Source organism: Cuculus canorus, chromosome 11 (assembly GCF_017976375.1).
Source record: "Cuculus canorus isolate bCucCan1 chromosome 11, bCucCan1.pri, whole genome shotgun sequence".
NCBI classification, from domain to species: Eukaryota; Metazoa; Chordata; class Aves; order Cuculiformes; family Cuculidae; genus Cuculus; species Cuculus canorus.
In genome coordinates this window covers 22,596,338-22,881,427 of record NC_071411.1, presented here as the reverse complement: position 1 = coordinate 22,881,427, position 285,090 = coordinate 22,596,338, and the positions used below count along the sequence as shown (strand labels likewise).

The following is a 285,090-nucleotide window of genomic DNA, read 5'->3' as shown; positions in this document are numbered from 1 at the left end:
ACAGGCATAATAAGTTTGCATCACTAAGGACAAAGAATCAGGTCTTCATCTGGCATAGCTCCAGGAAACACCAAGCGGACAAGACTGATGAATAAATCACTTTTAATGTACAAAACCTCTCCTGGCAGCCCTAGGGTAAACCCACTGTGTTCCATTGACACCCATGGTGCCAAGAACAGGCTGCTTTACAAGGAAAGGTTAGCTGGGAACTGAGGGTCACAGCAAAGGAGGAAGGTTGCTACGCCTACAAGGAGCCAGGAAGTCAAATCAGCAAACTCAAGGTGAGAATCAAATCTGGAGTCCAGCAACCACCCAGCAAATCTGCACTGACAATTGATCCAGTGAAGTCACAGAATCACAGAATCACAGAATCACAAGGTTGGAAAGGACCCATTGGATCATCGAGTCCAACCATTCCTAACACTCCCTAAACCATGTCCCTCAGCACTTCATCCACCCGTTCCTTAAACACCTCCAGGGAAGGTGACTCGACCACCTCCCTGGGCAGCAGAACAGGGCTGGTGTCAGGAATAAGGAGGTACAAGACTTGCAGAAACACAGGTGCAACAGAGCTGCTGTATAGCACAGAGGTGAGTCAAGGGCAGGATTCTCACTTAAAAGCAGTTTCCAAGTGGAGGTGGGGTTATGACCAGTTTTCTTATCCATTTCTTAATGGCAGCTGTTATCAATAAGCATCCTGAAGCTAAATTAGAAAGGCAGAAATGCACTGCAGTCCCTCATAAATGTTACTTTTGTCCTACTGTGGTGGATATGCCTGTTCTGGTTTAAGATGAAGTAGAAACAGTTTTCTAACTTCAGCTCAGTCTCATATAAGTAATTTAATGTTCTGAAAGCAAAGTGCATTGTTTCAGACTGAGTGTCTTTCTAGCAGTCATCCCACTGGGCACTGGGATGCAGAAAGGCCAGAGCTTACGCTTATTCCTGTGGAAACCAAGGCCATCCTGGAGCTGGTGGAGCCGTAAAGGAAAGGGGAGGGAAAGGCCAGCACCTGCAGGGAGGGGAAGAGAGAAGAGGTGATCCCATCTGACCAACAGAGGATTCCATCCCACATTCATCACACTCAGGATAAAACTGAGGGATCACAAAGGTCAAGCCCTCTTCTTTGGTGGCCAGTGTCCAGTGAGGATCTTGTCTGTCTGTTTGCCCTGGTCCCAAATCCGTGCATTCCTGAATCCACTTCCTGAGTCCAGCTCCCTCTTAGCCCAGGCCTTTCCCTGTCCCTGTTCTGCAGCATAGTGGTGATAGAATCATCAGATGGGGGAGAATGGGGCAATTTCATACATCTGTATATATTTTAATATTTTCTTATTAATAGCATTTTTCTTATTATTTCATTAGAGCTATTTTAGTTTCAGTGTGCAAGTCTTTTCCTCTCATTTCCCTTTCCTCTTTTCCTGGGTGTGTGGGAAAAGGGAACTGGAAGTCCAACTGCTTACATTTTAGCTGCTGATCATGCTGGGCTGGGAATCAACCGTGACAATGCATCAACTCCAATAAAATCTCAGTTGTCCAGTTCAAGCCATTGTTGTTGCACTGCAATAAGGAATCATATTGGAAATAACTGGAAAGATTTTGGTTGAGGGTGTAAGAAGCTACCAGGGAGACCTCTGAGAAAGGAGGTTCTGAAAGTGTCCTTTGCAGATGCTCTCTGGTTCCATTCAGGTCTCCTCCTTTGAACAAGAAGAGTTTGTGGCACTTGTGTGACAACGTATTTAGGAAAGAGAAGTAAAAACCCAGCAAAAGGGTCAGAGCAGCAGGAAGTGATGCATGGAAAAGCAGGAACACCCCAAAGGGACTGTGCCTAAACCAGAGGTGATGCTTCCTCAAAGGGACTGTGGACCACAGAGGACCTATTGTGAAGCAAAGAGAACAAGCGAAAAGGGAGAAGCAGCAGAAGGAAGGTTTAAGGGATAAGGCCAAAAGAAACAGCTGTGTTCTGAGCATGGCCTCCCATGGCACTGCTACTGCATCCAAGGAAATAATTGCACCCCATGATGGTAATCGGGGCAGTGGAGACTGGAGAGCGGGAGGGGAGTGACCCTATGTGGACCTGCACAAGCAGGGCCCACTAAGGACCTGCCAGCTGCTCAGTGAGAAGTGAGACACACAGTCACCTCACAGGACTGCATGGACAAAGGTTCCCCTAACACGGCCCTCACCAGGCACCCCGTGGCTGTACTTTGCCATCCCATCAGACAAACACTCTCTTCTGATCCTGGCATTGGTGGTCCTGCCAGGACACATGTGGACATTAAGGTGGGATGGCTGGACATCCCTTGAGTAATGCCAAAGGGAGCATTGAGAGGGGCAGTGGGACCATCGGTGCCACTTCTGGACCCATGAGGCCACTGCAGCACTTCTGCTTTCCCGTGACACAGTTCCACGGAAGGGAAGGGGCTTGGTGTTTGGAGGTCACTGGGATGCACCCCCTCAAACTTCCCCCTGGTTGTGGTTTTGGTTCTGCTGTCACCCCCAGCACAGGGACCCCAGGAAAGAGGAAGAGAAACTGCAGGGTGAGGGGAGGCACCAAAGTTCAGCCAAGGAGGAGCAGTGGGCAGGGGACATGGTGGGGGTGAGGTTGTCTCTGGTTAACACGTTGTCCCTCCCGCACTGTGACAATGGGGACAAAGCAGGGCCCTCCACTCTTGTTCCTGCACCTGTGGGCAGGGGTGGTGGTGGTAGGGATTTGGGAAGGAAGATGGAGTTCCCCACCAGAGATGGTGGGAAGGTCAGGGAGTGCCAGACTCAGCTCCTGGGGGAGTTTATGGGAGAGTTGAAACTCCCCAGCATTGTGGGGTGCAGGGAGGCTTCATCCACTGCAGCCCCCAGGATGGGCCTCAGCATGGCCTGACCATCACTCTGTCTGTCACAGACTGGAGATCCTCCCTGGCGAAGTACTGCTGCTCCAAGTATCTGATGACTGTCAGTGGGACACAGTTCCTTCCTCACCTCACAGTCTTCACCTGCACACCTGTCCCAGCTCTGCTCCAGCTGGTTTGCTGCATCACTGGCTTCTGCTCATGGCCCATCAGCATCACCCAGACACAGGATGACCAGCTTACAGTGGCGCAGGGTCAGTGTCCAACCCCAGGGCCACAAGGAGCCCAGGCATGCAGCCAAGCTGTAGGAACATGTTTTGCCTCCTTGGCAAACCCGCGCAGTGAAGGAGGCAGCACAGAGTGAAGGGAGGTGTCTGTGCCGCGCAGGGCCAGACACGCCAGCCAGAAGTGTCAGTGAGGAGCATTCCTGCCAGGGACAGTGTATGCATCCCATGGCCAGGTGGCCCCTCAACCTGTAGCAGGGGTAGAAAAGAGGTATTGGGTCACCTGCACGGCCCTGATTGTCCAGATACTGCCGTGGCCAGGAGGGACCCCTCCTGCAGCCACTGCAATGCCCTTACTCACCCCAAATTCCACCAGCACTCACAGCCAGACTAAGGATGCCCCAGCCCAAGGGGAAACCTCAGGGCCCTCCCTAAACCTCAGTGCTAGCCCCATTGGCTGCCAAGACCACTGGCACCAGCAGAGTGGCCTAGGCAGAGCCACCCTGAGGAGAAGGGTGCAGCCCTGTCTCTCAGAGCCTCCTGCTGCTACACCCAGTGCCCCATTCTCAGATGCTACTGCCGGCACCATGCAGCCCCCTCTCTGTCATCTCCTCCTCCTTCTTCTTTACCTCCTGCTCTCCGGGACATGGGCAGACCTGGAGGGTAAGTGGGAGCCCTGCCTCACACCCATCTCCTTCCATGCCTCCATGGCGCCCCACAGGCTACCTGCTCCCCACCTGCCCTGGGCCCTTGCCTTCTCACCCTTCCTCATCCCCTGGCTCCATGCCTCCTCCCTGGCAGGTGCAGGGGTGACAGCTGGAGCTGCCAAGGATGCAGGGACCCTAGGGGGTCCTCAGGTCCCTGCAACCCTGAGGATCCTCAGCCCCTCTGCTTTCCTCAGCCCTCTCCTCCCACTCCCATGTCTCCCTGTCAACTCCTGTCTCGTGTAGAGGCCTTCACTATCCGACTGCTCCAGACCTCCACTTTCCAAAACACCTCCTTTGTGGACACAGAGGGGCTGGGCATGCTGGAAGACATTGAGCTCGGTTCTCTCGACAAGCACAGCTGGGCCATCGGCTTCTACGAGCCCTGGGTGCGCCCAGCCCTGCCCCACAGTGACTGGGACACCATTGATAACATGATCAAGATCTATTTGCGGAAGTTCCACTACTTGATCAGTGAAGGTGCCATGCAGAAAGATGTGCCCTGTGAGTACCTGTCCTTCTCTGTATCTCCTCTCTGAACAGCATCTGAGAAGACGGGAAGGACCTGGCAGTGCTGGCACTGAAGAGGAGATGCTGACTGCTTCCACAGGAAGGCAGCACCAGCCCGTCACACACCTTCTCTCTCCTCTTTGTCTCCCCAGACCCCTTTGTGGCCCAATGCGTGGCAGGCTGCGAGCTCTACCCCAACAAGACCTCTCGTGCTTTTGCTTATGTGGGCTACAATGGCCAGGACTTCCTCAGCTTCAACGTGGACAATGCCACTTGGTTCCTCTGCCAAGATACCGACCTGTCACCGTATGTCCAGGCTGTTCTCCAGAAATATACTGCCTTCACCGAGCTGGTGGAATTCCTTTTCAACAACACTTGTGTTGATGACATTGAGTTGTTACTGCATTATGGGAAGGCAGCTCTGGAGAGACAAGGTGAGACTACCCTGACCCTGGCACAGCCACCCCAAAACTCCCCCCACGCTGGGGCCAAACGGTGCCCCAATGGTGCCCCACCAGGGCTTGCCTCGCCCCTTGGCTCTCATCCACCAGTGCCGCCCGTGACCACGGTCTTTGCCTGCACACGCAGCCCAGCCCAGCTCCTGCTGGTTTGCCGTGTCACCGGCTTCTACCCACGGCCCATCAGCGTGGCCTGGCTGCGGGATGGCCAGGAGGTGCCACCAGGCCCAGAGCTCAACACCAGCGCCATCCTGCCTAATGCCGACCTTACCTACCAGCTCCGCAGCATCCTGGCCGTGGCACCGCAGGATGGGCACAGCTATGCCTGCCGTGTGCGCCACCGCAGCCTGGGCAGCCGCAGCCTCCTCATCCCATGGGGTAGGTGCCAACCACGGTAATGGGGCTTCTGAGACACCCTGCCTCACAGAATGGAGCAAAGCTGGGAAAATTCACGGCACCCTCTGCTTGTGTTTGTCAGGGGACTCAGATATGGTGCTGATTGCAGGGCTTGGGGCCGGGCTGCTGGCACTGTGGGTATGGAGACGCAGGTGAGGCCCTTTCTGCCCCACAGACCAGTCGTGGTAGAGGAGGAGATGCTCCAGTGGATTGCTGCACTTTGGCAGCAAAGCTCCTGTTCCATTCTGCCTGCTGCTGGCTGCATCCCCTGGAGTCTTCCATGGAGCATCCATGAGCATCCTTTCATTTCAGAAAGCACGAGCATTTGGAATCAGAATCCAGGAACTCCATCCTAAGCAATGAAGATTAGCTCAGAAGTGAGCCAGAAGCATCTGACTCCTTCCACCACCTGCACAGGGAAAAACTCCCCCTTTTCTTGCTTTAACAAAATGCTGGGTACTGCAGAATGTGACATCAAGCCAACTCAGAATCTGTGTGGGGCCCGACCTGCTTCCATTTGCTAACCAGACAAGGATGTAGTCTGAGCCTTCTTCAGTCGCTACTCACAATCACCTCTCACCTTATGACATTGCCCCATGCACCCATCAAGGCTCTCATCAGTAGTACCCAGAGGTGATGTGTGTGTCCCGTCCCCTCCCCGCCCTTTTCTCGTACAGTAATGAGTCAGTCGCTGGTGAGCTGGGCCCTTCTTCCACCACTTTCCACTGCTCTTTCCTAAAGATTGCTTTTATTAACCCTATTCTGAAAATATTTGTGCTGAAACAGAACTGTTCCATGGAGATGACAGCACCTGGCCACAAACCATTCTGCAAAGTGACGAGTAACACTGGAACTCTAATGTAACCTGGGGGAGATGCAGCTGTGTGCAAAGTGAAATAAAAAAAAAATCATGTTTTCGCTAAGAACACGTGCCTTTCCTCAGGATCCCCCAAGAAACAAGTGCTGGGATGAGGGGAAATGGTCTCAAGTTGTGCCAGGAGAGGTTTAGATTGGATATTATGAAAAATTCCTTTACTGAAAGAGCAGCAAAGCCCTGGCAGAGGCTGCCCAGGGCAGTGGTGCAATCTCCATCCCTGGAGGGGTTCAAAAAATGTATATCTGTGGCACTTCAGGACGGGGTTTAGTGGGCACATTGGGTTTAGGCTGGTGGTTGGTCTAGATAAGCTTTTCCAACCTTCACAATTCTATGATTCCACGAAACCACCTCTTAGGGCTCCTGCCAGCTGGAATAGGGACCCCCTCTACACATCAGGGAGCTGCCACCTAATTTACTTGGGCTGAAGGATGCACAAAGCACAGACCAGGGAAAGACAAAACTGGGGGCAAGTAATTTGGGGGACACTATTCTATTTGTAAATAGAGGCGTAAAAAAATGTGTAGCTGTGGCAATTTGTGACATAATTTAGGGGGCACAGTAGTGTTGGGGTAATGGTTGGATTGGATGAGCTTGGAGGTCTTTTCCAACCTTAATGATTCCATGAATGTATGATTTGGATGGGCTCGGGGAGGTTTTGCCCAGATGCTAATGGAAGTTGGGACACTACAGAATTGTTGGTGCTGATTGTAAGAAACACCAAAGTGGAAAAAAACCCAAACCAAGTACAAGTGTGTTTGTGCATCTACAAACATGTTCTTTCAAACCTCATTTAAATAAGCAACTGTGCACATGGGGGTAAAGTGCTCCCAAGGCTCCCAGGTAAGGAGCAAAAAGAAGCCAATCTCCCATTGGAGATGGCAGCATTCAGACAGGCACAGGAGGGAATTTACTCTGTGCTCTCCATCAGCCATGCAGAGGAAAATGCGTCATTAAAAGGGCAGATTGCACAGGGCAGCTTCCCAGCAGTCTCACAGAACACGGTGTGGCAGCACCAGCTGAATCAGAAGAGAACCTGCTGGCCTGGGACCATATCTGAGGAGATTAATGACACGGACTCCTATATCTTGGATCGAAGACCTTTATTGCTCTTAGTGAGCTCCTTATATACACAATGTTATGTTGCATCTAAAACTTGGCATCATCTGAATGGTTACAAACAACTGTTCACTCATATAAGTTTATACTACTATCGTTTAGTTGCTACTGTCCATGCGCCAGGATCAAATGCTTACTTGGTTAATTAGCTTTGCATATTTTACATGCTTTTCCCCTAGGTTACCATGATTTCTACTTTTCAAGCTTATACCTCCCCCTCAGCTTCTGGGCATACAGCCATAGCTTACTGTTGCTATCCGTTGTTTCCTCTTACTGCACTGTTCATGGTCCTTCAAGGGCATCATGGCCTTCGTTAATATAAAATGTTTCTACGCATATCCACCCCAACTCTGCCACAGGTTCTGCCTCAGCTAAACACTCGACCCACAGTGCTGTGGGCAGGAATGAATTTCCATGACAACCAGACTCAACTATCAGCACCACAGGACTCCAGGGTCTCGCTGCAGGAGGAGCAGTGCTGTATCTCAGCCTTTGCTGACTAGGACAAATGGATGAAAGTTTCATAGAATCATAGAATCACAAACTCAGTTAGGTTGGAAAAGACCTCCAAACTAATCCTCCCCTGGTGCAAGGTGAGGCCATTTTCTCTCATCCTGTCACTTCCTACTTGGGAGAAGAGCCCAGCACCCACCCCATCACAACTTCCTTTCCGGGAGCGGCAGAGAGCAATGAGGTCTCTCCTCAACCTCCTCTTCTCCAGGCTAAACAGTCCCAGGGCCCTCAGCCATTTTCCGAACCCCTGTGCTCAAGACCATTCTCTAGTTTCATTCTCTTTCTCGAGACGCGCTCCAGCCCTCAAAGCCTTTCTCGGAGGGAGGGACTCCTGACTAAAGCCAGGATTCGAGGTACGGCCTCACCAGCACCAAGTACAGGAGATGATCCCTCCTCTACTCCTCCTGGCCACACCATGGCTGATCCAAGCCAGGATGCTGTTGGCGTTGGTCACTGCTGGCTTATGTTCAGCTGCTGTCAACCAGCATCCCCAAGTCCTTTTCTGCTGGGCAACTTCCCAGCCACCCTTCCCGAAGTCTGGAGTGTTGCATAGGGTTGTTGTGGCCCAGAAGCAGGACACAGCACTTGGCCTTCATCACCACATCCTGGTGGTCTTGGCCCAGCCTGTCCAGCTCCCTCTGCAGACTCTTTCTGCCTTCCAGCAGATTGACACTCCCACCAAATTTCTGATTGAGAGAGCACTCGATTCCCTCATCCAGCTGATGGATAAAAATATTGAACAGAACTGGCTCCAACACACAGCGCCAGGCAACACAACTTGTGATTGGCTACCAATGGGATTTCTTTCCATTCACCACAACTTCCTGGGCTTGACCATCCAGCCAGTTTTTACCCAGCAAAGAGTACGTCTATCCAGACCATGAGCAGCCAGTTTCTAAAGGAGAATGCTGTGGGAAATGGTGTCAAAGGCCATACTAATGTCCAGGTAGACAACATCCATAGCCTATTCCTCATCCATCAGGCAGGTCACCTGGTCATAGAAGGAGATCAAGGTTCTCAGGCAGGACTTGCCTTGCTGACTGGGCCTGATCACGTTGTTATCCTGTACATGGTGAGTGATGTTCCACTCCAAAACAAGATGTTCAAGATGCTTCAAGATGTTCTACTCCAAAATCTTGCCCAGCACTGAGGTCAGGCTGACAGGCCCGGAGTTTCCTGGATCCTCCTCCTGGCCCTTCTTATAGATAGGCATCACATCGCTGATCTTGGGACAGCAAGATGGTCACTGGGGGGTGTAAACCCCCTCCCACAGTAGAGGAGGATCAGGTTCGTGACGACTTGTTGAACTTGAACATATATAAGTCTATGGGACATGATGAGATGCATCCTGGGGTCCTGAGGGAACTGGCAGTTGCCAAGCCACTCTCCATCATATTTGAAAAGTCATGACAGTCGGGAGAAGTCCCTGGTGACTGCAAGAAGGGTAACGTTGTGCCCATTTTTAAAAAGGGTAGAAAACACGACCCTGAGAACTACCGACCTGTCAGCCTCACCTCTGTGCCTGGGAAGATGAAGAACATCTTCAGAACTTCCCAGATGAAGATCTTCCTAGAAGCTATGCTAAAGCACATGGAGGACAGGGAGGTGATTAATGGCAGCCAGCATGGCTTCACCAGGGGCAAATCCTGTCTGACCAACTTGGTGGCTTTCTGTGATGGAGTAACCACAGCAGTGGACACGGGTAAACCAACAGATGTGATCTATGTGGACTTCTATAAAGCCTTTGACACAATCCCCCACAACATCCTTCTCTCTAAATTGGAGAGAGATGGATTTGATGGGTAGACTGTTCGGTGGATAAGAAATTGGTTGGATGGTCGTATTCAGAGAGTAGTGGTCAATGGCTCAAAGTCCAGATGGAGATCCGTGATGAGTAGTGTCCCTCAGGGGTCTGTATTGGGATCAGACCCAATACCTTTATCAATGATATTGACAGCAGATTGAGTGCACCTGCAGCAAGTTTGCAGATGACATCAAACTGAGTGGTACATTTGCCACACCAGAAGGATGGGATGTCATCCAGAGGGACCTGGACACACTGGAGAAGTGGGGCCTCTGAGAACCTCATGAGGTTCAACAAGGCCAAGTGTAAGGTCCGGCACCTGGGTCGGGGCAATCCACGTTTTCAGTACACAATGGGGGATGATGTGATTGAGAGCAGATCTGCAGGGAAGGACTTGGGGGTGCTGGTGGCTGAGAAGCTCGACATGAGCCGGCAACATGCGCTCACAGCCCAGAAGGCCAACCGTGTCCTGGGTTGCATCAAAAGAAGTGTGGCCAGCAGGGTGAGGGAAGGTCCCTCTATTCCTCTCTTGTGAAACCTCATCCAGAGTACTGTGTCCAGTTCTGGAATCCTCGACGTAAGAAGGATATGGAGCTGTTGGAATGGGTCCAGAGGAGGGCTACAAAGATGATCGGAGGGCTGAGGCACCTTCCCTATGAGGACAGGCAGAGAGAGTTGGGCCTGTTCAGCCTGGAGAACAGAAGGGTCCAAGGAGATCTTATAGCAATCTTCCAGTACCTGAAAGAGGCTACAAGAAAGCTGGAGAGGGACTATTCATAAAGGCTTGCAGTGATAGGATGAGAGGGAACAGGTACAATCTAGAGAGGGACAGATTTTGACTGGACATTAGGAAGAATTTCTTCACCATGAGAGTGGTGAGGCACTGGAACAGGTTTCTCAGGGAAGTTCTGCCTACCCCATCCCTGGAGGTGTGCAAGGCCAGGTTGGATGGGCCTTGGGCAGCCTGATCTAATGGGATGTCCCTCCCACAGCGGGGGGTTTGGAACTAGATGATCTTTAAGGTCCCTTCCAACCCAAACTATTCTATGATTCTATCATCCTATCATTCTATGAGTCTATGATTCTATGAACTCCAGTCAGCCAGGACCTCCCCAGTCAGTCAGGACTGTGGATGGAGACTAGCTTGCTGAGCTCTTCCACCAGCTCATTCTGTACTCTTGGGTGGATCCCATCCTGTAGACTTGTGCAAGTCCGGGTGGAACAGCAGGTCATTAACCACTCTCTCATGGTTTATGGGGGCCCCATTCTGCTCCCCATCCCTGTCTCCCAGCTCAGGGTGTTGGGTACCCCAAGAAAAACTGCTCTGACTTGGAAAGACAAAGGCAAAGAAGGCATTCAGTGCCTCATTCTTTTCCTCGGCCACTGTCACTACGTTTCCCCCTGCATCCACTCAGAGCTGGAGATTCTCGACTTGACTGACTCGACCACTGGATGAGGGAAAGGCTGTGGATGTAGTCTTCTTGGACTTCAGTAAAGCCTTTGACACAGTTTCTCACAGCATTCTCCTTCAGAAACTGTCAGCCTCTGGCCTGGACAGGCGCACACTCTCCTGGGTTGAAAACTGGTTGGATGGCCCAGAGAGTGGTGGTCAATGGAGTTAACTCCAGCTGGAGGCCAGTTACAAGTGGGGTTCCTCAGGGCTCAGTACTTGGTCCAACCCTGTTCAATGTCTTTATCAATGACCTGGATGAAGGCATTGAGTGCACCCTCAGCAAGTTTGCAGATGACACTAAGCTGGGAGGAAGTGTGGATCTGCTGGAGGGTAGGGAGGCTCTGCAAAGGGAGCTGAACAGGCTGGACTGCTGGGCTGAGGCCAATGGGATGAGGTTTAACAAGGCCAAATGCCGGGTCCTGCACTTGGGGCACAACAACCCTATGCAGCGCTACAGACTGGGGGAAGAATGGCTGGAGAGCTGTACAGAAGAGAAGGACCTGGGGGCAATGGTTGACAGCTGACTGAACATGAGCCAGCAGTGTGCCCAGGTGGCCAAGAAGGCCAATGGCATCTTGGCTTGGATCAGAAATGGCGTGACCAGCAGGTCCAGGGTGGTTATTCTCCCTCTGTACTCGGCACTGGTGAGACCGCACCTCGAATACTGTGTTCAGTTCTGGACCCCTCACCACAAGAAGGATGTTGAGGCTCTGGAGCGTGTCCAGAGAAGAGCAACAAAGCTGGTGAGGGGGTTGGAGAACAAGTCTTACAAGGAGCGGCTGAGAGAGCTGGGGTTGTTTAGCCTGGAGAAGAGGAGGCTGAGGGGAGACCTTATTACTCTCTACAACTACCTGAAAGGAGGTTGTGGAGAGGAGGGAGGTGGGCTCTTTTCCCAAGTGACAGGGGACAGGACAAGGGGAAATGGCCTCAAGCTCCACCAGGGGAGGTTCAGGCTGGACATCAGGAAAAAATTTTTCACAGAAAGGGTCACTGGGCACTGGCAGAGGCTGCCCAGGGAGGGGGTGGAGTCACCTTCCCTGGAGATGTTTAAGGGACGGGTGGAGGAGGTGCTGAGGGGCATGGTTTAGGGTGTGTTAGGAATGGTTGGGCTCAATGACCCAATGGGTCCCTTCCAACCTTGTGATTCTATGATTCTATGATTCTCCTCAGCCTCCATTTGCTGCTATCAATTTATACTGCTTTTTGTCCTTTACCATAGGAGCCAGATTCAGCCCTGGTTAGGCTTTTGCCTCCTAACTTTCTCCCTGCAGAACCTCCCAACACCTGTGTATTCCTCCTGAGGTGCTGGCCCCTCAAAGCGGGGCAAAAGGCCATGAACTCTCCTTTCTTCTAGAGTTCCTCTCTGTTCAGCCAGGCTGGGCTCTTTCCCAACGGTTCATCTCCCAGCACACGTGGACAGCTTGACCTGTGCTTTCATGCTTCCTCCTTGAAGACTGTCTTGCCTTCCTGGACTCCATTTACTTCGACAATCAAAATTCTGTCATTCCATGATCACTGTACTCAAAGTGGCCTTCAACCATCCCATGGGACCATTGGTGCCACTTCTGGGCCCACGAGGCTACCGCAGCACCTCTGCTTCCCTGTGACACAGTTCCACGGAAGGGAAGTGGTTTGGCATTTGGAGGTCACTGGGATGCACCCCCTCAAACTTCCCCGTGTTTGTGGTTTTGGTTCTGCTGTCACCCCCAGCACAGGGACCCCAGGAAAGAGGAAGAGAAACTGCAGGGTGAGGGGAGGCACCAAAGTTCAGCCAAGGAGGAGCAGTGGGCAGGGGACATGGTGGGGGTGAGGTTGTCTCTGGTCACCGTATTGTCCTTTCAGCACTGGTCACCAGTGACAATGGGGACAAAGCAGGGCCCTCCATTCCTGTTCCTGCACCTGGGGGGGAGGGGGCATTTGGGAAGGAGGATGGAGTTCCCCACCAAAAAAAGACAGCGGAGTACTGGGCTCAGCCCAGTACCAGGTCTTCTCCTGTGAGCGTTTATGGGAGAGGTGGAGCTCCCCAGCACTGTTCCTGCAGCCATGAGTCAGGCAGAAACTGCTTATCACCTTCCCCCTGGAGACCCTTATGCAATCAAGGCAGGTGAAGCCTGGCTGGAGGTGCCAAGGGGTGGGAAAGCTGCCCTCCTCCCCATGCAGCTGTCTTTCTCCAGTCAGGACTGGAACCCAAAAGCTATCAGCACTTCCATTGGACCTAATGTGTTCCGTAAGAATGAGGACAGGGACAGGGTACCATCAGTGGGGAGAGCGAGGCGGGGGGGACAGGTCGGGTCCTCAAGCACGTTTTCTCCTAGTGCCATTTCCTGGGCTTCCCTTTCCCTGCCTTCCCTTCCCGGCTGGGCTCTCCTCAGCCCCAGCCTGTCAGAGCATTTCATTCTCAAGACCTAATTTCAGCTTTTCTCCCTCCTACACATCCCCAGCCCCCAGCTAGTGACCTCTAGGGCCCTCCCCAACATATCTGCACTAGCCCCATTGGTGGAGCATGCTGTGACTAGGGGGCGGGGTGGAAGTGTGGGACCCCACAGATTCTTCCTCCTCTTGCAGTCACTGCTGCTCCTGCTCCAGCCTTGCTGCACCGCCATGCAGCCACAGCACTTCCTCCTCTTCCTCTCTCTCCCCTTCCTCCTCCCGGGATCTGGGCAGACCCAAAGGGTAAGTGGGAGCCCTAGCTCACCCCAACTGCTCTCACCTCCCTCTCAGAAGACTCCACAGGTTTCTCAGGGGAAGCACAGCCAGGCCATTGTCCCCTGCATGGGGAGATGATTCCCAGCATCAAAGGGCCACCCCCAAACTGCGCATCACCCAAAGGTGCCCTGTCCCTGCCCACCCTCTGCTCCTGCCTCCAGCTCAGGGCTTTGTGCCTCATTGGCTCCAGCATTGGGGCTTGTGCAGCCAAGCAGAAGTAGGGCCAGGGGTCCACAGTCAGGCCTGGGGGGTTGGAGTTCCCCCAAAGGTGCCTTCCTCTTTCATGGAGCCCATGGGCACCAAGAGGATCTGAGCTCCATGTGGTGTTGTGTGCCCCTTCCAGTAGCCCCTAGTTTGCTGGGGAGCTGTGCCTGCAAGCACACCCTTCGAGGCCTCACATTTCCGGGGGAGAGCAGCAGACATCAGGACCTGGCATTGATCTCTGGGCGGGGCTGCTCTCCTGCCCCTGTCAGCGTTGGGGCTCCTTGGGCTCCCAATGCCTGAGAGCACCAAAACGTGGATGAAAAAAAATAAAAAAGCTGTGTGGGAGCATTGCATTCTTAAGTTTAAAAAAACATAAACTTTTTGACAGCTCAAAACTCTCTGAGTTTTACTCTGGGTGACAGTGGCTGAACATGAGCCAGCAGTGGCCAAGGAGGCCAACAGAATCCTGGCTTGGATCAGCCATGGTGTGGCCAACAGGAGCAGGGAAGGGATTGTTCCCCTGTACTCAGTGCTGGTGAAGCCACACCTTGAATCCTAGGTTCAGTTTTGGGCCCCGCACCCCCAGAAAGACATCAAGGGGCTGGAGCGCATCCAGAGAAGGGAACGGAGCTGGGGAAGGATCTGGGGCCCAGGGGTTCTGGGAGCAGCTGAGGGCCGTGGGGCTGTTTAGCCTGGAGAAGAGGAGGCTGAGGGGGGGATCTCATCACTCTCTGCAGCTTCCGGAAAGGGGGTTGTGTGAGGTGGATGCTGAGCTCTTCTCCCAAGTAACAAGCAAAAAAATTCTCCCACCTCTCTGGGCAACCTGTGCAAGTGTTTCACCACCCTCAGGATAAACAATATCTTCCTTCTATCTAGTCTGCAGCCCCTGTTACCCCTCCAGCGCCCTCACTCACTTCCTCTTTCCTGCAGACCTTCCCATCCCCATCCTCTCTTCCTGCAGAGCTGCAGGTTTACCGACTGCTCCAGACCAGCCTCTTCAACGACAGCTCTGCCGAGGTGTTCGCAGTGGCACTCCTGGGGGACGTGGCCATCTACGTGATGGATCCTGCTGACTGGAGCATCCACTACCGCTGGCCCTGGGCCCGTCAGGCTGCATCTGAGGGCGATGTGGTGAAGATCAAGTCCCACTGGAAACTCTTTATGCGCAATATGATCCAATATGTGCGTGAATTGGCCCATAAAATGCAAGTGGACTGTAAGTACAGGGACCCCTGCTAAAGCCCCAGGGTTCCAGCTGTGTCCTTCTCTCCATTGGACTGGCACTTCTGGGGTCACAGAGGGTACAACATCTTCTGAAAGGGTAATGGGAGATGCTGCGGCTGACGGGGAACATGGCTAGCTAGCAGAAGGGAGGGCAGCACTCCGAAAGGTGGACTGACACGCATCCTCTTCGCTGAGTGAAAAACTGGGTGGATGGCCAAGTCAAAAGAGTTGTGGTTAACAGAGCTAAATCCCGCTGGTAGACAGTCACAAGCAGTGTTCATCAGGGTTCTGTGTTGGGGCCAGTTCAGTCTAATATCTTTATCCATGATCCACACAAGGGGATCGAGCGCTCCCTTGGTCCACTTGCAGATGACAAGAAATTCGGTGGGAGTGTCGATCTGCTGGAGGGCAGGAAGGCTCTGCAGAGGGGCCTGGACAGGCTGGATAAATGGGTCAAGGCCAACAGGATGGGGCAATGAAGGCCAAGTGCCAGGTCCCACATATGGACAACAAGAACCCCATGCAACATTCCAGGCTTGGGGAAAGGTGGCTGGAAAGCTGCCCAGTGGAAAAGGACCTGGGGGTACTGGTTGACAGCACCTGGACATGAGTCAGCAGCAGCCCAGGTGGGCAAGAAGGCCAAAAGCATCCTGGCTTGGATCAGCCATTCAGAGGGAGCATTGTCCTCCTGTACTTGGTGATAGAGAGGCCACACCTCAAAGCCTGGGTTCAGTTTGGGGTCCCTCAGTACAAGGAACACATTGAAGGGCTGGAGCATGTCCAGAAAATCAAAACAGAGCTGGGGAAGGGTCTGGAGCCCAGGAGTTCTGGGAGCAGCTGAGGGACCTGGGGCTGTTTAGCCTGGAGGAGGCTGAGGGGAGACCTCATCACTCTACACCTCCCAGAAAGGAGGTTGTGATGAGGTGGGTGCTGGTCGCTTTTCCCAAGTAAAAAGTGGTGGGATGAGAGTAAGTGGTCCCAAGTTTTGTCAGGGGAGATCTTCATTCAATATTATGAAAAAATTCTTTACCAAAAAAGTGGTGAACCCCTGGCAAAGGCTGGGGTTGGCTGATGGTTGGTCTAGATGAGCTTACAGGTCTTTTCTGACCTTCACAATTCTATGATTCTATGAAAGCACCCTTTAGGGCTCCTGCCAGCTGGAATGGGGACTCCCTCTGCACACCAGGGAGCTGCCACCTAATTTATCAGGGCTGCAGGATTCACAGAGCGCAGACCAGGGAAAGACAAAGCTGGAGGCAAATAATTTGGAGGGAGACAATATTCGAGCAACCACCCTGTGCTAACTGCCCCATTTCCACTCTGGCCTTCCAAGGGGACTGAGAGCTTGCAGGCTCTCTCAAGGCTTCTTGAAGCATTGTCCCATGCCCTGCGGCTCATTGCACCCTGCTGCCCAGTGCACTCCTGGATGTTCCTCCAGCCACATCCCACCTCATGCCACTCATGTCATAGATCATAGAATCATGGAATCATTAAGGTTATAAAAGACCTTTAAGCACATCCAGTCCAACTGTCAGCCCAACCCCACCGTGCCTGCCAAACCATGTCCCAAAGTGCCACAGCTACATTTGTGTTGAACCCCTCCAGGGATGGGGACTCCACCACTGCCCTGGGCAGTCTCTGCCAGCGCTTCACCAGTCTTTCCATAAAAAATTTTTCCTAATATCCAATCTGCCCTTGGCAGACCCATTGGTGATCCAGATCCATGCAGGCTGTGTGCTGCACCCCAACGGGACGAGCTGGGGATTCATTGATGTTGGGGAGGGCGGCGAAGACCTCATAGCTTTCAAGATGGAGAAGAAGCAGTGGGAGCCCCAGCAGCAGTCCCTGTTCGCAGACCTGGTCAATGAGTCCCTCAACAGCAAAAAGGCCATCACGGGGCTACTGGAGCACATCCTTTCTATCTCCTGCCCGAGCCATGTCCTCAGCCTGTGCAGCTACGGGAAGGCAACTCTAGAGAGACAAGGTGAGACTACCCTGACCCTGGCACAGCCACCCCAAAACTCCCCCCACACTGGGGCCAAACGATGCCCCAGTGGTGCCCCACCAGGGCTCCACTCACCCCTTGTCTTTCATCCACCAGTGCCGCCCGTGGCCACGGTCTTTGCCCGCACACCCAGCCCAGCCCAGCTCCTGCTTGTTTGCCGCGTCACTGGCTTCTACCCACAGCCCATCAGCGTGACCTGGCTGCGGGATGGCCAGGAGGTGCCACCAGGCCCAGAGCTCAACACCAGCGCCATCCTGCCTAATGCTGACCTCACCTACCAGCTCCGCAGCATCCTGGTCGTGGCACCACAGGATGGGCACAGCTATGCCTGCCGTGTGCGCCACCGCAGCCTGGGCAGCCGCAGCCTCCTCATCCCATGGGGTACGTGCCAACCATGATGGTGGGGCACAGGGTGCAGGAAGCGGCCACTGTCCTTGTGAGGGGCAGCTTGTGCCTGGTGCTGCCGTGCTCGCACAACTGGCCTCTTCTCTCCCCATTGCAGAAAACCACAGTTCTAGTCCAACCATTAGCATCGTCATCGCAGTGCTGCTCCTTGTGGTGGCAGCCTATGCCATGGCCATTTGGTGGTGGAAGCGCAGGTGAGGTCTCCTTCCCACCATCTGCACATGGTTTTCTGGGCAGATGGGTTGTTCTGGGCAGATGGGTTGGGTCAGCAGTTGCAGAAGCAGCAGCAGCTCTGCAGGGTTGAACTCTGCAGCCACAATCATGGCTCACAGTGCCCTGTCCTTGCAGGAAAGGTGAGGAGGCCACATAGGAGACCCAACAATTCATCATTTGAAGCCTGGCTGACTGCCCAGCAATGAGGCCCCCACCACTGGCTCTCTGTATTCATCTCAACTTGCAACCGTGACCCATCAGCACCAAAAGAGGTTTGCTCTGGAAAACCACTGCATTAAACAGCTGTGAGCTTCCCCAGCTGCACATAGCACTTGTGGCTCTCATCTTCCTTCCCCATTATGAGGTGTCCCAGCAATTCCCCCTGCACACTGCAGACGCCACGTTGTGACCAGGAAGACTCTCACTTTTCTGGGACAGACTGCTCTCCCCTGGTGTGTCAGGAGAAGCAATGCCTCCACCAGCCTCTCCCAAATCCGAGCATCTCCATGGCCAGTGTCTTGTCCCTGGCAGAAGGGACCTGGGGCAAAAGCAGCTAGGGCCACTGAGTGGGACAGAGGATGGAGCCAGCCACAAACCAGGGACAGAAAGGAATCAGAGTTGTTCCACTGGGGAGAGAAGGGGAAGAGAGGACTGGAGTGACATCTCTAATCTCCTGACACAGGGAGGGGTTTTGAGCAGGCGTGAAGCTGCTCCAGCTCCAGTGGTGATCTCACCCTTTGTCCAGGATGGTTTTAGGTTGGCATCTTCTCCACTCCTGACTCCTGTCCCTGCAAAAAATGGAAGATAGGGGACAGTTACTCTCCCAATGTATACCTGAAAGTGAAAAAGAGCCATGCTGAGGCTTTGGTGGACTCTGGCTTTAAGTGACGTGCCCCTAGGAACGGTGGTGTGGTGAGTTGACCTTGGCTGTACTCTATCCAGTGCCCTTCTCTGCTGGACAAGGGGAAGAAAATGCGACAAAACCTTGTGGGTGGAGATAAGGACAGGTTGGTTGCTCAGCAATTACCATCAGGGGCAACAGACTCAGCTTAGGGAAAAGAATTTAATTGATGGCCAGTCAGAATCAGAGTAGGATAGTGAGAAATGAGAACAACATAAACCATCTTCCCCCCAACCCCTCCCTTCTTCCTGGGCTCAACTTTGCTCTTGACTTCTGTACCTCATCCTCTCAAGTGGCACAGCAGGATGGGGAATGGTGATTGCCATCAGTTTAGGATGCACTGTTTCCAATGCTCATTTCTTGTCACCCTGCTCCAGCATGGGCTCCCAAGAACAGGAGACAGTACTTCCCATACTCCTCCAGCATGGGTCCTTCCCAAGCTCTTCCACATGTATCTTTCTATGGGCTGCAATTCTTCACAAACAGCTCCGGCACAGGTACTTTCCACAGTGTAGCCCTTCAGGACCAGCCCACTCCAGCACGTATTCCCTGCAGGATCACAGGTCCTGCCAGAAGACCTACTCCAGCATGGGCTCTTCTCCATGCAGTCACAGGTCCTGCCAGGAGCCTGCTCCAGTGCAAGCTCTCCAAGGGGTCACAGCTGCCTCCAGGCACATCCACGTGCTCTGACGTGAGGTACTCCATGGGCTGTAGATGGATAGTTGCTTCACCATGAGCCTTCACCATGGGGCAGATAGGCACCACCTCTACTCCAGTGCCTGGAGCATCTCCTCCTTCTTAACTGACTTTGGTATCTCCACAGTTGTTTCTCTCGCATGTTCTCATTTGTCCCTCCTAGCTGCAGTTTTTACCCTTTCTGAAATACGTTATCACAGAGGCAATACTGTCATCGCTGATGGGCTCAGCTTTGGCCAGAAGTGAGTCTATTCTCGAGCCATCTGGAATTGGCTCTGTTGAACATAAGGGCATCTTCTGGCATCTCCTCACAGAAGCCACCCCTGCAGGCCTCCTGCTACCAAAACCGTGCCGTGTAAACTCATCCCTCTCTACAGAATAAACCCCTGTGGGCTACTATGGCATTGTCCAAAAGTGGATCAATTGCCAAATGAGCAATGAACCAGTAACCACATCACCAAGAGAGATGTTGTTCATTCAGGGTTGTGCAAATCCCAGGTGCCTGGAGGTTTTCCTCAAACCAAAGCATGCACCAAGGGCTTTGTCACCTTCATTCATAGAATCATAGAATCATAGAATCATAGAATCACCAGGTTGGAAAGGACCCACTGGATCATCGAGTCCAACCATTCCTAACACTCCCTTAAACCATGTCCCTAAGCACTTCATCAACCCGTTCTTTAAACACCTCCAGGGAAGGCAACTCGACCACCTCCCTGGGCAGCCTCTGACAGTGCCCAATGACTCTTTCTGTGAAGAATTTTTTTTCTGATATCCAGCCTGAACCTCCCCTGGTGGAGCTTCAGGCCATTCCCCCTTGTCCTGTCCTCAGTCACTTGGGAGAAGAGGCCAGCCCAGTCCTGCATCAGCCACACCACAGCCCTGTGAGTGCACCCAGCCAGGCCCTCCCCAAAACCTCAGCACCAGCCTCCCCAGCTGCTGGAGCTGCTCCGCACCACCAGCACTGCTCAGCGGGGTGAAGGGTGCGGTCACGGCTCATGTGTCCCCTTCCTCCTCCTGCACCACTTGCTCCTGCACACTTACCACCAGCGCCATGCAGCACCCTCGCTTCCTTCTCTGCCTTCTCCTCGTTGTCCCTGGGACGTGGGCAGATCCAGAGGGTAAGTCGGAGCCCTGGCTCACCCCCTCCGCTCCCATCCCTACACTGCAGGACTCCCCAGAGATGGCAGTGTGTGGGCACTGTCCCTATCACCAAAGGGCCACCCCCACCCTACAGCACCCAAAGGTGCCCTGTCCCTGCCCACCTGCTCAGGATTCCCTGCTCCCACACCATCCTGTCCAGCCCAGCACCACTGGCGCTGAGTTTCAGGTGTCTGAGTGGTCAGGGGGCCCTTGGGGTTTCCCCAAAGATGACTTAATCCCACAGGGACCCTGCGGGCAGCAAGGGTGCTCAGCCCCTCAGGGCACAACAGCCCTGCCCTGAGCTCCAGCCCCTTGAGCAGGTCCTGGTGGGGGGCGGGGAGGCTGGGAGGTTCGTTTCTCTTGGTCCCTGGATCCTCTGCATTCCCGCTCTGTGCAGCAATGCTGGAAGGCTCCCCCTACAGCTACAGCCGCCTTCCCTGCGTCCCCAGCTGAGGTCTCCTGTTCTGGGGCTCACCATGTCCCAGCCAGAGGAGCACCCGCTGCTCCAAACTGGGTTGCACTCTGCCCTGATTTCCTGCTGGAGCGTCAGCACCACAGGATTCAGCTCAGCCTCCTGCCTCTGGTCAGAGTCTAGCGTTGAGCCTGGAAGCCCCCAACCTGTGGTGGAATGCCAGCCCGCAAACCCTGCACTGTGAAGCTTGTTAGAATTAATTGAGAAGTTTTGCTGCAGCTGGTTTGTATGTTTGATTATCTCTTCATATAAATCTGTCTTGTAAGATGCAGCTGGTTTGGATCAAGAGATAACCTGTCTTAGGGCTGTGAGAATTTATTGATGTGCTTAGTTGTCTTGTAACATGTAGCTGTTTTAGGTCAGGAGATAAACTGTCGGGAGTCTCCAGACGCGGTTGGATAATCTAAAAAAGAATGAACATTCTTTGAGGATTTACACGGTTCTCTGTCTAAGACTAGTATGTATACCCACTGCCTTTGTAAGGTGCTATGCCTTCTTTTACAAGGGCATCCGATTCAGTGCTGAATTGTAAAATAACGATATTATTGTGTTTGCTTCGAAGATTTTGTCCTTTTCAATATTTTACCAGTAAATGTGTGTTTCTCACAAGCTGGATCCTGATGCTCCTTGCCCGGAGGCAGCATCACCCCAAACCTGGGGGCCCCCTGCCATTCCTCCCACATGGTCAAGTAACAGCTCCCAGAAGATCCCACTGCGGACATGGATGAAAAAAAAAAAAAAAAAGTAATTAGAGAAAAGGGAGAGGCTCAGAGACATGCAGAAGGAACTGCAAACTGAGTGAAAGCAGATTTCCCCCATCCTGCCAGTCTGCCCCATCTCACCCTGTCTGTTCCCACGGACACTGCAGTCCTTTCACCTCCTCCTTCATACTTGTGCACTCCAGTGCTGTTTTCTCTGTCCCCACAGGCTCTTGTAAGCTCCACATTTTCCATACCTTTGACTTCCGCAACACCACCTTTGTGGACATTTCAATCTGGGCCACCCTGGAGGACATCATCTTTGTCACCCAGGAGAAAGGCACCTCGAACATCCGGTACCTCTATCCATGGGTCTACCCGGCCCTGCCTGCAGCAGAGTGGGAGAACCTGCGAAATCTGTTCAATATCTACCTGCACAACCTCGCCCTGTCCCTGTCTGGTGATGCCAGGCAGCTCCAAACACCTTGTGAGTACCAGGTGCTCAGCACCTCCTCACCCCAGGGAGCTGTGAGAAGGAGCTCAGAGCCACCGCTGACAGCTTTCCCAAACCAAGGCTGGCAGGAGGGCAGGGAATGAGCCTCATCCTGTATCAGTAAGATCTCCAAATCACCCTGTCCTGTGTAGAGGTCACAAGAAGACATGGGCAGGGGCAGCTCAAGGACAAGGAGCTACAAGGCTACAGACAGGCTTCTTACCTGCAGAATTTCCACCTGGTGTAGACTTTCTACCTGGTGTAGAGCTGATCAATGACATGGAGGAATAGGATAGAATATGAATATGGAATATAGAATTGACCAGTCCCCAGCCAGAGGTGGCCCCATTCACTGCAACCTTTTGAGGCTAGCCAGCCAGACAGCCAGCTCTTCACCCACCACCCTGTGAATCAACTCACCCCACAGCTGGACAATACCTCCAGATGGACGCTGGGAGGACAGTATCAAAAACCTTACTAAATTCCAGAAAAACCAAATCCACTGTCTTCCCTTCACCCATGAGGCAAGTGACCACATGTTAACAAGGACTTTCCCTTTGTGAACATGTTGACTGTGCCTGATAATTGCATTGTCCTTTAAATGCTGTTCAGTAGCACCTAGCATGATCTCCTCCATCCTTTTTCCAGGTACTGAGGTTAAACTCACAGGTCTGTAGTTCCCTGGGTCTTCCCTCATGACCTTCTTGTCAATGGGAATAACGCTGGGCAGTTATACCTCTCCAGACTCCTTGGACCTTTGGTAGATGATAGAGAGGAGTCCTTTCATGACACTCACTCAGGAGAAGCAAAGGCTCTGGGGAGACCTTAGAGCAGCTTCCAGGACAGAAACAAGCTCCAGGAAAGCTGGGGAGAGGCTCTTGATCAGGGAGTGCAGGAACAGGATGAGGAGGAATGGTTTTCAGCTGAAAGAGGTGAGATTGAGATGAGATCTTACGAAGAAATGGTTTTCTGTGAAGGTGGGAGGCCAGATTCAAGGGGCCAGGTTTAAGGCAAGATTGGATAGGGCTTTGAGCAACCTGATCCAGTGGGAGATGTCCCTGCCCATGGCAGGGGGTGGAACTGGATGGGCTTTGAGGTCCCTTCCAACTCAAACCATTCTATGATCCAGCAGCTCCTTCAGCTCTGGGATTAATCCCATCAGTTCCATGGACCTGTAAACACTCAGGTGATACAGCTGCTCCCTTAGAATGTCAGTGTCCACAAATGGGAAGTCACTCTTCCTGCACTCTTGGTCCACTGACTCAGGGCACTTGGCAGTCCACGGTCTATCAGTTTTATTAAAGACTGAGGCAAAACAAACAAACACACAAACAAAAAGTTGAAGGCCTCTGCTTTTTCTCCATCCCTATAGGTCTGGTGACCATTGCCAACAAGGATTGCTCCAATGTCTTCTTGAGGCCTCCTCTTGATATGATCATACTTGAAAAGGCTTTTCTTGTCATGTGACAGAGCACTGTCCAGTTTAACTCTTCATTCAGTTTTGCCTTTTCATTTCTTCTTCATAGGGAGAATGACTTGGGGCACAGAGGGAAGGGGAAACGGCTGTGCCTAAAGATGCAGGTGCAATTTTGGGCTTCAAATGGAGTTGCACTCATGATGCCCATTGCTACCCCCCAGACCCCTTTGTTTTCCAGTGTGTAACTGGCTGCAACTTGTACCCCAATGGCTCCTACTCCTCATTCTACCATCTTGCCTACAAAGCCCACAATTTCCTTAGCTTCAATGTGGACAAGGCTTGCTGGGAGAGGCAGCAAGAAAGTGAGCTGGCCGCACAAGTTGAGAGGCAGTTCAGCACCTTCGTTGGGTTCTCTGAGACCCTACAGCACCTTCTCAATGTCACCTGCATCGACCACATGAAGAAATTCATTGAGCATGGGAAGGAAACACTGGAGAGACAAGGTGAGACCCCTGTGACCTTGGCACATCCACCTCAAAACTCCCCACACATTGGGGCCAAATGGCTCCCCTCACCCTTGTCTCTCGTCCCCCAGTGCTGCCTGTGGCCACGGTCTTTGCTCGCACACCCAGCCCAGCCCAGCTCCTGCTGGTTTGCCGTGTCACCGGCTTCTACCCACGGCCCATCAGCGTGGCCTGGCTGCGGGATGGCCAGGAGGTGCCACCAGGCCCAGAGCTCAACACCAGTGCCATCCTGCCTAATGCCGACCTCACCTACCAGCTCCGCAGCATCCTGGCCGTGGCACCGCAGGATGGGCACAGCTACACCTGCCGCGTGCACCACCGCAGCCTGGGCAGCCGCAGCCTCCTCATCCCATGGGGTACGTGCCAACCATGGTGACTGGGCAAAGGGTGCAGGCAGAAGCCTCTGGCCCCATGCAGCTCTCTGGAGGTCAAGCTCTGACCTCCATGGCAGCTTCGGCCATGACCTCCTTTGCACCTGCAACTGCCCTCTCTCCTCTCTCCTCCAGACAGGTCCAAGGCAGCTCTCAGTGTGAGCATCACCTTCACAGTACTACTGGCCATGGCTGCATTCCTCGCTGGGGCTGTCTGGCTCTACAGGCGCAGGTGACATCACCTCTTTGCCCAGCTGCCCAAGCCCTGTCGTCTCCAGTCCACGGTGGGTGGCAGCTGCCTGGCCGGGGCTGCCCTTGTGCAGCCCCACTTACCTGCTCCTCTCCTGCAGGAGCCAAAAGCACGGGACATACCACATCAGGGATACCCCACTGCCACATCAGCCCCCACATCTCCCAGATGATAAATTGCTCTCACACATGTGAGAGCTCCTGGTGTGCCGTGCCCTGTGCCCACAAGCACAAAGGCATCATGCAGCTCCTGCCCACTCCAGGACAGATGGACAGAGCCCGGGTGCAGGGTGTGCCCACACTCCTCATCCCAGGGTGAGAGGTTGGACAGGTGAGGGGGAGTGGTGCTTTCTCCTGCCCTCCCCTGCCATTGAACCTGGCGCCACAGATGAGGCCCTTAGCCTATATCCTAAGTTTAAGACAGACAAAACATTAAAGTTTGTCTCTGCACCAGGCTCCCCACAAAACAGCAGGACTCAGCCAGTGTCAATGCAGGCAAGGGCAGGGATGTGGCAGGGCAGGACCATTTTCTCCCTACCAGCATCTGAGGGCACATCAGCACCTCTGCACCAGATCTCAGTCCCTGGGACCAGGGGACGGTGACAGACAGATGTGAGGCCGCCACACAGATTAGGGGCACGGGGAGCCCCAGCAGGCAGACAGCTGTGGGAACAGGATGTGTCTCCCCTGTGGGAAATACAGCCACAATGGGGCAAACCCACCTGGTTCAGTGCTGGGGCAGCAGCACAGAGGGGACAGAGATGTCTGTGCCACGCAGGGCTGGGCACTCTGGGCACGAGTTCTATTGAGGGACGTTACTGTCAGGGACAGTGGTTGCAGCCCAGGGCCAGGCAGGACCCCCACCTTCACCAGGGGGAGAAAATGGCTTGGGGCATCCACTCCATCCCAGGTGTCAGGGTGCTGTCCTGGCCATGGGGGCTGCAGCCGGGGAGATGATCTTGCTCTCCCAGGCAGGGCACCACATCCAGCCTTCCCATCCTCCTGTGGGAGGACCTTAACTACCAACCTAGGCACTCACCCTTGTACCCCTCCTGATTCCTCTTCCCTCATCCCTGTCCCTTTCCCCCAGCTGCAGTGTCCTTTCACATGCTTTTCTTCCTGCCTTACCTGAATCACAATCCTGGCAAAACCAAAATCCCCTTACACAAGCTAAAGAGGCAAAACCTCCTGCAGAAGACAGCTGCTTTCCAGGACTGCATCCAAACATTGTGACCAGCAGGGCGAGGGAGGGAATTCTGCCCATCTGCTCCGCTCTGGGGAGACTTCACCTGGAGCCCTAAGTTCAGTTCTGGAGTCCTGAACACAGGAAGGAAATGGAGCTGTTGGAGCGAGTTCAGAGGAGACCATGGAGGTGATCCAAGGGCTGGAGCACTCCCCATCTGGCTGAGAGAGAGAGAGCTTAGAGGAGCTCCTATAGGACCCCATAGGCAAGGGGCTTCTCCTCACCTGCCAGCCCTGGTGCTCCCACCCCTCCTGATTCCTCTTAGAATCATAGAATGGTTTGGGTTGGAAGGAAACTTTACAGGTCATCCAGTCCAATGCCCCTGCAGTGAGCACTGACACCTCCCACTGGATCAGGGTGCTCAGAGCATTGTTCAATCCAACCTTGAAAATCTCCAAGGATGAGGCAGCCATGACTTCTCTGGGCAACCTGTGCCAGTGTCTCACCACCCTCACAGGAAAACATTTCCTTCCAAGATCTAGTCTAAACCTCTCCTGTTTTAGTTTAAAATCATCACTCCTTGTCTTACTTGCTTATTGCAAAAGTTTTTCCCCCACCTTTCTTATAAGCCCACTTTACGTACTGAAAGGCTGTTTAAGGTCTCCCTGAAGCCTTCTCTTCTCTAGAATGAATAACCCCATCTCTCTCAGCCTGTCCTCGGATGGAAGGTTCTCCAGCCCTCGGATCATCTCCGTGGCCTCCTCTGGACTCGCATCAACTCGCATCAACAGGTTCTCCAGCCCTCGGATCATCTCCGTGGCCTCCTCTGGACTCGCATCAAAATATCCTTCCTGTGTTCAGGACTCCAGAATTGAACAGGGCTCCAGGTGGGGTCTCACCTGCTGGTCCCACTGCTCTGGATGCAGCGCAGGACACAGCTGTTTTCTGGGCTGCAAGCACCCATTGCCAGTTCATGTTGAGTTTCTCATCCGACAGCAACACAACTCCTTCTCAGCACTGGTCCTAATCCATTCTCTGCCCAGCCTTTAATTGTGCTTGGGATTGCCCCGATCCAGGTGCAGGACCTTCTTACTCATGGTCTTGTTGAACTGCACGATGTTCTCACAACCCCACCTCCCCAGTCTGTCCAGGTCCCTTTGCATTCATCCCTTCCCTCAGCGATGTCAACCACACCACACAGCTTGGCGTCATCTGCAAATGTGCTCAGGGTGCTCTCAATCCCACCATCTGTCATTGATGATGACCTTAAACAGCACTGGTGCCACAACCAATTCCTGAAGGCCTACGCTCCGCACTTACGTCCATCCTCTAGGACGAGAAGGGTTGCAGAGAGGATCCGGGGAACTACAGGCCTGTCAGTCTCACCTCAGTGCCAGGGAAAGTCATGGAACAGGTAATCTTGAGTGCTATCATGAAGCACATGCAAGAGAACCGGGTGATCAGGCCCAGTCAACATGGGTTTACAAAAGGCAGATCTTGCCAAACTAACCTGATCACCTTCTATGACAAAATGACTCGACTACTGGATGGGGGAAAGGCTGTGGATGGAGTCTTCTTGGACTTCAGTAAAGCCTTTGACACAGTTTCTCACAGCATTCTGCTTCAGAAACTGTCAGCCTCTGGCCTGGACAGGCGCACACTCTCCTGGGTTGAAAACTGGTTGGATGGCCCAGAGAGTGGTGGTCAATGGAGTTAACTCCAGCTGGAGGCCAGTCACAAGTGGAGTTCCTCAGGGCTCAGTACTGGGTCCAGCTCTGTTCAATGTCTTTATCAATGACCTGGATGAAGGCATTGAGTGCACCCTCAGCAAGTTTGCAGATGACACTAAGCTGGGAGGAAGTGTGGATCTGCTGGAGGGTAGGGAGGCTCTGCAAAGGGATCTGAACAGGCTGGATTGCTGGGCCGAGGCCAATGGCATGAGGTTTAACAAGGCCAAATGCCGGGTCCTGCGCTTGGGGCACAACAACCCTATGCAGCGCTACAGACTGGGGGAAGAATGGCTGGAGAGCTGCACGGAAGAGAAGGACCTGGGGGTGCTGGTTGACAGCCGACTGAACATGAGCCAGCAGTGTGCCCAGGTGGCCAAGAAGGCCAACGGCATCTTGGCTTGTATCAGAAATGGGGTCACCAGCAGGTCCAGGGAGGTTATTCTCCCTCTGTACTCGGCACTGGTGAGACCGCACCTTGAATACTGTGTTCAGTTCTGGACCCCTCACCACAAGAAGGATGTTGAGGCTCTGGAGCGTGTCCAGAGAAGAGCAACAAAGCTGGTGAGGGGGCTGGAGAACAAGGGTTACGAGGAGCGGCTGAGAGAACTGGGGTTGTTTAGCCTGGAGAAGAGGAGGCTGAGGGGAGACCTTATTACTCTCTACAACTACCTGAAAGGAGGTTGTGGAGAGGAGGGAGCTGGGCTCTTCTCCCAAGTGACAGAGGACAGGACAAGAGGGAATGGCCTGAAGCTCCGTCAGGGGAGGTTCAGGTTGGATATCAGAAAAAAATTCTTCACAGAAAGAGTCATCGGGCGCTGGAACAGCTGCTCAGGGAGGGGGTCGAGTCGCCTTCCCTGGAGGTGTTTAAGGAACGGGTGGATGAACTGCTTAGGGACATGGTTTAGGGAGTGTTAGGAATGGTTGGACTCGATGATCCAATGGGTCCTTTCCAACCTTGTGATTCTGTGAGAGGCAATGGCCTCAAGTCACTCTAAGGCAGGTTCAGATCGGATATCAGGAAAAAATTCTTCACTGAAAGGGTTCTCGGGCCCTGGCAGAGGCTGCCCAGGGAGACGGGGTAGTCCCCATCCCTGGAGGGGTTTAAAAGACGGGCAGACGGGGCTCTGTCTTCTCCAACCCAGCGTTTCTACGATTCCCCCACCCTCACACCCTCCAACCCCGCCGCAGCCCTGCCCGCCCCGCCGGCCGCAGGACGCTCGGGTGGGGCCCACGCCCAGCGCTCCGCGCCCCAGGCCCGCCCCAAGCCCGCCCTGGCCAATGACGCCCGCGCTGCCCCTGACGGCACGGGGCGCAGCCACTGCCCCACGGCCCGCTGCGCGCGCGTCAGGCCCACCTCCCCGCGCTGCCATTGGTCAAGCCGCTCTCAGTGACCAATGGGGCCTGCGCTGCTTCTGACGTCACCGGGAACACCCCTCCCATTCGGGCTCCGCGCGGGGCCGAGCGTCAGTAGCGCTGCTCCAGGCCCGGAGGAGGTTGAGGCGTCTCCCAAGCTAAGAGCGCAGGCGGTGCTTTGTTATCAGCTCCTGTGGGACATGAAGGAAGCTTAGGGAAAGGGAAAGACTCGGACCTGTTGGAGGGTCACAAAACCGATCCAAGGGCTGGAGCACCTCCCGTACAAGGGCAGGCTGAGAGTTGGGATTGTTCAGCCTGGAGAAGGGAAGTCTCCAAGGAGACCTCAGAGCAGCTTCCAGTGCTGAAAGGGGCTCCAGGAAAGCTGGAGGGGCTTTGGATCAGGGTGTGCAGGAACAGGACGACAGGGAACGTTTTTCAGCTGAAAGAGGGGAGATTGAGATGAGATCTGAGGAAGAAATGTTTTGCAGTGAGCGTGGGGAGGCCCTGGCCCAGGTTGCCCAGAGCAGTGGTGGCTGCCCCATCCCTGGAGGGGTTCGAGGCCAGGTTGGATGGGGTGTGGAGCAACCGGATACAGTGAGAGGCATCCCTGCCCGTGGCGGGGGATGGAACTCGATAGGCTTTGATGTCCCCTCAATTCCAAACCACCCTGTGATGCTGTGTGTCTCTGCAGGCAGCAGGGTACCCAGGCCGGGTAGCGAATCACCAATGTCATTAGTGCTTGTGGAGACTTGAGGAAAGAGCCTGAGGCTGCTGGCCTTCTAGAACACTGTGCACAGCTGTGAATCATTATGCAAATATCTAAATGCAAATTTATTAAAAATGATATGATAATAGGGTCTGTAGAATCTATTTTTGCTTCAGCTCAGACTTCTGTTTTTTTTTTTTCTGTTTCTGCTACTGTAATGCAAATCAGCGTGAGTGAAACAGGAACCCAAATAACCTGTCCGTTGCTGGGTTTTCCTAAGCCTCTGTGATTTCTAGTTAGGGTTTTTTAGTTTTTTTTGCACCACTGCACCATAGATCTGGAAAAGGGCAAAGGAATCAAATTTCAACTGAGTTTGGAGAAATATGAGCTTTAAGAGGGCATCAGAGTCATACTCATGGGACTGGAGTTCGGTTCTGATCTCCTTCCTCAGCAATGATTTCATACCGTGAAGAGTGTAGATGTAATTCATGTCAGAAAACACAATGTAATGCCTGTTGGTGCACGACCTGCGAATTAGCATTACAGATGATAGGGAAGAAGGCTTGCTGGGATGATTCGGAGCCTGAGTAAGGACCCCCTAGGGAGGCATGGAACAATAGCAGGAGACTGCGGATTAACTTGATAATGACCTGAAAGATACCTCGTGCAAGAAACCGAGTTCAAAGTACGGACGTGAAGATAAGGAAAATGAAAAGGAGATCGCCACATGGACAATATCGACCTGCAGGATAATATAAAAGGAACAGAGCTCGGACTTAGGTGTGCGTTGTTGGTGGAGCGGAGACTCCCCAGCGCACCCAGCGCTCTTTGCTTCTAATGCTTTCCCATATAAATATAATAAAGCAATCTTTTGCAGAAATTACGATTGATTGAGTATTTATAACAATACCAAGGACAGAAATGTAAATCATCATACTCAAGGGTTCACTTCTCGTGTTATTTAGAAGTATACAGGCAAACAAATGCAGCACAAACCCTGCAGCAGAGATCTGCAGTGGTAAAGGAGCTTGTTCTTCACCTCCTTGTGCTTCTAGGGTAAGGCCCAGGAACACAAGGAGGGAGTAATGCACATGCATTACGTGGAAACTGAGGAAAGGCCATGATTAAAGTGTGCTCTTGGTCTGGCACTTTTTGCCAGAATTATGTTTTTGTCAGATAGGTGATAGTAAGTTATCTGTGAGATGTTTCATTGCTTACCTGCCCTGGATAAGATGCTCTTTCTTAAAGTATCAAATCCTTAGCATGACCCAGCAAATTTAATCAATAGGCATTTTTATGATTCATAAAAGCGGTGACTATTTTGCTATCCATGTTTATGCATGTATGTCTTTGAACCAAACCTGTGGCCAGGTGATGCTGTGTCATAAGTAAAGAATCTTCTGCCCTGTATAGTTCAGTCACTGATGCTTTCCTTTGACCACAGGTCCTGAATTACTAACCTCAACAAAATTTAGCTAGAAAACAATAGCTAGATAAGAAGCTTGTCCGAGGGTACGTGGGCATTATAAAGAGCTGCTCCCTTCTGTGAGTCACAGTCTCTACAAAATTTGCAAATAACCTTGCAAAGGAACAGCACTGCTTAAGTTCAGCTTTGCCTATCATAAAAGAAGCAGTGGTTTATATTATTTATATGCAAGCTCTTACGGATAATGATGTTAATTCAAGTAATGGTTAAAGGTCATCAAGTTAACAATGACAGGTCATTTGCAATTACTGTCTTCAATATTCCTGCTTAGAAAGACCTCAGTTATGTCTGCTGAGCTTCAGAATAACTAACTGAATACAGCTAAAATCAGGGCTTGAACAGCTTTGTTCTGTGCCCTTCCATAGCAGCACATATGTTCTGTAACCAGTGCTGTGCTGTCTAGCATTAGTCCAGTCCTTCACCCAGTTACTCCAGACAACCTTACAGCAAAGGCCAGTTGCTCTGTGTGCTTCAATGGCTGTGCCTACAGAAGAATGCTCTGGCCACAAATGTAGAGGAAGGATTGAATGGGAAGTAAAAAAGAGGTTGTTTACTATTCTTATTTGTGTTACAATAACACAAAGACTTCTACAGTTGTTTGTATATGCTCCATGTAAAGAAATAAAATAAATAAGCTCCAGAATATTAAGGTTTTTTCACTTGGAGCAATTGCATTTGTCACAAATTAATTTGATTGCCTTCACCAGTGTCAGTGCAATTAGGATGTTACAGGCAACCAGGGCTCACCAGGAAGCAGGCTTCCAGGGGTGACCAAGACCTTGGCATAGGAGAGAAGGTATAAAAAGACAAGTTATAAAATCTTTTTCCTGCCAGAATCTGGTAATACGCGTTAGCTGTGGTAGGTCGTGTTCTTAAAAAAGAGACAGAATGACATTTCATATCAGACATTCAAAAAGAGTTAGAACTTGCTGTAATTTTCTATGGCTAGTTGAATAGCTACAGTTTGATTCAGCCCATAAAGACTAAGGCTGGAAAAGTATACCCTTTGGATAGGAATTTGGGGCGTGTGTTTTTGTGCCTCCCTGGGGAGGAGGGATGGGGAGGTGATTTGGTTCTTCGTATTGCTGTTTGCCTTTTCTCCTCATTTCTGGATTGACTTCTGAAAACCTTGAACAAACAATCAAAATTAAAATGAGAAAAGCTTTAATTAACATAATATTGAAAATAATGGTTTATTTGGTTTAACAAATTCAGAATTGATAACGCAACAGCAATTTGTTTTCAGCAAATGGAGAAATGGAGCATGAGCATAAAGGGGTTTGGTTAAGCCTTTAAGGGTTTTAGGACATTCACCATGCATTAAAGGAGACAATGGCCTGATGGACATATGCCAAACATTCAGATTATCTGATGGCAAAAACTTGTTACCAGTGAAAGAAGATGGTCCTCCCACGCTGAGCCCAACCTGCCCACGCATGGCCTTGTCAGACACTGGAATTACTTTCCTCTTGTCCTATCCTTGCACTCCCTGATCAAGAGCCCCTCCCCAGCTTTCCTACAGGAAAATCTTTGCTTCTGGCAAGCTGCCACCTCAGAGTCTTTACTACAGAAAACACCATATGCTGCTATAACTGTGGTTGAAACAATAAAATTGTCATGAATGGAAAAAAAATAATAGGACCAAGAGCCGTACCAATGTACCATCGACACCATCACTGATCTGAGGTGGCCTTCTTGTTACAGCTCCTGTTTCCTTAGTTATTGGCAGAACAGATGCTACTGCCTTGAGAGAGGGGCATTAAGCAATAGGTCAAAAATGTCAACAAAACACTTTGTAGGCTCACAATGTACTGGTAAAATACGCTTGTCCGCATCACAGTTGGTGAGGGTTAGCTTCAGTGACTTCACTCTGAAGTACCTCACACTCACAAACTTTTGTTTGCTTGGTTTTTTTTTTAATAACTGAATACTTGGAGGAATCATTTAGCACCTGAACATATGGTTGAGCTCATTTATAGTAATACAAGAGCTACTGGCTTTCAACAACGTAGGTGTGGAGGCATCTCTGATCCGACACAGCTTTGTTGGCTGGTCAGGTCCTCCCACTTCCATGCTGCTCTGCTGAGTCCCATCTTTTCATCTGATTTGGAAGGGTCCCCTAAGGATTGAGGCCAACTCCTGCCCCTGCACAGGACAACCCCAGCATTCACACCATGTGGCTGAGGGCGTTGGCCAAAGGCTTCTGGAAAATTGTCAGGCTTGCTGCCGTGACTGCTTCCCTGGGAGCTGTTCCAGTGCTCCACCACCCTCTGGGGGAAGAACCTTTTCCTAATGTCCAACCTAACCCTCCCCTGGCATCTTCCTGCCATTCCCTTGGGTCCTAATTACTACCCAAATTCTTGGGCCACCCAATCTGCACAAAAGTTGTTGTCCTCTCTCTTTTTTTCTTTTTCGTCCTGCTGTAATGTCAGCACAATGAAAAGAGGGAAGAAGGAGCAGAGTGTGAAGTGGCCGCTATATCCCATGGAGACAATCCAGCTGCCAGAAGATTTGCAAACATGATTGTGTCTACACACACAACTCTGAAAGGTCTGACTGCATATAGCACAAGGCAGCAATTCCTCCTGCCTGCCCAAGCAAAGTGCTGAGGAAGCATTTCAAACTCTCACGGAGCTGCGGTAATCCCATAGGGAAGCAAGCTGGAACTGGTGAGCCCTGCTTGCCCAGCCTCTCCTGCCGAGTCAGTGACACGGAGACAGAAAACCTGAAAAACATCAGCGTGCCCTGAGGTATTTCTGTAGCCCAGGGACAGTAACAAAGCAGGGGTCATGCAGGGAAGTGTTTGAAGTGGGAATATATTCATGTAGGAGAAAGAATTTTGGCAGGTGTTGAACTATAACAAAGCTCTAGAAAAGGAAGTTGTGGTCAGCTGCAAGTGTTTAATCTAAAGGTGGGGTCAGGCCTGTTAAAAGTTTACTTGGCAGGCTTGCAGCCTAGTAAGGGAGGGAACAGCAGGAAAAAAAATAATAGAAGGGAAATTCAACCCTGATCAGTGTCACTAGAAACATCATCTGTCTGCTGGAGAAAGAGAAAAGGGCAACCTCAGCATGTTTCCCAAAACACTCTGGTTCCTCTCATTCTTATTTTACGTAAACTGTCAATAGTTTACTGGAATACTTGATACTAGAATAGAATACTATTTAGACTCTGGAAGCAGGGAAACAAGTTGACCACGGTGTAAAGTTGAGGTGTCTCCCAGGGTACCTCATAAATCTTTTCTAATTGACTTCCTTAGTTTTCTCATCTCAATTCTTCTCATTGGGAAACTGCACTGTAACCAGAGCTGAGTAGAAAAACTGGGGGAAACCGTCCCTTCCTTTTGCTGTTTCTTTTATCAGCATTTGGGGAAATGTGGAAGTTTCAGTTCTGTCCAAGTTGAATCACTGCCATAGAAAGACCCGTGGAAGTGATGTGCAGATGTAGCAGTCTATAGCCAGCACCTATGGTCCAGGGAGCTGGGAGCTGGCAGTGTATTTGCTTGTTTACAGAAACACTAAGAACAAACAGACTCTTCATTTCACCCCACAAATGTTCTATTTGCATGGAGAAATTTGTCACACAGTTAAGTGTTTGGACCATGTAATAGAATCATAGAATCGTTAAGGTTGGAAAAGACCTCTTATGTTCATCCAATCCAACCATCAGCCCAACGCCACTGTCTGCTAAACCATGTTCAAAATTACCACATCCACATGCTTTTGAACAAATCTTATGTTGCCATTGTTATATTTTATTTTAAACTTGCATATGAAAGCCATGGGGTTTATATGTTTTCAATCAATTTGTATCCTTCTACTTCATCCTTCAGTATTTCCTTCAGAGCAACACTGGTTCCCAGGCTGAAGATGTTCATGCTTCAGTCTTAGCTCTTTTCTAAAGGGAAAAAAATGCAAGCAGCTCTGTGCAAACTGTAACCTTCTGGTTCTTCTAAGTCAGCAGAAGAACTCAAGACACCTAATTAGAGTGTGTGAATCTTTGAAAACTAGGAATCCTTCTGGCTTTGCCGCATGTTCCAAGGCTTGGGTGGGGAATCCATTCTCCTTTCTTCTTCCTAAGCTGCCACTTGGATATTTCCTTTCTGTCTTCTTGTGCCACAGCATCAAGACAAGAGCCACAGCCATATGAGTGATTCAGTGAGGAGATATCCTGGCTTTAGTCTGCTGGGAAGAAGCTGTGGAGAGAAAGGTATATAAGTTATATATGTCAGGCTCAGGATAACACTGTCGTTTCTCTGTTTGCTCTTCCATGTTACTTCAACAGGCAGCAGAGTCAGCTGGCAAGAGATACTGAAGGAAGGCCAGTTGAGAGCCTCTAGCCTGGTGTGCCGCTTCCCTGATGGCTGGAGCTCACCTTTCATGAGTAGGGTCACGTTTGCTTCTCTCAGGAGCCAGTTTGGGGTGGGGTGCAGCAGGTTTCAGTGCGAGTTCAAGAAATGAGATGTGCTACCTGAGGATCCCTTTAGCAGCGATGCAGAAGATCTGTAATCACAGTTGGGTAATTGGCAGAGAGACCATGGAATGCTGGCAATTCTGCCTAAACAAGGAGGAAGCAGCCAAGTGGGAGATGCTACCAGAGAGGCTGGGAGTAGCTGAACCAAGCTATGAGAGACCTCACTTTTCAGTGGGGTGTTGGACTGCGTCCCTCTAGTTTGCATCCTTCCACCTTGCCCTTCTGTGACACAGGAAAAACTAGAGCCTGTACGCCACACACCCTGTGTCTGTCAAAATCCTCTACCCTTCAAGCAGTAGGTCCCCCACAGCCTGTTCAGTTACCCTTTGGAGTAGCCCTTTGGTGTGAGTCTTTCAGCCAGTGTTACTCAAGGAGCAATAATCCTTCTCCCAGGGCAGAGCATCTGCATGGATTCCATGCAAAGCAGTAAAACTGATGCGGTATCTGGGGAACTGAAGGAGCAGTTACCTTCTGTGGGTAGGGCCTGTGCTGGTCCTTTTCTTCATTCTTTTGCACTTATAGAAGAGAATAAAATATACTTAGTTCCTGCTTCAGCCACTGCAATCCGTTAATCTTCCATTTCACTGCTGGGTGCTGTTTTCCCTGAGGAAAGTGATGCAATAAATATATTTGGAAAGCTGTCTAGCCCATTCATGGCTTTTTGAGTTCTGCCTTTGGGGAGACACATTCAAAGGTACTGCACAAGGTCTGATTTCTCCATCTACTTTGGAAACCTTTCCCTCTTACTCTATAGGCCCATCAGCCATCCAGGTAGACAACAGCAACAACAGCGGGGGTTTGGCTTTGGTCAGCTTCTCTCAGATAACTGGGCTGTGATGCCCAAGTAGGTGAGTTGTTGGTGAGCACCACCTCAACTATTGCACCAGACCAAAAACACGGTAAGTAAAAAATCTTTGTCGCATAGAGGATGTCTTCTGCTGAAGAGAAGGGAAAGTCAGGCAGACTGTGATTTTTCTTGGACCTCCTCCTAGTTGCATGTACTGTGACTACCTGCCAAAAAGCAGTTTCAAAGCATGTTCTCCGTACCTGGCTTATGCTGCATGTCCTACATTTGCTGGATTTACTGTATACAGAATAATAGACTCATAGAATCATATGATGGTTTGGGTTGGAAGGGATCTCAAAGCCCGTCCATTTCCACCCCCTGACATGGGCAGGGACACCTCCCACTGGATCAGGTTGCTCCAAGTCCCATCCAACCTGTCTTTGAACACCTCCAGGGATGGGGCAGCCACCACTGCTCTGGGCAGCCTGGGCCAGGGCCTCCCCACCCTCACAGCAAAACATTTCTTCCTAAGATCTCATCTCAGTCTCCCCTCTTTGAGCTTAAAACTGTTCCCACCTCATCCTATCTCTACACTCCCTGATCAAGAGCGCCTCCCAGCTGTCCTGGAGTCCCTTTCAGTACTGGAAGCTGCTCTAAGATCTCCCCAGAGCCTTCTTTTCTCCAGGCTGAACAACCCTTTTTTTATTTTTTATATATAGAATTATGGAATCACTAGGTTGGAAAAGACCTTTTAGATCATCGAGTCCAACCATCCCTATCTGCCACTAAACAATGTCCCTGAGCACCTTGTCTATCTGTCTTTTAAATACCTCCAGGGATGGTGACTCCACCACCTCCCTGGGCAGCCTCTGCCAGTGCTGTGAAATTTTCTTTGAAAATTTTTTTCCTGATATCCAGTCTGAACCTCCCCTGGTGCAGCTTGAGGCCACTCTCAGCCTGTCCTCAGATGGGAGGTGCTCCAGCCTTTCGATCATTTCTGTCGCCCCGTCTGGACTCACTCCAACAGATCCATGTCGTTCATGTGCTGAGGATTCCAGAAGTGAACGCAAGGGCTCCAAATATCTGCAGCTCCCACTCGCTTTAGCGTTACTAAACATCCAGGGCTGGAGTGGAACTTCAAAACATAAAGAACCCAGAGCCCAGAACCATTCCCAGGAAAGAATATATCCTTCTATGTGAAAGGTGTTCTACTTCAGAGTCATTATCTGTCTATCCATAGAGATATCAAGCTCTATTAACAGTAATTATCTATATCAAACAAATAAACAGTTTGTAGCTTTATGACCCTTATCTGGAGGCTATTACACAATTGTAAAGCAGACCTTGCAGCAGATCACTTGTTCTCAGAGCTGTTTTACCTGCAGTTTGCATTGCATGGCTCTGGCTCACCTTTTCCACCAAAAAGAAAATGTATTTACCAGCCAAATTTCCTATGTGGAAAGAGGGACTCCCATGCTGTTGAAGATAAACCCCTTCCCTATGTTGGGACCTTATATGAAAACAGAGTGTACAGGACATGCTATGAAGAGCCCAAGAGTATCCATGGCAGGAAGATGCCAGGGAAGGATTGGGTTGGACATTAGGGAAAGGTTCTTCCCCCAGAGGGTGGTGGAGCACTGGAACAGCTCCCAGGGAAGCAGTCACAGCACCAAGCGTGACAATATCGCAGAAGCCTTTAGCCAACACCCTCAGCCACATGGTGGGAGTGTAGGGGTTGTCTTGTGCAGGGACAGGAGCTGGACTCAATGATCCTTGGGGGTCACTTCCAACTCAGGACAGTCTATGATTCTATGACATATGTCGAGTTACTGTGTTTATATCTAGTTATGTTAAATGAGGAAACGATGTCCCGTTCTTCATTGGACTGGCAGCAGTTAAGGAGAAACATAAAACACTTCTCCAGCCTTGCTGGCTCCTGCATGGTCATGCAGACACTTAGGTGAGGAATTTTACTCATGTCAATAAGATCTTTGAATTTTCAAATACAGAACTGTTTGCAGAAGTTGCCCTGTGTCACAGTTCGAGACAGATACTTTGGTTAAAATGCTGCTTGCTTTCATCCTAGCTTGGGCCTTATTTCTGATATCATCTTATTCCTAAATACGTGTTTGAAGCCCAGCTTGATGGTTCCAGTTGGTTTACTTAATGTTTCTTAATATTTCTTTCTTTGCACTGAATTTATTGTCAAGAATTGGAACCAGATGTTTAGGGCAGTGGTGGAGTCCACATCCCTAGAGGATTTAAAAGTTGTATGGATGTGGTGCTTAGGGACATGGTTTAACAGTGGAGTTGGCAGTGTAGGGTTTAGTTTGGACTCGATGATCTTTAAGGTCTTTTCCAATCTAAATGATTCTGTGATTCTATACTTAGAATAACTTGCCAGTTTGAAGATTTGCACAGCAGTGCGTAGTCAGCTGGCCAAGTACAACGCTGGGTTTACTCTTCTCTCCATAAAAATGTCATCAGGGAGCAGTTAGTTGCTCATATGAAGAAGGTCTACAGCAGTAGGAGTTCACAATTCAGTGGTAGCAGGTAAAGACAAGGCTGATGGATTTAGAAATGTTGTGAGTGATACTGCACTGCACCGGGGACCATGCACAGTTGGGACAAAGAGGAGCTTTCCGTGTGACCAAAATCTGGTCCCTTGCACTGAGCTGAGGAGGGGAAGATGGGAGACAGGAAGAGCTCGGGAAAGAAAGAGAGGCTGCAAGAACAAAACATGAAATATGACAGACAAATATTTCATATAATTCATATATTAAATATCTGTGAAATATTGATAAATGCTGTATTCTTAAAAACTAATAGGCGCAATGACATAAAAAATAACTAGTTTCAGTGCTGTGACAAATAGATGGAGCATCTTTTTCAGGTGTGACAGATCTGGGATATGTGTGGGATACCTGCATGGAAAGCATTCCTAGATGGAAACATGAGAATGCTGATTATGTTCTTGGCATTATATACAATGTGAGTTTGAATTTATGGGATGGCTTTGTCAGTGGATTCTCATTGTAAGGATGGGCTGTAATGACCATATAGTTTACCTTCATTACTATATATAAGAATTGCAGGTATTCCAGTCCAGAATAAGACCATTAACATTTCCTTTATTTGCTTGCATGTTGAATTATGTTACCTGTATAATACTGTGGATTTCTTCACTTTAGGGCAACAGTAGATTGCAGTTCTTTGGATGTGGTTTCACATCAGGCTGTCTCTGCCTTCAAGCTCTTCTCCACCAACTACAAACGCTTTAAGCTGAAAAGGCAGAGACTGATATGAAATCTTGGGAAGAAATGTTTGCTGTGAGGGTGGAGAGAGGCCCTGGCCCAGGTTGCCCAGAGCAGTGGTGGCTGCCCCATCCCTGGAGGGGTTCAAGGCCAGGTTGGCTGGGGCTTTGAGGAACCTGATCCAGTGGGAGGTGTTGATCCATGGCAGGGGGTTGGAACTGGATGGGTTTTAGAATCTTTTCCAACCCAAACCATTCTATGATTCTACAATTCTTTTATATCAATTAAATTAATGCCCCAGTTACATTTTGGGTTTGTTTTTATTTTAGTCTAATGTAGAAGATGGGCACTGAGGGATACTGTGTTTTGAACAGCAAAACGAGTAGAAAAGGAATAACAGCCATTTCTTGCCTTGTTGAGATACTTAACCTTGCAATAAGCACGTGAATGCATCAGCAAGAGATGTGCTTCATAGTTTGGCTTCCCTCAGGTGGGGAAAACACTCTATTTAAAATGCATTCAGGGACATTGAGTCATTCAAAATAGATACACTAGCCACAGTGTGAGGTGCCACAGAAGTGTGCTTGCTTGGAAAGAGAGAGAAATTTTTGGGAGTTACTTTTATGTGAGCCTTGTCTTCAATCAAAAGCAGATCTGATTCACTTCCCAGAGGCTTACTTTATATGAGGAAAAGTGGCATTGCCAGGAAGGTGTTCTAGCAGTGAGGTAGTCATCTGACTGCAGAAATGCTGCCTCGCTGTATCTCCCAGATCAGCTCTTCAGCAAAAAATTATAGAGGAGGAGGCCCCATTGGCACCCTGGGACACTGGCACATTGCAAGGTGTTGCAGAAATGCTCTTCAAAGTCCTCAAAGCTGCATCGTCCCATTGGTGTTGTAAGGGCATTCTCTATGGGGCCAAAACTCTGCCCCACACCCACAATTTGGAATAATTCAGCTGCCTCTAGAGAAATTCTTGCTGTGTCACTGTGCAGGCAAAGCAGGTTCTGGCTATGCCTATTTCACTTCTGAGCTTATAAGAAGGAAAACATAAAAACTTCCTTTCTCATACTGATGGAAGTAAGTAGAAACATTTCTACCTGTACAAAGAAAAGGTGGGCTTGTGCAAACCTCATGAGGTTCAACAAGGCCAAACGTAAGGTTCTGCATCTGGGTTGGAGCAATCCTAAGCACAGATACAGGCTGGGGGATTGAGGGATGGAGAGCAGCCCTAAAGAGAAGGATTTGGAGTGCTGGTGGATAAGAAGCTCAATGTGAGCCGGCAATGGGCACTTGCAGCCCAGAAACCAACCATGTCCTGTGCTGCATCCAACGCAGTGGGACCAGTGAGGCGAGGGAGGGGATTCTGCCCCTCTGCTCTGCTCTGCTCTGCTCTACTCTGCTCTGGTGAGACCCTGCGTGGAGCCCTGCATTCAGTTCTGGAATCCTCAGCACAGGAAGAACATGGAGCTTTTGGAATGGGGCCAGAAAAGGCCATAGAGACAGAAAAGGCTGGAGCATCTCCCATCCAAGGACAGGCTGAGAGAGGTGGGGTTGTTCAGCCTGGAGAAGAGAAGGCTGTGGGGAGACTTGAGAGCAGCTTCCAGTACTGAAAGGGGCTGCAGGGATAATGCAGGGATAGGATGAGGTGGGAACAATTTTAAGCTGAAAGAGGGGAGACTGAGATGAGATCTTAGGGAGAAATATTTTGCTGTGAGGGTGGGGAGGCCCTGGCCCAGGTTACCCAGAGCAGTGGTGGCTGCCCCATCCCTGGAGGTGTTCAAGGCCAGGTTGGATGGGGCTTGGAGCAACCTGATCCAGTGGGAGGTGTCTCTGCCCATGTCAGGGGGTGGAACTGGATGGGCTTTGAGGTCCCTTCCATGTCAATCCACTCTATGATTTGGTGAAAAGCCAAGTTTGTCCCTGCCAAAGTACATGCTGCATTTCTGTGTGTCTACATAACTATGTTACTGTCCTGTAGGTGACCTTTGGAACGTGGGACCCTCGAGTTATAATAGGAAAATGAAGATGGAAAAAACTAATATATAGAGAGAAATAGCATTGCAATAATCCCCTTGGTTATACTGGTACACCCTGCTGTGCAGGCTCTTGTTTTCCTTCAGTTTAAACGTGTGCCTAAATGATTTATCTGAAATGAAACACAACTGGATTAAATCCAAATCAGGGTGTGATTGCCTCATCAAAAGACAGTGAGTAATGGCAACTCTTTTACTGCTTGTCAGTCAGATTTGCAAAGTTAATTATAATTTACAAGGGAACATTTTCTGTGGCATGAAGTACAAACACGGTCCTTTAATGCAGCTCAGCTGAGAAGAGGCAAACAGTGGCCCAGGCTGCCCAGGGAAGTAGTGGAGGCCTCCTGCCTGGAAACATTCCAGGCTGGGTTGGATGGGGCTTTGAGCAACCTGATCTAGTGGGAGGTGTCCCTGTGCGTGGCAGGGGCTTGGAACTGGATGGACTTTAAAAGTTCCTCCCAACCCATTCTATGGTTCTATGAAGAGGTAGACCACTCGGGATGAGCCCCTGAGCAGAGCTACAGGAGAGGCTTCCCCAGATGAATGGGATCAAGGAAGAAAGACGCTGCAAACGAGGAGGGCACAGCATGGTATAGAGAAGCTGTAGATGATTCTTAGGGAGGTGCCAGGCTTGCAGTGCAGGGTGTAAGAGGGAGATGTTTGAGTGGTAGGAAAAAATCCTCCCTTCCTCTCTGGCTTGTTCCCTCCCAGCAGAGTCACGCACTATCCTGAGCAACTGCTCCCTGCTGCACCTAGCAGATGGAGTGCCAGACATGCCATGAATTGGACTCTCTGGCCATTCCTCTGTCACGGATCCTGGCAGTGGGCCAAGCACTTATCAGGCTGGATACCCAAACATTCGGGTCAAGGAGCAATCCCTCTCAAATCCAGCCAGGGCATTCCATCAAATATCCAAAGTCAAGTCACCTCTTTCTCCTGATGCTCTAGACATCTTAAGAATTCAGTTTTGCAACAAACATCTCTTAATTCCTCCATTCATTTCTTGCATGCAGATGTCACCTCCACCAGCTTTCTGTCAGGAACCCACTGAACTCTTGAAAAATATTTTCAAGCTGCTTGAACCTTTCAGGTTCTTATTTCGAAATATGGATTGTTTAAAAACAGTCACTGCCATACCTTACCCAAACAACTGTCCAGTCCCAGAGTGTTCTTACCTCTAAAGTATTTCTTTCTTAAACTGAAAACAGAAGTAGGGATTGGAGACTGATTGCCAGAGCACCTTATGGCTGTTTCAGGGCCAGTTTAAGAATGTGAGTGGGGCAGTTGGCACACCGGAAGGACAGGATGTCATCCAGAGGGACCTGGACAAGCTGGAGAAGTGGGTCTGTGTGAATCTCTAGAGGTTCAATGAGGCCAAGTGCAAGGTCCTACGCCTGGGTCAGGGCCATCTGCAGTTTCAATATAGGCTGGGGGATGATGTGATTGAGAACAACCTGTGGAGAAGGACCTGGAGTGCTGATTGATGAGAAGCTCGACATGAGCTGGCAATGGGTGCTCGCAGCCCAGAAGGCCAACCGTATCCTGTGCTGCATCAAAAGCAGCGTGGCCAGCAGGGTGAGGGAGGGGATTCTGCCCCTCTATTCCTCTCTTGTGAGACCTCATCTGGAGTATTGTGTCCACTTCTGGAATCCTTAACATAAGAAGGAGATGGAAGTGTTGGTACAGGTAAAGATGAAGGCTACAAAGATGATCCAAGGTCTGGAGCACCGCCCACATGAGGACAGGCTGAGAGAGTTGGGGTTGTTCGGCCTGGAGAAGGACCCAGGGAGACTTTACAGCAGCTTCTAGTACTGAAAGGGGCTCCAGAAAAGCTGGGGAGGGACTTTTACAAAGGCATGGAGTGACAGGATGAGGGGGAATGGCCTTAAATTGGAGAGGGGAAGATTTAGACTAGACATTTGTAGGAAATTCTTCACAATGAGGGTGGGGAGTCCCTGGCCCGGGTTGCCCAGGGAAGTGGTGGCTGCCCCATCCCTGGAGGTGTTCAAGGCCAGGTTCGCTGGGGCCTTGAGCAGCCTGAGCCAGTGGGAGGTGAGAGGTGTCCCTGCCCATGGTGGGGGGGAAGAGGGGGGGGGAGAGTGTGGGGTGGTGGAATTAGATGATTTTTAAGGTCCCTTCCAACTCAAACCAGTCTATGATTCTAGGTTTTGTACTGTTGTTTCTATAGCTGAGCTGTATACAAATGCAGCAGGTAAAAGAAGGATGAAACAATGATGTGCTGTCCCACCTTTTTTGGTATACTTGAACTAATCCAAAGTAAGATATAAAAAGAAATGTGGTTTTAAGGGTGTGCATGGTTGAAGTCATCCCAATTTTAGGCAAAGGTTAGGTTGGCTTTCTGCATTCATTCAACTGAATCATAGAATCATTAAGGTTGGAATAGACCTCTAAGCTCATCCAGTCAAACCACCAGCCCAACCCCACCATGTGCAGCAAACCATGTTCTATAGCACCACAGCTACACATTTTTGAACCTCTCCAGGAAAGGAGTCTCCATTGCTTCCCTGAGCAGCTTCCAATGCTTCACCATTATCAGAATAGTCAGCTTGTTTGAAGCTGAATGTGCCTGCAGATACCTGACCATTTTGCAGCATTGGCTTAGAGTGCCTTTGTGCTTTGAGGTTTGGATTCAGGCTGAATAAAACTGGCATTGCAGAGCTTTGCCTTTGGTGGGATATTTCCACTGGGGAAACAAGTAACTTGTGTCAGTTAACTCCCACGAGAAGAAACAGTCTCCAACTTTATTTTAGTATTCAGGCTGGTTAAAGGGGCTTCAGGAAAGCTGGGGAGGGGCTCTTGATCGGGGGGTGGGGGGGTGGGGTGTGTGGGGCAGGGAGAGGGTGAGGGGAACGTTTTTCAGCTGAAAGAGGGAAGATTGAGATGAGATCTTAGGGAGACATGTTTTGCTGTGAGGGTGGGGAGGCCCTGGCCCAGGTTGCCCAGAGCAGTGGTGGCTGCCCCATCCCTGGAGGGGTTCCAGGCCAGGTTGGATGGGGCTTGGAGCCCCTGATCCAGTGGGAGGTGTCCCTGCCCGCGGCCGAGGGAGTGGAATTAGATGATCTATAAGGTCCCTTCCAACCCAAACCATTCCGCGATTCTGTGCTGTCCCCGTGCGTGACTGCTGTCGGATTTCTCTCGCTCAGCACTCGCGTTGTTTTACTCATTTTTCTCTGCCGCCTCCTGGGTCCCAGCTGTCCGGGACGCCCTCGGCAGGGGGAGCCGCCCCGGGGATGCGGGCGGGGGCTGCGTTCTGCGGACTCGGGATGCCATCGCGCCCTTCCCACGGCAAGCGGGCACTGATGCTGCCGCTCGGTAGGGGGCGCGCAAGCACAGAGTCCACCGCCCCCGCCCCGCGCGGTGTACGCTGGGAGTTGTAGTCCTTAAGGCGGAGCGCACCGCGGGCCGGGAGTGGGCGCAGACTACAACTCCCAGCTTGCCGCGCGGCGCCGGGCAGGCCGTTCCTTTTGAATGATTTCACTGCGGTCGGCGCTCTGGGCGAGCTTCGCGGCGGCGGCGGCGGCGCGGCCAGAGGGACCCGCGGCGCGGCGGATGGCAGCCCCGGCGGGCTCCCCCGGGTAGCAGCGGCAGCCGGGGCCGCGCGATTGCCGTTTGGCCCGGTGGGTAGCCGGCGACCGCCCCCGTCGACATGTCGGTGGCCGTGGAAGAGGAGGAGTACGCGCGGCTGGTGATGGAGTCGGAGCCGGAGTGGCTGCGTAGCGAGGTCAGGCGGCTCTGCCAGGAGCTGGGAGAGACCACCCGGGAGAAGATCCAGGCGGCGGAGTACGGGCTGGCTGTGCTGGAGGAGAAGCAGCAGCTGAAGCAACAGTACGAGGAGCTGGAGATGGAGTACGAGACCGTCCGCGCCGAGATGGAGCAGCTCAAGGAGGTGAGGGCGGCGGGGGAAAAGGCGGGTGCAGGGGTGCCGGGGGGGCTGGGGGTGCAGCCCTCCCCGCTCCCGGCAGGAATAGGAAGGGGGAGAACTCCGCAGCCCGGGGTGTGTGTGGGGGGTGTCTTGGCCCGGGGCGGCAGCGCCCCCGGCAGCGCTGGAAGCGGGGCGGGCTGCGGCGTTGAACGCTTCCCCCTTCCCAGTGACAGCGTTCGGGGCCGATCGCCTCTGCCCTTCAGGCAAGGAAAGGGACAAAAAAAAAGGCTTTCCTGTCCTCCTTCTGTGCCAGGGAGGGGGAAGGGTAAGCGCTCGTCCGTCTCCCGGCCCCGCGATCGTCGCGGCTGTCACGGAGCCGCCTTTGTGTGCGGAGCGGCCCTATCGCGGCGGGCCCTGCGCCCCCAACGCGGGGCCGTGCGGTTCCCTCCAGTTGGCCTGGGTTTGGCTTTAAAGGAAGCCTCAACTCTGATGCGTGCGGTGCAGTAGGGTTTGTCAGAAGAGGCGATATTGTTTGAGGTCAAGGGACTTATCGTGCGAGCTCCTTTGCGGGGCTGCGCTGCCCGGGAGCGGCCCTGGGTGCACGGACAGCCGGCCGGGCTGACCCCCGCCCGCGGCCTGACGCGCCCGTGGGAGCTGGGCCGGGTGTCTGCACCCTGAGGTGCTTTGGTAACTGTGTCTGGGCAAGCCCAGTGCTGCTTTGTAACTGATTTAGGCCTTACCTGGATTGTGTAAGACCTGATACGGCCGTGATGTGAATATATGACCCGTGGATTTGATCATAGAGGTCTTTTCCAACATTAGTGATTATCTGATTCTATATGTGGTTTTATTTGAACAGTGCAAAATGTATCTGATGGGTTTTTGGTTTAGTTCATTCAGTTGGAAAGGGATTTGAAATAATATCAAAAGACAGTGTTTCAAGGGCAAGTAAATAACTTGTAAAGGGACTGGCACAAATTCAGCCTGTGAAGGCCCTTCCTGCCTGCATCTCCTGTGTCTTTTGGATTTGTAAATAAAGCTTTATTTTCCTTTTGTTATGTTAAACAGACATAAGTGAAAGAGGTTAATTACTTTGAGTTATGTGGCTATAAACTTGTTAACTACGTGTGCAAGCTGAACTGAGGAGCCGCTGTAAGGAAAGCCCAAGATGGTCACAGCATGCAGCAGCAGAGATGCTACATGGAACTCAAGGGTAGAGGCAGACTGGAAAAGAAGGTGCGAGTGGTAGAGATGTGCTAAGGGAAAGCAAAGCAAGTAAACCCGTATGGTCGGTGGAAGCGTGGCATCGAGGAGAAGGGACTGGCGCAACCTGGCTCAGGAAGGCAGCGTCTCAGCCGGGGTGTGGTGGGGGGGATGGCTACCAGGTTGCCTCAGTCACAGGTAGTGCATTATGCGCTGGGCTGGGCTGTGTGTGCTTGGGCATTATGTGTTTTGTATTTTGGATTGAAAAGGTGTAGAAACAAGTTCTTTTAGGGCTGTAACACTTCAGAAGATCGGAAAAGAGATGTGGAAAAAAAAAACCCACGCACAAAATGACAGCATCAGCAATGATTCACTCCTTTTTGCTTTTAACATTCCAAGGGATTTGCTTTGTGTGTGCATGTCCTGATGTAATTAGGTGAAGACCTGGGAGGCAGACAGTTCTGGGAACAGCTTGAGGGCTGCACTAGTTGGCCTGTGCAGTGTTGCTGTTCTGGCTTTCTTGATATGCTGCAGGGGAATCCAGTCTACATTAGGTGTTGTAAACCTTTATCAGATGCATGAAGGCTGCTCTCAGAGGAGGAGTTTATCTTCCTTGCTGTTGATGCAACCTCTTGCTTTTTCCAGGCACAGCTAGAGGAGCTGTGCATGCCATGGCATACTACTCGAGGGAGGGGATTATCTTGCTCTACTCTGCCTTGGTGCAACCCCACCTTGAGCTCTGGTTGCAGTTTGGGCACCACAGAATGAAAAGGATCTAAAGCTGCTGGAGTGTGTCCAGGGAAGGGCACAGAGTTGGTGAAGGATCTAGAAGGGAAGCCATGTGAGGAGCGGTTGAAGTCACTGGGTCTGTTCAGCCAGGAGAAGAGGAGACTGCGGGGAGATCTCATTGTGCTCTACAACTTTCTCACAAGGGGAGGAGAAGGAGCAGGTGCTGAGCTCTTCTGTCTTGCAACCAATGACAGGACTCAAGCGAATGGCAGAAAGATGTCAGGTTGGACATTAGGAAATGGTTCTTCATCCCGAGGGTGGTGGAGCACTGAATAGCTCCTCAGGGAAGAAGTCAAGGTGCCCTGAGACCCACAATGCGAATGTTGGGGTTGTCCTGGGTAGGGACAGGAGTTGGACTCAATAATCCTTGTGGCTCCCTTCCAACTCGAGGCATTCTATGATTCTATGACTCCACCTCAGGTTACCTGGGGTTACTTTTGGGAAAGGTGTGGAATTGATGGTGGCATGTTTTGCTAGGACAGGAGTGCTTTCCATCTCTTCCATCCTAACTGTGACTGCATGCAGCCATTTAAAATACAGAAATTCTTGTCTCTAAACCTGATTTTGTTGTTCTCTACTGCATCTGGAGAACTCAGCAGCACAAGGCCATGTTATGCTGAGTGCTGTGAAGGCACACAGCAGAGTTTCCTGTTCTGCTGGTTGTTGCAGATCTGGATATACTTTAATTTGTTTGATGTTATGAAGTACCCGGTATCAGGGCCCTGTTCTTATTGTGGGTAAATGGGCTCCAAGTGTGGGAACTTGGTAGTACGGTTGAAAGTGCAGGCTTTTCTGCCATAGTCATCAGATCTTCCATAGCTTTCTGGACAGGTTCTCCTTCCTGTCCCCCATCCCTGATTTTGACGGTATTTCGTAGCCTTAACCTCCGCAGTTTTATCCCTTCTGTAAGTGCAGGTGGCATCAGCGCTGTGTGTACATCCCAGATTTGCGACGCAGGTCCTGGTGCAGCTGGGGAGCTCTCCTGTCCTGTCATTGAGGCTCCACACTGACCTCTCTTTAGTCTGGGTCCTGGATAAATTGTCGACTCTTACTTGAGTTTGTCCTTTTACCTGCTTGTATGCTGATATATTTATGATCATTTTTTCTGCAATATTCATTTGAGAGAGCTAAACTTAAATACAGATTGTCTGCCCAGGTAAAACTGATAATTATCTTGAGCCTCACCTTTGCTTTTGTAAAAGGGAATTGATTTCAAACTTTTATTGAATGCTATAGATAACACAGTTTTCCCTAGTTCAGCGAAATAAGTGACTGGCTGTCTTATAGTGAAATACTACATTGTATTTTATGCATTTAATTTTTATTGTTTTTTTTTCCCCTCTAGGAGATGAAGTAATAATGGGTTGTTTCTGTAGGCCGTGCTCAGCTTTGATGTCGCCCTGTGAGCCTTTGTCTGCAATACTGCTAATTGTATATGTGTCAGGGCTGCCTACCTGCCTGGGCTGGGGTTTCTGTACGTATGGGGAAGATCCATAGGATCAGCTCTTTGTGCACTCCAGGTCACAAAAGTAATTGCTGGGGGTTCAGTTCTTGGCATTTTGGTGATTTCTAGGGGAATGTAGTGTAGGAGGTTAGCTTGGAAAAGGGGTTATCTACTATCGGCGCTTGGAGTTGCTTTTGAGAGGTCATATTGATAACTATTAACTCTGTTATGACTGCTCTCCAAAGTTCCTTTCTGCTCAGGTGGGTATGTGGTGGTGGCGGCAGACTTGTGTGTAAATCCCTTGGAAAACATGGGCATTCTAAAATGAATTATTTATTTCTGTAATAATATAAAAATATGCAAGGAGGCTATGGCTGTCCTTGAAGTCTGAAAGCACGTCAGTATATCACAGTTAAAGAGATGTGTATGGTTTTATTTGGTTTGTAGGGGAGACATGAGGAAAAAAAGCTTACAGGGAGAGTGACAATGATTTCTCTGTAGGGTGGCAGCTGCTCTTGTTTTCTGTTTCTTGCCTTTAAGGAGTGCATATTGACTTTATGCCATGACATGGATTCTTTGTAGAGGGCTCCTGGGTAGACCTGGTAGCTGTTTTTCTTGAAAGAAACCGTCCTACAACCCCTTGCAGCTTCATTTCGCGTAAAGCTAAAGCAGAGTGTGCAGTCAAAGTGCTGCATTCTGGGCTGTGAGATCTGTGTGGTTGATTGGATTTTCTGCGCAGTATCTGTGATCACTGACAGATTTGGATGTTCTGTGCAGGTGGAGGTACAGTAACTGTGATCACTGATAGAAGTTTTGTTTTGCTCAATTCACTTATGGATGTAACAGTTATTTGGATTCTTCATCCAGACTGATTTAATGTTTTAACTGTGCACCTTCAAAAGCAAGGGAGAGATCGTTCTCTTTCCTGTATACCTTGCACTTTACAGACGGACGCGTAAGCTGGTTACTGAAGGAGCATTGGTTTTCCTCACTTCCAAAGCATTTTACCAGTTGTGCTGCTGTGGTGCTGTGCCCATTCTGTGTTTAGAACTAATGGCAAAAAGGGAAGAAAACGCAGGGCTAAAGTCACATAAAAGCCAGGGACGAGTTAGGGTTAGTTCCTCTGTGCTTGTTATTCAGTGCTGGGTTGACCAGGCCTTTCCATTTGATTGTGGTCAATACCGATGAGGCCTCAGGTGCAGCTCTGCAGTCTCCTTCTAACACATATTTGGGTGTAATACCAATTCCTACTGAAAGGGAGGGGTCTTAATGATGTTGGAGGTTGCCTCTAACCTTCCAGCACTGTTAAAGAGTTTAGTGCACAAAATAAAGGAAATGGTTTTTTTTAACTAGACCAGCTTAGGCAAAATTTAATTCTGGTTATACATTTGTAAATCTATAATCAGGAAAGTAGATTACAAGTGGATGGATGTTGGGGAACTGATACCAGTTTTGCTCATATTACTGGAAAATAGCCATGCTTGTGTGACCTTTCTTGTGGATAGACTCCGTCTGCTACGCTTTGAATGGAAGAAGAGAATTGCTGCCTCTAGTGTAAAATCAGACTGAAAACTTTGGTTGGGGTAAGCAAAATATTCCCATGTAAACTAAGCTGTTTATATTCTGATAATTCACAGATGGTTTATGTTAAGAATAGAGCCACCTGTAATTTTAATCTGATGTCTGCAGTGGCACAGAGACTTAGTGCTGTGTTCTGGAAAAACTGCTTTTCTTACAGGTCCCTGTTTTGGAGAAATCAAAGAGTGAAGAGTTAAACATTCAATTTTTTTCTGCTGTACTGGGAATAGTAACCTGTAAGGCTTCATGTTGCGAACTACATTGCCTTTGCCAGTGTTGCTTGAACTGCCTTTCTTAAAAGTCAGAACAGAATAATGTTTGTAAACTGCTGATTTCAGATTGTTTTCTTCTGGAAGTGTTGAGTTTTCTTTTGGGACTTTCTCCTTCATGTCGAATGAGATTATTAACACCCACCCTCCCCTTGTTTAGTGGTTTTCCCATAGCTGCTGTGGTCTTAGCTGGGAACTGAGGCTCGGTGAAACATGAGGATTTATTTGTGTTTTGTGATGCTTGTCTGTGCTGTGGCCTGGAATGAGGACTGTTCCTGAGCCACCAGCAAACACTAGGTAATCTGTTTCTAATTTTCTACCTTAGATTAAACCCAAGGTGTCATGAAACAAAAGTTTGGCAGTAATAGTGCCATTGACAACCTATTTTTCTGCTGGCAGCGTAGCAGCACTGTAGGGGCTTGTGGTCCAGGTGGAGGGGATACAGTGAGCTGCCCTGTGGAACTAAGCCAGATTGTCCTTGTAATTTGCTAACAAAAAAAAAAAAAAAAAGAAAAATACCTTTTTATTTTTGTGTGAGATCAGTCCCCGATTTGGGTGACAGGAGCACTGTACGTAGCTGCGCAGGTCCCACAGCAGCAGTGGACAGGTGATGAGAAGAGCCCCTTAAGCCGGTCTTGCTGCTGAGCTTGCTGGTGAAACGGCTCCCCAAACAGCACAAATGGCACCCTGTGCAGCGTATGTGGGTACTGCTTGTCTGGCGGATGGGAATTAGCAGTCCTGCGGATGCTGGAGTGGCAACGGTGTAGTTGTCAGGCTGGCAGTTACGGCAGGGGTTTGTGTGGGGATGTAGTCTCTCTTGCAAAGATTTTTGTCTTTGCCTGAATAAACTGTTCCTGTGTTGTGGTTTGAGTTAAAGTAGGATCAGCTTCTGACCCATAACTCAGTCATTCTAAGTAACTTCATTTCTCTGAGAGCTAACTTCATGGTTTTCAGACAGTGCTCTCTCTAAAGTATTCACACAGGGCAGTGGTATGCAGAAAGGCCAATGCTTGTTCTTAACTGAGGCCATCCTCAAGCTGGTGGAAAAAGTGCTGCACCTGTGAGAAGGAGTGGATAAGGCAGGTGACCCCAAGCTGACTAGCAGAGGATTCCAACCCATGTACGTCACACTCATTCTAAATCTGAGAGATCATGAGGGTCTGGCTCTCTTCTGCGATGGTTGATGTCCAGTGAGGTCTGGTTGCTCCTGATCCTGGATCTGTGTGTTTCTGAATCCAGTTCCTGAGCCCAGCTCCCTCCTGGCCATGGACCCAACCCTCGTGTCTGCTCTGCAGCATTTGTGGTGACATAGATTCATTGAGGGGTGGGCTGAGAGTGTGATCTCATTTATTTGCAAATATTTTATTACTTTCTAATTATTTCCATTGTTGTCATTATCACTTCATTAAAGCTGTAGTTCTAGTTTCCAACCTGTAAGTCTTTTTCCTCTTATTTCCCTCTCTCCTTTCCCTGCAGGATGTTGGGGGGAGAATTTCGGAGGCTCACCTGCACGGCTTTAGCTGCCGCTAGGTGAGGCTCTGCATGTGAGATGGAGGGCTGGAGCACAGTTGGGTGGGTCAGCACATGGAGACAGGAGAAACACCGGATCAGCTACTGCCTGCTGGCAGCCTCCTCCCACAGGTGCTGCAGGGGAAAGATTCCTTCAAAGCAGTATTGCTGAGAGCTTAAATGTGAACCTGGAGGGCTTCCATTGGTACCGCTATGCGGGTGGCAGTTTGGTGTTCCTGCATCCCTGCATGGAAGTTTCTGTAGCCCCTGGTGTGGCAAACATCCTGCCTGGAAACGGGAACTCTCAGACCTACACTCATTAATATTTTTGCACACGGGGGGGGTTCATGTAGCTCTTCTGTGGTGTCACTTATGGTTGTCTCATTCCAAATCAAAATTCTTACTTTCCATCTCAGCATCCACTGGAACAAACTCTAGTTTCAGAGGTGTTAATACTGAATGTATCCCTTTGAATTTAGGACCATTTTTTTTCTTCTAATCTGAAAGAAAATCCTAACGATTTGGAAAATTGCCTGGCTTCCTTCAGAGCTCTGTGAGAAGGTTGGAATAGCAGTTCTGGGATCTGTGTGCTGCCCTGGAGTTAATGGATTCCCCATTTCCTCTTTCACTCTGCTGTGTGTGAGGTTGTGACTAATCTGTAGCAGTGTGGGGCCATAAGATGACTTCCAGAGGGTGATGCATCCTCCAGGCATTCATTTGCTTTCTTTCTCTGCTTTTGGCTGTCTGTACAGAATTGTTTGTTCAGTTCTGGTAACCCAGCAACAGCAGAATATAACATGGATTTGAAATATGATCCACAAATCCTTAGCAGAGGGAAGTGACATAAATAAACCTTGCCATCCAAATGAATGCGGCAGCCTCCATTTCAGAGCTCAGCTGAAGTTTTAAGTGATATAGGTGCAGAACTGGGAGTTTTTGCTTATTTTCCCCCTCCTCCAGCACTTGTCTTCCTTCTTCCCATCTCCTGCTTTCTTCCCTCTCCTTTCTCCCCAGCTCTTTTCCGTTACTCTGACTGGAATACCCAGCAGGCGGTGGAGTCTGCCTCCGCTGTCTGTGTGCCAGGCTTACCCTGCAGACAGGAGTCACTTCGGAGCGGGTAGATGGAACCTACCAGAAGAGGCTGCTAAAAGCTGGGTCAGTCTTGCCTGTAAAACCGATGGTTTTACCACCTGGGCTCTGGGAAAGCTGGTACCCACATAGTGTCCAGAGGGTCCTTTACACAGAAAACTGCTTTGCCTCTGGGGTCCGTGTTTCTGTTAACTGAGAGTGTTTGGCCCAACCATAGTTGAAGTGTGGTGTGCACGTGGATATGGTTACTCTGCAGCCCTGGAGCTGTGCCATATTAGCACCTATACAGCTGAAATGCTGTATTTGGTATCATGCTGCACTCACCCTTAGTGGCCCAGCCTTCATGGAATGCCATACTCCTTTGTCTCCTTATATCTTTTTCCTTCATCATCCCTTAATTGCTGCAAACACATAGTCTGGGTCATAGTGACCTTAGAGTGGTGCTGAGTGTTGTACTGTAGGCAGCGAGGTACCACTATGGGTCCACTCATGAGGAATCCTCTCTGCGTGTTCTGTTGGTCACCCCTGAACAGAGCTGGCACTGTGATTCAGCTCTGGCTCCAAGGCAGAGAAGGCTGATGGATGAATAAGCTTATTTCCTCAGTGTTGCTGCAAACTAAAAAGACATCTGACCTGTCATCTAACCTGCCAAAATCAGAGAAGTTTCATTGCTTCCCACTCACAGAGAGCTTGTTACATCTGATTGTGGTCTCTGTCCAAGGTCAAAATCCTTTGTGTTTTCATGGAATTACGGAGTCATGGAATGGTTTGGGTTGGAATGGATCTCAAAGCCCATCCAGTTCCAGCCCCTTGCCATGGGCAGGGATACCTCCCACTGGATCATGTAGTGTCTGCTCTCAGCTTTGGTACGTAATATCAAAATAAGAAAGATTATTTGGCTAAAATATACTTCCCTAAATAAACATTGGTCTCCAATTTAGCTGAAATCATTCTGCCGTGGTCTTGATTTAAACTTAAACTAGTTTCAATTTAGTACTGTTCTGAGACTTACAGCTATGTGAATCAAGGCTCCGTCTTAGTTCGCTCTGTCCGACAGCTGTACAAGCAATTCCACTTGGCTCCCTTTTGGTGATGCTTTCATAACCTGTTTGATTTTAACCAAGAAATGGTTAAAATAAAATACTCTTGGCTGTTAAAATCAGGTAATCATATTTCACATAAAGAACCTTACTTGAAGTGAGGAACAGGGAGTGATCTATTTATTCATTTCTAAGTCAGGTTTTCTGCTGCTCCCTTCAAATTTATATAAATGTAAATCATTTAACAGTTGTAATGTCAATGACAGTGAGGCTTATAAAAAGAGATGTCATTTTTCCCTATATCAAATACCTAATCTTCCACCTGATTCTTCTTTTCCTCCACCTTTAATTGCTGACACTTGGTGTTGTGAAAGTCCATTTTATGCATTTGGTAATGGTTTTTCATCCTGTCACTCACTGCTAGGATGTTCTCCCATGTCTTACAGCTGCAGCAGTAAGCAGAGGGGTTTAAAGAAGAATTTACATTGCAAATACAGCAACATATTATCATGATTAAATGTATAAGAAGTTGCAAGCCATGTGCACCCTCTGAAGCGTCAGTACCCGTAAGAAGGTTTTTGTCCTGGCCTCGTCCTCTGGAAAAATAAGCCATTTTCTTTTCTCCCAATTATAATGGAAGGATAAGCTTCGTGATGTTAAATAACTATGACTGCTCTAGCTTTTGTTGGCCTGCTTTCTGCCTTTCATAGCAATATGGATGATGATTTTAAAATGTGAATGGCTGGTTGATTTTCAAGATGAATGAGATACTGAGGTGTGAAAACCTGTCTTATGTATACATAACAAGTCAGCCTGGTGTGGAAGTGGGATCTTTAGTGTACTGAATAGTTGCGTGGAATCGACATTTAAATATTGTAAATGAGTTAATTTCAAATGCATGAAAACCAGAACATTTTGTTAAGCTGTGGCAGATTGTTGTGTTGTTGCTTGTGTGTTTATGTGGTACTGCGTGTTTATGTGGAGCCTTTCTTTCCCGATGGGAAGGAGAAGATGGGTACAGTAGATTGCAATTTCAGGTATTACATTGGGCTTATTTTCAGTCTTGCATTCCATTTTTTTCATAGAAAAAAAACTGTCCTGAGTTGCAAGGGACCCGCAAGGATCATCGAGTCAAACTCCTATCCCTGCACAGGACAACCCTGACATTCGCACTGTGGGGTGAGCGCATTGGGCAAAGGCTTCTGGAATATTGTCATGCTTGGTGCCATGACTGCTTCCCTGGGAGCTGTTCCAGTGTTCCACAACCCTCTGGGGAGGAACCTTTTCCTAATGTCCAATGTAACCCTCCCCTGACACATCTTCCTGCCATTCCCTTGGGTCCTGTCATTGGTCACCAGAGAGAAGAGCTCATTGCCTGCTCCTCCTCCTCCCCTTGTGAGGAAGCTGCAGAACACAATGAATGAGGTCGCCCCTCAGTCTCCTCTTCTCTAGGCTGAACAGACCCAGTGATTTCAGCTATTCCTCACACGGTTTCCCCTCTAAACCCTTCACCAACTCTGTGCCCTCCTCTGGAGGCTCTCCGGTAGCTTTGGGTTGTTTTTATCCTATGGTGCCTGGAACTGCACCCAGTGCTCAAGGTGGGGCCGTCCCAGAGCAGAGTGGGACAATCCCCTCTCTTGCCTGTCTGGCGATGCTGTGCTGAATGCACCCGAGGATGCTCTTGTCCGCTTGGCTGTCAGGGCACTGCTGGCTCATGTTCAGTTCGCCTTTGACCAGAAACCCCAGACCCTTTTCCCCAGGGCTGCTCTCCAGCTTCTCTCTCCCCAATTTGTGTGTATATCCACAGTTGCTGTGTCCCAGGTTTTCTTGTGTATCTTTGAGTTTTACTGCATTTTTCAGCCTGCTTGTGTTGGGATACAATGGTCTTTTCCTCCAGGAAAAGATCAGAACCATTTCAGGTGGATGGGAAGGCACTTTCCTGTCCGTTCACATCAACTGCAAAGGTTGCATAGAGCCAACCAGGACAGAATTATAATTTAAGTTCTCCTAATTAGCATGATCCCTCTAACATCTGATTATTCAGTTGTGAAAATATCCCATGGGACTTCAGTGGGAGCACAGACTGGCCCAGTATGACTTTATTTCCTGAGTGAGTTATGATTTTCTCTCCAGAAAAATTAATTGAAGTGATAAGGACTAAAGGAAACGTCCGGGCCTCTGTTCTGCTCTGTGCTGGGCTCACCTGGGACACGCCAGGATCTGTACAGCAAGAGGCAAGGGGTGGCATGCTGGAGTAAGCTGCCCTATGAGCTTCAAGTGCAGCTTCTCATAGACAACACCCTGGATTTGAATGCTGCCTGTTTATTGGCAGTGTTGCCATTCTGCTAAGATATGAGGAATTGTGCCTTTTAAAGAAATCCTGTTGATGGGTTTTTTTTTTAAGTGAGGATAAATTGTAGAACCATATAATGGTTTGGGTTGGAAGGGACATTAAAGCCCAATCAATTCCAGCCCCCTGCCATGGGCAGGGACACCTCCCACTGGATCCTGTTGCTCCAAGCCCCATCCAGCCTGGCCTTGAACCCCTCCAGGGATGGGGCAGCCACTGCTTCCCTGGGCAACCTGGGCCAGGGCCTCCCCACCCTCACAGCAAAACATTTCTCCCTAAGATCTCATCTCAATCTCCCCTCTTTCAGCTTAAAACTGTTCCCCCTCGTCCTATTCGTGCATTCTCTGATCAAGAGCCTCTCCCCAGCTTTCCTGGAGCCCCTTTCTGTACTGGGAGCTGCTCTAAGAAGTGCCTCCCCAGAGCCTTCTCTTCTCCAGGCTGAATAAGCACAACTCTTTCAGCCTGTCCTTGGATGGGAGGTCATCCAACCCTCAGATCGTCTTTGTGGCCCTCTCTGGACTTGCTCTAACAGATCCAGGTCCTTCCTGTGCTGAGGAAGGAGGAATTGAGAGTTATTTGGACTTATTTCTTCTGTGCAGCCGAGAGGCTAGAAAGTACCTGAGCTGCTGTTGCCCCTGCATTTTCCCCTTCTCTCCCAAAGAGGACAAATTCCATGACTCCAGTAGCTGCAGTTTAAATGCCAAATAGTTTAAGAGTTCTGAGGCAGTTTTGTATTTGCATGTCAGAAGTGTTAACGGAGCATCTGACCTTGTACAGATGTTTGTTCTCCAAAGCCCCTTACATGAGCACGAGTGCACAGAATGGAGCCTTTCCCTCTCCAGCTGCCTGGGTTTTCCATGGGAGTTCTGGGCTGTGCTTCCAAAGAGCCTTTGCCACAGCTTCTCTAAAAACAGCAAAATGTATGGTCTGTGTTCTGTTCTAATTACCTACAACATGGGAGATTGAATGGGAACGCACATGGATCCTGGCACTTAGTGACCATGCCTGCAATGACAGTTCCTCCCCACCAACAGGAAAATATGCTGGCATTTCCATGGAGCTATGCCTTATTTTTTTGGTGGGAGAGTGAAGTTCGTGAGATACCCTCGTCAATACTTGGATCTTGTTCTGCATTACAGCACCAGATTTTTGCCTTGTTTTTCTCCCTCCTTTATTTTAATGGGCTGGGAACGTTTTACAGGCAGGAAATAGGAATGGCTTTTTTGTGAGAGCAGCTGTTTTGAATAAACTCAAACTGGTGGAAGGGGTTGAACGCTCTCCTTTCGGAAAGGGCCAGAAGCCTTGTGGAATTGAAATAGCTCTTTTGCTTTTTGAAACAACATATGTAGTTTTTAAACTGGCTTCTTGCATCCTTAGTGTACAACATCACACGTTTCCTTATGGTGTCAATGATGCTTCCCTCATTAAATGTGTGACAAAGGAAATTGAAGAAAAGGGACTTCAGATATTGTGCTTTACTACTGGAGTTTAATCTTAAATTAACATTCATTCCTCCTTCCGGGGAGACGGTGTCTCTGTCCCTGGCAGGAGGGTGGGTGGTCTTTAAGGTCCCTTCCAACCCAAACTAGTCTACGATTCAATTTGGCTAATTTAACGTGACCATGGTGAACTACAACATAGTGAACTCCAACACCCTTGCCATGGGCAGGGACATCTCCCACTGGGTAAAGTTGCTCCAAGCCCCATCCAACCCGGCCTTGAACACCTCTAGGGAAGAGGCATCCACCACTTCTCTAGGCAACCAGGGCCAGGGCCTCCCCACCCTTACAGGAAAACTTTTCTATCCTAAGTTCTTATCTCAGTCTCCCCTCTTTCAGCTTAAAATGTGAAGTCTGTGCTCAGGCTGCTTTGTCTAAAGCATAGTTGGCAGGAAGAATGTTGTTCTGCCCCAGGATAGGTAGTGTCCAGGCGATTGAGCTGTCTCTGTCCTGACTATCTCTAAACACCAGTCAACCTGAGAGTTCAACTTTGCAACACACATGGGTTTGTCAGTGGTGGGGCATTAGTGACTATCCTATGGATCTAGATGACCCTTAAGGTCCCTTCCAACCCAAACCATTCTATGATTTGCATGTAATAACTTTGTTGCTGTGTCTGTCCTTGATCCAATGGTGAGCATGCTGGGCACTATGATGGTGAGCGGGGAGGATATTCCACTGGGAAGCTGCCACATAACCGTGTGTAGCTGATTTATAGACAGCAATGAGAGATTGTACGTTGTGTTGAGAATAATTGACGTTAATCTTACAATGGTTTCAGGCTGGGGTGGTTGGAAAGGGCTCAAGATGATCAGGCCCAGTCAACATGGGTTTACAAAAGGCAGATCTTGCCAAACTAACCTGATCACCTTCTATGACAAAATGACTCGACTACTGGATGGGGGAAAGGCTGTGGATGGAGTCTTCTTGGACTTCAGTAAGCCTTGACACAGTTTCTCACAGCATTCTGCTTCAGAAACTGTCAGCCTCTGGCCTGGACAGGCGCACACTCTCCTGGGTTGAAAACTAGTTGGATGGCCCAGAGAGTGGTGGTCAATGGAGTTAACTCCAGCTGGAGGCCAGTCACAAGTGGAGTTCCTCAGGGCTCAGTACTGGGTCCAGCTCTGTTCAATGTCTTTATCAATGACCTGGATGAAGGCATTGAGTGCACCCTCAGCAAGTTTGCAGATGACACTAAGCTGGGAGGAAGTGTGGATCTGCTGGAGGGTAGGGAGGCTCTGCAGAGAGATCTGAACAGGTCTGGACTGCTGGGCCGAGACCAATGGGATGAGGTTTAACAAGGCCAAAGGCCAGGGTCCTGCGCTTGGGGCACAACAACCCTATGCAGCGCTACAGACTGGGGGAAGAATGGCTGGAGAGCTGCACGGAAGAGAAGGACCTGGGGGTGCTGGTTGACAGCCGACTGAACATGAGCCAGCAGTGTGCCCAGGTGGCCAAGAAGGCCAATGGCATCTTGGCTTGTATCAGAAATGGGGTCACCAGCAGGTCCAGGGAGGTTATTCTCCCTCTGTACTCAGCACTGGTGAGACCGCACCTCGAATACTGTGTTCTGTTTCTGGACCCCTCACCACAAGAAGGATGTTGAGGCTCTGGAGCGTGTCCAGAGAAGAGCAACAAAGCTGGTGAGGGGGCTGGAGAACAAGTCTTATGAGGAGTGGCTGAGAGAGCTGGGGTTTTTTAGCCTGGAGAAGAGGTGGCTGAGGGGAGACCTTATTACTCTCTACAACTACCTGAAAGGAGGTTGTGGAGAGGAGGGAGCTGGGCTCTTCTCCCAAGTGACAGAGGACAGGACAAGAGGGAATGGCCTGAAGCTCCGCCGGGGGAGGTTCAGGTTGGATATCAGAAAAAAAATTCTTCACAGAAAGAGTCATTGGGCACTGGCAGAAGGCTGCCCAGGGAGGTGGTGGAGTCACCTTCCCTGGAGGTGTTTAAGGAACGGGTGGATGAAGTGCTGAGGGACATGGTTTAGGGAGTGTTAGGGAATGGTTGGACTCGATGATCCAATGGGTCCTTTCCAACCTTGTGATTCTGTGAAGATGTGCTGACCAGGAGCAGCCACTGACAGGAATGTGTGTGTGTGGGCACTGAACTCCCCTGGCTCTTGGGTGCAATTGGAAGATTTGACTGTAACATCTGCCAGTTCCCACCTGCAGCTTTGTCAGTGCCTCATTGCAGCGATGTTTGGCTCAGACACAACCAGCAACACGCAAGACCGCTATTTCTGTACACTTCTTTCAGGGGTAATCAGTACGTTTTTTGCATGAGTGCAGCTGAAGTTCTCAACTGGAATCACAGGAGAGGAAGCTGTTTAAAAGGTGTACTGAAGCCAAAATATACAAACTGATGTCTAGGAAATGAGACTGCTTGCACTTAAGTAGCTAAATTAGAGCTGTGTTTGGGGAGCAGGGGTGTTTCAAACCATTTCCCCCCACCCCCCACTGGTTACAATGAGGTCTTGTTCTGAGATCCTTCAGTAATCTTAGAAATATTTTAAGAGCGTGTTTGAGACACTTGAAACAAATCCAGCCATGGAATTGTTTTGCTCCAGGCTGTAGTGTGTTTGCGTTGCTGTAGAACAGTCTGTAAGGACTAAAGACTGAACCATGGCATATACAAAAGTAACCACAAACACAATGTGCCAGGTTTAACTTATTTTCCCATTTTCTTTTCTTTGCTCATAGGTTTTGAAGCCTCCATCTTCAGAGGCATGCAAAACCCAACCAGGCAATGTCCTGAGCCACCCGCTTTAGGTTGGGCGAGGTGTTCTCCAGAGGGCCCTTCCAATCCTAACTGTTCTGTAACTCTGTTACCCTGCTCTTTTTTTGTATGTATATATATATACATATATTTTTTGCCTGCTGTGCTTTATAACGTTCCCCATAGCTTGAGATACAGTTCTAAAGTTTGAACTAGTGTTTATGGTCCCCCTCCTCCAGCTATTTTTAGGCAGCAAATACTTGCTGAAGGATTGAGTAGCTGAATCTAGATTTTAGCAGGCAGGGCATGTGAGGTACGTGCATTGTTTGACTAGATTCTGAGAGGGCTGAAGGAATGCTGACTGCTGTGACACTTGCACCATTACCTCTAAATAAAGGAATGCAGAGATGGGCTCTCTTCTCAGTGTCTGGCCTTTCACAGGCTTTATATTAATAGTTTTTTTCCTGCATTTAGATGTTTGCAGTGATCGTACAAATCTCTGTCATGTTTAAGAGGTTTGAAGCCCTCCTCTCACTCTTGTATGTGTTCTGCATCATTCTACACTATATCCTTGCAAACTGCTAGAACATTCCTAGAATGGCATGCATTAATTATATTCACCCTTATCTTCACTGGGATTCTGGGATGGGAAAATCCTGTGTTTCAGGATTAATTTTGACCCAAGTGAGCCATGATTGATTATGCTTTCCTTTTGGGTCCCCAGTGATGGGTTGGAGGGATGTGGCCAGCTGAGTCAAGGCTTGGAGTGTGTATCTGAGCTTGTGACTCCTTTCTGAATTCCTGGGTTTTTTAGGAAGATGAGAGAGCCTCTGAGGGCTGGGATGTACCCCTTGCACTAGGCTTGCTGGGACAGTTTCTCAAACATCTGACCTGGAAGTTTTGAGGAAAACTTCCCCTCAGAGCATTCTGTATTTGAGTCTCTCATCGATCAGTGCTTGGGTAGGGAGAGTGTAGCTTTCTAGGCAGTCTTCTCTTGCTTGAGATGCCCCTCGCCTAAAGACCCCATTAATGAATCAGTTTGATCTTATTCTCTCTGTGGAAGGGCACAAGGAAGAGGAATGTCTCTGAAGATTCCTCATTGCCTACTCCTTTGACTTGGGAAAGAGATAGAAACTTATCCAGATGAGGACAATGAGGCTGTGAAAGGGTTTGGAGCAGAAGTCTTAGGAGGGTCGGATGAGGGCCCTGGGGCTGTTTAGTCTGGAGAAAAGGAGATTGAGGGGAGACCTCTTCGCTCTCTGCAGCTCCATGAAAGGAGGTTGTGGTGAGGTGGGTGCAGGTCTCTTCTCCCAAGTAACAAGTGATAGGATGAGAAGAAATGGCCTCAGGTTGTGCCAGGGGAGGTTTGGATGGGATATTGGGAAACATTCCCTTATTGACAGAGTGGTGAAGCACTGGGAGAGACTTGCCCAGGGCAGTGGTGGAGTCATCATCCCTGGAGGTGTTCAAAAAGCATGTGGCCATGGCACTTCAGGACATGGTTTAGTAAGCATAAGTGGTGTTCTGTTAATGATTAGACTTGATCTTAGAGGTTTGTTTCCAACCTTAAACGGTTCTGTGATCCTATGATTCTCAACCAAACAGGAATATGGTGAAGTACGTGTTGACAGAACTGCTAGTATCTGCAGGTACATCTGCATGGAATGAAAGCCATGTGGATTTACATGAGCTGCTACACTGGTTATTTTTAACTAGCATGTGTGGCTGAGTGTTCTAGAATATAAATGAATTATTGGGACTGAAGCAAGTAGACCCTTTTAACGTGACACAAAGCCTGTTAACTCAGAATTGGTCTGGTGTTCCCTCTGACCTCATCCCTTGTTGGGGTGTGTGGGAGCACAGTAAGGCATTCATTCCTTTTGTGCTCCTAAGCATGTCAGACTGCAGCTGGGGAACCTCTCTTGGAATGTGGCTCATCCTAGGGAGGCTTTTGGGGTTGACAAAACCCCTATGAGGCATCTATTTGCTCATAATGTTCTTGGTGAGAGACAGATTCAAAGAGCATTTACTGATCTTGTGGTCTCCTCCCGTGCCTCTTGGTCAGCGTGGTTGTGTAGACCCTTGTTTTCACAACAGACTGTCCTGTGCTTACTCACAATAGGCCTTAAATAGCACTAAGGCTGACACTGTATTTCTATGTGCACTTCACAAGGAATGTATTTTCTCATCTTATCACTGTTCTCTGTGCAAGGTCATCTCCACAGAAAGTGGTGAAAGTATTTCTCTTGCCCTGGGCTCCTCTCTTTGCTGCACAGTACCATACCGTGTTAGTCACGTGTTAGTTTTGTCTTACTGCACATAATATGAGGCTTTGTATGAAGAATGTGGCCTTAATCCTCAGTGGGCACTGCTGTACGAGGGAACAGAGCCTCCATGAGATGTGCAGTTCCTGCAGCTCTGACTTCAGTGCCTTCTGGCTCAGTGAGGCTCTAAAGCTCTATTTTCCTTGTAAAAGATCACCAGAGCTATCCAGAACAGCCCAGTACCTGGTGTCTGTGTACACGGGAATCATCAAATCGCCTGACTTGGAAAGGGCCTAAAAGGATCATTGACTCCAACTCCTGTCCCTGCACAGGACAGTTCTCCTGTGCTCACGATTGAATTCTTTAACTCCTTTTTTGTGTTTTAACATCAGTCTTCATTCCGCCTTTGGAACTGGTGTTGCAGCAGAGCCCAGTAGTAGTGTTTTCCCATTGGGTTTACCGATCCAGTGTCTTGAAATGTCAGGACTGCAAATAACGTGGATATTTCTTTTCTTCTTGTAGTGCAGAAACCTGCTGTAATAATGGAAAAGTTACATTTGAGGAGTTTGAAGAACATCAGCGAGGACAGCTAGAAATTCTTCTGACTCTGTTTATTTAGCGTTCTTGGGCCTGAAAGTAGTGCTTATTCAGAAGGCAACAAAACAACTTGTTTAAACTTAGCTCTAAATGTGAAATGAACTCTTGGAGAGACAGAGAATTCTTCCTTGTAGCCTTTACAAATATAATGGATCTGCCTCAGTATGTCACTGAGCGCAGGATGGGGCGCTCTGCTTTTCTAAGTTCTGATTGAGATTACGGTACATTTGGAATTAATCATGTGTTTAGTTGTTAGTCCTGTATCGACGTACCTGTTGTTTTGGTTGAGAATGAACAGCGTGGCAGTGAATGCAAAAGAAGCACAATTGTATCTAAGGAATTGTGGGGTGAGGACGCGTGCTATTAAGTGTGTCCTTAGAAAGAGTCATTTGTTTGACTCATAGCTTTAAAACTTACTTTGGTCCTGCTTTGGTCTTACCACAATCTCTTGATTAGTCCTCTACAAATCTAAGAAAAATGCACTGCCGATCAGTTACTTTGTTGTGACCAGAGTGGGGCCAAACATGAATGCAGACAGCAACGTGCACCTGAGCACAGAGGGTGTAGCTTAATGAACTGCACAGCACTGTGAGCACTTCTGTGTCCCTACTGTGGGGCTGCATTAAATGCGTATAGCAACGGAAACAAACCAAAGGGGCTGGAGCAGCTCCCATCTGAGGACAGGCTGAGAGGGAGTATGGGTGTTGTTCAGACCTGGAGACGAGAAGGCTCTAGGGAGATGTAAGAGCAGCTTCCAGTGCTGAAGGGCTCATCCAGGAAAACTGTGAGGGCTCTGACTGGGGAGTGCAGGAAAAGGATGAGGGGGAATGTTTTAGCTGAAAAGCAAGAAATGTTTTGCTGTGAGAGTGGTGAGGGCTCTGACCCAGCTTGCCCACAGAGGTGGTGGCTGCCCTAGTCCCTGGAGGGGTTCAAGGCCAGTTGGATGGGGCTTTGAGCAACCTGATCCAGGGGAGTTGGAATTAGATGGGTTTTGAGGTCCTTCCAACCAGCAAACCATTCCATTATTCTATGTCTGGGGGCTATTCTTCTAGGGCCACTCTGTGTCTACATGTAGTGTGCTAAGAGGCTCATTACATCTTAACTGTAGTTAGATACTTTCAGTCCTCTGTTGGCAGACTTAGGCATCAATGCAATTGCATTGGAACATGCAGAAATCACTTAACATATGGTGCTGGGGAGAGTGGCAGAGCAGTGATCTTAAAGGTCTTTTCCAACCTAAATGATTATGTGAATTTCTTTAATCATGAGCCAAGAAAGTGGTACTTGGGAGTTGCTTGTTCAGCCAGATAACATTTCACAAGCACTCTGAATTATATAACTGCAAAAACGTATCCCTCATCAAAAAAACAAAGCCAAGCAAGTGAAAAGTCGTGCTGCTTTTTGCTTCTCTGAAGTATCTCCCAAGGCATTTTGAGTGTGATGCCAGGCTGCTTGTCTTGAAGGAGGGAATGCCCTGGCAAACAATAGTTACTCAAGTCAGGTATTGTTTCTTAATAATCTGCAATATTTTGGACTGGTACGTGGCTTACTTTCTAAAAAGTGAAGTTGAGTCATCCACTTTCTCTTCTGTATCTCCTGCCTCAGCTGACAGCAGAGTGGAAAATGGCTGCTGGTGTGTGTGCAAACCAGAGGGAAAAAGTGTAGCTCTCACATACTGATGCGTTTAAACCAGCACTGTTTCTTGTCCTGGCTAGGGTGATTCCCATGTCATGTAAAGACTCAGACTGAGACAATGTCTTTATTTGCAACTTGTGCTCTTTTGCTAGATTTGGGTTAGTGTGTGATATTTTTAAGGACATTTACATTGTTCTGTTGGAGGACATGGTTGTTTTTTTATCTTTACCTTGGAGAGTAAGCATGGGAGACAAACTTCAGCCTTAGGCTGAGTAGCTGGAAAGCAGTCACTGCATAAAGGGGGGTGAAGACAGCTGGCAGCCCATTACATATCAGGGCTTGTGGTGGTCCAGCAGCTGTAAGGGTCACATGTCTTCTTCCTGCTTCTTCTTCCTCCTGCCCTTTGTTTTTACTTCTCTTCCTTGATTTCCTCCTGAACTCCCTTGGCAGTCTCTGCCAAGCTGGTTGCCTGGCCCCCTGCTGTCCTGTTACGGTGTGCCACTGTCCTTGACTGTCTTTTATCTTTTCCACGGACACAACACTCTTTGCTTCTTCTTATAAGGTTTGCTTTCTACCCTTTACACTGGTAGTTCTCGTGCATCTTCTATCATAACCAGTCCTTCCAATTTTACCCTCCAACTTGCACCCTCCGTGCTGCAGAGCTTCCTTCTCCCCTACCTGTTTCCCAGAATGTTTGCGTGGCTTGGCCAGCTGGGCAGCAGCAGCATCTTTCAGATGGGTAAGAAGTGGAGGGAGAGGAGGTTTTAGCCTTGGCTTAAGGCCTTCTCTATGCAAATTAAATTACTACTGGGTTGAGTTAAACTGTGCCAGCACAGGCTCCCGGATGTCCTATGCCAGCCTGAACTTGGATTATTCCGTTCGTTGTTGGAGCACAGATGTTAGACAGGCATCAATGCTGAAGCAAAATCTGTTTGAACAGAATCAAAGTTTCCTGGCCCCTCTTCTGGAGGAGAAGTAGGATTGCTCCAAATAAGACGACATTTGTAACAGGCCTATGAGTAGCTGTAAGATACTGGGTCTTGGCAGGGGATCTGGCAGCCTAACACCTGAAGCATTTTGTGCATCTGCTCTGGCAGAGCTCTCGCTGCCTGAAATATAGCCCCCATGCTTCTTCCCTATCCCTGGGGAGTGGCAGACCGGCACGGTGAGCCGAGGTCTGCAGGAGGTGCCGCTGCTGCCCTCCAGACTGACAACAAGATGGGGAAATGGGCATCTCCCCCATTACAGGTTCTTTGCTTAGTGCTAGGCTCAGCCTTGTGCCTTATTTTACAGCTGATGCCTTTGAAAGGTGGCTCCTCACTGCACTTTGTGGCAGCTTCTGTGCCCCTTGGCACCACAGACTTTTCCCAGTTTGCGCCTGAGTTTGTGTCTTCCTTTGGATGCCATTGCCACTCTGGAGGTGCCAACAGCTGCCACCATACTGGCTGACTGTGCCTCCCTCCCTCGCCCCCATGGGGTCCTGGGAGGCCACAGTGGCCACCCCTGGCCAACCTGGCGCTGGCTGCTAGGGGTGGCCTGGTGTGGCCGCCCTGTCCAGCTTGGGGCCAGTTTCTGGGGACAGCCCGGGGTGCCCGCCCTGTCCAGCCTGAGGACAGCTTCTGGGACAGCCTGGGGTGGGCCACCCTGTCCAGACCAGGGATGGCTGCTGGGGATGGCTGCTCTGGCCAGCGTGGGTTGGGGATAAGCTTGCTGGGGACTGCCCGGGGTTGCTCTTTGCTTCTATCCGTGTAGCTGTTGCTGGCTGTTGGAGGCTTTGCAGAATAAAGGCTTTTCATTGCTGCCTGTGTCTGCCAACTCCTATTTGCAATTAAAGGGTAATCTTTTCTAAATGGTGCTAAATTAAGGCTAAATCCCTCCATCATGCCGCATAAGAGGATGACTTAGGTTTTCTAAAAACAGCTTATTGTTTGGGCCACTGCCCAACTGCCCCTGTACACCAATGGGCTGGATTATTTGTCTGTTGAGAGGACTCAAACTTTTTGGTGTTGTCTGTCTGTGTGGATCCTGCTCAGAAATACCCTGTGGGGGATATGGAGAAGTAGATCAGTTTACTTTACTACTTCCTTGTCTTGCATTTGGTCTGAAAACTTGGGAGAGGTGTTTGGAGTTCCTACCTGGCTGCTGTGTGTGGGGAGGTCACTTACTTAGACAATGCGTGCTGTGTCCCTGCTGGCAGCCATTGGCTTATGGACCACTGGCAGGTGTGGAGTGAAACCCTGTCGAGGGAACACTTCTGGCAGCGTGGGTCGTTTGTTTTTGACAAGACAACTGTGTGCATAAACTGAATCTGAAATTATTGTAATTTGACGTACAGCTACTGCCAGAACAGAGACAATGAAGAGTGAAGAGACAGTGCGGTTTTGACATCTCTTTTGGGATCAGTGATCTGAATTAATAAACTCAATATGCAACTGATTTCACCTTCAGGGAAAGGAGGGAGCAACCTTGAATCACTTGTTATCACTGCAACTTGATGGCTCTTTTTAGGGAGACCTATAGAAAATCATGGAGTCATGGAATAGTTTGGGGTTGGAAGGGACCTCAAAGCCCATCCAGTTCCAACCCCTCTGCCATGGGCAGGGACCATCTCACTGGATCAGGTTGCTCCCAAGCCCCATCCAACTTGGCCTTGAACACCTCCAGAATGGGGCAGCCACCACTGCTCTGGGCGCCTGGGCCAGGGCCTCCCCACCCTCACAGCAAAACATTTCTCCCTGAGACATCATCTACGATCTCCCCTCTTTCAGCTTAAAAACTGTTCCCCTCATCCTGTTCCTGCACTCCCCAGTAAAGAGCCCCTCTCCAGCTTTCCAGGAGCCCATTTCAGGTACTAGAAGCTGCTCCAAGGTCTCCCTAGACACTTTTCTTCTGGCTGAACAACCCCAAATCACAGCCTGTCTACGTTAAGGGCCTCTGGCTGGAGATGCAGTAACAGTCTTTAACGGAAATCCCCTGTCACAAGAACTGAACATCTGCAAAGCTGAAGGGCTGGCCAGACAGCCATGCTGATAAAAAGACTCCAGGGAGACCTTAAGCAGCATCTAGTACTGAAGAAGGGGCTTCAGGAATGCTGAGGAGGGGCTCTTGATCAGGGAGTGCAGGGACAGGATGAAGGGGAATGTTTTGGAGGCTGAAAGCAGAGAGATTGAGTGAGATCTTAGGAAGAATGTTTGCTGTGAAGGTGGTGAGGCCCTGGCCCAGGTTGCCCAGAGCAGTGGTGGGTGTGCTGAAGGTGTTCAAGGCCAGGTCCGGATGGGGTTTGAGAGCAACCTGATCGAGTTGAGGTGTCCCTGCCTACGACAATGGGATGGGGCTGGATGGGCTTTGAAGTCCCTTACAAACCTGAACCGTTCTGCGATGATTCAGAGATGATGAAAAAGCAGCCTTTGAATTAGTCCTTCATAGCAGTTAAAATGAGGTTCCCTCACATTTCCAAAAAGGAGATGCTTATCTACTGATTTTATCTATTATTTTTACTGATAATTTATACTGGGTATTTATCTATTATTTTATACTGATGCTTATCTACTGATCTACATATTTTCAAATTTATTTAAAGGAGAGAGAAGATCAGTTCACTAGTTCTGCTGTGACTTCTTGGTGTTCTTAGCTGGACTTTAATTTTTTAATGAAATGCAAGATCTCTTTATGTTTGACTTAGCTATAGACAGATGGATTCCATCAGCTATTTTAGAGAGCTCTTTAACTATGATCTGCTTTCCAAGCCTCCAAAAAATTCAGAGTTTTAATTTACTGCCTTTTATTTCTGAGTGTCTGGAGCTTTGGAGTGAACTAATAACATAGCCCATTCAGGTTTCTGGTCTTTGATAATCTTGAACAGATCTCTACAGCTTGATTCACTCCCCTGGAATGGTTTCGCAGTTCTCACTGTGTGGAAATCCATCAGTTTTGAACATCTTTGTTTGCTCTAACGTTTGGATCCTCTGTAGCACTGGCTCATTTCGGGTTACAGACCCTGCCTCTGGACTCTCGAGACAGATTTTCAAGATGCTCTCCTGAACCTGCTGTAACGATCATAGACTCATGGAATCATAGAATGGTTTGGATTGGAAGGGACCTTAAAGCCATCGAGTTCCAACACCCTTGCCATGGGCAGGGACACTTCCCACTGGATCAGGTTGCTCCAAGTCCCATCCAACCAGGCCTTGAACCCCTCCAGGGATGAGGCAACCACAAACTTCTCTGGGCACCTGGGCCAGGGTCTCCCCACCCTCACAGGAAAACATTTCTTCCTAATAGCTTATCTAATTCTCCCCTCTTTCAGCTTAAGTTTCATTTAGATACTTCCTCTTCCTACCAAAAGATGTCAGTGGAAAAAGAAAATCCATTGGCTCAATGGCTTTCCAATTCCTTTGTTTATTTATCTTTTAAAAATGAAAAGACAGACCAGTCAGCACGGTCTACACATTGAAGGTTTGTGTCCTGGTTTTACTCCACACAGTTAGTTTATATGGATGTAACATCGATTGATCACAACACCAGCCACACTGACGATTTGCCCTCCCTCTGGTGAGTGCCAGACTGTACCTGTAAGAGCACAGGGGCTTGAAGATTCCTTCCAGGCTCAAAACCATTCTGTGACTCTATGATTCTGGTAAATATTCTGCTGTGTAACTAGTGCAGACAGACATTTGAACTCGTATTTGGCTGAGAAATTGGCATGTTTCATGGAAATAATATGGTTTTTGGTCATCAGTTTAATTACTGTGTTTATTGCAATTTAAGCAATTACCCGTCAGTTCCGACAGAGTGCCAGAAGTCGCTGCTCTTATTTGCTGTTTGTATTTATGGCACTGAACTCCTGGAGACATTTCCTGCTTTGTAAATATGGGGAAGAGCAGCAGCTGTGGAAAGTGGCTGCGAGGGATAATCACAGCTCTGGTGATTCTTTGTTCTGGCGTGCTCTCTTTGTTTGCTCCTGAGATCAAGACTCTGTGCCCATTGCCATGGAATTTCTATGAGTCTGTTGTTTTTAATTTACCTTCTCCTTGCTTCCATGCTTAACTTGTCTGTCATCTTCTTCTGCTCACTTATAGGGGCATAAACCTGCAGGACAGATGTTGCAGCGCTTTGTGGATTTGATGATTGCCCACATCATTGCCATTACATGTGATTGTGGCTGTATTTCATAGTATAAATCCAATATATACTAATAAAGTCTTCACTGTTTTTGGGCACTCTGCAACTGTCTACGTGGTTTTTGTGTGTTTTGCATTCTAGCTTGTATCCTGGGCTGCATGCAAAAGCAGTGGGACCAGCAGGCGAGGAAGGGGGATTCTGCCCCGCTGCTCCGCTCTGGTGAGACCTCATCTGGAGCCCTGTGTTCAGATTCTGAAGACCTCAGCACAGGAAGGACATGGAGATGATCCCAGGTCTGAGCACCTCCCATCCAGGACAGGCTGAGAGAGTTTGGAGCTGTTCATCCTGGAGAGAGAGAAGGCTGTGGGGAGACTTTACAGCAGCTTCTAGTGTTGAAAAGGGGCTCCAGGAAAGCTTGGGAGGGGCTTTTTGATCAGGGAGTGGCAGGGACAGGATGAGGGGGAATGGTTTTTCAGCTGCAAGAGGGGACATTGAGGTCAGATCTCAGGGAGAAATGTTTTGCTGTGAGGGTGGGGGGCCTGGCCCAGGTTGCCCAGAGCAGTGGTGGGTGCCCCTCCCTGGAGTTGTTCAAGGCCAGGTTGGATGGGGCTTTTGAGGCAACCTGATCGAGTGGGAGGTGTCCCTGCCCATTGGCAGGGGTAAGAACTGGAATGGGCTTTGATGTCCCTTCCAGCCGAAGCCATTCCGTTATTTCTGTGATTCCTTGGGTATCCAGTTGTCTTCTTACTCTAACCTGTTTTGTTCCCAGCAACCGTATTCCTGTGCGGCTCAGGCAGGATACATAAAATAGCATAGCTTTCAATGTGTTAATGCAATCTCTTTGGATCAGTGCAATCCTGCTGTACTGTCAGGGAGGACATCAGTTGGGGAGCTGCCTCTAGGGCTATATTTGGCTACTGATCTCACTCTGGTCCTGGCATCCTGTGTGCAGAGCACATGCTGGACATTGTCTGTTGCAAGTGACTTCACATGGCTTTAGTTTTGCTTTGCAGCAGCTCTATGCTAGCAGATTCCATTGTGTTAACAATGGCCAGGGCTTTTGTGTGAGCCTAAAGCCTTGTGAGGAGAGCTCTGTGCTTTAGGGATAATGGAGGAATTAGAATTCCTATGACTTTTTTGTGTTACATTTAGATGTAATTAAAGAAGAACTAATGTAATTTAGAGACTTGCTTGCCCAGCTGAACTCCCACAAGTATATGGGGGCAGGATGGGATCCACCCAAGAGTATTGAAGGAGCTGGCGGATGTCCTTTCCAAACCCCTATCCATCATTTTCCAGCGGTCCTGGCTGACTGGGGAAGTTCCATTAGACTGGAGGCTGGCTGATGTTGTGCCCATCTATGAGAAGGGTTTGCAGAGAGGATCTGGGGAACTACAGGCCTGTCAGTCTCACCTCAGTGCCAGGGAAAGTCATGGAACAGGTATCTTGAGTGCTATAATGAAGCATATGCAATAGAACGGGTGATCAGGCCCAGTCAACATGGGTTTACAAAGGGCAGATCTTGCCAAAACTAACCTGATCACCTTCTATGACAAAATCACTCGACTACTGGAGTGGGGGAAAGGCTGTGATGGAGTCTTCTTGGACTTCAGTAAAGCCTTTGACACAGTTTCTCACAGCATTCTGCTTCAGAAACTGTCAGCCTCTGGCCTGGAACAGGCGCACAACTCTCCTGGGTTGAAAACTGGTTGGATGGCCCAGAGAGTGGTGGTCAATGGAGTTAACTCCAGCTGGAGGCCAGTCACAAGTGGAGTTCCTCCGGCTCGGTACTGGGTCCAGCATCTGTTCAATGTCTTTATCAATGACCTGGATGAAGGCATTGAGTGCACCCTCAGCAAGTTGTGCAGATGACACTAAGCTGGGAGGGAAGTGTGGATCTGCTGGAGGGTAGGGAAGGCTCTGCAAAGGGATCTGAACAGGCTGGATTGCTGGGCCGAGGCCAATGGCATGAGGTTTAACAAGGCCAAATGCCGGGGTCTGCGCTTGGGGCACAAACAACACCTATGCAGCGCTACAGACTGGGGAAGAATGGCTGGGAGAGCTGCACGAAGAGAAGGGACCTGGGGGTGCTGGTTGACAGCCGACTGAAACTGAGCCAGCAGTGTGCCCAGGTGGCCAAGAAGGCCAATGGCATCTTGGCTTGTAATCAGAAATGGGGTCACCCAGCAGGTCCAGGGAGGGTTATTCCTCCCTCTGTACTCGGCACTGGTGAGGCCGCACCTCGAATACTGTGTTCAGTTCTGGGCCCCCCACCAAAAAGAAGGATGTTGAGGCTCTGGAGCGGGTCCAGAGAAGAGCAACGAAGCTGGTGAGGGGGTTGGAGAACAAGTCTTACAAGGAGCGGCTGAGAGAGCTGGGGTTGTTTAGCCTGGAGAAGAGGAGGCTGAGGGGAGACCTTATTACTCTCTACAACTACCTGAAAGGAGGTTGTGGAGGAGGAGGGAGCTGGGCTCTTCTCCCAAGTGACAGAGGACAGGGACAGAGGGAATGGCCTGAAGCTCCGTCAGGGGGAGGTTCAGGTTGGATATCAGAAAAAAATTCTTCACAGAAAGAGTCATTGGGCACTGGCAGAGGCTGCCCAGGGAGGGTGGTGGAGTCACCTTCCCTGGAGGTGTTTAAGGACGGGTGGATGAAGTGCTAAGGGACATGGTTTAGGGAGTGTTAGGAATGGTTGGACTCGATGATCCATGGGGTCCTTTCCAACATTGTGATTCTGTGATTCTGTAATTAAAGAATAAAAAGACTAAAGGGAGGCTGTAAAATATGATATAGTTTTTGGTTGCTTGGGAGAGTCCTGATTTAAGGAGTGCTCGATGTTTTAAACACAAGGGTGGCTGGAATCTGGCAATTGCTAAGGATGTGATGCTTTAATGGGGATCTGTAACTCCAGCAGCAGTGATGTTCTGTATTCACAGCCTATGTGTGGTAATTTTTGTAATTCCAAACAGGGCACGATGGTTATTAAAATCATGAGGGAGCTGAGAATGAGACTATGACTTGATGAATTTCATTGTAGCAATGACCTGGAAAAAATGACCATCTGTATTGAGGAAAGGCTTCCTGGTTGTTTTTATAAGATGTCTTACTAAAAGCAGCAATGGTATAAAGCAGTGGCAAGGTATCACTTTCCAGAATGGCATGTTTGCAAATCTGGGAAGATTTCAAATGTATTGACTGCTTGTTTCTTTCTGTCATACAAATTGTGTAGCATGTATGAAACTGCGCTAGTCGCTTCTCATATGGTTCTATTTTCTACACTTGTTTTTATCACTCTAAATCTTTACTGTCTTATATATTCCTGTAAATGAGAGCATAACTTAAGCCCTTGGTGTAGAATTTAGGGCAGGTAGTGGGACAGGAAGAACTTTCTTTCACGGTTTTTGAGCCTGAAATTATGGCTGGGAATGACAAGAATGGTATTTTGTCAGTAGTTGACTACAAAGGTCCTTACATTGCTCCTGTGACTCCTTAGAGTAACTCAGGAGGCAGAAAGTGATGGCCTTTCCCATCCCTTGGCACACCCAGTTAGTGTGCATCCCTTAGGAATTAACACAATTCTGGCATCCCTTAGAAATTAACACAGAAGGAAGGCAGACGATCCCAGTCTTTAAAGACCTTGGGTTTTTTGGGGGAATGTTCAGGATGTTAAATGTTACGGATTTGATTTTTTCTGGCTTCACGTGGAATTTGGTGGTTCCGTTTGATGCCATGACACGCTGAAGTGCTGAATCCTTGATGCCGAGGGAGTAGAGAATGGGCTTGTGTTAGTGTTGATCTCATCCATGTATGGAAAGGATCTTGGTGTTCTAAATAATGGCTTTACGATTCTATAGAATTGCAGTTATTTGTCATGAGTGAAGAACCAAAGGTTATCGCAGCTTTGCGCAAAGTTGGAGGTTTTGTGGTTGCCTGTTGATAGCAGCAAATTAGGCCACCTCTTGTTGTTTGGTGCCAAAGGTGGAATCTGTGTTCTTCAAGTGCAGTCTGTGGTAGAGTCTGAGGGTCTATACACAAGGGAGGTAGGTACCTCATCATTCCTCAGCTGCTGGAAAAGCAGGCATCTCGAAGCATGGTGATTGTATATCTACGAAACTGAGGAAAATGAATGAGGAACTGTATAATGAATCTTTTAAAAATGTACAGCATAGAATAAGTATTGACTTTCTGGCTGTTCCGAGAACGTCCCAGGAGCATAAAAAGCAGCAGGAATCTTTCTGACTACAGTAATTGTGCAGAGAGTCTCTAATTATTAAGCAAATGCAGCACTTGAAAAGAGTCCTACCCAAGATGTGACTAGTCAGATGATCACTGTGGTGCTGTCAGATTGGGCCGCAGAAGCTGTTTGCTCCTAGGTGGTATCAAAAACTGAACTTAAATCATGAGAAGTATGAGCAATGTTTAGAAAGAGAAAGAGGAGGCACTTGCTTTGCTGCTTATGTGGTTACCTAAGAATCTGGCAATTTAGGACCCCTCGATAGCTCCAGAACAGCAACCCATTCCTTAATGTGACCCTGGGGGCAATCCCTTTGGCTACTGTGGATGCTACTTAGAGCGGGTTTGAACAGTGGGGTGAGATTGATGATTGCTTCAGCACATGCATGACTGCGTGCAGTTCTGTATTTGCACTATCCCTTTCAAAAAAAAACTTATGCCCTGCCATCTGCCAGTGAGATGGGTGAGTGTTATTTCTTTAGTTTGACAGGGCATTCTGCTCTGCAATCACTACAGCTGCTGTAACCTGGAGGAGGCTAAAAAGTAGCTACCGGCTTGTTTGAGAAGTGATGGCGACTGCTTCCTCCTCGCCTGTGACCACTGGGGAGGGATGTGGCTGTAACGGAAGCTTTTGCTTCCTGTTTGCCACACCTAATGTGAGGCACTACTGCTTTGTTTTCTCCTTGTTCTGTAGTTGTCTTTTCCTAATCTAAAATCAAGAATCATAGGGACCACAAATTGGAGGGACCTCAAAAGCCTGTCCCGGTTCCAGCCACTGTTGCTCAAAAGCCCCATCCAACCTGGCCTTGAACACCTCCAGGGATGGGGCAGCCACCACTGCTCTGGGCAACGCTGGGCCAGGGCCTCCTCATCCTCACAGGAAAATATTTCTTCCTAAGTGCTCATCTCAGCCTCCCCTCTTTCAGCTCAGAACTGTTCCCCCTCATCCTATCCCTGCACTCCTGATTCAGAGCCCCTCCCAAGCTTTCCTGGAGTCCCTTTCAGTAGTGGAAGCTGCTCTAAGGTCTCCTTGGAGCCTTCTCTTCTCCAGGCTGAACAACCCAACTCTCTCAGCCTTGTCCTCAAGATGGGAGGTGCTCCAGCCTTCGGATCATCTCCATGGCCTGCTCTGGACTTGCTCCAGCTCCATGTCCTTCCTGTGCTGAGGTCTTCAGAACTGAACACAGGGCTCCAGGTGGGGTCTTACCAGTGCAGAGCAAGAGGGGCAGAAATCCCCTCCCTCAACTCCTGCTGGTCCCACTGCTTTGGATGCAGCCCAGGACATGGTTGGTTTCTGGGCAGTAAGCACACATTGCTGGCTCATGTTGAGTTTCTCATCCACGGCACCCAAAATCATTCTCTTCAGGATGCTCTCAATCCATTCTTTGCCCTGCCGGTATTGTGCTTGGGATTGGAAGGGGGCTCCTAATGCTGCATTCTGTGGCATGTAGGAGGTTCTGTGGTTACCAATATTAAAGAGGTGAGTAGAAGCTGAGTCTCCTCATCCCTAAAATGATTAGACTTGCTCCCGTATAAAACAACAGTCTCCTCAGCTCTGTAATGGCAAAGGCTGGGTTGGGGCAGCAGGGTTGAGAGAGAGATTAAGTTGAATTTCTTGGGGACTGGGTTGCTGAGCCAGGGGGAAGTTCCTGAGCACTGACTTAAATTCTTGTTTGACCTTGTAGAACTCAACAATTAAATATCGTTGCGTAAGCTGGTTATGTTCATATTTATAAGCAGTCTTTCTCATGTGAGAGTGAGGTGTTGCATCTTCTATTTTATTTTATGCTAAATGGTATAGAAATGATTTCATAATATTGCAGCAACCTCTCTCACGTACAAGGACATTCAGCAGATTTTTTTACAGGAGTAGGCAAAGAGCCTGATACCTCGAAGTTCTGCAATGTCATATTTGTTCCTTCAAGTTGTAGTCTATTAACAGACCCCTAATGATAGGTGACTCTGCTGCAGGGTTGTCTGCTGTGGTGCTCTGGAAGGTGAATCTTGCTCCGTGTTCTTGACTCTGGCTGGCTGAAAACCACGTCTTATAGAAAGCAATCTAGATTATATGCATTAACTGGGTTTTTCACCACAGAAAGCCTAAAACATGACTGTTAACACATTGAAGCCAGATCAAGGGCTGAACGCTTTCCTGTGTGTGCACAAAGCTTTGCTTCTTGCATCACTTCTTGGAAGATGAATTTGGTGACTGTGTGGGATGGGCTGCCACAATAGGAAGTGATGTATTGCTTTGGGAAGCCTCATGACATTTCCTGTAGGTACTGGTCAGGGGTGAGCTGGTGTTTGTGAATCTACTCCTGCTGCTTAACTAAATTTTGCATTGACCATGGAGATGTTTGAGTGTGGGAGAAAGAGCTGGTTCGTCAACTTGTGGAAATGTAAGCGCTTTCACAATAGTGAAGAACAAACGAGGAGCTGGGGTCTGTGTGGTTGTACTGGCTGAAACTAAGCATGAGCTGGGATTCTGGAGAAACCCGTGTTGATGCAGGGCTGGAGATGGTAGGGTTTGCCGCAGGGACTCAGCTACACCACATTCCAGCAGGGCCACAGACAGCTCTACCTGTGTGTTACGCCCCAACTGCAGACAAAACTGTTTGCAAATGCTCAAATAGAAATCAAAAAAGATTTTACTTGTGGTGAAGAGGATGAGTCATTATACTGTTCCCATTTTGGTTTAATGTGAAGAACATAATGCTCTACTTGCTTTGTCAGCAAAGCATAACTCCTCCTGACTTTAAATACAGTCACAAGTGTGGTTAGAGGAGCAGGAGTCTAATTTTATTTTTCATTCATCTCCTTGGGGAGGTTTTTAGTTGTAGTAGTTCACTGACTCTGTAGGAATAGCATCATGGTCCGATATGTAAGACGAAACCTAAAAAGAGCAAAAAGGGCACATGCATGGGGAGGATAGTGGTTTTAATGGTAGGGAGTATTAGAATCATAGAATGTTCTTGAGTTGGAAAGGACCCACAAGGATCATTGAGTCCAACTGCTATCCTTGATCAAAGTTTTCCCTTCCATGGATTTTAATACAAAGGCTGTGTGAGGGGTAACACTGCATTGTCCTTCTTCAGGGTGTAATTTCAGTATGGTCTTATTGGTTTTAAGTACAGAGCTAACATTTTAGGAAGGAATGGTCTTTTTCTAATGTTTCTCATGTCCATTACACCCTTTCATCACATATCTCCCTCAGGACTGCTAAGGGATTTCAGTTACTCCATGAGCTTTTTGGTCAGCTATCAGAGTCAATTATAGATTACTGGTCCTTCAGGTTTCAGTTTTAAAAAAAATATTTCGTGTAGTTAATATACGTACATCCATTTCTGCACTATCATTTTCATGCTAGTCCTGACATGTTTTACTTGAGTATCTGCAGAAGAGCATAGTCCTAACAGGGACACTGCTTGTCAATTGTCTATTTGCAGTTACTTCTAGATTCATACACAGGGCATGTGCTGGCCTGTACAAATAAGCATTGCTGCAAGCGTAGTGGAAGGGTTTGAAAGTTGGCAATCAGTGATCAAAATTTCTGAGCTGTGATTTTTTGAAAGACCGTGTTTTAGCTGTGCTTTGAGACCCCAGTGGCAGTGAAGGGCACCCTTACTTGTGAGTAGAAGGCTATCATCTCTTCTGCTTTCAAGCTACTACATGTTCAGCAGCATTAGGTCCTTGTCCCAACATCTTCATCTCTGGCAGCATCTTTCTTTTCTTTTGAGGCCCTGTTGGGAGCTCTGCAGAAGTCCGCTTTGCAGTAGATAAGACCATTCATTGATGTATTAAGAATGCAGAGGAGAGAAAGATGTAGCTGAGAGAGTTGGGCATTTTTCAGCCTGGAGAGAGAAGGCTCTGGGTAGACCTTAGGGCAGCTTCCGGTACTGAAAGGGGCTCCAGGAAAGAGGGGAAGTGCAGGGATGGGACAAGAAGGAACGGTTTTCAGCTGAAAGAAGGTAGGTTGAGATGACATCTTAGGAAGAAATATTTTCCAGTGTTGGTGGGGAAGCCCTGGCAACAGATTTCCCAGGGAAGTGGTGGCTGCCCCATTTCTGGAGGTGTTCAAGGCCAGCTTGGACGGGGCTTTGAGCAGCCCTGATCCAGTGGGAGGTGTCCCTGCCCATGGCAGAGGGGTTGGAACTGGATGGGCTTTGAGGTTGCTTCCAAGCTAAACCACTCCATGATTCTGTGGTGATTGCACAGTGCCACTGGCCAGCTGTGGCTGGTTTCCTCGTAACTAGTTGTGAGAGAAGCTGCTCTGAGTTACACGTGGTTGACTGACCCACATGCAGGCCGATCTGTCACTGTCATGGCCAGTCACATGCCAGGCTGCGGGATTGCCCTTGCTATCCATGCTTGTAGTTCTGTTGGTAATCCTGCTGGAGCAGCCTGCCCTTGAGGTCTCCCCGCCAGGGAGTGAGGGACCAAGGAATGGTGGGGGAAAGGTCTTGATGATTTTCAGATTACGTAGTCCCTGCTGGTCTGAGAGGAGCATCTCAGCAGGACGTGGGAACAATCTAGGGGTAGTTTAAAATTGCTGATGCTTATTTTGCTCTTTGCACTTAAGCAAAAGTGTTGCTCTAATCCTTGTGATCTCAGCAGGGCCATTTTGCGGTATGACAGGTTAAGGACATGTTTTAAAGGACAGAGAGCAACTTCTCCCCTCCTTAGCATGTTCTATCTGTATATTGTGGAAGAAGACAAGAGCTGTCTCAAATTTTTACTTGTTAATGGGGTAATGAACAGTACAAGGACATTTCACCTTTGGTCAGGAGCATCCAGAGATAATCGCTACCTCATATCTGTTCTGTGGCATTTAGCAACATGATCTAGTGAAGGGTGTCTCTGCCCATGGCAGAGGGGTTGGAACTGGATGGGCCTTTAAGGTCCATTCAACTGAACCTATTCCATGATTCTTTATGAAAGAAAGGGATGAGTTTGTTGTGGGAAGATGTCTATATCATGAAAGCTTTGAAATTAAGAAAGCAGTTTGGATGTCCGAGAGCAGTGGGGAATTGAACGCCGATAGAGCATAGCTGTGAGTGCCCAAAGGAATTTCTAGTTTCTCTATTTAGGAAAAAAAAATCTCAGTATCGCATTTTCTAGACCTGAAGTATCCGGCTGTTACTCTTTCTGCATAAAAGCCACAGAAAAGCCATGATGGGTTCTTTTGCAGTACAAGCTTCACGGCTATTTTTTTGCTACAAATTTTGCATTGTGGTTTTAAGTTTGTTTTTATTTTTTTCCAAGTTATCAGCTTGATCCTCTGTACCTGTGGATGGATGTTCTGGGAAAAGAACATGCACTCGCTGCTCCCTCTTGCTGGTTTTGTGTGTGCTTACTTGGGCACTGCCAGTTATATCCTTTGGCTAGTGGATGAGTCCAGGCTTTCCTGCTGAATGAGAGAGTGAAAGACAAGGGTTGAAATGGCTGAAGATAATTCCCAGGTTTACCTGGCTGCTGAGGAAGCTGGCTGTGCCAAGGAAAGAGTGGGCAAGGGAGCAGCTTTGTGTCATCTCTCAACTATTATCCGCAAGGGAGGGTCAGGAGAAGTTGTTGGGAGAAACTCATGCTGCCCATACTCCTCATGCTGGATCTTGGTGTGCATTCATACATCATCCTGACTCAGCTGTCATCATAACACCTTTTCACATGGATACACTTTGGTAGCGAACTGAATTCATGAGCTGCTTAGCAGCAGTTTCCACACCTGAAGTCAGACTCTTGGCTTCCTTAATCCTTTTGGAGCCTGTGCACAACCTTGGCTTATGCCTTTTATGAAGGATCTCATGTACTGAATCACAAAAGCAGTGGGAATAGAGCATGAATTGGTGGCTCGAGTGGCTCCTCCTCCATTGCTCCGAGTCATTTCCAGACATTTTACCTGTGTATTTTTTTTCTGATGGGTCATACCAAGAGTGTTTATTGAGGGAGGAGAGGAGTCTGCATCCCATTCCCAGCTGTGTCAAGTGTCACCAATATCTAGTGCCATTATCTCTTGTACCAGTATGGAGAGTTGCTGTCTGCCTGCTGATCCAGGCACCGTTGTATTTAGCCCTCCAGACTGGGCAAGTTCATACAGTTTAAGTGTCTAAACTAAGCTGACAGGCTGAATTAGAATTTAACCATCAGATCTTTTCATCCTAGTGACAGTGCACTGGAGCATTGTGTTTCAAATGCAGGCTCCAGTATGGGGGTTTTACCATTACCCTCCTCGTCCCACCCCAATCATCTGTGGAATGTCCTAATCTCTGAGGGAGAACACTGATCTTAGAAGGTATTTGCATTTCTTCCTGATGAACCTTATTAAATGTGGTGTAGTCTGATCGCTCTGGCTCAGCTGGGATGGAAGCAAAGGAGCCCTGGAGTGCACCCCTGCACCTCCTGCCTTATTCCCCATTGTTGCCAGAGCTCTGCTGTCTCTGGTCCTTTAGGGTAGGGAAACTCTGGCAGCTGGCTTCTGTCATGCTGCCTCCTGGCTCCTAGCAGAGCAAATAGGAGCCTGCATGGGAAATAATTCAATGGAACAACCAGACCCAGAAGTCATTTGAATCTTGTATTGTGGTATCAAACCCTCATGTTTGCTTTTGGGAGGTTTTACTTACTTTTTTTTTCCCTCTGGAATTTCAGACTTCTAAAAACAGTAGCTCCTCTAGGACACTTTCTTCTAGTGACAGAACAGCACAAAATGCCTATTCTATTTGGGGCTGCTGTTGGGGGTTTTAACAGTGGTGAGGTCCTGGGAGATTAAGCAAGGCTCCAGCTAACAGTACTGGATACGTGAAGGAAATGTGAAGGAGCCCAGTAAGCCTCGTAGCAGAGCGGCTGAGACCATCCGTCCGTCCGTCTGTCCATCTATCCATCCATCCATCCACTCCATCGTGGCAGTGCTGTTGTCAGCAGGGATTGAGTCAGTAGGAGCACAGCATTAGGTCACACTCAAAGGATTATGATGGGAGCACATGAAAATGCCTGTGTCACCACAGCTTTAGGCATCTAGTAAGGGTCGAGTGCCTTCATTGAATAAAACTTTGCTGAGCAGGATGTTGGTCCAAAGTGCTGGTCTGTGAACTGAAGAATCCTCAAATGGACACTTTATGAGGAAATTTAAAATGAAAGCAGATTAATCCGATGCACAAGAGGAATATAACACCTCCTTTTGTCAAATTGTTTGCCGCCTGTGAAAAAGCGTCAGGCTCTTCACCATCTTAGCATGTTGCTATCGCTATTTTTGATCTTTATGATCATAATGGATTTATTATTATGAAAAATGTGCAGTGCTTGGTGAAGCCACAGAAAACATCTTTTATTTTGAATCTGATATGCAGAAGGAATTAGGAACTGAACTGGTGCTGACATTTTGTAAAATAGATCAGAACTGACAGTGCAGAAACACGAACAAAAATTTGAGAGGCTTTTAGTGCTAATTAATCTTCTGATACATATTAACATATCCTGATTAGTTTAATGTTGATGAGACATAATGATAATTAAAATGAAGGGGGGAAGTTGCTACGAGCAAAATATGAAACTGTGGGATTTCTACAGAGGGAGAGAATGCCAACGTTGCACAGTACCATGCGAAAACTGCTTGCAGAGGTCATTGTGGATCCTCTGTTACATGTGGGGTTTCTTATGAACTATTGCAAGGATTTCTGTAGACTAAGAAAGTATGTATTACAATTTGCAATGCTTTCACTTAATGATTATATGTAAACACAGATTTAAGCAGTTACAGAGTAGATGTTAAAATCTCTGGTGATTTTAATGCTTTCTCCCCGGCTGCTGGCTGAGATGCTGTTTAGGTGATCCAGTGGGAGATTGTCCGTGCCCCATCGCTGAGATGGGCATTCCTGTGATTCTATCCTAAGTCCTGCATCTGAAGACCCATTAGCAAGGGCTGTCTCCAAATCATAACCAGTGCCCAGAGCTTGGCTCCAGGCTGTGTAATAAACTGGTTAAGCAAGTACCCTGCATATCTTTGAAAATCTGATCTTGGTTCCTGATGTTTGAGAATATGTTGAGTTTTTCTTTTGTTGTTGTCAAGTGTTTATGTCATAGCAACCACGAATGTGAGATAGGCTAACCAAAGGGAAAAGAAGAAGTAGCTTTTTCTTTAAAAGCATCAGTTTGGCTTGTGCTCAGGATGAAGAATTACAGCAGCAAAAGATTTTTGTGCAGCTTTCTTAATCCTTCAGACATGTATAAGCAACTGGCATTCCCTGCCCCCTGGTTATTTAAGTGGAGAACGTTTTCATTCAGTTTTAGGTAACAAAGGATTTTGTAAGCACCTTACAAAACTCCTTCACTGAAAGATTTTTGTTGTTTTCTGTTTTCTTGGGCGTGTTCTTTCATTGCACAAGAACCTCATCATCATTTTAACTGAGTAAAGAGGGAGATACTATTTCGAACTTGTGTTCCTCTGTGACATCTTTGTGTGTCTGTTTTGTGACCTTCGTTGTCTGCTTTAGGCAGCTCTGCGGCTTTCTCTTTGCCCTTCTGCTCTTGCTGTGTTTGCATGCACCTCAGCTTGTGAAGTTGATAAGTAGACAGATCCAGCGCAGTGCCCAGGGTGGCTGTGCAGGGCAGCCTCCGCAGCCATCGAGGTCCCTGGGGGCAGCACCAGGTCCTAGTAGGCTAGGGGGGAGCCTGGTAAAATATTTGAGGTCCGTACTGATTTAGATCTAGCTCGGAAAGAGCTCTCCCCTGCATCATGTGGATGAAAAGCTCAACATGAGCCAGCAATGGGTGCTTGCAGCCCAGAAAGCCAGTAGTGGTCCTGGGCTGCATGTAAAGCAGCAGGGCGAGGGAGGGGATTCTGCCCCTCTGCTCCGCTCTGGTGAGACCCTACCTGGAGCCCTGCATCAAGTTCTGGAGTCCTCAGCCACAGGAAGGACATGGATCTGTTGGAGCGAGTCCAGAGGAGGCCATGAAGATGATCCGAGGGTTGGAGCACCTCTGCTATCTGAGGACAGGCCTGAGAGAGTTTGGAGCTGTTCCGCCTGGAGAAGAGAGGGCTCCAGGGAGACCTTAGAGCAGCTTCTAGTACTGAAAAGGTCTCCAGGAAAGCTGGGGAGGGACTCTTTACTGGGGAATGCAGGAACAGGATGAGGGGAACAGTTTTAAGCTGAAAGAGGGGAGATTGATATGAGATCTCAGGGAGAAAATGTTTTGTTGTGAGGGTGGGGAGGCCCTGGCCCAGGTTGCCCAGAGCAGTGGTGGCTGCTCCATCCCTGGAGGTGTTCACGGCCAGGTTGGGTGGACTTAGAGCAACCTGATCCAGTGGGTGGTGTCCCTGCGCATGGCAGGGGGTGGAACTGGATGGGCTTTGTGGTCTCTTCTGACCCAAAGTATTCTATGATCGCCTTTTTTGATGGTAGTGATATCCTGGTATTTTTTGCTAAACTAAACAGCCTTCATGAACATCTTGTTTTCAACCTTGTGCTTCAGGGCATCCCAGAAAATGTGAAAGTATACCTGGCATACTTTGGGTGAATTTATGAATTTTAGGACCTGCTTCTGGTAAGGAGGACATCTGAAGAGATAGATTGAAGAAGAAGGCAGATGAAGCAGTGCTGTCCTGGATTTTCACAAAGCCTAGAGTGGTGCTTTGAGCATGGGTGAGATCAGATGGTGTGTTTCTGAGCTATTCTGGTAGAAGTTCCACGTTTGAAACTCTTTAAGTGTTGTTTCAAGATTCATAGACTCAGAATCATGGAATGGTTTCCGTCAGAAGGGGCCTCAAAGCCCGTCGAGTCCCCAACCCCTGCCATGGGCAGGAACACCTCCCACTTGATCATGTTGCTCAAACGCCCATCCAACCTGGCCTTGAACCCCTCCAGGGATGGGACAGCCACCACTGCTCTGGGCAACCTGGGCCAGGGCCTCCTACTCTCACAGGATAACATTTCTTCGTAGGATCTCAACTCAATCTCCCCTCTTTCAGCTTGAAAAGAAGCCAAAATGAAGCCAGCAATGCATAAAACTATTAAATGTAAATGGTTTTTTTTTTACATGGGTTACTAAATGTTAATAGCTCTTCCACCTTTATGTTTAGCATTGTGCTCCAAGGCTTGAGGCAGTCCCCAGCTCTGAGAGATTATGGGGTTCCTTGCACCTTTCTTTGAAGCATCTGGCATAACCTCTGTAGAAGACAGGATATTGGATTAAAAAAAAAAAAAAAAAAAGAAGCCTAGTCCTCATCTTATTTGGCATTTTCTGTGTCCAGATACTCACTGCCAATAATGCCTTCCTCAAAAAATGCTGACATTCTCTTTCTATTGGTAAAGAAATCCACGGCCTAGCATCTGCATCAAAACTTTTAGAAGCAATTAGTCTTTATTCTCAAGAGTTTCTTCCTTATCAGTATTGCTGAGTTCCTTGATTGAATCCTGCTTGGACTCTGCTATCTGGCCAATCAGATATGGCTTTTGGTGTCCTCCATGCTCTAAGAGTACATAGTGCCCAGATTTCCTTTGCCTGCTAGAGATTTGTCTGTCTATAAAAGGTGGATCTCAATTTGTTATGGAAAGACGGTGTATTTGAGAAGCTTGCGTGGTTTTTGCTATCCCTTTAACATTTATGGAGATCTTAGGTATTAGGCTTTTAAGCTGCTTTGCTGAAACTCATTTGACAGGGCTTGCACAGATGGTGTGTTACTTTCTGTCTGAAATGTGACGCTTTTTAATTTCCCTTGGGTCCATCTCAGTGAATCTGGTCTGGAATTTCTTCAATGGATATTTGTTGTATTGGACATGCTTATCTGAAATAAAATGTAGTCTCGTAAGAAGCAACGTGTGGGTGTCTGGAACTGTAGGCTGAGCTGGCACATTCAGTATCTGTTCAGCCTTAATACTTCCAATAATTACTGTACTATTAATGCATCTGGTCTTATAGATGTAGTAGGAAAATACTGAAATCTTCTCCTCTTCAAAGCCATTGTTTTCCTGTGCTGCTGGTGTATTGCTGAAGAGCCAGCACGAGGTGATTAATGGCACAACAGGGTCTGGTCATCTTGCAGTTGTCTGTTTAAAAAATAAAAGTGCTGCTTTAGCAGCAGCTTCAAATCAATATATGGTCGTGTCCCTCCCACAAGGGTTTATATAAGGTTCTACATTAAGTGTCTTGTGCGTCACCGAAACACTGTTGGGTGCTGCATGTTGCTTCAAGAGCCCAGTGTTGGCCCTGCGGAAGTCTGGGTTTACTATTAAGAAATTTGTTTTTCTGACCATCCTAGGCTTTTGGGCAGGGCCCACACCAACCACAAGAAGGTAGCAGCAGATGGAGAGAGCAGAGAGGAGACCTTGATTCAGGAATCGGCTACCAAGGAAGAGTACTACATGAAGAAGGTTATGGAATTGCAGACAGAACTGAAGCAGCTCAGAAACGTCCTTGCCAACACCCAGTCTGAGAATGAACGCCTTAATTCTGTTGCGCAGGAGCTGAAAGAGGTGAGTGACAGTGCACAGCGTACACCACAGGTGGTGGTGGGATTCTGTTTTCTTGTGCTGTGTAACCAAAATAAGGAAAATTCTTGAGCTGATCACTAGCTAGTGAGTATTGTCAGCTGCTAAGATGGTCTCAGCAAGGGTTACATTCAGCCGAAGGTGGTGATCCAGCAGTGCAGTAAATCCAAGCTCTCTGGTTCCATCCACTGAACCAGCCTGTTGTGGCCGCAGTGGTTCTGACCAGGATAAACTCACTCTGCTGTGTTCAGATGCCTATTAGCTCTGCTGTAACCACTGTCTTGTGTCCCAGCGTTTTGATAGATCCATGACTGCGTGTCTGAGCCACGCTGATGCTGTGGGTTCTGGTGCATCTGTACTCTTAGTCCAAGAACTTTAAAAAGCAGAGGAACCTGTTCAGTCCAAGCACAGAGATGCTTGGATTTGCTTTTTCTACCTCACTCACGAGACACATTTTCCTTGCTGCAAAGTATTTGGGGCATTTTTTTTTCACAATTTCCAGCCAAAATTACAAGGAATGTGGGAGCATAACAAAACACTGAATTGCACAGAAGGGGTTATAATGAAGTCTCTAGTCCTGTGTTTTCTCTCATGAAAGTGATGGCTTTTACTTTTCCATAGGTTGCTTAACTTACTACCGTCGAGGTACCTTTGACTTTTAATTGTTTTAGTATTGAAACTGCCTATTTCTGAGGAGAATAATAGCTGAAAAATTGACCATAAATGTTTACTTATGGAATCTGTAGCTCAGCAGCAGTCTCTGTGGCACTGATGCAGAGAAGAACTTTTTTTTTTGAGAGCTTAAAGCATTGCGTAAATTTAGACTGAGTAGAAGTTCCAGAGGCTGTAGACATAGATGGATGTGGCAAACAATCTGTGATTATTCCTCATGACTTTCTTTCACTTTTCTTTGGAGTATCAGGTACTGGACTTGTGTGGCCCTGAGATAACAGACTGACCTGACCTGCCAGGAGGGGAGGTTCTCTGAGAGCCCACAGCTTCGTCTCAACATACTCTACATGACCACCACTGAAATCAGAAGTGCCTTGTTTAAGTTCTTTAGGACACAGTAACAAATAATGTGGATAATATTTGATGGTACAATTCATGAGGAGATATAGGTTCTTTCTGTTGGAGACACAGTGGTTCCGAGATGCTTCTCTTTGGGATACAGCAGAGAAGTGTATTTGTAGGGCAAACTGTGGATCAAAAAGGCCAGTCAAGGTCTCCTTTAATGTCGTGAGTCCTAACTGTGGGATAACAGAGCTGGAATCAGGCCATGTGCTCTTCTTTAGGCAAGTAACCACACACATCTCTTCTTGTTATTTCCTAACCTTTAAGAACAGCTTAAAAGAAAAAGATCCCTGCCCCTGAGGCAGCATCATGTCCATAACGGATTCCGAACTCCAATTCCAAAGCATGCTGACCGGCACCTTTCAGACCAGCTACCAGTGTCACAGCAGCAAAAGGGGGATTTTTTCCTCTAGATGCTGCTGTGTTTCAGCCACCTTTGCTCGTTGCTACATTTGCTTTACACAGCCCTCGGGTAAGCTGTCAGTTTGTAAGGGTTTAGGGTGGCTCTTTCTTGGGCTCTCTTTCCACCATCAACCCACGCACTGGTTTTGCACAAATACACGCTGTGTGAGCTGGACCCCAGTGAGAACTGAGGCAGAGCAGGAGGAGGGAAGGTGGGTGATGTCCAGGCTTCTTGTGCAGATTTTAGTGTTCTTTCAAGAATATTTTAGGCTCTCTTCTGCTGAGTGGAGGAAGATGTGTTTAGTTATAATGACATCCAGAGGACTTGGACAAGCTGGAGAAGTGGGCTGGGTGAACATCATGAAGTTCAACAAGGCCAAGTGCAATGTCCTACGCTTGGATAGGGCAAACCCTGGCATCAATACAGTCTGGGAAACGACATGATTGAGAGCACACCTATGGAGAAGGATTTTTGGGGGCTGGTGCGTGACAGCTCCACATGAGCTGGTGATGGGCGCGTCGCAGCCCAGAAAGCCAACTGTGTCCTGGGCTGCATCCAAAGCATTGGGATCAGCAGGTAAGGGAGGGGGATTCTGACCCTCTGCTCTGCTCTGGTGGGACCCCACCTGGAGCCCTGCATTCAGTACTGGAGTCCTCAGCACAGGAAGGACATGGAGCTGTTGGATCGAGTGCAAAAGGAGGCCACGGTGATGATCCGAGGGCTGGAGCACCTCCCATCCGAGGACAGGCTGAGAGAGATGGGATCTCATCATCTCTGAAGATGTGCATTTGTGAATTGCATTTTGGGTTGAATGGTCTTTTGTAGGAAGTAGTGGGGCAAGGTGTGTGAGCAGGCATACCAGCCTTCTCCTAGCCCACAACAGCCAAGTCAACGTGGCCATCTTGAGGGAGTTGACTTTCCTGTGGTTTTGGGCATGTATCAGAAAGTGGCAGAAGTTCATAGGCATTGCTATTTTACCATTGTTCTCCAGGTAAGTGGAAGCAGGAGGATATGCAACAGGCCTCCTGGAATCATTTCTAATAGCATATTTCAGTTGAAAACGTTGTGTGAGAGAAATCCAGGAGAACAACGTTGTGGCTAAGGAGCAAGATGGGCAGCATGTTTTCCTTGGTCCCTGTTGCCGTGCTTGGCTTTAGCCTGTCCTCATGGTGAAAGCCTTATGTTGATGTGAATCCAGGGGGACTCTGCACTGTACAAGAATGCTACAGTCTAAAAGGCTGAAGGTGGAATCTGATCTACTGTTTTATACTGCAGAGACAGAGAGGGGAGCAGCTGAGGGACCTGGGTCAGTTCAGTCTGGAGAATAAGAGGGCCGAGAGGCAAGCTTGTTGCTCTCTACAACTATCTAAAAGGAGGTTATGGTCATGTGGGTGCTGGTCTCTTCTCTGAAGTAACAACTGATAGGATGAGAGGAAATGGCCTTGAGTTGCACCAGGGCGGGTTTAGAGATTGGATATTAGGAAACGTTTATTACTGCAAGAGTGGTGAAGCCCTGGCAGAGGCTGCCCAGGGCAGTGGGGGAGTCTCCTTCCCTGGAGGTGTTTCAGAAATGTGTGGCTGTGGCACCTGGGAACGTGGTTTCGCAGGCACAGTGAGTTGGGCTGACAGTTGGACTGGATGATCTCAGAGGTCTTTTCCAACCTTAATGATTCTATGAAATTCATTCCTTCATTTTTCCTGACTACTGATGAAAGAAAAAACTGCTGTGGTTCTTCTCTGTCTTGTAGAGAATGTTTGTAGGTAGATCTAATCCTTACAGTGTATATTTTGGAAGTCCTGTTTTATTGCCTATTGGGAGAAGTGACTTGCAGGATGTCTAGGGGAGCAGGAAAAATTGACTTTGGTTGCAACTGTTTGGGATTTGATCCACATAAGAGAAAGGGTTTGGAAGTTGTTTGTGTGTTCTCTGGTCAGGCAGAGGGCTCTTCCTGCCCAAATTGAAAGAAATTTTATAAGAAAGTGGAAAAAAAGTCAACAAATAACTGACATTGAAAGTGTGCTTTATTTTTAAGGGAGATTTCCTTGTCAGAGCTGGCTGCAAAATTTTCTCTGCTGTTTTGTAGCTGTCTGATAGGATACATAGTTTAGTAGGCACAGTAGTGCTGGGGCTGATGATTGGACTAGAAGATCTTAAAGGTCCTTTTCCAACCTTAATGGCACTCTATGATACAGAGTTCTGTTGCTGTTTGGACTGTTTTGAAGAGATCTGTTCAGTCCCTTAGCAGTGGCGGTAAGTTGGAACAAGATGTTGACCCACAATGGTTTCAAGCAGATTCAAGACTATGCGTTTCAGATACCATCATTCTTTTCATCTCTGCTCAGGGGCACTTGGGGGGAAACAGTGAGTTGGTTTTTGGTAGAAGAGTGGCATTCACAGAATCATAGAATTATTTGGTTGAAGGGACCTCAAAGCCCATCCAGTTCCACCCCTGCCATGGACAGGGACACGCTCCCACTGGATCAGGGGCTCCAAGCCCCATCCAGCCTGGCCTTGGACACCTCCAGGGATGGGGCAGCCACCACTGCTCTGGGCAACCTGGGCCAGGGCTTCCCACCCTCACAGCAAAACATTTCGTCCTCAGATCTCATCTCAGTCTCCCCTCTTTCGGCCGAAAACTGTTCCCTCTTGTCCTATCCCTGCAATCCCTGATCAGGAGCCCCTCCCCAGCTTCCCTGGAGCCCTTCCACTACTGGAAAGCTACTCTTAAGATCTCCCTGGAGCCTTCTTTCATGAAGCCACCTCTCTCAACCAATCTTCGAGGCCATCCTCTGGACACACTCCACAGCTCCATGTCTTTCCTGTGCTGAGGACTCCAGAACTGAATGCAAGGCTTCAAGTTAGATCTCCGCAAGCGAGCAGAGGGGCAGAATCGCGTCGCTGGCCCACTGCTTTGGATGCAGCCCAGGACACAGTTAGCTTTCTAGGCTGCGAGCGCACACTGCCGTGTACCTGGAGTTGCTGCAGCAGGCACAAGTGGCTTTGATGCTTTCTGCTGGATTACCCAACTTTTGGGCCTGTTAGGACAGGCTGGCAGGGTGGTTACCACAGATGAGTTTCACTGCTATGCCTTTTGCTGGCTCAGCAGCTTCCTGTGCCCTGGAAGAGTCACTGGAAGGAGTAATTGCTCTTGAGTAATTGCTAATTGCCATTCCTTTTTAATTTCTTTCATCTCTACTGTTTTTTAGCAGCATCAAAGCAGATTCCATAGGATGACTGGGCTGTGAAATTCATGAGGTGGCCGTGTGCAGAGTAGCAGAAAAATAAATGAGTTGATTCTTTCCCAGGAAAATAAAAGATGTTCGGAATATGTAAAACTAAAGAAAATATATGTTAATATATGTGCTTTTATACATTAGAAAAAAAGCTGACATGACATAGTACAATATAATAGGTAATAAATAACAGGTGGTAAAACCCCACAAGTTACCAGCAACATGAATAACTTTATTTCTTCAAGGCTATAAAATGGAAGCTGTTTTTCTGAGGTTTGTTCTGAAGGAACTTCTTGTTCTGCATAGCCTTTTCAAGAAGGTGTGTGTCACTTGAAGGACAGCGAGCATCCTGCAGTCACCTGGTCCTGCTCTGCGCAGGGGACTCTTTTTTTCTGTTGATACCCATGGGGCCCAGAAAGCTGATAGTATAGCTGTGATATTGCTGTGTCCAAAGATATCATAGTCATACAGTGTCCTGAGTTGGAAGGGACCCCCAAGGATCATTGAGTCCAGCTCCTGTCCCTGCACAGGGCAACCCTGACATTCACTCTGTGTGGCTGAGGGCCTTGGCCAAAGGCTTCTGGAATATTGTCAGGCTTGTTGCTGTGACTGCTTCCCTGGGAGCTGTTCCAGTGCTCCACCACCCTCCCGAGGGAAAGAACCTTTTCCTAATGTCCAACCTAACCCTCCCCTGGCATCTTCTTGCCATTCCCTAGGGTCCAGAGAGGAAGAGCTCATCGCCTGCTCCTCCTCCTCCCTTGTGAGAAAGCTGTAGAGCACGATGAGGTCTCTCCTCAGTCTCCTCTTTTCCAGGCAGAACAGACCCAGTGACTTCAGCCATTCCTCAGACGGCTTCCCCTCTAAAGCCTTTACCAACTTTGTGCCCTTCTCTGGACAGTGCACAACAGATACCCCTGAAGCCATGGAAGGAAGCCTCCAAGTTTTGTCTTCCCAAAAAGATCTACCAGGAGCCACGTTCAAAGAAGGAATGGCTATTGATTATAGCAGAGAAATACATGGAAACATTTTATTGTTCTAAATTACAGGCTGTGCATTACTGGTAAATGGCCAAAAAATGGTTTCAAGTAGTTTGTTGCAGTGCATTCTAATTTGAAGTCCTATGGTTTCTGCGGTCTGAGGTTGCTCATTCTGCATTTCTGTGTATTTTTAAATAGACAGAGGCAGCAGGAGTTAAGTTTTTCTATGTTTTTAATCATATAGATATCTGTGACAAGTGGTGTCCTTCAGGGGTCGGTACTGAGACTAGTGCTGTTTAGTGTCTTCATCAATGATACTGACAGTGAGATTGAGTGCATCCTCAGCAAATTTACGGTTGACACCAACCTGAGTTGCCACACCAGAAGGTTGGGATGTCCTCCAGAGTGACTTGACAAGCTGCAGAAGTGGGGCCTGCGTGAATCTCATGAGGTTCAACAAGGCCAAGTGCAAGGTCCTGCACCTGGGTCAGGGGCAGTCTGTGGTTTCAATACAGGCTGGGAGATGTTGTGATTGAGAGCGGCCTGCAGAGAAGGACTTGGGGGTTCTGGTTGATGAGAAGCCTGAAGTGAGCTGGCAATGTGCGCTTCGCAGCCCAAAAGGCCAACCGTATCCTGGGCTGCATCAAAAGCAGCGTGGTCAGCAGGGCAAGGGAGGCAGTTCTCCTCCTCTGCTCTTGTGAGACCCCACTTGGAGTGCTATGTGCAGTTCTGGAATCCCCAACATAAAATTGAGAGAAATCCAGGAGATGGAACTGTTGGAACGGGTCCAGGGGAGGCCATGAAAATGATTAGAGGGCTGGAGCACCTCTGCTATCGGGACCAGGCTGAGAGAGTTGGAGTTGTTCAGCCTGCAGAAGGGAAGGTGCTGAGGGAACCTTATAGTGGCCTTCCAGTACTGAAAGGGGCTCCAAGAGAGCTGGGGAGGGTACTTTTTACAAGAGCATGGAGTGATAGGACAAGGGGGAATGGCTTTAAATTGGAAGGGGGAAGATTTAGATTAGACATTAGGAAGAAATTCTTTATAATGAGGGTGGGGAGGCCTGGCCCAGGCTGCTCAGGGAAGCTGTGGATGCCCCATCCCTGGAGGTGTTCGAGGCCAGGCTGGGACAGATTTTGAGCAACCTGATCCAGTGGGAGGTGTCCCTGCCCATGGCAGGGGAATAGAACTGGATGGGCTTTGAGGTCCCTTCCAACCCAAACCATTCTTTGATTCTATGATTGCTGTAGTATTTCTGGATGTATTACAAAGGTCAAAGAAACTTAAGATGGTGGTAGTCATATAGTGAAAATATGCTTGTAGAACAACACTGATCTCCTGTCCACATTTACATGGTGTAAACACCTTCCCCACTCTGGATAGTGTCTGATTCTGTAGCACTGCATACAGAGAGAGGTGAACAGCTTAGAGAAGGGAAAGATGAAAGAATTATTGTCTTTCTAGTGAGAAGCGTGGAAAAGAAAGGAGGAAAACATTATTGATTTCTAGAAGAGTTCTTTCCAAGCAGGAGGGACAGTAGCAGTGGAGGACATGCAGCTTTTGGAAGCAGAAATGTGAAGAATGGATTAAGAATGGCATTAAAATGGTGTCAAATGTAGAAAGTGAGGAAAAGGCATATGCTCATGGAGAATATGACTTGGAGGAAGGGAAAGGAAGGTGACTTTAATTGTAATTGGGATGAAGTAGCTGGAAAGCTTTGGAGGTTGATGGTAGGATTGGTTGCTGTGGAACAACAGGACCTGGAGTTTTTACTTTTTGGGAAGGGCTTGCCTCTAGGATGTACAGAGTTGCAGACCACATGGAGGCAGAATGAGTTGGGAGCTAAACTAGACGTAGTCACCAAAGAAATGGGAGCAGGTCTGTAGATTTAGAGAACTAGGCAAGAAGAAAATGAAGGACTGGGGTGGAGTGTTGACAAAGAGCAAGGAGCAAGCTCTTTTTGTAAGGAGCTAAAACAAAAAAAAAAAAATCTCTTCATTGCGGAATATGGTCAGCTTTTGCCAGAGGCCTCTGTACTAGGGCTTTGTGAGAGGATAATGCTTCAGCCTTGCAGAGTAGAATCATGCAATCGTAGAATCATTAAGGTTGGAAAAGACCTCTAAGCTTATCCAGTCTGACCATCAGCCCAGCCCCCCCCCCCCCCCCCACCCCTGCCTACTAAACCATGGCCTGAAGTGCCACGTCTTCACATTATTTAACCCCTCCAGGGATGAAGACTCCGCCACTGCCCTGGGCAGCCTCTGCCACTGTTTCACCAATCTGTCAGTAAAGGAATTTTTCTAATATCCAATCTGAACTTCCCCTGGCACAACTTGAGGCCATTTCCTCTCGTCCTATCACTATGAAGCTACCTGAGTGCCAGCCTAACTACTATATGATCCAGAGGTGGCCAGAGTTGGGAGTAGATGGATGCAGAGGCCCAGTGTCACAGCCGAGTTACCTGGGAAAAAACCCACAAGTAAGCACATTCATGTGAGAGAGCTGAGCACTTTGCACAAACTTTTATAAAGCCAGATTGCAAGGTGGTGAGTCATGGAGCAAAGAATATTTTGTTTAGAAAAATAAAGGAAAAGACTTCAGCATTTTCTCTTGCTGTGTCTGGTGAGCTGTGAAGTGTACCTTCCGAGGGTCCCACTTGCCAGTCCTGCTGTGATTGTCTAGGTGGCAGGGCTGGTACCACACATCGCCGCCTGCGGTTCTGTCCATTGTGCAAGAAAGACTGCAAGAGGTCCATATGTCTGCATGTGATCTTGTTTGCCCTGAAAGCTGCTAGGAATTGCTGTGCTTATCAGCACTGAGCTTGGGAGTAAGACAGCAGCGTGATACAGCTTCCAGTGTAACACTTTGGGGATAAAGATAGTTCTTCCCTGTTTCTCCTTGGAAGAGGCTGCCCAGGCAGCGATGGAGTCCCCAACTCTGGAGGGGAATCAAAAAGTGTATGGCTGTGGCACTTGGGGATGTGGGTTTAGTAGGCATAGTGGCATTGGGCTGATTATCTTAGAGGTCTTTTCCAACCCTAATGGTTCTATGATTCTGTGATTCTTGTTCCAGGATCCATTGGCAACCCTTATTATCTAATGGAAAAGCCTCAGGAGTACGAAGGCTTTTGAAGAGCTGATCATATAATGCTCCAATAATTCCCTAAAGCAGCGTGTGGAAGGTATTCCGTGATTCACTGCTGGGTTTGTGAACTGTATATACAGAAGCACATTTAAATAATGCTAAAGCACATGGAAGTGTTGTGTGTGAAGTGAGTAGTGTGGCTGGAAATAAGCTGCTAAACATGCTCAGAATGTGCAGTTGTCTACAATGCAGATTGGGAAAGCTCTATTTCCAGCAGCAGAGCGATGCCCAGCCTCTTTCCTGAAGGTGCTGAGGCCTGTCACATTCAGTCTGCAGGACTGGATTTCTTGTCTTTTAATGTGTTGGAAGAATAAGAAGGGTGACAGCATGAATAGTTTTGTTTCTGTTTTTTTTTCAAACTCCTGTCTTTTGTCTGGTGCAGGGGGTTGGGAGGCGACGGCAGAGATGGGATTGCAGCACACCTGCGTGTGGGCTCAGCATGTTGCAGGCAGCTGCAGATGGCAGCTGAGTTCTTCCCATCTCTTCATTTCATTGTGTTTTTGTACCAGCAGCTTCCTTTTTTTTTTTAATGTTTTTGGAGAATGATGGGAGCTGAGTGTTTTTACAGGGAAGTGCTGCGAAATGGCTTGTATCCATATGAAACAGAATAAAAAACCCATTCCAAAGCAGAGGAATTGTCATGGAGGTTCAGTTGCTGTGCTGTACACACATTCAAAGGAGGACTCTGCTTGTGTATTGTTGTGGACTGATATATTGAGAGGAAGGGTGTTAACAGCAGGGTTTCTATAAATTCAGCATCCAAAAATGAATACTGACATTTGGGGTGTTGGAAGTCACCATCTGAACTCTGTAATTTCAGATTTTAAAGAAACATTAAAATAAATTAATGTTGTTTCTGACATTATAAAAATCTATATATAGTTCTCAAAGTTCCAATCAGCAGTGAATATTCCACAATACTTTGTCGTTTGAGAATTAACCTGGCATCATACTTACAGAATCATAGAATGGTCCTGCGTTGGAAGAGACCTCCAAGGACCATCGAGTTCAGCTCCTTTCCCTGCACAGGACAACCCAGACATTAACACCATGTGGAAACATTCACACTCTGCTTGAGGGAGGATCTTTACGTTGTTCTGATGCTGGGTGCGTGTTGGTGCTGCAGTAGGATTAGTGGTTTTAAGTCACAGCTCCTCACAAACTTCATCTGACTTATAGTCTGCCCAGGGTTTCTGACGAGCAGGAACAGTGGGACAGAGAAAATCTTGTACACAGCTACAGTCTTTTAACTGATACAAAATCAATATTCACAGTTGAAAAAATGGCTGGAAAGGCTCTGATCAGTGCAAGAACAGCTTGAAGTTACTTTGCAAAACTATTAATTGGACAGGTTTAATCTCCTACAATCTCTGGATGAAATTTGTGCTTTGCTGAGAGTGTGATTTTTAGAATACTGAAGCAGAGAGATTGCTTAGCACTGCTTCCGTTCAAGTGGGAGACCCTTGGTGACCTGTCTGAGCAAGACTTGTTTGGGTCAGATTGACATTTTTTGAGCCAAAGCAAAGAGTTAGTACTACGCTGTGCCTCAAAGCAGTACTGCAGCATGCTCAGGAAAGCAATTCCTGTGTTCCACCCTGCAGTTCTGTGCTGGTCAGTTGACCTGCACCCTGGGGTTTATTTCTGAGTCACATACTGTAGGTTTTAAGAACGTGGCTTGTGACAAAACATCGCTCAGCCAGAAGCACAAAGAGTCAGCGAGAGGATGTGCCAGCAGCATCAGAAATCACATTGCTGTGCCATTGCCGCCCTTGTGACTGTATCAAAATATGTTCTGTTTTGTACCTTATGCTTTGGGTTTCAAGTTTAGTTTTGATGTACTTTTCTGATACTCCTCGAGGCCACAAAGATGATCTGAGCACCTCCCATCTGAGGATAGGCTGGGAGAGTTGGGCTTGTTCAGCCTGGACGAGAGAAGGCTGCAGGGAGACCTTAGAGGAGCTTCAAGTACTGCAAGGGGCTCCGGGAAAGCTGGGGAGGCACTCTTCATCAGGGAGTGCAGGGACAGGATGAGCAAGAATGATTTTCAGCTGAAAGAGGAGAGATTGAGATGAGATCCTAGGAAGAAATGTTTTGCTGTGAGGGTGGGGAGGCCCTGGCCCAGGTTGCCCAGAGCAGTGGTGGCTGCCCCATCCCTGGAGATGTTCAAGGCCAGGTTGGATGGGGCTTGGAGCCCCTGATCCAGTGGGAGGTGTCCCTGTGCATGGCAAGGAGTGGAACTGGATGGGCTTTGAGGTCCCTTTCAACCCAAACCCGTTCTTTGATTCTATGATTTGTGCTTAAGTTTTCTTTTTTTGTTTAGGTGAAATAACATTGGGATAGTAATGTATCAAGTCTCCCTCCCAGCTCCCCATAAATGCCCACTGGATCACCTACTGATGGAGGACAGGGTCCGGATTTTTTTTAATGAAATTGCTTAGTGTTCTCTCCCTTCATTTTGTAAGTGTAGCTTAACTAATTAACCCCTACTAATTTTAGCATTTGATTGCCCAGAAGGGGGTGTCTGCTGCTGTAAAAGCTCAGCAGGTCAGAGAAACCTGGGGTAGAAATCATAGAAATCAATAGTTTTGGAAGGGGACCCACTGGGTCATTGAGTCCAACCATTCCTAACACTCCCTAAACCATGCCCCTCAGTACCAAATGTATTCGTCCTCTGCTTGCCAGGCTGGTACCGGTCTGAGTTGTTCCTGATGTGGCCCGGTCTGAAGGGGAAATACTGAACAGAATAATCAGGTATTGAGTAATCGACACAATTAAATCCAAGCTGCTTCTGTGTGGAGTAGCTTAGGTCTGGAAGCTGGAGGGGTATCCTTGATTTTATCTTGGGTTATCCTGCCCTGCCGTTGCTGTAGAGATTGAAAAGACAACTATTTTCAACCTCATAAATAACTGGTTTAGATTCTGAGTTTTGAGAATATCTAAGTAGGTTCATAGTGTTACAGTCACGTGGCCACTACGAAACCAGTCAGCAGCTCCAGGAGAGATGTTTGTTGGGACGGCTCATGTAGAAGTTGTGTCAGCACATGCACTGGCAACTGCTCATAAGAACTGGGTGCTACCACTTTCGTTGTCATGGTATTTTGCCCTAAAATGCAGAATTTAGAACAGAGAGTAGCTCTTTTTGTGTCTTACTGATGGCAGTGGATGTCTTGGTGGTGATGCTAACAGAGGTGTTTAATCTTCACAATGTCTCAGCCATTCCCGTTCAGAGGAACTTGGACAGAAGCTTTTGTGGGAGGAGGAACCAGGATAGGGTCGATGAACAGAACTTTTTAGTGACAAAGGTACTCTTTGGTTTTGTTGCTGCAGTTTTGCCTACATGTAGGTTTTTATATAGTAATAATTTTAGTGTGATTTATCAAAGCAGTTCTTAGGAAAAATCATCCTTGTTTTGTAGAAAGAGGGCAGTGTGTTACTCTTACAAGGCCAAAGACTGATTTTTTTTTTATCCCCGTTGATTTATGGGAATATCGGTCAGTGGCCTTATCACAGGCACAGAGCATGTGCTTTGAGTGCGAGTGTGTAAAACAGCATCTTGCTAATTCCTGGTACCCGACTATCGTGTCCTGTAACCTGCATGCAGAACTTGTCTGCTTCCTCCAAAGCATGTCTCACAAAGAGGAGCTGCTGTGATGTAAATACATTCAGAACAACTGACCCTGTGGGTGGTTTTGGCTTTTCAAAGCCTGTTGCAGCTGTGAGGTAAGAGTTGAGAGGTAAAGGAATTGTCTGGAAACAGCACTTCATCACTGTAGATGCAGATCTGGTTGCTGTGTCCCCACATACATGTATTTCTCCAGAATACAAGGTAGATGTAATGTGCTGTCTGAAGAACAGCTGTGAAAAGGGAAGGAGATTTCATCATCAGAAAGTTAAGTCTGTCCTGCTAACTGGTAAACAAGGGCTGCTGAAAGACAATCCCAACTGCTTGGTTCCTGCTCCAGTTGTGATCTATAGTTTGTCTGTTTCAAAACAGCAGTGCAGGCTGTTCCAGCAGCAGCTGGGATTATGCCCATACTGATCTCCCTCTACTCTGTCCTTGGCTTCCGTCCCACTTCACTCTCCTTTTCTCTCCCGAGAGGTTCTGCCTCCAGTTTAATGCACGTTATCCACAGCATCACAGTGCAAATAAAAAAAAACCTGGGACTTAGGTACTTGCAAACTTGTGCAGTCTGTGTACGAGTGTGTTCTGTGTGAAGCATTGCTAGAAAATCTTGCTGTTGGATTAGAACACAGGAGCTTTGAACTTGGAATGCTGTAGTTATCCCAGTTTGGAGGCACGAACTGTGCTGGAGCCCGACTGCGGCAGGGTTCAGAGCTGTGCCTGCAGCAAGATATATGATGTCCCTGGCTGAAGTTGGCTGTTTCTGTGAATGAAGACTGGTAGAATCATAGAATCATAAAGGTTGGAAAAAAACTCTAAGCTCATCCAGTCCGACTGTCCAGCCTGCCCTCACTGTGCCTACTAAACTATGTCCTGAAGTGCCATGTCTACATGTTTTCTGAAACCCCTCCAGGAATGGAGACTCTAACCGCTGCCCTGGGCAGCCTCTCCCACTTCACCACTCTTTCAGTAATGAAATTTTCCTGATATCCAATCTAAAGCTCCCTTGACACAACCTAGAGGCCATTTCATCTAGAGGCCATACTATCCCTTGTTACCTGGGGGAAGAGCCAGCACCCACCTCACCACACCTCTTTTCCAGGAGCTGTAGAGAGCAATGAGGTTTGCTCTCAATGGTCAGAGAGGCAAGGACTATTCCATTAGCAGATCTTGCTCAGAAAGAAAAAATTCAGCTGTTTTTTAACCAGAATCACAGTATAGAGCTTACTGTATCCACCAGTTGAATGGTTTCCGGCAGCTGTTGAGTGCTTGAGTATTTCTGACCACCCCAGGCAGTAGAGGTAAAGGATGCCATTTTCAACTCGTGAACGGACCTGGCACATGTTCCTGTGAATGGAACCAGGGATGGTTATTGTCTCATGACTTACACCATGTACTTCTCTTCCTTTTGGAGCTGCAAGGCATTTTCTTCACCTCTGCTGTACTGCAGGAGTACTATGCCTGTAAAGGGAAAAACTTCTATTGATTTTTTTATCCAGTCCCTCTGTAAGGCTTCCATATGATGTAGAATCATAGAAGCATGGAATGGTTTTGGGTTGAAAGGGACCTCAAACCCCAACTAGTTACAAACCCCCTTGTCCATGGGCAGGGACACCTCCCACTGGAATCAGGTTGCTCCAAGCCCCATCCAACCTGGCCTTGAACACCTCCAGGGATGGGGCAGCCACCACTGCTCTGGGCCAAACCCCGGGCCAGGGGCCCTCCCCAAACCCTCTCAGCAACACATTTTCTCCCTAAGATTCTCATCCTCAATCTTCTCTCTCTCAGCTTAAAACTGTTGCCCCTTGTCCTGTCCCTGCACTCCCTGATCAAGAGCCCCTTTCTGTACTGGAAGGCTGCTCTAAGGGTTGTTTGTTTTCTGTTGTTTATTATTACAGCATTTTGCTTTATTTCATAGTATTTTCTATAAAGAAGTACATAAATGTAATCTAATGTGAGCAAGTCTTTCCTAGCAACCTCTGCTCCTTATAAAGTGATATCATAGGTGTCGTTAATTAGATAGATAACTCCTTCAGGATTCAGTTCACTAGAATTGTATGGAGTAGTGAATGAGCTCCTTGATAAAGACTTCTTACAAGCTTTCCCTTCCAGTGTGCTGCTGTTGAAACCTGCCTGGGAAAGACTCACCGCTGGTAACAGTTAATGGAAACTTTAAAATAGGCCTTTAATATTATAGTAAGGAAATATGAGTAATAAAAATAAGTGAGCCTCCAGCAGACCTCATTACCGAGGGAGGGCAGACTTTTAATTAAGAAGAGAAACTTGTACTTAGGATTATTGAAAATATGTGGTTTGTGGCCATTTCTGATGAGGCAAACTGAACGTGGGACATAACAGCCTGGGTAAAACTGCAGGTTTGGCCTGCAGGCATAAAGCACAGAGCACAGCGCAGAGCAGTTCTTCTCTCATATAATTGAAGTGGGAGGGGTTTTGGTCAATAAATCTCACTGATTAATGGAAGTATGTTAAAATCGAAAATCAAAAGTAATGGCAAAAAAAGCTTGACCATGGAGAAAAGCATTTAGGGGTTAAAGGAGGGCTAGAAAAAAGTGGCTTATGGGCATACAGAAACATAAGACTTGTTTTAGCGTGGTTAGAGCCACGCGAGACTGTTCAACACACTGACTGCCATGATGAGAAGAAAGGGCTGATAGTGTTAGAAGGGATTTCCTGCTGCTTTTCCACCAGGGTCACCATCTGTCACCACTTCTATCCCAAGGCTGCTCTGTACCTGGAGCGTCAGCCGCAACTGCTTTGCAGGACTTTCCCGTGTGGGGCTGAGGCACAGGGTATGGCAGGAGCAGCAGGCTCACTGCTGGTCCTGTTGGCACTGTGCGGGGCTGGAGTTGGGTCGGCTCCCTGGGAGGAGTCCAACAACACGTGGGTCCAGCAGACAGTGAGATGGCACCTCGGCAAACAAGGTCCCTGCTTTGCCAAGGACTGTGGTGATCTTGCAAGCCATATTCCAGCAGCATAGTCACTCTTAAGAGGATGAAGTGGTCTTCATGGGAGCAATGAATAGGGAAATTGGTCTGGTTTGAGTTTGCCACCAAACTCTCACAGTGGGTTGTGTGTCTTTGACTTTTCCAAAGACACCTGGTGCATTAGAGGTTTCTGGATTATGTCTTTCAGTTGGGAAATGAAACCCTGAGAGCTTTCAGGGGTCTGATATTAATTTCAGCAAATTACGCTTCAAAGTTTGCTTTGTGATCCTTGTTCTGTAACTCCTCACAGTCACCACAGCTTCTCCAGACAGAGCAATGTCTCACTCAGAACTTCTATTACTGTTTTCTTGTAAGGACTGCAGATACAGGGGATGACCTATGTTGATTGCTAGCTTTTAATAAGCTCTCTCAATCTGAAATAGAAAAAAAAAACCTATGTTTGGTATCACAATATGCTTTTTTTTTAATTGAGTGTGACTTAAAGCTGATAATTGGAATAACATTTTGGTACTGCTTTATTCCCCAAAGTGTGGCTGTAAACAAAGCCACAGAAGAGGCTGCAAAGGCTCTTTATATAAGTCTAGCTGGTTTATTGTTCACATTGTTTTCCTGGAAGTGGTCCTGTACCTGCGTTGGCGCAATCTCGAGCACAATTACAGACTGGGTGGAGATAGATTGGGAGCAGCCCTGAAGAGAAGGACCTGGTGGTGCTGGTGGATGAGAAGTTCCACTTTCTCAGGAAGCTCTTTCTCAGGGAGTGCAGGGGTAGAATAAAGAACAGTCTTCAGCTGCAAGAGTGAAGATTGAGATGAGATCTTAGGAAGAAATGTTTTCCTGTGTGAGTGTTGAGGCCCTGGCCCAGGGTGCCCACAGAAGTCAACGGCTGCCCCCATCCCTGAAGGTGGTTCAAGGCTGGGCTGGATGGCTTTCAGCAACCCGATCCAGTGGGAGGTGTCCCTGCCCATGGCAGGGGAGTGGAACTGGATGGGCTTTGGGGGTCCTTCCAACCAAAACCATTCCGTGATTCTATGATTCATCTTTCCAGTCCCTTCCTAGTTTGCATCCATAGGGAGAATTACTGCAGTTGGAGCTTGAGTTCAGCTATTCCCAAGGTATATCTGAGTTCAGCTGTGCTTCAGAGAGCCACATATTTGTGTCCTCCCAGGCCTGGGGAAATGACAGGAGAGCTGTTCAATGCAGTGGGCTGTTACCTCAGTTGCTGAGCTCTTCTCTTCCTTCTCCTGTCAGCTTGAGGGAGGTTAGAGAACAACCTTGAGCTTGTTTCATTAGCATCTGAAAATACAAACTCAGAGAACCCTTCAGCACCCACTAGCTGAGGCAGCAGGTGGTTCTCACTAGGTGCAGGGCTGAGCAGGGCTGCAGCAGAGCATCACCCAGCCCTGCAGGTGGTGGCTGTGGACACCTTGGGTGGCAGTGACCCTTCTTAGAGCTGGGCTTGGCTCCACCAGACCTCCTGAAAGGAATAGATGACAGCTACCTAACTATTCCTGAGCAAGGCCTTGGGAGGGTTGAGTGTTTTCCTTGTGGCAGGGAAGGACGTGGAAAGCTGCCAAGCATTTAGGCCTGAGATTTGAAAAGCAGCTGGAGTTAAACTGCATCTAGCAGTGATTTAGTGCAGGAAGAGGAGACCTGCAATAACGTTGTGCAGTGCCATCATAACACTGTGGGTATAAGTCTGGGTCAGGGTTTTCCGTCCAGACTCTCACACTCACTTGTGGCCGTGGTGCAGAGCCCAGGCCCACCTGGTGCTGCATGAGGACAAGCCCAGGTCTCTGGAGAAGTGGAGCATACCCGAGAGGGCAAAGAGGGAGTGGGGTTCCCTCTTGTGCTGCTGGAGCTTAGGAATAGTTCAGTTTTATAGGTTGTGAGATCACTCTTTGGAAACGACACCATCAGCAGTAACTAACTATTCCTGTTCTAAAATGAGTTATTTTGGATGGATTTAAAAAGTTGTCCTCTGATCTCAGAGACTTACCAGTGTCCTCCCGCTTTTGATCACAAAGGCTCATTCTAGTCCTCCCAGCTTCTTCTGTGCTATTTGATCTGTTTGTTTCTATGAAGACCCTGCACCCTTGCTGCTGCGTGTGTGCTCGCACCAGTGCCAGGCACCTTGTGTTCAGTGCCCACTGATGACGGGCCATTTGCGTGGGCAGCCAAAGCCCAGTGGGTCACAGAGGTGTGTTTATCTTCGCCTGGCTGTAAGCTTGCAGCCAGAGAGTATTGCTAGAGCAGGGCTGAATTCTTGTATGAGGAAAGTGAAACCAGTGTAAGTTGGGGTGGGTGCCAGGCAAAGAGAGGGATGGGAGGATGTACTTTAGATATTGCTCTGGATTGGATCAAATGTTTGAACAGGTAATTAGCAAGCAATACATTAGGTAATAGAGCATAATGGTAGCAAGACTTAATGCTGATTGAGTAGTCATAAGAGATTTAAATAGCTCCAGGACACGGCATGGAAACTGAATCTCAGCTCAGGTGTGACCCACTCGGCTCTGCCCTGGTGGTGGCTTCCACCTTGAGCACCGGGTGCAGTTCTGGGCAACACAGGATAAAAGGATCTAAAGCTACTGGAGAGCATCCAGAGGAGGACTCAGTGGTGGGGAAGGGTTTAGAGGGGAAACCGTTGTGAGGAGCAGCTGAAATCACTTGGTCTGTTCAGCCTTGAGAAGAGGAGACTGAGGAGAGACCTCATCGTGCTCTACAGCTTCCTCACAAGGGGACGAGGAGGAGCAGACGATGAGCTCTTCTCTCTGGACATGAGAGAATGTCAGGAAGATGTGCCAGGGGAGGGTTAGGTTGGACATTAGGGAAAGGTTCTTCCCCCAGAGGGTGGTGGAGCACTGAAACAGCTCCTAGGGAAGCAGTCACCGGCATCAAGCGTGACAATATTCCAGAATCCTTTGGCCAACACCCTCAGCCCCACGGTGGGAATATTGAATATCCCTGTCCTGTGCGGGGGTGGGAGTTGGACTCGATGATCCTTGGGGGGTCCCTTCCAAGTCAGGGCATTCTATGACTCTGTGTTTCTGTGATTATTGAACAGAAAAGAAACGCATGATAGTGTATTTCTTGTTCTCTGGTGTTACAATAAGCCCATCCTAATGTCATAGCTCCACAAAGCTTTGTATTCAATGGTTTGCAGAAAAAAAATCAATAAATCTTGAGCTGAGTCCATTAGGAGGATGGTGTTTCCATCATTAACCCACAGCCTAAGAAATCCTGATACGTATGTATCCATAGTAAGATGCTTTGTCATAAGGTAGAGATGTGTGGATAATAAGAGGATAGGTTAAAAAACCCAAAAACCAAATAACCAAATCCCATGCAATTATGCCCGTTTGCTACCATGGTTTCAGTGTTGCTGCCTGGCTTCCATTAATGCTTTATAGCTGTTGGGAGCGTTGTGTATAAGCAATGATGAATGGCTGGTATCATCTTTTCTCCACTTCCGTCAGAAGAATAAATGTGCTGTGAGCTGCATGGTATTCCATCTCCTCTTCTCTGAACATCTCTTGTCTTTGTTCCCTGTGGGATATTTCTCATGGAGCTCAGCCTGGCTGTGCTTTGGAACCCTGGACATGTCTCATGTGAGTTCCAGCTCTTCAGTCTTGCCGAAAAATGAAAAAAGAAGACTGCAGCTTCTGATAGGAAAGAGAAATAAGCTCAGATTTGCAATGTCACTCCGGGTGCATAAAACGGCATTCAGCCAGCCAGGTGTCAGGGAACTTCCAGAGGAGTTTTAGTCAGTGTTTGTTAGTGTTAGTGGCAGAACAACCCAAGGTGCTGACACAGATCTTCCCAGTGTGGTATTCGTGAGGCTCCTGGCCTGCTGCTGAGCCCACTGGGAGGGCAGAGCTGCCTGCAGCAGCATCCGAGATCCGTTTGGATTCCCGTGAGAGTGCTGGGGACCAGAGCTCTGCTGGTGGGCTTGGAGATTCTCACCTGCTTTAACTGCAGGTGCCACTGCTGGGGGAGTTGGTTTTATTTTTGTGCGGTTTTATTCCCCACTGTTCTCAGAGCAAAATGACATTCGAGAGAGGCACCTGGGAAGGGAGACTGCACTGAGTTCTCTCTCTCGTAGTTGTTGTGGCTCAGTAATTTTTTTCTGCATTAGATGTGATTAAAGCTTCACTTTGCTTCTGAAATCACACAAACAAAATACAATGTCTTCTGCTTCTGAGTGACCACAGCACTCTGCTTTCCTCGTTCCTCAGCAAATTGTACCATCTTCTGTCTGCAGTCACCCCAAGGCCTTTGAAAGCCAAGCAGCTTTCTAGCAGACAGACCATTTCACAGTATGACTTGTAACGACATGATGAAAGAGGAATCCAAACTGCAGTTTAGCAGAAAACCGACTTTAATAACACTGACCTCGTTTTTCTCTAGTGGGCTTGTTCTGAACAAGACGCCAAACTCACTTTCTATAAATTCTTGAAAATACAGCCTTCCTGATGCAAATAGTGACTGTCTCTACTTGGCTGTGTGGCCTGTTCTACTGGAATTTTTCTTCTGGGTGTGTTTACGTTGTAAAGTACTGCTGAGAGCATGCTGATTATTGTCAGTTATAATTGGAAGATGAATTACATTGGGAGGAGTGTTACTAGCTGGGTGAGGGTGGGGGATTCTGCCCCTCTGCTCTGCTCTTGTGAGACCCCACGTGGAGCCCTGCATTCAGTTTCTGGAGTCCCTGAACACAGGAAAGACATGGAGCTGTTGCAGAAAGTCCAGAGGCCCCAGAGGTGATCCAAGGGCTGGAGCACCTCCCATCCAAGGCCAGGCTGAGAGGTTTTAGGGTTTTTCAGCCTGGAGAAGAAAAAGCAGCTTCCAGTACTGAAAGGGGCTCCAGGGAAAGCTGAGGAGGAGCTCTTGATCAGGGGGTGCAGGGACAGGCGTGAGTGGGAAAGTTTTGCGCTGAAAGAGATGAGATGTTAGAAGAAATGTTTTGCTGTGAGGGTGGGGAGGCCCTGGCCCAGGCTGCCCAGAGCAGTGGTGGCTGCGCCATCCCTGGAGGGGTTCAAGGCCAGCTGAATGGAGCTTTGAGTAACCTGATCCCGTGGGAGGTGTCCCTGCCCATGGCAGGGGTGGGACTGGATGGGCTTTGAGGTCCCTCTCAACCTAAACAGTCAATGATTCTGAGAAATTCTTGCTGTTTCCAGCAGCAGGGGTGGTCAAAAGGGCCGCTTGCAGAATTCTTCTGAGGCAAAGCTGAGAGGATGGAGATGCTGAGACAAAGCTCTCAAGCAGTGAGAACAGGGTAGTCTGTGGAAGTGAAAAAATCACTTCCAATTAGTGTTTTTCCTGGGCAGGATGGGTGGGAGGCTCCAGTGTACCAGGAATATTCTGTAGGTTGGGAAGTTTGAGGGGTTTTTGTCAGGTAGATGAACACTCCATGGGGTTTTATGGCCACTAGTGTTCCTCTTGGTGGTAATGATGTTTTAAAGTGCTGTATGATTCACTTTGGGTGGAGGGATGGCTGTTAGTATAGCAAGAGCCTCTCCAGGCCTGCTGTTTGTGCTCCAAGTCCCTATGTGCAGGGCAGGGAAGGAAGGAGGAAGCCACAAAGTCCCTAAAAAGAGTCACAAAAATGTTCAAATACTCATCTGTAGGTCAGCTCACCTTCTGCACAGACTTGAGGAACACCACTTGTGAAAAAGATGTGCAATGGGTATGTGTCCTTAAAGTACTTGAATACCATTTTGTGGCCTGAAGTTGCGCCATGGGAGATTTAGGTTGGATATTGGGAAGAATTTCTTTACAGAGTGATAAAGCAATAGAAGAGGCTGGCCAGGGCAGTGGTGGAGTTGCCATCGCTGGAAAGGGTTCAAAACACGTGTAGCCATGGCACTTGCGGGCATGGTTGAGCAGGCACGGTGGGCAAGGGCTGACAGTTGGACTGGATGAGCTTGAAGGGCTTTTCCAACCTTCATGATTCTATTTGTGATTTTGTATGGGTAGCAGCAAACACTGATTGAGGAAGGATGTAGCAGCTTTTCTTTCCTGCAGAGCTCCCACCACTTGGTCAGTTCTAGGAGATTGCACGGCACCCAGTTTAACCCTCAGCTTGCAAGCATGCACGTTTATTTGACTAGAAAATGCTAAGAGCAAACTGCATGTAAGGCTTGGTAAACAGCCAGCAAATCTAGATTACGTCTTCCTTCCCTGGTCAGGAAACAAGGGAGCTATTTTTAAACCTGGCCTTCCTGTACACTTTGAAATAGAATGATTTTTCTTGCGCTAAACAGAGCACGACCTATACTTTCACATTACTTATGAGCTCTTGCTGTTGCCCTACATTAGACAGGCAGAGTTGGACAGAAACCATGCTTTTTTCCAAAAGGACTGCCTTCAGTGATTTCTAGACATTGGGCCTCTAAAAAGATCAGGTCGTCCAGGGAGGAAGAGGGAGCAAAACAACCTGAATGATGGGAGAGGAACTCGCCAGTAACTTTGTGAGAGGACTTCCATTGCATTTCACTCACTTGGGAATGGGGAAAATTACAGATAAGTTCTCCTAATTTGTAATGAAGCTGTTTGATGCAAGAGTCTTTTGCTATCCTAAGTGTTAAACAGTTTGGATTATCTGGCTGGAGACTCTTTCTGCCAAAGGCAAGAGGTCTCCATTGCAGTTAAGGAGAAAAAGTGAAGACAAGAATTCGTATGGAACCACATGGAGCAGTCATGGAACCACAGAATCATAGAATCATGGAATGGTTTTGAGTTGGAAGGGACCTTAAAGCCCTCCAGTTGCAATCTGCTGCCATGGGCAGGGACACCTCCCACTGGATCAGGGTGCTCCAAAGACCGATGCAACTGGCCTTGAACACCTTCATGTGTTCATATCAGCCTGTAGCCTTCAGTTACCTACACCTACCTACCTTCAGCTACCTACACATCTTTCCTGGGGCCCTGGGTTTGGGGGAAGAGAGACCAACACTTGCTGAGGCATGGGCTATGAGATATAGCAGCTTTTCCTTTGCATTGCTGTACTGTAGCGCCTCATTTCAGCACTTAATATTTATTATAGCTTCTCAGCCTGCTGGGATGTAGTGCTACTCTTGTCATGCTAAAAATAAGTAGGCAAGTTTATATAGTCTAGACTCTACCTGACATCCGAGGGAGTTCTAATTTAGATTTATTTGTCTTAACAGTTGCAGCTGATTCTGTGTTTGTGTTCAGAATGTGCCGGGTTTAAGTCTTAGCATGTGCTCCTGCTGCAAAGGTTTCCATTCTTTCTTGGCTTTCTCTGGGTGCCTGATGATAGTTTTGGAGTTGGACTTCTGTGGATTCCTGCTGCACCCTCACAGGAGGACCTTGACTGTATTTTATCCATTGTGGACATTCTTGTTTCTGACTCAAAGAGGGGAACACTCAGGGAGTCTGTGTGTGCCAGAGGATGCGGGTCTCTTGGCTAGGCTTAGTAGGTAGATACAGAAATAAGGTACTATCCCCTAGCCAGCTGAGCTTGCAGGCTGCCTCATTTGTGAGCTTGTGGTTGGTTTGAGATGATTTCGACCTGGGTGGAAAACCCTGCTGCACTTCACAAGTACGGCCACTGAAATATCTGGATGCAACTCTGTTGCCCTTTTTCCCTGTCTTTGAAGGTATTTCTTATGATATTTTTGAACATCATTTTCACTTTGTTTTAATTAAGTGTTTAAAGATGTGGCTTGACTGAAAATACTGTTGGAAAACACTAGAGCTAAGGACAGCAAGGCATTCACATAGTGGAGATGTGCTCGCTCTGTTTAAGTGTTTGTGTATATTAACAAAAGGTCTAAAAATCTCACTACTCCGCTCTTTTGGGTTTTACTTCTTATATATCCCATATAATGGTGATTTTTTATTTCTAAAACCTTTCTTTAAGTCCTTGCAGAAGGCCTGGGGCTGAGGAAGGGAACATGTTGTAAGTCAACCAGAGTTGCTGTTCCTTTCTATCTGGGATCTTGGATTTCACTTGAGCTTTAATTCAATGTCTCTCAGAAAAGGATTCATTGGAACGTATTCCAAAGTATTGCACGGGCATAAAGAAAAGAGCGTGAAGAAAAGCTCTCCTGAAAAGCAGCAACAGATATGTGTCGAAATAAGAATGTCTAGAGTCATCCGAGCCTGTCTGTCTCTGCTGAACAGGCCCTTCCTGTTCAAGTGTTAGCAGATCTGGGTTTTTACTTTGGATCTGGAAAGCTTTTGTCCATTGCTTACAGGCAGTGAGGCAGCAGAGGTGTGAATGCTGCTTTTCCTGCTTCTCATTAGCTTTTCTTTGAGTCCATGGTGAGACTTTGTCAGAGAAGGAAGAAAACAAAATGTAATTATTGTGTAAATCACTTGAGTTTCTGTACTTTCTTGTGGGAAGAAGGAAGAGTTTCTGTTTGAATGAAATCTAATCTACTAGTACACATAAGGAAAGATACAATTTGGCAGTTTAACTGTAGCTGACCAACTCACCATCATTTTGGGGCTTACTTGCTTTTCCAGGTGAATCAGAATGCGGAAATGCAACGGGCCCGTCTGCGAGATGATATTAAGGAATACAAATTCCGAGAAGCACGTTTGCTGCAAGACTACACGGAGCTCGAGGAGGAAAATATCTCTGCCTGCAGAAACAAGTGTCTGTCCTGAAGCAAAACCAGGTAAGTTGTTCAAAATAGTGAGCATTGCTTTAGTAGCACCAGTTAATTCCTGTGTTACAGTGTGACTGTGTCTGCTTTGAACATCCAGCCACTCCTCTGTGTTTATACTGCTTTTGAGACCATAAGCACTATCTTTTAGCACCAAGAGTTGTCCCAAAATGTTTAAGTCCTATTCTGTTATGGCTGTTTATATACAGCCATAAGACTTTATTGCTTCTACTTTGACTTCCGTGTCCTTCCTTTGCATTCTCCCTTTTTGATGGAAGTGAAATCTCTACCAGTTTGCTTTGTTACTAGGTTTAGTCTTTTTGCTACACTAGTATTTCAGTGTCTCTTTGTAATACTGTCCGTCCGTCCGTCCGTCCGTCCATCCATCCATCCATCCATCCTTTTCTACCGTATCTGTAACTGGATGTATTTCTCAACTTGTGTTTTTTATTCCTACTTCATGCTTGCATTCCCTTTCCAGTTCTGTACCTCTCCTCTATTCTGGCTAGTTTGTTTAAGTTGTGGGACTACTGTTATAGTTGTCCCGTGCTGTCAGACCTGTGTGACTGCTCATCTGAAAAGTCACTTTTCATTGCACAGTTACACCTGTTTTCAGAGTTTTAGAAAACTGCAGTTTTGGAACAACTGAAGAATTTCCCTGATTGTCATTTGCACAGGTAATTAGATTAGGTGTGGCCTTTGGCATGGTTCACTTCTCTTCACCTTGAAAGAGGGGAGATTTAGATTGGAAGAAAAGTTTTGCTGTGAAGAGGGGGGAGGCCCTGGCCCAGGTTGCCTGGAGAAGTGGTGGCTGCCCGATCCCTGGAGGGGTTCAAGGCCAGGCTGGATGGGGCTTGGAGCAACTTCATCCAGTGGGAGGTGTCCCATGGCAGGAGGTGGAACTGGATGGGCTCTGAGATCCCTTCCAGGCTAAACTATATTACGATTCTGTGATTATAAATGTTAATGATAGTAAATTATAAAACATTCTATTCTGAATATATAAAAGCAGATTGCTAGGTGCATCCCAACGATTTAACCCCAGTGGCATATTCTGATAGCGGTGCAGTGTCAGAAGCATAGCTTTGTGATGCTGGCGTTTGGAAATGTTGAGCTTGAATTTGTGGGATGGCTGGCCAGGGAATTTGTAAATCAAACAGAGAAAAGGTTTCATAATGTGCTAGGAAAGCCTATTTTGTAATGCCTCTGTATCAGACATTGTATCTCCTGCCTGTCTAAATTAAGCAGGAATAGATCAGATCATTTGACAGTTTGCTTAGAAATGTTATTCCATTGTCTCTGTGAAGGTGTAAGGGGTGTTCAGTCATAGTGCCAGACTCCAGAACTGAGAAAGTTATTTTGTTCTCATCATCTTTAATGAAATCAGACATTCAAAAGTAAAATCACTTGGTGCCTTGCAAGCAGACCTTTTCATCAGGGTTTTTTCCCTTCCATTTATTTATCTCCAGGTGGAGTTTGAAGGCCTGAAACATGAAATCAAAAGGCTGGAAGAGGAAACAGAATTTCTCAACAGCCAGCTAGAAGATGCCATACGGCTGAAGGAGATCTCTGAACGCCAGCTCGAGGAGGCCTTAGAGACACTGAAAACAGAGCGGGAGCAGAAGAACAATCTTCGTAAGGAGCTCTCTCACTACATGAACATCAATGACTCCATGTACAACAGCCACTTGAACATCTCTTTGGATGGACTGAAGTTCAGTGACGAAGCCACAGAGCCAAACAATGATGAAGTCATGAATGGATTTGAACAGAACTGCCTCAGCAAACTCAGCAATGGCAAGAATAGCGCATCAACGCCCAAGAAGAATGAAAGCTTCCCTCCAGCCCCAAGCCTGGTTTCAGATCTTCTGAGTGAATTAAACATCTCTGAAATCCAGAAGCTGAAACAACAGCTTGTACAGGTAAATGGGTTTCCTGAACAACTGCATGCTTCCAAATGGCTGTTAGAATTTGGGTTGTCATTTCAGTCTTCTCAAGATATCATGTGGTCACCGTACAGTATGAACAGGCTCTGACTGATGCAGAATTTGACATCAGATGTTTCTCACTGGGAAACCCTAGCTTTTTTGTTTTCTTCTTTTTTCAATGTGAAGAAGCAAGCAATCACATCCTGTATTTAGGGGAAAGAGGTAATGCATCTCTTGTGCAGGACGTGTGGTGACTACTTCATCATGGCACTAGTGAGAGAGAGATCAAAAATTGATAGTGACTCCAGTCATCTTCATGAAAACAATTTTTGTACATGATAAATAACTATTTTCTGTGACTAGCTTGAAGAACATGAAGATTTAATCATTACCAAGCACTTCTGTGTTTGATTTGTGCCATTGGGAGGTTGGAGAGTGTGAAACAAGGTACAGATTTGTGTTGCCTAGAAATGCTTTAAAGTTAATTTTGTCAAGCATTTTTTAGTGTTCTGTAAGAAAAAGCCTTTGCAGAAAAAAATGCTGGATTTTTTTCAAAATGAGAACGTTCAGAGGAGAAACTTTAAAAGTTTCAGTATTTCTGATTAATTCATGAAGCTCTAAGCTTCCACCATAGACTGGCTGTGTGTTTTCTAGTATTTTCTAGGACAAGAGGAAACGGTTTTCAGCTGAAAGAGGGAAGATTGAGATGAGATCTTAGGAAGAAATGTTTTCCTCTGAGGGTTGGGAGGTTCTGGCCCAGATTGCCAGGGGAAGTTTTGGCTGCCCCATTGCTGGAGGTGTTCAAGGCAAGGTTGGATGGGGCTTGGAGCAACCTGATCCAGTGGGAGGTGCCCCTGCCCATGGCAAGGGTGGAACTGGATGTGCTTTGAGGTCGCTTCTAGCCCAAACAATTCCATGATTCTATGATTCTATGGAATGGTTGGACTCAATGATCCTGGAGGCCTTTTCCACCCTTCTGATTCTGTGATAACTTTTAAACTTTAGTTTATGTTCAGCTGAAAGGATGTTTTCACAATGAGACCATCAGCTGTAGAAGAAGTGTGTAAAAACATGCATTTAGGGGTGGAAATGGGAGAGAATTGGCAAGGGACACTGGGCTTGAGATACATTTTAAGTCAATTAAATAGCATTTTCCATAGTGTGCAAGTGATCAAATTTTTGTACCCATGCAGACCTTGGCTAAGTTGCCATCTCTGATAATAAGGCTGTTTAAGTGATAGAGTTTGCTTTACGTAGGTGTCTGTGTTCATGCATTTCAGATGGAAAGAGAAAAGGTGAACTTGTTAACAACGCTCCAGGAGTCTCAGAAGCAGCTGGAAAACACACGGGGGGCCCTCTCGGAGCAGCATGAGAAAGTTGGGAGACTCACAGAAAACCTGAATGCGATGAAGAAGCTCCAGGTCAGCAAGGAACGTCAGTCTGCGCTTGACAATGAGAAGGACCGAGACAGCCATGAGGATGGAGACTATTATGAAGTTGACATCAATGGGCCAGAGATCCTGGAGTGCAAGTACAAAGTGGCTGTGGCAGAAATTACTGACCTAAAAGAAGAGCTTAAAAATCTTAAGGCCAAATACAAAGAGTGTGAGTCTAAATATGAGGAAGAGAAGAGCAAGTATGAGACAGAGAGCCAGGCTCTCACTGAAAAGATCACCTCGCTAGAGAAATCCAGTAGGCGTGATAGAGATCAGGTGGCCAGACTGGAGAAGGAGCTGAAGAAAGTCAGTGATGTTGCTGGAGAAACACAGGGTAGCCTCAGTGTGGCCCAAGATGAACTAGTCACCTTCAGTGAAGAACTGGCCAATTTGTACCACCATGTATGCATGTGCAACAATGAAACTCCAAACAGAGTGATGCTGGATTACTACAAGGAAGGTAAAGGCGGACGCAGTAGTCCAGAGACGAAGGGAAGAAGGTCTCCCATTCTGCTTTCTAAGGGGCTGTTAACAATAGAGCTAGGAAAGGCAGAAAATGGAAGTGGTGACAGCAGCCCATCCCCAATATCATCTCTGCCATCTCCTGTGTCAGATCCTCGGAAGGAACCAATGAACATTTACAACTTGATCGCTATAATCCGAGATCAGATCAAACACCTGCAGGCTGCTGTGGACAGAACAACAGAGCTGTCCAGGCAGTGTGTTGCCACTCAAGAACTTGGGCCAGTGGTAGACAAAGACAAGGAAGCTCTCATGGAAGAAATCCTAAAGTTGAAGTCACTGCTGAGCACCAAGAGAGAACAGATAGCAACTCTGAGAACTGTGTTGAAGGCCAACAAACAGGTAACCAGCTCTTACCGAAGTGATGGTTATGATATTGGGTAATTAGGTGATAAACACAAGAGAACTGATGTTGGAGGTCATGCTGCCATGCCCTCAGCTCAGTGGGGCTTCTGTTGCTAATATTTGTTTGGTACAGGGATGAGGCGTGCTGTTTCACTGGAGGCACATCTCTGTCCTGCTGTAAAGCTGAGCACTGGGGCTTCAACTAACCTTTTGTCACAGGCTCATGAGACCTATTTATTAAGCCTGAGGTAGCATCAGTCTGTCTGAATTAGATCATATTTAATGTCAAACACCTAAAATGAAGAGGTAAATCTAATTCTCTACTTGAAAGAATTCCAGTATTTACCCTTAAAATGAGTTCTTAAACTTTTATACTCTTCTCTTTCAAACTGCAAAATAAATAAGGCTTTCCAAGGTGAGGATGTGGTATAACATGGTCAAAATAACAGGCCTGAAAGGTAGTGTTAGTGTTTGGGGACTAGACTTCGCCATTTGTTACACATCAACAGTGCAGTAGAGGAGAATAACTGCCATTAAGGCACAATGTGGCATGCTTCATTGTCTCCTCTAAAGTTAAAGGAATGCAAATCGAAATTGTATTAAAAAAAAGTAAGTATAATGTTACTTGAGAAGTATAGCCAGGCTTCCAGTTTTCTCCTAAACATTTCAATAAAGATGTTCCCAAAATCTAAGACAGGCAAAATGCTGTAAGGGTTAGAGAACAGCAAGTGATTGACGAATGCATTTAAATATAGAGATACCAAATAGCACTTTTTGCTCTCTGTGTTAGAGTGCGTAAAGTTTAATTCCTTTTAGGAGTTGGAGCTAGATGTCACTAAGCGGGTATTCTGTAACACCCTAGGTACCTCTGCATGGTCAATGGGAGCAGGAGACCCATGTGTCCTGTGTGTCCCCACTGTTCAAAAATTAATCTATTTAATTTATACAAGAAAAACTGACACGAAGTTTAACATTCCAGTAAAGAGTAAATGTTTCATGATGTGAATAGTGATTAGAAATCTCTTAGCCAGCCACTTTGTGAAGAGTTTCATTAATGATTACATTTCTCTTAAAACAGACTGCAGAGGTGGCGCTTGCCAACTTAAAAAGCAAGTATGAAAATGAGAAAGCTATGGTCACAGAGACGATGATGAAGCTGCGAAATGAGCTGAAGGCTTTGAAAGAAGATGCTGCTACCTTCTCTTCCCTGAGAGCAATGTTTGCTACAAGGTAAAGGACATAGGAGCTCTGCAAAATGTCAAGGAAAGAGCCCACGCAGAGAGTGTCAGGGAGGGGTGCCTTTTCCTAAGGCTGGTATACTGGTTTTGTCTGCGATACATTCCGGTCGATGAGGAAAGTGCCAGGGATGCGGTAGGTTGCTACAAAACAAGAAGTTGTTGTGGTATTTAATTTGGATGCGAGGTAACTCCTGGTTCTCAAAGCCATGGGCTCTGGGGAGGTGTGACATTTAACAGTGCAGAGTGGATGTTTGTTACACAATGAAGGTGTGACTGCTGGCCCTGTGATGATCCAGAAAAAAGTAAAGATGTTACAAACATCTTATTATTCTGAGGTTGTCCATCCAGCATTTGGCATCTCTGACCTTTCATTTACCTGTATTAGGTGATTTGGGTAGCATATGTCTTCAGAACTTGCTTTTCCTTCTTAGTTATGCTCTGTGGTGTTACAGACAACAAATACCTGCTGACACATTGGTTCTGCAGCAGTGATAAATGCCAGTTGGATTGCTTACTGCTGCAGTCATTGATTTCTTCTTTGGTTCTACACGTTTCTTTTGGAGAATGCTGAGGCAACACCATGATGTTACAAAATCCAGATCAGCTTCACAGCTGGGAACTGTTCAGTTGGCTCCTGGGCAGAGATGATCCTGGAGAACAGGAGAAGAAAATGCTTGGTCTAAAAGTTGTCAGTCCCATCTTGGTGAGATTCACCAGGGACATGGCTGGCAATGTTCCATTTGCCTATGTATTCCATGCACTGGAGAAGGGACACTGCAAAGGGAGCAGAACAGAGCTGGCAAATATTTAAGAATGCTTTCCATGAAGCACAAGAGCACTCAGTCCCCACCTGTGGGAAATCAGGCAGAGAAGGGAAGAGACCAGCGTGGCTGAGTTGAGGCCTGCTGGTCAAAGTCAAGGGTAGAAAAGATGACCTGGGGAACTACCGACCTCTCAGCCTCACCTTTGTGCCTGGGAAGATCATGGAACAGATCCTCCTAGAAGCTATACTAAAGCACATGGATTAATGGTAGCCAGCATGGCTTCACCAGAGGCAAGTCCTGTATGACAAAGATAGTGGCTTTCTATGATGGGGTAACCACAGCAGTGGACACGGGTAAACCAATGGATGTGATCTATCTGGACTTCTGTAAAGACTTTGACACAGTCCCCCACAACATTTTTCCTTCTAAATTGATGAGAGATGGATTTGATGGGTGAATGGTTTGGTGGATAAGGAATTGGTTGGATGGTTGTATTCAAAGAGTAGTGGTCAATGGGTCAAAGTCCAGATGGACATCCATGATAAGTGGTGTCCCTCAGGGGTCCGTACTGGGACCAGTGCTGTTTAGATTCTTCAACAATTATATACACAGTGAGATTGAGTGCACCCTCAGCAAGTTTGCAGATGACACCAAGCTGAGCGGTGCAGTTACCACACCGGAAGGACGGGATGTCATCCAGAGGGAACTGGACAAGCTGGAGAAGTGGGGCTGTGCAAACCTCATGAGGTTCAACAAGGCCAAGTGCAAGGTCCTAGACCTGGATCAGGGCAATCCCTGGTTTCAGTACAGGATGGAGGATGATGTGATTGACAGCAGCCCTGCAGAGAAGAACTTGGGGGTGCTGATTGATAAGCTTAACATGAGCCGGCAATGTGCGCTCGTAGCCCAGAAGGCCAACCATGTTCTGGGCTGCATCAAAAGCAGCATGGCCAGCAGGGTGAGGGAGGGGATTCTGCCCCTCTACTCCTTTCTTGTGAGACCTCATCTGGAGTATTGTGTCCAGTTTGGGAATCCTCAACAGAAGAAGGAGATGGAGCTGTTGGAATGTGTCCAGAGGAGGCTACAAAGATGATGTGAGGGCTGGAGCACCTCCCTACGAGGACAGGCTGAGGGAGCTGATGTTCTTGAGCCTGGAGAAGAGACCTTATAGCGACATTTCAGTACCTGAAAGGGGCCTACAAGAAAGTTGGGGAGGGACTGTTCACAAAGGCTTGTGGTGATAGGACAAGGGGCAGTGAGTATAAACTGTAGAGGGGCAGATTTAGACTAGACATAAGGAGGGATTTCTTCACCATGAGAGTGGTGAGGCACTGGAACAGGTTTCCCAGGGAAGTTGTGGCTGCCCCATCCCTGGAGGTGTTCAAGGCCAGGTTGCATGGGGCCTTAGGCAGCCTGATCCAGTGGAATGTCCCTGCCTGTGGCAGGGGGATTGGAGCTAGATGATCTGTTAGGTCCCTTCCAACCCAAACTGTTCTATGATGCTATGCTGTTTAACCCAGGGGATGGGAGAGGCTGTATGTGCAGGGTGCTGCTTCCTTTGTGCTTTCTGTGGACACTTTAAAAGAGCAAAACCAAAATAGAAAAGGTTTTCTTTGTCGTCTGCTACGAAGTACCCTAATCAGGATTTAAAAGGATGCTTATGAGTATTCCTGAGGCTTTTCTGTATGGTCTTTTGTGGGGGTGGTTCTGCAGCAGCTCTTGTGTTCCCTGAGTAATCTTTGGCTTCTTACTGATTCCGCCTTTCTCAGCAATAACCTTGCACATGGGTAAGCTTGGAAAGGAGAAATGGATACCAAGGAGTGCTAGAGGTTGAATTGTGGCAGCTCATTGTGCTGGAGGAAGGAACGCCCTGTGCAGTCTAGATTTGTCCTACTTTCTTCTCTTACTCCTTTTCTGGAGTGTAATTAGTATGCTGGAATTGCGATCTTTGTTAGTTGTAGATTAGCTTGAAGCCAAGAGAAAAGAGAAAAAGCACACTGTTAACTTTCAGTGATCTTCCCTGGATGCAAATAACTGCAGTGTGTTTCCCTGGCAGTGTTCCTGTGTGAGAGTGACTGTGGACAGCTTTGGAGAGCAAGAGTTGTCAGAGAGATGCCAGAGGGTGAGTCTCTCACTGCCTTTCCCTTAGTGTGTTACCCAGTGGTCAGTCTTGCCATTTTACTGGGAAGCCAATAATGAGGATCCCTTGGCATGGGGAAATTGGAGGCAGAATAGATTTTTTTTCTGAAAGCCGCAGACTGATGAGCTCCATCCTGGAACTGTCAGGGGGAGCGGTGAGTGGCTGCAGGCAGGAGCAAGGTTTGGGGATGTGCAACAGACTCCCTGCCCGAGATGAACAATTGTGATTCCTGAAGTTAGGCTTTACTGAGTAACTATAGTGAAAAAAATGAGAGGCCAAGGAGAACTCAAAAAGCTGAGGATGGAGTGAGTGGAGACGCGGTCTGCTGAGCCTTTCATTTTGTGAGCGCTTGCATTCCTAATCATAGCATGGCAGATCAACAGCTTGTGTTTTGCGTCTGGCCTGATACAGTGGCAGTTGCATAGAACAGGAAGAGTTGATGCTTTCTCCCTATATGCCCAGCGTTTGAGATGCCACAACGGCTACCAAGGCTTGTTACTGCATGTAGGGTCCTGTCACCTCTTTCCCCCAGTCTCTGGTCAGAGTGGAGAAGGAGCACAGTGGTCAGCTGAGTGTGTTCCTCTGTCCGTGGTTGTTTCATCCAAGTCTCTGTTTCAGGTAAGGTGGATTTTAAAGGGGTGTTCCTGGGTACTTTGGTGAAGATAAACTCAATAGCAGGTTTCAAGTCTGATTTCATAGAATCATAGAATATTTGTTTGGAAAAGACCTTTAAGATCATTGAGTCCAACTCACACACAGAATCACACAGAATCACAAGGTTGGAAAGGACCCATTGGATCATCGAGTCCAACCATTCCTAACACTCCCTAAACCATGTCCCTAAGCACTTCATCCACCCGTTCCTTAAACACCTCCAGGGAAGGTGACTCGACCACCCCCCTGGGCAGCCTGTTCCAGTAGCCAATGACTCTTACTGTGAAGAATTTTTTTCTGATATCCAACCTGAACCTCCCCTGACGGAGCTTCAGGCCATTCCCTCTTGTCCTGTCCTCTGTCACTTGGGAGAAGAGCCCAGCTCCCTCCTCTCCACAACCTCCTTTCAGGTAATTGTAGAGAGTAATAAGGTCTCCCCTCAGCCTCCTCTTCTCCAGGCTAAACAACCCCAGCTCTCTCAGCCGCTCCTTGTAAGACTTGTTCTCCAGCCCCCTCACCAGCTTTGTTGCTCTTCTCTGGACACGCTTCAGAGCCTCAACATCCTTCTTGTGGTGAGGGGTCCAGAACAGAACACAGTATTCGAGGTGCGGTCTCACCAGTGCTGAGTACAGAGGGAGAATAACCTCCCTGGACCTGCTGGTGACCCCATTTCTGATACAAGCCAAGATGCCATTGGCCTTCTTGGCCACCTGGGCACACTGCTGGCTCATGTTCAGTCGGCTGTCAACCAGCACCCCCAGGTCCTTCTCTTCCGTGCAGCTCTCCAGCCATTCTTCCCCCAGTCTGTAGCGCTGCCTAGGGTTGTTGTGCCCCAAGCGCAGGACCCGGCCTTTGGCCTTGTTAAACCTCATCCCATTGGTCTCGGCCCAGCAGTCCAGACTGTTCAGATCTCTCTGCAGAGCCTCCCTACCCTCCAGCAGATCCACACTTCCTCCCAGCTTAGTGTCATCTGCAAACTTGCTGAGGGTGTACTCAATGCCTTCATCCAGGTCATTGATAAAGACATTGAACAGAGCTGGACCCAGTACTGAGCCCTGAGGAACTCCACTTGTGACTGGCCTCCAGCTGGAGTTAACTCCATTGACCACCACTCTCTGGGCCCGGCCATCCAACCAGTTTTCAACCCAGGAGAGTGTACGCCTGTCCAGGCCAGAGGCTGACAGTTTCTGAAGCAGAATGCTGTGAGAAACTGTATCGAAGGCTTTACTGAAGTCCAAGAAAACTCCATCCACAGCCTTTCCCCCATCCAGTAGTCGAGTGATTTTGTCATAGAAGGTGATCAGGTTAGTTTGGCAAGATCTGCCTTTTGTAAACCCATGTTGACTGGGCCTGATCACCCGGTTCTCTTGCATGTGCTTCATGATAGCACTCAAGATTACCTGTTCCATGACTTTCCCTGGCACTGAGGTGAGACTGACAGGCCTGTAGTTCCCCGGATCCTCTCTGCAACCCTTCTTATAGATGGGCACAACATCAGCCAGCCTCCAGTCTAGTGGAACTTCCCCAGTCAGCCAGGACCTCTGGAAGATGATGGATAGGGGTTTGGAAAGGACATCCGCCAGCTCCTTCAATACTCTTGGGTGGATCCCATCTGGCCCCATAGACTTGTGGGAGTCTAGCTGGGCAAGCAAGTCTCTAACCGCCTCCTCTTGGATCACGGGAGCCTCAATCTGCCCCTCTAACTCTTGGATTTGTAAACAGAAGGAAGAACTTTCTTTGCTATTAAAGACTGAGGCGAAGAAGGCATTTAGTACCTCAGCCTTGTCCTTATCCCCTGTCACTGTTATTCCTTCTGCATCCAATAGAGACTGGGTATTCTCCCTCGTCCTCCTTTTCCTGTTAATGTACTTCTAGAAAGACTTTTTGTTGTCTTTCACAGACTTAGTGAGTTTTATTTCTAGTTGGGCCTTGGCCCTCCTGATTTTTTCCCTGCACGATCTCACTTCGTCCCTGTAGTCCACCCAAGATGCCTGTCCTTTCCTCCAAAGCACATAAAGCTTCTTCTTATTATTGACACCTCTTGAGATCTCCCTGCTCCACCAAGCTGGCTTTTCCCCCCGCCGGCTCCTTTTCCAGAACACAGGGATGGCCTGCTCTTGAGCTGCTAGGATTTCATTTTTCAAGAGCGCACAACCCTCGTGGGCTCCCTTGCCCTGAAGGACTGTTTCCCACGGGACTTTGCTAATCAACCTTCTGAACAGGCCAAAGTCTGCCCTCTGGAAGTTTAATGTGACTGTACCTGTTCTCTACTAAACCATCCCTGAGCACCTCCTCTGCCCATCTTTTAAATCCCTCCAGGGATGGGGACTCCACCACTGCCCTGGGCAGCTGTTCCAGTGCCTGAGAACCCTTTCAGTGAAGAAATGTTTCCTAATATTCAATCTAAACCTCCCCTGGTGCAAATTGAGGCCATTCCCTCTCGTCCTATCCCTTGTTACCTGGGAGAAGAGACCAGCACCCACCTCAAACAGCCTCCTTTCCAGGAGCTGCAGAGAGCAATGACCCTCACTCAGTCTCCTCTTCTCTAGGATAAACAGCCCCAGGGTCCTCAGCTGCTCCCAGAACCCTGGCTCCATTCCCTTTTCTGGACACACCCCAGTCCCTCAATGTCTTTGTTGTACTGAGGAGCCCCAAAACTGAACCCAGGATTCCAGGTGCAGCCTCATCAGCACTGCATCTTGGGGATGACTCCTTCCCTGCTCCTGCTGGCCACACCATGGCTGATCCAAGCCAGGATGCTGTTGGCCTCCTTGGCCACACCATGGCTGATCCAAGCCAGGATGCTGTTGGCCTCCTTGGCCACCTGGACTACTGCTGGTTCATGTTCAGCCTCTGTTGAGCATCCCCAGCATCCCCAGGGCCTTTTCTGCCACGCAGCTTTTCAGCCAGTCTTCCCCAAGCCTGGAGCATTGAATGGAGTGTTGTGCCATATCAGAATTGTGTGGCAGCCCAGTTGTCTTCAGCATCACAAAGAATCTGCTAACCTCTTAACAGCCTGCAGTTTGTGATGTTTCCTCTCTGGCCTGGAAGTTTGTATGGGCAGATACCAGTAACACATGGTGGGACCTTCTCCCCACTGTGCTGGTTTCAGTGCTGTATTTGAGTGTGGGGTGAAGCAGACTGCTGCACAGAGGTCCATTTTTCCCACAGGAAACCACCCATTTGGTAGGATGCAAGAGCGCTGTAACAATACATGAGAGTTGAAGCCGGGGCATGAATGTAGTAACTGACCTAATTTCCTTTTGAAAGTAGGTTAATCCCGCTAATTTGACAATACTATCATCTATTTTTAATAAGTTGTGAAAATACAATAAGACTTCAACCTGAAGACAGAGGAAGGCTTGCACAACACAGATTAACAGCTCCCAGCACCGAGGGGCTGTGGCAGCACTGTGCACCATGACACTCCTAAATAGCTGTCATACGAAGGAATGAATCCAGATCCGTGTAATGTGGATGTACATGTGATAGCTGTCTTATTGATGTCCAGATGTTCTTAATCAACACACACATCCCTGTTGTGTGTACAAGCTGGCTGAAAGCACTGAAAGCCAGATTAGAATCTGCCCTGTAGAGTTGAAATTGGAATTTATCTGCTTAATTAGACCGCAGTAGGTATTTACATATCACTGTATTACAATCAAACTTTTTAATCTTTCATTAGTGAACTCTGTCTTCACAAAAAAAAAAAAAAAAAAAGATGCAATCACTTCTCCATTTAATAGGATAGGATGATATAATAATGGCAGGATAAGAGGGAACAATTTTAAGCTGAAAGGGGGGAGATTGAGATGAGATTTTAGGAAAAACTGTTATCCTGTGAGGGTGGGGAGGCCCTGGCCCAGGTTGCCCAGAGCAGTGGTGGCTGCCCCATCCCTGGAGGTGTTCAAGGCCAGGTTGGATGGGGCTTGGAGCCCCTGATCCAGTGGGAGGTGTCCCTGGCTGTGGCAGAGGGTTGGAAGTGGATGGGCTTTGAGGTCCCTTCCAACCCAAACCATTCCATGATTCTATGATCTAATCCTCTGATTGACAGTAGAGTGACAGCTGATGAATCTGCACGTGAATGCAGTTTTGCTCTGTGTGTTTTTTTCCAGTGTACTTTATATTACTAAATGGCAATAAATTTTCCTTAAAGCGAGGGGCTTTCCCATTTTGATATTGAAAGGAACTTCTCTGCTGATATTTTTGCTTTTATGTAGAAGGTATATTTTACAGATGCAGCTGTTGCAAATTCCAGCCAGTACCTGTGAATATTGATTTTTCTACCCATAGGCATAATTGTTCTTCTTTGTGCAGTCTGCATGTGAAGACGTTAATTTTTAACTTGTTCAAGATGCACTGTGGGAGTTAAGGAGCTCCCAAGCTCAGTGGAAGTGACTGTAGATGAAACAGCTTGCAGGCATTAATCCCCCTTCCCCTGGAATGCTCACATTGCTTTAAAACTGATTTTGATGGTGAAAACTATTATATAAAGGCCACTTGCTATGGAGAAAACAGTAATAAAATACCATTACAGAGTGTTTACGTCAGGAATCAGAGTAGGGTAAAATAGAATTATTAAATTATTAAAAGTAGAATTATTAAAAATAAGATGCTTGTTTTCAGCAATGCTGTTCAGTCACCACTGGAAATCCGTTTGGTCTCCATGTGTAAAGTAACAGCCTACAGAGTTCAGGTGTTTACCAAGTGATGCTGACAGCTATTCCAGCAATGGTCTTTTTGCAGCACTCCTGCTGTCTCCCTCAAGCTCCCTGTCCAGCCGAAAGCTCAGAACCGTTGCGGTCTCTGTACAGGTACAGCCAAAGTTAACTTGGTTGCAGTGTGCCTGCTCACTACGGAAGAACGCATTACTGACCTTTCAGACATGAGTCCTTCGAGATCAGGCTCTATGTTGTCATTATCTAAGGATGCTGTTAATTATTCTGCATCTTGAAAGGTGTGAACGTCACTGCTGAGTGTGGGGTTGCAAGAACCCTGGTGAAAAATGATTGTAGTTCTGTACAGGTTTTGTTGGAGTTCCTGTCTAAAAGAATGTGTGTGCAAATAACTTCAGCGCTGTCGCTCTGCTGACATTGGCCGGACCCACAGGAACTATGTTGTAGAGGTGGAGATAGGTTTGCTAAAGGTTGGTGTATTTCGTTGCAGATGTGATGAGTATGTCACACAGCTGGATGAAATGCAGCGGCAGCTCGCAGCAGCTGAGGATGAGAAGAAGACTCTCAACTCCTTGCTTCGGATGGCTATCCAGCAGAAACTGGCCCTGACCCAGCGCCTGGAGCATTTGGAGCTGGACCACGAGCAGTCCAAAAGGGTGCGCACAAAATCCGCTTCCAAAGCCAAGAGCAGTAACCCGACTGTAAGTCACACTCGGTCCTGCGGAGACAGGGCTGAAGGATCTGTCCTTAACAACCAGGTGTTCTGTAGCGAGAAGTATAAAATTTATTGTGACTAGGACAGGCGTGTAGGAAAAGCATATTATGCATCTTATTTTATGCTGTGTCAGCGTAAATCCCCACTATCTAACGTCGCAGTGAGTTGACTTGTACTAGTATGTTGTTGAACCAGGTAATACGCATTGTATTATGATGGTCTTAACTGTATCTAATTCGTAAGTACGGGGATGCTATTAAGTTAATAGTGGAAAGGAATTGGCTTTTTCCACAATTAACATGTATTGGGTTTGCTGTTTGTGGTAAGTGTTGAGTACACCCGATACAGTATATCTGGTGCTACGAACTGTAGTCTGTATAGCACGAGTGTGATCCTGCCTCCAGGGTTGCAGCATACTTCAATAAATGCTTCCACAAGCAGGAACAAGTAGAATACCTACCTTGTTATTGTGGATTAAGAAGTGGCGAAAAGCGGATGTTAAAAGTAGAGGTTTGCCTTTAAAATGCAGAGCATTTTGAAACTGGAATTGAAATTATTTGGCCTGTTGTGGTGGACATTGAGAACCTGCTGTCGTATTACCACTGACCAAAGCCGTAAAGCTTTTATAGGCTATAAAAGCTAGGAAGAAACTTGTTAGGGTACATTATTTACACTGCTTCTCTCTCTTCAAGGGGTTAAGCAGAAGAAACTTGCACATTTATGTTCCAAATATGCAATGTTTACCCCATCTGATATAAAACTTAAAATTCTCAGAACTGGGATCCTACCTGGTAGACAGTTCCACTGTAAAGTCACGATGTGGAAAGGTGTCACGTCCTGAAAGGGTCTTTGTGGTCTCACGTTGCTCCCTGCAAGCGTACCATGTTGGAAAGAAGCTGTTTTATATATTACTGTAGCCGCACGACATAGATGTGTAGAGTTGATGGGACTGTGCTCTAGGGTTGTTGATCACAGAGCAGTTGTTCTCAGCTTTCAGTCTTTCTCTATATTGAGAGTATCGCAGAGCTCTGATCAGGTTTTGAAGTACACAAGACATTGCATTCCTAATGCAAGCACTTGTTTCACAGGGCTCTACATTATAGGCGCAGAAATTAACGAGATCATCCTGCTAAGCATTATATGTGAAGTAGCTTAGTATACATATTAATCTTTGCAAACAAATAAACCTTTGTCTGCTGTGGAACTAGCAAGGGGCCTTTTTAGCCACTTAATTACAATATGTTTGATAATATGAAAGTGTACTTCAGAACCGGTGCCTAGAGAAAAAGTTTGAAGATGTTGTTTCTAAAATCCATGGAGCACACCAAGGCACACTTTGTTCTTTGAACCAGAGTTTGCAAGTGCCTCGCCTCACACTTTATTTTAATGTAAAGCCCTGTTCATTTTGTACTCTCTCAAAAAACTTAGTATGCCTATAGTATTACTAAAAGCAACACGAGCCTGTCCCTGCTGCCTGCTTGATGGTGATGTTTGCTAAAGCCATCCTAACCCTCCCGCTGTGGTGCCGACTTCGACAGAGGATCCGCAGCTTGTTTCCCGCGCAGTGTTCTCTGCCTATAAGTAGTCAGGAGATATCTCAGTGCTAACAGGAGGTAATATGGAGCGCAGCGTGTTTTCCCTGTGAAGGGAAACCACCTGGAATTTGGCTTCCGAGCAGTAGAAGGGGCAGCTTCTAATTTCATTCAATGAAAGTTAAAAAAAATGGAGTTGTGGAAGCCTTGCTCCAAAGCTGGGAGCCATTGGAATGCCACGGTCCCATGCCAGAATTGCATTTGCCAATATCAAGAGGAGGAAAAACTAGTTTAAGTCAAATATGTTGCTCAAACATCAGTGCTCAAGCAGTTTAAACAATTCTGCCTTTGGGAACTGGGCCCTGTGCATTATTACTTTCTTTAGAAAACACTGAATTCTCCTGAAATTGAGCTTTAATCTTGCTAAATAGCAGGTTTGATAGTTTAGAAGTGAGGCACCTTTTAACAATTTTCAATCCTGCTTTCTCTTCTTTCACTACTTAACTTCTTCTTTTCTCCCAAAAGCCTTTATTCTCCTCATTCCTGCATGAAGTGTGATTTTAAAAACACTCTGTAAAAGCAGGCGGTTGAGTGCTAGCTTTGCTCCAATAGAAACAATTACCATTTTGCTTCCGCTATGGTAGGGAGCTTTAACACAGTTTTCACTGCTTCCATGTCTCTCATGGCAGTATTTTTGCAAAATACCGATGGCAAAAAGAAAAATGGGAGAAACTGATTGAATGCATTCTTAGTTTTTTTCAAACTAACTGGAACTTTATAGAAGGATTTCAGTGTTATTGGATGGTGAGTGTTGCTGTCAGTCTTGACTCACATTCAGTTCCAAGTATGAGCAATTTTGCTCTTAGCCCAGTAGTTTCAGTGTCATTTCCATCTTCATTCATTCCTCTGGATATTTTAAAAACAAAAGAGCCAAGAAATCTGGCTGCTATTTGAGCTGTTAAGGTTCTGGTTTAACTTTTAGCCCCCGTCGCAGAGAGCGGTGAGGAGTGGTGGTAAGGTGACCCGGTCCTGCTGTTTGTATTTTCAGATAATATTTCAGATAGAGTCTTGTGACTCTTGATTAACATTTTCTTGAAACATACATTTGCTGTAAGTCTTTCACGTCACTTCCAATGGGTTGGGATAAAGCATGGATAATTCCGTAAGCTGGCACCTATCTCTGCAAGCAGGATATTCTTCAGGATGGTGTTCTCCGCATAACAGACTGACCTGCATGTTTCTGGGATACGTAAAGCTTCACTCAGAATGTTTCTTGCACATTTATTGCTGTTAACTTGTGCTGGAACGGCAAAACTTTATTCAGTACTTGTAAGAAACCTTTCTGCAAAGCTCCTACTTCCAGGCTAAACCCGTAAGGCATCATTTCACCACCTTGGAAAGCCAAATTGGCTGCTTCTGCCCCAGCAATCTAACAGATGCCCTTCACCAACTAACCTGCTTCTGCAGCACGGCGTTGTACACCTTAGGTTCTTTCATTGAGAAATAAACACTGATTTATTTTTTTTTTCCCTAATGCTATGTTATTTTTCCATTTTTCAGCTGTAGAGTAGTCCCTGGAGAAGCCTTTCCAACAGTGCAACAGCATTCCTTAGCCTCTTTCCTTGTGGTTAACAGTGGTAGCCCATTGCACAAAGAGTGGAAACCACTGACCTGGTCCTAACTCTTGAAAACACCTTTTCCTGTGTACTACCTGAACCTTCCTTTTATGTCTGAAGCTGTAAAACAAACGAGCTTTCCCTGTAAGTGCTGCTGCAGTAAGAAACCTTACAAGTGCTGAAGAAACCCATGTAACGCTCACCATTAGCGTGTGATCGACTAGAAATGCTCGGATGGGGAACTCCTCACTTCATTGCAGATGCTCAGTTTTTATCTGATTGTTAAACCTGTGCACTTTTGATATTTTGGTATTTTTCTTAAGCTTCTTTAGCTCCTTACGTAGAAGAGTTTATATAAATGCAGTGGTTTGTGCTTATAGTCTCCAGTTTGGGCTTGTGATTGTTGAACTCTCCATCAGTGTGTGGCAGAGATTTGGGGGTCTCTAATTGTGATTAGAAAAGAGTTTCAACACAAATCTGGAGCTCTGCTAAACTGTGTGCTGTGCTTCAGCAACTTTTTTTATGATTATAAACTGTTGAGCTTTATATGTTTAAATTACTGATTTTGGTTTTTTTAACTGCCATGTTCATTAAGAAATCCAGGGTATTCAAATTCTGGGGTTTTTTTCATATTGTATTATTATTCTTAGGAATAGTTCAATGTAACAAGAAGAAAACTTGTCTTTGCTCTGGTTAAAACAGTAATAGGCACTTGAAAAATATAAAATAAGTAGTATTACCTATAAATTCCAGAATTCCTGGGTTTTAGGAAGTTGAAGTATTATTGATTAACAGAATTTTATACAACTGTACCAGTGAAATTCCAAATTGGAATTGTTTTGTTACTTTTTCATTTTATTGTGCCAAATTGTGGTACATTTAGAAAGAAAAATTCTAAAGTTGTCGATGATTGATAGGGTGTTCTGTATCAGCGCCTTTCTGTCGTTAATTATTGCCAGTAGTGCCTTTAATCATTTTAAGGGAGACTCTTAGAATAGCTCAGTCGAGGTCCTGTAATGTAAGAGAACTGGAACGGCTGGTTTGGAATTCAGTGAAGACCTGGAGCAATAAGTGCAGAGCGAGCTCCCCTTTCGCACATCTTGACTAGAGGTTATAGACTCAAGGACTTGTAAAGAATTCTGTTACTCAATGATATTTCACCATGCAAATCCTTGCAAATTCAGGGTTATAAAGAAAAAGAAACAAACAACCACAAACAAACCTAAACAACCCCAAATTCACTACGGGAACCGAGCGGACTCGTGGTGAACCAATGCATCGACGCATTTGTGGTACCAGTACCGAGGGTGTATAGGAAGACGGACGTTGCATTAGCTTTGTGCGGTGGTGGATGCAGTTAACCGTAGTGTTGTTGGCAATTGTGACCAATGAAACACGGATATATCCTCTTGCATGTTGTACCTAATCCTTGTGATTCCAGGAAACAGAAACAAAGAAGTGCATCAACAAGCTGTGCTGTTGCTGCTGTTTGTTGAGGCTCACATGAGAGATTAAATTGGTGCATGTGGGGGGAGCATTCCCACCCCTCAAAACCAGTACAAATTGAAATGATGTTGCCGGTGGGGAGAAGAGTTCTGTTTGCTGGAAAGAAGCATTGTTATTCCTAGATGTGGGGACTTATATTTCCATCTTCTGTTACAGTATTGATTCATAAGAACTATTGTCGCATTTAAACTTACTCCATTTGTATGTGGGTATTTATTTGAGCTGATGTCAGAGTACTGTACTACGTTTTATGTGCATTACCTTCTAGCGGTGGGTTGGTTTTCATTTACTGTCACCTGCATGTATTCCTGCCAAGTAACATTTACACAGATGGGACTAGGGGGGGAATACAAGATGTAGGATCTGCTTACCAGTGTAACCCTGCGTGATGGGATAACCTAGGAGGCATAGTGGGCAATACATCACAAGTTAATAAAGTGTTTAAGGTAGGAAAGCAATCTGCCTGCTTAAAGGTAATCACATTGGCAGTACCAATAAAAGAGAAAAGGAATTGCGTTTTCTGCTTCTTGTTTCCATGTTTTAAGAAGGTGCTGTTTCAATCCAAAGTGTTTTTAAGTGTAAGGATGAATGTATATTCAGCAGGGCAAGGGAGGGGATCCTGTCACTCTGCTTCATTCTTGTGAGACCACAGCTGAAGCTCTGTGTTCAGTTCTGGAGTCCTCAGCACAGGAAGGACATGGAGCTGTTGGAATGGGGCCAGAAAGGGCCATAGAGACAGAAAAGGCTGGAGCATCTCCCATCCGAGGACAGGCTGAGAGTTGGGATTGTTCAGCCTGGAGAAGAGAAGGCTGTGGGGAGACCTTAGAGCAGCTTCCAGTACTGAAAGGGGCTCCAGGAAAGCTGAGGAGAGGCTCTTGATCAGGGAGGGCAGGGACAGGATGAGGGGTTTTCAGCTAAAAGAGGGGAGATTGAGATGAGATGAGATCTTAGGAAGAAATGTTTTTTCTGAGAGGGTGGGGAGGCCCTGGCCCAGGTTGCCCAGAGCAGTGGTGGCTGCCCCATCCCTGGGGGGGTTCAAGGCCAGGTTGGATGGGGCTTGGAGCCCCTGATCCAGTGGGAGGTGTCCCTGCCCATGGCAGGGGGCTGGAACTGGACGGGCTTTGAGGTCCCTTCCAACTCAAACCATTCCATGATTCTATGATCTTTGCACACAAATGGCAGCAGAACAATGACAGAGCTGTTGAAATAGTAAAACATTGCAATTCAAAAATGCTTTAGTAAAAAAAAATAAGGAAACAAGAAGCTTGGCTGGCTACTAGTTAAAACATTTCTTTGACTCTTTCCTGTGCAGAAAAGCTACAGTGCCTGGTGGGAATGTGGCCTGTGCAGAGTGGGGAGGGTGGGTCCCCCACTGCATTCCAGACCGCAGACGTTGCTGTATTGGGTCACTGGAAAAGGAATCCACCAGCTGATGGTGGTCACATGTCTTGCCAAAAGATAAAGAGAAGTAGACCTGGAAGTCCCCATGTTCCGAGTTTTGTGGGATGAAGGCAAAGACAATTAAGCCATAGGTGCTTTTTGGAGATCCCACTGGATAACATGGTAAAATTCAGTCACACAAACATTACAGAAGTTAGAGTTTAAAAAAATGTATTCATGTTCTTGTGTTTCTTAAAGGCTAACAATGTAGATTAACCTATAGGACTGGGGAAATACATTTTTCTACCCAAGAACTTAGCAAAAACAATGAACTGTAAAGATCCGTTCTGTGAGCTCAAAACCAAGCAAGGCAGCCAGTTCATGTGATTATTTTGAGTGTGTGGCTGTGTTGACTGGTACATTGAATATGTTATTAATAAAAGCTTCAAGCAAACATTCCTTACCAATTGCGGAGAAAAAAATACTCGCATACAAACTGCTCAAGAGATGGCTTCATGGTCTTTCCTCCAAGAGCTGATGGCCTTTCCCAGGGAAAGAAGTGGTTGCTGCTTCTCCAGGCAAAAGCAAATTTCCTCAAGGTGCTCTGGCAGCTGCAGTGAGCAGTTTTCCCTCGTTCTAAGCATGGGAGCTCCAAGGTCATTGAGACCTGATCCGCATCAGCCTCACCTTGTCCAGCCCTGGGATGTGCCCCTCTGATCTGAGACTTCAGGGTTAGACATTTATCTAAGGGTTTGATAAGTGTGTGTGAAGTTGTAAAAGGTCTCAGATGTGGTAATGGGGGTAGGTGGGAGGGTGGGTGTGTGTGTGTAAACAAACAAACAAGCTGAGTCTGGTTTAAGCTATTAAAGTAGATGATTTGTGCAGTGCCACTGACGTACCAAGATGGCTCAGTGTAGTGAAAGCTGATTTTCGTGATTACTCTGGAGAAAACCTGAACAAAAAGTTTTGACATTTACTTCCAGCTGAATGTACACAGGAATTTAACTGGCGTGCTGTATGTGATGCGCTCCTTGCTGGTTAAGGTCCATACACAGGCAAAGCTGAGTGAGCTACACGAAGCTAAAGTGCTTGAAGCTGGGTTCTGAGTGAGTTCTGAGGGACCCATGTCAGAGCCAAAGGGGGTAACACGGCCAGAAGGGGCTGCAGGGGCCAAACCCACGGGTACTCTGGGGTTTAGAAAATCACAGGCTGGGTTAGGATGCTCTGCTAAGGCCAAAAATGTCCCTGCCCGGTTCCCTTTATCTTGCAAGGATTTTGGACAACTCTATATTTTTTAAATATCCCTGTGATTTTACTGTTAACCGTGTCAGCAGTGGACATCGGGCTGTGAGCGTCCTGTGCGAAATCCTGTGACACGCTGGACAGGCAGGAGAGCCTTTACACCTGAGGATTTATATAGAAATTTATATGTATATGCTCATATCATTTTAATGAAACCGTGTGTATTAAAAGAACAGATTTTTTATATTAAATTTATTTTTTATTATATTAAATTTATTTTTCTTAAATTCTTTTTAGCACTTGCATACTCCATTTTTCTCACCAACAATAGTTTTTTATCTTTTCTTGAAACAGACCAGTTATTTCTGCTTTTCAAACAGCACTGTATTTGAGGAATTGTAGATCTTCTTATTGAAGTTTAAGGAGAGAAGAATGAAAAACTTTCATTTTAGTGTATGCTGGTTTGTATTGCTTGACATTTGAAACATTTTCTCATTTATCTCTTCCTTGGAACCTCACTCCCTATTTTTGACACAGAAGTTTCAGGTTAGAACAGTACCTTGGTATTCAGTGCATGCCAATTCAAAGCTAAGGAAAGCACTCAATTAGATAATTTATGATAATAATCACCAATATTTTCCCTTAATTGTTTGTGCTGAGGTTGTTCCTGACCAGGAGAGCTTCCATTCTTATTCCAAATTACCCTGAGTAAAGATTCAGGTAGCTTCTATTAATCTCAATTGTTATTTAGCTTATTTTCCTGCATGGCTTCTACCCTGAAATTCAAATTAATGCAACACAAGGCTTTATCAAGGCATGCAGAGGAGGGCAATGAAGCTGGGGAAGGGTCTGGAGCTCAGGGGCTCTTGGGGCGGCTGAGGGCTCTGGGGCTGTTTAGTCTGGAGAAGAGGAGGCTGAGGGGAGACCTCATGGCTCTCTGCAGCTCCTGGAAAGGAGGTTGTGGTGGGGTGGGTGCTGGGCTCTGCTCCCAAGTAAAAAGTGATGGGATGAGAGCAAATGGCCTCGAGTTGCACCAGGGAAGGGTTAGATTGGCTGTTGCAAAAAATTTCATTCCTGACAGAGTGGTGAAGCCCTGGCAGAGGCTGCCCAGGGCAGGGGTGGAGTCTCCACCTCTGGAGGGGTTCAAAAAACAGGTGGCTGTGGCACTTTCAGGATATGGTTTAGTGGGCACAGTGGTAGTGGACTGACAGTTGGACTGGATGAGCTGAGAGGTCTTTTCCAAGCTCAATGATTGCAGTATTCTATGGTAAAAAGTAAAGTATTTGATCCAGCAGTAGAACATCATCTTCCTGTTACCACCACATGAACAATGAGCCTTTGTTAGTGGGGAAGAGGGTTTTGAAGTGGGATCTCACTTGGATCTCAAGACTAGCTTGAACTTGTGCTAGATGGAGAGAGCATTAATTCTTTTTAGCTGGTGGTTGTGGTGATTCAGTAACAGCTCTCAAAATAAGGTCAGGTTTTGTACAAAGGAACTACGAGTTCCTTGTGGTTTTGTCTTTCTCCGTAGGGACAGGAGATCTAGTCCAGTGAGAAGTGTCCCTGCCTGTGGCAGGGGATTTGGAACTGCATGGGCTTTAAGGTCCCTTCCAACCTAACCCATTCCATGATGCAATGACAGGATTCCTAGCTATCAGCTATTGCCAGTATGCATAGGCTTTTCATGCTTAGGGTGTTTGGTTGTTGCAAACACTTGATTCAAATAGCAGAAAGCTCAAGCACAGCTAGAACAGCCAACACGCAGGAGCTTGCTGGCAGCGACGCACCTCCATGGTTTCAGCTATTGGTTATATAGTCTGGCACTATGAGTTACTCAACAGTATGGCCTGACGTGATGGAGGTTTGCTGTGCTTCAGATCTGTTGCAAAAAGTTGGTGTTTCCGCTTTCCTGAGTCCAGATGCCTTAACTTGAACAAAATCAGGTAAGTGGGCAGATTCGGATCAGTGTGCAGTTCTGTCAGCACCTCTGAAGATGCTGTTGCGTTGCAGTTGGAGCAGCCACCCAAGGCAGCTGGAGCTGACGCTGCATAGCTGACTGTGCTCAAAGAACTGGGTCAAAAGAAAACTGTGCCACTGCTGTTAAATGTCAGAGCAGGCTCCTGGTCTTCTGTCTGTTCTCCCTGACAGGGCAGCCTTTGCCCTTCAGATCTTGCCGTCAGCATCAGCGCTGCTTTTGTCTCGCAGGTTCTTGTCCTGCTGCTGAATTTGTGCAAGCTGCTGAGCAGCCATGAAGTATTAGTTTTGGCCTTCGCTGGTGTGACGCTAGGAACCAGCTGGAAGAAGAATGAATCCAAGTTTCAGGCGCCATGTCATTTATTTTTTAGTTGCGGAAACAAAGCTGCCTTCCCCTGTAGGACGTGCTGCTGCCTCGCGGGGCAGTTTGCTGCAGCGAGCACCTACTGTTCTGTGGCTGCTGGTGCAGCAGAGGTGGGGGCACCTTCGAGATGCCTCAGGATTCCACCTTTCTGTAGGCTGCCAGTGAAACTGTGCGCCCTACACTGCATCACCGATAGCGGGATAATGTTTTCTCTTGAGTTACCACTTTTTGGTACAACAACACTGGAATGGTAGGAGAAGAGAAAAAGCTTGGATCTTTGACTTTTAGCCTTTTTCCTTTGTGCTGTAAGGATGAAAATTGGGAATATATTTTGTCTTTCAATAACACAGGAATATAAATATCTCTTTTCTGATTCAATTTTTATTTTCTGCAAAAATATGTTTGCTAAAAGCTTGTTCAACCCTAAATTGGAACAATGCGGGCATGGAACAGCTGATAAGACTTCTAAGAGCTCAGCTACGCAGATGCTAAAGTATCTTTCATTAACTCAGTATACTATGCAATTTGGCTCTGGGCAATGTCCACAGCCCTGCTAAGCTGTCAGCAGTCCACAGCGGAACTGGAGTTGCAGCTTGGGGAAGGGGTGAGAGGTAAGGATGGTGTTTGTGTTCTACCTTTCTAACGTAGTGGCAGAAGCTGGTTGGGCAGTGGAAGCTATGGTCAGAATACATGCTGCCTTCTCCTTCCCTGGGTTTCTTACTACCTTTAGAGTCACGGCTGTATCTTGAACTTTCCTGACTGCTTTCTGGACTTGGATTGGACTCTTCGTTCTCATCTGGAAGGCCCCTGCCAGAGTGGTAAAGCAAGGCCGCTTCATCACTTCAATGAAGCTTGGGGCTCTTTGGAGAAACCTGCTAGGACATCTGCTAGCAAAGAGGCAACGAGCACATGTTCTTCCATCACTGTTTCATTTGCAGGAAGTAAAAATTGTCACTGCTGCTTCTCCCATTCCTTTGCAGGGCAGCCTTCACCAGTGTCCTGTTTCAGAAGGGCCAGTGCTTTCATGGATGTGGAAGAAAGCTGGCCAAAGTGGCCACAGGTCCAATCCCAAATACTGATCCCTGAAGAAACTGCTATGTTTCTGTGGGGTGAGGAGAAGGGGAGGTGACAGGAGAGAAAGAAGAAAGTGGGGCCAAAGGGTGTAAGCATGAGGCAGATGTAAAAAACAGTGAACAAAGAGGTAGGTATGCAAGAAGATGAGAGAGGCAGCAGTGGGCCAGGATGGCTGCTGAGCAGCTTGGAACAGCTGGAGTTGCTGTGGGCAGGGATTGCTTGGCGCAAAGCCAGGGAACAGCTCAATTCCCAAAAAGCAGCTGGCAATTCAATGTAGTCTGGTAGACTGCACAGTTTGCGTTTCTCCATCTCAAAGGCACCGGCTCACACATTTGCCAGCCATCAGGGACCAGGAAGAGGCACACGAGACTGCAGAAAGAAGGAACAGGACAAGAAAAGGAGAATGCAGGGGAGATTAATGTAATCCCTGGCACATTTGAATACTTTTGTGTGTGGTTTCAGAATGACTCCTGGGCTGTAGCAATCCTCTTTCTCTAAGTTTCAGTTCATAGAATGCTTTTCTATTGAAGTATATCAAAATATTTATTTTAATTTACATCTGAGTCAATCTAAACACAGCTATCCTTACCTGACTGCCAGTATCAAGTGCACGCAGACACCTTTGGCCAGCCTGAGGTTAGGCTGCTTCTAAACATGGTTTTAACTAAAGTAGATTCTGTGTTGTTTTATTAAGAGAACGAAGTTCCCTCCTTGGCTGCCTGTGGAAAGCTGCCAGCCAGATCAGTGTCCGTGTCAGAACCAGCTTCCAAAGGTGAACCAGCCAAAGCACGGATACCTTAGCCTAGCGATGAATAGAGTCCTGTTGTGGCTGGCAGTTCCATGGCTTTCAGTACCCTAGGGAAATAGTGCAGAAAGTGTTGGACAGAAAGAAACAGAGAGACAATTAGGCAGAGAGGCGAGAAAGCTGGGCAAGTCCAGAGAAAGAAAGCCACAAGGTTGGTATGGGTGATGTGGCAGTGACTTACTGAGTGGTTTAGAATTATTGTGAAGAAAATTCATAGACTCATAGAATGGTTTGGGTTGGAAGGGACCTCAAAGCTCATGCAGATCCACCCCCTGCCATGGGCAGAGGCACCTCCCACTGGATCAGGGGCTCCAAGCCCCTCCAACGTGGCCTTGAACCCCTCCAGGGATGGGGCAGCCACCACTGCTCTGGGCAACCTGGGCCAGGGCTTTACCACTCTCACAGCAAAACTTTTCTTCCTAAGATCTCATCTCAGTCTCCCCTCTTTCAGCTGAAAACTGTTCCCCCTTGTCCCATTCCTGCACTCCCTGATGAAGAGCCCCTCCCCAGCTTTTCTGGAGCCCCTTTCAGTACTTGAAGCTGCTCTAAGGTCTCCTGGGAGCCTTCTCTTCTCCAGGATGAACTTCTACTCTCTCAGCCTGTCCTAGTAAGGGAGGTGCTCCAGCCCTTGCATCATCTCCGTGGCCTCCTCTGGACCTGCTCCAACAGCTCCATGTCCTTCCTTTGCTGAGGACTCTATAACTGAAAGCAGGGTGAGGTCTCATGAGAGCAGAGTAGAGTAGAAGGGCAGAATCCTCTCCCTTGACAAATTGTTCCTTAACAAACTCCACAAGTGTCAAAGGGAGGTGAGAGTGCAAGTGCTGTCTTGGCCGGACCTGTGCCCGTTAACAGGATAATTTGGTTTTGGCCTTTGCTAGCTGTGGGTTTTATTCTTAGTGTCCAGGAAATCAAAGCATAAATTTGATCAAGTGAGTTAAAATCTATATTAGCTTATCAGTTCATGCAGTGTGGCTGGAAGATCTGGCCAATACGAAAGTGCCTGTTAAATCACATTCCTTGCAAGTCTGGCCACCACTGAGCTGGTTTTTCTCCTATGCGGCATTTGTACTGAAAACGTCAAATTTCCAGCTCAGCCCCCTGTTACAGAACTGCCAAATGTCTGGAACAGCTCACTCTATAATCTCTGCTCTGTGGAATAAGATTGGCTGTGGTCTAAGAGAAGGGAGGAGAACCCAGACTGGGAGATAAATCTTGTTCTCGTCTCTTCAAGAACTCTTTCCAGATATCAGGAGGGAGAATAGAGGAACAAGCAAACAAACAACAAAACAAAACAAACTATAAAAACCCAAATCCCAGCATGTAAATTCAGTGCCGGGCGGGGTGTGTGTGTGTGTGTGTGTGGTGTTGGGCACCTATGTATAGAACAGCAGAAAAGGCAAACCATGAATGAGGTCCCTGTAGCTGTCAGAGAAAAGAGTGGATCGCCTGATGATTCTTTCCTTCTCTCTGGCTTCCTGCAGTCTTGTAAAGGGTTGTGTCATCCCTGTTAACTCTTTAATTCCAGGTTAAGAGTGTGTTCCCAAAATGAGCCCTTTAAAAGCTACATATGGAATTTGCATCTTGATGTTACAAAAAAAAAAGCTCTCTCAGCTTCCATTCATAACTAAATGGTAAAAACTCTACAAAGGATGCGCTCATGATGCTTGAACACACAATCCCATTACTTGCAGCTGTTTGATTTTGGAGCAGTTCTGCCCGGCCGGCAGGAGATGGCAAGCTGCGCACAGCATCCCTGGCTGCGGGGAAAAGGGGAGCCAGTGGCAAAGCACAAATCCTCTCAATTCTTCCTTGCTAAAAGATTTTGACTTTTGTCTCAAGCATTCTTCTCCCTCTGTTTAGCTTTGCCAGTGTTCCCCATGGCTTTCCACAGCTCATCTTGAATGCATTTCTTGCTCTGCTGACAAGCTGCTAGCTTGGCACGTTTGAAACATATAAAGCTTTATGAACGGTTACCATTGCTGCAACCGATTACCCAGAGAACCACGTCACAACAATAAATGGAATCACAAGGGAAAAGAATTTTTCTACTTTCTATTTTATTTTTTTTTATCCTTCTGGTAGCTCAGCCTGGTTCTTGACCATTTACCATGTGTCAGTATACCACATAACCAACTATTTCAGGCTTGTGCTGGCCCTACCATGACCAGGAACCTGCCCTGCCTGCTAATTTTAATGCTGAGGAGGAATGGGTTGTGGGACAGCAAGAGCTATGCTTCCAGTTGCACATGTGGTCAACAGGCTCGACAGAGTGGTTGTCAACAAGCAAGAGCTCAGCCTGCATCTTCCATTCTGCTCGCCCTTAATCCAGATTTTAAGAGCACTGTTTCAAACCAGCATGGCCAAGATTTCATCCCAGGTGAGTACAGCATGGCCAGCAAGGAGGGAGGCAGCTGTGAGTAAGGGAGCACTTCTACATATTTTCAGCTCATCGTTCACCAGTGAGGCACAGAGCCTTTGTGAATGGTCACACGCCAGCCCGGCGCTGCAGTGGGTCTTGCAGCAGACATTGAGGCCCAAGCTGCAGAGAGGAACAATGTTAAAACTATTGAACTACATCATAAACCTCATTAACTCCTGGATAGCACAGCCACACATGCATGGCAGATAGAAGGAAATTAAATACAGTGTTGTATAGAAGCTGTCATGCTTTTGCTCTCTTCCCTGTCATGCCATGCCTGTTTGGGATCTCATGCTATTTTTTAGGAACCAGAGAACCAGGAATTTGCTCTTGCTTTGCAAAAGATCAGGAAAAGACTTACAGCTGATGGGAGAAGTATATTTGGCTTTCTGCCCCACCAAGCTACTTTCCATTAAGAAGCAATGGTGAATTCCTGCAACTCTGGTCTTCTCATTGGTTCTTTCTTGCTATTTCTGTTCTAGCTTGCTTCAACGTACATTTTGGAGAAGGTGTATCTGTCAGCTCAGAGCTGTCCTGAAATCATTCAGAGGTACAATACCTTTGCTTATGTAACGTTATGTGCTCTGTTTTCAGTTGAGTGTCCTACCCATTTTGTCTTCAGTGCCATTTCCTAATTTATGGGTCTTTTTTTCTCCTTCTTTCAATGACTGCAAGAAAGTCCAGTGTCTGGTTGGAAAACGATCGACTAGTCTGAGAAGTTATGATGAAAGATGTGTCTATCTGATTGCTCTTTTTTGCCCTGGACCTGAATTCATGGTGTACATTTTTGGTTACTGTCACTCTTCATATAAGAGAAATAATGCAATACATGTTTCTACACCTGGTAAAATCCAATGTGCAGTGCCAAACAGCCTGGCTCTGGGAGAGGCCTGAATGAAAACATCGACTTCAACATGGAGCTGCTAGACAGAGTCCAGAGGAGGCTACAAAGATGACCCAAGGGCTAGAGCACCTCCCATCCAAGGACAAGCTGGGAGAGTTCGGGTTGTTCAGACTAGAGAAGGCTCTGGGAAGACCTTAGAGCAGCTTCCACTACTGAAAGGGGCTCCAGGAAAGCTGGGGAGGGGCTCTTGATCAAGGAGTGCAGGAATGGGACAAGGGGGAACAGTTTTCAGCTGAAAGTGGGGAGATTGAGATGAGATCTTAGGAAGGTATGTTTTGCTGTGAGGGTGGGGAGGCCCTGGCCCAGGTTTCCCAGAGCAGTGGTGGCTGCCCCATCCCTGGAGGGGTTCAAGGCCAGGTTGGATGGGGCCTGGAGCCCCTGATCCAGTGGGAGATGTCCCTGCCCATGGCAGGGGTTGGAACTGGATGGGCTTTGAGGTCCCTTCCAACCCAAACCATTCAATGATTCTATGATTCTATGCCTTCAGTGAGGGGCATTAAGGTGTGAAGGTGAAAAAAAGGAGGATGGAACTTTGCTACTGAATCATGATAAGATGTGGATGTCCATAGATGTATTGGCAAAAATTGACCCAAGAATGTTTCAAGGGTATTTAATAAATATACACAAAGGCCCTAAACTGAATGGCTTACACTAACGCTGACACCTTTTCCTTTTCTCAATGGTTTAGTCTTCACAGCAGTGGGGTCTGCCTCTCATTTGCAGAAAAAAGACATGTTTTGTTCCTTTCTGGACAAAAACTCTGACGTAGGTTACTGGGTTGTTAATAATAATAAGAAAACCAATGCTGAGCAGACGGAGGTCTAGATGACTAAATTCTAAGTAGAGAAATGAAAAGCCAGGTTTCATTGGATTATGACATTTTGCTGCCATATAATCTATGACTGGTGTTGCTTCTTAACAGGAGGTGGACCTACTACTTGAAAAGCAGTAAATAATGCCACTATTTAATCAACAATTAAAGGCTAATAGTGCTCCAGGAATGATTTGGTTTCTCTCCGAGATTTAAAGAAACTCCACCAGATAGTAAAGGCCATGCTACCTAAAGCCTGTCTTTTCTCTTATAGTGACATCTAAGAAAACATAAAGAAAAACAGATCATCTAACATCTCTTATCTATATATATCCAAAACAAGATAAAAACGACACCTACTATATAATTCAGGAGATAAAGATCTAGGAATAAAAGTCCTTTGGTTAAAAAGCCACTTGCAGATTCTGATTTTCATAGAATCACAGAATCATGGTTTGGGCTGGAAGGTACCTCAAAGCCCATCCAAGTTCCAACCCTGCCATGGGCAGGGACAACTCCCACTGGATCAGGGGCTCCAAGCCCCATCCAACCTGGCCTTGAACCCCTCCAGGGATGGGGCAGCCACCGCTGCTCTGGGCAACCTGGGCCAGGGCCTCCCCACCCTCACAGCAAAACATTTCTTCCTAAGTTCTCACCTCAATCTCCCGCCTTTCAGGTGAAAACCATTCCCCTCGTCAAGAGCTTCTCCACAGCTTTCCTGGAGCTTCTTTCAGCACTGGAAGCTGCTCTAAGGACTCCCTGCAGCCTTCTTTTCTCCAGGCTATATGATCCAAACTCTCTCAGCCTGTTTTCAGGTGGGAGGTGCTCCAGCCTTCCGATTATCTCTGTGGCCTCCTCTGGACTTTGTCCAACATCTCCATGTCCTCCATATGCTGAGGACTCCAGAACTGAACGCAGGGCTCCAGATGGGGTCTCACCAGAGCAAAGCAGAGGGGCAGAATCCCCTCCCTTGCTCTGCTGGTCCCACTGCTTTGGACCAGCCCAGGACACGGTTGGCTTTCTGAGCTGCAAGAGCACGTTGCCAGGTCATATCAAGCTTCTTATCTACCAGCACCCCAAAAGTTCCCAAAAATTTAGGCTTTATACAAGTATATCAGTTACATAAGATTTGAAAATCTGTTTTTGAAAGGGTCACATAAGATGTTTATGCTGATTCAGCCTACCCATGTTGGTGGGTTTTTTCAGAGTAAAGAAATTCTATTAAATATTTTGTCTTCAACTGATTTGTGGAGTTAGTCACGGAATGATTACATAATTGATGCTGTGTATTTAGAGTAACATAAAAAAAGAGGTGAGAATGCCTTTATCCAAATTCAGAATGTAAGATTCAGATTAACAGTGTCCAGGATGACAAAAGCCAAGTGCTGTAATTCTCTCTTCCTGTTTGAAAGCTAAAACTCATTGTCTGCCAGACCACCGTGGAATGTCTTAAAATTCAGCATTTCCAGCCACTTTCAGGCCAAAGCTGGAGTAAATTTCTAATCTAATGGTGCCCTGACAGTTAGTATTTGCATATCCTTTTTGACAGAGATTTCAGTTTTAGCACCTCTCTAATAAAGGCAACAAATCTTGGCTGATTTTAGGTTACTGAAATTTTTGAGGCAGAATCTACAGTGCCCTTTAGATTATTTAAATATGTATATAATGATTTCTGAAGAGGCTTAGCCTAAATCCTGCTCAATACTAAAACCATCTAGGTACCTCTGTCCTTTTGAATAATGGAGTTTATGGTTCTGAAAGACATTGCTTTCAAAAAACACCACCCTCAGTGCATCTGTGCCATGTCAGATGATTAAATTCATAAAGCATGGTTTCAAGGCTGATGTGAAAGTCAGCATTGGTTGGAAATGTTTAATCAAAGAGTGACAAGCTATAACTCTTCATTTACTTTGTAGTGTGATACAAAATAAATGACAAACGTAGGAGTTGAAACGACCTTGTGGGTCGCCGAGTTCATCTTCCATTCTGCAGATGAATATACACCTCTGACAAGTCTGCAGCTTTCAGCAATCTAAAAATATAAATGCAAACCCGCAGTAAACAGAATCTAATATATGCACCGAGGTTTCTGTAATGCTGCTGTGCTCTGCTGTAAGTTTAGCCTGGGTGTTCTGGTTGTGGCTAGCAGAGACACATGCACTAGGAGATCAAAGGCCTGGTGGCTGCCACACATGTTGACTTTTAGCTGAAGAGGTCAGTTACATCTCCCCATTCTCATCATCCTCCCCCGTAAGCATGGACAGTCGCAGATAAAGAACAACTTTTCCGGTCAGGCCATTAGGAGTCGCCTAACAATCTAGGGTCCTACCCTCATTTTATGCCGGAGACACAGAAGAAAGCACCCTTGTAGCTCATTGTTATTTGTCAAGTCAGGTCAACAACATTATTGTTCTCCCCAGCCCAGCATCTAAAAGATGAAGAATGGCTCTGTTGCCTCCTTGGGGGCTCCAAAAAAACCATTTTTTGTTGTGAAGCTCAGGCTCTGGGATTCTGTGATTACCTGTAACACAAACGTACTTCTGCTTTCATAGAATCACAGAATTGTGGAGTGGTTTGGGCTGGAAGGGACCTCAAAGCCCATCCAGTTCCAACCCTGTGCCATGGGCAGGGACACCTCCCAATGGATCAGGGGCTCCAAGCCCCATCCAACCTGGCCTGGAACCCCACCAGGAATGGGGCAGCCACCACTGTGCTCTGGGAAACCTGGGCCAGGGCCTCCCCACCCTCACAGCACAACATTTTTTCCCAAGATCTCAACTCAAGCTCCCCTCCTTCAGCCTAAAACTCTTCACACTTGTCCTATCACTGCACTCTCTGATCAAGAGTCCAGATAAAAACTTCTTATTACCTTAGGAAGAACTGAATTAATTTATAGGGGAAAAACTGTTTAGCCAGCATATAAAGAATACCAGTGACATTAAGAAGTCCAGGATTTTAAATGCCTCAGTGTTCAGGAGAACTAACGTGGACTCAAAATACAGCCTCTAGTCAATATTTTAACTTCAGTTCCTTTATAAAATACAGACTATTCCACTCTGCTATAAAAATTTAATGCCAGTGCATAAATAGTGCTCCAGGACTCATGTCCTGAACAGAGGATTGCTTTCCTTATATCTGCAGTCCTTTATTTCTGCCTGTCTGTGTTTCTTTTCCTCTGGATTCCTAGCTGCACTGGAAACTGGTGTTGGTGAGTGTGCAATGAACTTGCTTTTGCCTGAGGTATCATTATAAAAACCCCAAACCCTACCTCAGCAGGGTTTCAGCTTAAAAATATTTCCCTTTGAAAGCTACCTTTGATGAATCCTCTTTTTTTTTTTCAACTGCTTTTTGTAAATTTAAAGTAAAAGCAACAGAATCATTTTCAGTGCTGCCATAAATCTGAATTTTTTTATTGCAATTGCTGGTTTGATCTCATGCTCTGCAATTGGAAAGGCTCAGTTTCAAGTTCACAAGAATGAGATTGTGTAAATACTCAAAAGATGTTACAGTAATCTTCAAATGAAAAGTAGTCTCTTTAGAATGGGGAAAAAGAAGCTCTGATCAAACTTCTGCGAGTTCTAAATAAGGCCTCTGTATACAAAGGAACTTTGTATATTCAGTAGTGTCATATGATGGCAAAAGCACATGAGGGTCTCCCCGAGGATTACATCATCCAGAAGAGAGCACAACATGTATCTCTCACATGAAAAGCACATCAGATAAACCCCATGTATTTGCAAAGCCTTAGCTTTTTGGTCTCCAGTGTCTCATTAAATGTAGAGGAGGTTATTTTTACCCTCTTTAGATTTATCTTTCCTGGACATGCAATGATAATCCTCATTTGAATAAAAATCCTGCCATGACGGAGAATTAATTTAAGTTGAGAGAGCTCTTCTTATAGAAGAATTTTAATGAGATACGACAGGCGACTTTACTTTTTGGGGAGAGAAAGAAAGAGCAATTGTGTGAACTGCACTAACTGCTTAGACTGCATTTATTGACTCTTTTCTCTTATCCTGGCATCAATGTGCATTAGACATCAAGAGTCTGAAAATAATAATAAATACTCGACAATAAAGACCACATTCAATGGACATTGCCCAGTGCTTCCAGACTTAAAGGAAAGCAGTATACTATACCAGGTACAAAGTGTGATTTACATTTGCAAATAAGATTTAGTAAAGCTAAGACCTTAAGTTGCTCTGCAAGATCCATTTCAGTGCAGAGATTGCCAAGCAGTTTCAATCCTTTTTAACAGAAGCTTTGATTTCTTTGAGATTCAGCCTGAGAATGGCAGAAGCGACGGAAATGATGACAAGGAGGACTTCTTCCTCTTACAGCTTCCTTCGTAAGAGGCTGAAGGGAACCACCTCAGACGCCTGCGATAGTCAGGTTAGGAGGAGAGGGTTTAATGTAGCTGGATGTGCATATACAGCCTGCAACTCAATAGAATGTTGACTACAATGCTCTCGGTCAAGAGTCAGAAACCATACCGCAAAGCACAATCGTAGATTTTGTTGCTCACACTTTTAAAGGATTGAGCCCTCAGCTCAAGGAGGGCAAATTAAAATATTCAGAGGACATGTTCCAGCAAACACCTTTCTGCTCTAAAACCAAACCTGTACTGGTTTGCTTTTTGCTGGTTTGCTTTTTATTCTTTCATCTCCCTAGCAGAGCAGCAATAAAGAGCCCTTAAGCTTTTCTTTGTTGCTTATCTACTGAAACTGCTCTCTGATTCCAAATTATTTACCTCAGTTAAAGTGGCTTATTCTTAAATGTGAAGAAACATAGAATCATAGAACAGTTTGAGTTGGAAGGGACCTAACAGATCAACTAGTTCCCACCCTCCTGTCACGGGTAGGGACACCTCCCACTAGACCAGGCTGACTTGAACACCTCCAAGGATGGGGCAGCCACAGCTTCCCTGGGAAACGTATTCCAGTGCTTCACCACCCTCATAGTGAAGAAATTCCTCCATATGTCTAGTCTAAATCTGCCCCTCTCCAGTTTATACCCATTGCCCCTAGTCCTATCAGTGGAAACCTTTGTGAATAGTCCCTCTCCTGCTATCTTGTAGCCCCTTTCAGGTGTTAGAAAGTTGCTATAAGGTCACCTCACGGCCTTCTCTTCTCTAGGCTGAACAACCCCAACCCTCTCAGCCTGTCCTCACAGGGAAGGTGCTCCAGTCCTCGGATCATATTTGTGGCTCTCCTCTGGACCCATTCCAACAGCTCCATCTCTTTCTTATGCTGAAGATTCCCAAACTGGACATAATACTCCAGATGAGGTCTCACAGGAGAGGAATAGAGGGGCAGAATCCCCTCCCTCACCCTGCTGGCCATGCTGCTTTTGATGCAGCCCAGGACACAGTTGGCTTCTGGGCTGCGAGCGCACATTGCTGGCTCATGTCGAGTTTCTCATCGACCAACACCTCCAGGTCCTTCTCTGCAGAGCCACTCTCAATCACATCATCCCCCATTCTGTACTGAAATGGGAATCACCCCAACCCAGGTGTAGGACCTTGCACATGGCCTTGCTGAACCTTATGAGCTTCTCACAGCCCCACTTCTCCAGTCTGTCCAGGTCTCTCCAGATGACATCCTGTCCTTCCAATGTGGCAACTACACCACTCAGCTTGGTGTCATCTGCAAACTTGCTGAGGGTGCACTCAATCTCACTGTGTATATAATTGTTGAAGAATCTAAACAGCACTGGTCTCAGTACGGATCCCTGAAGGACACCAGTTGTCATGGGTCTCCATCTGGACTTCAAGTCATTGACCACTGTTCTCTGAATAAGACCATCCAACCAATTTCTTATCCACCGAACAGTCTACCCATCAAATCCATACCTCTCCAATTTAGAGAAAAGGATGTTGTGGGGGACCGTGTCAAAGGCTTTACACAAATCCAACCTAGACCTCCCCTGGTACAACTTGGGGCCGTTTCCTCTCATCCTATCACTTCTCACTTCGGGGAAGAGTAGGGAGTCCAGTCTCCAAAATGGTGAGTTGCATGTTAAATCTGCATTTGTATATTAATGCTTTGAGGTAGGATTTCAAAAGTCTCTTCAAGAAATCCAGGTTGGGTCATTACTGATAAATCTGCTTTCTCACTCTTGTTTACTAGATCCTACTCAGAGAGGTGGTCTAGAACAGCCGCTCCTTTTTCTCTGGAATAACTTCTCAAAAGAAATTCACTCTATGAATTTAATTATAAAACTGTTTTTCCACTCCACTATTGAAATTAACCCCAAAGTGGGTAATTCCATTATGGGGCCTACATCAAAGCCAGACACTTCAGGGGACAGATAAGGAGTAAAGACCAATTGCTGGGTAATAAAAAATAGACTAAGCACCAATGTAGTTAACTTCTGAATTTACTGCTTTGCATTTTTCCTGAAAGTAAATGTCTTTGTGAAAAGCTTTATACAGTTTCAATCTTTCAGAGATAGATTTCTTGGTAGATGCTTGCTACCCACTCCCTGTAGTGAGCAGCTGAAGATGCTTTATCAATGACCTGAATGAGGGGATTGAGTGCTCCCTCAGTCAGTTTGGAGACAACAACAAACTGGTCAGGAGTGTTGATTTACTCGAGGGGAGGAAGGCTCTGCAGAGGGACCTGGATAGACCAGATTGCTGGCAGAGGACAATGCGATGGGTTTCAAAAAGGCCAAGTGCCAAGTTTTGCACTTGGGCTATGACAACCCCAGGCAACACTCTAAGCTTGGGGAAGAGCGGCTGGAAAGCTGCCCAGCAAAAAAGGACCTGGGAGTGCTGGTTGACAGTGGCTGAACATGAGCCAGCAGAGGCTCAGGTGGCCAAGGAGGCCAAAAGCCTCCTCGCTTGGATCAGCCATGGGGTGGCCAGCAGGAACAGGGAAGGGATTGTCCTCCTGTACTTGGTGCTGGTGAGGCTGCACCTCAAATCCTGGGTCCCTCACTCCAAGAAAGACATTGAGGGGCTGGAGTGCATCCAGAGAGGGGGCACAGAGCTGGGGAAGGGTCTGGACCATAGGGGAGGGACCTTGGTCTGTTTAGTCTGGAGAAGAGGAGGCTGAAGGGAGGCCTCATTGCTCTCTGCATCTCCTAGGAAGAAGGTTGTGGTGAGGTGGGTGCTGGGCTCTTCTCCCAAGGAACAAGTGATAGGATGAGAGGAAATGGCCTCAAGCTGCACCAGGAGAGAAGTAGATCGCATATTAGGGGAAATTCTTTTACTGGAAGAGTGGTGAAGCACTGGCAGAGGCTGCCAAGGGCAGTGGTGTAGTCTCCATCCCTGGAGGGGTTCAAAGCAGGTGTAGATGTGACACTTCAGGACGTGTTTTGGTAGGCACAGAGGTGTTGGTCTGACAGTTGGACTGGATGATCTTAGAGGTCTTCTCCAACGTTAATGATTCCATGAGTCTATGGTTCTATGCTAAGTCTTGGCTCTCCTTTCTGTACGTACCTCAAGTTTGAGGCCAAGTTTTACCCTGGCTGCAGCTCACCCTCTGCGGAAGGAGCACGTTGCAGTGCGGGGCTAACACACTTCCTGTGAAGGAAAGCATCACCCATCGGCTCAGCCACCATGGCTCCTGGCACAACCTGGACCCTGGCCAGGGCACAGAGCAGCATGCTGGGGTTCCTGGTCCCACTCTCCAAAAAGTCCTGGAAGACTTGATGGCATGGGGTGGGTTTCTGGGAGGTTGGAAGAGGCTGGTTGGCAGAGGGGAAGAAGTTTGTACCGAAATTGCTCTCTGATGTGTACGTATAGGATGGGAGGCCAATTCGGAGCCATCACAGCCAAGGAAAACAGGCTCAGCGAGACTCGGCCACGCACTGGACAGCCATCCCAACAGCTGCACAGAGGAGCCTCTGGCTCTGATGGCAACAGCTGGTGTGGGAGCTTGAAGCTCAGGAAAGCCTCCTCATGGTACCATGGAATGGTTTGGGTCGGAAGGGACCTCAGAGCCCATCCAGTCCCACCCCCTGCCATGGGCAGGGACACCTCCCACTGGATCAGGGGCTCCAAGCCCCATCCAACCTGGCCTTGAACCCCTCCAGGGATGGGGCAGCCACCACTGCTCTGGGCAACCTGGGCCAGGGCCTCCCCACCCTCACAGCAAAACATTTCTCCCTAAGATCTCATCTCAGTCTCCCCTCCTTCAGCTTCAGGCCGTTCCCCTCACCCCATACCCGCACCCCCCGACCCACAGCTCGGCCGCAGCCCTCCCGCAACCCCCCTCTCCCCGGAGGCGGCTCTGGGCTCTCCCCACCCCGCGGGTCCCGGGGCGGAGCAGCAGCGCCCCCCGCCCCCTCCCGCCCCGCCGCCTGCGGGGGCGCCGCGCGGAGCGGCCGCGGGGTGAGGGAGAGGAAGCCCCCACCGCCCTCCGTCTCCTCCCACCCGCCCGGCGCGGCGCGCGGCGAGAGCCCATGGAGCCGCAGGGTGAGACTGCGCCGCGGGGCGGGGGGCGCGGAGGGGGGCGCGCGGAGGAGGCGGGGGGGGCGCGGGGCTGGCGGAGCGCGCGGGGCCCGCGGGGCAGCGCGGTGCCCTCCCCCCCACCCCGCTCCCCGCGCGCGGAGCCTCCCCGGCCCCATTGTCCGCGCGGGCCCGGCCGCGAGGAGCCATCACTGCTGCCCGAAGCGGCCCCTCGGCGGCGCGAGGCCCCACCACGCTGCTCGGTAGTCCGCTGCTCCCGCTGCCGCTGCCTCGCGGTGCTGCCCCTCTGCCCGTCGCTGCTGCCCCTCTGCCTCTGCCCATCGCTGCTGCTCTTCTCCCCTTGTCCATCACTGCTGTCCCTCTCCCTCTGCCCATCACTGGCGCCCCTCTCCCTCTGCCCGTCGCTGCTGCCCCTCTGCCTCTGCCCATCGCTGCTGCTCTTCTCCCCTTGTCCATCATTGCTGCCCCTTTCCCTCTGCCCATCGCTGCCGCTCTTCTCCCTCTGCCCATCGCTGCCACCCCTCTCCCTCTGCCCATCACTTCTGCCCCTCTCCCTCTGCCCATCGCTGCCACCCCTCTCCCTCTTCCCATCGCTGCCGCCCCTCTCCCTCTGCCCATCACTTCTGCCCCTCTCCCTCTGCCCATCGCTGCTGCCCCTCTCCTTCTTCCCAGCGCTGCTGTCCCTCTCCCTCTTCCCATCACTGCCGCCTGCTCTCCTCTCGTTGTTCCCTGGCAGAGGTGGTGCCGGCCTCTGGGCAGCCGGCAGTGCTCTGGGACAGCACCTTCAGTAAATGCAGGAGTAAGTTATGTAAATATATTTTTAGTTCTCCTATACCCACATAAAACCCGTTCTGTTAAAAACTTATTTTGGTAGGGCTATTATTAACTGCACAGATCAAATTTATTTCCTGCCAATCCATATTTAGGCACTTATGGAATGCCAAGTTTTTCTCCACTCTCTCCTTTTGAAATACCTTTTGGAGCTGTTAGTGCTTATAATGTAAACCATTTCTAGCTGCAAATTGGAAACCTCTGAGCCATAATGGTCTGTTGCATTTCACTGGCTGTCTCGGGTAAACCCTGCATGCAAAAAAAAGAAGGGGAAAAAAAAAAAAAGCTTTAAAACCCCTTATGAGATTCATGTTTAGAAAATTGGCTGCATACATCGTTACTGTTTTTTAAACCTTGGTACTTAAGTCACATTTTCCATTCCAAATGTGAAGAGTGGTTAAGCTATGTTAAAGGGATATACGCTACTTTCGTTCCCTTGCAAGCTTTATGGAATTCTGATACAAAGGAAGATGCCTCTACAATTTAAAAGGATCTGGGATGAACACTTCTCTCAGCGTCTGATACGCAGCAGCCCCAGAGCAGGAGAGACTATTTGTGATAGTTAATTACTAGAATTGGGTTTATTGTCCAAGCAGAGAGTTATGCAGAATGTAAATGGGCTGCATATGGTGACAAATACATCGATAAAAGTAGTCTTGCTTTCTTTGCAAGTGGTTTGTTTTTAATAGAAAGCTAGTTTTCACAGTGCCATTAGGATGTTTTAGTTGTTCATATTCCAACTAGCAGAGCTGTGTTTATAAACTCGTTCCCTAAAATAAGCAAGCCTGGTTTATTCCTGTTATAGCTCATTTGTGACCTAGTTCTTTACTTCGTAAGTCCCCTTACCTTAATAAAGCTACAGTAAAATGGTAAAAATTAAATTGGATTTGAAGGAATTCCTTCTTTTGAAGAAATAAATCCTTATTTTTTAAAAAACAGAAGTTCTGGAGAGGACTCTGATTCTTCTGAGGAATTTGAGCTAATCAGCTGGAGAAAAATGGCATGTAGCAGTTCTGGGACAAACTGGATTGAAGGGAGTGATGAGCCTGCAGTCGACTTTGTGGAGGTAGTAGACATGGACAGAAGTATCAGGATGGGGTTGAAAAAATGAACCTAAAAGACTGGGCATGTGGAAAGATCAAAGAAAGCCCATCCAAAAGCCCAGGTGTGTGATCTCAGCTGGCCCTCCTGAGCAAAGGCTGAGTTGAGTCCGTGATTCTCTGCCCTGCTTCTCGGGTAGGTAAAGGCTGGATCAATCCACGAAAGGTTATGCGAGTTCCAGACCTGCTGAAGTTCCCTGTGTGCTCTGGATCCAAGGCTGTTCAGACAATCTGACTTGTGTCACCTCCTGAACTACTGGGTACCAATCTTCAGTCCATTAAGCTTGGAAATGGGTCCTCCCACATGAGTTGTAGCCTGCAGGAGCAGTGATACCTGTGTTAGCAGGCTCTCTCTCCATTAATCACAGAAGGAGCCAGGGCACTCACATTGGGTGCTTGTAGATAGGTGCTACGAGTGTCCCAAGGTGTGTGTGAATGTGTAGTTTTGTTGACCGTGGTTGTCTTCAGTCAGAGAGTTATTTCAAAGTTAAGTACCTGGAGCATCAAGACCTACCAGAAGTCTATAGAGGCTAAGCTTGCTTGCTGTCATCACTTTGATCACTACCCTGCTTGTGTAGTCCTGGCTGGAATCATTCATGAGTGGAGCTGGAGTTGCCAGTGTTCAGTCCCCTCTGGTGCAGCTACTTGCATTTACATGTACGTCTAGGACTCTGGCTGAAAATGAAGTCAGGGCTTGCTCTTCTTGGAGGAGCTCTGCCTCTTTCCAAAGAGATGCAGATGCAGGCCCTTTCAGGTATCTTCTGTGGAGATGGAGAAGAAAGGTTGTCCTTTCCTTAATAAAATCTGGTGTGGTGTAGTAATGTTTCAGGGTATACTGAGTTCTTGTAGATGTCCCCAGAACTCCAAAGGTTGACTGAGGTGATAGTATGCAAAGAGATTGGGAATCCACAGAATTGCAGAATGGTTGCAGTTGGAAAAGTCCTTTTAAATCATCAAGTCCAGACATTGATCCAGCCCTGCTAAGTCTGCCACTAGACCACGTCCCGAAGTACAACATCTGCTTATCTTTTAAACACCTCCAGGGATGAGGTCTCAACCACCTCCCTGGGCAGCCTCTTCTGATGCTTGACAACCCTTTTAGTAAAGAAATTCCTTTTAATATCCAACCTCGTTCTCCCCTGGTGCATCTTGAGGCCCCTTGTCCTGTCACTGGCTACCATGGAGAACAGACCAACCCCGACCTTGCTACAACCTCCTTTTAGGTAGTTGAAGAGTGATGAGGTCTACCCTCAGTCTTCTTTTCTCCAGACTAAACAACCCCAGCTCCCTCAGCTGCTCCTCATAAGACTTGCACTCTAAACACTTCACTGGCTCCGTTCCCCTTCTCTGGATGCTCTCCAGCATCTCAGTGTCTTTCTTGGTGTGAGGGGCCTGCCCAAAGCTGAACCCAGGATTTGAGGTGTGGCCTCACCAGCACCAAGTACAGGGGCAGAATCGCTTCCATAGTCCTGCTGGCCACGCTATTCCTGATGCAGGCCAGGATGCTGTTGGCCACCTTTGTACCTGGGCCACTTCTGGCTCGTGTTCAGCTGACTGTGAATCAATCACCCACCCACAGGCCCTTGTCCACCAGGCAACTCTCTGGCCACTCCTCTCCAAGCCTGTAGCACTGCATGGGGTGGTTATGACCCAAGTGCAGGACGTGGCGCTTGGCCTTGTTGAACCTCATAGCATTGGCCTTGGCCCATGAATCCAACCAGTTCAGGTTCCTGTGCAGAGCTTGCCTACCCTCTGGCAGATCAACACTCCCACCCAACTTAGTATCATCTGCAGACTTACTGAGGGTGCACTCGATTCCCTTATCGATGTCATTGATAAAGATAGTAAACAAAACTGGCCTCAGCTCTGCACCCCGGGGAAAATGACTTGTGACCGTCCTCCAGCTGGGTTTAACTCTGTTCACCACAACCCTTTGTGCCTGGCCATCCAACCAGTATTTTACCCAGTGGAGTGTATGCCCATTGAAACCTTGAGATGCCAGTTTCTCTAGGAGAATGCTGCGGGAGACTGTCACGACCAACACACAGCTTGCTACAACCTCCTTTTAGGTAGTTGTAGATGATGTGATTAATGCTTTGTCTCCTCTCTGACTGTACAAAAGTTTCTAGTAAAGCGGTGAACTTGTAAAATGCCTTTTAGAGATTTGATAAGACAGGAGAAAATGGCCTCAAGTTCTAGGATTTGAGCTGTTTGATTGTGTAAATGTTAACTTGTCTGAATGGAGTGAATAGTGTGGCAGGTTAACAGCAACAAATACTGTGGGGTTCATTTGCTGGTGTTATCTAATTTTAATGTAAAAATGAACATTTCAATTGAGAGACCTTGATTTACAATTCTTGCATAATGATGAATATTGATACCATTTGCAGAATATGTCTCTTAGTCCAAATTTTCCAGACTAGTTGAAATTTCCTTTTAAGTAAAAAAATAACTTCATATATTTTTCACATATGGAAGCAGAGAATTTGGGATAGCCGGCCTGAGAAAAGGTGGACTGAGGTACAAGTGAGGGAGAGGAGAGAGGAATGATGGAGGAGTATCGCTGAACCCCTCAGCTAGCTCCTTCCGTGATGTGGCAGCTCTCCAGCCATGCTGTGTATCCACCACCAGCTTTCAGGTCTCTCGTTTTCCTGTCCTCTGCCAGCCCCTTCCAACTCCCTGCCAAGTACCAAGCCCCGTTTCCCCGGGCACAGGATACCAGACCTCCACTGTGAAAACCCACTGTGAAATTGGGAGTAGATGTTTGCAGACCAGGGTTGCGTCCTCTAGAGCATACGGTAATGAGAAGGCAGGCAGCCAAGGCACCCTGTACACTGGCTGGTTTGGAGGTTACAAGCAGTGAAATTTGAGAAGGCCTTTGTTGGTGAAACAATAGTGGAGGTGCACTGGAAAGTGCTTCCAGTGAAACTTCTTGCCCCTCCCTCGACACTCCCCTTCCGATTTCCCAGCCGTCTCCCAGAAGCAAGGTTTAGCATGACTCTATTAGCATTTTATGCTTTGCAATGTCTTAAAATTTTATGAGCCTTTGAATTTTATTTCGCAGTTCGTGGCTTTTCCCTTTCTCCATATGGGCTGTCATGTGGAGTTTCTGCTCCTAAGGCACTGCCTGTGTGCGTTACTTTGGTCCCAGGCGAATGCTGTAGTATTCAGCACAGAGAAGCAGTGTTTGTGCATGGTGTCCTCTCCTGTAGGACTGAATGAGCAACAGCCCCATGGTCATCCCCGATCCCTCACTGGGATGGCCTGGACTTTCTTCAGCAGTCACCATGAACTCCTATGAGAAATATCCAGGTTGCAAGGTTGTCGTCTGGCTATTGAGCGTAAATGGCATTATTTAAAGCACATTGCCGCTGTGGTTTCTGACTGCTGCCTCTCAAGACGGTGTTCTCCTCACTTTTTCTTCTGGTGTCACTGAGTTGTGTTGCTATTTTTGTCTTTCTGTGAACAGCAATTATATGTCAGAGTTTATTGGTATTGTCCACTTCCTTGTTTTCTGGGTTGCACTTTTCTTAATATTTGGCCAGACTTAAGACCCTGGTGTGGGACAGAAAGCCAGAGATTTAACTGCAGTGGAAGGGTGGGGCGGGGACCTGGGCAGGAAGGTGGAGGAGAAGGGTTTGTTTTTATGGCATAACCTCAGTTGTCTCCTGCAGGATCCCCCTGCAGGGGTCTTGGAGTGCTCAGAGAACTGCTTTCATCAACTCCTCACCTCCAGCAACTCCATTAACAGAAGATCAATGCTCCTACCTCTGAATAATGCTTCTTCTCTCCCTCCGTCTTTCTTCTCTCCTTCTTTCTTCTCTCCCTCTGTCTTTCTTCTCTCCCTCCATCTTTCTTCTCTCCCTCTGTCTTTCTTCTCTCCCTCTTAGAATCAAATATGTTTCGGCTGTGAACTCTAAAAACCCTTGGCTCTTTAACAGTGGACTGTCAGCATAAAATAGTTGCAGAAGTGCTGAAATGGGATGATTCTCTTGCATTAGGACACTGCCTGCATGTTGTAATGGGCATTGGTGGTGGGACTGGGAAGTCCAGGCTTCTTCTCCTGTGGCATCCTGAGAGGCTGTTTGGATAGACTTCTTGGGTTTCACTGTGTGCTCAGGGTGGGCATTAAAATTCTGGAGTATGTGTCTCAAGTAACAAGTGGTAGGACGAGAGGAAATAGCCTCAAGTTGCACCAGGGGAGGTTTAGATTGGATATTAGGAAATACGTCTTCCCTGACAGATGCTGCCCAGGGCAGTGGTGGAGTCTCCATCCCTGGAGAGGTTCAAAAATTGTGCCGTGGCACTTGGGGACATGGTTTAGCAGGCACGGTGATGTTGCTTTAATGGTTGGAGTGGATGATTTTAGAAGTCTTTTCCAACCTTAATGATTCTATGAATTGAGATTCTTTGTCTTGAAGAAACGTGTCAACTGTTACCAACTTTTGTGTCTTAAATGCTGCTGACTTTTTAGAGAGCTCACTGTTATTAGAAGAAAGAATAACTATTTCTAATTATAATAACTATTTCTATGATCACAGAATCACAGAATCACAGAATCACAGAATCACACAAGGTTGGAAAGGACCCATTGGATCATCGAGTCCAACCGTTCCTAACACTCCCTAAACCATGTCCCTAAGTACTTCATCCACCCGTTCCTTAAACACCTCCAGGGAAGGCGACTCGACCACCTCCCTGGGCAGCCTGTTCCAGTACCCAATGACTCTTACTGTGAAGAATTTTTTTCTGATATCCAACCTGAACCTCCCCTGACGGAGCTTCAGGCCATTCCCTCTAGTCCTGTCCCCTGTCACTTGGGAGAAGAGGCCAGCTCCCTCCTCTCCACAACCTCCTTTCAGGTAGTTGTAGAGAGTAATAAGGTCTCCCCTCAGCCTCCTCTTCTCAAGGCTAAACAACCCCAGCTCTCTCAGCCGCTCCTCATAAGACTTGTTCTCCAGCCCCCTCACCAGCTTTGTTGCTCTTCTCTGGACACGCTCCAGAGCCTCAACATCCTTCTTGTGGTGAGGGGCCCAGAACTGAACACAGTATTCGAGGTGCGGTCTCACCAGTGCCGAGTACAGAGGGAGAATAACCTCCCTGGACCTGCTGGTGACCCCATTTCTGATACAAGCCAAGATGCCATTGGCCTTCTTGGCCACCTGGGCACACTGCTGGCTCATGTTCAGTCGGCTGTCAACCAGCACCCCCAGGTCCTTCTCTTCTGTGCAGCTCTCCAGCCATTCTTCCCCCAGTCTGTAGCGCTGCATAGGGTTGTTGTGCCCCAAGTGCAGGACCCGGCATTTGGTCTTGTTAAACCTCATCCCATTGGTCTCGGCCCAGCAGTCCAGCCTGTTCAGATCCCTTTGCAGAGCCTCCCTACCCTCCAGCAGGTCGACACTTCCTCCCAGCTTAGTGTCATCTGCAAACTTGCTGAGGGTGCACTCAATGCCTTCATCCAGGCATTGAGTGCACCCTCAGCAAGTTTGCAGATGATGGTGTAACTGCAGCAGTGGACGTGGGTAAACACACAAATGTGATCTGTCTGGACTTCTGTAAAGACTTTGACATCGTCCCTCAACAACATCCTTCTCTCTAAATTGGGGAGATATGGATTTGATGGGTGGATGGTTTGGTGGGTAAGAAACTGGTTGGATGGTTGTATTCCAAGAATAGTGGTCAATGGCTCAAAGTCCAGGTGGAGGTCTGTCACAAGTTGTGTCCTCACGGGTCCATACTGGGACCAGTGCTGTTTAATACCTTTATCAATGATATTGACAGTGAGATTGAGTGCACCTTCAGCAAGTTTGCAGATGACTCCAAGCTGAGCGGTGTAGTTGCCAGACGGGAAGGATGGGATGTCATCCAGAGAGACCTGGACTGACTGGAGAAGTGGGGCTGTGAGAACCTCATGAGGTTCAACAAGGCCAAGTGCGAGGTCCTACACCTGGGTTGGGGCAATCCCAGTTTTCAGTACGGGATTGGGGTGGATGATGTGATTGACAGCAGCCCTGCAGAGAAGGTCTTGGGGTGCTGGTGGGTGAGAAGCTCGACATGAGCCAGCAATGTTGGCCCAGAAAGCCAACCGTGTCCTGGGCTGCATCAAAAGCAGTGTGGCCAGCAGGGCAAGGGAGGGGATTCTGCCTCTCTATTCCTCTCTTGTGAGACCTCATCTGGAGTATTGTGTCCAGTTCTGGAATTCTTAACATAAGAAGGATATGGAGCTATTGGAACGGGTCCAGAGGAGGGCCACAAAGATGATTGGAGGGCTGGAGCACCTTCCCTGTGAGGAGAGGCTGAGAGAGTTGGGTTTGTTCAGCCTGGAGAAGAGAAGGCTCTGAGGAGATTTTATAGCGACCTTCCAGTACCTGAAGGGGGCCTACGGGAAAGCTGAAGAGGGGCTATTCATAAAGGCTTGTGGGGACAGGACAAGGGGCAATGGGTAAAAACTGGAGCGGGCCAGATTTAGACTGGACATTAGGAAGAATTTCTTCACTATGAGAGTGGTGAGACACTGGCACAGGTTTCCCAGGGAAGTTGTGGCTGCCCCATCCCTGGAGGTGTTCAAGGCCAGGTTGGATGGGGCTTTGGGCAGCCTGACCTAGTGGGATGTCCCTGCCCATGGCGAGTGGGGTTGGAACTAGATGATCTGTAAGGTCCCTTCCAACCCAAACTGTTCTATGATTCTGTGATTCTATGGTTCTAAGGTTTTCGGTTTCACTTCTACTGAGGTTTCAGCTACTTTTAAATATGTTGGTATTATCGACTGCTGTTTTAAAGCAAGCTCCTAATGTTGACTAAGAAGCTGTCATCAGGCAGTGGATGGAGGAATGTACAACCCAAGATCTTCAAAACTGTTGTTAGTGTTAGGAAAAGGCATCTCTTGGGATGATAGAATTTTCAAAGCCTTAACAGAGAGAAAGGGAGCAGACCACATGCTGTGAGAAGCGAGGAGCTGCTAGGTTATATTATTGGTTCCCGTAAATAATTACATTACTGAAATTATCTTTTAATATGCTGAAGCGTCTCCTTTTGAAAGATAATTCTCGTTCTTGGCTTTCTTCAGGTTCTTGGATTTCTTCAGAGATTGATTTGATGCTGCTTCTTAGAAACTCTCTGGTTCAATGAATATTCAAGGAGAGAATATTTTTATGCTGGACTGCCGAATGAATTAATTGTGCATTGTATTTGCTTTTTTCCTCGCCATATTTTGAATATTCTGTTGCTAAAGAGTCGCTGTTTTAAGTGTAGCTACCTCTACTACTAATTTACAGTACTCCTTGAGCTGGTTGGTTAATGTGAAAGGCTAAAACACCGACAGTGTGGACTCTGGCTGGGTGTTAGGCTGTCCTTGATCAGAGCGCTGGGTACAGAACACATTGCTGTGTGTCATTGGGGCAATCCAGATGGATTCCGGGAATGGGGCAGGCACCACTTCTCTGGGCAACCTGTTCCAGTGCCTCACCACCCTCACAGGAAAACATTTCTTCCCAATATCTCATCTAAACCTCCCCTCTTTCAGCTTAAAATATGTCACTTGGATGCCAGAGGCTTCTTCCTTTTATTTCAGACTCCTGAAAAGCAGGCAGGTGTCTGACCATAATGAAGGAATTTAACACTGGGCTCTAGTTTTCTTAAACTCTTGGCCTCTTTTTATTCTTTCTTTTTGTGCTTGCAGACCCTGAGCAGAAATTCTGTCTTGGTAACTTAACCCTGAGCAAATATTTACATTCATGAGATTCTTGCTACTTCAGCAATCATTTTGGGCCTTGAGGTTAAAACAGGGTGAAAGTTACTGTACCAAACACTGGCGCTGGGAACAGAGTGGGAAAGGGAATTCAGAAAAAGCCTTTGCATACGGTTTTACCATGTTTGGTAGGAGCCCCCTCTTTGGTGTATTTTGGTGGTCACTCCACAAATGTTGCTCTGTTCCAGAATGAGGTTTGTGGAGATGCCGTGTTTTCTGCTGCTGGCCCCGTGCATCTGATGGGCACTTGTGATACAAATTTCACCCACATCTTCAAAACAACGTTTGTGTAAAAATCTGAAGCGAATGGAGTAGTAGAGGGTATGATTGTGGTGGAAGAGAAGGGAATAGTGCTCCTTCAAGGAATACTCCTGAAAGGAATACTTTACATACTCCTTCCAGTACTGGAAGGGGCCCTGGGAAAGCTGAGGAGGGATCAGGGAGTGCAGGGAGAGGATGAAGGGGAAGGGTTTTCAGCTGAAAGAAGGGAGATTGAGATGAGATCTGAGGAAGAAATGTTTTTCAGTGAGGGTGGGGAGGCCCTGGCCCAGGTTGCCCAGAGCAGTGGTGGCTGCCCCATCCCTGGAGGGGTTCCAGGCCAGGTTGGATGGGGCTTGGAGCCCCTGATCCAGTGGGAGATGTCCCTGCCCATGGCAGAGGGTGGAACTGGGTTGTCTTTGAGGTCCCTTCTAACTTAATCTGTTCTATGAAAAAGTGGTGAGTACAATGTGAAAAACATGTAAAGGAGTGTGGGAAGAGATCCCGAAGAAAGAGTTTGAAAGTCAAAATTAGTTACGAAATCTGAAATTTGTTAAAGGGAAGACCTATACAAAACACTGTTGGAAATGAACCTGTGGGCACTGCTGTCATAAAGGAAAGGACCTGCAGAGTACAGAACAACAGAGAAAGTGAGGCTAAATAAGGAGTGATCTCTCCAAAACCAATAGACAGAAATTCCACCAGATTCCAGCCTCCTGGGTTTTTGTTTTCTAGTTTTTACCATTGTCATTCAACTGTGTTCCTTGTGCTGGCTCCACCATGTCTGGGAAAGACGGCAGATGACAGCGAGAGTCTGCCAGCGAATGTGACTCTCTCGCTTCTTGTGAGGGAACAGGCAGGTTCTTAGCAGCAGCCAAACACTGTGTTAGCCCCTTCTCCTCAGCCAGTTGCCAGTGTGATGTGTGGGGCTGTGATGGGAGCCCGATGGCCGTGGGTCCAGCCATTGGGCTCCATCCTGCAGCTGCAGTGTTGGTGCAAGCGAGTGCAGAACGCATAAGTCAGCGCAGTGGGTGTGTTGTATTCCCTCTGAAGTCAAACAGAAACAAGGGTTGTGCCCGCCAGCTAAGCTTGCACTGTCGGCTGACACGGCTCTGCTGGAGCCATGGCTGGGTCTACGTTCACTTACCTGGATTAAAGGGCTGGCCCCAGGCTGTAACAGCTGGAATTTGCATGTTGGGACTGTTACTGTTTGCATTGAAGTAGCAGAGATGGTTTTTCTATTTAATTTTTTTTTTTCCGCTGTATGTTGAATATCTGCAAAACCCTGGGTTGAGGGTGGATGGATTTTGCCTAGAGGAAAATCGTAGCCGTTCCAATTTCCTGCTGGAGCCAGGTGTACCACCTCCATGCATACTCCTGCCGGCTGCGGAGTCTTTCCCTCACTGGGAAGTTTCCAGTGGAGAAAGAAACAGTGCTGCCTGCGGAGCCCCCTGGCCTGTTTCACTGATTCTGTTGGGATGCGTACAGCCTGCTTCTCTGCTGAGAAAATGCAGAGGCCAATATCGGATCTGGGGCAAGCAATCCTCCCAAATCATTATGCACTTGAAACTTATTTCTGTTTTCAACTGAAGCGAGTCCCTGCTTTGCTTTGCCACTCCTAGTTCACTGACAGAGATGCAAGTGTGCACGGGCCCCTCAGTACAAGAAGAACATTGAAGGGCTGGAGCGTGTCTAGAGAAGGGAGTGGAGCTGGGGAAGGGTCTGGAGCCCAGAGGTTGTGGGAGCAGCTGAGGGATCTGGGGCTGTTCAGCCTGGAGAAGGGGAGGCTGAGGGGAGACCTCATCGCTCTCTGCATCTCCCAGAAAGCAGGTTGTGGTAAGGTGGGTGCTGGTGTCTTCTCCCAAGTTACAAGCGATGGGATGAGAGGAAATGACCTCAAGTTGTACCAGGAGAGGTTTAGATTGGACATGACAAAATTTCTTTCCTGACGGAGTGGTGAAGCTGTGCCAGAGGCTGCTGAGGGTGGTGGTGGAGTCTCCATCCCTGGAGGAGTTCAAAAAATGTGTGACCACTTGGGGACAGAGTTTGGTAGGCACAGTGAGGTTGCGTTGATGGTTGGAGTGGATGATCTTAGAGGTCTTTTCCAGCCTTAATGAGTCTAACGATTCTAGCGAGTGGAGAGTAACGTTTCCTAAAAACAGCAAAATGAAAGAAATTAATTGAAAAGCTTGTCTACTCCATATTGTCTGGAGTTGTTTGAATTGGGTCATTGGTCTGAGTTATGGTTGCTTGGTTTTGATGGTTGTGCAATTACTTCACTCCGAATGCAGAACAGATGCTTTTCTTATTCACTTGAAAGTATAGTCTAATTTTATTTTTATTATTATTTTTTATTTCCCGTGCCATTCAAGTCCCAAAAGTTGTTTTAAAAACTGCTAATAATCTTGTTAGGACAAAGAAACTGTGGAAGTGAAATGTGAGGTTAAAGCAGCTGTTGTGTTGATCATCCATCTAGTCCAGGGTTCAAGCTCTGCCCCTGGAAGAGGGTGTGAAGAGCTTTGTAGCACATAGTTATGGAATAGCTAGCACCAAAAGGTGGGTTTGTTTTTCTTTTTTTCTTCCTCCTTCTTCCCCTCCCACCCAATTGTTTAAAAATTGGATTGTGTCTTAAAGCAGGAGAGTTCATAAACTCGCAGAAACTCATGGCCTCCACTGAAACATGAGTTTTCTTGTGGGTGGTAACAGATCCAGGATTGTTAGTGCATATTATACAAAAAGTGTTCATTTTTACTTGCTGAGGAAATATATCCAGAATGGTGCCACTGTTTTACTTGTCTGTTTGAAGTGTTAAGGCATTGTATTTTGACAATACACTTGGAGAGGTAGCGGATGTTTGGCCCTGCTGCTGTTTGCACAGGCGAAATATTGCATTTATAATTTAAGCTGACTGTCTCAAAGCAGAGAGGAACCTGTAGATAAGTTGTCTCCAGCTGTGCGCACCATCTTGATGCTCCCTTTTTTCTCCTCCCTCCTTGTCAAATTAGGTTTCAAAGAAAACCGCTGTTGAAAACTGAGCACGGTCTTGCTTAACGATTGTCCATGGCAGCATTAGCCTCCACAGGGTGATGTGCTTTCTGTTTAGGGGGCAGTTCAAGAACCCAGGAGCTGTAGGTGGTGCCTGTAGTTTGGGAATGCCTTGTTGAAATGTGCTTAAAGATCTTAAACTGTGAGAGCCCAGGTTTTAGACATGGCTGTTTGGTTTCCGCTATCTTTGCTTTTCATAGAATCGTAGAATCACTGGGTTGGAAAAGACCTTTGAGATCATCAAGTCCAACTGTACCTGTCCACTATTACACCATATCCCTGAGCACTTAATCTATCTGTCTTTTAAATACCTCCAGGAGTGGTGACTCAGTCACCTCCCTGGGCAGCCGTTCCAGTGCCTGAGAACCTTTTTCAGTGAAGAAATTTTTCCAAATGTCCAATCTGAACCTGCCCTGGCGCAGCTTGATGCCATTCCGTCCTGTCCTACGACTTATCACTTGGATGAAGAGACCAACACCCACCTCACCACAACCTCCTTTCAGGCAGTTGTAGACAGTGATAAGGTTGCCCCTCAGCTTCCTCTTCTTGAGGCTAAATAACCCAGGTTCCCTAAACTGCTCCTCATAAGACTTGTTCTCCAGCCCCTTCACCATCTTTGTTGCTCTTTTCTGGACATGCTTCAGGACCTTGATGTCTTTCTTGTGGTGAGGGGCACAAAACTGAACACAGGATTTGAGGTGTGGCCTCACCAGCGCAGAGGCAGAATCACTTCCTTGGTCGTTGCTTGGGTCTCCCAGCCACACAGGTATCAGCTGCTAAGAGTATCTTTCAAATCTGCCAAACACGTTGGATTATCCCGTCTCCTGATTTATTTCATCAGCATGATTGGATGAACCTCAGACTCCTGCTGATTCCTGGTCACCTGTTTGTCCTGCACGAGGATGGCTGAGGAGCCCTTGTGTGCTACTGGTGAAGCTCACATCAGCCTCCTGCTTGCTTTTGCTGTTTCACACTGCTCTTGTTGTTTTGCCTCCCCTGATGCCTTGCAGTGCTGTGGTACCTTCAGGATATTCCTGATCTCTCTTTCCATGTGTTGTGGCGTCTGCTTAGCTGGTGGTCTGTAATAAAATTTAATAAACCCTGTGTCACTCCCTCAGCATTGGTCATCAGACCCTTCTGGTGGCCAGATTGCAAACATGCCCTCTGAAACTTTTGGCTTTAAACCCAAACCCTCAAGGCTTAGATAGACCATGTGTGTGCAGTTCTGATAACTACATAATTGTACTGCTTCCCCTTGATGTTCCCCCACCCCTGAATTGATGTTCCTCTATCTTGTGACTGGAAAAAGTGATCATATATGTTAAATCCGAGCAGGTGGACTTGGGTGTTGCGTGCAGAATTCTAGGTGTGGTTACGTGATAAATAATGAAATTGGTCATTGTTGTCTTTGCCTTGGATTAGGCATCCTCAGGTGCTTTGCACTGAAAACTGAGTGTTCATTTCACCATGTAGTGGGGAACAAAATGAGGTTTCTATCTTAATATCCATTTGATTAGTAAACCTGTATGTCGTATTGATCTGTCTTTTGAAACACGTTAAAGCTGTCCAAATGTCATCTGCCTCAGTTGCTAAAAATACAGCAAAGTCATCGTTTGCTCTGCAGGCCTTAGAGTACTTTTTTTGTGGAGGATAATGGAAGTTTCAACCACCCCGATATCTGTTGGAGGGACAACACAGCAGAGTTGAAGCAATCCAGGAGTTTTACTGGAATGGGTTGATGGTAATTTCTTTCTCCAAGTGATAAAATAGCTGACAGGGAGGGTTGTGGTGCTGGACCTTGTTCTCACTAGCAGGAAGTGCTGTTGGGGAATGTGACGTTCAAGGGGAGCCTTAGCTGCAGGGACCATGCAGTGGTGGAGTGCAGGATCCTCAGGGCAATGAGGAGGGTGTGCAGCAAGCTCGCTGCCCTGGACTTCAGGAGAGCAGACTTTGGTCTCTTCAGGGGTCTGCTTGGTAGGGTACCATGGGATAAAGCCCCAGAGGGCAGGAGCGCTCAAGAAAGCTGGTTAGTATTCAAGGACCACCTCCTCCAAGGTCAGGAGCAAAGCATCCCAACAGGGAGGAAGTCAGGCAAAAAACCGCCAGGAGACCTGTATGGATGAATGAGGAACTCCTGGACAAACTTAAACACTAAAAGGAAGCCTACAGAGGGTGGAAGCAAGGGCAGGGAGCCTGGGAATGAAGTGTGTAGACCTCCAAAATTCTACAGCTTTTCTTTTTCAGCTGTTGGTTAGGGTTTTCCAAGGCAGCACAGGTATAAAAGGCGAGTAGTTCAAATGGAACTGGGTTCTGGAACTTCCATTTTGGTTTTGTTTGTTTATTTTTTAAGACTTGAAAATCAGTGGGAGTTTAAGGTTGTTTTAAGTTAATGATGGTGGGTGCAGTGGTGTCCCTGTGCTGACAAGGCATACAGCAGGCCTAGAAATCCAAATCCTTGTTTGTCAGTCTGGCAGGGTGATGCAAAAGAGAAGACTCATTTTTTTTTCCCTTAGAAGCAGAGTATGTAGAGTGGTTTTTAGGTTTTCAGCAACCTTGATGTTAAAAGACATGACCCAAAGGGATTTTACATTTTTACCCCTCTGCTTCTGCTGCGACATATTGAGGGGAGGTCACACAGACAGGGAGTAACAGAGGGTGGCATGAGATAAAGCCGTGTCTGAACAGCCGGAGTTAGAAGTCCTTTCCATGGGAATTGATTCCTCTTGGATGTCTTAGTGTCAGTGAATAAACCGTACAGGAGGGGAGCAGATCAGTCATATTGCATTTGATAACGGAAGGGAGTTGGTTTGAAAAATGCTTATGCAGAAAGGAACGTGGTCTGGAAATATGGGTGTTGATGTTCAAGTTAACTGTTAGATTTATATGCAGAGTTCTGCTTAAAGTGCTGCTTCTTCATTATATTTATATTTTAGGTGGTATTGTGACTAGGTAATAGGCTCATGGCAATGTGTCTTTTGCATGAATGTATAATTAATGCTGTATAGTATGTCCAGAATAAAGGAAATGTAGCTCACAGATTTTTATTCCTAAGGACTGTAGTTGGGAAATAGGTTTGGTTTTTCTCTGCTAGGAACATGCACAAACTGGATGTAGATGATCTTAGAGTTCCTTTCCAACCTTGATGATTCTGTGATTCTAAATTGATTTCTTGTTTTGGCTCTGATTTTTGTTGGTTTTAGTTTTCAGTGATGAAAATTGCTGCCTTCTCTTTATCTGACCCTTCTAACTGTTTCTGAATTTGTCCCCTCACCGTGCAGCCAGGCGGTGCATTCAAACTGCTGTGGAGATTTGGAAGCTTCATTTAAACTTGCCAGTATTGGTGCTTGGGTTAAGTAGTAATGTCTGCTTTTTTATTTCTCCTTTTCAAGTATGTTAAATGTATTTTTAAGAGCTCCTCACTGGACCTCACAATTGCAGGATTTGAGCTAGTTTGTTTAAACAAAAAACCAACAAAAACTGGAAGTCTGCATTTTTCGACATTGTTATTTTTCCAGTTATTTAATGGCAGTTGTGATAAAGTCTGATTTATGTGGGGTTTGGAGCAGAGGCTTGGCTGTGGGTTTCTGCAAGCAGAATTTTGGAGAGATTAGCAGTGCCTGTAGAAGTCAGATAATGGCAGTGTTTGGTGCTGTGCCCCAGCTGAAATAAGTAGCATATTAAGTAAAAATATCAACATATCTGGTCTCTTACTTACAGTTGATATAAGCAGGTCGGTGTTGTTGCTCTCTCTTCAAGCTCAGCCATTAAATCTGCTCTCTGTGAGGCCCAATATAAGGGCTAAAACCAAGTTAAATGTGTTTTCAGAATTTGTTGACTATTGAAATTAAATCTAGCGTGGTTTATGGTTTGTGGTGTTGGAATATGACTTCCTTCCGGGCTGTTTTTCAGTGCTGACATTGGTCTTCCAAATATTTGGTTCCAGCCAGCAGATTAGCGCTCCAACTGGCAGACCCTCTTCCCAGCCTATTCCTGGTGCAGGAACTTCTCCAGAAGGATGATGGAAACACTTGCCGTTTCTTCCTTCCCTCAACTTCTGTCAAACTCGCCGTGTAAAAATAACTGTTTATGTTTAAATTGGAATTGTTTCCTTTTGCTGGCCTCCAAATTGAATCATAACATTGCAGAATCATTAAGGTTGGAAAAGACTGCTAAGATCATCCAGTCCCGCCGTCAGCCCAAGCCCTCCGTGCCTGCTAAATCCTGTCCCTAAGTGCCATGTTTACATGCTGTTTGAACCCCTCCAGGGATGGTGACTCCGCCACTTCTCTGAGCAGACTCTGCTAGTGCTTCACCACTCTTTCTGTAAAGAGATGTGAAAGTAAATTCTAAAGCAGGTATTGAGTCTGATTTCATAGAATTATAGAATCATAGAATAGTTTGGGTTGGAAGGGACCTTACAGATCATCTAGTTCCAACCCCTCTGCTATGGGCAAGGACATCCCACTAGATCAAGCTGCCCAAGGCCCATCCAACCTGGCCTTGAACACCTCCAGGCATGGGGCAGCCACAACTTCCCTGGGAAACCTGTGCCAGTGTCTCACCACTCTCATAGTGAAGAAATTCTTCCTAATGTCCAGTCTAAATCTGGCCCGCTCCAGTTTTTACCCATTGCCCCTTGTCCTATCCCCACAAGCCTTTATGAATAGCCCCTCTTCAGCTTTCCCATAGGCCCCCTTCAGGTACTGGAAGGTCGCTATAAGATCTCCTCAGAGCCTTCTCTTCTCCAGGCTGAACAAACCCAACTCTCTCATCCTTTCCTCATAGGGCAGGTGCTCCAGCCCTCCAATCATCTTTGTGGCCCTCCTCTGGACCCGTTCCAACAGCTCCATATCCTTCTTATGTTAAGAATTCCAGAACTGGACACAATACTCCAGATGAGGTCTCACAAGAGAGGAATAGAGAGGCAGAATTCCCTCCCTCGCCCTCCTGGCCACATTTGGTGCAGCCCAAGACACAGTTGGCTTCTGGGCTGTGAGCGCACATTGCCGGCTCATGTCGAGCTTCTCATTGACCAGCACCCCCAAGACCTTCTCTGCAGGGCTGCTCTCAAGCATGTCATCCCCCATCATGTACTGAAAATGGGGGTTGCCCCATCCCAGGTGTAGGACCTTGCACATGGCCTTGTTGAACCTCATGAGGTTCTCACAGCCCCACCTCTCCAGTCTTTCCAGGTCTATATGCATGACGTCCCATCCTTCCGGTGTAGCAACACCACCACTCAGCTTGGAGACATCTGCAAACTTGCTGAGGGTGCACTCAATCGCGCTGTCAGTATCATTGGACAGATATTGGACAGCACTGGTCCCAGTACGGACGCCGAGGGACACCACCCGTCACAGATCTCCATCTGGACTTTGAGCCATTGACCACTAGTCTTTCAACACAAGCATCGAACCCATTTCTTATCCACCTTACCGTCCACCTGTCAAATCCATCTCTCTCCAATTTAGAGAGAAGGATGTTGTCGGAGACTGTGTCGAAGGCTTTACAGAAGTCCAGATAGATCACATCTGTCGGTTTACCCATGCCCACTGCTGTGGTTATGCCATCATAGAAAGCCACCGAGTTGGTCAGACAGGGCTTGCCCCTGATGAAGCCGTGCTAATCTGCTGGCTCATGTTCAGTCGGCTGTCAACCAGCACCCCCAGGTCCTTCTCTTCCGTGCAGCTCTCCAGCCGTTCTTCCCCCAGTCTGTAGCACTGCATAGGGTTGTTGTGCCCCAAGTGCAGGACCCGGCATTTGGCCTTGTTAAACCCCATGCCATTGGTCTCGGCCCAGCAGTCCAGCCTGTTCAGATCCCTTTGCAGAGCCTCCCTACCCTCCAGCAGATCCACACTTCCTCCCAGCTTAATGTCATCTGCAAACTTACTTGGGGTATATTCGATCCCCTCGTCTAGGTCATTGATAAAGACGTTGAACAGGACTGGACCCAGCACTGGGCCCTGGGAGATGAGGGAAAATTACGGCAATCAGAAGGATCTGTGGCTGTAAGATGTTTTTTCATCAATCATAGAAGGGTTTGGGTTGGAAGGGACATTAAAGCCTATTCAATTCCACCCCCTGCCATGGGTGGGGACACCTCCCATCCAACCTGGCCGTGAACACCTCCAGCAATGAGGCAGCCACCACTTCTCTGGGCAACCTGGGCCAGGGTCTCCCTACCCTCTCATTAAATGCTGAAAAGCGGTTGGATTTGGGTTCCGCCAAAGAAAGGAGCTTTGCTTTGCAATGCTCTTGTTCACTGGAGAGTACTCTGAGCTGTGGGCTGCTGATACACTTCTGGGGTTGTTGCACGGAGTCACAGTAGTAGCAGAGGTTGCCTTGGCATCTGACAATGCTCAACAAGTCTAAGAGCAGAAAAGCATTTTCTGCTTCTCTGCAGTGTTCACTAGTGCTCTGCTGGTGTCACAGGAAATTCTCAACTATTGATATTGTTGGGAATGTCCCTACGCCCCCGTGCAGCGCTGAGTCACTGCTGCGCTGGCAGGCAGCACGCTTGGTGCCAGCAGTAAAGGCAACGGTAGAGAGATGTGTATTCAAGAAATCTGTGAGATGGATGTCAGAAGATTTCTTTAGCTGGGAACTAGTGCCATGGTGGTGTTCTGTCTGTTTGTATTGAACGAACTGGCATTTTATTGAGTCCTCAGGAGACCACAGATCTCCTCTGCTGGAAAAAATGGGTGTTGTAGGAAACTCTAGATATAGCCATGCTAATTCTCGTAAATCTCTCAACTTCTTTCCATGCCCCTAAACACAGGGTTTGCAATTCCTAATGGGGTATGTAGACACTGCATTGAAGTGGCTTTACTTGGCACTGCGTTACAGCATTCTGGGGCCTGGAGCCGTAACAGAACCTGATTCTGGCACCATCGCTGCGCTGCAGTTCATGAGGGAGGGCTTCTTCTACCCTATGTGCAGAGTGAGGAGCCTTTTATAGGATCATAGAGTCATGGAATGGTTTGGATTGGAAGGAACCTCAAAGCCCACCCAGTTCCAACTACTTGTTATGGGCAGAGACACCGCCCACTGGATCAGGGGCTCCAAGCCCCATCCAACCTGGCCTTGAACCCCTCCAGGGATGGGGCAGCCACCACTGCTCTGGGCAACCTGGGCCAGGGCCTCCCCCCCTCACAAGAAAACATTTCTTCCGCGTATCTATCTTCCTAACAGCAAGACAGTGTCTTCACCTTGGAGCACCAGGGGTATGTGTTTGGGGCAGTACAATGATTATTATTACTTTAAAAAAAAAAAAAGTTAACCTCCTGAGTTACCTACGTATTTCAGTTGTCACCCAGCTCACCTGGGTGTGGTATGAAGAGGTTCCCAGGAGGTGAGGTGCTGCTCATGACTGTCCTTTCAGCTCTTTCTGCAGGCAGAGCATGCTTTGCACTTCATCACTTGGCAGTTTTTAATCAGAAGGACCAGAAGCTTGTCCTGTTTCATGTAGACACTGTATAATGTAAGCACCAGAACCTTTAGCTGTAGACAGTACTTGCATTTTGACTGTTGATCAGCTACCTCTGAATTGAGCTTTGAGGTGATGCTTTTTGGTCTTTGTCAGCTCAGCTGGATATCTGACAGCTATTGAGGAGGTCCAGAAGAGGGTTGGTGTTGTTTCTTCTGATCTGTTGAAGCCTTTTGTCTCTCTCTTACCTCATCTGGGACAGTTGAGGACTTTATTGGGAGTCTGAAAAAAAAGGGAGGATTAGGTTGTGGAAAACTACTGGCAAACACTTCTGGCCTTGCAGGATTTAGCTTTAAGGCTGCCTAAAATCTTGGGTCGGATCTAGCCAAGCTTGTTACTGGCAAGGCAACTATTTGTATGAAGAACTCTGCTGTTTTGGATAGGCTTTAAGGTTTTGGCTCTACATAGAGTGTGTAAACACAGTCTCCTGTGCAGGCAGGTGGATCTGTGGCATCGGCATCTGCCAGTGGCAGCTGGGACTTGGGATGCAGTGGTAAGTTGTCCCTAACAACAGGTTTTTGAGCCTTCTGAGAAGCTTGGACTTACCTCCTCCCGAGTAGCCTGGGCTTTGTCTAAAGAGGAGCTGCAGTGATCAGCTTCTCTCTTTTGCCATGTTTGGGGGAAATCTGGGTTTGGCTAGATTGGGAATCACCTAAACAGTTCTTGGAGTATTTTTGTTCCTGTTTGATATTGTCCTTATTAGGGTATATTCTTAGTTTTTAATGCTTAGTGTTATGGTTTTAGGTTTTGCTGAGGTAAAACATTTACTTTTAGGTTAACAATATCAAAGAAAGGAAAAATAGATTATGCTGACTATGTCTACATCTGCAGTAAATACAGCCTGTAGAGGTGGATCTATGGAAGGGAGCTGGCGCTGAGGACCCTGCGTCTGCACTGGGTGTGTTTGAATCCCTCGGTGGGCCCTGTGGACCGAATGCCTGCGAGCTGCCTTTGTGTGCTCGATGCACACACTGAGTGCCTCTTCTGATTTTGCTTCCTCTGAAGGGAGCGCAGGTCATGTGCTCTGAGACTTGTGCCGAGCTACAAACCAAAGCACAGTGGGGTGAGGTCAGCTGGGAGATGGGATCCAAAGAAGCTGTCTGGTCAGAATGAAAATGGGGATGGTGACACATTGTTGTCAGCCCACTGGAACCCTGCACTTGGGCTGGGCAGCTGGCTTGGTGCGGCCATGCTCCGAGGCTCACGCTGAGTCTTGGCCAGTGTTGTCTACCCAAACCTTTGATCTTGTAGAGGAAAGGAACGTCGGAGTGCATTGGTTCTGTATCCAAAAGGTGTGCTTTGGTCATGAAGGAAGCTTTGGATTAACTCTTGAACCTGGTGGAGTCTGACTTCTTTAGACCTTGGCACACAGAACTGTTGTGAAGGCTGGGTTACCTGCCCTGGCAATCGGCTTTTGCAGTGGGTTCAAACAGCTCGAAGTTGCTTTAGAGCCATCAGTAACCATGATCTTTTGCAATGAGTGATGAAATAATTTGAAAGACTGGGGAGATGCTACTGATTTTTCTACTTTGTAACGTGATTAACACTCTTCCTAAAAACTGAGTGTTTCCCCAATGTGTCTGCCCCGTCATTTGCTTATCAAGTTTGCTAAATAATGTATTTCCAAATCAAGGTTTTTAAAGCAATGTGTTCATACTAATGCGGAAGCATTAAAACAGATAGAAGCTCATCTGCTGGTGGCAGTCCAGGCAAAGGCAATGTGTCTTTGTATTTATTTAATTATTTATTCATTTATTCTCCATAGCTTCATTACAAGTTTGTTGTATCCTCTCTTCTCTTCCTGGCTTGGTCTCTTACTTCAGCAATAAGAAAGGAGACGTGTATTTTTTAAACTCACAGTGCTGGAGATAATCTTGGGTTAGAAAGAGCAGACCAGAGTGTCTGTTGAAAAGGCACAGAAAGGAATAAGAATTTTGATTTCTAGCTTAGTATTTTCTCTTTTATTTAAAGCATTGCGGCATACATTTTGGCCTTGATTAAGGCCCTGATTTTTTGTTCTTTTCTTTTTCTCCATGTGGGAGAACAGTTTGCTCTTTCACCCACGGGGACTGGTTTCCTTTATAGCTCCACTTTTGGATTCAGGTAGTTAGTTACAGATCTCAGATTGCATTTGAAAAAAGACACACAGCTTTTTAGTAGCTTTCTGAATGCTTTTGGACAGTGAGCCATAAATAATTTCAGTTTCCCAAATTTAAGTGATGCAATTCCATCGAATCCCTAGATCACTGAGTCATAGAATGTCCTGAGCTGGAAGGGACCGACAGGATCATCGAGTCCAACTCCTGTCCCTGCACAGGACAACCCCAACATTCACACTGTGGGGCTGAGGATGTTGGCCAAAGGCTTCTGGAATATTGTCAGGCTTGGTGCTGTGACTGCTTCCCTGGGAGCTGTTCCAGTGCTCCACCTCCCTCTGAGGGAAGAACCTTTTCCTGATGTCCAATCTAACCCTCCCCTGGCATCTTCCTGCCATTCCCTTGGATCCTGTCACTGGTCACCAGAGAGAAGAGCTCCGCACCTGCTCCTCCTCCTCCCTTTGTGAGGAAGCTGTAGAGCACAGTGAGGTCTCCCCTCAGTCTCCTCTTCTCTAGGCTGAACAGACCCAGTGACTTCAGCCACTCCTCACACAGCTTCCCCTCTGAAACCTTCCCCAACTCCATGCCCTCCTCTGGATGCTCTCCAGTAGGTTCAGATCCTTTTTACCTTAGGGGGCCCAGAGCTGCACCCAGTGCTCAAGGTAGGGCCGCACCAGTGTGGAGCAGAGCGGGACAATCCCCTGCCTCACCTGGCTCCTCCATCTTCTACACCTGTACCTGACAGCAGTTTGTACTTCAGTTATTTGCACCTCTGAGGTCACAGGTAAATATCTCTCCTCAATTTGTTTGTTTTTGCTTCCCCAGTGAAATGTGCTCTAAGGAAAGTTCCTTCTAGTGCAGTTCTGTGTCAATCCAGCAGATGACACTTGATGCATAGAGATGAGAAGCTGAGTGGTCTTGCATTAAAATATCTGTATTTCTTTGTTGCTTTTTAAAAAGTAACATCTAGAACATTTTATTTCTGAAGTGTTTTCGAATGGTGTTTGTGAAATGTTAGGTGTATGTCTCAAATGTGTCTTGGATTCTTCCTACGTGCCCATAAGAAAACAAAAATTGAGGGGTGACTTTCCTCTAAAGGCTTTGAACAGAAGTGTGCAGAAGATCAAGTCACAGTCACCATCACCTTGTGCTGAGCTGTAGTTAGAAATGATCCTCGTGTGGAGTAGGAGGTTAATGGTGGGAGCTGAGCGCTCGCCATGGTATATCCTTACACTGCTAAGCCCATTGGAAGGGGAGTGGTTTTGTGATCCGTCAGTGCAGTGGAGTCCTGGTACCTTTTTAGACTTTACTGCGCTATTGACAGTAATTACAAATATGGGAATGGGTCAAATAACACTTTGTGAATGCAAAACGCTCTTCCACACACACCTGTCCGTGCCAGCCAAGGCGCGATGCAAAGGTGAATGAAGGTGGTTAAGTTCTGGACCAGTACAGAGCTGGGCTCTGGGTACAGTGGAAGGCGATAAGCTGGAGGATTCCATTTTAGGGTTAGCATACATTCTCCTGCATGTGGTTTTGTTCATGTAGGAAATGGAACAGGTAGATGAGCTGTAGATTCCTAGGTCAATACAATAATGTATTGTAAAGGGTTCTGGATGAGGTTTATTATAAAACCTGGCCTCACACCATCCAATACTGAGCTTGGGGTGAGCACCAGAAGGCTTGCAAGTGCTGAGAGAAGTGGAGTTCGATCTCTCTCCGGTATATCGTGGAGGTGTGTACACCCACAGCCCCATGGTCGTTCCGTATTTATCTCAGCAGTGCCTCTGTGCACATCCCTGGTTCTCACTACTCATCCTAAGCAGCAATTCATAACCAGAGAGAGGAAAGTATGAGATAGATTGCATTTAGTTCAAACTGTGTGGTTTTTAGGAGGCTTATATATGTGTATGAAGGGTTAGTGACTGTGAGTGAAATGTGTAATTTTATATGAAGTAATCCCTTAATTAAAGTTAATCCAAATACCTTACTTTGTTGCAGCTTTTTCTCTACCCTCTTTTTCTTTGTCCTCTGCTGAACACAATTCTGAGGGGCTCTGCGTAAGCAGCAGCATTGTTAACACCATAGTTTGGGAAGTTACGGACCTCGCTGGTGATTTTAATCCAAAGCTTTAAGATTAATCTAACATTTTATCAGTGCTGCCTTTGAAATAATAGGGTTTAGGCAGCAAACGTGAACTGTATTTCTTCACCCAACTGAAAATGTAAACCCATGCCTGTGCCTGCTTATTTTCCAAGGTAATTTATTTGTATTTCCTTTTTTATGTATGCAGAAGCTGACTTGCAATGCTTGCAAAGCTCAGCATTGCTCAGGGTCTGCTGTGAGCCTGTGGTCCCAGGAAACACTCTTGCATCATGTGCTTGGGACCAGCCTGTAGTTGTTCTTTCTTCAGAAAGCCCAGCTTTGTACTGGTCCAGAACTTAATAACCTTCCTTTGCCTTTGCATCACGCCTTGGCTGGCACGGACAGGTCTGTGTGGAAGAGCGTTTTGCATTCACAAAGTGTTATTTGACCCATTCCCATATTTGTAATTACTGTCAATAGTGCAGTAAAGTCTACAAAGATACCAGGACTCCGCCGCACTGACAGATCACAAAGCCACTCCCATTACAGTGGACTTAGCAGTGTAAGGCTACACCATGGCGAGCGCTCAGCTCCCACCATTAACCTCTCACCCCACAGGAGGATCATTTCTAACTACAGCTCAGCACAAGGTGATGGTGACTGTGACTTGATCTTCTGCACACTTCTGTTCAAAGCCTTTAGAAAAGGTGATTTTGTCCAAGATACTTGTTTCTCTTCTCTTGATGTGGTTCATGATGATTAAAGGAGCCATGGTGTGCACCGACATTAAACAGAGACAATCTGACACATTGGGAGATGGTCCCAGGGTTTGGGAATTCATGGCAGAGGGGCTGGAACTGGATGATCATTAAGGTCCCTTCCAACCCAACCCATTCCATGATTCTATGAGTTGTACTTGGTTGACTGAAGTGAGAAATGGGCATTTCCTGTTGGAGATTTGAGGTGGGGTTCTTTTGCCTTGTTAGAAAATACCAAATCACAGCAATTGATGTAATTTCTCCAAAATGCTCTGCGCTGAAACATTCTCAGCATCCAAAGCGCTGGCAGGGGGCTGGTGGCAAGGAGCCATGGAGCTCTCTGTGGGTGAGCCAGGCAGGGAGACTATTCTATGATTCCTACCAAATTCTGTGATTCTAGGCAAATGGTCCTATGATTCTGAGACCTGAAGCATGTGTGGCCTGCTGGCTTTGCTGCTGGAGCTGGGAATGGCAAACCACGGGATGTCCTCGCAGTCCTCAGCACTTGGTGCTGTGTTCTGCTCTTCAAAATGACCTTTCCTTATGAGCAGTATATAGCCTGAAAAATTTAAGAGTTTATGGGGGAATTCTGAAATCTCAAATTCAGTAACTATTTTTGGGTTTTTTTTTTTAATTTTTAGTAAAAATGAACGAGCATCCAAGACCATCCCCCACACCTCCAATAAACCTGACCTGCCTTGCCTGTTTTAGTGCAATAGGGCCTATGACACTCTCTGGACAGCCAGTAAGGGGAGAAAACCTGCACAACAGGAGAAGTGAAGAGGAATGATATTTCTTAATCCAGGCTGAATCCAAAGCAGTGGCACCAGCAGGGCAAGGGAGAGCATTCTGCCCCTCTGCTCCGCCTGGAGCCCTGTGTTCAGTTCTGGAGTCCTCAGCAAAGGAAGCATATGGATCTGTTGGAGTGAGTCCAGAGAAGGCCATGAAGATGATCTGAGGGCTGGAGCACCTCTGCTATGAAGACAGGCTGAGAGAGTTGGGATTGTTCAGCCTGGGGAAGAAGAGTCTCCAGGGAGACCTTAGAGCAGCTTCTAGTGCTGAAAGGGGCCTCCAGGAAAGCTAGTTGCAGGTTTTAAGCTGACTTTTGCAAGTCTACAGTTCTCTGTTTTTCAGGTGGTAGACATTGTCTTCAGCCCAGGCAGAAGGTCAGATGTCACCTGATTCAGTCTGGGATCAGTTCGGGAATACAGTTACGAAAGGGTAACTTGTAAAGCTCTGTGGTCTCTCTGTGTAAGATGCTACAAGACCTGACTGTCAGTGTACCTCCATTTAGATGAGAGGTGGGTCAGCCGTGAACACAGCTTAGAAAGCTCCTGAAGATCAGGAGGAACGCTGAACTTTGTGTCTCCTAAAACAGGATTCAATAGCTGGTACCCTTTGTAATTTAAATCTTTCCCTTTGTCTTTTATCCCGTGCACAGACTAAGGACACATCCTCAACTCTCTTCCTCTCTTGCTTTCTCCACTCCTCCTTTCCTGGACAGTATAATAAAACAGAGGAATTCCATGTCTGGTTCCACAAAAGTGAGCCTGGGATGAAATAGTTTGGCCTTTTGTCAAGTTCCCTGCTGCCTTCCCTCTTCCATTACCATCTCATATCCAAATCCTTTGGTTTTCACTTTCACTCTTTTTATTTTTGTAATGCTTATGGACAACTCTTTTGTTCATCTTTTTTAAGTTTTGTCTCAAAACCCTGTAAAAGAATTACACTGAGAACATAAAGCAGGAATTTTCATCCAAGCTGAAGTTTTAAAGTGTGTTGAAATGAAGTTTGAAATGAGGCGATGGGAGTGCATGCATCCCTAATTAGAAGCAAAGCTAAGTGAGCATGACAAATTTATTAATGATAACCTCAACCCTGATTAAACATCTGTTGAAGCTCGTCTTAATAAATCACAGCAGATTTTTATTGCCTGAGGTGCAGTTGCTGTGTGTTTGTGGGGCTCTGGATGAGCCAAGTCATGATGTGCTTGTGGGGTTGGCAGCAATCCTGGGGCTCTGTCGTAGAATCATGAAGTCATGGAATGGTTTGGGTTGGACAGGACATCAAAGACCATCCAGCTCTAACCCTGTCTTCTGCTGGATCAGGTTGCTCCAAGCCCCATCCAACCTGGCCTTGAACACCTTCAGGGATGGAGTAGCCACCACTTCTCTGGGCAGCCTGGGCCAGGGCCTCCCCACCCTCACACCAAAACGTTTCTTCCTAAAATCTCATCTCAATCTCCCCTCTTTCAGCTGAAAACCCTTCCCCCTAATCCTGTCCCTGCACTCCCCAATTAAGAGCACCTCCTCAGCTTTCCTGGAGCCACTTTCAGTACTGGAAGCTGCTCTAAGGATTCTCTGGAGCCTTCTCTTCTGCAGGCTGAACAACCCCAACTCTCTCAGCCTGTCCTCATAGCAGAGGTTCTCTAGCCCTCAGATCATCTTCGTGGTCACTGTGCCAGGCTTGCTGCATGGGGTATGAAAGTCCCTTGTCCTTTTTAACATCAAAGCAACTTGTTTCGTTTTACAAAATGCAGTACAGAATCTTCTCAAGGCGTTCTGCTGACAAGGTCAAAAGAGAATGTAAAAATTTGTTTTCTTTTTGACTAAAGAGTTTCTGAGCAGATCCAGAAGTCAGGCAGAACTACAAGCTTGTAGGGCAACACAGTATTTAGCTTAATACCAACTTGAGCTTACTTGTGTGGAAGATCGTGGTTGGGGAAGAGTTCAGCGGGACAGCAGTCAAGCTGGTTCAGCGAGGCTCTGGTTTAGTGATGCTGGAATCACCCAAGGGCACGGGCAGTTCGTTGGGCTCCACAGCACACACGTTTTATCATTTTAGGAAACCTGGATGTTTCTTAAGCTGAAAGAGGGGGAACAGTTTTAAGTCAGATCTTGGGAAAAAATGTTTTGCTGTGAGGGTGAGGAGGCCCTGGCCCAGGTTGCCCAGAGCAGTGGTGGCTGCCCCATCCCTGGAGGGGTTCAAGGCCAGGTTGGATGGGGCTTTGAGCAGCCTGCTCTAGTGGGAGGTGTCCCTGCCCATGGCAGGGGGTGGGAATGGATGGGCTTTGAGGTCCCTTCCAACCCAAACCTTTCCATGATTTGATTACTATTGAATATGCTGGTTTGCCTCTCCTTACTTCACTTGTGCCCTGATTTTTTTTTTCAGTCACAGAATCACAGAATCACAGAATCACAAGGTTGGAAAGGACCCATTGGATCATCGAGTCCAACCATTCCTAACACTCCCTAAACCATGTCCCTAAGCACTTCATCCACCCATTCCTTAAACACCTCCAGGGAAGGCGACTCGACCACCCCCCTGGGCATCCAGGTCATTGATAAAGACATTGAACAGAGCTGGGCCCAGTACCGAGCCCTGAGGAACTCCACTTGTGACTGGCCTCCAGCTGGAGTTAACTCCATTGACCACCACTCTCTGGGCCCGGCCATCCAACCAGTTTTCAACCCAGGAGAGTGTGCGCCTGTCCAGGCCAGAGGCTGACAGTTTCTGAAGCAGAATGCTGTGAGAAACTGTGTCGAAGGCTTTACTGAAGTCCAAGAAGACTCCATCCACAGACTTTCCCTCATCCAGTAGTCGAGTCACTTTGTCATAGAAGGCAATCAGCTTAGTTAGGCAAGATCTGCCTTTTGTAAACCCATGTTGACTGGGCCTGATCACCCGGTTCTCTTGCATGTGCTTCATGATAGCACTCAAGATTACCTGTTCCATGACTTTCCCTGGCACTGAGGTGAGACTGACAGGCCTGTAGTTCCCCGGATCCTCTCTGCAACCCTTCTTATAGATGGGCACAACATCAGCCAGCCTCCAGTCTAGTGGAACTTCCCCAGTCAGCCAGGACCTCTGTAAGATGATGGATAGGGGTTTGGAAAGGACATCCACCAGCTCCTTCAATACTCTTGGGTTGATCCCATCTGGCCCCATAGACTTGTGGGAGTCTAGCTGGGCAAGCAAGTCTCTAACCGCCTCCTCTTGGATCACGGGAGCCTCAGTCTGCCCCTCTAACTCTTGGATTTGTAAACAGAAGGAAGAACTTTCTTTGCTATTAAAGACTGAGGCGAAGAAGGCATTAAGTACCTCAGCCTTGTCCTTATCCCCTGTCACTGTTATTTCTTCTGCACCCAATAGAGACTGGATATTCTCCCTCGTCCTCCTTTTCCTGTTAATGTACTTCTAGAAAGACTTTTTGTTGTCTTTCACAGACTTAGCGAGTTTTAATTCTAGTTGGGCCTTGGCCCTCCTGATTTTTTCCCTGCACGATCTCACTTTGTTCCTGTAGTCCACCCAAGATGCCTGTCCTTTCCTCCAGAGCACATAGAGCTTCTTCTTATTATTGACACCTCTTGAGATCTCCCTGCTCCACCAAGCTGGCTTTTCCCCCCGCCGGCTCCTTTTCCGGAACACAGGGATGGTTTGCTCTTGAGCTGCTATGATTTCATTTTTCAAGAGCGCTCAACCCTCGTGGGCTCCCTTGCCCTGAAGGACTGTTTCCCACGGGACTTTGCTAATCAACCTTCTGAACAGGCCAAAGTCTGCCCTCTGGAAGTTTAATGTGACTGTTTTGCTAACCCCCTTCTTAATCCCACCTAGAACTGAAAACCCTATCATCTCATGATCGCTTAATCCCAGGTGTCCTCCAACCATCAAATCCCCAACAAGACCTTCTCTATTCACAAACAGCAGGTCTAGGAAGGCACCCTCCCTTGTTGGTTCGCTAACCAGTTGTGCAAGGAAGTTGTCTTCGATGCACTCCAGGAACCTCCTAGACTGTTTCCTTTCTGCTGTATTGTACTGCCAGCAGACATCCGGAAAGTTAAAGTCTCCCACAAGGACAAGAGGCAGAGATTTAGAGACTGTCCCCAGCTGTTTATAGAAGAGCTCATCAGCAGCTTCTTCTTGGCTGGGTGGTCTGTAACAGACTCCTATCACAAAGTCCCCTTTCTTGTGGGCTCCTCTGATTTTAACCCATAGGCACTCGATCCCATCCTCACCGTAATCCAGTTCAAGAGTATCAAAGCACTCTTTGACATAGAGGGCTACCCCGCCTCCTTTCCTACCCTTCCTGTCCCGCCTGAAGAGTTTATATCCCAACATAGCTGTACTCCAGTTATGTGAGTCATCCCACCACGTTTCTGTGATGGCAATGACATCATAGTCACCTTGCCCTACAACAGCTTCCAGCTCATCCTTCTTATTGCCCATGCTGCGTGCATTGGTGTAAATGCACTTCAGCTGGGCTGATGAACCTTCAGCCCTCGTAAAGGGAAGAGAGTTTATTCTCGATTGACTGGTCCTTGGAATAACTAATTCCACAGACCCAGTTTCATCCTTACTGTCCCCACTTGTACTCGCCCTCACTCGCCCTGTTGTGGTGTACTGGTGGTCCTCTCCAGCACACCATTTCTCAGCCGCCGGTTTCCCACTTCCAGGCTCATTCCCAACTAGCCTGGTCTCCTCCCCTTCCCCCTTCTTATCTAGTTTAAAGCTCTATTTAAAAGCCTAACTAGATTTTTAGAGATATCTTTAGTCCCCCTTGGAGACAAGCATGACCCATCCCTAGTAAGAAAACCTGGGGGTGGGTGGGTCACCCCATGATCAAAGAAGCCAAAGCCTCTCTCCTCACACCAGGCTCGGAGCCAGGCATTAATCATCTGTATGTTCCTGACCTCCTGTTCCATATTCCTTAGTATTGGGATAGAGCTAAACACCACTTGCGCTCCAGAGCCCTCAATCATCTTCCCTAAAACCCTGAAGTCTCTTTTGATGGCTTTCAGCTTTCTGCGCTGTAAAGTCCAGTGGGTCCAAGTACTATTTTGTTTTGTAACCTATACAGTAGTTTTCTGCCTTTTTCATACAGACATCCTCTTATTTTTTGTATTCATTTAGCAATATGGAAAGATATTTCCTTGAGAAAATGGGTTTCTTGACACTGCTAAATGTTTGCCTAAAGCATATGATCAGTATGGACGAAAACCCGATAGCCAGCCCAATCCAAACGTCTTGGCAAGGAGCTGGAACAAAAAGCGCTTTGACTTTCTTGTGCTAGACATTTAAACCTGTGCAAGAGCCTGTGCTGAAAAGAACAACATGCACATTAGAAGCCCTGGGTGCCATAAAATAGGCAAGTTAGTGCAAGACAAAAAGGGCTGGTGATGTTATTCCTCAAGCCGGGATGTAGTTTCATGGCTGTTCAAAAAAGAAGAGAACAAAAGTAAATCCTTCTGCAAATACTCAGCTTGTGCTGGGTCCAAGGCATCTTGAGCCAGGCTCTGGTCATTGAGTCATAGAATCATTTGGTTGGAAAAGAGCTTTGAGTTCATCAAGTCCAACCAGCTGTCACGGAACAGGGCTTTTCCGAGCAGCTGTGCTTGGCACCCTGTCCGGATGCTGCAGAACAGTAGCTCCGAACATCAGGGAATCCACTCTATTGGTTTGTATTCCATTTCTTTGTCTGGTTTCCATAAGCAAAAACCTGCTAAACGCTAGCATGACAGTGACTTCTGGATTTCTGTAACTGATGTAGTATTACACAGCAATGGAAATGTTGCTTTGTAAAGTCATAGAATTATGGAGTGTCCTGAGATGGAAGGGACCCACGAGGATCATCGAGTCCAACTCCTGCCCCTGCACTGGACCCTAGAGGTTTTCTTTTTTAAGTCTTCTGCATAATATGATTATCATCCATCCTGATTAATTAAGATTGAACACGTTCCAGAATCCATGATGAAGGCTCTAGAAACTAATTGAACTGATTTTTGTCATCGTAATTTTACAGATCTTGGCAGAGGCACTGAATTTTGGTTGGTGCAATACAGCAATGAACAGGGGTCCCCCAAGTATGTATTTCTTTCATTTGTATCCATATATTTTGAACTTCTCCTTTGCTGAGCAAGCTGTGCTGATTTGCCATGCCAGGCAAGTCTGCTGCTGCCAGTTCCTGGCAAGGAAACTGGGTCATTTGTACCTCTGAAGGTTGGTAGAGAAATGAGCAATTGAGTGAATTGTAACCTTTCGCTTTACAGCGGAGGATAAAATGAAGCGGGAAATTAAAAGAAGACCTTTGCTTTGTTTTACATGAAAGCCTACACATGTACAGATAATTGCAAAAGCTGCAGAAGAACACTCTGAATGCAAAAGTGTTTTTTTCATAAATCTAAAGTGGAGTAGTAGTCCATCCTAAAATCGCTGATATAATCGTAATCTCTGTTCCAGTGCAAATTTCCACAGAGTAATTTGTTGAGCACCATTTTTGTTGTTTCTAAATCAATTTGAGAACGGAGTAAGAGAAAGCAGCTGCCCTCTGGGTCTGGTTGAGTGTTTAATTAGAGGGAAGCAGCACAGCGCTCTGCCTGTGCAGTGGGAGATGCTCACGCCGAGCCTGAAACCAGCCCAGAGAAGACTCTCCTGTTGCGGAGTTCTGTCACCTTTACTTGTGAAAGATAGCTGTTAGTTCAATTAAATTAGTGCAATTAAGCCCTTCCATTTCTTTAGCTATTTTGATATGCGGATGAAAGTTGGTCCCTGTTTAGAGCATGCCATGTTCACATACAGAATTTTATGTAAATACATGTTCTGTTCTTTGTGACATAAATTTGCTATAAATCTGTATGTGACCCCAGATGCCCTTTCTGTGTGCCAATGGATACCTTTAATAGAGTTGTGAAAGCAAAGCCGATGCTCTTCTGCTTGTGGAGGGTGAGAACTTCCAGATATTGAAACTAATGGCAGCCGTGGGGTGACCCTGCTTCAGCACAGTGATTTAGGGGAAGGATTTCTTTGCAAGTATACTCACTGCTCAGTGCTAGCGTATCTGTGTGGTAGAGTACTATGCTCTTTTTACCACTTCTTGCATCAGATGCTATTGTGGTGGTAACTTCTTTGCACAATGTCTGTTCTCTGCCTGCTCCTCGATGGATTTTTTCCTGCAGAATTACATGCAGAAGGACATGGATTGGTTGGAGTGAGTCCAAAGGAGGTCATGAAGATGATCTGAGGACAGGAGTACGAGTATGAGGACAGGCTTAGAGAGGTGGGATTGTTCAGCCTGCAGAAAAGAAGCCTGCGGGGAGACCTTAGAGCAGCTTCCAGTACTGAAAGGGGCTCCAGGAAAGCTGTGAAGGGACTCTTGATCAGGAAGCGCAGGGGTAGGACAAAGGGGAACAGTCTTCAGCTGAAAGAGGAGTTTGAGGTGAGATGTTAGGAAGAAATGTTTGAGGTCCCTTCTAGCCCAAACCATTCCAGGGTTCTATGATTCTGTTTGTGTTGGACTGTGACTGATGTGCAGACTCGCTTTCTGTAGTGCCAGCCGTGTTCTGCCAGGATTTTGGCTGGGGATTCCCACCAGAATTTCCCTGCCTCTCCTGTGTGCCAGCCAGGACTGGTGTACATCAGGAATACATGCACTTCATTTATTTGCTTTGGGAAGTGGGAAAACAAAGCTCCCATTTACCTTTCTTTTTCCTGGAATCATGCTGCCAGCTCAGCCACTGGTGCTGGAGGGGGAGGCAGCCCCATCACGGAGCCCATTTGGATGGGCACTGGCCAAGAGTCCCTGCTCTGGAGCTGTTCCCGCTGTGAAACCTTGGCAACGCTTTCCTTTTTCTTTTTTTTTTTTCTTTTCTTTCTTTCTTTTCTTTCATTTTCAAGTATTCTTTGTTTGGACTGTGAACAAAGACTGTTTTTAATATTTGTACTGTGCCTGCCTTGCTGGGCTCTGCCTTCCTTTGGGAAGGGGCTTTTGGAGTAAAACAGAAATTAAAACTAGATGCTAGTCCGAAGCGGCTGCTATCAGAGCAGTCTTACCGAGAGCATGGGTTGGCATTCCACTTCCCAATGTGAAATCCATAGAAACGCAGATAGTGAGTTACTTACATCATACATAGAATCATAGAATCATTAAAGTTGGAAAACACCTCAAGCTCATCCAGTCCAACTACCAACATAACCCCACTGTGCTAAACCATGTCCCAAGTGCCACATCTACACATTTTTTGAACACCTGCAGGGATGGAGACTCCACCGCTGCCCTGGGCAGCCTCTGCCAGGGCTTCACAACTCTGTCATTGAAGGAATTTTTCCTAATATCCAATCTAACCCCCCCTGCTGCAACTTGAGGCCATTTCCTCTTGTCCTATCACTGGTTACTTGGGAGAAAGCACACAAGTGCATACACTATACCTATTTTTGTGTGTGTGTGTATACATATGGAGAGAGATAGACGTAATTGCAGAGATTAATTCTCCTTTATGCTTCTTCCTTCCCTTCCCCACATCCTCCTGCACCCACTGAAGCACATCCCAGTGCTGCATCCCGCTTTACTGCTGCACAGAGGAGACGATGGCTCCTCAGTGCTGCACCAAGGGGAGGTTCGGGGTGACCACCTCTGCATTTGGTGGTGATGGCGCGCTCGTCTTGGCTTTTGCAAGATCCTGCAGGACCAGCTGTGTCTGGGACTTGGCAGCAGGAGGAGGAAAAGTAGCTTTAGAAAATGCCGCCTCCACTCAAGTTCTCTGCTTGCAGTTTGCCCCATGGGTGGTTTTGGGAAGGATCCATGGACTAAGTGCTCTGCTTGTCATTTGGCGAAATAAGTGAATTTGAAGGGTTTTCAGACTATCTTTACTGCTAGGCTTTCTCCTGGTACCAGAATGGTTTCAGAACTTAATAGACCTGAATGCTAGCAGCGTACTTCACTTTCGCATTATCTGCTAAGGCAGTGGAGATCAGAGGCTTTGGAAGAAAATCATTCATTGATGTATTATTCGTGAATAAGTTTTAATCTGTGTTGATCTTAAAGAGATTATGCATAAAATTAATCATGAAAAATTACTCTTAACAGCAGGAAATTCCCTCTTTGTAAGTTTGTATTTATTAAAGAGAGTGAGCGTCAGGCTGTATGCATATATTGGACATGTGCACACATATTTGTGGTTATAGAATTAAGAATTATATATATATATAAAAATTTAAAAAGAATTGGCCTGTCTCCTGCTCTTGCTAAAGCTGTAGTGTTGTGCACTCACAACTATGGCTGCCCTTGCACAAAGGCTATCTTTGTTTTTCATGTGAAGTCATGGTCTATTTAAAACTCTCTGTGTTAATAATGAGTTTCACTGGAAACTGGAGGAAATGAGTCCATGGCTTTTTGTCCTGATAAAAACCAAACTGGAAACTGCAAAGTCAACTGTGAGTAAATGTGAATGTTGTATTTTATTGTTTCTTCTTTCCAGTTCTGTTCCTCTTTTCTAAGTGTATTAGAAGATATTACAAAGCTCGCAGCACTGACTTTTCAAAGTCACTTTTCAGAGCACAAGCTAAGCATGGAAATAATATGAGAATGGATGAAGGCACTTGATGCCTTTCATATTCGTTTCTGATAGAGTTCATGCAATTTTATTTCCAGCATTAACTGTGTCCCTGCCTTTCCCCACTCTAACTGACTCAGTCCTGGCTTTTCTCCAAACATGCTGTGACGTGGTTGCTCGTGTAGAGTGCTCTGGGAACAGGCAGCCCTGGGGTTAAAGTCTGTCCTAGGGGTTTGCTTCTTAAGGTAATCATCAGCACTGCCTGTAAGTTGTCTTGTAAATAATAATGGTAATGATGATGATGATGTTACTAGTACAGTGGAATTCAATACCCTCATTAAGGGTGTGGTATGAAGTCAGTGTGTCAAACAGCTCTTATCTGAAGACCCGTCACAAGCAGTGTGGCCAGCAGGGCAAGGGAAGGGATTCCGCCCCTCTTCTCTGCTCTGGACAGACTTCATCTGGAGCCCTGCATTAAGTTCTGGAGTCTTCAGCACAGGAAGGATGTGGAGCTGTTGGAGTGAGCCCAGAAGAGTACCTGGAGATGATCCGAGGGCTGGAGCACCTCCCACCCAAGGACAGGCTGAGAGAGATGGGGTTGTTCAGCCTGGAGAAGAGAAGGCTCTGGGGAGAACTTAGAGGAGTTTCCAGTACTGAAAGGGGCTCCAGGAAAGCTGGGGAGGGGCTCTGGATCAGGGAGGGCAGGGATAGAATGAGATCTCTGCAAGAGGGGAGACTGAGATGAGATCTTAGGGAGAAATATTTTGTTATGAGGGTGGGGAGGCCCTGGCCCAGGTTGGTGATGCTGGAGTCACTGAGGGGCGTGGACAGTTTGTTGGGCTCCACAGCACACACGTTTTCTCACTGTAGGAGACCTGTGTTTCTTGAGCTGAAAGAGGGGGAACGGTTCTAAGTGAGATTTTGAGAAGAAATATTTTGCTGTGAGGGTGGGGAGGCCCTGACCCAGGTTGCCCAGAGCAGTGGCAGCTGCCCCATCCCTGGAGGGGTTCAAGGCCAGGTTGGATGGGGCTTGGAGCAACCTGATCCAGTGGGAGGTCCCTTCCATCCCAAACCATTCCATGATTCTGTGATTCATCTAGTTTTGTTGCAGAATAAAACTTTTTGATTGGAAGAAAAATCAGTAAACTTAAATAGCTGAAGTTATTTGGGTATTTAACTTTCTTATGACACCAGTTTCGCCCTACAAACAGTTTAATATTCTCTCTTTCTTTTTCCTGCAGGATCTTACGGGAAATGTCTATAATCAGTTGCAAAAGGCTGTATGCATAGGGCGAAATTTTCTGTGTAGATTGTTTAAGCTTAGAAAAGTAAAGCTGCTAAGATCTCAGGGGAATTTCTTGTGGCACTGAGTTGCCTGACACAAAGCTAGTGCCATTTTCTCAAAACTTATTCAGTTTTCAAACATTTGTTTTGCAACAGAGCAGTGATAAAATCCCTCTGCTGGCTTAATGCCACCGAGGAAAGTAGACTGTAACAGTTGTGCTTTAAAGTTGCAGCACCCCTGTAGTAATTGCAGATTTAGGGGGAAAAATGATTGATAAAACACTATTTCATGAAAAAAAATACTTATTGACGTATTAAGCCCGTCTTGAGTTTTAGGGTTTTTGACATCGGAATGCCTTATGAGCACATCTGAGGAATTTTTCTGCTGCTGATGGAGGAGATGGTGGGCATTAGCAGAGATGGGGTTTCAAGTGCTGAAACCTTAAGGAGGGTTATGGAAATTCGTCTTCTGAAAATCACTTCAGCTTCCTTTCTAGTGACTAAGTTAGAATATGTGGAAAAGCTGTATGGCTCATGAAAAGCATCCTGTGTGTCTGTCTGCCTGTGTGTTCAGTTCTGTACAGGAGAAAGTTGTAAAAGCACGTATTGCGACCCACAGACCGTCTCTGACTTAAGGGACACCTCTTCGTCCTGAGCTGCCGTTTGCCTCCTAGCTGTTGTCCTTGGGAAGCCGCAGTGTGTTCACGGGCTTGTAGTGCTCAGACAAATCCAGTGTTTTGTTGGTTGAAAGTCTTCACCCCTTCTAAAACCATCGTTGTTGCGTGGTGTTACCTCATGGCTTGAGCGATTCGTTGACTCTCCTGGGGTTTGGGTTCTTTTTTGCTGCATGTGGCTGCCGGTGCTGTTAACACACAGCAGTTCAGTGTTTGTGTCAGGGGCCGAGTGCTGCCATTAGACAAGCTAACATCGTTCTCTTTTGTTTCATTCACAAGTGAATGTAGATGTCAGAGTATTAAATAAAGCCTAAACAAATACCTGGTATCTCCTTATTCCCTGTTCTCCTGTCCATGATTTGAAAACTTAGTTTATACCTTAAAATGACGTCTTTTTTAAAAATTATATCTCTGTATTTTCTTCTTCCAGTGACAAGTAATCAGGAATCTAAAGAGATTAATTCTGTGTTTCTTGAGTGTGAACAATTCTAATAAACTTCAAGAAGATTACAAGAGGCTCACATAGTAATGAATAGCCATTCACATGTCATTTTTGTTCCATTTATTCTTTCTCAATAAAAGACTAAATTCTGTTTTTCCACTCGGCTTTGCTTCGCTGGTATCTTGCCTCGTTCCTAGGAGATGTGGTGCAATGCGTGTGTTGCTTTCCTCCAGCAGAGTGGTGTTAGCCCTCTACCACAGGGAAGGAGGCTGGTGAGAGGCTGCTGCCTTTTAGCTGAGAGAAAGTCTGAAATAGTAAAGCTTTTTTCTTTGCTCAGGAAGTCTTTGAAGAAACCTCATGGCTCTCCTTTCCAGACCTACCTGCTTACATGGAATTCTAATATACGTATAAAAATATATCTGTTTTTTCAGTTTTGATAAGCAATATATGCTGTTCCTGCAATTTCTTGCCCTTCTGATGTGTCTCAGTTGTTCCCTTTGCTTCTCCCTGCCAGGCTGTCTTTTAAGGAAGAGATAATTACAGAATAATAGAGTGGTTTGCGTTGGAAGGGACCTCAAAGCCCATCCAGTTCCAACCCCTGCCACGGGCAGGGACACCTCCCACTGGATCAGGGGCTCCAAGCCCCATCCAACCTGGCCTTGAACCCCTCCAGGGATGGGGCAGCAATCACTACTCTGGGCAACCCGGGCCAGGGTCTCTCCACCCTCACAGCATAATATTTCTCCCTAAAATCTCATCTCAATCTCCCCTCTTGCAGTTGAAAATCGTTCCCCCTGATCCTGTCCCTGCAATCCCTGTTTAAGAGCCCTTCCCCAGCTTTCCTGGAGTCCCTTTCAGTACTGGAAGGTGCTCTAAGGTCTCCCCACAGCCTTCTCTTCTGCAGGCAGAACAACCCCAACTCTCTCAGCCTGTCCTTGTATGGGAGGTGCTCCAGACCTCGGATCATCTCCGTGGCCTTCTCTGTGCTCAATCCAACAGCTCCATGTCCTTGTGCTGAGGACTCCAGAACTGGACACAGGGCTCCAGGTGAGGTCTCACCAGAGTGGAGTGGAATGGCAGAATCCCCTGCCTCACCCTGCTGGTCCCACTGCTTTGGATGAAGCCCAGGACATGGGTGGCTTTCTGGGCTACGGGTGCACGTAGCTTGTTCACATCCAGCTTTTCATCCATCTATCCGTATCCCCATGTCCATCCCCCAGCCTGTGTTGAAATAGGGGTTGCCTCGACCCAGGTGCAACATATAAGCTGCTCCTCTGTAAATTCCGCTGCGCTTGTGGATCTTGCTTAGCAGTTGACAGTGGCTTTTTCCTCGGTTTTTCTGGGGAAATGAGGTTGATGCAATTGAGCTAGCTGTCTTTCAGGAGCCATGAGGCTGCAGGCTCATTTCAGACCAGACTGATAAAGCAGTGGAGAGCTCCGGAATAGTTTATTTTCTTGTTTTCTTCCCATTTTTTCAAAATCTGTTAGCCAAAGGCACAATTCCCTCAAGAGGAGGAGACAAGTGGGCTGGTCTATTGGGTTGACAGCTGTCAGCTGGGCAGTGGACACGTGTTGCTCCAGACTTGCCCCTTCCTGTGCTGGTCTGTGCCTGCTGGGAAGCAAGAGGGCACAGCAAAAAGCTGGCATCAATGTGAGGGGTTGGGGCCAGGAGGGTGTAAGAGGGGGCTGAGTGAGCCGTGTGGAGCTGGTCCCTGGATTTTGGCTGCTGGGCTCCTTGGGTTTTTGGCCGTTGTAGTTTTTAAGCCTTTTTAGCCCTTCCCTGTTGGTTGGTTGTAGCAGTTGGTGTTTTGCTGTGTTTGTGTTGGCAGATTTAGTTCTGCTCTTCCTTGAGTTTGCATCAGCATTGGGATTTCGCTTTCAGTGAAACTGCAATCAGTGGCTGTAAAGACGTGGCGGGGCGGAAGGGGTGTGTGTCAGCTCTTGGAGCACAGGGAATCATGGGGAATCAACACTCTGTGATCTGCTTACTGTGTAATCACAGAATAATGGAACAGTTTGGGTTGGAAGGGACGTCCCCAAAGTCCCACCCCCTGCCATGGGCAGGGACACCTCCCACTGGATCAGGGGCTCCAAGCCCCATCCAACCTGGCCTGGAACCCCTCCAGGGATGGGGCAGCCACCACTGCTCTGGGCAACCTGGGCCAGGGCCTCCCCACCCTCACAGGAAAACATTTCCTCCTAAGATCTCATCTCAGTCTCCCCTCTTTCAGCTCAGAACAGCCCCTTTCAGTGCCGGAAGCTGCAATGAGGTCTCCATGGAGCCTTCTCTTCTCCAGGCTGAACAACCCCAACTCTCTCAACCTGTCCTCCAAATTCATAAGGCACAAATTGTCCTTAGTGAAGCCGTGGTGGCTGTCTGTGTATATCATCTTTGGTATCATGTAGGCTTCTTGGTGTCCTCTAAGGAGAGGCTTAGGAAACAGGAGGTCTTGCTAATGTGGAGCTCTCTATGTCATAACTATTCCTAAAACCCCTTGAGCAGTTCCTCTGTGTTCAAACAGAGCATGGGGGCTGTTTTCACATGCAGAAGTTAAATACATTGGTAATCGTTACTTGTCGAGTAATGGCTGTGGAAGTTGCTGCTGCTTTGTGGCAGATATTGGACAGCAAGTACCGTGCATTTGTCAGAAGCATTGTGTTAGTGTCACTGTACCAAGCAGGTCTTGCACTGACAAAAATTGTTTTTGTATCACACTTAATCACTTTGATGAAATTGTTTGGCCATTCTTGCAAGATTTTTGGTGCCAGCCTTCAGCCTACTGTGGAATATTTTGGTTGACATTTAATGGGAACTCTGACAAGCCAAGGAGGGGGAGTGCGGCACTGGTGTGAAATTGGGGTCTTGCCAGAGGAGCAGTCATGGAGCAGTGGTCACAGTGCCCACCCTGGTTTTGCTGATAGGCTCTTCTTGATTCTGCAGATAGCAGCTAAACCATTGAGGTGATCTGTTCCATCTTATGCGTGATGATTATCTGTATCGGAAATGCTACCCTGCATGTACCAATAAGCTAATGCTCCTTATTGAGCCTTCCTGAAACCAGTCATCCTCGCTACAGCCTCAGCCCTGCAACAGGTTCATCCTTGTCAACCAGTTTTTGACTGCAATCAAGCATTGATTCCCATCTGTACTGTAAATAAGGTCCAGGCCTCCAGCTCCTCTTTAGAGGGCTTGCACACTGCGCTTCTTTCCAACAGGGTCCCTCCACATCCCAGAGACATCTCCTGCTCTTCAACTATATTGAATTTGGTGAAAATGAAAGTAAGTGGAAGTTAAAATTATGGTGGTAGTAGTAATATGCATTTTGTTCTCCCAGTGCGCAGCCTGGCTTGAATGTATCTCCGCTAGCAAAGCCCCCTCCCCTTCCCACATTTATTTCCATGGAAACACAGGGAAGGCATTCTGCAGTCTCCAAACTACTTTTGCTCTTTCATCATGCGAGCTGGCATTGTCAAGGGCTGAGTGTGTTCCTGCAGCTTTGAATGGATATAAAAAACAGGAAAAAGGGCTGCGTTTGGATGGGCGGTTGGTGTTTGGGAGGCCCTGCAGCAGGGAAGAACGGGCAACCTTCAAGTGACCTAGTGTCCGCGTGTTGCGTAGTAAGGACAAACCAGTCTTGCTTCATTAATCGATGACTGTGGAGGGCGGGGGTTATCAGAATTGGTCTTCTGTGAAGCGAAGGCGGCGTGGAGGCGGGGTGGGATGGGGCAGATGGCTGGGCAGGCGGTGCTGGCAAGCCGTGGGTAAGCGTGTGCGCTGGGATCGGCTGCAGATCGTGTTTTTGCATGGAGTCTGTAATATCTTTTCAGGTACCATTTAGAAAATGGTGTTCTACGGCTGCCTGCTGTGGACTGGGCTGGGCATTCACCTTGGAGTGGTGCAGAAGCAGGGATATTCGTGGCATTTGGTGATGCGGGCTCTGTGCGTGCCGTTTGGAAGCTGGTAGTGAAACATTTACTGTGACGAACTGGATTGATTTTATCATCTCGGGAGTGCATGCTTTCTCTAATCCGTATTTACGCAGCATTTCCTTGTAGACATTGTAAAGATTTTCTTATGTCTGAGCAGGCTAAGGCTGTTTGGTTGATATGTGGTGAGAGCAGCGTGTGGAGCTGTAGCACTTGGTAAAAGCAAACCCGTTGCTTGCAGGTGGTATCTGCACATGGAGAGGGTGAAATGGTGTTGTAAGTAATCAGTTTTTAAATATTCTGAAAGCAGAAACCTTGCTGATACAAGCATGATCAGGAACATTTCAAACATGATCCTCATCTTGTGTGATAAATAGATATGACAGCTGATAGCTTTTAATTTTCTGGTACAGCTGTTCCCCTATTGTCCGAATACTGGAATCACTGCACAGGAACAGCGTTGATTGAAATATTTCAAGATGCTGCCTGCTCGAAGGACTTGCAGTTGCCATTTGATGGGCTTGTGGCAAGCTGGCAGGGGTTTTGTTTTCCCTTCCTTGCATAATTTGGTTTGGGATGGGTAGGGGTGAAAATGTAGCTTTCTTCTAAATGTCTCTGAAATGCATAATGGCTGTGAAGTCACCATGACAACAGAGAGACCTGGATCAGATTTTCTGCTCCTTTTCTGTTTTGTTGTTTTCTAGATATCTGTTATTTATGCATTCTCTGAGATGTTTGAGGGAGTATCTTACAGCTGCGGATAGAATCATAGAATCATTAAGGTTGGAAAAAACCTCTAAGATCATCCAGTCCAACCGTCAGCCCAAGGACAGAACTTTCAGTGATGTCCAGCTCTAAAAGTAGATCACGTTTGTAGGCTCATTTTCTTTGATTAAGCGGTCAACACATATGTAACTGGTGGTACAACTAAGGTGGAACCTACACAAGGACATAAGAACCCCCAGCAGGAGTTAAGGGTGTGCCTTTCCCATGATTCTGTTGTTGGAGTCCTGAAAACTTCTGCTGAGCTCTTGCATGGTCTTGTGGCTTCCTGTCCTGTCATGGCATTGCCATGTGTGACACAGAGGCTGGAAACTTCTGGAAGTTGTGTACTAGCTAAAGTGTAAAAGCGCCTGTGTTCTGGTAGGGCTAGAGTCTGGTCTGAGCTTGGAAATGGGGAGAAGGATGTCTGACTGTGGTCATGAAGCAAACAGTTAGTAGAATCACAGAATGGTTGTGGGTCGAAAGGGACCTCAAAGACCATCCAGTTGCACCCCCTGCCATGGGCAGGGACACCTGCCACTGGATCAGAGTGCTCCAAATCCCATCAAACCTGGCCTTGAACACGTCCAGGGATGGGGCAGCCACCACTGCTCTGGGCAGCCTGGGCCAGGGCCTCCCCACCCTCACAGCAAAATATTTCTCTGTAAGGTCTCATCTCAATCTCCCTTCTTTCAGCTGAACACTGTTCCCCCTCATCCTGTCCCTGCACTCTGTGATCAAGAGCCCCTCCCCAGCTTTCCAGGAGCCCCTTTCAGTACTGGAAGCTACACTAAGGTCACCAGCAGCCTTCTCCAGGCTGTCCTCGAATGGGAGGTGCTCCCACCCTCAGATCATCTCCATGGCCTCCTCTGGATCGATGTCCTTCCTGACCTCCAGAACTGGACACAGGGCTCCAGGTAGGGTCTCACCAGCATGGAGCAGAAGGGCAGAATCCCCTCCCTCGCCTGCTGGTCCCACTGCTTTGGATGCAGCCCAGGACACAGTTGGTTTCTGGGCTACACGCACCCATCACCAGCTCATGTTGAGCTTCTCATCCCACAGCACCCCAAGTCCTTCTCCTCAGGGCTACACCCAATCCATTCTCTGCCCACACTGTCGTGGTGCTTGGGATTGTCTTCACCCAGGTGCAAGACCTTATTGAACTTTGAGGTCCACACAGCCCCACCTTTCCATACTGTTCAGGTCCCTCTGGATGCCACCCCTTCAGTCCAGCATGTTGACCGCACCACACAGCTTGGTCTCATCGCCAAACTTTCTGAGGGTGCCCTCGACCTCACTGTCCATGTCTGTGACAGAGATGTTAAACCGTATTGGTAAATCGAAGCATTAGTATGGTTTTCCCTATTAATTTTGTCCATTTCTAAGTGGGGAAAGGAAAGACTTGGTCCAAACCTGAAGGCTGTAGTACAGAATACAATCATTTGCAGGTTCTTATTAGGTACAACTTGTTTTTTCACTGTGTTAGTGACTGACACTGGCTTGTGGTGTAAGTCTTGGTCTTTCCCAGTGCATGGGGAGCAGTGGTGTATGGGCTGCCAACAGCAGCTAACAGCCAAATATTCTTTCCGACTTACAGGGTGTCGTTCCTCCCCCCAACCCTTCCAAAAAGAATGAAGAATTCACCATTGTGGATAAATTCACAATTCAGAGTTAAATTAGAACCCTGGTTTCATGGCTTTGCTGTTCTCTGCCACCTACCGCAAAAAAAGTTTTTACATTTACCAGTTTCAACAAGAAATCAAAATTGAGCATTTTCACTTAAGCCTGAGACCAGTTGAAGTTTAATTTTCCCTATAAACGCAGACGTGGCATTAAAACCTCTTACCACAAAAATGATAGAGATCTGGAAAAGAGACTTCACAGAAAAAGTGAAAGGTCCTGACCTCTCTCGTTATTGAAGACAAGCTGGTTTTAACTTGGTTTTAACATTAAGTGATTGAGTGGCCAAAATGCCAGTCTGAGAAGCCTGGAAGGTAAAACTATGGTTGTTTTGCTTGCGAAGGTGACTTTGTGTTTAAGAAGAAAGGAAAAGATGAAGTTTTGGGTACTTCTTTCCCGATGAAACTATTTTGTGGCATAGAATGATTGAAACATAGTATCACTGAATGTCTTGAGTTAGAAAGGACCCACAAGAATCATTGGGTCCAGCTTCTGTCCCTGCACAGGACAACCCCAACGTTCACACCGTGGGGCTGAGGGTGTTGGCCAAAGGCTTCTGGAATATTGTCTGGCTTGGTGCCGTGACTGCTTCCCTGGGAGCTGTTCCAGTGCTCCACCACCCTCTGGGGGAAGAACCTTTTCCTAATGTCCAACCTAACCCTCCCCTGGCATCTTCCTGCCATTACGTTGGGTTCAGAGAGAAGAGCTCATCACCTGCTCCTCCTCCTCCCCTTGTGAGGAAGCTGTAGTGTGCGATGAGGTCTCCCCTCAGTCTCCTCTTCTCCAGCTGAACAGACCCAGTAATTTTAACCATTCCTCACACAGCTTCCCGTCTAAATCCTTCACCAACTCCGTGCTCTCCTCTAGGCTCTCTTCAGTAGCTTCTGATCCATTCTATGTTTTTTTTTTTCCACGGTATTAGGCAAAAATACTTGAGATGCAGTGCCTCTGTTTTCTGGCCTGTTGAATTGCTGTAAACTATATCATTCCCATGGTTCTGTAGGGCACAGGACTTGCCAAAATAGCTGCCCTGTCTGTTGTACCATGGTAGGAGACGTCTCAGAGCCCAGTTCTGTTTTCTGCTGTGGTCTTGCTGGCTTCCACCCAAGCAGCGCAGCCTGCTTTCACACCACTTCCCTGCGCATGGCATGGGCTGAATCCATTCAGAGTTGGGTCAATTTATTGACTTGAAAGAAACCTTCTACCCAGGACTAATACCGTGATTGTGGTTGAGGGAGCAGGGCAGGAGGACTGCTTCAGCTGGAGTGGTCAAGTGGTTCCATTCTGTCCTTTCACACAGGATTTGCCATTTCTCTTTGCCATGTAATGTTTAGTCTGCTTGTTAAAACCTCCTTTCTTGAAGAAACAGAATGAATGGTGATTACCGTTAGCTTGGTGTGGAAATAGAAGTGACACACAGTGGGCTCCATTAAGTGCAGGGGCTGATCCTGCAAGGTGCTGAGTTTCCCTTCCAAAGGATCTACCTTGCACTCTCATGTCCCCTCCGGGCAGGCTGGATGGAGAATTAAAAAAGTATTTCAGGTCTAGCCCCTTAAAGAGGTAAATGCACAGAAGTACTAATGGGCGAATATTTAGATCATGGAGGACTGAGACTGGAGAAGGACTGAACACTACTGACAGCTGCAGGGTTTTGTGTTGGTAACAGAATATCTCCTATCTAGTATTAACACTTGAGTTTGATTTCTGATTGTACTTCTTATTGTGTTCCTGTTCTTGGTTGCATTTCTGTGTCTTTGCAAGAGGTGAGTTGTGCAATGGGTCTCTCGGTGGGCTTTTTGGAACCATTAGTTGTGTCTTTCTTCGTGTCCTACAGCCCTAGTCGGAACTGACTTCCTAATAATAGTAGCTATTTTGAAGATTAAATACAGGTAATTTTTCTTCTTTTTGAGGCAACATTTACAAAATTTGATATTTTACTGACTGTCTGCTGGGGTTTGACCCATAAACCACTTCTCAATGACACAGGTAATCGCTGCTTAGAAGCTGTAAGTCAGTGTAGGTATGGTAAGTGTTGTAACTGCAGTCCCGTGAGCACTCTGCTGAAATCCATGGGGCTACTCAGACCTCTGGCCGTTTCCACCTTCAGGCTTGAAAACCATTAATGTAATGTCCTGGGTGATCTGCAAGAGTCAGGCCTGGTATACGATGTCCTCTGTCTGCTCTGGGCACCTGAAATCATAGTATCGGGGAATGGATGGAAGGGGTGTCACAGCCTATCCAGGAGCTCTGGATACACACTGGCAGGTTTAGATTTCTTACTCAGTCTAGCTCCTTTCATAGAGTCACAGCATCATGGAATGGCTTGGGTTGGAAGGGACCTCAAAGCCCACACAGTTTGACCCTCTGCGATGGGCAGGGACACCTCCCACTGGATCAGGGGCTCCAAGCCCCATCCAACCTGGCCTGGAACCCCTCCAGGGATGGGGCAGCCAACACTGCTCTGGGCAGCCTGGGCCAGGGCCTCCCCACCCTCATGGGAAAACTTTCCTTCCAAAGATCTCATCTCAATCTCCCCTCTTTCAGCTCAAAACCATTTCCCCTCATCCTATCCCTGCACTCCCTGATGAAGAGCCCCTCCCCAGCTTTCCTTTAGGCTCACAAAATGTTAAACTTTAAAGTAAAGCATAGGAGCATGCTTTGCTATATGCACTGTAACTTTCACATCTTCCTACTTTCGTAATGATTTTATTTTGCAGTGATTTTTAGCGTAAGCTGATCAAGACTGGGATATTCCTGATTAAATGGTGACATCTTTGAGAGAGGCAAAATGTTCACAAAATTCAGGTGTAGCTGTATGCACTACTCTTGAAACGAAGAGCTCCGAGGGAATGTCTGTAACCTTGATTTGAGAGATTGTGCTGGCTTTTACATGAAAATCAGTCTTTTCTACCCTCTGCGTGTTGTGAGCAGCAGCCTCATGTGCCTGTCCCTGTGTGCTGATGCAATGTTTCATTGGCTTTTGTCACCAGTATTTAAAATAGGTAGCGATAGAATCTGACTGTCTGGCACCCTGAAGTACTCAGCTGACAGCTAAAGTACTCAAACCGACACATCTTCATTTGTTCCTGCCTTTGTCCCAATGGAGCGTGCCCCGGGTATCGGACGCGGGTCATGAGTGCTCATTCCTATTTTGAGGAAGGGTGAGCGGTGACCTGGGAGAGTACTTCAAGGTCAGGAAAATCCTAGGGATTTTCTTCATCCCTGTGTGCTTGGAAATTGACAGAAGAGCTCTCTCAAATAGGATGTGAATCTGTTTATTAAATTAATGTGAAATGGATTTATTCTAAGCCACTTAATTAAATCTAGGGGGACATGGAATTCCTTCAGGCTGTGTGTTTGCTGCTGGTTTGAAGTGTGTCCAGAGAGAAGGGATGAACTCTGTGGGGTGGGGTGGCAGTGCCATACGTGGAGGAGTTTGTGTTGGAGCGCTGGCAGGTGAGGGGTGGGGAGAAAGTAGTCCTGGCCTTAAAGAAAACGAAGAACTGAAAAAGGTCAGAAGAAACGTGTTTAAGAGAACAAAGCCGCACATCCTGGGATCTTTGTACATGGCATGTTTTCTGCTTAGGACAGTGATGTCCAGCATTAGGTTACCTGTTGGCTCAGTCACCGGATGAAGCACAGAGGGAAAACAGTACCATGCTCTCTTCACTGATTTCAGCTTCATTTGAAAAATGTTTTTCACTCCATCCGTGTTGTTTCCGTGGTGTTGCTTGTGGTTTTAAGGAGTTCTTAAGAAGAATTGGTTGACAGCCTCCATTTAAAGCAGGTCATGTTTCCATCCTTGCAGAATTTGCATTGTTTGTGGATCAAAACCCACAGTTCCATGGACAAAAGACAGTTGGGCTGTACAAATTCAGAGTCTTCCTGCTGAAAGCAACGGCAACTGCCATCCTGCCCTCACTCCTGTGATCTGCAGTGTGTGCTCGTGTGGTGAGGACGGAGTTCTGATGAAGAAAGCAGAGTGACGTGAGGCCTGAGAACATGGGTTTTAGAGTCTTACCAGCTTATTAACATGGTATCAGTGGCTTCAGCGGTGAGGGGAAGACAAGACCTGGGATTTACTGGCGGGAGAAGAATTGCTTTGATGGATATGGACATATCCATTGCTGCACGTAAAGTACTGCCCATCATTATTAGGGGAAGAATAAAAATGTATCCAGTATGTGAAATGCAGCCAGTGTGACTATCGACTCTCTTTGATGTAGAGGGCGTTGGCCATCAACAAAAGGAATATCTCAGATAGGACCTGCAGGAACTGGGATGTTTTGTCACCAGCAGCGCTGTCACAAGGCTGCTGGCTGCAGACTGCATGATGGCATTGGCCCAAGAAGGGTTTCATGCTGCCAGATCTGCACAGTTCATGGGTTAAAATTGTCAAGGGAAGTCAAAACAGGGGAAGAATTCAAATATATGTTTTGGAGAGATGAGATTAACGTACCTTTGGCACAAGTTAACTTGTAATTATAATAATAATGAGAATTAGACTTATGTGAGTGAATGAGCTAGTGAGCGCCACCCAGGGCTACCAGATTTCACATGGTTTCATTGAGGCCTGGATGATGGACTGCATCCAAAGCAGTGAGACCAGCAGGGCACGGGAGGGAATTCTGTCCCTCTGCTCCGCTCTGGTGAGACCACACCTGGAGCTCTGTGTTCAGTTCTGGAGTCCTCAGCACAGGAAGGACATGGAGCTGTTGGAGGAAGTCCAGAGGAGGTCACGAAGATGATCTGAGGGCTGGAACACCTCCCATTCGAGGACAGGCTGAGGGAGTTGGGGTTGTTCAGCCTGGAGAAAAGAAGGCTCTGGGGACCTCACAACTTCCCTGGGCAACCTGGGCCAGTGCCTCACTACCCTCACAGGAAAACATTTCTTTCTAATATCACGTCTAAATCTTCCATCTTTCAGCTTAAAACAGTTACCCCTCATCCCTGCAAACAGTAAAATGTTGGCTCTCTTTTGGTTGTGGAGGAGTGCTACTTGTGGGAGTTCTGTTTCTGCTTAAGAAGACTTCGCTGTATCAAACTCTTTAAGGAAATTCTCCTTTTCATTTGGGAAAGAGAACATTTGAAAACTCTCCAGGAGTGATTTCTACTTCTCCCTCCCAATTTTAACTTCCGAATCAAGTGAGAAAAGCGGGTTAAGTGCAGGGTTTGCAGTGCATGATACAGAATCTTTGTGTGTAGTTAGATCTGTTCTTGGGTAGCATGAAAATGTGAGTTGAACTGAAGTAGCCAAGGCACTAGTAGTGGCTTTGCTTTGCTTGTGTTGAAGTTTGGGGGGTTGGGTTTGTTTGGGTTTTTTTTCCCCTATTCTTTTCATTTCTCCTAACTTCAGGAATGCACTAAACTCGAATGAGGATTTTTAACTTTTCAAGAATCCAGGAATGCAACTGTCTGTGACCGAATTCTGGCAGAACAGTGGCAGATCCTCGGTGGTTAACGGTGCCCCACTTTTGAGATAAAATGTGTCAGTTTGAGGTCTCTTGTTCCCTGTGATACACAGGCGGTGCTGGCAGGTCTGTGGAGGAGGCAGCAATTGCTGAGCTGCTGAAACTAAGGGTGCGAGGCTGGTGTGCGTTAGAATCACAGAATCATGGAATAGTTTGGGTTGGAAGGGACCTCAAAGCCCACCCAGTTCCACCCCCTGCCATGGGCAGGGACACCTCCCACTGGATCAGGGGCTCCAAGCCCCATCCAACCTGGCCTTGGGACGCTTCCAGGGATGGGGCAGCCACCACTGCTCTGGGCCTGGTACCACATCCCTCCCGCCTGGAGTCAGCATCGGAAGGGAAGGCAGGGAGTTGTTTCAGTTGTTTACAGGTGTTAAATGTTTACAAGCGTTTCTTCCTATTGCTTGCTGACTTCTGGAGCATTTATTGCTGATATCTGTCTGATGATGTAGTGTCAGGTGGAGTATGGATCTGTACCTAGTAAAATGGAATGAAAAAACTCCCCATGCTGCTCGATAGCTGGTCCCACACCAGGCTGATGGTCTGCACCTCTGTTAAATGGTGCCAAGTGCTGCCCATAGGCAAATTAAAATACTAATTTCTCCATCGATCTTGCAAGGGAAAGCATGGGAAGGTTAAATGGGAGCAGAGTGTTCCACATTGTTGCTGGTTCTTGCACACTCACGCTGGCCTGTTACAGGCAGATCTGCCATCTACTCAGTTTGATACCTGGCTATAGCTTGTGATTGTTACTGTTTGTTGTCTTAATGTCTGAGTGTTTTCAGTGCATCATCTGCTTATTCCAGGGAGTTCCCAACTTTGTAGTCTCCTTTCTTCCTCAAACAAAGAAAAATTAGACATGGGGGAAAAAATGACCTTCAATTCAAGCCAGAATGGATTTCTAGACCTCTTCACTCAGAATTCTCCCTGCCATGACTCAGATCACAGGGAGGACCACGTGGCTGAGTGCTTTCTCTGTGAATCATAGAATCATAAAATCACTAGGTTGGAAGGGACCCACTGGGTCTTCGAGTCCAACCATTCCCAACAGTCGCTAAACCATGCCCCTCAGCACCTTGTCCACCCATCCCTGACCCTTTCTGTGAAAAATTTTTTCCTGATGTCCAGCCTGAACCTCCCCTGACGGAGCTTCAGGCCATTTCCCCTTGTCCTGTCCTCTGTCACTTGGGAGAAGAGCCCAGCTCCCTCCTCTCCACAACCTCCTTTCAGGTAGTTGTAGAGAGCAATGAGGTCTCCCCTCAGCCTCCTCTTCTCCAGGCTAAACAACCCCAGCTCTCTCAGCCGCTCCTCATAAGACTTGTTCTCCAGCCCCTTCACCAGCTTTGTTGCTCTTCTCTGGACACGCTCCAGAGCCTCAACATCCTTCTTGTGGTGAGGGGCCCAGAACTGGACACAGTACTCAAGGTGCGGTCTCACCAGTGCCGAGTACAGAGGGAGAATAACCTCCCTGGACCTGCTGGTCACACCGTTTCTGATCCAAGCCAAGATGCCATTGGCCTTCTTGGCCACCTGGGCACACTGCTAGCTCATGTTCAGTCGCTGTCAACCAACACCCCCAAGTCCTTCTCCTCTGTACAGCTTTCCAGCCACTCTTTCCCCAGTCTGTAGCACTGCATAGGGTTGTTGTGCCCCAAGCGCAGGACCCGGCATTTGGCCTTGTTGAACCCCATGCCACTGGTCTCAGCCCAGCGGTCCAGCCTGTTCAGATCCCTTTGCAGAGCCTCCCTACCCTCCAGCAGATCCACGATTCCACCCAGCTTAGTGTCATCCGCAAACTTACTTGGGGTTAATTCGATCCCCTCATCCAGGTTATTGTTAAAGACATTGAACAGGACTGGGCCCAGTACCAAGCCCTAGGGGACACCACTTGTGACTGGCCTCCAGCTGGAGTTAACTCTATTGACCACCACTCTCTGGGCCCGGCCATCCAACCCGTTTTCAACCCAGGAGAGTGTGCGCCTGTCCAGGCCAGAGGCTGACAGTTTCTGAAGCAGAATGCTGTGAGAAACTGTGTCAAAAGGCTTTACTGAAGTCCAAGAAGACTCCATCCACAGACTTTCCCCCATCCAGTAGTCGAGTCACTTTGTCATAGAAGGCAATCAGCTTAGTTAGGCAAGACCTACCTTTCATGAACCCATGTTGACTGGGCCTGATCACCTGGTTCTCTTGCATGTGCTTTATGATAGCACTCAAGATCGGGTTCCATGACTTTTCCGGGCACAGAGGTCAGACTGACAGTCCTGTAGTTCCCCGGATCCTCCCTGCAACCCTTCTTGTAGATGGGCACAACATCAGCCAGCCTCCAGTCCAGTGGAACTTCCCCAGTCAGCCAGGACCTCTGGAAGATGATGGATAGGGGTTTGGAAAGGACATCCGCCACCTCCTTCAATATTCTTGGGTGGATCCCATCTGGCCCCATAGACTTGTGGGTGTCGAGCTGGGCAAGCAAGTCTCTAACCGCCTCCTCTTGGATCATGGGAGCCTCATTTTGCTCCTCTAACGCCTGGGTTTGTACACAGAGGGAACAACTTTCCTTGCTATTAAAGACTGAGGCAAAGAAGGCATTAAGTACCTCAGCCTTGTCTTCATCCCTTGTCACTGTTGTTCCTTCTGCATCCAATAAGGACTGAATGTTCTCCCTAGTCCTCCTTTTCTTATTAATGTATTTGTGGAAATATTTTTTATTATCTTTCACAGGCTTAGCCAGTTTGATTTCTAGTTGGGCCTCAGCCCTCCTGAGTTTTTCCCTGCACGATCTCACTTCCTCCCTGTAGTCCACCCAAGACGCCTGCCCTTTCCTCCAAAGCTCATAGACATTCCTCTTCTTTTTGATATCTCTCAAGATCTCCCTGCTCAACCAAGCTGGTCTTTTTCCCCCCGCTGGCTCCTTTTCCGGAACACAGGGATGGTTTGCTCCTGAGCTGCTAGGATTTCATTTTTGAAGAGCGCCCAGCCCTCGTGGGCTCCCTTGTCCTTAAGGACTGTCTCCCATGGGACTTTGCCAAACAGCCTTCTGAACAGTCCAAAGTCTGCCCTCTGGAAGTTTAATGTGACTGTTTTGCTAACCCCCTTCTTAATCCCACCTAGAACTGAAAACCCTATCATCTCATGATTGCTTTGTCCCAGGCGTCCTCCAGTCATCACATCCCCGACAAGGTCTTCTCTGTTCACAAACAGCAGGTCCAGGAGGGCATGTTCTTCCCTCCCCAGCACAGCGTGAGCTCTCTTAAGTGTTGCTCAGGTCAGAGTAAGCATCCTGGCTGCATCCACTGTGCTGGCTGCTGGACATGGGCTGAAGGGCTGGATGCAGTCAGTATGTGGTGGTTTGGGGCTGTTCAGAAAGGTTTATTCAAGTTCTGCTCATACAGCTTGGTTTTGACCTAGTAGGTATTGATTCCCAAGGGCAGGACTTTCTTTGATCTGTCTGTAAAAGATCATTGAACACCTGGGTTGCAGTGATGGTAACAGTCTTCTTGCAATGCGGTCCATCTCCCTGGGGAGCACAGCGACTCCTACCCCACCGTTCCTGATTCCTAATATTCACATGGTGGTGACTCCTAAATCAACTTGTTTGCATCCTCTCTGAAGACCAAAACTACTTGAATTGGAAGCCTTTGCCAAATTATGGTGCCTGGGAGTCACCTGTGACTGCAGTCCTCTGTGGGTGTCTCCAAGGAGAGCTGTCACTGTTGAGCACAGGAGGTAGGAGATGTCGCTAACACAGGCTTTGCACGTGTTTATGGATGCTAGATTTGGGGAGTGGTGGAGTGTGTGTGACACTTTTTTCCTGTTGTCCTTTCTCCTTAATAATGCAGCTTTGCCAGCACGCATGCATTGTGTGCGTTTTCTCCATCAAGAAAAAGACAATATGGAATAATAATGCAGAAATTTCATGAAAACCAGTAATTATCGAAGCAGGGACTGCCATACAGTAAATGCTGTTTTATGCAATATTATTCTAAACACAAATATTCAGATCTATCCTGTGCAAGTAACATGGTTTGTATTTATCCATATTAGCTCTGCATTTATATGCATTTTTGAGATCAGTGTGATATGTATTTTCTTTAGAATGAAGATATAGCAGCCAGTCACAAGGACTTTATTCTTTGTGTTTGTCCTAAAGAATTTCTTCAGTGCTTGCAAAATACCCTTGTTTGCACATTTTGTAGCCAGGCAGTAGATGAAAGTATGATGACAGGAGAGATGAAATAGTTGCTGCAGATACAGTAAATTAACTGGATTTCTACTGGGACAGCCACAGCCAAGTTCAATTTACTGCAGCTCATTCCTGTGTTACAGCCTTGGAGCTGCTGTGGGTTTCTTTGGAGCTTGCCAGGTTGGAGTCAATAGAAAGGATGCTTTCTACTATCCCACATCCACTCTGGGATCCAAAATACTGAAGCCAGTTCAGTGGTTTTCAGTCTCCTCTGATTTATTTATCTGTGTGTTGTGTCCATGGAACATCTGTTACCTTTCCAGGTTCTTTTCCTTGCTCTCACTTTGGTCCTTAGAGACCGTGGTTCATGGAGTGAAGCAGCGTTGACCTAGGCTGAGGATATGTCAGTGCAAGGGGAATAATGCTTGATGCTTGGTTCCTCCCTCTGCAAAGTACAGAGTGTGCTTGCGTTTTCTGTGGGCGGTGGGAGTGCCACGGAATTGGGCATTGAGAGCACCCAGCATGAAGCGCTTGCGGAATAACCTGCAGGCTATACCTGTGGTGTGAGTCTTGGGTGGGAGCAGCGTGCAGAGCCTGCAGCTGTGTAGCTGGTGGTGAGGATTGTGTTTCTGTTTAGCTGGTAACCAGTGCTGGGTGACATGGACCTTTGGGCATCGTTGTGGGCTGCCCAAAGTCTTCAAGAATGATATCATTTGCAGTAGCCCTGTGGGGTGGTTCTGCTAGAAGTTGAGGCGTAAGGCAGTAGCACAGAACTAATGATGCTTTTCCTTTAGCCTCCTCATGCCATACAAGCTTCTAAAGGCTTCCCTGAACTGTGGTTGCCATTGCGGCCCCTTGTTGGCCTGATGTGCAGCAAAGGATACCACAGCGATCTGTTTGCTCTGAGCCAGTTCCTGCCCATGTTCAATGTCACCAGACAGAAAGAAACTGTTTTCTTCTGAATCTTTTTCTCAATAAAGTGTTCCTTAATTGAGAAAGAACCATTTACATTGTTTTTTCATTACACTTGTATTAAATTGGAAAAAACAAAAATTCTTATTGTAGATGCCAGACCAGTATATATGTGTCCATTGCTGGAGACAGTCCGACCAGGTCCTGTGCAGCCGGCTCCGTGGGACCCTGCTCTGTGTCGTGGGGTTGATCTGGATGATCTCCAGAAGCCCCTTCCAACCTCAGAGGCTCTGGGGCTTGTTCATTTTCTGTAAAGACAGCAAACTTCAGGTGAGGAGTTATTAATGGCAATAACTGCATCCTCAGCCAGTTTCCTGATGACACCAAACTGGATTGTGTGCTGTTGACACACTGAAAGGAATGGATGGCACCAGAGGGACCTGGACAGTCTGGAGAGGTGGGGCTGTGAGAACCTCACAGAGTTCAACAAAGCCAAGCATGAAGTCGTGCACTTGGGTCAGGGCAATCCCAAGCACAAACACAGGTTGAGCAGAAAATGGATTGGGAGCAGCCCTGAGGAGAAGGACTTGGGATGCTGTTGGAGGAGAAGATCAATGTGAGGCAGCAACATGTGCTTGCAGCCCAGAAAGCCAAAGCCATGGGACGAGCAGGTGAGGGAGGGGGTTCTGCCCCTCTGCTCCACTCAGGTGTGACCCCACCTGGAGCCCTGTGTTCGGTTCTGGAGTCCTCAGCACAGGAAGGACATGAGGATGTTGGAGCGAGTCCAGAGAAGGCCGCAGAGATGATCTGGAGACTGGAGCACCTCCTGTTTGAGGACACGCTGAGAGAGTTGGGGTTGTTCAGCCTCGAAAAGAGAAAGCTCCAAGGAGATCATATAGTGACCTTCCAGTACCTGAAGGGGTAGAAGAAAGCTGAGGAGGGACTTTTTACAAAGGCATGGAGTGATAGGATGAGGGAGAATGACTTCAAATTGGAGGGGGGAAGATTTAGACTAGACATTAGGAGAAAATTCTTTACGTTGAGGGCAGTGAGGTCCTGGCCCAGGTTGCCCAGGGAAGCTGTGGCTGCCCCATCCCTGGAGGTGTTCAAGGTCAGGTTGGATGGGGCCTTGAGCACCCTGATCCAGTGGGAGGTGTCCTTGCCTGTGACGGAAGGGTTGGAGTTAGATGATCTTTAAGGTCCCTTCCAACTCAAACCATTCCATGATTCTGTGATTTTATGCATTCTGTTGTCATTAGTTTGAAGGAAAGGATAATTTACTGTCCGTGTTGGACAACGAGAGTTTACTCATTGCCACGTGTTCCATTAAGGAGATTCACAAGCACAGCAGCTGAGCAGTGTGAGAGTCTGATGTGGTGCTTCTGTCATTATCAAAACAATTTAATGAAAAAAGGAGAAATGAAGCATCTGAAGCCTTTTGCAATGATAGAATTGTAAATGAAAACTGTAATAGAGACTGGCATCTGGCTGGTTCTCACGTTGGGGTAGCATAGTCTTCTAAATCACTGGAAGGCGGGCGGCGTCATGCTTCTCATTTTTTCCTTGTTTTTCTTCCCACCTCAAAACCAGTCGTAGGAATTGCAGCTCTGCCCCTTCTGGGACTGAATCCCCCCCGACAGGAACTCGATCCACTGAGGTAATCTGAAAGGAGCAAATCAAATTTGCATTGGCGGGGATAATTTGTGTCGAACTGGTACAAAATCTCTATTATGTTCTCACAGTGGTGAATGGATCTGGAGGTATGGTTCCTGTGCTGAGGCAGTACGGATAGGAAATCCTGGGAGTCTTATTAGCTTCAAATATGTTATTCCATTTGCATAATCAGTCTAGTTAGAAATCAAGACTCTCTCATCATAATGAATAACCTGTTAACTGTTGAGAGAAAAACAGCAAAAAAAGAGAAAGCTCTGTCCCCATCTAAGAGGGAGTCATCAGGGATGCTGGATAAAAGTGCTGCCTGCATCTTGGAGTGCCAGTGCGTGCATCTTCTCAGGGGAGAGGCCCTAGTGCAGGCGTCTGATATCAGCAAAGGCTCTGAGGTTGTCAGGTAGAGAGAATTGTAGCTTTAACTTAGGAAATCCACGAGGAAAATTCGTTTGTAGTTGGAACTGTGTATGCCTTCAGCCCTCTGAGCCATTTCTGCTGGTGTCTGAGGACTTTGTGTGTAGGAATTCAGCCTAATTTTATACAGGGTGTTCCCTTCATGACGACCAGGGATGGTATCTGTGTGAGCATCTTTCTGTGGTGCACAGAACATCTAGGCTAAATATGGAGACCACAGCCAAACTGAGTTAATAACCAGAGAGTCCCTTCTCAGGGGTGAGACGGCACTTTGAACTGACATCCAAAGCAGTATGACCAGCAAGGCGAGGAAGGGTCTGCCCCTCTGCTCCACTCTGCTCTGGTGAGATCCCACCTGGAGCCCTGTGTTCAGTTCTGGAGTCCTCAGTACAGGAAGGACATGGAGCTGTTGGAGGAAGTCCAGAGGAGGCAGCAGAGATGATCCGAGGGCTGGAGCACCTCCCTTTCGAGGACAGCCTGGAGAAGAGAAGGCTGTGGGAGAGCTTAGAATAGCTTCCAGTACTGAAAGGGGCTCCAGGAAAGCTGGGGAGGGGCTCCTGATCAGGGAGTGCAGGGATAGGATGAGGGGTAACAGTTTTGAGCAGAAAGAGGGGAGATTGAGATGAGATCCTAGGAAGAAATGTTTTGCTGTGAGGGTGGGGAGGCCCTGGCCCAGGTTTCCCGGAGCAGTGTTGGCTGCCCCATCCCTGGAGGGGTTCCAGGCCAGGTTGGATGGGGCTTGGAGCCCCTGATCCAGTAGGAGGTGTCTCTGCCCATGGCAGGTGGGTTGGAACTCAATGGGATTTGTGGTCCCTTGCAACTTAAACCATTCTATGATTCTATGATTAATTTGGACATGTCTTACCAGATCTGGTCCCAAACTTCAGAAATATAATTCCAAGACTCAAGTGACATTTATGCAGGGGTTGCAGGCAATATTTTCAATTTAAAGAGCTATGTTTAATCTCTTGCTCCAGTGGTGGAGGTTATTCTCACATAAGTCAACTCTGAAATTTATCTGTAGTTTTCTGAAAATCTACGCTCCCTGCTCCCCTGCTCTTCATAGAGGCATTCAGTAACACTAGGGGATAGTGGGCATCAGGTCGCCTCAACTGTAAGGCACATCTTTTATAATTTAACAAAATAATAGTAGTAAAGGCTACTAAAAACTCATCCATTTGAGGAAACATTCAGCTGACTGTTCCCCCCAAATGACATCACTGAATGGTTATGAGTCTGGGTTAAAATAATAATCATATAATGGGTTGGATTGGAGGGGACCTCAAAGCCCATCCAGTTCCACCCCCCTGCCATGGGCAGGGACACCTCCCACTGTATTAGGTTGCTCAAAGTCCCATCCAACCTGGCCTTGAATACCTCCCTGGATGGGGCATCCAGATTCTGGGCTGCGATGGGCATGTTGTTGCACTGACATAATTACTGATGAGTGCCTGTGTCAGTCAGCCATGGAGATGAACGCTAAGTACAGACTGATATTCTCCATGGGGCTACAATATATAAGCAAAATAAGAAAGAATTCCTTTGCTACAGGTTTGTCACACAGTAGCTTTGAGAGCTGCCGCTTGGCCAACACAGACTAGCACACATTTTGGTGAGGACATTGGCCAGGTCGGTGACTTTCCAGTTTGTTGTTGGAGGTCAGGTAGCTGCATTGCGGACACAGGAACAGAGATCTGAGCTAGAAATAAAAATATTTGGATGAAGCCACAAGGGAGAGCACACATGGATAGTTTTAAAAAGCCCCCAAACAAAACCAATCCATTAGCATCCACCTAAACTCAAACAGAGTTTCAATTAAATTCAATTACAGGTTTACTAGCCAAGACGTAATTACATACAGAGTCTTCCACTCCTGGCACTGACCTGCATCCAGTGCTTGGAGAACGGAAGTGCACAGCAAGGAGCTGCTTCCCTGCTGCCCCTCATCCTTAGAATGCACTGTGTGGGGCTGGGAGGTGTCCCTGGGACAGGGGAGGAGATGAGTGCCTTTGGACAGAGAGGTTTTGGTGTGCCCCCCGACATCTGGGGTGGCTCCAGTGGCTGAAGGAGGCCAGAGCTGGGCAGTGTGACCAGCCAGGGCCACAATGTCTGTGTGGTGGGAGCAGAGGCTCAACTTGGTTTAAGAAGACAACAGTGTTTTTTTTCCCCGTCACTAATAACCTCAGAAGATGGAGGTGAGTGATCACTGCCTGCAGCACTGCATCCTGTTCCGTACAGGGAAAGAAAATGTATTTTTGTTTTGGGTATTTAATGCGCTTATTGTCAGGACTGATGGGGAAGGTATTCTGCGGTGGTTTATTTTGGGTTCTTTCTCATTTTCCTTTTAAGTGAACATGCTTTTATTCTCTTTAATACTTTTCTGGTTGCTGCTTCCACTCCTATAGCCCCTCCGGCATCCCCAGGGCCAAGAGCTGGTCCTCGCTCCCATACAGCTGCTGTTTTCTTCCCTTTGCTGCATTTTCCATGAAGGTTGGCTTGGTAGCCTGCTATAAAATCATAATAAAATAATAAATACCACTTTTTTTTGGCTATAGAGAAATTAATTCCCATAGACTCCATGCTGGATTCTGTCTTTTTTCTCCTGGAAGGTTTTTTAAATTTTCTCTGTCGGCAGAGAGTTGATTTGGTCCTGTATTCCATTTTGGCAGACATTGTCATTCTTACTCTGGCAAAATGTGGAATATCTGAATGGTCTTTTATGAAAAGAGTCTAACACTGCCCCACACCACATTCTGGTCTTTGAATTGGAGAGACGTGGGTTTGACAAATGGGCCACTTGGTGTACAAGGAATTGACTGGATGATTGCACTCAAAGGGTTGTGGTCAATGGCTCAATGTCCAAGTGGAGGCTGGGGACAAGTGGTGTTCCACAGCTGTCAGTTTTGGGACTGGTGGTGTTTAACATCTTTGTTGGAGACATGGACAGTGGGATTGAGGGCACCCTCAGCAAGTTCACTGATGACACCAAGCTGTGTGTGCAGCCGACACTCTGGACTGAAGGGATGGATCCAGAGGGACCTGAACAGGCTGGAGAGGTGGGGCTATGAGAACCCTATGGAGTTTCCACAAGGCTGAGGACAATGTGCTGCACCTGAGTCAGGGCAATCCCAAGCACAACTACAGCATGGGTGGAGAATGGATTGGGAGCAGCCCTGAGGAGAAGGACTTCGGGTGTTGGTGGGTGAGAAGCTCAAAGTAATGGGCGCTTGCAGCCCAGAAAGTCAAATGTGTTCTGGGCTGCATCCAAAGCAGTGGGACCAGCAGGTGAGGAAGGGGATTCTGCACTTGGGCCCTTCACTTCCCAGGGGACTTGTAAAGCAGCCTTTAGAGCAGTGGGATTTTTTTGGTGTCTGTGGCCCATCCCTGCTATTCCTGACTGCTCCTGCATTCACATTGACCTGCATCTAAGCAGAAGGCTTTTTAAACAGAGCTAGCATTCTCTTCCTTCCTACTTCAGAAACATTCAGGCTTCCGAGCTGTCCCCATACTGTGTGTTGTGCTCCTGAAGAATCTGAAACATAAAACCAAAGAGCTTTTTTTCTGCAGCCACGCAGCAGCCTCCTGTAACTTTGGAAGCTTCTCCGCTGGCAATTGCCACGTTTCTGTTCTTTGAGTCACCCAACCCGCTGGTGGTAGGAAGCGAGGTGGGGGAGGTCAGTTCCTGTGAGCACGGCGTTTTATGCTGTGAAATGAGAGCTGCGACGGGAGCTGGTCTTCTTTAGTTTTGGTTGTCTTATAGCTGGAGGCAAATAAGAAAAAATGTGGGGGTCTCTGCTGGAACACAGGTAAGTGTTACACATCTCCTGGGATGTAGAATTACCACGCACACCAGACTCTCAATTGCTTTCAAACATAATGAATGATTCTAGAGGAGGCCACAGTGATGATCCGAGGGCTGGACCACCTCCCATCTGAGGACAGGCTGAGAGAGGTGGGGTTCTTCAGCCTTGGGAAGAAAAGGCTCAGAGGAGACCTTAGAGCAGCTTCCAGTACTGAAGGAGGCTCCAGGAAAGCTGAGGCGGGGGGGGGGGGGGGGGCTCTGGATCAGGGAGTGTAGGGACAGGATGAGGGGGAAGGGTTTAAAGCTGAAAGAAGGGAGATTAAGATGATGTTTTCAAACATAATGAGTGATTCTAGTGGAGGCCACAGAGATGATCCAGGGCTGGAGCACCTCCCATTCGAGGACAGTCAGGAGAAGAGAAGGCTGTGTGTGACCTTAGAGCACCTTTCAGTACTGAAAGGGGCTCCAGGAAAGCTGGGAGGGGCTCCTGATCAGGGAGTGCAGGGATAGGGATGAGGGGTAACAGTTTTGAGCAGAAAGAGGGGAGATTGAGATGAGATCCTAGGAAGAAATGTTTTGCTGTGAGGGTGGGGGAGGCCCTGGCCCAGGTTTCCCAGAGCAGTGTTGGCTGCCCCATCCCTGGAGGGGTTCCAGGCCAGGTTGGATGGGGCTTGGAGCCCCTGATCCAGTGGGAGGTGTCATTGCTGGAAAGCCTTCCATTTGCAGGTGTTGGTTTACCTGCTGAAGGACACTTTCTGATATCCTGCCCTGTTTTATTTTCTAGAATTAGAGCTTTTCCCTTAATTTCTCGCCATGCTGAGCCACTGTTAAAAAGGAAGAAATGTCAGTCCTTTCCCTACAAAGGTGGCCCCTCTCGGCACTGCAGTTGCTGTCCCAGGGAGCTCTTGGGTTACCACAGCTCAGACATGGGCTTAAGTGCTTTCCGTGATGATGTGTTTGCAAGAATCTGTTAATCTGCTCTAATATTCCACTCTGCTTTCACTGCGTTTTCGTGATAAATGAAACTGTATTTGAATAAAACATAGCACTTGTAAATTCCTGATTTCAGCTGGCAGGATAGTTTAATAGTTGCTTTCAAATCGGCTGAAAAGCTGATTTTATGGTAGAAATGTTAACGAAGGTTCCACAGCAACGACTGGCAGCTGGAATTCAAGGCTTGTGTATTTGGGTGTCAGAGATCAGTAAATAGATTTGTGCCATCTGAATATTTTCTTGTCAGCAAAATTCACTTTAATTGTGGTTCTTTTAAAAAAATAAATCTGTATTGTTGTGGAAATACCTGCATTTGGAGGGCAGCCCCCAGTTCATCTTCCCAAGCGGTCTCTGCAGGTCGGATTGCAAAGTCTTTATTCAAAAGGTCTCATCCTGATTTAATGCTATTAGTATAAACCCTGGGTAATTTAGTTGATGTGGATGGAGGTGTTTGTCAGTTCAGGTTTTTGATCTTAATAGAAGTCTAGGCAGAAGCAGGTGTTGTTCTTGAACATATCACAGGAAGCGGGAGGGTTCTCCCAATTCAGATGAATGCTTTCCGTGTGATACAGGTCATCTGTCGCTCCAGCCAGATGCTGGTAATTCCAGCTCATCTGTTTTAAAGTGGGAATACAGAAAGAATAGTTGTTGTGTTTTTCTTTGCCATTTTTTTATGGATTAGTGTTCAAATGTCTACTTTTGTAGTTTTCTGCTCCACAGAACTGCTGGAGGTGTATGCGTGCAGGTGTTCGCATGCAGCAATTTTAAAATCACAGTCCTTTTTAAAACTCCTGTTTGTTGTGCCTTCTCCTGGCACACTGGTGGAGCTGCTGTGGCGGTTTAATGCAGCTGCGGGCTTGCCGCAAGTCCAAAATATCTGTAATCAAAAACCACAAAGTCCAGTGTATGATCTGTGGGTTTATCTCCCCAGTGCCTACAGAAATTAATCAAGAATGTAAAATTAAAAGACAAACACACTAATCACTTCTTTCTCTTTTTTCCCATTGGATCATATCTTAATGGCATTCTAGACTGAAGGTGTTTGAAGGAATGTTAGTGTTCTATGTAAGGAGAAATAATAGCAGCAGTGAAATGCAGACTGAATGCTTGGGTCGCCTGCAGGAATGGTGCTTGTACCTATTCCCCAGAAAAGGACACATTTCTAACTCACTGTTACGTAGGTGTATTTTACTAAATAACACCATGTGATGTGCTGGGGCACTTGTGTTCTGTTTGGAGAAATCCTTCTGAAATGGTTTTTATTTTTTTGTGTATAATCTTTCATTTTGGGGAGTCCATAGTTAACAAATAAGTAATTAATTAAAGATAGAATTACAGGCGTGCTGTCTGTCTTACCAGTCAGCTAGTTTGACATGACCATTAGGGCTGGATATATTGTATAATAACTTGTGAGTGAATCACCCATCTTCTACCTCCGAATGTGGATGGGTGATCTAGTGCTTCTAGAAGTAGTAGAGATTTTCTTCAGGATTAATAGAACGCGATAAATACTGATTTTTTTTCCCCTTTCCTCAGGTTGCCCTTGTTCTCCTTTTCAAATCAAATGTCACATTGACTCCAATCCGGCATTGGAAGCCTGTGGGGAACTGCAGCACATCAGCCCAGCACAATGTATCCATCAAACTGGAAGGAAGCCCCAAAACCAAACCTCCGCTGGCGCAAAATGCATCCTCTACAGAAACCCCAAGGCAAGTGGCTCTGTCCTGCTAGCGACTGTGCAAGTGTCTGTCACATGGGAAGTGTCAAGGGTTTCATGAACTGATTTAATTCTAAGTCACAGCGAAGGGGTTCTTTTTATGTTCTAAGGTTCAAGTACCTCTGGTAAGATTTTCTCCTCTCCATTTTATCCAACGTTGGAGAACCTCTTGGGAAAGCCTTTGAGAGGGGAGAGCTTAGAGCAGCTTCCCATACTGAAAGGGGCTCCAGGAAACCTGGGAGGGCCTGTTGATCAGGGAGTGCAGGGACAGAACGAGGGGGGTGGTTTTCAGCTGAAGGAGGGTAGGTTGAGGTGAGGTCTTAGGAAGAAATGTTTTTCAGTGGGGATGAGGTGTCCCTGGCCCAGGTTGCCCAGAGCAGTTGTGGCTGCCCCATCCCTGGAGGTGTTCAAGGCCAGGTTGGATGTGGCGTTGAGCAACCTGATGCCGTGGGATGTGTCCCCGCCCATGGCAGGGTGTTGGAACCAGGTGGGCTTTGAGGTTTCTTCCAACCCACACGATTCCATGATTCTATGGTTCTATGTGAGAGTAGCACGTGGGCTACTCAGAGCCAAATAGATGGCAATCCCAAGGTATGGTGGAAGACGAGCCAGGAAGAAGGATGTTCCAGCTGATCTCCGGGCAGGTATGCTGGTCTCCTGGGGCTTTTCTTCCTAAAACTTGTTAATGCTAAAAAAAGACTGCGGTAAATTTCTTGTAAGGAGGATAAGTTGTTTTCATTGTAAGCCATCAGTGAAATGCTGTGTTGTCTCTGTCAGTTTGTCAAGTGCCTTCACTGCCACCATCCTGGTTCAGATGTTGTCTGTAATGAGTGGCTTGCATTAAGGTAATTGCTGATGCAGAAGCATATATTGTTTGAGAGGCATTTGGAACAGAGGAGGATGAGCCTGCAGAACATACTAAGTTCATAAACCAGATTTTTTTTAAGCCGTGTGTCCCTGAGGTAGACAATCATCTTCACGTGCGAGAAAGAACAGAGCCATTTGGGCGTGTTGTACAAACCGAGTCTCTGCACCACCGCCCGCTCCTGATTCCAGTGCCAAATGAAAGCAAAGAAAGCCTCAAACTGCAAAGAAAGCATTGGGTTTTCTCATTCTGGAAGTAGACCTTAAATGTTAACTTACTCTACTACTTCATGCTTGAAACCTCTCATGGAGTCTGGATTTTCATGGAGCGTTTACCTTGATGTATCAGTTGTCTGCGATTAGGTGGACAACTCCACAAATGATGTTTAATCCCAACAATAAAAAGGAGTAGCAGGAGTGTCTGTTCAGTGAGGAATAGAACTAATTCAACTGATATAGACCTCTTTTCTGTTGCACTGTTTTCCAAGTGCTGAGGATGTAGCCTGGTTTCTATACATAAGGATTTCAGAACGTTGGAGAGAACCAACTTAGCTTGATTGGAATCGTGTTTACCAGTTATCCAAGTTGATCAGTACAATCCATTTCCAGCACTGAGACAGGAGCTGCTTATTCTTTCTGGGGCTCACACATATCCACACTACCTCCTCCCATGACAGCTGTAAGGTTAGAACCAAACCAGTCTGAGTATCTCACTAGCTGGGCAATGTTCAGAAAAGGATGAAATCTATTAATGAGGTGAAATAAACACATGAAGGGAAAATGCCTTCTTCGCTAGTTACTCACGCTAATACATTTATTGACAGAACTCACTTTGTTGAGCCTCTTGATGTTACTGTATAAAGTAGTCCAAGAAGAAACAGGAATTCCTATGAAAATTCCCATGAGAGACTGTTGCGTGACACCCAATACTGGAAAGTCAGACCACCCCGTGTAACAAGACCAAGACAGCTTGGCCAAAGCTTTAACTCACTCAGCGTTCTGGATCTTGCTGTTTGTCTTCCTGAAAGACGCTTCTTTGTCATAAATTTTGTCATGCATCCAAAGCAGTTGGACCAGCAGTAGGGCAAGGAAGGGGATTCTACCCCTCATGAGACCCCCAACCTGAAGCCCTCCCATCCAGTACTGGAGTCCTCAGCACAGGAAGGACGTGATCTGTTGGAGTGAGTCCAGAGGAGGCAACGGAGATGATCCAAGGGCTGAAGCACTTCCCATCCGAGGACAGGCTGAGGGAAGTTGGGGTTGTTCAGCCTGGAGAAAAGGGAGGTCCTTCTCCAGGGAGACCTTAGAGCAGCTTCCAGTACTGAAAGGGGACTCCAGGAAAGCTGGGGAGGGGGTCTTGATCAGGGAGTGTAGGGACAGGGTGAGGGGGAATGGTTTAAAGCTGAAAGAGGGGAGATTGGGATGAGATCTTAGAATGAAACGGTTTACTGTGGGAGTGGGGAGGCCCTGGCCCAGGTTGGCCCAGAGCAGTGGTGGCTGCCCCATCCCTGGAGGTGTTCAAGGCCAGGTTGGATGGGGCTTGGAGGCACCCTGATCCAGTGGGAAGTGTCCCTGCCCATAGCAGGGGGTTGGAACAGGATAGGCTTTGATGTCTCGTCCGACCCAAACCATCTCATGATTATCTGTGAAATAATTTGGTTATTTCACTTTGCTTCTTTATAATAAAACTACTTTTACAAAGTGTCTGCGGTTAGCTTATATATGATAGTAGAGACCAATATGTCCAGTACTTGGCAAGGAAGAGAAGATGGCACAGTTTTTTTGTCTTCGCTTCAGTTGACTGTAGGTTTGCAGTGCCTTTTCCCCCGGTGGAGTTCATTGGTCTTCTGTTACTGGATGGGCTGCGTATACAGTAAAGAAAGGAGAACACATCATGGCTCTCTAGGAAAATGAAACTGTCAAAATAAATGATTCTATGACTCTGTGAAGAGTCTTTTCTGGCCGGATGAGCCAGATGGTTGCTTGGATACTTTTTTTAGGTTGTTTTGTTCTTGCAAGGAGAAAATGTGGCCGGGCACTCACTGATTATGCTGCATGCAAGTGAAAAGCCGGCGTACACAAGAGAGCGCTTCCCCATCTCCTTTCTGTGCCAGGTGATTTTCTTTCTCTGCTTATCTGTTCCTGCTGTGTAAGGTTAGTTTTGTGGCGCTCTTTTCAAAATTGAAATGGAACACCTTTGTTTTAAGACAGGAATTCCAGATCTTTTAGGAGACAGGACACATTAGTCCTTTTATTACCAAGAGTCCCATTAAAGCTCAGATCCTTAGAAGATTTGATATTATTCTTTGGTGATGAAATAAAGCTGGCAGTGTAGGGTAGTTTAAAATCTGACATCTACTCAGAGTTCAGAAACTCTTTAAACGTGCTTCATCTGTGCCCTCAGACAGCGAACATCCATAGCTGGAGCAGGGGATGCATCTGAGCTGATCATAGAATCATTGAATGGTTTGGGCTAGGAGGGACCTCAAAGCCCACCCAGTTCCCTCTCCTGCCATGGGCAGGGACACCTCCCACTGGATCAGGGGCTCCAAGCCCCATCCAACCTGGCCTTGAACCCCTCCAGGGATGGGGCAGCACCCACTGCTCTGGGCAACCTGGGCCAGGGCCTCCCCACCCTCATGGGAAAACATTTCTCCCTCAGATCTCATCTCAATCTCCTCTCTTTCGTCTGTAAACTTGTTCCTCTCGTCCTATTCCTGCCCTCCCTGATAAGCTCGGAACAGATGCAGAGCCTTCTGCCAAGCAGGAACAAGGAGAACTGGGTCTTCAGGTGCATGTGCCTCAGTTTAGCCAGCTAAATAAAGTAACTCTGACATTCTATTCAGAACAGTTGCTAATTAAAGCTCCATTACAGTGTTAATCACATTATGCTGATATGCCATATGGACCATTTAAAAATGGAAATACTTCCAATCAATTGTTCTTGAAAATGTTTCATAAAATACGTATTTAGAGTTTCCTCATTTCATGTGTGAATTCTTTGGATAGTCCAGAGCGCAGGAGACACTTGGCAGTGCAGCTTCAAGTAACATGCGTGCTGGGAGGAATTGGCGCAGGTTGGTTTTCCTGCCTTCCAGTGTCAGGTTTGCCTGTGTTGGGTTTGTGAGGTTGCTTTTGCTGTATGAAACTATAACAGTACGTGAACCTGTTGCCATGGGTTACTGCTTGCGCATTTTCAAAGCCGTTGACCTTCTGCGATCAATAGAAAGTCTGAATAAATTCTTTAAAATTACATTTCATTTACATTACATGTTTTAAAAATACTGTATTAAACTTTGTCCCCTCACCTCCTAGTGAATCCTTAAGGAGAATATGTACGTTCATAGAGCGAGTGTTTTATTTATATCGTATATAATGCAATGTAGAGCCAAAAGAGGAAGGAAACTTATGAAGCCCACACCACAGAAGAGATGGGGGAGGGAGAACGAAAGGAAGAAAAAGTTCTGCCTGTGGCATTTTCGATCAAGAAAGCACAAAGCACTGAAATCCATGGTGGGGTTTGGTATTTGGTGGTTTGATTTTAGGTTGGGTTGGGGTTTTTTTCTCCCCACACCTCCCCAGTGTAAGAGATTCAACAGAGTACCCGAGTGTTGAAAAGTCATTGGGAGGGGACAGGCGTCAGTGTGATGGAGATGGTGAGCACGTTTTGCAAAAACCCAAGTGAGTGAGGCTGTGCATCCTGTTTAGTAACAAGGAAGCGATGAGGTTCTGTGAACCGCTCTGTTCATTGACGTGTCTGATATGGCTGTAGAAATACAAAACAGCAGCCTGTCGTTTTTCTCTAGCATAGAGCAGTGCGCTTTTGTGTAAGAGACACTTTGGGGCTGCATTGGGGCAGTTTATCAAGGCCAGTGAAGGAAGGGATGTTCTTTGTTCCACACTGAGTGCTTGGATTTTGTTCCAGCTAGGATAAAGAAGATGGAGATTGATCATCCCCTTTTTGCTCATCTCTTGTGTTAGGTACCTCCTAAGCCTGTCCATCTCAAACCTGGGCAGGAAAGAATTCCTCCTGCACCTTCTCGACCTTTGCCAGCTGATCCCAAGTCATCAAGAGAGCTTAGTGCCTGGAGAAGAAGAAATAACAATATCAGCAGGAGTCAACACCCTCATTGAAAAATTCGAAAGTATTAGGTGAGTAAAGCTTTACCAGCTCTCCTCTAATCTCTCTTTTCTGCATTTTTAACTTAGAATATAACAATAGAAAACATTAATTGTAATTGTCCTGTAGAAACTGCTCTCAGGATGCTTTCTACTGGAACTGCAAAACTTGACTAACTAAATGGTTCGTGTTTATAATAAAAGCACCTATTCAATAACTTTTTTAGTTTGTAAGGAGCTAAGAGTTGCTGCACCTTGGTACACGTTACACTAGAAATCAGCAGCCCAGAGTCTGCTTTCGGTATGTTGAATTTGGGCTGGTTTTTTGCATTATAGGAACTTGGTTACTGTGGTGCAAAATAACCTTAGTTTTCTGTCTAAGGTTCAGAAAGCATCAAGCGTGCTGTTAGCCTGCTTCTCAGAGGCAAGAGAGAGCTAAACTACAGGGTACTGGGAAACAGTGTCAGCGTAGAACAGGCATTTCCTCTGAAAGTTTACATACAAGGTATTAAATAGGATAAAACAGATGTATATTGCTGTTAAAAACCAACGTGTTTTACAAACACTTAAAAGTCTTTCTGAAGACCAGATGTGCCAGATGGAGCTAAGTGATTTTTTTCATTAAGAGGGAGATGGAGTCAGAGTCACTGTGAGTTATCACCTGGGTTGAGTCTGGGACAAGTGTTGTTCAAAAAGAGAAAGTACTGCCTTCTTGTGCTTCAAAACTGTCCTCTGTTGTGGCAGAAAATAACTTACCCTTTGTTCTGTTAAAGAAACGTGAGCTCCTTTTTAATAGAACGACCAACCAAAAGCTGCTTTTAAAAGAAAGAGTAATAGATCATGGAATGGTTTGAGTTGGAAGGGACCTCAAATCCCAGTCCAGTATCTAATCCCCTGGCCATGGGCAGGGACACCTCTCACTGGATCTAGACCTCCCCAACCCTCATGCAAAACATTTCTTCCTCAGATCTCATCTCAATCTCCCCTCTTTCAGCTGAAAACCGTTCCATCTCATCCTATCCCTGCACTGCCTGATCAAGAGCCCCTCCCCAGCTTTCCTGTAGGCCCCTACACTGCATTCTTCCCTTCCAAACCTTCAAGCCTTACTGTTCTTCAGAGCACTGTGGGGAAATGTTGAAGATCTGGGATTCTAGTGGTGCCATATCAGTAGAAACGTATGGCTGTGGGTGGGATGGTTTGGTTGGAAATTGTGGGGTGGAATATTTTTAATAAATTAGTTTAATTAATATTATTTTTCCTGTGAGGGTGGGGAGGCCCTGGCCCAGGTTGCCCAAAGCCGTGGTGGCTGCCCTATCCCTGGAGGTGTTCCAGGCCAGGTTGGATGGGGCTTGGAGCAACGTGGGTCCAGTGGGTGGTGTCCCTGCCCATGGGAGTGGGGTGGAACTGGATGGACTTTAAGTTCTCTTCCAGCTCAAACCATTCTATGATTCTCCTACACCTCACACACTTGCCTCCTAGGATTGCTAGGGGCACGTCAGAAATTCAACTGGAATCAAATGACTCTCAGGCTCTCTGTCTTCTGTGGCACTTCTGAAAACTTTGAGTGTTACTATGATCTGACGGTGTGTACTTTCTCTTCGACCACAGGCAACCCTGTACATATTCTTCAGAGAAACCAGCTAAATTTAGCTCTTAAGATGGAACCTGGCCTGGACTCGTCCAAACAGCCGAGCTCGTGTGACTGTGACACCTTGCCTTCCAGTGGCTCTTCCACAAATGAAAGAAGTGAACCGGATGAAAACGAGCCAGACATACCATGCAGCACAGATCTATCCAACACAGACATAATGAAATTAAAGAGCTAAGCATAGGTGATAACAGAAGCCATGAAGACTGTACTTGCTGTGACTGTGAGCAACGAGCCCTCTGGAGAGCTCGGCAGTAAAGACACAACTGCAGAACTGACTGGGAATGGTAAAATTCCCAACAGAGACAGTGGCATTGACAGCCCTTCTTGTAGCGTGGCAGGGGAAGCGTTTCCCAGCGAAGAAGGTGCAGAGCAAAAGAAGCCCAGCATGGCTGGGAACCCAGGGGAGATAGAACCTGACAGAAAGAGCACCAAGCCTTCTTCCACGGAGCAGAAGAGAGACTCCACACAGGATGAAGACAGTGACATTGATGAAGGAAGCAGTGAGGAGCAAGAGACAGCAGAAGTGCCAAAGTTAGAGTATTTGGATGTAAACAAGGTAATGTAGTTTGTTTGTCAGTGCTCTGAAACCAGTTTGTGACTGGTTAGAGATACCTTGCACCCCTTCAGACATTGTTTGGGGGTTTTGGTTGGTTGGTGTTTATTTAAAGGATCATGACAGTCAGTATAACGTCCTGCTTGGTGCAGGTCTGACTTTGTTCCTGACCTAGGTTGGATCTTTTAGAAGGGTTCCCAGTGTTGATTTCGTATAAACTCACAAGATGTTTCATGTAAGAGAATGCATCATAGCCATAGGTAAGCTGTTAAAATCAAAGCGCTTTTGGATGGTAGAGTCTCAGACCTTGTGTTGCTTGTTTGGATTTGTTTGGATTCAGCTTCTAGTTGTTGGGTGGTGGTGTTTTCAGTGGGGCTCTGTGATACGTGGTGGGGTCTGAATGGATGCATCAGGGCCCCGGCACCCTGTAGCCCTGCAATTCTGTCAGTGCCTCTGCTGCTCGAGTGTACAAAAGTTGTGCTGGGGATGGTCATATCCCATTACTTGTCAGCAAACTGTAATTAGAAGAAATTCTCTTTGACTCAGCATAATGCAGTCCAGTCTGTTGTGTATTTGCTGCAGCTGTACAAGATTAATGACAGACTCCTTTGATTATCTGTTTATCAAGACAGTTATTTTTAGAAATCATGATGATAGAATGGGTCAAATTCTTCCAGAAAAAGAAAACAGAAGATGCTTTTGACTATAAATGTCTGAAATATGACCCAACTTTTGTTTGTGTTTGGAGGGTGTTCTGGTTTTTTCTTCGTTTCATTCACCCCCCTCAGAATGCAATAAAGTTAATGTACGGGTTTTTTGTTTGATTATTTAAAGAATATGATGAGCAGTAGCAACTATTGCAGTGGCAGCCAGAGACACTGCGATGTTCGCAGCTCAGGGTGGTGCAGATCGAGCAGGTCTGTTGAACTCACCGAGTGTGTCCTGATCTTTGTGTGTTGAGAGCTCGTCCCCTTGGAATGTGGCAATTAAAACGTGTTCAGATAGCTACTGGGTCAGATCAGGCAGAGACTGCTGAAGGTTGACCAACACTGCACGTGGGCCAAGTGGTGTGCAAGAAAACTCTTGTCTAAGAGCTGACAGGTACAGATGCAGAGCACAGTCGGGCTCTGTGGTGTCCTTTTTTCCCAAAACAGCCCAATGGGGGCAAACATACCAATAGGAACAGCCCCAGACTTTCTCTTTTGAGTGCATCACTGTTTATGCTGTCATTCTTCCTGCTGCTTTCTCTCAAGGCTCAGTCCGGTGTGACTAGGACTCTCTCCTCCGTTCACACTGTGTAGATGCAGCCTTTGTAGCCTCCCAGTGCTTCACTGCTGGCGCAGCTGCGTCTGCCGCTTCGGTGGATGTGGAACCTGCCAGGTGCTGAAGCAGGGTTAGCCAGAGGGGCCACAGACTAGGAAGCAGTGGAGGCTGCATGAAACAGCTCTGTTTGGCCAACCCAGCTGATTTCTGTAGAAATTCCTGGGGGAGGATGTGATCTTGTTAGCCTTTGGCCAGTCTGCAGTCCCAATCTGGCAGCTGGGATGGATGCAGGAGGAGAAACTATCAGCCTGTCCATCTCCTTGAGAGCCGGGAAGGAACCCTTGGCTGTGGCACTGGGCACACTGAACGTACCTGGACAATGGAAGGTAGAGGTACAGGTTGCCTTGGGCTTGTGCAGGAGAAAATCCATGGCAGTACAAGTTGGGGCGATCCAGGGCAGGATGGCAGGGTCTGTGCTGCCAAAGGAGACCTCTGACTTCTGTGTGCAAGAATTTCATGGGGACGTCAGCAGGAACCATCGTAGTGATAGAGACTCCAGATAATGGTCTGTCTGTTAGCATCAATGAACATGATATCTAATCCATCCTATCATTTACTGTCTCATCTACATCTACTATCCCTTCTGTAGTCAGCGGGTCAGATGCTTGTTCACGTCTCAGATTGGCAGCAGCCCCATTGCAGGGCTTCTGGCCTGCTGATGTTGGTTTTCCTGTACACGCAGACACACACTATGTCATACTTTATATTATTTATATTCATGGTATGTGCATATGTGCAGCTGCATTGTTATTTAAAGATCCTTTATTAGTTCCAACATGCTAGCAAGTAAATAATGCATTAAATTAAAAAATCTTTAGAATGGTAATGAAATTTATTCCATCTGCCCTGCTTTCTGCTGGGTAAAATTCTAATCATGGAAGGAATGGAAATTAGTTTTTGAGCCTTCTGCAAGGAAGTGAAAGAGCATCATGTGCCTGCTGCTTTGAGCACCTGGGCTGTAGCTTCCTGTGCTGCGAAGTCAATACCTGCTGCTTCCCCTTTTGCATCTTCCACGTCCCGCTGCCAGCCTGAACTGTCCTAGCGAGACTCATTGGAATCATGGATTGCCCTGAGTTTGGAAGGGACCCACAAGGATCATCGAGTCCAACTCCTGTCATAACGTATGGTCTTTGAAGGACAGCCATAACATGCTTAGGGGGCTGTGCCGAGTGGTCTGTCAGCAAGCGCATTGGGCACAGCAGGAGTGAAATACATTGACAAGAATCATCAACAGCCTAAAATCTGGTGTAGAGTGGAAGACTAAAGTGTTTTTACATTTCTACACCAGTTACATGCCTGGGAATGGCACATTGTTTTTTCCAGGGCTTCATTAGTCAGGTTAAATAGTCCTTCACTGGTGAGACTTACAGACTCCAATAAGAGCTGTTAGCTGTAAGGAATATAATCCATATAAGACTTTGCAGATTTGTTTTTACTTTTCCTTTAGAAACATTGACCAGCAAATATCTCATTCATAGTGAACTGACTTATGCTCAGGGTTTCTTAAAGCTGTCCTGCCATGGCACAAAAATTAAGGTTAGAAGAATAGCAGTGCCTCATGCTTATTTGATCTGCTATCAGGTTATAGTAGAGTGCAGAGGAGGCCACAGAGATGATCTGAGGTCTGGAGCACTCCTCCCATCCGAGGTCAGGCTGAGAGAGTTGGGGTTGTTCAGTCTGGAGAAGAGTAAGGCTGGGAGAGACCTTTAGAGCAGCTTTCTACAGGACTGGAAATGGGGCTTCCAGGAAAGCGGAGGAGGGCCTCTTGAGCAGGAGCTGCAGATGGCAGGATGAGAGGGAATGGCTTTGAGCTGAAAGAGGGGAAGATTGAGATGAGATCTTAGGGAGAAATGTTTTGCTGTGAAGGTGGGAGGCCCTGGCCCAGGTTGCCCAGAGAAGCTGTGGCTGTCCCATCCCTGGAGGCGTTCGAGGCCAGGTTGGATGGGGCTTTGAGACACCTGATCCCGTGGGAGGTGTCCCTGCCCGTGGCAGGGGGTTGGAACTGGGTGGGCTTTGAGGTCCCTTCCAACCCAAGCCTTTCCATGATTCTATTATTATGTGATTTCATTTAAAATATGATGTCCCTTGAAAGGCAGATATGTTCCAAGTGAGTACCAAACCGATGCTTCTCTGCCGCAGCAGAGACAGCAACTGAACATGGAGTGGCTCTGTAAAACAGAGCTCGAGCTGGGAGTCTGTTCAGCCCTTGTTTGGTGTTTAAGCAGATGTCAGTGAGTTATTTTCAAATATAAACTGAGTTGCAGATGGTGAAGGTCAGGAGGTTAAAAAGCGCCTGTGCTATGTAAAGATTTACTTCTGAGAACAAATGTATTTGGTTGGAAACAATTCTTTTTCAAATTCTGAAGTCAAACAAATCAAAGGATGCGCTGGGCAGCTGGCATGCCAGCCTGGTTATGTCAGTGCCTTTCAGTCAGGCACTTCCGCGCCCAGCAAAACTGGCAAAGGAATCCTCTCTCATAGTTATTGAATTTTGAATGGCCAACGATCCATTTCATTTTATGCTGTAATGGTTTGCTTGTACCAAGCTCAAAGCTTTGTTGTGCTGTCATTTTGTTTTCTTTCTACTCAATATTAATATATATCACATGAAGAAATGGAGCAGGATGTTGTGTGGCATTGGAATAGCTTAGCAGAGTCCTTGAGGTTGCTTGAAATAATTTGAGAAGTGGGCTAGGCAGAGTAGGTGTCAAAGCTTCATCTATGGCATGTTTGCCTGTATCCAGGTTTGTGCCTAGAAGGAGAGGGATTGCTTTAAAGGGAGATGGATGCTGTTTCAGTTTCAGAAAAGCTATTCACCTTCCTTCACAGGTTGCCTAGAGAGGTGTTGGCTACCTCATCCCTGGAGGTGTTGAAAGGCAGGTTGGATGGGGCTTTGAGCAACCCGATCCCACAGGAGATGCCCCTGCCCACAGCAGGGGGTTGAAACTGGATGGGCTCTGAGGTCTCTTGCAAGCCAAACTGTTCTGTGATTCTACGATTACTTCAGTTAACACTTGTATGGTGGCACTTCATGCTGGGTGGTAGCTCATTCTGCGTAGGACAACTGCGGGTCTGATGTGTTTGAATTCATTGCTGGCTTTGAAAAGCCTTTAAGATGTTTCAGTTGTATTGCAGTTTGCCTAAATTGAGGGGGTACTATAATTTTTTTTGTCAACTTTGCTTATAAACAAACCAAGATGATGTTGAATAAGCTTAAAGAGAGCATTTAATTGTTGTTTTCTCACCACCTGATAGCGGTCAGCAGGGTTAAAGCTACAAATGCCTGCCAGGAATGCTAGCGAGATACAACGGGTATAGAAATTGCTGCTGCTGACAAGGGGCCCCCGTGCTTCCTGGATTGGCAACCACCCTGCATTTTTAATAGGATTCAGCTGGACTTTTAGTCTATGGATATGTCTGGTCCTTGTGAACCTGCTGGAAGGTTTGCCATCTGCAGTGACCTGTTGTTTGAGGAAGCGGCTCTGGGTCTTGAAGCAGCCCCTTGCTAATTTTGTTTGATGCTCTTTAGCTTTCCTGTGGAAGCAATAGTGAATAATTGCACCCAGCTGATGCCCTCTGTTCCATTTACATATCTCTCCGACTTTCCTTGTGGGTGCTGGGCTCTTCTCCCAAGTAACAAGGGACAAGATGGGAGGAATAGCCTCAAGTTGCACCAGGAGAGGTTTAGATTCTATATTAGGAAACATTTCTTCACTGAAAGGGTTCTTAGGTACTGGAACAGCTTTCCAGGTCAGTGGTGGAGTTCCCAATTCCTGGTGGGATTTAAAAGACAGGCAAACAAGGTGCTCAGGGGTCTGTTTCAATGGTAGACATTGTATGGTTGGACTCGATGATCTGAAAAGCCTTGTCCAACCTAAACGATTCTATGATTTTTATGATTGTTGCTGCCCTTTTTTCCGGATGCAGCCCGGTAAACTTTCCCTATGTTTGATCACAATTGCTTGCCCCTTTGGATGTTCCTATTCCTGAACATTAACTAGCCAGCCCTTTGGTTCTGGACCCCAGTGTTAGTTTTGGTAACGTATAAGCATGGTGTTTGAAGTATAGACCGTTAAAAGGTATCTAGAATGTGTCAGGAAGTTAAAGCCTGTATCCTAATAACGCGAGTGTTCCCTGGAGGTGTTGAAAGCCAGGCTGGATGGGCTTTGAGCAACTTATGCATTGGAAGGCATCCCTGCCCATGGCATGGGGGTTGGAACTGAGTGGGCTTTGATGGTCCCTTCCAACCCATACTGTTCTGTGATTCTATGAACAGTTTGGTTTTAGTATGCTAGTACCTTAGTACCAAATAGACTCGGACATATTTCCATATTTGGAAGGTGGTGTTTCTGCTTTCTTGTGGAAAACCAGCAATGAACTCAAGTTATCGTCTCATGACCAGCACTGACTGCATCGCCAATTGCTTTTTCAGCAAAGAGCTTTAAAAGTATCTCTGGAATGAACTGATGCTTTGATGAGGGAGATTCTGAAATTGTATTAACTTCCTCAGCTTAAAAGCTTCTCTGCTGACAGGGAATGTGGCCCACTGAGAAAATGGGAGAGAGAAGAGCTGATGAACCTTAGGTTTGTTAACGCAGATGGATTGTGTTATTTGTCATTTTTTTTTTCAGTGTACAGAGCCCCAAAAGCTGTTCAACATTGCGAATGAACTGCTCAATACGGATAAGAAGCATATGTGAAAGACATCCCACCTGTTGGACCAGGTAATTCCATCTTGAATAAACTCTGCTTTCTTTTCTTGCAAGCAGCAAAGACATCTCCTGGTCATCCCCTGACCTACAGCCCAATAGTGTGAGAATGCTGTTTGTGGATGGGAGATGGAGTTTTGTTTGTCAGGCTGGATGCCAAGGGTGCTAGGGGTGAGGTTTGGGCAGGTGTGTTTCCCTGAGCATTGGAACCAAAAAATTAGGATTGTTGGATAAGAAGGAAGGGGAAAGCAGCAGCCCCACGATACAGAACCTGTCAGCATTTGTTCCTCCCTGAGCATACGCGGAGGAGGAAATCACAAGAGACGTTGCAGGCACGTCTGCCTGCAGATGAATGAAATCTGTGATTGCTCGGTAATGCTCAAGAGGTCTGAGTTGTTTACTAAAAGCGGGCTACATGAGTCAGCCTGTGCTTCACTTGCATATGTGAGAGATTTTTACCCACTGTGTTTCATAATTGCTGTCCATCATGTTACCTTATGGGCATAAAGTAAAAACCGATGCGAAGAGTCAGAGCGTTCTTCCCACATAAATGTTGAGGTGAATCTGCAATGGTTCAGGCATTTCTGTAATAATATGAAAGAGAAAAAAAACCACCTGAATGTGCATGGAAAGCAATAAAAATGAGGCTGAGTCACATTGCTAACCAAATACTGCTTAAAAATGAGGGAAAAAAAAACCCAAAAGAAAATGTCACCTGGCTGGAAATCTTGTTGGAAGCTGTAACCTGCAGAGTCCTCCAACTCCAACTCTAGGACCTCTATGGAAGACTTTTATGTTTGCTTTGGGTGAGTAGCGGCTGTTTTAAGACCATACAAATCTAGGGTGGTTCTTTCCCTGTTGTTTAGAGCAATGTATTTTTTCCCCAGAGAAACAACATAATCCCATCATTTAACTTGCTGCCTGTAAATAGGAGTAAATGCTCTTTGGGGACTGGTTGTTCTTTTCAGCTCGCCTACAAGATGCCTGCTCTTCTCAGCAGTTTTCAACTCACCCCTCAGATTTTCCTGATATATGGTTCAGAGTCATAAATCCCACCCAAACTGGTAGTGGGCTGATGTTCTGTGAACCTCCCAACAGCTCCTGGAGATGGACTGCAAAAGCTGCAGCTCGGCTTTAAGGCATTGTAATATTGCAAACCCTGGAGCCAGTGGTGGGTTTGTAAATACCTCTTTGGTACTGTCTTGTCTCACGCAGGTGTTTTGCACTAAGCTGGTCAGAAGCATGGTATTTCGTCTGATGTCATCACGGGTATCTTCTCAAATATTTCTTCTATCTACTGTTTTCCATGGACAATTTCTTCTTCCTGAGCTCAAAACAGAATCACACAAGAATGGTGGGTAACTGTCTTTACCATTGTTTTATAAGCATGTTTTTCAAGAAGCTGTAGCAACCCTAAGGCCTCGTATAGTCACTAGAGTTTTTTTAATTGTGTATAGCAGTAGTTCCGTCATAATTTTAATACACTGGTCTGGAGTTTTCTTAAGAATTATTTCTGAATACAGGAATAGACCTGAGCACTCACAATTTCCACAGCACATTGTGAGGAACTTTCAGTCCAAAGCATTGCCAGAGCTGATTTCCTCACTGTATTTCAGTAAAGAGACAAGACCAAGGCCAAGGGTAAGGTCCTGCACCTGGGTAGGGGGGCACAAACACGGGCTGGACGGAGAATAAATTGGAAACAGGCCAGAAGAGAAGGAGTTGGGGTGCTGTGGGATGAGAAGCTCAACATGAGCTGGGAATGGGCGCTCACAGCCCAGAAACCAACCGTGTCCTGGGCTGCATTCAGAACAGTGGGACCAGCAGGTGAGGGAGGGGTTCTGCCCCTCTGCTCTGCTCTGGTGAGACTGCATCTGGAGCCCTGTGTTCAGTTCTGGAGTCCTCAGCACAGGAAGGACGTGGAGCTGTTGGAGTGAGTCCAGAGGAGGCCACGGAGAAGATCCGAGGGATGGAGCACCTCCCATACAAAGACAGGTGAAGAGAGCTGGGTTTGTTCAGCCTAGAGAAGAGGAAGGCTCCAGAAAAGCTGGGGAGGGGCTCTGGATCAGGGAGTGCAGGGACAGGATGAGGGGGGATGAGTTTTAGCTGAAGGAGGGGAGATGGAGATAAGATCTGAGGAAGAAATGTTTTGCTCTGTAGGGTGGGGATGGCCCCTGGCCCAGGCTGCCCAGAGCAGTGGTGGTTGGCCTCATCCTGGAGGGTTTCCTAGGCCAGGTTGGATGGGGCTTTGAGACACTGACTCTGATCCAGTGGGAGGTGTCCCTGCCCAGGGCAGGGTGTTAGAACTGGGTGGACTTTGAGATCCCTTCCAACCCAAACCATTTGGATAATTTCCCCTCCTCTGTTAGTGTCACGTGCTGTGAAATTTGCAGTACTAAGGTAGGAAAGAAATTGTGTATTTTTAGGCCTATATGTGAAGTGTGGTGACGTATGCCCCCGTGGTAGACGTGAGTTCAAAAAACCCCAGTTACTTCTTAAGAAGGGAAGTGTCCGTCACAGTCTGAACTTCGTGTGCTTTGTTGGAGACCTCGTGAGAAACATACATTTTATATTGAATGGATTTTTTTACTGGTTATCTAAAATTTCAATTTAATGTTAAAATTACGCATTATAGCAGGCAAGCCAATGCAAAGTCCAAACAGGTTAGATAGGTGACTTCATATCTATAAATCTTGCTTATGTCTATTGTGCAACTGTGTCGTGTTGTTGAGCACGCTAGTGTTGTACAAGCTTTCTAACCCAGAATTTGTTGGCCTTCTCTTCTACGAGACAGAATGAGTATTATCGGTTACAGTGTGTGCATCACTTTCTTTATGAAAAGAGATAGTGGGTAGGTTTGGGTTTTTTTTTTGATGAATAGAAGAATTATGATCAGATAGCAATAAAATGTGGCAGCTGGAATAAGTTGGAGATGTGCAGAACTGCAGCACTAGGTAGAGAGGTTTAATTTTGAAGGCAGATTTTAGGAAAGTAGATTTGAGTTGCCACGTGGCTGGTACAGAGTGTACTGCAGAGAAAGGGGCAGATGGTGCCTGACGCTGCAGCTTTCCACGTACCTGAAATGGTGAAGACAAGATTATGAGGAAGAAATGTTTTGCTGTGTAGGGTAGGGAAGCCCTGGCCCAGGTTTGCCCAGAGCTAGTGGTGGCTGCCCCATCTCCCGGAGGGGTTCCAGGCCAGGTTGGATGGGGCGTTGAGCAACTTGATCCAGTGGGAGGTGTCCCTGCTGATGGCAGGAGGGTGGAACTGGATGGGCTGTGAGGTTTCTTCCAGCCCAAACCATTCCATGAATCTCTGATTCTATGATCTGTCTCAGCTGAGTCCAGTTCCCACCTGACTTGCATTTACGGGGACAACTGTAACAAAAGGAGAAGAAAACTGGAGAGCCTGGAAGACAGAAGAGGACAGAAGCTTGTTAGATGGCTAAAGGGGATCAAGAGTGGTCAGACTGCAAGTCATGAGTTCAGTGGAAGAGAAAAGCTGGGGGAGAAATGGCTGGCTCTGCCTGGCCCTAAGTTTGGAGGACACAAAGATGCTTGGCTACAGTGGCTCCCAGCTGGGGGCCTCTCCAGGCTGGGACAACCCAGCTGAGCTGATCTGAGCCACTTTTCTTTTAAACCTTTTCAGGGGTTTGGCTATGGTGGAAAAGATCTTTAAGGTACTGTATAGATTCTTTAGCCTGAAATATCGTGATTTCATATGTGCATAAAGTGTTTGTGCATGTGGGGAGACAACTGTGAAAGTTTCACAGTTGTGTTTTCCCTCTGAAGAATTTGTTTCCAGAGTCCTCAGCACTTACCTCTTGTTTTCCCACAGGAGTGTCAACCCACGGCTGGGAGATATCCTCCAGAAACTTGCTCCTTTTCTGAAGATGTATGGAGAATATGTAAAGAACTTTGACAGGGCGATGGACATGGTGAACACATGTATGCAGAGGTCCTCTCCATTCAAAGACGTTGTTCAGAACATACAGGTATGTTCTTACTGGGCATGGTATGGCTCGGCATTTATCTGTGTGAGGTTATTTTCTTTTTCCATTGCATGATGCATAGTGTTTAGCTACAAGATAACACTGCTCTAATACTAAAATTACACTGCTTTTGTGGCAGTCCTTTTTTCTCTTTTGCTGAGTGACACAGACCTTACAGATAGAGTCATAGAATCATGGAATGTCCTGAGTTGGAAGGGGTCATCGAGTCCAGCTCCTGTCTCTGCACAGGGCGACTCCAACACTGACACCGTGGGGCTGAGGGTGTTGGCCGAAGGCTTCTGGAATATTGTCAGGCTTGGGGCCGTGACTGCTTCCCTGGGAGCTGTTCCAGTGCTCCACCACCCTCTGAGGGAAGAACCTTCCCCTAATGTCCAGCCTAACCCTCCCCTGGCATCTTCCTGCCATTCCCCTGGGTCCAGAGAGAAGAGCTCAGCACCTGCTCTTCCTTCTCCTCTTGTGAGGAAGCTGCAGACTGTGATGAAGTCTCCCCTCAAGTCTTCTCCAGGCTGAACTTTGGTAGCTTGTTCTCCACTCACGTATTTAAGAGGAGGATCAGACATCACAGAATGAAACTTTACCATTGGCCTGGCAGTTCCAACTGGGAACACGTCTGTCTGTGAACTGTTTTCTTTCTTTTCCTCATTACTAATTTTAACTGCTTTCTTATGAGCATGTTTGTGTCCTGAGGTTGGTGGGTATGAGGTTGGGCGTGTTGCTGGCAGCATCTGCTGTTGGTGTGGGCATTTGGAGGCTCACGAAGTGGCATGCAGCTCCCAGGGTCACAGCTCTGCAAAGGATGTTTAGCATGGGGTTTAATGTATATTCTCTTAATTACACAAGCCACGTGTGGGGGGGAAGAGCTCTCCTTACGCTGGCATATCTGTAAAGGCTCTCCCTGCCCCTCAGGCCAGCTGAAGGGATGCAGCAGGCTCTGGCTTGCTTGCAAGCATCCCTCTGCCAGTGCAGGGAGAGCAGATCCTGTCCTTTGGGAGGAGAGGACTGGCAGGGAGCTGGTTAAGCTGAAGAGGGAGTGCAGCTGCCTCCCTAAAAGGGAGGCTTGTGGCTGGGCCAGCTGTCAGGAATCCAGTAATTCCCCAGCCGGCTGGGAGAGGAGAGGCCCTGCTGGAGGGTCAGGGCTGGCCTGGCAACTCATATAGAAGCTTGGAGAAGCAGGAACTGAGGAAGGTCTTCTCCTCCCAGGCTTTCTCTCCATGTGGCCTTTTCCTAACCATTTTCTGGCCAAGCCCAGCCTGCTCTTATCAGGGCTCCACGCAGCAGCACTGTGAAACAGAGCACAGAGGTGTTTCACTGTCTTTGGTTTGTGCTGAGCTGCTGAAATAGCTTTCTGAAGTGTACATGGGTTTGTGACCGCTTTCCCTACAGCGCAGGCATCTGCCCGCCCTGCAGTTCACCTGTCTGTTATCACCGCCCAGGGGATTTCTATTAGCTGTCAGTCCAAGCCCAGGAGTGTTTCTGCTGTTGCTTGAACAGAACCTTGGAAGACAATGCAAATGCAGGCAATGCACATGCGAGATGCAACTCTGAAGCCTACTGATGGCAGTATTTCACTGTTGAGTCATAGAATCAGCGAGGTTGGAAAAGACCTCTAAAATCAGCAAGTCCGCTTTCTGCTTCTGTCAAAGGCCGTAGCTACAGGAGGCAAAAATTTGATCCAAAATACATAGTGCATTCATCTAGCCTCGCTCTGTACTATCAGAAGCCTTAGGTACTTTTAAAAATGCCAGCTGAAGTCTGTTGTGATCCTGCAGGAATGCACTCTCGACCTCAGCTGTTAATGGAAGAGTTCTACAGCTTTGGGCTTCAACAATTATAAATTATGCTAAACTACGGAAAACAGAAAACAAAAATCAAATGATACTTATAACTAAGTGACTGTGGCTTATCAAGTTTACTTCTAGCTGACCTTAACAATAAAAATACTTTCTCGTCGCTTCACAAGCAACTTCTGAGGCCAAAACTTGGACAGCTGGGGAGTTTATTAGGACTTCTTTTTGTCAGTTTTCTCCTTATGCCATCACATATGTACTTTCTAATATATATTTCTGTGGTTTAGATTGTCACATAAACTAAACACAGAATAAATATCTATCTTTCCCTCTAGTAAGTTAATTTGAATTCATAGAATCATGGAATGATTTGGGTTAGAAGGGACCTCATCCAGTCCCTTCTGGTCTGGATGGTCCCATCCAGCCCATCCAGTCCCACCCCCTGCCATGGGCAGGGACACCTCCCACTCAGGTTGCTTAAGGCCTCATCCAACCTGGCCTTGAACACCTCCAGGGATGCTGCTCTGGGCAATCTGGGCCAGGGCCTCCCCACCCTCACAGCAAAACATTTCTTCCTAAGATCTCATTTCAGTCTCCCCTCTTTCAGCTTAGGTGCAGTGAATGCTAGACTTTTAAAAATCACATAGCATTGAAATTTTCCTATTTGGAACAGTTTATTTTGACACTGCAAACATTTTAGAGAGGAGATACTTGGTATGGGAATACAACTGACGTGAGCCTTGAAGTAACTGAAGAGTCGGGGTTGTTCAGCCTGGAGGAGCAAAGTCTCAGGAGACCGCAGAGCAGCTTCCAGTACTGAAAGGCGCTCCAGAAAAGCTGGGGAGGGGCTCTGGATCAGGGAGTACAGGGACAGGACAAGGGGAATGGTTTTCAGCTGAAAGAGGGGAGGTTGAGATGACATCTTGGGAAAATTGAGAAACAGCTGGAAAATTATGTTATTTCTGTAGATGACAGAAGTTTGCCAGCTTCTGAAGTACTGTGCCTGGTGTTGGTGTCAATGTGAGAGGCAGACAGCTAGATTGGAGAGGACTCGGGGAAGTGCAGCAGAAATACTATCTCATAGATTTGCTGGGTGAAAGAGTGAGGGGACTGCTTCATGGATGGTTTTAAGTACCTAAGGTCAGGGACAAAACGTCAGCAGGCTGAGAGAGTTGGGTTGTTCAGCCTGGAGAAGAGAAGGCCGTGGGAGACCTTGGAGTAGCTTCTAATACTGAAAGGGGCTCCAGGAAAGCTGGGGAGGGGCTCTTGCTCAGGAGGTGCAGAGATAGGATGAGGGGCAACGGTTTTCAGCTGCAAAAGGGGAGATCGAGATGAGATCCTAGGAAGAAATGTTTTGCTGTGAGGGTGGGGAGGCCCTGGCCCAGGTTGCCCAGAGCAGTGGTGGCTGCCCCATCCCTGGAGATGTTCAAGACCAGGTTGGATGGGGCTTTGAGCAACCTGATCGAGTGAGAGGTGTCGCTGCCCATGGCAGGGGGTTGGAACTGGATGACCTTCATGATGGTCCCTTTCAACCCAAAACAGTCTATGATTCTGTTCTATGAGTTCCTCTTCTGCTTCTCTAGAGCTGCTCACTGTTAAGATTTGTGCTATTGCAGGAGTACAAATACAATGAAGAAGATTATGGTAAGTAGATCTGGGAATATAAACCAAGCGGTAATAGTGTAGTAGTGCAGTTCTGTGCCAGTTTTAGTTCTCAGAATTTCTAATTCTTTCCATCCCAGTTGTATTTAACGGGAAATACGGTGCTATAAAACTCTGACAGATAATAAATTCTCTTCATCTCCTTTAAACACAAATTTTGTTCACCCTGCTGCACTGTGACAAGGTATTTTGAAAAGCAGATTTACACCTTTGAATTTCTGGATGGACAGCTGATATTTTTTCTTCCAACTTTCCTATCATTCTCTCCAGGCTCTGGTCTGAGAATCAGGTGAGTCAGCAGTGTGTTGGGAGATGGAATATTGCTGAGCAATATGGCAAATAACTGAAATGAGCACCTTCCTCCATGAAAAACTAAACAAAGCAATGTGGCTCTGTGGAGTTGCTTACACTGCAACAAAGGCGTGGTTTAGTGAGCTGACGTGAAAACAGTGTGATGTGCGCGTGTGGTTAATGTGCTGATGTAGGATACAAGAGTCGTATTACAGCACTAACAGGAACTTCTGTGTGCTTTGAAATACACTTACTTCCCACTCTGCTCCGCACTGGTGTGGCTCCACCTTGAGCACTGGGGACAGTTCTGGGCACCACAGAGTAAAAAGGATCTGAAGCCACTGGAGAGTGTCCAGAGTTGGTGAAGGGTTTAGAGGGGAAGAGTGTGAGGAGCAGCCAAAGTCACTGGGTCTTTTCAGCCTGGAGAAGACAAGACTGAAGGGAGACCCCATTGCGCCCTGCAGCTTCCTCACAAGGGGAGAAGGAAGAGCAGGTGCTGAGCTCTTCTTTCTGGACCCAAGGGAATGGCAGGAAGATGCCAGGGAAGTGTTAGGTTGGACATTAGGATTCGTCCTCCAGAGGGTGGTGGAGCACTGGAACAGCTCCCAGGGAAGCAGTCACAGCACCAAGCCTGACAATATTGCTGAAGCCTTTGTCCAAGGCCCTCAGCCCCATGGTGTGAATATTGGGGTTGTCCTGTGCAGGCACGGGAGATGGACTCGATGATCCTTGTGAGTTCCTTCCAACCCAGGACATTCCATGATTCTATGATTATTCTGTTTCCCATTTCTCTTCTTCTCTTTTGAATAGAAATAACCCTTCACTTCACAGGGATCCCATGAAAACAGATACACAGCAATACTCAGTGAGTACCATTGCCAGCAGAGCAGATCAAAGCCTTATCATAGTATCATAGTATACTTTGGGTTGGAAGGGACCTTAAAGATCATCTAGTTCCAACCCGCCTGCCATAGGCAGGGGCATCCCACTGGATCAGGCTGCCCAAGGCCCATCCAACCTGGCCTTGAACACCTCCAGGGATGGGGCAGCCACAGCTTCCCTGGGAAACCTGTGCCATTGTCTCACCACTCTCATATTGAAGAAATTCTTCCTAATGTCCAGTCTAAATCTGCCCCTCCCCAGTTTATACCTGTTCCCCCTGGTCCTATCCCCACAAGCCTTTATGATTAGCCCTTCTCCAGCTTTCCTGTAGCCCCTTCAGGTACTGGAAGGTCGCTATAAGATATCCTCTGAGCCTTCTCTTCTCCAGGCTGAACAAACCCAACTCTCTCAGCCTGTCCTCACAGGGAAGGTGCTCCAGCCCTCCAATCATCTTTGTAGCGTCCTCTGAACCTGTTCCAACAGCTCCATATCCTTACGTTGAGGATTCCAGAACTGGACACAATACTTCAGATGAGGTCTCACAAGAGAGGAATAGAGGGGCAGAATCCCCTCCCTCGCCCTGCTGGCCACGCTGCTTTGGATGCAGCCCAGGACACGATTGGCCTTCTGGGCTGCGTGCGCACACTACTGGCTCATGTCGAGCTTCTCATTGACCAGCACTCCCAAGTCCTTCTCTGCAGGGTTGCTCCCCAGCATGTCATCCCCCATTGTGTACTGAAAATGGGGGTTGCCGCAACCCAGGTGCAGGACCTCGCACATGGCCTTGTTGAATCTCATGAGGTTATCACAGCCCCACTTCTCCAGTCTGTCCAGGTCCATATGCATGACATCTCATCCTTCTGGTGTAGCAACACCACCACTCAGCTTGGAGTCATCTGCAAACTTGCTGAGGGTGCACTCAATTGCGCTGTCAATATCATTGATAAAGATATTAAACAGCACCGGTCCCAGTATGGACCACTGAGGGACACCACTCGTCACGGATCTCCATCTGGACTTCAAGCCATTGACCACTACTCTTTGAATGTGACCATGCAACTAGTTTCTTATCCACCTTACTGTCCCCCCATCAAATCCATCTCTCTCCAATTTAGAGAGAAGGATGTTGTGGGGGACTATGTCAAAGGCTTTACAGAAGTCCGGGTAGATCACATCTGTCGGTTTACCCGTGTCTACTGCTGCAGTTACCCCATGACAGAAAGCCACCAAGTTGGTCAGACAGGATTTGCCCCTGGTGAAGCCATGCTGGCTGCCACTAATCACTTCCCCATTGTCCATGTGCTTTAGCGTAGCTTCTAGGAGGATCCATGACCTTCCCAGGCACAGAGGTGAGGCTGACGGGACGGTAGTTCTCAGGGCTGTCTTTTCTACGGTTTTTAAAAATGGGCACAACGTTACCCTTCTTCCAGTCACCAGGGACTTCTCCTGACTGTCATGACTTTTCAAATATCATGGAGAGGGGTTTGGCAACCACATCTGCCAATTTCCTCAGGAATTATCAGGTAATATTTAGTGTAATCAGTCTCAAACCAACCCCCCTCTGTGGTCAAGTTAAAAAAAAAAAAGAGAATTTGTGGTAGCTCCATCTTCAGAGGTGATATGAGTAGCGTGAGCTCCAGCAGTAACGTATCCCCCGGGGTTTCTGATTTTATACAGCCTGTGGTGGGAAAGTGCTGCACAGGGCATGGATGAGAAGAGATTTTCTGAGTGCATCAAAAACCACACAAAATGTAAAAGGAGCTTCCATATCTGCAGAAAAGGCATGTGAAACCTGTCGGCTCTGATATCTGCTGGAAAGTGGGAAGGCTCTGCAGAGGGATCTGGACAGGCTGGAGACAAATGGGATAGGGTTCAACAGGACCAAGTGCTGGGTCCTGCACTTGGGTCACAACAACCCCATGCAACACTCCAGGCTTGGGGAAGAGTGACTGAAAACCTGCCTGGCGGAAAAGGACCTGGGGATGCTGGTCAACAGCGGCTGAACATGAGCCAGCAGTGGCCCAGGTGGCCGAGAAGGCTAAGAGCATCCTGGCTTGGATCTGCCATGGTATGGCCAGCAGGAGCAGGGAAGGGATTGACCCCTGGACTTGGGTTCAGTTTTGGGCCTTTTATGGTAGGCAAGGAAGACATTGAGTGCCTGGAGTGTGTCCTGAGAAGGGAAGGGAGCTGGAGAAGTGTCTGGAGCCCCCAGGGTTCTGGGAGCAGCTGGGGGCCCTGAGGCTGTTTGATCTGGAGAAGAGGAGGCTGAAGGGAGACCTTATCGCTCTCTGTAGCTCCTGGAAAGAAGGTTGTGGTGAGGTGGGTGCTGGGCTTTTCTCTTAAGTAACAAGCAATGGAACGAGAGGAAACGGACTCAGTTTGTGCTGGGGGAGGTTTAGATCGGGTATTAGGAAAAATTTCTTCATGGCAGGGTTTGTAAAACACTGGCAGAGGCTGCCCAGGGAGGTAGTGGAGTCTCCATCTCCAGAGGGATTTAAAAGTCATGTGGATGTGGTGCTCAGGGACAGGATTTAGTGGTGGAGTTGGCAGTGTGAGGCTTATGATTGGACTTTATGATCTTAAGAGTCTTTTCCAACTTAATTTGGGTTATCATTTTCAGGTAGTTGTTTTGCACTCTAACCACGTGCGTGGTCATTTTTCATTGGTCTTTAACACGAAAGGCAGAAACAAAAACTAAACCCTTCTGTGCTTGTTTTCTCTCCGTTACAGAAACAGGAGGTGTGTGGAAACCTGACGTTACAGCATCACATGCTTGAACCAGTGCAAAGGATTCCTCGTTATGAGCTTCTCTTAAAGGACTATTTAAAGAAACTTCCAGAAGAGGCTCCTGACAGGAAAGATGCTGAAAGTACATGTAAACTCTTCTCTGTCTAATGAGCACTGTGAAATCTTGGAGAGCTTTTTTTTCCCATGTTTGTATACTTTCAGCCAGGGCTGTGGTAGAAATTGAGATTTGATTTAATCAAATTGTTGCCAAATAAAGCACAAAGAGATTTCAGAGTAGGGAGGAGAAGCGTTGGTATGCCAGCTCTAGGAATGGAAGGAGCTTTGGCAAATAAACAATGTCATAATAGGACATTGGGCATCTTTATTTAATTGATTGTATAGCCAAGGACAAATACAGGAAGACGTCCTTACATCAGCAGGAGGAAGAACACGAGAATGGCCTTAAATGTCTGTGCTTGCCTAGGAATGCAGGTTAGACTGCTAACACAAAGAAACAGGAAAAATGGACTCAGTTTGGTTTCTAGGGGTTTGTGATCTTGATCAAAACAGGGTTCATGTTTCTGTAAGCACACAAGCTGTGTTTTAGGAAAATACTCTTTAAAACACACTTTTTAAGTCTTAAATGAGACTTAAGTTAACTTCTGGCAGATTGATCCCTGGAAGGTGATTTCGTTTGTCACTATGTGCTTTAGCTCGCCTAGACTCTCAGGAGAGAAAGATTAAACATGTAGCTGCACATGGACCAGCTGAACATGCCGAAGTGTATATAACTGCTTTTAAGCATTCCTTTTACTTTATGGAAGGAAAAAAAATAGAGTCCTTGCTTTTGCAACAGCAGTTTGGCAGGAAAAAAATCAGGGAGGTGAAAAAAAACCCCAAGATGCTATTGACAGCTGTGATGCAGAGTGTGCATAACTGCTGCCACCTTTATTGCAGAGTCACTGGAGCTCATATCTACAGCCGCGAACCATTCAAATGCAGCCATCCGCAAGATGGTGAGTAGAAATTGGGTCATGGAATTGTAATCTGATTGAAGCAATTGGCTGAGCACATCATGCCCCACTGCGATCGGATCGGTAGAGTCAGCTGGAGGGAATTTTCAAATATGGTGGGCAAGGCTTTAAAAGTTAGTTGAATGTCCGAGTTCTTTTTTATCATAAATGGGGTTGTTTAGCCTGGAGAAAAGGAGGCTGAGGGGAGAGCTTGTTACTGTCTGCAGTTGCCTGAAAGGAGGTTGTGGTGAGGTGGGTGCTGATCTCTTCTCCAAAGGAACAATTAATAGGACAAGAGGGAATGCCCTCAATTTATGCCACAGGAGATTTAGATTGGATATGAGGAAACATTTCTTCACTGAAAGAGTTCTCAGGCACTGGAACAGCTGCCCATGGAAGTGGTGGAGTCCCTGGAGAGGTTTAAAAGACGGGCAGATGAGGTGGTCAGGGATGTGGCTTAGTAGTGTACTAGTACAGTTGGACTCAATGATCTCAAAGATCTTTTCCCACAAAACAACTCTGTGATTCTATGATCTGATTGCAGTTACCATAGGGTTTTGGGCCTGAGTTTCTCTTTCCTTCTTCTTAAAGACCCAGTGGATTGAAAAAGGAGATCTTCATAAAACTCATTATTTGCTTTTCACTGGAAAATGTTAGAAGTATTCCAAGTAGTTCGATGCATAAGATGTCCTTGCAGATTTTCACAGTATTTCTTAAGTCCTGCAGAACTTCACTAGACTGGAGGTTGGTTTGGTACGATTGGCTCATCTTAAATGCCCAGAGTGTGCATGGAGCCTATCAGGAGCTTTGGTGATCTGTAGTTTTAAAACTGGGTAGTCTGAGACCATGAAGGTTTGGAGTGTTAGCATGTGCGTTGCATACGGAACAGCCGGTGCATTGCTGTTACAGCAAACGGACTTTATTGGTACCAATGTTATGTCTTGTGCGCACCCAAGTGCCTCAGGAGCTTTTGTATCTGATAGATCTGAAATACTACCTTAACACCAACTGACCATTTGTGGGTGCAAGGTTTATGTCCCCTTCCGTACCAGACTCTGACTTCCTTCTCCCAGCAGCAGGGACATCACGAGACTGTGCTTCCCGTGGCTGCTACAGGGAAGTAACCAGCTGATGTCTGTCTGTTTTCAGTATGTCTTGGTGAAAACCAATTTTGAAACCATTCATTTCTATTTTGAATCTAGACTGTTGTCTTGATAAGGATGTATTTAATGGGAGGTATTTCTGCTGTGAGCCCTGGAACAACCATTTTGCGAGGGCCTGTGTACAGTATCTCCACAGACAGTAGGAATGTGAAGCCATCAGCCAGTTGCATTCTGTGTTGGATGCTTTTTCTGTTAGTATACCAGGAACTATTAGAAGAGGCTGCTATAATAATTGTGCACGCCCTGTTTATTGCTGATAAGAACCTGAAGCCTCTAATCAGAGCTTCTTATTGGATCAAATTCTTCTGTAATTTAGATTTGGCCCGAGCAGCGACTCAAAGGAAAAATATCTGTGTCAAGGTTGACCTGGTGGCTTCCCAGCTCGTGTGTCCCAGCAGAAGGTGCCATGGGGCACTGGAGGAGCAGTGAGAGCAGCACCACTCTCTGCAGACTTCACGGGATGGAATGAATGGCTGTGCTGGGTCAGAGCCAAACTGAAAGAAAACACCCCCAAAAATTCGGGGAGAGTTGAATGAGTTCTTGGCTGCTTCCTCCTGCTGTGGCATAGAAGAAATAAATCTTGCTTCCAAAGCAGACTTTTCCTGGAAATGCAGATGTTGCTCAGGTTTTTATCTGCTCTTAGTGTTCCTAGTTTCTCCTTTAAATAAAAGTAGCTTGATAAATTCACTGCTCTTTGTTTGTTTGTATTTCAATTAGTGGGATCACCAGCTCACCTTCCCCTTAGGTGGAAAAAATCTGCCTTTTAGGGGTTAGGTGAATTGTTCATTTGTTTATAGTCCACAGCCCCCCTGTTTTGTTTGGCAGTGTGTTTATTTTTTTGGTGTGGTGTTGTTTGTGGGTCTATTTGGCTGGGCTTTTTGGTTGTTCCTTTGTTCAGTCCTTGTTCAGAAGAATTAATTAGGGGAGGGACTGGTGTGATGTGTATTTGTGGTGAGAATTCTTGGGTCAAATGAGGGTAAACAAAGTGTGTAAAGACCTGAAATTCCAGCTTAATCTCTAGGTAGGTAGGGCTATGGGTTAGAAATGTGTTTGGTTGCAAATGTGTTTGCGTGTAATTGTGTAGATCTGACTGTTTGCAGTCAGTGCCATTAGGAGCACATTGGTCCAGCTCACAGCTGAAAGCTCAGCACTTTCAGATGCTGTAACCCAGTAACAAGATTTACCCACCTTTCTTATTCTGCCTTGTTAAAGCTGCTGCAGTGCTTGTAGCAGCTGCAAGTGGGTGAACCAGTTTCTTCTATCCATCTCAATCCTGTATAGTGGGACTTCAATATTTGGATGACTTAATATAATGTAGAAACTGCTTTGCTGAAAGGAAAAAGTAATCCCTTCATAAAGAGTTTTGACCAAGACATAAGGATGACTGAATGACATTAAAAGTGTATTTTAAGCATGTTATCCTGCCCAGTTCAGAGGAGGCCTCTGTATAGGACTGCAGCGTTCCCCATACAGCTAGGGTTTTAGACTTAGCTTAGGAAGGCGGAATATCTTGGAGTCATGGAATGATTTGGGTTGGAAGGGAACTTAAAGCTCATCCAGGTCCAGCCCCCCTCCTATGGGCAGGGACACCTCCCACTGGATCAGCCCCATCCAACCTGGCCTTGAACACCTCCAGGGGTGGGGTATCCCTGATGGAGACCTACCTGCCAGTGTATCGGCAACAGTACAAAGTGAAGCTTCTCAGAAGCTGAGAAATGATCATAGTGTAGCAGAAATCTGGGTGACGGGGGTGGAAGCTGAGCTGATACATTCATACTTGGAAACAACATGATAATGTCCTGGTCTCCAACTTGGCCATTGATTTTACTGGACCTGATGCCATTGCTTCCAGTGATATATAGATTTATTGTTGAGTAAGAATATCTAAAAATAGATCATTCTCAAAATGTCATTGAAATGGTACAATCCAAGTATGACTCAGGAATGACTGATACAGAGTGGGGAAGAGCACTGAAGAGTACAGAAAGGTAGTCCTTTATTTTTTAAAATGCAAAGCTATAGCAGAAGTGAAAGACTTATTTTCTCTTCTGCTTATTTACACTTACACAGAAATTATGCTGTGGGCAAGAGACCAAGTGAAATAATTTATTTTATTTAAATCGCTGGGGGTTTTGTACTTGCAGGAAAAGATGCACAAGCTTCTGGAAGTCTATGAGCGACTTGGTGGTGAAGAAGATATTGTTAACCCAGCCAATGAGCTTATTAAAGAAGGACACATTCAGAAGCTTTCAGCAAAGAACGGGACAGCACAGGATAGGTATTTGTTCCTGGTGAGTTGTTTTCTTGTTCTCTTGTTTTTGGTCATGCTGGGACTTCTGGGACTTACTAATCACAGATACAAAAAGCATTCACCTGCTGAGCCCAGCTGCTCTTTCCTCTGAGCAGCACTTCTTTCTTGCTGCTTTTTCCTCAAGGATTTCCTTCCTTCCTCCATGCTTCTCCCTTTGTCGGTGGCTTCTTGGGCCCAAAAGGGGTCTCTCCCCTCTCCCTCTTCAGAGGCTGCTTTTATGAAGCACTCGAGGAGGTGTATTTCCAGCTGCGTGAGATGACCAGCTCTTTCTGATGCTAAGTGAGCTCTTCTTGTTTGCTTTTGAGGTGATTAAATTGGTACTAGAGAGAGGAAAAGGGAGGGAGAAGCAACTGGCTGACATGTTTTTCTGTCTCCTTCTTTCAAGCAATGATATATGAGCCTAGCTTGATTCTTGCGTCTCTGGTTGAGAACCTCATCTTGGAATCAAGCACAGTAGAGGCCTGCACTGTTGAAATTCAGGCTATGTCCAGTCTGTGACCTCTTGATTTACAATTGTCACTTGTTGCAGTTTAACAGCATGGTGCTATACTGTGTGCCAAAGCTGAGGTTGATGGGCCAGAAGTTCAGCGTTCGTGAGAAGATGGACATTGCAGGACTGCAGGTTTATATCTCTTCTTTCCCTCTGTTTTAATGCTTCTCCAGTTGATAGCATCAGATCCTCTCTGAATCCAAAACCATGACACTACATGTATGTAGAAATACAGTAAAATTCTAAAATCCAGCTTTAGATCTGGGTTTTGGTTTTTTTGAGTTATTGTAAGGTGATCATCCAAAGGCAGGTAAGAGCATGGTGACTTTGTGTGTGCTGTGACTGGAAACCTTCCCGTGTCACCCAGCTGGCACAGGAGTTACCTTTCCCCCCTGCTGTTGGAGACTGGGTAGTGACACAGATTCGGAAGTTTTGTAGCAAGACAATCCTTATGGAAACAATCCTTTGTTTTTTTCTACCTCTCTACTGTATTCTAAATGATCCTTTCAACTAAGTATTTTGAAGAATGAGTATTATAGCAGCCTTCAGTACTGAAAGGGGCTCCAAGGAAGCTGAGGAGGGGCTTTTGATCAGGGATGTGAGGGGGAATGGTTTTTTAGCTGAAGGAGGGAGATTGAAATGAGATCTTAGGGAGAAATGTTTTGCTGTGAGGTGGGAGGCCCTGGCCCAGGTTGCCCAGAGCAGTGGTGGCTGCTCCATCCCTGGAGGGCTTCCAGGCCAGGTTGGATGGGGCTTGGAGCCCTGATCCAGTGGGAGGTGTCCCTGTCCATGGCAGGGGGTGGGAATGGATGGACTGTCAGGTCCCCTTTCAGCCTAAGCCGTTCTGTGATTGTATGATATTTGTAAGTTATTGAAAAAGATTGGAAGGTAATGGAGATGTGGGTAAGGAGTGTCGTGTTCTTTTTATAGGTCCAAGAAATTGCCAAGCAAAACGTGGCTCATACATTTTCAATAACTGGAAAAAAGAGATCACTGGAACTACAAGCCAGGTAAGTGTGCTTGTTCTGTCTTTCAAGGTTTGTGAATATTTAGGTGATGTTCTAGGACATGTGGCTGTGCTAGTGGAACATGGCTTTAAATCAGGAGATGGGCATCAGGGATGTGGAACTCACACATGCAAGAGAATATGTTGGCCTAAGTCAGAGCAATGGTATAATGATATCTTGATTAGCTTATTGAATGCTTGCAATATTTACAGTAGTGCTTGTATGTTCTGCTATATTTATAACTAATTCAAACACTTTCAGCATATGTTTAGTAATCATGAGGTCAATAATTATTAATAATTTTTATGAAATAGTGGATAGGAAAGCTAAAATCTTGATGATATGAAGCAATGAATGTGTGAATTGAATTTACTGAAAATACTGGAACCAATATTATGATGTTATTGTACTTCTTGTTTTTTAACAGGACAGAAGAGGAGAAGAGGGAATGGATTCAGGGTGAATACAAACCCATTATGGTACGGGTGGAAATCACCATGCAGTCAGCACCTCCTGTTTATAAAATTGTCTTTTTGAGAGTCTGAATGAATGTGGCTGTGTGAGGAGCTGGGTAGTCCAGCCTGGCCATGCTGTTTATGGGGAAATGTGGAGCCGCAGTGAGGGTCCCCCTGGTGACCTGCTGTCTCCAGGCAGCATACGGGAGCTTCAGATGGGATGCCATTCCCAGTAGACCTCCCGCCAGCGAAAGAAGAGACGGAGGCATCATTAGCCTTGTATATTCTTGCTGTCTGACTTGTAGAGGTGCTTTCTGATAGCAGTGTTAGGTTTTGACTTAAATAGTAAGTGAGATAACCCCACCTCTCATAGCTATTAAAGTTTCATTTACGCAAGTGTCTGGGTTTTTCATTAGAATTATAATCTTCACCATCTTCCCATGAGAGAATTTTTCCAAGGCTCGTTTTGTGATCCTTATCTTTGCTGGAATTTTTGTCTCAGGTCATCCAAGCGACAATAGAAAAGCACAAACAGAACAGTGAGACGTTTAGAGCTTTCAATAGCTCTTTTTTCTCAGGAGGAGGAGCATCTGCCCGATTCCTCAGTAAGTACGAGTGCTTCATTCTTTGTCTTTGATAGAACAGTCTTACCAGTAGTTAAACCAGACTTGCACAGCTAACTGTGCACCAGCATCATCTTGGTCTTGTAATGGTTTATACACCATTACAATGCGGTCAGCTCCTTTTCTTTGGTTGTCAGATGTATCAGTCGTAGTTACTCACCCATGCTAGTATGGAATAAATTACCCAGGGAAATTCAGAGCAGGAGACTCATCAGTTGTGTTTTCCAGACCAGTGGCTCACTCAGCATTACAAGTGTTGTTCTTCAGTGTTATGAATGATTGGCTGTCTGGAATGGTCTTGATGTGCTTGGGAGATTTTGTTCATTACCTTTCCCCGTCTCCTCAGAGATGTGTTTAGGGATTGTTTTCTTTTTCTTATTTTATTATTTTTAATAATAATACACTCAGATGTCCCGTTACTGGGCAGGGTGATCTGAATACCTGCCTTGATTAGAATTCCAGTGGAAAGAAAACCCTTTCCACAGCACGAGGGTGTAGATGCGTGAAGACATTGTGTTAGCGAGTTTTGCAGAAAGCAGGAACAGTTGGGTAGAGTTGAGTGTATGATGCTTCCCTTCAATGAGGTCGCATTCCCTGAGGAAGTGCTTGGGGGTGGCAGAGCTTGAGCCCCAGGGGAAGCATTTGTTCATTTACTTGTTCTCAAGAGTGAATTGATTGCAGTAGTATAAAAATAGATATAATGAGGTATCAGAATGAATAGCCCTTCAATTTGGCTGCTTACTCAGAGCTACACTTGATTTGTTGCTAATAACAGAGATTAAACCTTTTTTCTTTCAAATGGAATGAATATAGAGTGCAGAAATCATAGAACCCCTAAGTTGGAAAAGACCTTTGAGATCATCAAGTCCAACCGTCCCTGTCCAGTACTAAATCATATCCTTAAGCACTTCATCTGCTCATCTTTAAATCCCTCCAGGGATAGGGACTCCACCACCTCCCTGAGTAGCCTCTGCCAGTGCCTGAAAACCCTTTCAGTGAAGAAATATTTCCTAATGTCCGATCTGAACATGCCCTGGAGCAACTTGAGGTCATAATGCACTGGAGATATGGATAACCTCAAATTATGAGATGTTGTCTCAGTGGCAAAGGAAGAACAAATTATGGAAATAACAGAATCTATCATAAAGCTTCTAATATTTTTGAGAAATCGTTGTAAGCTGGAAAACTCCCTGTACATTAATAGCAGATGATATGGCTTTCTATTTAGGAATCATCTTCTTATGATTTTGATGTACATAAGCCCTCTGTATGTATGGAATACAAATAGATGCTAGTTTGGGCTTACTAAGAGATGAAGCACAGCACAAGAAGGACATGGATCTATTGGATTGAGTCCAGAGGAGGCCGCAGAGATGATCCAAGGGCTGAAACACCTCCTGTACAAGGACAGGCTGAGGCTGCGCGGAGACCTTAGAGCAACTTCCAATACAGAAAGAGGCTCCAGGAAAGCTGGGAAGGGGCTTTTGATAAGGGAGTGCAGGGACGGGACGAGGTGGACAGTTTTGAGCTGAAAGAGGGGAGATTGAGATGAGATCCTGGGAAGAAAGGTTTTGCTGTGAGGGTGGGGAGGCCCTGGCCCAGGTTGCCCAGAGCAGTGGTGGCTGCCCCATCCCTAGAGGGGTTCAAGGCCAGGTTGGATGGGGCTTGGAGCCCCTGATCCAGTGGGAGGTGTTGCTGCTCATGGCAGGGGGTTAGAACTGGATGGGCTTTGAGGTCCCTTGCAACCTGAACCATTCCTTGTTGCTGTGGTTCTATGATTCTAAGAGATGTATTGTAATTAAGAAAATCTTAACTGAAAGCTATTTAAATGGAATGAATATGCTTTCCTCCTCAGAATCCACTGACTCCACAATGCAATCACTCATTTGGCTGGCAGAGCCTGAAGGGAGTGGTGCACTTCCAAACCTGCCTATAGGCTTCCTGCAGGGCTTGGCAGGACACGTCCCCACTGCAGCCAAGCACGGGCTTGGCGATGTAAAGTCACTCATTTCTTGGTCAGCCCAGCATTTGAGGGTGACTGAATATGGTACAAGTAAAAGGTATTCACAAGCCAATAGATGAGGGCCAAAAGCAAATGATGCCATGTTTTCTTTGTCAGTTTTTAATGTATTTTAGGAAGAATGTCCATGTTGAAATTGTTGTGTGTCACTCTGTTCCTCCCAGATAGCCAGCACCAGCTCGGTGGAGTCGATGCCAGGAGCAGATGGTGGTGGTGCACTTGGAGGGGTGAGTTAAAGCTGATACTCCAGGTAGAACGAGGCAGGGAGTGGGGAATAATGCTTCTTTTGCAGCAGGAAAAGAGGTCAGAGATGCTTCAGCATGTGGGTTTGTAATCTGGTGTCCATCCTTAACGTCCTGGTCAGGTTACAGCTGCAGAGCCTTGCAGAGTTCACACCATCAGTGGATTCAGTCCTGTTGCAGACACACGCTGCATGTTGTTGAACCTGGTTATGGGGAGCCCGGACTGGGAAGGGAGTTGTATTGTGTGTGTAGTGTTGGGCTTTTTTGTTTGTATTTAAGTTCTGATGGGGAGCTGCACTGAATGGCTGTGGGAAGGAGGGCAGAGACAAGGAAACCTGGCTGGTTAAACTCTCATATTGTGTAACTCAGGATTTCATCTCCAGAACCATGTTTTGCTTAAGAGCTCTTTCACTGTATGCTTTTCATGTCTCTGCCAATACTGAGGAGGAGGTGGTAGCACTTCCATACAGCTCTGGCCTGGAAGTTACTGGCTGCTGCAAAAGCAGGATATACTTTTAAAGATATTGTTCATTTTGCTCTCTACAACATCTGTGACCAGAGGCTTTGAGTCAGTAATCAGGTCTATTTTTTTAACATTCTTATCTCTCCCTTCTAAAACATCTTCTGGAATAACAGATTTTCTGGAAATGCCTTAGAGTCAGCCGACTTTACTGAAAAAAAGCCCGGCAAGAATAAACACAACACCCCTCCTCTCTGCTGACATGCCATAGGATATTATGAATTGTCATGGCCTTTTTAATAGCCACTTAGCAGGCTCCTCCAGACCTCTGGCCAAGCTTGTAACCCACTGCTAGAGCTGACAGTATCAATGAAAAGCTGTTCAACAAGCTAGCAGCCTGATACAGGCAAACAAGATCTTATTAAAAATAAGTGGTTGTAATTAGTGTGTTTCTTGTTGCTTATTGTTTGTTCACACTTCCTATTTCCCCTAAGCAGTTTTTTGTATTGGCAGTTTGGCAATTAGTGCCCCTGTTCCTTGAGTTACAGGTGCTACAATTAGCTGGCTTCTTAATGAAAAAGATGCTTTATAGAGTATATACAAACCAAAAACTTAACAATTTCTGTTGGTCTTAAGTTTCTTTAGGAAGTGTAGATTTTAGTTGTAATTCAGTAAAAAAAAATAAAATCTTTTCAGTTGATATAAATGGTTGTGTCAGGGATTTGCATAGTGTATCTTGACACAGTCAGTAATTTTTCCTTAAGGTGTTTATTTAAAGAAAAATTGAATTCCTGAGACAGAATTAAAAATGGGAGTCAATAAAAAGTAAAAAGCTAAACATATCCAAAATTGTGTGTTATTGATTCTGGGGTCTTGTTCTGCTCTGTTGTGGCAAATCCACATCCACGTGAGCAATACATTAATTTTTAATGCTGATGTCCCTTTAGGAGCACGTCAGTGTGCACATGAGTGAGTGCATTCTGTACTAACAGCTTCCACATGCAAACCACTTGGTGGTAGTGGTGGTCAGCAAGCTTAATCTCTCCTTCCTCTGATTCTGCTGCGTGTGGAGGAGTCTGCTGGGGTTTTCCTTAGCGTTGCACATCAGTGTAGCGAGGCAGCAAAAGCCTCCTGCAGGAGGAGTGGTGTGTCCGGCTGTGGTGCCCGTTTGCTGTGCAGCTGGTGCAGGTTGTGCTCAGTCTTCTGTGTGCACAAGGAAAGTATGAGCCAGTGGAAGGTTGTCTTCAGGTTACCTTGCATGTGTAACATTGGCAGATGGAGGACCAAACTCAACAGTTGAGCTCTGCTCCACACTGGTGTGGCCCCACCTTGAGCACCGGGTGCAGTTCTGGGCAACACAGGATAAAAAGAATCTGAAGCTACTGGAGAGCATCCAGAGGAGGGCACGGGAAGGGTTTAGAGGGGAAGAGTGTGAGGAGCAGCTGAAGTCACTGCATCTGTTCAGCCTTGAGAAGAGGAGACTGAGGGGAGACCTCATCATGCTCTGCAGCTTCCTTACAAGGGGAGGAGGAGGAGCAGGAGCTGAGCTCTTCTGTCTGGATCCAACGGAATAGCAGGAAGATGTGCCAAGGGAGGGTTAGGTTGGACATTAGGAAGAGTTTCTTCCTCCAGAGGGTGGTGGAGCACTGGAACAGCTCCCAGGGAAGCAGTCACAGCACCAAGCCTCGCAATATTGCAAAATTCTTTGGCCAATGTCCTCAGTCCCACAGTGTGAATGTTGGGGTTGTCCTGTGCAGGGACAGGAGATGGACTGGATGATCCTTGTGGGTCCCTTCCCACTCAGGACACTCTAGGATTCTATGAACCTTGCTGCATTACAAAGTACAAAATATGCTATGTAATTTAATTTAATTTCTCACATATATTCAGCATTTCCAGAAGCACCTGCAGATGTTCTGCTCCACTGTAGTGTCTCCAAATATGTCATTTGTGAGTGGAAAATATACAGCTGTATAAGCATAATGAGAAGAAAAAGATTGGAAACCCCTTGGTGCTCAGGCACTGCCTGTGTAAGAGTCTCATCAGACTGTGGATCTGTCACATGTACAGCACTGAGGTTAATTCTACCTGCTGGCCCAGGATTAGAGAAATATCCTGGCTTGGATCAGCCATGGTTGTGTCCAGCAGGAAAACCCATGCGAAATAGTGTGTCCATGTGTGAAACCTATGAGATTTCATCAGCCTGGGCTGAAATCAGACCCCCCCCCCCCCCCCCCCCCCCCCAACCTGGCTCATAAGCACACATGATATGAACAGAGAGTTTTCTTGGTAGAAAAACAAGGATGTGCGTTGGAATTCACAAAACCTTGTTCATCAAGGATAGGATCAACAGTTACTTTGCCCCTGTGTCCTGTACTACACCGGCCACGTTATTCACTGCTGATGGATGTTAGGAAGGAAGGTATTACAAAGCTCCCTAATTTCAACTGGAATATCTTGATACTAATGCCCTTGAGTAATTGTATTTCTCATCATCCTTGGTGAACCCACATCTGTTTTGAGGACAGTAAGGCTGACAGGAAAAAACATGTGCATAAAATTTATTTTGGGCCAGGATCTACAACTTCTTTCAGATAGGGTTATTTTGGTGGAAGAAGAATGTTAAACCCCAATGGGAGGTACAGCTCATGGCTAGAGCCAAGTTACTGTGGTGGGACTGTTTAGGAAAGCAGGTATCACAGCATTAGTGAACCACTGGAACCTTTGTTTGCTTCTGAAAAGGAGGGAAGAAACACTGAAGAGCTAGAAAGAAACAACAAGAAAACCACTGGGCTCAGGAGATGGTTTGTTCCTTTCTTCATTGAGCGCTGTATCGTAGGAACAGAATCACTAAGCTGGAAAAGACTTCTGAGCTCATCCGGTCCAACTGTCAGCCCAACCCCCACCGTGCCTGTCCCCAGGTGACTCCACCACTGCCCTGGGCAGTGTCTGCCCATGCTTCACCACTCCTAGACTAAAGAAATGTTTCCTAGTATCCAATGTAAACTTCTCCTGGCACAGATTCAGACCAGTCCCTCTTGTCCTATCAATTGTTATTTGAGAGAAGAGCCCAGCACTCACTTCACCACAACCTCCTTTCCAGGAGGTGCAGAGAGCGATGAAGTCTCCCCTCAGCCTTCTCTTCTCCAGATTAAACAGCCCCAGGTCCCTCAGCTGCTCCCAGAACCCCTGGGCTCCAAACCCTTCCCGAGGTCCGTTCCCTTCTCTGGACACGCTCCAACCCCCTCAATATCTTTCTTGGAGTGAGGGACCCAAAACTGAACCCAGGATTCCAAGTGCAGCCTCACCAGTGCTGAGTCTAGGGGTATGACCCCTTCCCTGCTCCTGCTGGCCACACCATGGCTGATCCAAGTCAGGATGCTCTTGGCCACCTGGGCCACTGGTGGCTTGTGTTCAGCCCCTGTAGACCAGCACCCCCAGGTCCTTTTCTGCCAGGCAGCTTTCCAGCCACTCTTCCCCCAAATCATCGCATTCAAGGGGTTGTGGCCCAAATGCAGGACCCAGCACATGGCCTTGTTGAAACTCATACCTTGTTGGGTCACAACCCAAATCTTGCCTAATGAAATACGCTTTCTGCTTTCTTTTGTTTGTCGAACATAAGAATTTATATTTTTCTGCAAGTGAACATTGTCCAGACTGTTTCGCATCAAGGAGAAAGCCTAATAGAAAATCCATGAGATGAAGTAGTGAACTTGAGTCTTATCTGGGTTATAGAAACATCTGTGCGGGTGATGATGGATATTCCTACTGAAGTAGAAATCAAATTAACCAATTTCCATGTGAATCAGTCCGTATAATTCATGTTAGAGGAACCTGAGCATTTTTCCTCTGCAGGCACGTGTAGGTATCAATTGAAAGCCAAAACCTGGTTTTCTTTGGCATTCATGAAGATCATCTTCCAGTCACAGCTCACAAGGCTAAATGGTGCCTTCATTTATGCTCTTATTGTTCCAGGAAACACCAGTAAAATTGTTGTTTACATAAGAATCCAAAGATTATTGTGCTGTATGCAATTTTAACTACTAAGAAGAGAAAAGAAGAAGGTTGACTGGTGAGGGAATGCTCTGATCTAACAACGGAAGGTGAATCCATCCCTAGCCAGTGGAAGGGAAATCAATCTTCTACAAAATTAAATAGCATTAGCATCAAAATGACAGTGACAAATGGCTGACTTGAGCCATTATAGATGATACAGATAAAAAAGTTACTCTGTAGATTGCTACTCATCAGTGAAAGCCTTTTGGATCACCTTAATTATACTCCTTACTTAGAGAGGTCTGATGGAGTCTGAAAGGAACATTTTTGCCAGTGATTCATCCAAGGCATTGTTTGATCATTGTAATTCCATGTCAGACTGGTTACATCTGGTTCATCGCAAGAAAAGTGAAATACTGCACTCCAGTTACATGTGTGGGAGGAGTTGGATTCACAAGGATTCTGTTTTGTTGAGCAATTGATGCATGTATATGGGAGTACAGTGATTTTCCTGAATGGACAAATCTGTGCTTCACCAGCCTGAATTGCAAAACATCCTAGGGACAAGTTTCAAACATTGTTATTGCATCTAAAGGAAAGATGGCAAAAATGAAAAGATCCAATCCATTTAGAAGTTGTTGTGTAATGCCACTATTGTTGTTTATTGTGTAATGCCACTATAAGGAAGGGTGGTTTAAATAGCTCTGCTGGAAGGCAATGTTTGTCTGTAACCAGGGAAGGGTGGGGACTCAAGGGGGCTGAAAGAGTGGAGAGTCAGCTTAGAAAATCTGATTTTATTATTTTTTTTAAATTGGCCTGAAAACGTGTAATGCTGGCTGTAGCCACTGCGGTGAGGACCTTCGGGTGAAGAGCAGGGTTTCCCCTCATGCTGATGAGACAGCATGGTGACCATGGATGGCCTCTGCTGATTGGAGTGGATGCTGCCCTTCCCCTCACCCCCACGTGCCATGTCCTTGTGGCAAATAAAGGCCTTGGAGAAGAGAAATACTGTTGAGCTAATTGTTCTCTTCCAAGTGGACTGAAGTTCTGAAGTAGTATCATAGAATCTTAGAACCGTAGGATTAGTTTGAGTTGGAAGGGACCTTAAAGCTCACCCAGTACTAACCCCCTGCCTTGAACCCCTCCAGGGATGGGGCAGCCACCACTTCTCTGGGCACCCTGGGCCAGGGCCTCCCCACCATTGCAGCAAAACATTTCTTCCTAAGATCTCATCTCAAATCTCCCCTCTTTCAGAAGAAAACCATTCCCCCTCATCCTATCCCTGCACTCCCTGATCAGGAGGCCCTCCCCAGCTTTCCTTTACTGTGAGGCCTTTTTCTGAGCCCCTTTCAGTACTGGAAGCTGCTCTAAGGTCTTCCCAGAGCCTTCTCTTCTCCAGCCTGAACAACCCCAGCTCTCTCAACCTGTCCTGGGAGGTGCTCCAGCCCTCAGATGACCTTCATGGCCTCCTCTGGACTCACTGGAAGAGATCCGTATGTGTGTGGTTTAAAGGGGGGGAAGGGGATTGTCCATGAGTCCAGGATCTGTGTAACCTACATTAGACCTAATCTTCACTGAACTGATTTTCAGAAAACAGGTGAAATATCTCTCCTCTTTTAATTTAGAGGAAATGTTTCTTCTCCCAGGAGAAATCTTCTTCTTGGTAAATGATTGTGTCAAGCAAATGAAAATTAAGGGAGTTGTCAAAGCTCTTCTCATGAAAGAGCTGTGCTGGTGGATCACGATGCAGCCACCTCCTTCCATCTGGGATCTCTATGCAGATGCTGCCTGGCTGGGGTGCCCCGGGCTTACCCCAGGGAGCTGTTCTACTCTTGCATGCAGACAACCTGGCTGGGAAGTAGGAATAGGATTTATTTCTTTTAAAAAGAAAGCAAAACAGGGGTGTGCTTGAAATTCTGTGTGATGTTGTCATGTTAATGCCAACGGGTTGCCCAGAGCAGTGGTGGCTGCCCCATCCCTGGAGGGGTTCAAGGCCAGGTTGGAAGGCACTTTGAGCCCCGGATCCTGTGGGAAGTGTCCCTGCCCATGGCAGGGGGTGGAACTGGATGGGCTTTGAGTTCCCTTCCAATGCAATTCATTCAGACCACACCTTGAGTACTGTGTTCGGTTCTGGGCCCCTCACCACAAGAAGGATGTTGATGCTGTGGAGCGTGTCCAGAGAAGAGCAACGAAGCCGGTGAGGGGGCTGGAGAACAAGGGTTACGAGGAGCAGCTGAGAGAGGTGGGGTTGTTTAGCCTGGAGAAGAGGAGGCTGAGAGGAGACCTTATTACTCTCTACAACTGACTGAAAGGAGGTTGTGGAGAGGAGGGAGCTGGGCTCTTCTCCCAAGTGACAGAGGACAGGACAAGGGGGAATGGCCTCAAGCTGCACCAGGGGAGGGTCAGGCTGGATATCAGAAAAAAATTATTCACAGAAAGGGTCATTGGGCACTGGCAGAGGTTGCCCAGGGAGGGGGTCTAGTCACCTTCCCTGGAGGTGTTTAAGGAATGGGTGGATGAAGTGCTCAGGGACATGGTTTAGGGAGTGTTGGGAATGGTTGGACTCGATGACCCAGTGGGTCCTTTCCAACCTTGTGATTCTGTGATTCTATGATTCCATGTTTTTTTCTTAAAAAACATGATTGTGCTTTTAATTTCAGGGTGATTCCTGTAGGAAATCTTCCAAATCCAAGCGAGACAAGGAGAAACAGGCTTGCAAGAGCTGCAGCGAAAGCTTCAACTCCATCACTAAGAGGCGACACCACTGTAAGCAGTGTGGGGCAGTAAGTATCAGGATGCATGAAGCTTTTTTTGTTTCTTCTGCAGTGGATGCTGAAGAGAATTTTTTTCCTCTCTCAGTGCAGGAACTAGAAGCTCTTCTGGTTCATGACAGGTCGTGGACAGAGGGATCTTTCATTTGCTTTACCCCCTGGGGATCAGGGTTAAAAGAGCAAAACTCTGGTGCAGGGGGCCTTGTCTGTGCTATTTTAAAGGAAATACAGTGGATAAAAAGAAAGGTATCCCCTTCTCTGGTGTTGGGTGTGTATCTGGGGAGGCGGTTGTACCCCATATTTTGCCTGCAGAAAGAGAATGGCCGTATGGCAGCCTTACTTCACACAGCAGCTCCTTCTGGGATGAAGAGCAGAACATACAATATTAAAGATGGATGGATTCTTCTTTCCTGAAAGCAGAGTTGTCAAGAAGTTCCTGTGCCAAAGTGTTTTCCTCCTGCTTGAAAAGTCTGGGAGAATCAGTCCTGGAGGTTCAGGCCACCGGGACACATTTCCCTGTGCCATTCACGGGAACCTTAGAGCTCAGGATCTTTCTGACGATTGCAACAATGGCCAAGATGAGGTTGATTTCCATAATATGACTTGAAACTTGCCTTCTATACTTGAGTTTCATAGTTCAGTGTTCTTAACATAACCAGTACAGAATAATGTTATTTAAATATCATTAGTCATTTGAATAATTCAATTTTCATCTGAAGAGAAACCTAAATGTATACTTAATGTATTTGAAGAAACCTCCATCTCAGCAACTGGAAGAAATTTGCTGTAGAGGAGATGCTTTTGCACCAGAACTGGGATTTTTCAACCTTCTCAGTTTGTTTTTATTAATAATTACTAAATAGTGAATACATTTCTGAAGGTTTAAAATGTTCCATTGCAAAGCTCAGTAATAGCTTTTCCCCGTGGACAGAGAGATAACAGTAATTACATTATTAATAATTTATTGTTAAACACCTATTGGTTATGTGGTGCTCAGCGATGTGGCAATAGCATTCAGATTAAAGGAGTTAATTTGTCTCAAGGAAAGACGATCGCCTTTCTAAACCCCCTCGCTTGCTTTTTTGTATAACTTGGAAGAATGGGGCTCCACTGAACTCTTGCTGCGTTAAGGCAATTGCCTTCATGTAGTAATTAACGCCTCCTTGTGCCTGGAGGGTGTGTGATTGTGCAGTAAATTCTGCAGGGGTGTGGAGCCCAGCTGGCAGTCGCTGCGTTGCTCCCCAGCGAGAGTTTCTCTCCCTGGAGCAGCTGTGCTAAGAGGAAGACTTTAAGCTTTAAAACAGGTTCTGGAGCTGCAGATCCCATCACTGTTGAGAAGCCCTGGTTTCATGGGACTGTTGTATCATTGTATGCTCTTGGTAGCCAAGGAAAGGAATCCAAACCTGTTAAATTGCTGTCAGACAAATAGCTCTTAATGAGTGATATATTGGACTATGTCCCTAAAATGGCCAGTGATTTGGGGTTCCCAGAGTTCTATCAGGCTGAACTACCTCATTGCTGGGGAAGGGTCAGCCACCTTGACTCCAAAAATCAGTCCTTCCTTGACCTCGGTCATTGGCATTAAGAAGCACTACCTGCTTTGTCGGCCTGAACCCTTTTGGACTCATAAAGGCTTATAAGAAAAGCAAAGCAAACTTGCATGCTGTCAGTCCTAAAGTATTTCCCAAAAGGCAAATGTTTTCTCTCACTATTAGTACACAGCATGGAATTACAAAAATGTTAATTATTAATGTAGGTAAATAAAATAAACATTATATTGCTCGATTTGTCTTACACTTCCATTAGTTTTCTGGATTTTGCTCTAATAGCATCTGTTCTGTGAGTCACTTTCTTTGGAGAATGGTTATGTTTTAATGATGACTAATACAGCACCACCTTTCCGATACAGGTGATCTGTGCAAAATGCTCTGAATTTAAACCACTTGCAGATAATAGCCGTCATAATCGAGTGTGCAAAGACTGTTTCCTGCAGTTATCAGCGAGCCCATGCAGCCCTGGCGTGGAAGCAGCTGGAGAACAAAAGAAAAGACTGGCTGCAGAGGTACGGTATTGGGTGAGGAGCTTTTGGTGTGCTTGCTGCCCATGTGTCTCTCAGGTTTTTTTTAATGTATTTCTTGGAAACAAATACATTTGTTTGGGCATCTTTTTCCTCGTACCATGATATGTAACCTCCTGGCCTTTAGTTTGTGTTGAATGTGCGTGCAGCTGGAGTGCTGCTTGTAAATGGCAGGTGTTCATCATGGGGTGCTGATCGTCCAGGAGCGCACACAGGTTTTGCAGCTAAATTTCATTTTTCAAAGTACAAAAAAGAGGAAGAACTTACGGCTTCTTTTTAATGTGATGCATTTCCAATCTTTAATTGTTCACAGTAGCAAAATAAGATCTGTTTTTTCACTTTTAACTCCCCATAGAAGATACTTTTCACTTTTTATTTCACAGCCTGTCAAAATATCATTGAAATGAATGTTTTCTTAGTTGATGATCTAAAACCATGGCACCCTCTGAAAGATGATCAGGATTCACTGAAACTTTCTCAAAACTCCAAGACGCAACTCCCACAAATTGTACTGTGTAAACCCCTGCTTCACAAGTGCCACAGATGTCACCAGGCTTTATATCATGATAGTGGCACATTCTACCCTTGGTTTTTACAAGAACAAGAACCATAGAATCATTTGAGTGGAAAGGCCTTTGAGATCATCAAGTCGAACTGTACCCCTGTCCACTAGTAAATCATATCCCTCATCTGCCCGTCTTTGAAACCCCTCCAGGGATGGGTACAGCCAGGGCTGAAGAACCCTTTCGGTGAAGAAATTTTTCCTAATGTCCAATCTAAACCTCCCCTGGTGCAACTTGAGGCCATTCCTTCTCATCCCATCACTTGTTACTTGGGAGAAGAGCCCAGCACCCACCTCACCACAACCTCTTTGCACGGAATTGTAGACAGTGATAAGGTGTCCCCTCAACCTCTTTTTCTCTAGCATAAAAACATGTTGGCAAACTGACTTGTTTTATCCTCACCCACCACAACTTAACCTTCTCTTGCCAATGCCAGATTGTGGGCAGTGCCAGGAGTGCCATTCCATGCCATGCTTTCCACGGGCCACCTTGAAGAAAAGGGTTTTATTTGTTTTACCTGTAAAATATAACCAGATATGACTGTGTGTGTAAAAGAGAACGTTCATCTCAAATGAGATTGGACCTACAGAGACACAACTTCTGAGGGTTTTTTGAAAGAGCCACTGACACACTGAGAACTTAACTTCAGTGCAAATCATGCTTCCCCTAGGGGTCTGACATGGACCATCCTGCTTCGAACACTGCATGGGAAACTGGGGAACAATTGCAGCCTATACTGAAAAACGTCTCATCTTGAAAAATATCTCATCTTGAAAAACCGCTAAAGGGTTTTTAGGAATGGTTATGACATAGAGAGCTCCACACTAGCAAGACCTCCTGTTTTCTCAGCCTCTCCTTAGAGGACACCAAGAATCCTGCGTGATACCAAAGATGATATACACAGACAGCCACCACAGCTTCACGAAGGACAAATTGTGCCTTATGAATTTGGAGGACAGGCTGAGAGAGTTGGGGTTGTTCAGCCTGGAGAGGAGAAGGCTCTGGGGAGACCTTAGTGCAGCTTCCAGTAGTGAAAGGGGCTCCAGGAAAGCTGGGAAGGAACTCTTGATCAGGGAGTGCAGGAACAAGATGAGAGGGAACAGTTTTGAGCTGAATGAGGGAACATTGAGATAAGATCTTAGGAAGAAATGTTTTGCTGTGATGGTGGGGAGGCCCTGGCCCAGGTTGCCCAGAGACGTGGTGGCTGCCCCGTCCCTGGAGGTGTTCAAGGCCAGATTGGATGAGGCCTCAAGCGGCCTGATCCAGTGGGAGGTGTTCCTGCCCATGACAAGGAGGTGGAACTGCATGAGCTTTGATGTCCCTTCCAACCAACACCATTCCATGATTCTGTAATTCTGTAGAAGGAGATAGACTAAATAAGAAATGTAAACCTGCCAGTGGGTATCCAGAGCTCCTGTAGCAAATGCTTCCTCAAGTGGTCTTCTGAGACCCTGCACTGTTCTGCTTGCCAGCATGACATATCTCCTTGCAGGCTACTCGATATACGTGCAAAGGTAAATTTACACCAGCATAGTCTGCCAGAGTAAACTGTGCTGCTTGGGTGCTTTTTATCCAGACATGTCCAGAATCTCAGAAACACAAAATTGGCAACAGCTACAAATGCACTTCACCCTTCCCTGAACTGCCAGAGTATAGAGAGGATTCAGAATCCAAAGTGTGATACCATCCAAAACTTCTGACATGCCCTGCAGCTTTGCCTACAGATGAGCAGGACTTAATATAGAATCATAGAAACCTTAAGGTTTGAATAGGCTCATCCAGTCCAACCATCAGCCCAACCCCACGGTGCCAACCAAACCTTGTCCCCAAGTGCCTCATCTACATGGTTTTTGAACCCCTCCAGAGATGGAGACCCAACCACTGCCCTGGGCAGCCTCTGCCAGGGCTTCACCACTCTTCCATTAAAGAAATGTTTCCTAATATCTAATCTAAACCTCACCTGGCACGACCTGAGGCTGTTTTCTCTCATCCTAATATGTGTCAGTCTAGTCTATAGCATCTCCTGATGAACTTTCTAGCCCTGTTTCAGCAAAGCTGTTTGCCAGTGAAATGAAAACCTCCATCTACCCAGCTGAAAGCACTGCTCATCTGAAAAACCAAAGAGCAAAGCAGTGAAATGTGACCTATGGCTCTACTTTGGAAAGCAGATGACAGTAGAAACCTGGATAAAAAATGAGGAAAAAAGTAATTTTTCCTTCATAGGCTCAGGCTTCCAGCATTGCGCTAAATCCTCAAAGGATCAGGAGCAATGCAAGACAGTAGGTATATAAAAAAGAAAGATCAGAGCCAGTCTTTTTCTTTCGCTCCTACTTATATTAAACTTTCTTACCAAGCCCCATAGCAGCTGAGAAGATGTTATTAACAGATGCCAGAAAACCTCAGGAGTCTTGAGTGCAAACTAAAAGGTGAAGAGGAATTTGCTTTCTATGATGCTCAGCTGCTGTCGACCAGCATCCCCAGGGCCTTTTCCCCTGGGCAGCTTTCCAGCCACTCTTCCCCAAGCTTGGAGCATCGCATGGGGTTGTTGTGACCCAAGTCCAGGATCTGACAGTTGAACCTCATCCTGTTAGTGTGTTTTTATGTGTGTGTGTGTGATTTAATAACAATTAAACTTTTGTACAGTTACAAGCTATCTACTGTTTGCCCTACGGTATTATTTGACTATCAACACCTTAAATTAAGTCTTTTTTTTAGCTTAATTGTATGTCTTTTGCCCACAGAAGTGTAAATGGAAACAGTTCTTACTTTTTTTTCCTTTATCCAGAAGCAAAGCATCTTAGCAGTGGAAAACAGCCTCTTCAGCAGCTACCTCCAATTCCTTGAGAAAGGGAAGACTTGGTACAAAATGTGGGTGACCATCCCCAAGACTGAACCTCTTGTCCTGTATCTGCAAGGAAGTAGCCAGGTAAAATGAAATTCATGGGTGTTAACACACAGCAAAAATAAAAAAGCATAAGTTTAACTATGTCAAGCTGAGAAATAGATCAAAGGATTTTGCTTGGTTTCAACAACAAAAATGAACTTGGTTTTCTGAATTTATCACAAAGCCTTAGAGATTTCAGATTTCTTTGTTATCTCTAGTTACTGATGGTGTGGTTGTGAGCAAATGTTTACGGTCATAGCTTTCCTTTCTTATTTGTTAACAAAGAAAGTACAAAACAAGGACAATTTAGGTTTGGGTTTTTTAAAGCTTTCAGACAGGTATGTTTGAAGGCTTTGTTACCAGTGGGGAAAGCACTTTCCTATAAAATGGACATAACTGCAAAGCAGTCTGAATATTGCAATCACTGATTCAAGTTTTTTCTTTCTCTAAACCTCACTCTGGGTTGAGAGGAGAGAGGGATTTGTGGTAATGTAGATGTTCTTCAACCTTAAAAATGGCCTGTGTTTGGTAAATTGGTCTTAGTTATGCCTCTGTCTTTACTAGAAATAGTTACGGTGGTATTTTTTTATGTGTGCTGTTGAAGGCCAACAGCATTTGTGTGTCATGAAAGCCAAGTGACAGAATTATCTGTATCCAAGACAGAATATCCAAAATGGAAAGATGAGTTATGCTTCCTCAGTGCTGAAGATAAAGAATGGTGATGAGGTCCCCCGTGTCCAGGTTTTTATTTGAATCCTAGAGTCATTGAATGGTTTGGATTGGAAGGGACTTCTAAGCCGATCCAATTCCAACCCTCTGCCATGGGCAGGGACACCTCCCACTGGATCAGGTTGCTCAAAGCCCCACCCCCCGGACTTGAACACCTCCAGGGATCTGGTGTTTGATATGTTTGTCTCTGTTCTATCTCGTGGGTGGGATGAAAGAAGAAATGGTCCTGAATTCAGTTTACCATTACCATGCTGTAATTGTAGTGAAATCAGGGGTTTGCTCTGTATGGGTGTAGCTAGGAACAATCTGGGAACTCAGTAACACCCCTGATTTTATAGCTGTTCACAGTAAGCTTGCCTCACAGCAAATGTTTGACCAGAAGTCAAACATTTTCATCAATGATATAGACTGTGAGATTGAGTGCAACCTCAGCAAGTTTGCAGATGACACCAAGCTGAGCGGTGCAGTTGCCACATTGAAAGGATGGGATATCATCCAGAGGGACCTGGACAGGCTGGAGGAGTGGTGCTGTGAGAACCTCATGAGGTTCAACAAGGCCAAGTGCAGGGTCCTACACCTGGGTCGGGGCAATCCCCTGTTTCAATACAGGATGGGGGATGATGTGATTGACAGCAGCCCTGCAGAGAAGGACTTGGAGTGCTGATTGATGAGAAGTTTGACATGAGCCAGCAATGTGTGTTCGCAGCCCAGAAGGCCAACTGTGTCCTGGGCTGCATCAAAAGAAGTGTGGCCAGCAGGGCGAGGGAGGGGATTCTGCCCCTCTGTTCCTCTCTTGTGAGACCTCATCTGGAGTATTGTGTCCACTTCTGGAATCCTCAACATAAGAGGGATATGGAACTTTTGGAACAGGTCCAGAGGAGGGCTACAAAGATGATCGGAGGGCTGGAGCACCTTCCATGCGAGGACAGGCTGAGAGAGTTGGGGTTGTGCAGCCTGGAGAACAGAAGGCTCCGAGGAGACCTTATGGTAACCTTCCAATACCTGAAGGGGGCCTACAGGAAAGCTGAGAGGTGCTATTCATAAAGGCTTGTAGTGATAGGGTGAGGTGGAATGGGTATAAACTGGAGAGGGGCAGATTTAGACTAGAGATAAGGAAGAATTTCTTAACTGTGAGAGTGGTGAGACACTGGAACAGGTATCCCAGGGAAGTTGTGGCTGCCCCATCCCTGGAGTTGTCGATGGCCATGTTGGATGGGGCCTTGGGCAGCCTGATCTAGTGAGACGTGTCCTTACCCATGACAGGCAGGTCAGAACTAGATGATCTTTAAGGTCCCTTCCAACCCAAACTATTCTATGATTCTGTATTTCTAAGTAAACGCTGTCCTTAGACGTGTGCTCGCACTGCTGCATGTCAGCAAGAACACCTCTAGTTTGAAACAAACGGCTGTAATGTTTTAAGCACAGTGCTTGAGAGACTGGAAGCTTGAATTTGTAGCTGCAGCCACAGCCCCCTCAGCTTCGTCTGGGATGCAAACCCTGCGCTGGGTAAGCTTCTCGTTCATCCCGCTGGAACCAAGCTGCCTGGCTCCCCTCCTGGTCACGAGGAGATGCATGACTGAAAGTACAAGTTGGAAAAGCCAAAAACCTCAGACAAAGCACTAAAACGAATGCAACTAAGTCAGTCTACAGATCTCTCTTGGGTCAGAGGCTGTGGAAAATAAAAAAAGCTTTTAAAATCAAAGAATGGCTTTGCTGCAAAATTTTTTAACTGATGTGAAGCTTGTGCCTCAGCAGAGGAACATGCAAGCCTTGTATATGTGTGAACCAAGTCAGAGTGTCTCACACAGGCGTGCTTGAGGAAGGTGGGTAGGAGTAGAAGGAGAGGGAGGTCCAAATCCTTTGGCCTTCCTTCCCAAGGAGCAGCATATGTCACAGAACCATAGAATCGTTAAGGTTGGAAAAGACCTCTGAGATCATCCCATCCAACCATCAGTCCGAAACCACCGTGCCTACCAGACCATGTACCCGAGTGTCACATCTGCATGCTTTTTGAACACCTTCACCACTGCCCTGGGCAGCCTCTGCCAGGGCTTCACCACTCTGTCAGTAAAGAAATGTTTCCTAATATCCAATCTAAACCTCCCCTGGCGCAACTTGAGGCCATTTGCTCTCATCCTATCACTTGTTACTTGGCGGAAGAGCCCAGCACCCACCTCTCCACAACCTCCTTTCCGGGAGCTGCAGACAGCAGTGAGGTCTCCCCTCAGCCTCCTCTTCTCCAGGCTAAACAGCCCCAGGGCCCTCAGCCACTCCTCCTAAGATTTGTTCTCCAGACCCTTCTCCAGCTCTGTTCCCTTCTCTGGATGCTCTCCAGCTGCTCAAGGTTATTCTTGTACTGAGGGGCCCTAAAAACTCAGAATTCCAGGTGTGGCCTCGCCAGTGCCGAGTGCAGGAGCCGATCCTTTCCCTGCTCCTGCTGGCTACACCATGGCTGATCCAAGCCAGGATGCTCTTGGTCTTCCTGGCCACCTGGGCCACTGCTGACTCATGTTCGAAGTCATCTCAGAGATGACTGGAATAAAGAGTTGAGAGGAAGCAGAGTGTCTTACATGGTCTGACCGAGAAAGGGAATTTCTCCTAGTGCCTACCTGATTGTCTCAGGGCAGCACAAGTAATAACCCAGTGGAAATAAATCCACTGTATTTAGTGCACAGCGGAGTGACACACTGTTCTCCAGGCCCAGCAGCTGGGCAAAGCCAGGCTTGGAAGCTGGATGAGCTTCTGTGCTTCTTTGTTCTATGTCCTGCCAAATTTCATCTTGAGCTTCTGTGGATATTAGTAAGATCCTATTTTTTTAGGGGAGAAAGATGCCTTTGACACTGCTTGTCGATTTTATGACAGTTAAATTTAGTGGTTACTGTCATCAACTCTTTCAGGTGTGAGATAAATCTCCCAATAAAGTAGTAAGAAAGCAGGCAGGACAAGGCTGATCTATTGTGTATTCGATAACCCAGCCAGGATTTACTCTCAGGAATCACTAGTTGCAGGCTGAGACAATAAACAACAAAAATTACTCCCTTCTTCAAGGGACTGCCACTCCTACTTGCATAATTTCTTCAACTGGCCTCCAACTGAAGGGAAAAACTACAAAGCAAATCCCTTTCCTATAATTTCCTATTAACCCAAAATTCCTGTTAGTTCTGGTTTGCATAATATAGAGTTCTGAGAAAAATCTCTTCCAGAGCTGCTTTCCTGGTGGCTGAGTGTCTGGGAAAAAGAGAAGTGTAGAATACTTTAAGTCGGAAAATACCCTTCAGATTATCGAGTCCAGCGTAAACCCAACGCTGCCAACTCCACCACTAAAGCCTGTTCCTGAGCACCACATCTACACAGCTTTAAAATACCCATAGGGATGGGGATTCCAACACTTCCCTGGGCAGCCTCTTCCAATTCTTGATGACTGTTTTGGTAGAGAAATGTTTCCTAATATCCCATGTAAACCTTCCCTGGCACAATGAGAGGAAGTGGCCTCAAGTTGTGCCAGGGGAGGTTTAGATTGGATATTATGAAACATTTCTTTACTGACAGAGTGGTGAAGCATTGAAGAGGCTGCCCAGGGCAGTGGGGGAGTCTCCATCCCTGGAGGCATTAAAAAACCATGTGGATGTGGTGCAGGACACAGTTTAGTAGACACAGTGGTGTTGGGCTGACAGTTGGACTGGATGAGCTTAGAGGTCTTTTCCAACCTTAACAATTATATGATCCTATGATCCCGTTGCCCTTGTAAAATGCACAACTGCCTCCAGAGCTCTCTCTTTAACTTTCACCTGATCGAGAAATGTAGAATTAAGGACTCCCAGCTTGCTAGAGAAGGAATGAATTTTGGAGAAACAGGGAACGTAAATCAAGTACAGTGAGAGCCAGTGGATATAATAATTACCAAGTGTGATCCAAGAGAAAATTTTGCTTTATAATTTCTGAAGAAAAATCTTTTATTCATCGTGTAAATGTGATGAATAGAAGATAAGGGAATAGCTGAGCTTGAAGACAAGCTGGGGGGTTTTAGAGCAGTGGTTTTGTGGCTTGTCTGTTGCCCCGGCTTGGGTGGAGCTTTACCTGGGCCTGCACAGAATTCTGCCTTTCCCTTTTCACTGTACCGCAGAGCTTTGCGTGTTGGCACACTGTTGCATCAGCAGAGTCTCCCAACAATTTGGGCAAGGTTGAGATGAGATTGTAAAAGGGCAAGGAGTGGAGTTTGGAGGGGAAAGCTGGGATTTTCTAAGCCTATTCAAAAGTAGCGGGGGAAAAAGGGTAGTGGTCCATCGGTGGGTAACGGTTGTTCTGTGTGTTTGTGTAAGAGAGCATGTCTGCTGCAAAAAGAGATGTGCAGTGCGAGAGGGTTGTCTGCAGGATCCAGAACTGCCTGTGTTGGAGCCAAGCTGTCCTTTACTACATCTTCAACCCTGAGTGCTGTAATGGAAGAGTAAATAACTGCTGCCGCAATTACCTCGATAAATAACATGTTATAATGCTGCTTAGAGTCAGGGTGAATGCACAATGCTTGTGATTGCTGACAGTATTGCACAACCAGTTGGTTTTTCTGTATCACTCTCTATCTCAGGAAAATGAATGAAATCAACCCTAAAGGAAAGTCTTCTCAGCACTGGCTGATTTGGTTTGATACAATACTGATACCGTGCAACCCTGGTATGTTGCATACAGAAATAAAGAATCATGGAATGGTTTGGATTGGGAGGAACCTCAAAGCCCATCTGGTTCCACCCCCTACCATGGGCAGGGACACCTTCCACTGGAACAGGTTGCTGAAAGCCCCATCCAACCTGGCCTTGAACCCCTCCAGGGATGGGGCAGCCACCACTGCTCTGGGCAACCTGGGCCAGGGCCTCCCCACCCTCACAGCAAAACATTTCTTCCTAAGATCTCATCTCAATCTCACCTTTTTCAGCCTACACCCATTCCCCCTCGTCCTGTCCCTGCATTCCCTGATCAAGAGCTTCATCCATAATATTTAGAGAAAAAGAAATAAAGCAGCCAAATCCAGGAGGCTGATAAAAATGGAACATGACATCTGTCTCTCTGAAAGGCCTTTAAATGCTTGGCAGGGCCCAGTTGCCTGTGGGTGCAAAACAGCCCCTGGACTTGTTAGACTTGTTGGTAGAAGGGGAAGGGCTCAGTGTGAGAGGAAATCCAGCAACACTCTCACTCCCACAGAGGAATCTGGTTTATAGAATCATAGAATCATTTGTTTGGAAATGACCTTTGAGATCATTGAGTCCAACTGTACCTGCCCACTCCTAAACCATCCCTGATAGAATCATAGGATTGGTTGATTGGAAAAGACCTTGGAGATCATTGTCCGGGTGTGCGGTATGACTGGAGGCAGAGTGCTTCACCTTTTGTCTGTCAGTAGCGAAGCTTTTCCAAGATGATTTAAAACCCTTCCTTTTGGATCAGACAGGTACAGAGGAAATGGCAAAGGCATCATATTAAGCAAAGGAATGAAGTGAGACCAAAGGCAGTCTCCTTAATTTGCCTGTGTCTGCATGTGTTGGGTAGGTGTAACCTGTACAATTCAAACATCAGTTTGCTCTTACGCTGCACTTCTTGGCTACAAAAAATATCATTTTTCATCATCGTGGGCAACCTCCTATTTTTCATGTGATGAGTCTTCTTCTAAAGCAAGATCAGTGAAGCAGGCATGGTGGAGCTTGCATGTGCGCTTGTGCCTTTCATGTTCATCAGCCCCATATTTGCTTGCTTTAGCACTGCCCACATCTAGAGCTACATGATACGTGACAGCTCAGACTTCTGCATGTGCAAGACCTCCCTGTTACACAAATGCAGCTGCAGTGTCGGGAGTTAGGAATTGTATACTGCTTTTAAGATAACAACTTATACTCAAATAGAAACTGAATTCCTTAGTGCTTGAGCCAAAGTTGGCATAAATCTTTGTAGAAACATAGAATCGTTAGAACTGGGAGAAGACCTCTGAAATCATCCAGTCCAAACATCAGCCCGACACCACCATGCCAGCATGTCCCAAATTGCCACCACGTCCCAAGGTGCCACAGCTATACATTGTTTGAACCCCTCCAGGGATGGAGACTCCCCCACTGCCCTGGGCAGCCTCTGCCAGGGCTTCACCACTCTGTCAGGAAAGAAATGTTTCCTAATAGCCGATATAAACCTCCCCTGGCACAGCTTGAGGCCATTCCCTCTGGTACTGTCACTTGTTCCTTGGGAGAAGAGCCCAGCACCCACCTTGCTCCAACCTCCTTGGTCTTCAAGCAGATGGACTCTGGCATTTTTTGCATAACAATAACAAGCAGCAGATTAATAAACCAGGAACATTGATTTAATAAAATGTGTAGACATATCTTTGACTGTTTGTGGTTTGCCCCTTTAGTTAATGTATGCGTTTGCATTCATATGAGCAGTTCTAAAACTTGAACTACTTTAATCTGAGTGCTAGAAAAAGGTATATTTTTGCCATTGTTCTCAGAGCTGTGGTCCCTTTACAGACTCATTAAGTCATCTGCATTCAGTGTGGGGTGACAAAAGAATGGTTTTGCCACCTCTTTATGGGATGCCACATTAGTGGTACGAGCCACTGAACATGGGTAGGCAGCTACACTCAGTGATAGCGTCTTATGCTCGAGGCCTGTGTGGTTTGGACTTCAGTTTGGGGACCCACGTCTGGAAATGCTTTGCCAGCATCAAGTGAATTGAGTTGCTTGGTCATTGCACACTCTGTCTTGCCAAAGTATGCCTTTCCCAAGAGCTTCGTAGAAGAGCTGGTTGATGCTCAAGATATGGCTGCTAAGAGAGCTGTATCACTCCTTAGGTCTTTGAGTTAAGCTGGCCTTTAAAGGATGGTCAAGAACTTTGACTTTTTGACAGCTCTGAAAGGCATCACTACATAACACAAGACTATCTGAGAAGATTCAGTGATGGATTTAAAATCTCAAATTCTCTTTTATTTCAAAGTCTCTTCCCTGGCAGTTGTCTTTGTGTTCAGCTCTGCTTATTTGTCAGCTTGAAACCAATCTTACAAATGTTTCATGAGGTTCACCTACCTTTTTTTGTCTGGATGGGATTACCTGTACCCAGTGCAAATGGTTTTTTTTTGTAAAAATGTCCAAATAATGTGAAACTACCTGAAAATCCCAGCCGTGCTACTGCTGGATCATTGTTCTTGCTGTGAAAGGGAGTCTGTTAGACAAGAAGGAAAAAGCGCAAATAATCCATGTGTTTTGCTGTTTTAAGTTTGGCAGTCGACATCGCCTCTTGTCTGTTTTCTGAGCTACAGTTCTCAGTGAGGAGCCCAATGCACGCGCACTCGAGCTGTGTTCATGTGCTTGTTGGAGAGTGTGTGTGCGCGTCCGCTCTGTAGGCAGCGGTGGCAGTGGGTGGCTCCAGCACGGAGGGGTCGTCACCAGCAGCACATGCTGAAATGCTCCAGTTTGGGGAGGGCTGTGGTGGGGCTGCCTGGCCTAAGCATGTGCCTGGGGACCATGTCTCAGCTGTAGGTTGATGCATCTCCAGTCACATTGTTCAAAGTGAGTTCTAAGCTGTTTGAAACAAGTGTTTCTTTAATGCCACTGAGAGGATCTTCTTCCTCGCATACCCCAGCTCCTCCCATTTCCAGTACCATTTGTTGCTGAATTTTGACAGTTGTTCTTTGTTCTTTAGGATGGACGGAGCCCACGTCCTATTCCTCTGCCTGGATACGAAGTCAGTTTACCAGGTTCCAGTGAGAAGTTTGAAGTGAAGCATGTTTTTAAGCTTTGCCAGTCCCAGCAAACTCTATATTTCAGTGCGGAAAATGAAGAACTGCAACTGAAATGGATGGAAATCCTCAGCAAAGTGGCCAAAGGGGAAACTGAAGATGTAGCTGAAGGGCTCAGCAACCCCTAGAGAAAGTTCCATTTAGTTTCTTACCTACATACTATCAACCATCACTTGAATTTGGTATTCATGGCACTTTGGAATCTGTATGGTTTTATATTTTCATGTGTCTGCATAGGAAATTCCGTGGTTTCTTGACGTTTATTGTACATTTCTCACATATGGTAGTTACCTGGCATATATTATATTAAAGGAAAAGGTAGTTGTAGTTGTTGGTGGTGTCAATGCTGGTTTTAAAACAAAAGACAAGCAGAAAAGCATTAATTTTAACAAAGGTTATGGAAACGCATTGGTCTCTTGTTTTCCTAAATGTATATTTTCCAGTCCTTTTGCTCGCTGTTCAGTGCAGGATGTGTATAGTCTGTGATTAGTTCTATGAATGCTGCCTTTTAAGTTAAAGGTTGTAAAGGCTTGTGCTGGCCACTGACATTCCATGCTGTCCTTTCCCTCCTGGTAAAAGGTCTTTGTGCAGTGTGAGCGATGTACTGAGTATTTCCCTGTGCTGAAACTCCAGCTCAGCTATTTTGAGATGCCCTGTTCACATGGCAAATGCTGTAGAAGGGACTTCTAAAAATGACTGCAGGCTGTGCAGAAAGGAACATGAAGAAGCCCCATTGATTTTAAGCATTTCTAATATTGTTTTGTTTTCTTTTGAAACCAATTCCTTCCTTCCTTCTACTTGAACCCATTTTGATGTAAGTGAACAAACATTTTATACTGCAAACTGGGTTACAATCAATAAACAAGAACATTTTTAGTACACGCAGTACCAAAAGATGACTTTTTTTGTTGTACTGGTTAACTTAAAAGTGACTTGGATTTATTTATGTAATTTGTAAATAATGTTTCATAAGTATTTGAAGAATTTTTAAAAGATCTCAGCTAGTTAACAGGATTTAGTGCATAGAACAAGAGACATTTGTATGAACTGAATGTGTAATTTAATTTTCCTGTTCACCTGTATTTGTCTGATTTTCAAACTTAAGTGCTTATCTATTTAAATAAAAAATCATGCAGTTAACTCCTGAGCCAGACTTCCAAGGCACAGCAAGCTGTAGGTCAACATTTAATATAAGTTTTAAAAAAAAAAAAGCAAAAATCCAAAACAACAAAAAAAGGGCATGTCTGTTCCTAGTGGTAGCGAGTATTTAGTACTGATAAAAATGAAATAAAATTTTTCACAGTGCTGTATTTTTAAACGGTTCGGTTTAACTTTTGTTTCCTCTTCAGCCTTCTACATGTTCTGATTTTGGTAGGAAGGAGAGCTGCTCTGTACAGCCGGAGTCTGGTAGGATTGGTGAAAATAGGCAATCTGCATCAGTGATGGCTTTTCTTACCTACAGAAAAATATTTGACTTTTCCTTGTTTGAGGTTGGTTGGGTTTTTTTTACATTGAGGTAATAAACCATATCCCTGAAGTCCATAATACTGAAACATCAGAAGCTAGGTCTTTAACTACTGGTAAAATTTCATGAGACTTCATCTTCACAGGAAGGACATGGATCTGTTGGAGTGGGTCCAGAGGAGGCCATGGAGATGATCCGAGGGCTGGAGCACCTTTCATATTAGGACAGGCTGAGGGAGTTGAGGTTGTTCAGCCTGGAGAAGGCTGGGAGAAGACCTTGGAGCAGCTTCCAGTACTGAAAGGGGCTCTGGAAAAGCTGGAGTGGGGGGGCTTTTGATCAGGGAGAGCAGGGACAGGATGAGGGGGAATGGTTTTCAGCTGAAAGAGGAGAGCCTTGGAACCACTTCGGCTGAAGACTCCAGAACAGGACGCAGTGCTCCAGGTGGGGTCTCACCAGAGCAGAGGGGCAGAATCCCCTCCCTCACCTGCTGGTCCCCCTGCTCTGGATGCAGCCCAGGATATGGTTGGTTTCTGGGCTGCAAGTGCCCATTACCGGCTCCTGTCGAGCTTCTCCTCCCACAGCACCCCAAGTGCTTCTCCTTAGGAGTGCTCCCAGTCCATTCTTTGCCCAGCCTGTGTTTGTGCTTAGGATCGCCCTGGCCCAGGTGCAGGATGTTGCCCTTGGACTTAAACTCCATGAGCTTTGCAAAGTGCCACCTCTCCAGCCTGTCCAGGTCCCTCTGGATCCATCCTTTCCCTCCAGCGTGTCGGCCACACCACACAGCCTGGTGTCATCAGCAAACTTGCTGAGGGTGTCCTCAGTCCCACTGTCCATGTCCACTACAAAGATGTTAAACCACACCAGCCCCAGTCCTGACCCCTGCGGTACCCCACTCGTCACTGGTCACTGCCTGGACATTGAGCTGTTGACCACAATTCTTTGCGACCATCCAGCCAATGCCTCATCCCCTGAGTGGTCCATCCATCAAATCCATGCCTGACTAAATTATTAACCAGAAGGTCGTGTGGGACAGTGCCCCATGCTTTGCCTGAGCCTAGGTTGATGATGTCAGTTACTTTTCCCTCACCCACCAATGCTGTAGCCTCTTCATAGAATGCCTCTAAATTTGTCAGACAGACTTTGTCCTTGGTGAAGCCATGCTGGCTGTCACAAATCAGCTCCTTATTTTCCATGTACCTCAGCGGAGTTTCCAGGAGGATCTGCTCCACGATCTTGCCAGGCATAGAGGTGAGACTGACCAGCCTGGAGCTCCCTGGATCTTCTTTTTTCCCCTTTTTCAGAAGCTAAAATTACTAGGTTTATTCGAAAGAACTGTGTTATATTGTATTCAACTCATCTCTGAAATTAATAGAGCATCTTTATTTGTATGGTTTGTTCAAAAAAGACGAACAAGTCATCAATTTAAGAGGTATTTGCCAAGACACAAAGTGATCTTGGAGGCACGAAGAGATAAATATTACCTTTTAGTAGATGTTATTCACAAGGCAGTCAGCAATAACTGGTTTCTTGTTCTTCGGGATGAGGTAAGAAGTGATTAAGAGGGTTTCTCGCCTGTTTTACATCCTGGCATAATTTCCCAGAAGTGTCTGCCCGGCAATACTGAAACTGTACATTGAGGCTGGTGGTTAACCTATCTGACAGCTGCTTTGCTTCCCTCGTTGTCTTCCACCAGCAGCGTGGAACGTTGAGCTGCTAAATATAAATGACTGCATATCCTGTAAACAAGCACCTTCCCTTTTTACACACCGACCATTTCTCTTTTTCATACAGGGCAGGGCAAGGTTTGGCACTGGGTTTGAGCTTTCACTTGGGTTTTCACCTGCCCGGGTATTCTGCAGGCACAGGGCAGCCTGGCAGAGCTGAGTGCTGGTGGTTCCCTGTAAAATGGTGTCATCCTACAAAAGGCTTTTCAGCGAGCGGCCGCTGGCTGTCCTCATGGATGCTGTGTGATCTGGGACCGCAGAAGATCATACTAGAGGAAGGATTCTGCTTGGGGTCTCTGAGAGCTGTAACAAGTGCACGTGGATGGCTTTCTTAACGGCAGCAAAATAAACTTCCCCTCCTTAGAGTTGCTGTTGGCATGTGAAGAGTTAAACACTTTTTCTTAGACATGTCTTATCAGAGTGGTTCAAAATTCAAACAACGAATCCTCACCTGGAATACAATCTGTTTAATGATTGGCATTCCACAGCAGTCGGTATTGGGACTGGTGGTTTTTAACGTCTTTGTTGCAGACACTGATGTTGGAATTAAGGGCGCCCTCAGCAAATTTGCTGGTGACACCCAACTGTGTGGTGGGGCGGTGTGAACTTCATGGAGTACAACAATGCCAAGGCCAAGGTCTACACTTGTGTTCAAGGCAAGGCTGGATGGGCTTGGAGCACCCTGATCCAGTGAGAGGTGGCCCTGCCCATGGAAGGGCGTTGGTACTGGGTAAGTTTTGAGGTCCCTTCCCACCAAAACCATTCTATAATTCCTTTATATTAACTCCACTGATGCATTTAAATGGACCTGGGATCTGGGCTGCGGTGTTAGTTTGGTTCTGACTGGCAGTAGATTTCAAAAAAAGCCTTCCACCATCTCAGTGGTTTTGCCCCTGGGTTTCCCACCCGATGGGAGGCTTATTTAAAGCTGGTTTCAGAGCAGCACGTGCATGCACGATGCGCTGGTCAGTGTGTCATGTTCAGCTTGAAGAGAAAAGCAACAGAAATCTCAGCAATTCAGGACTTCATATGCTGCATTGGAAAGCTCTCATTTCCAGGTTCCCGAATTTGTTATCAAGTGGACCTATTTTCCTTGCAAATGGTGAATGGCTTTGTTATGTTTCGGTAAGGTGCTATGTATAGATGGGAGTTCTGAGTTCCCTTGTCAGATCCAAAAGGAGCTATGTGATCTGTAAGTGCTCCCTCGGTCAGTTTGGAGGCAACACCGAATTGGGTGGAAGTGTCAACCTGCTCGAGGGCAGGAAGGCTCCGCAGAGGGACCTGGACAGGCCGGATCTATGGGCCAAGGCCAATTGTATGAGGTTCAACAAGGCCAAGTACCAAGTCCTGCCCTTGGGTCACAATAACCCCAGGCAACGCTCCAGGCTTGTGGAAGAGCGGCTGGAAAGCCACCCAGCAACCTGGGGGTGCTGGTCAACAGCAGCTGAACAGGAGCCAGCAGTGGCCCAGGTGGGCAAGGAGGCCAAGAGCATCAGCATGGTGTGGCCAGCAGGAGCAGGGGAGAGATTGACTCCTGGACCCAGCACTGGTGAGGCTGCACCTCAAATCCTGGGTTCCATTTTGGGCCCCTCAGTACAACAAAGACATTGAGGGGCTGGAGCGCATCCAGAGAAGGGAACGGACCTGGAGCAAGGTCTGGAGTCCAGGGGTTCTGGGAGTGGCTGAGGGCCCTGGGGCTGTATCCTGGAGAAGAAAAGGCTGAGGGGAGACATCATCGCTTTCTGCAGCTCCTGGAAGGGAGGTTGTGGTGAGGTGTCGGTCTATTCTCCCGAGTGACAAGTGATAGGGTGGGGGGAAATGGCCTCAGGTTGCACCAGGGGAGGTTTAGATTGGATATTAGGAAACATTTCTTTCCTGACAGAGTGGTGAAGCCCTGGCAGAGGCTGCCCAGGGCAGTGGGGGAGTCTCCATCCCTGGAGGGGTTCGAAAAGCATGCAGGCATGGCACTTAGGGACGTGGTTTAGTAAGCACAGTGGGATTGGGCTGACGGTTGAACTGGATGTTCTTAGAGGTCTTTTTCAACCTTGATGATTCTATGATTCTGTACTGAAGCTGTAAACGGATATCAGGATGTTTTAGTTTTCAACACTTTGAAGTTGTCTGTGGTTTTAAGTTACAGTATTCTGGGTGCTTTTGGTGAATCTGGAAGGATTGAGATGTTTCCACAGGAAGCCGTGGAGAGGAAGCTGTGTTAGGAGCTCCAGTGCCATTGTGCTGCTCACAGGCTGGACAGTCCATTGAAATTTTTCACAAGGAAAATTGTACATTGGGTTTTGTGAAGTCTTTTAATTATATTAAATGCTTTTAAAACCAAGTCATGGAGAATGGGAATAACTTGGCAAGAGAATTAAAAAAGGAAAAGCTTTGTACCGAAAACAACGAACAAGGGAAATAACCTCATAAAATGTGTTGTGCGGCTCTTAAAGGTAGGTGGGCCTTTAGGAACAGTGTATCAGCAGCTGGAGAGAGGGAGTGATAATGTACTGGTTTGGGTAGGAAAAGCTATGTGTTAGAGAAGAGAGAAGATGTGAAGCCTAGTTTTTAGGCTGTGCCGGAGCCTTCCATTGATAACATAGAGACTGGTCCTGCACACATCCAGTTCACCTGGGAAGAGCTGAGCAGCTTCCAGAGCCTGGGTGCTGGGAATAAGGGTATGGACCTTGTGCTCATCAGTCTACGGGGTGAAATCCCTTTGGATAATCAAGCTCCAAATCTGTTATCCAGTGTCAAGAAACATCAAATTCTTGGAGTTGGGTGACAAAAGGTCTCCTTGAAGTCACTTTTAGCAATGATGGTGTGAGGTTGGATTGATGTAATCAACCCTAACTGGCATGTCTGTTCAGGTTTGTCAGCAATGTGTGACTGTGTGTCCATGTGTGCTGTGGTGTATTGGTAGGAAGGGGACTTGCCCTATTGCTCTTGTTCATAACAGCGAAGCTTCAACTTAAGCAGATGGTGAGTGAATGAGGTGGTGAGACTTCTGACTGCACTTTATATGAAGGCAATTGGTCTCCATTGTCTCTGCTAGTGGAAAACTCTCAAGCAAAAAGGAGACCAGGCAATCCTGTAACCATCTCACACTCATTCCAGAAAACCAGAGACCAGCGAACGCCCTTGGTTATGTTGACCCAAATCCTCCCTGGGACAACTTCATCCTGTGAGCTCGATATGTGTCACAACATTTGCAGAGAAGGGGATCAAATCCACCATCTACAGACAATGGATGCTCTGAACATGGCTCAGTTCCTGAATCTTTGGCTTTGCAGTGTAATGTCTTTTAAGTAATTTTAGGAGAGGGGGGAATGGCTAAATGGCTCTTGATTAAAAGGGCAATTTCACTGAGGAAAAATAAAAAGAATGAGAAATATAAAAAGAACTGTCTTGCCCCCCTTTGGTTATCAAGACAGTTGCGACAACAAAGATTTCTACCATAAGCCATTTTATAGAATTATTACAGGGTGTAATGAAATAAATTACAGGTAGGGATTTGAGAGTGAGAATCAGTGCAAGTGGTTTTGCTGAATTAATGATCCTGTACTTCTGCACAACTCTGAAACCTGAAGCTTTAAGCTGAAAGAGGGGAATTTAGGATGAGATGTTGGGAAGAAATGTTTTGCTGTGAGGGTGGGGAGGCCCTGGCCCAGGCTGCCCAGAGCAGTGGTGGCTGCCCCATCCCTGGAGGGGTTCAAGGCCAGGTTGGATGGCGCTTGGAGCTTGAGTCCAGAAAGGCTCTGCAGAGTGATCTGGACAGGCCAGATCCATGAGCCAATGCCAACAGTATGAGGTTCAACAAGGCCAAGTACCAAGTCCTGCCCTTGGGTCACAACATGCCCATGCAATGCTCCAGGCTTGAGGAATGGCATCTGGAAAGCTGCCCAGCAGAAAGGGACCTGGGGGTGAACATGAGCCAGCAGTGGTCCAGGTGGGCAAGAAGGCCAAGAGCATCCTGGCTTGGATCAGCCATGGTGTGGCCAGCAGGAGCAGGGAAGGGATTGTCCTCCTGGACTCAGGGCAGGTGAGGCTGCACCTGGATCCTGGATTCAGTTTTAAGTCTCTCACTCCAAGAAAGACATTGAGAGTCTGGAGCACTTCTGGAGAAGGGAAGGGAGTGGGGGAGGATCTGGAGTCCAGGGGTTCTGAGAGTGCCTGAAGGCCCTGGGGCTGTTTAGTCTGGAGAAGAGGAGGCTGAGGGGAGATCTCATCACTCTCTGCAGTTCCCGGAGGTTGTGGTGTGGTGTGGATCTATTCTTCCAAGTAACAAGTGATAGAGTGAGGGGAAATAGCCTGAAGATGTGCCAGGGGAGGTTTAGATTGGATATTAGGAAACATTTATTTACTGACAGAGTAGTGAAGCATAGGAAGAGGCTGCCCAGGGCAGTGGTGGAGTCTCCATCCCTGGAGGGGTTCAGAAAATGTGTGACTGTGACACTTTGGGACATGGTTTAGTTGCTGGTGACGATGTGCTTCCAGTTGGACTGGATGATCTTATAGGTCTTTTCTGATCTTAACAGTTCTATGATTCTTATTTTTTGCTGGTTTTGCTCATGTTGTGATGTTGCCTGACACTGAGAATTCTTTCTAAATATAAAAAGAAGACAAAAGAGGAAGATAGTGCCTTAATGAGTTGAGAGTGGGGCCCTCTCTGAGAAGGGAAAGATTTTCTGGGTAGGGATTGATAAAACCGTGGTGCTGCCCTAGGCCAAACTGGGTTCCTTTAAAAATAAGCCAGTGACAGAAATTCCAACAAATGTAAAACAATGTAAATGTGCTGATGAGACAAATCTGGGAACAAAGATGATGACAGAGGTGTCTAAAACATGACAAATTCTTGCTAGGGTGCCAAATAGGGAAGAAAATGGCATTCTAGCAATAAACCAGTGGGGAAGATGCAGTAAACATCCTCAGGGTAAGCCAGAGCGCGCAGAAACAGAAGGCAGATTCCATCTGCTGTGGGCCACCCATATTTCTTCACTGTTATTTTCCTTCTGCTTTTTCTTAGTTCTTCCTCCCATCACTCTAAGTGGTTTACTTCCCAAACCTTCTCTCCTGTCCTTTGCCCTCTCCCTGGCGATGAGTTCCTTGTGTACTGCTCCTGCGCTTGCTGACAAGAGAATGTTCCCACAGGTCTTCAATTCTCCCTTCCCAGGGGAGTAGCTGCTCCTCGGGCTGACTGTTTCAAATGTGATTCCAAAAGTGGAATGTGGTGCTAGTTTAGAGTCTTTAATAATGAACCCCTGTTCATTAAGAACGGTCCGTTGTTGTTAGTGAGGTCTCAAATCAACATATTGCTGACAAATGCCTGATGCAGCTCCCAGACTTGTGTCAAAACTAGTGCATAACCGCGAGGATGGTGAGGTCCTGGCCCAGATTGCCCAGAGCTGCCCCACCCCTGAAGATGTTCAGGGCCGGCCTGGATGGGGCTCTGAGCACCCTGATCCAGTGGGAGATGGGTTTGGGGCTGGATGGGGCTCTGAGCACCCTGATCCAGTGGGAGATGGGTTTGGGGCTGGATGGGGCTCTGAGCACCCTGATCCAGTGGGAGATGGGTTTGGGGCTGGATGGGGCTTTGAGCACCCTGATCCAGTGGGAGATGGGTTGGGGGCTGGATGGGGCTTTGAGCACCCTGATCCAGTGGGATATGGGTTTGGAACTGGATGGGCTTTGAGGTCTCTTCTGACCCAAACCATTCCATAATTCTATGCCTACACCCACAAAATAAGTGCTTGCAAATGATATGAACTTGCCAATGCTCTCAGCCTGGAAGGCTGAGCTGCTAAAAGCAGCACCTGGCTAAATGAAGAATCTTGACACTGGTGTGACTTGGGTACCTGTAGCAAAAGCAAGATGTGCTCATGAACCTGTCAGCTCCTAACTGGTGCTAACTAGTACTCTTGGTTTCAGTACTGTAATATGCACACCCATAATTACAGTAGCTCAAGAATTTCCACTGGTAGCCTATGTTATTTGTTATTCAGCAGTGTCATCCTTGAAAATGAGTACTGGCTGGATTGTTGGGTCTGTGTTTCGACAGTGGATTTACTCTTTTAAATTTGTGAATTTATCCTGCTCTGATTTAGTGAGAACCGAAACCCCGCTGTTTGGGTATTAATCACAGCCATCCCACTGTGCAAGCTGTGACAGGCTGTCCAGGCTCAGTCTGGGTTTTTTCTTTTTGTTTCAGTCACCTATGTCTATAAAAATACATCACAGGTGTGCCATTTGTGCATGGAGAAGCTGGAAGTGGCTGCAATTCAGCAGCTACCAAACCTTCATGGGGGCTGAAGGGACCTTGAATGAAGAGAAGATGAGAAGCCCTGGCTGCAGCTGGGGATGGTGAGGGGAACTGTGCGGCGTGGGTGGGTGAATGTGTGAGTCCTAGAGTGTCCTGAGGGAGAATTAACCCACATGGACTATCGAGTCCAGCTCCTGTCCCTGCACAGGACAACCCCAACATTCACACCGTGGGGCTGAGGGCGTTGGCCAAAGGCTTCTAGAATACTGTCAGGCTTGGTGCCGTGACTGCTTCCCTGGGAGCTGTTCCAGTGCTCCACCACACTCTGAGGGAAGAACCTTTTCCTAATGTCCAACCTAACCCTCCTCTGGCGCATCTTCCTACCATTCCCTTGGATCCAGAGAGAAGAGCTCCGCACCTGCTCCTCCTGCTCTGCTTGTGAGGAAGCTGCAGAGCACAATGAGGTCTTCCCTCAGTCTCCTCTTCTCAAGGCTGAACAGACCCAGTGACTTCACCTCCTCCTCACACTCTTCCCCTCTAAACCCTTTACCAACTCTGTGCCCTCTTCTGGATGGTCTCCAGTAGCTTCAGATCCTATTTGTCCTGTGGTGCCCAAACTGCACCCAGTGCTCAAGGCGGGGCCGTCCCAGTGTGGAGCAGAGCAGGACAATTGCCTTCATGCAACCCAGGACGCTGTTGCCCTCTTGGCTGCCAGGGCACTGCCGGTCACTTTCGATTCACCTTTGCCCAGAACTCCCAGACCCTTTCTGCAGGGCTGCTCCCCAGCCTCTCACTCCACAGGCGGTGTGTGTGCATCGCCTTCTTTCTGCCATTTCTAATGGCTTCTCCTAGTTCACAAGCCTGACAGGTGACATTTACCTCACACTGCTCATATGCACCCACTCAGCTCAGCTTTTGTCCTAAAATTGCATCCAATTTGGTTCAGAAATTAAACCTACACTTGGTGCAGCCTGTGATGTTGCTGGGTACCGAGAGCACCACAGGCAGAGATCGGCCCCAACCGGGGAGGTTGTGCTGCCGTCCTTGCCTTCTCCCTTGGCCACCGCCTCTGTGCCCTGGGCTAGAAAGGGCAGCAGAGCAACTGTGCTCCCTCCATGGGGCTGTTTTGAATCTCCCCTTTGGTGTGCTGCTCTAGGGAAAGCAGAACCATCAGAAAAGTGAAAAAAAATATGAAAAATGTAAGATTTCCAGCCTATTACTAATTTATGCGTCATAAAGTTGTTTCAAGTGATGCTATTTACTTCATTTTGCACCAGACTACCTTCTTGAATGTTGCTGTCTAGTGGGCTTACCAATAATGATATCTCAGTGCAGCAATTGCCAATAATCTGAACTGTGAGTTCTAGTAACTGTCACCAATCTCTCTGTTAATTGTCCTAATTAGCACTTTCTTTAAGTAAAGACTTAGTAAAGACTTGTGCAGAAGAATCTCATAAACTGAACAGAAAAAAAGAAAAGGAACTGGTAATGGAAGGATGTCAACTTTAATTAAAAAGCATGAAGCTTTGTTTTACATTCTGTTTTGCAGTTGTGACCAGCAGCCCAGCGAGGGGATTCTGCTCCTCTGCTCTGCTCTGGTGAGACCCCACCTGGAGCCCTGTGTCCAGTTCTGGATTTCTGAGCACAGGAAGGACACGGAGCTGTTGGAGTGAGTTCAGAGGAGACCACAGAGGTGATCCGAGGGCTGGAGCACCTCCCATATGAGGACAGGCTGAGAGAGTTGGGGTCATTCAGCCTGGAGAAGAGAAGGCTGGGGGGAGACCTTAGAGCAGCTTCCAGTGCTGAAAGGGGCTCCAGGAAAGCTGGAGAGGGACTTTTTACAAGGGCCTGGAGCAATAGGATGAGGGGTAATGGTTTTGAGTTGGAAGGAGGAAAATTTAGATTAGAAATTAGGAAGAAATTCTCCTCAATGAGGGTTGGGAGGCCCTGGCCCAGGTTGCCCGGAGAAGTGGTGGCTGCCCCATCCCTGCAAGTATTAAAGGCCAGATTGGATGGGACTTGAAGTGGGAGGTGTCCCTGCCCATGGCACGGGGTTGGAACGAGACGAGATCTGACATCCCTTCTGACCCAAACCATTCCCTGATTCTGTGATTCTCTTTCTTAAAGATTTTACTTTATACACTGCACAAAATGAAACACTCATTTACAATGCAATTTAAGTTTATTTGTAGTGGACTAGAAGAAACAAATCCCATCTCTTCATAAACAGAGCCAGGGTTCACGCTGCAGTTCAGCCTCACCAGTCCTGTAGTGGTTTTGTATTTATGCAGAGAACATGCTAATCCTGTTCCAGTAAGTCCTTGAGTTCGGTACTCCAGTGCCTCTGCTCAGGCTTCCCTTTGTGTGTCAAGGTTGTTGCAGGGAGTTTTATGGTTTGAGTGGATTAGTTTGCAGCTACAGTAAAGTTTGAGCAAGATCTATAAAGGCTGCTTTAATCACAAACAATCTGAATCCTCCTGGAGAATGCTGGAAGCACTGTGTTTAATAGCAATTTTAGTAGACTCAATTGCCTCTTATTCAGAAAGGCATCACTATAACACTGCTAGTGGTGAGTGCAGGGAGCTGTGTGGGCTGCTCACAGTGATAACAGACCGTAGAGAAGCAGTTAGTCTGAACCCTGTAGTTCAGGTTAAAATAGTGGCTTTGTTTTTTGAAATAGAGGGAAACGGAGGTATTTCCCTTTTTTATGTTTTCACAGTTTGAAACCATATCCTGGCTGCTTGGAAATATAGTGGTAAAATTCCCATTGAGCTTTCTTTAGACTTATTTTTCCTTTGTCAAATACAGTCCATCCCCATTCCCCTCCTCCCTTGCCCCCAATTTATATAGTTGGCTTTAGGGTTATTTTTGCATATTATTGCACCTTTGAAACTCGCCAGCCCAGCAAAGTGGATGTTTAACTGTGAGGTTGGTGTTCTCAGCCAGTAGAATTACTGACCTGCATTGAGTTAAACACACACTTCAGGGTATGTGAATTGTCTGTAGGTGCATGAGTGTTTCCTGTGAGCAAGACCCAAGAGCAGCCCAAACCTATCTCTGCCCTTTTCAGTCCCTCTTCCAACTTTGGACTAAATTCCATGGTTACTGGTTTCCTTGCAAGCCCGGTGAATTGGCATGGGGAGAGCAAACACAGTGTGCTGATCCCCCCACTTCTCTGGCTCTGGAAGCAAGGTCTGGGAATGGTAAGAGCCAGGAAGAGGAGGGAAGCGGGGATGCAAGAAATTGAGAAAACTCACAGTACATGTCCCATTTCTTAGAATCATAGAATTGTTAAGGTTGCAAAAGACATCTAAGATCATTAAGTTCAACCATTAATGCAACACCACAGTGCCTTATAAACCATATCCCAAAGTGCCACGGCAACATATTCTTTGAACCCCTTCAGGGATGGAAGATCTTTGGACTCCACCACTGTCCTGGGCAGCTTCTGCCAGGGTTTCACCACTCTGTCAGTAAAGAAATGTTTCCTAATATCCAATCTGAACCTCCACTGGCAACAACTTGAGGCCATTTCTTCTTGTCCTATCCCTTGTCACTTGAGAAAAGAGCCCAGCACCCACCTCACCACAACCTCCTTTCAGGAGCTGGGGAGAATCATAGAATCAAAGAATGGTTTGGGTTGGAAGGGACCTTGAAGATCACCTAGTTCCTGTCCTGCTGCCATGGGCAGGGACACCTCCCACTGAATCAGGCTGCTCAAGGCCCCATCCAACCTGGCCTTGGACATTTCCTGGGATGGGGCAGCCACAACTTCCCTGGGCAACCTGGGCCAGGGCCTCACCACCCTCATTGTGAGGAATTCCCTCCTATTAGATTAGTCTATTCTAAATCTTCCCTTCTCTAATTTATATCCATTCCCCTTCATTCTAACACTCCATCCACTCACTTTGTAAAAAGCCCCTCCCCAGGTTTCTTGTAGCCCCCTTCAGGTACTGGAAAGTTGCTATAAGATCTCCTCGGAGTCTCCTCTTCTCCAGTCTGAACAAGCCCAAGCCTCTCAGCCTGTCCTCACACAAGACCACCAGCCTTCTGATCACCCTTGTAGCCTCCTCTGGACTGGTTCCAATGGCTCCATTCCCTTCTCATGTTGAAGATTCCAGAAGTGGACACAATACTCCAGATGAGGTCTCGCAAGAGAGGAATAGAGGGGCAGAATCCCCTCCCTCGCCCTGCTGGCTGCAATTCTTTCGACGCAGCCCTGGACATGATTGGCCTTTTGGGCTGTGAGCGCACATTGCCAGCTCATGTCAAGCTTCTCATCAACCAGCACCCCCAAGTCCTTCTCTGCAGGGCTGCTGTCAATCACATCATCCCCTATCCTGTATTGAAATCAAGGATTGCCCTGACCCAGGTGTAGGACCTTGCACATGGCCTTGTTGAACCTCATGAGGTTCTCACAACCCCACTTCTCCAGTCTGTCCAGGTCCCTCTGGATGACATCCCTTCCTTCTGGTGTGGCAACTACACCACTCAGCTTGGAGTCATCCGCAAACTTGCTGCAGGTGCACTGAATTGCGCTGTCAGTATCATTGATAAAGATATTGAACAGTACTGGTCCCAGTACGGACCCCTGAGGGATACCACTTGTCACGGATCTCCATCTGGACTTTGAGCCATTAATCACTACCCTTTGAATACAACCATCCAACCAATTTGTCATCCACCTTCCCATCCACCCATCAAATCTATATCTCTCCAATTTAGAGAGAAGGATCTTGTGGGAGATCGTGTCAGAAGGTTTACAGAAGTGCAGATAGATCACATCCGTTGGTTTACCCGTGTCCACTGCTGCGGTTACCCCATCATAGAAAGCCACCAAGTTGGTCAGACAGGATTTGCCCCTGGTGAAGCCATGCTGGCTGCCATTAATCACCTCCGCGTCCTCCATGTGCTTTAGCATAGCTTCGAGGAGGATCTGTTCCATGACCTTCCCAGGCGCAGAGGTGAGGCTGACAGGTGAGTCCTCAGCACAAGAAGGACATGGCGCTGTGCACGCAAGTCCAGAGTAGGACACAGAGATGATCGGAGGGCTGGAGCACCTCCCATATGAAGACAGGCTGAGAGAGCTTGGGTTGTTCAGCCTGGAGAAGAGAAGGCTGTGAGGAGAACTGTATGGACCTGGTCTGGCATGAGTTGAATGGCTCAAAGCAGGTGATTGCCCCCAGTCCCAGTGGCAGTGCTGGAAGAGCTGGAAAGCATGTGTGCAGTTGTCTAGGGAAGAGGGACACGCCTGAGCCTGTCCTCCCCACCTGATCCAGTGAGGGATGGGGACAGAGGGTTTAAATATCCCATGAAGGCCTGCAACACTCCTTGTTTCTCTGTTTCTCTGTTTCTCTGTCTTGTCCCTCTCTCTGTTGTCCCTGTTGCTCTGTTTTGTCTTGTGTCTCTCCATCCCTCTCTGTTTGTCTTGTCTTGTGTTTGTGTGCTGTGTGTGGACACCCACCATTCTCTGAGCCCTCCAGACAAAGAAACACGTGCTGCTACATGTAGAGCTCCTCAGGGCTTGACAATCTTTCCTATTTCTCTTGTAATCCTTTATCCTTTCCTATCTTTTCTCTTTTTTCTTCTTTTCTCTTTTTCTCTTTGCAACACATGCAACTGCAGTGGGACGTAGCGGTTTGTAGTTTTGGTTTGATTTTGGGTTTGACCCCAGGAGCACTGGGGCTCTGGGCGCTGTAGCAGCTTGGTTTAGCAGATTGTCACAGAGCCGCCAAGCGCTGCCGTGTGCCAGGCTGTTGCGGAAGCTTTCGCGACTGCAGCTCTTCCTGTCTGTGCTCTGTCCTGTATGGGTTGTTTGATTGAATCTGTGTTTTAAGGGCATGCATCTTATTTAGTAAAAGTTACAGTGTGCACCTTTACCTCTGAGTGATTTTGAATTACTCTGCCACTGTGATGGGAAAAAGAACTCTCTTTCTCTTAAAGTGGGCCATGACAAGACCTCAGAGCAGCTTCCAGTGCTGAAAGGGGATCCAGGGATGGGCTTTTGATTAGGGAGTGCAGAGATAGGATGAGGGGGGATGGGTTTGAGCTGCAAGAGGGGAGATTGAGATGAAATCTTAGGAAGAAATACTTTGCTGTGAGCATGGGGAGGCCCTGGCCCAGGTTGTCCAGAGCAGTGGTGGCTGCCCCATCCCTGGAGGTGTCCAAAGCCAGGCTGGATGGGGCTTGGAGCCCCCTGATCCAGTGGGAGGTGTCCCTGCCCATGGCAGTGGGTTGGAATGGGATGGGCTTTGAGTTCCCTTCTGACCCAAAGCCTTCCATGATTCGCTGATTCTATGGTTGCTTTAGCTATATACTACTGTACAACTCCAGACTTAAAACTCTGAAATGACCAATGAAAACTCATCTTTAGTTTCTTTCTGTAAGCCGGGGGAGGCTGTAGAATTGAGATTTTATTTCTACTTCTCTGCAGTACCTAAGTGGGCATTTTGTAACCTACTTACCAGCACTCACAGGAGATGTTCACTGGCCAGGTCTGTTCAAATGGTAATGCAAGGTTTTTTTCAGGAGCAAAAATGGTTCAGGTGTAGGAATGCGCTGGGAAATTGATCTTGTCCACAGTCTACCTCTTCATGTTGTACATAACAGCCTGATGACAGCAATCCTTACCTTGCCCTGTGCAGCCTCATCCCCATGTGGAGGAACATAAAGCACTGTGCATCATAGAATTGCCATAGAATCTTGGAATGTCTTGGGTTGGAAGGGACCTCAAAGCCCATCCTGTTCCAACCCCCTGTCGTGGGCAGGGACACCTCCCACTGGATCAGGTGCTCAAAGCCCCATCTCACAGAAAACCATTCTTCCCAAGATCTCATCTCAATCTCCCCTTTTTCAGCTCAAAATCCTTTCCCCTCATCCTGTCCCTGCACTCCCTGATCAAGACCCCCTCCCCAGCTTTTCTGGAGTCTCTTTCAGTACTGAAAGTTCCCCTAAGATCTCCCTGCAGACATCTCTTCTCCAGGCAGAACAACCTCAACTCTCTCAGCCTTGTCTTCATACGGATGGCACTCCAGACCAAGAGAGACCCGTCAGAATTTCTCACCAGAGGCTGCCCCTGCTGTGTGTGTTTGTCTGGGACACTATGAACTGCACTCTTCAGGTCCCTCTGGAGGGGTTATTGAGGTTCCTCACACTGGCTGAAGTGATGAGCACCACACCAAAAAAAACCTAAGAAATGAAGATGTGCTTCCTTATCCAGCATTGATGAACAAGTTGATTAATTCATCATCTGCCTCAAAACTCCAGCAGCTGAGCAGATGTTTCTGTGGTGGGCACTATGAAAGTTGAGTTCTTTTCCATGTCATTGTTCTTCCCTTGACAATACAGCTCTGCTCTGCAAAATTAAGGGGGAGGAGTGGGCATTGGTCTGCTCTCCATGTGTGTTCAGAGCCCGAACTTCTGGCTTTAGTAACTCAAATATGATTTTCTGCATTTCCTTTTCATTCCCTCTCCTCAACAGAGCAGCAGAGCTCCAGAGTCCCACTCTCTCCCACCTGCACTGCTCAGTAACACACACTCACGTTCTTTTGGTTAGTTTTTGTTTCAGCACCGCTGCAGAAGAAAAATCTGCCTCCACCTTCTAACCAAGTAAAGACCAGTTCCTCCTGAAAGCATCTGCTCCATTGGTATCTGCAGGAAAAGTCAGTTTCATCAATCATTTGTACTCCATGCACATGTGGAAGACTGCGAAGTTATTCCAGTAGGAGAAATATGACAGGAATGATACTGCTAAGGTTTTCTTCACATACACACAAGTTCTAGACTGTAGAACTCTTAGATGGGAACTTTATTGTATTTTTAATGACTGTTTTATTTTTGCAGCTGCCTTTAGACATCCACATTTAAAATTACAGGATTAAAGCAGTTCTTTTCTTGGGGGTAAACTGCAACTGAAGCAATGCATTTGTATTTAAAACAAACAGTAAATATTCAGAACCTTGTCTCAAATTCTTGGACAAGAGATTCAGTTCCCCTTATGTTATT

At 47.1% G+C, this 285,090-nt stretch overlaps 6 protein-coding genes across 7 annotated transcripts; all 6 read left to right on the top strand.

The window, feature by feature from the left end:
• The first annotated feature begins 3,651 nt into the window (after positions 1-3,651).
• LOC128853291 (antigen-presenting glycoprotein CD1d-like) lies at positions 3,652-5,903 on the top strand. Its single transcript, XM_054076879.1, has 6 exons — positions 3,652-3,727; positions 4,015-4,272; positions 4,431-4,712; positions 4,830-5,114; positions 5,215-5,284; positions 5,445-5,903. The coding sequence occupies exons 1-6, from the start codon at positions 3,652-3,654 to the stop codon at positions 5,500-5,502; spliced, it is 1,029 nt and encodes a 342-aa protein (XP_053932854.1). The 3' UTR covers positions 5,503-5,903.
• A 7,526-nt stretch (positions 5,904-13,429) lies between these two features.
• Positions 13,430-17,921, top strand: LOC104068725 (T-cell surface glycoprotein CD1b-3). Of its 2 annotated transcripts, XM_054076917.1 has the most exons (6): positions 13,430-13,568; positions 14,736-15,021; positions 16,732-17,013; positions 17,131-17,415; positions 17,537-17,633; positions 17,788-17,921. In XM_054076917.1, the coding sequence occupies exons 1-6, from the start codon at positions 13,497-13,499 to the stop codon at positions 17,807-17,809; spliced, it is 1,044 nt and encodes a 347-aa protein (XP_053932892.1). In that variant the 5' UTR covers positions 13,430-13,496; the 3' UTR covers positions 17,810-17,921. The 2 variants fall into 2 exon arrangements, with proteins under 2 accessions (XP_053932892.1, XP_053932893.1); XM_054076918.1 differs by lacking the exon at positions 17,537-17,633 and having other exon boundaries at positions 17,788-17,913.
• A 2,317-nt stretch (positions 17,922-20,238) lies between these two features.
• LOC104068723 (antigen-presenting glycoprotein CD1d) lies at positions 20,239-27,661 on the top strand. Its single transcript, XM_009571638.2, has 5 exons — positions 20,239-20,370; positions 21,792-22,049; positions 23,694-23,975; positions 24,068-24,352; positions 24,503-27,661. Exons 1-5 carry the CDS (start codon positions 20,304-20,306, stop codon positions 24,601-24,603), a joined length of 993 nt encoding a protein of 330 aa, XP_009569933.2. The 5' UTR covers positions 20,239-20,303; the 3' UTR covers positions 24,604-27,661.
• Positions 27,662-45,104: 17,443 nt separating this feature from the next.
• LOC128853254 (protein bicaudal D homolog 2-like) lies at positions 45,105-69,378 on the top strand. The gene is made up of 2 exons (XM_054076499.1): positions 45,105-45,526; positions 69,349-69,378. The coding sequence occupies exons 1-2, from the start codon at positions 45,287-45,289 to the stop codon at positions 69,361-69,363; spliced, it is 255 nt and encodes an 84-aa protein (XP_053932474.1). The 5' UTR covers positions 45,105-45,286; the 3' UTR covers positions 69,364-69,378.
• A 10,900-nt stretch (positions 69,379-80,278) lies between these two features.
• On the top strand, positions 80,279-129,954 carry BICD2 (BICD cargo adaptor 2). Its single transcript, XM_054076878.1, is given in 9 exon segments — positions 80,279-80,394; positions 86,089-86,302; positions 110,229-110,345; positions 110,348-110,383; positions 111,841-112,293; positions 113,580-114,599; positions 115,681-115,832; positions 124,565-124,775; positions 127,882-129,954. Coding segments are annotated over 9 exon segments (2,325 nt in total). The 3' UTR covers positions 127,888-129,954.
• Positions 129,955-148,707: 18,753 nt separating this feature from the next.
• Positions 148,708-268,914, top strand: FGD3 (FYVE, RhoGEF and PH domain containing 3). Its single transcript, XM_054076500.1, is given in 27 exon segments — positions 148,708-148,838; positions 212,309-212,451; positions 212,454-212,478; positions 217,333-217,427; positions 217,429-217,506; positions 219,083-219,284; positions 219,287-219,333; positions 219,335-219,679; positions 225,631-225,723; positions 226,924-226,941; positions 226,944-227,009; positions 227,011-227,041; positions 227,044-227,062; positions 229,546-229,702; positions 237,073-237,211; positions 238,027-238,085; positions 241,390-241,536; positions 242,086-242,178; positions 242,977-243,056; positions 243,481-243,512; positions 244,012-244,076; positions 244,078-244,113; positions 246,316-246,378; positions 253,510-253,632; positions 255,530-255,682; positions 259,046-259,186; positions 267,548-268,914. Coding segments are annotated over 27 exon segments (2,688 nt in total). The 5' UTR covers positions 148,708-148,825; the 3' UTR covers positions 267,773-268,914.
• The last annotated feature ends 16,176 nt before the right edge of the window (positions 268,915-285,090 follow it).

Coding starts and splice junctions, on each gene's coding strand:
- LOC104068723 (XM_009571638.2), top strand. CDS start 20,304: ATGCAGCACCCTCGCTTCCTTCTCTGCCTTCTCCTCGTTGTCCCTGGG. Junction 20,371..21,791: donor GACGTGGGCAGATCCAGAGG/GTAAGTCGGAGC, acceptor CTGTCCCCACAG/GCTCTTGTAAGCTCCACATT. Junction 22,050..23,693: donor CAGGCAGCTCCAAACACCTT/GTGAGTACCAGG, acceptor GCTACCCCCCAG/ACCCCTTTGTTTTCCAGTGT.
- LOC128853254 (XM_054076499.1), top strand. CDS start 45,287: ATGTCGGTGGCCGTGGAAGAGGAGGAGTACGCGCGGCTGGTGATGGAG.
- LOC104068725 (XM_054076917.1), top strand. CDS start 13,497: ATGCAGCCACAGCACTTCCTCCTCTTCCTCTCTCTCCCCTTCCTCCTC. Junction 13,569..14,735: donor GATCTGGGCAGACCCAAAGG/GTAAGTGGGAGC, acceptor TCTTTCCTGCAG/ACCTTCCCATCCCCATCCTC. Junction 17,634..17,787: donor ATTTGGTGGTGGAAGCGCAG/GTGAGGTCTCCT, acceptor CTGTCCTTGCAG/GAAAGGTGAGGAGGCCACAT.
- LOC128853291 (XM_054076879.1), top strand. CDS start 3,652: ATGCAGCCCCCTCTCTGTCATCTCCTCCTCCTTCTTCTTTACCTCCTG. Junction 4,273..4,430: donor CATGCAGAAAGATGTGCCCT/GTGAGTACCTGT, acceptor TTGTCTCCCCAG/ACCCCTTTGTGGCCCAATGC. Junction 5,285..5,444: donor CTGTGGGTATGGAGACGCAG/GTGAGGCCCTTT, acceptor CTTTCATTTCAG/AAAGCACGAGCATTTGGAAT.